General features: G+C 38.7%; 1 protein-coding gene and 1 pseudogene across 4 annotated transcripts; one reads left to right on the plus strand and one right to left on the minus strand.

The window, feature by feature from the left end:
• Window positions 1–7,108: 7,108 nt before the first annotated feature.
• Window positions 7,109–218,871, plus strand: Mpp7 (MAGUK p55 scaffold protein 7). Of its 4 annotated transcripts, none has more exons than XM_063253710.1 (17): window positions 7,109–7,293; window positions 68,139–68,297; window positions 97,861–97,979; window positions 137,987–138,064; window positions 140,633–140,713; window positions 150,564–150,695; window positions 160,253–160,334; window positions 160,838–160,923; window positions 162,876–162,950; window positions 163,125–163,321; window positions 163,777–163,841; window positions 185,555–185,725; window positions 201,207–201,287; window positions 207,417–207,510; window positions 208,636–208,744; window positions 209,972–210,115; window positions 214,042–218,871. In XM_063253710.1, the coding sequence occupies exons 2-17, from the start codon at window positions 68,261–68,263 to the stop codon at window positions 214,219–214,221; spliced, it is 1,731 nt and encodes a 576-aa protein (XP_063109780.1). In that variant the 5' UTR covers window positions 7,109–7,293; window positions 68,139–68,260; the 3' UTR covers window positions 214,222–218,871. The 4 variants fall into 4 exon arrangements, with proteins under 4 accessions (XP_063109780.1, XP_013006720.2, XP_063109781.1 ...); XM_013151266.3 differs by lacking the exon at window positions 7,109–7,293 and adding an exon at window positions 14,181–14,365; XM_063253711.1 differs by lacking the exon at window positions 7,109–7,293 and adding an exon at window positions 14,181–14,365 and having other exon boundaries at window positions 97,861–97,973.
• Window positions 8,578–14,200, minus strand: LOC100723087 (elongation factor 1-alpha 1-like; annotated as a pseudogene).
• Window positions 218,872–268,969: the final 50,098 nt, after the last annotated feature.

A 268,969-nucleotide genomic window follows, 5' to 3' on the forward strand; every position in this document is an offset into this window, starting at 1 on the left:
GTGCCTGAGGTAAGCCAGGCGAACCAGCCCTGAGAACGCAGGGCATGAGAGGTGAGCTAGTTGTTAGGCAAAGGGATTTCACCTGACATCACCCTGAGACAGGAAGAGAGCTCCACCTGACCTCAGCTTTCTGCAATGTCAGATGATATGTCAACACGAATAAATCCAATTTCAGCAGCACTTTTGCCAGTTATTTGATATAAATAAAATTGTATTAATGTGTGAGTGTTTGGAGTTTTTCTCCTTTCCCATTCACTGAGGGGAATTTTGTCTTTCTCGGTTTAGTTTTTCTTTTTCTTCTTCTTCTTTTTTTTTTTTTTTTAATGGGGCAAGATTTGGGTTCGGGGAGAATGGAGAACAGATAGAATGGGAAAATGCACCAGAAGGAAGTAAATTTTAGCAATGAAAGCAACAAACAGCAGAAACTGAAGAAAAGATGAAGTGAGCGGAAAGACAGGAGCCTCAAGGGCTGCCTGTGCTGACAGCTGAAAGTGAAAGTGTGGCGTTGGGGTAGGAGAGAGATCTGGGGACTGGTCAGCCAGGGTTGTGAGCATTTAGTTTGCTTAGAGAGACAAGAAAAAGTTTGATAACCTGCCGGGCATTGCACAGGTGTTTATTTTAGTGTCACATTCAAGATAGGGAGCTCAAGACAACCTCACTTTTCCGTGGGTAGTAATAGTCCATAGGCCTGGGATAACAGAATCTCCTCCTCTACTTTCTCTCCTCCTCCTCCCTGCGAGTATCAGCTGACTGCCAGCTCCTCCCTAGGCCTGGAGTCTAGGACTCCTGACGGAAGATGGAAGGCTGGTTCTCTTCCAGGCACTGTGATTCATTAGTCACAGGACCCTGAGGTGGCACAAAATGCAACTTGCATCTCTCTAAGTTTCTCAGAAAGCAAGTTTGTGTCTTTCATATTGTCATAATTAAACACATGTCTAAAAAGACTCACAATGGCTTATAGTCACAGTTCAACCTAAAGAAATCTTTAAAAAATGTTTCTGCAAGAAAACTCTTATTTGAAAATTGAGAATGACAAAGATTTTCATTTGGACATGAGGCAGACGTGTTTGGACCCAAAGCCAATGGCTAATCATCCAGACTTGGGCATCTAATCAAGCTGACCTCAGTTTTCCCATTTGCAAAATCTAGATAATGACGTATTTCCCCTGGTGTTTTTTTTGTAAACGCTCCATGAAATAATCTAAACAAGGTACTCATGGGTGTTTCCTTATTTTGTGTTTCATATTTATAATTAATCTTTTTTTCTGCTTTTCAGAACAATCTGCCCCAAAGTTAACTCCTACTCTCCAGTTTTTGCAGGATAGAAATCTATTGACATATTTGAAATGACATTTTTTCTTCCTGGCTTCCACCAGTACCATGAAGTGTTCAAATCTTCCACATCCCCCCCCCCCCCCCAAAAAAAAGACATTACTTACCAAGGTAAATATGTTCACCTGGCAGGTAAATGTTTCAAGATACAGACAGAAAAAAAAATACACATTTTTTTCACAGTAAAAATATTGAGTAATAAAAACAAGGAAAAAAATCTTCTACATCCAAGTGTCGGATGGGGCTAGTGGCTGCCTGGTCCCTGGTGGTCAGGCAGCTTCTCCTGGTATAATCTGTCAGGATGGGTGTTGAACCTGAGGTTTTCCTCCACCGGGTTTGGCAGCAGGGAACTGCTCCTGAAATTGCATTTGATTGTGAGGAAGAGGAGGAGCTCTATCAGGGTTCACTGCAGAAGCCTTCTTTATTACAAACCCTGCAAAAACCCCTCCAGATATTAAAATTTGGTTTAAAGTAGAAACTGAATAATTATTCTGGATTAGTGGAAACATACAACTCAACATTACCTATTGCAAAACAGATTTGGGACCCACCCTGAGTGGTTAAAAGTATGGAAAGCAAAGAGGAGATGATAGTATGTGCAGTGATTTCAACATGATCCCTCCTATCCTTGGTAAATAATTGGTAATGTCAGTGGTTATTTACTGCTTTTTTTTTTTTTTTGTCTTTTTTGTTTTTATTGGTACCGGGGGTCAAACTCACGACTGTCTGCTTGCAAGGCAGGCGCTTATGCTGCTGAGCTAAATCCCCAGCCCCCTACTGCTTTTCTTAAGCAAGCTTGACATGGGAATCTTCTTTCTCTCATTTTCATTGTAAAACATAAACATAATATCAATGATTTTACTTTGAAATAGTTTCTATAGCCCTGTTAGATTAATTTTCCTAAAATAAAAATGTTCTCCAAAGCCAAAAATTCTTCAGCAGTTTCTATTAGGACCTGGTCCAAATTTCCTAGCCTGGAATCTGGATCATCGCATGGGTGTCTGTCCTGTCCCTACAGAAATCTTGTGTTCCAGCTGGTAGCCTTGTATTTCTCCAAACACATGCAGTTAGTTGCAGGCTCAAAGTGTTCACTTGTGATGAACCCCAGGAGCAACACCTTCCTCCAGGACACCTCTTCACCCTACGTGATGTCTCTCCAACTCGTTTCTTTTCCATCAATGCATGCTGATCTCTAGCGTTTCTCCTCCAATGTCACGGACTCCTTTACAAAGAGTCTTCTCTGTGACTGGCAGACTGAGAGACGTTAAAGGGCCTCCTAGGGAACCTGAATCAGAGCACTTTCCCTAGAAGAATACTTTGGAAGATTAAAATGTGTATTTTTATAGAGTTTTCAATTTTTAGTACTTACATATGCTCTCTGAATTTATATCCTGAATTTATTTCACCACAGCCCGTGTAGCCCATGATACAGTTGACTTTAAGTCTAGGTAGATAATGCAAGCAAAGGCTTTTCAAAGTAAAAAAACAGTCTTTGACATAGATGTGTAAAGCTCCATCATATTCCCTTTAAAAACTGGTTGTAATAAATAAGTCATAAAGTGCATCTTGCCAAATAAATTCTGAAGAGAAAGCACATGCTCCAGAGAGCACATGTTTGGATTTGGCTTCCCTTAGGCAAGGCAAGTTTTCCAACCTCTTGCACACAGACAAGCCAGGTTGTGTGTACCTGAGAGTTCTTTCACTGGGATAATCTTCTGGCCTTTCAGTGGAGCATCCTGACTTCCTCTGATGAGTCACGCTGTGTTGATGCAGGGAAGGAAAAGAGAGAAAGACACTGTGGAGACCTTTTATCTGCTAGGCCCTGCACTCCATGCTTTGATGTGTTTAACGACTGCACCACTCCCGTGCGATGGGTGCCAGCATCCTCTTTGCTATGGAGGAGGAAATTGCAATGACAGGATCAGTCCAAGAGCTGGGTTCTTTATTTCAATCCAAGGTAAACAAAGTAATAATTACCCATGATTGCAGGTATGCCCATTCTGTTGGGAAATTAGATATAGCAAGACAGGAAAGCACGCTCAGGGATGCCAGGACTCTGAATAGATGACCCATGCTCACAGCAGATGACGGCATCTGGAGTGGCAGCGTAAGGCTGTGGGGCTTGCCAATCCCACAGGGTACTATCGTCATGCCGTTTTGTATCTTTATTAGGACAATTGCTGAGCAGAGGTCAGGGAACACTCTCATTCCAATCAAAACAGGGCATGTGACCAATTTTCCAACAAACACAAGTCAAGGAAGCTGAGGAAGGATACTTTGTCTTAGTGATGTCCAGGACACCAGCTTCGTAGGGTAGGAGAGGTCAGGATGATGGTGTCCTTAATTCACTGACTGCCTAGGCCTCTCCTGGGTGGTCTGACTCTGCTCTTTGCCTGGATCAGTGTGGCAAAACTTCCATGGTTTCTACAAAGTGAACCCAATTTGGAGGAGAATTAGTGAGGTACTTTGTAGAAGATTTCCCTATTGGGATTTATCTGTTGTTTTCCCCATTATTATTATTGGTAGTAGAGATTACCCAGGGCCTTCAAACTGAATTACATCCCCAGGCATTTTTTATTTTCTGTTTTGAGACAAAGTCTTGTTAATCTGCTAACTTGCCCAGGTTGGGCTCAAACCTGTGATTCTCTCACCTCTGCCTTCAGTTTAATATGGCTTTTAAGAAATTAAAGGCAGGCCAGAGATATAGCTCAGTAGCACTGTGCCTGCCTGGCAGGTGTGAGGTCCTGAGTTCAATCCTTAGTAAAAAAAAAAAAAAGAAAGAAAGAAATAAAGAAAAAAGTGTCAGCATACGTAGGAACTAAGCCAGAAAATAAATTTTAAATGTTTATTTCATAAATTTCTGTAACATTTTTCAATTAGCACAGAAGTTTTTCTTAGTACAGAAAAATAGCAAATGCAAATGACAAGGATGGTCTTTTGTTTTGGCATATCTAGCCGTAATTTTTAGGAGATTGAAATTACCAGTTAAACTTCTTTTTCACATTATCTTCCCAGCATTTCAGAGCTGAAAGTGGGCATTTCAATTCTCAGCTCTTCCTGCTTTTATGAAAATGGCCACCCCAACCCAGGTCTGGGTGAAGGTCCCATGACTGCATCACAGACCCCTGGGCATTAGTAATAGATGGAGGCTCTACTCCCAGCACGTGGCTTTTCTCTTGGAGGAATTTGAAATGCAGAAGCGGAGGACACTGGGGCTCTGGGATGTGGGGGAGTTGAGAGTAGAGGCCAAGTGCATTTGTGGACCTGCTTTGATGGACTTCAGCCTGATGGTCCAAACCTTCCACCAGTTCCACTGAGATAGTGTCCTCTCATATATGCACTAATTCTTTTAAAAATCAATTCTATTTTTAACAACAGTTTTAGATTTACAGAAAAATTGACAAGCTAGCATCAAATCTTTTTGTTTCCCTGCCTACCTACCTTCCCTTGTAAACATCAGGGCAGTACATTTGTTATAAATAATGGATCAGTAGACTCATATTTACCTGCTAGATTCTGCTAGATTCCACAAGGTGCCGGGTCATTAAAGTCCACACCTTATCCAGATTTCCTCAGGCTTTACTTCACGTCTTCTTCTGTTGCAGGATCCCATCATAACATATTTACTTGTTATTTCTTCTTAGATCTCTCTCTGCTGTTGGAGAATTAGACTTTCCCTTTTTCTGAGGAGCTTGGCAGTTTGGAGGAGAATTAGTTGAGGGTTCTGCAGAATATTTTCTCCCTGGTGAGACTGAGGGAGCGGGTTCTGAGGAGGAAGCCCATACTTAGTGGTAACGCACTGAATCTTCACTGTTGATGTTGGCCCTGCACGCAAGGCTGAGGAGTATTAGGTTTCTCTCCTTTGAATTTACCCTTTTCTCCTCTTTCCATATTAAGCTCCTGGAAAGAGGCTCACACTGAAGGGATTTCTTACTTTGAGGGTATTTACATGGATAACTGTGGACTTCTTTTGGGTGGGAGACTTGCTTATTTTACCGGCAATCATTTATACATTAAGTACAGATTCTTAAAACCTGATCCAGTTTAGGAGATGTCATCTCAGATACCTACAGTGTCTGAGCAGGCAGGAAGTGGGATGAGAGGGCAGCTGGTGGGCATGTGCATGGAAGACTGTAAAGCACACCAGCTCAGAAGGGCACCCTGTCTGCCCTGGCAACTGTTGCCAGAAGGGAATGCACAATGGGGCCATAGCTTCCTTCTTCTAAATGTAGAAACCAGTCAGCTAGACTTGTATGTGCAACCTGCTGACTTTGAAATGCTGGCAATGGACTCGAATTGCTATAAGCTTTATGCTAGAAACTGCAGCTGAGATCCATGGTCTGTGATTCACTCCTTGCCTATCTTTTTAATAAGACTGTACAAGTTATCCCAGGACCCACTGCTAGCTGTGGCTTCTATACTGGCATTGTCATTCAGGGCTCACTGGACAAATTTCTCCTTTGGCAATTCTTCAGCAGTTTTTAATTTTCTCAGAATCGTTTAGATTTTGTCCGAGATTGGCTGCCTTTTAACAGGCACATGTAGAGGCTAGAAATTCTGCAATACCTCCTCTTTCATGATGTGGGTGGTGCCTTAATTTGATTCATGAACCACTACTCATTTTTCCTTGTTTCCTTCTACAATCTCCAGCCCACTTGCTTGTATAACCCTGATATTACACTGCAGATGAATGAGTTGGGGAAACACCCGTATTTGCATTGATTGCAAATGCACAACTCAGAATTCTGTGATCGCCTAGAGCAGGGTGGAAAAACTAAAGTATGTGTGTCACAACCTGCTGCTTGGCATCACTGAAGCTCTAAAAGGTTTGCTGTCACTCTTCAGCAGGCTCTGAATTTAGCCTGAAACATTCTACTTTTCCCTTAATCCAGTATCCACCAAAGTCACTGGCACCTAGTAGGCACAGGAAGTATTTCTTGAGTGAATGACAGTACTAATGACGTTAGTAAGATGAAATATCAACACATAATAATATGGGTGAAATCCAGGAGAAATCCAATACTGCGGTAATTGAATTATTTGGTATTAGAAAAAGCACAGATGTGCTTAGTTTAGAAAGTTATTATTTGATTATTACAAAGAATAATGGGAACTGTAAATTATGAACAGTGTAAATTATTTTCCTCTGAGGAAACATTAACCCCAGAGTCAATTCTTTAGCTGTGTCATATATCTTGGAGCCTTAAATTTGTCTTTATTTAATGTCTCTATGCATCTTTTTGGTTACGTAGCTTTTAAAAAAAATCTTAATTGAAGTCATGTGTCAGAGACTGACCTAATAAATTCCTTTGTTTTCCGCTTATCTACCAGAGACATGGATTTTTGTTTGTTTGTTTGTTTGGTGATACTGGGGATGGAACACAAGGCCTTGCACATGGTAGACAAACGCTATCACTGAACTACCTTCCCCAGCCCAGCGTTCCCCACTGTTTTTAACTTTTATTTGGGGACAGGGTGTTGTGAAGTTGGTCAAATTGGGCTTGAGCTTGCACTCTCCTGCCTCAGCTTCCTGAGTGGCTGGGGATTTATAGATGTGTCCCACCACATTTGGTTTGGGAGAGAGAAATTTTTGATGAAGGTGAGAGTGAGGAGGAAGCTGCTGATTAGTTTAAAAATAGAAGCAACCTGGCAAGAGCCCCACCTTTTAAAATAGCATCTTTGCTGGAAGCGCAGCCCACGTCCAGAAATCTCCCTGTGGGCACATCCTCATTCCTCTCACTGGCTGGGTAGCCTTCCTTTCCGGTTGTTTTCTAGGTCTCCCTCTGACTCGGTTCCTAACTCGATGTGGAGCAAGGAGTCGGTTCTCAGGTGTGAGATGAGGAGGTTTCTACTTTCCAGGTCGGCACAGATTAATTAAAGATGCACTGCAGAGTCATCTCCGAGGCCACGTGAGTAGCGCAGGAGCGGCTGCTTGTGCTGTGCCCTGGGGAGTGGGATGCGGTAAGTATACAAAGATGACTGAGCTTAATTAAATGCAAATTCCCAGGGACTCACCTGGCGCTCTGCCTATATTTTATTCAGCTTTTCTATCAATGCCCTTCTTTCTGGATGGGAAATGCTTCTTGTACCATGTGTGTTACAAGGTGGAGGTTCTTTGCTTTTAGAAGTATAGCTAACAAGTGACAAGACTGACTTTCTTAGTACTGTGTATGAGTGCTCTCAATTTATAATCATGCCAGAGTTTTAAAATTTTGTTCAAGTCAATGCATTTTAAGGAGTTATTTTCTAATCTCAATTTCCAGCATTATAGATATGAATGGTATTTTAAGATTGTAACAATGTTTTTCAGATTTATAGCTTTCCAGGCATTGGCAAAAGGAAGGATGAAGTTTGATAACTGGTTGAGTATAGAAATCGAAGTATTTTATTTATTTATTCAAGACAGGATTTCGTATAGTTCAGGCTGCCCTTATTCTCTATGCGTATGTGTGTGTGTTTTATATATTATATATTTTATTTGGGTGTGCATACTTATATTTATATGAACATGTAAATATAAATAATATTTAAAGGTACATATGCATGTTAAATATTTACATAAAACATGCATGTATTTATATACACAGTGTATATTTGTATGAATACTTACACGTATTTGTATACACGTATACATGTATACACATGCATATGTGCATTTTAACTAGATCTTATCTTAGTTCATTCTGTGTTGCAGTAACAGAATACCTGAGACCAGAAACTTAAAACGGTTTATTTAAGGAGGCTGGGAGGTTCAATATCAAGATGCTGGCTTCTGCTGATTGTGCTGTGTTTTAACACAGTGGAGAGCACTGTCTGGGGAGAGAGTACAAGAGAGCAAGAGTTCAGGCACAAGAGAAAGCCAAGGAGACTGGCCTTGGTTTTATGACCAGTCTATTCCTGCAGTGTCAGCCTGATTCGTCCATGAGGGTGGTGACCTTGTGACCTGCCCACCTCTGAAAGGGTTACCTGCCAATACCGTCCCAATGATGAGTGAGTTATACATGACTTTGGAAGGGCATTTCAACCCTTAGCAGGTGGAAATATTTATTAGAGGATACATCTTGTTGGAACAGCCAAAGAATATAACTCACAAGTTGAACAATGTTCCTCAGGTTAGCACTGCAGCATTTAAGGAATTAGTATCTTTCATGTGTTTAATCCTGTGGGAAGTCCTGGCTATTCTACTAGATATGTGGTGAGTTATAAGGCCGCCTTAGTCACTTTCACATTGCTGGAAACATTACCCAATGCCCACAATTTATTTATATTTATTTATTTCTAATGGATTTCAAAATACTGTGGCAGATTTTTGGTCAAGTTGTTTGCATTAAAAAGTATTGATTTTTAAAACTAATAACTTAAAAACTGCTACATACACACACACACACACACACACACACACACACACAAATAAATAGTCCACAAAACATTTTCTCCTTCCAAAGGTTTGCATTGTGAGCATTATCCAGTCTTTCACAATTAAACTTAAACAGTCAGTTGAGAGAAACAGCTCTGAGATTGGTCTTCCACCACTGATTAAGCCTGGAGTGGCGGTGTTAGGATTAATATTCTTGTAGCCTTCTGAGCTTTCTGGGCAGACTTAGTGACCTTGCCAGCTTCAGCAGAACTTCTTGTCTGCTGCTTTGATGACACCCACAGCACCTGTCTGTCTCATATCATGGAAGCAAAATGACCAGAGGTGGTTACAGAAGCTCTCCACACGTGGGCCTGCCTGGAACTATGTCAGCGATGGCAGCATCACCAGATTTCAAAAGTTTGGGCCCAGCTTCCAGCTTCTTACCAGACCGATGATCAGGCTTTTCTTTCAGAGCAGCAAACTTGCAAGCAATATGATCTGTGTGACAGTTCAGTACAGGGGACCTGGCCGGGATGGTTCAAGATAACCACCAGAGCTGTGACACCAGCTGCTTCCTTTGGTGGGTCATTTTTGCTGTCTCCAGCAACATTGCCACGATGAACATCTTTGACAAAAACATTCTTGACACTGAAGCCCACTGAAGCTGTCCCCAGGAAGAGCTTCACTCAAAAGCTTCATGGTGCATTTCAACAGGCTTCAGTTTTTACACTGATTGGAGTGAAGGTGACCACCATGCCAGATTTGAGAACACCAGTCTCCACTCAGCCCATAGGAACAGTACCAATACCACCAATCCTGTAGATATCCTGGAGGGGCAGCTGCAGAGGCTGTCAGTTGGCGAGTGAGTGGAAGGATACAATACAAAGCGACAAGCAGTGTGGTTCCACTGGCACTGCCATCTTTATGACTCCAGCCCTGGAACCAAGGTACATAAGCACTCAGCTCCAGCATGTTGTCAGCATTCCAACCAGAAATCGACATAAAAGGAACCACGTCAGGGTTGTAGCCAATTATCTTAATGTAGGTGCTGACTTCCTTAACAATTTCCTCCTATTTCCTCTGGTTATAGGGTGGCTCAGTGGGATCCATTTTGTTGACACTGACAATTAGTTGTTTCATACCCAGCGTGTAAGCCACAAGAGCATGCTCATGGGTCTGTCCAGTCTTGGTGATACCAGCTTCAAATTCACCAACACCAGCAGCAAATAGGACAGCACAATCCTATTTGTGCCTGTAATCATGTGTTTTGTTGTTGTTGTTTTTTGTACTGGGAATCAAACTCTTGACCTTGCGTTTGCCAAGCAGGTGCCAGTGCCACTGAGCTAAACCCCCAGTCCCTCTGTAATCATGTTTTTGATAAAGTCTGTGTCTAGGGGCATCAATGATAGTCACATAATACTTGCTGGTCTAGGGGGCTGGGGATTTAGCTCAGCGGCATAAGCACCTGCCTTGCAAGCAGGCAGTCGTGAGTTCGATCCCTGGTACCAATAAAAAAGAAAAAAAAGACAAAAAAAAATACTTGCTGGTCTCAGATTTTCACAGGGAGATGTCAATGACGATACCACAGTCCTGCTCAGCTTTCAGTTGGATTATCCAAGACCCACATATATTGAAGGACCCCATTCCCATTCCAGGAGCCTCCTTCTCAAATTTTTCAAAGGTTCTTTTGTGCATGCCACCACATTTGTAGATCAGATGGTTGGTAGTGGTGGACTTGACAGAATCCATGTGTCCAGTGATGATGATATTAATGTGACTCTTTTCCATTCCCATGTTGCCTTTGATTTAGTGGTGGTTTTCACTATACCTGTGCTCTCGTGGCAAACCCGTTGTGAAAAAGGACACAATTTAAAGCAGGAGAGGTTTACTTTGGTTCAGTTTCAGTGGATTTAACCCACTGGCTCCAAGACAGAAAGATTGTAGAGGAGCATGGCAGAGGAAAAGGTGGCTGTCCCGAGGCAGTCAGGAAGGTCACACCTCCAGTGACAATTGTTTGATAAACTCAAAGTTTAACAAGGCTTAACAGTGATTTTTTATTAACATGAAGTTCAATCCAAAAGATAAATTCAGAATCCTGTTTCTTTTGGGAACTCTAAAGTTAAGATAAACATGATGCAGTGAAAACCCTTGAACTGGGCTGGCAATCAAGGCTGGTTTCCTGTGTATAGCGCCCCTGGACAAGGCAGTGTTCCATTCCTATTCATACTCCAACAGCAAAGTTTCTAACAGTATGCTTGTAGAGAACACGTTTTCTCTGCCATGTGTGCTTGGTGTTCACTAATGAGAGCCGTTCTACAGATTTGTGTAAGTACGGCAAGATGGAGGTAACTTTTTGATGGAGGCAGCAAGAGATGATAGATGTGAAATTCTGAAGGAAGCATTAAAGCAAGAAGCAAATTTACAAAGGAAATTTAGCTATTTAAAAATCTTGTACTCAAAATAGGATCACCAAAAGCAGGGGAAGAAAGAGTTTAGGAAAGAATCTATGAAGCAGTTTTCTTTGAAGAAAGTAATACTTGAGTCTAGGAACCAGCTTTGAAGATCTTGTCCATCATCTTCCTGCAGGGAGCCTTAAGTAGGACCACAAAGGCCAAGTGCGTCACGTACTCTGCTACAAATATTTGAAATGTTTGACATTGGCCTGACCCGTCTCAACTCTGAAGGGAAAAGTAAGAGGGAAGAGAATGCTGAATACCAGTTTATACTCTGCATATTTTCCCTTCTGAGTTTGGCAGTAAAGTATGTATGTTTCTTGAGGATCTGATGAGAGCCATTTTCCAGAGAGATCTGGGCTGGAGATGTTTAAATGCTGCCCCAGAGGAAACCCTGGAGAGGTGAAGGAACCTTCTCCTTTTCCCCCTGCATGAGAATCTATACAAAGTGGCCCGCAGGAAGCCAGAAACTAAGGGGGAAGTAGCATCTAGGGAAAACTGCGGGGCTACATCCAGGTTCCAAGGAGAAGATCTCTAAGAACGTTCAAAAGCAGGCAAGAGAGGAAGTGCAAGCTGCAGTCACTGGCCAGTCTCAGACTCAGTCATCTGCCAGAGCATCTGAAAAAGGAAAAGAGAGCCATGCCAAGGAGCAGAAGGAAAAGCTGGAATGCTTAGAACAGATTGCTTCTCCAAGGGCTTCTGCTGTGCCCTAATGCAGTCAAATAAGATGTCAACCATGGGTCCTATTCATTGTTATATATCTAGACCTAATTTTTTTCCTGGCGAGTAATAACCACTTCATAAATCTATGCCTAGATTAATGAACGAATGCTGATTTCTCTGGTTATTCTAAAAAACAACAACAAAAAACAAAGGCCAATAATGATTGTACTCCAACATTAGCAACTTAATGTTATTTCTTTCAGAAACTTTTGTACTAGAAGACAAATTCTCTAGTGTGGTCTCTAAGCTCCATGTCTGCCCTGTTGGTTCCACTGCCTGTGCGGGCCAGTCTACCCCACTCTGGCCTTGCTTCTCTGTCTGTGCCGCCTTCCCCATCTCTTTCCTTTTTACTTCAGGGCCACTGCCTTCATTTCCTCTGCCTTGGAGTGTTTCCTCAGTCAGGCGGTAATTCAAACCTCGTGGCATTTTTCCTCAAAGCATTTCTCTCTCCCTTCCCCAAATACAGGGTCTCCTGCATTCCCTTGCTCACATTTTCTTTTCTCTTATCTCAGTTCTCAGAGTTGCTTCCTGCTTCATTATCTATAGCCTCTTCTGATAAGAATAGCTTCAACTGTATCCTGTTAGAGGATATACTCTGAGTGCTTAGTATTAGATGGTTACTATTATGTTTGATGAGTAAGTGAATAAAAGAATCATCATAAATTATTTAATTAAGTTATTTAAACCAAAGAAGGCAGGCATGTTGGGCATTATTGTAGAAGAAATTGGGCTGTGTTTTATTTATTCATATTAGACAATGCTAAATTCCTTTTTATTTCTTACATAATTTAAAAATAATTAACTCTCAATATTTAACAGGACTTACTCCAGGATATTTATTTTTTTCAGATTATTGTTTATGATTCTATTTCCTTACAGAGGCTCTGTAAAACTCTTTTCCTGTTAGATCATGCAGTTGCTCTGCCCTTCAAGCTCTACTTTTTTCTTAGGAAATAGAGAAAAAAAGGAAATTTCCTACCCTATGAATTTTTGTTTCTTGCCTTTGCCTTTTTAAAAATTCCTCCCCCCAGCTTGATTTCTGTCAATCTTCATTTTTTCACTGTTATGTACCTCATGAATTTGGAGGAAGTGCTTCATTTCACATAGCCTGTTTTAGATACAGGAATTGCAAGACCAGCTACAGCGACAGAAAAGAGCTGGAGTAGCTGGGGCAATCCCTGCAGTGGTCCCAGGATGACACCAGGCCTGGATGAAGTGGTTTGAGAGCTCAGGTTACTTGAACCATGGGTCACTGGTCCCCGTTTCAACTTCCTCCTCTTCCCTCAGCCTTTATTGATAATATCTGGATCACATCATGAAGTACTGTTATATTTTTTTATAATGAGTCCCTCTGTAGGCTGAACTTTTCAATTTACAGCACCTGAAAACCTCTCTGTCTGTCTGTCTCTGCTAAGCTCCACTGTGTTCCTTGGATGTTAAGTTCTTCCTCAGGGATTTTTCCTGTAGGGATCCGTTCACAGTGTTCGCGAGTTGCTCTGTGAGCCACATGACGGGTCGCATAAGCAGCAGTTGCTCAGGAAAGACACGTGGGCGCCAAAACCACATCTCCACATTTGTGAGGTTCTTTGAGTTGCAGCAGGTCGGTGCCGAGGCTGTTTGTTGATGGCCCACAGATGTTGAATATATTTACTGTATTGCCTTCTGTGGTGGAAGAGTCCGTTCCCGGCATATCCTTAAGCTGTCTTTACCTCTCTCTGCACCTAACTCATTTTTTCTGCCTTTTTAAACGTCTTTTTTCTAATTATGAAAGCAATACCTACTCAACACGAAGCACCGTGGGGAAGAGCCACCTACGCCCTTGCCAAGGTTTCGTGTCTTTTCTCCGCGTGGGACGATGCTTCCTGAATCTCACGTAGCATGTTCATGCCCACTAGACCTTTCTAACTTAACCTGATGTTAAAAAGCAGGTCTTTGCACCAGGTTGACGTGAAAACCAAAGGACTGCGAGGAGACAAGAAAGCGCATCCACAGAGGAACCTGCTTTCGCGCTGTCTCCAGTCCGGACTCCCGAAGCGAAGCTACCTGAGACTGCGGAGCCCAGGACCCTTGAGCTGGGGGCTAGGGGAGGAATTTGAGATGATTGCAGGGTAGTACGAGGAGCTACAACAGGGTGTGACCAATCCGAACTCTGCTTTGTTTTCCTTTCGCGGCCAATGAAAAGGCTGCATTGAAGAGGTAGCCTTCAAATTTGGCACGCCCTCTCTTTTCTCAGCCAATCAACAAGCGTCTCTCATAAGGCGGTGGGGGGAGCAGGCCCCGCCCACATCTGTCCCCGCCCCCAGGGGCGGGGCCGAGTCCCTCCTCCGGGCGCTGGAGTGGGGGCCGGGCTCCCTAGGTTTGTGCGTCGTGTGCCCGCCGCTGCGGAGCCGGATCCGCCGGCTCTTGATTGTCCTTGGCGGCGTCGCGGTCGCTGCCACCTGCCTGCGCGCCCGCGGCTGCAGGGCTGGAGCCGGCTCACCTTCCGCAGCACCCGGAGCAGGTAATGGGGCGCGGGGTGCAGGGCCGGGCTGTGGTCACCGGAGGCTCCCGCGGCCTCGAGGCGCCTCGGCCCGGACCCCGCGGGGCCCCTCGCGCTGGGGAGCAGGGGTGGGGTGCGGGCCCCGCGGGGTCCGGGCCGAGGCGACTTAGGGAAGCAGACGCTGCCGATCCGGGCGGGGAAAGGGGGAGCCCCAGCCCAGCCAGAAGGCGACTCCAGGTCTTGTCCAGAGCCTGGCGCCCGGCTGGGCGGTGCGCGCGGTCACGCTCGTCCCCTTCGAGGTATTGTTCCAGCGCGAGAGGAGCTGGCCTTTCACGCGAACGTGTTTCTGAAGTGACAAGCAGACCCAGCAGGGTGACTCACCTTGGTCTGGGTGCGGTGCGGGGGTGGCGTGTTCCAGGATCGAAGGTCTGCGCGGGTCTGGCAGCTGCGGGGGTGGCACCTGGGTGCTGTCACTCTGCTGTGGGTGGGAGTCAATGTGATTCTTTGCTGCTTTTTCCTGCTTTTTAACCACAGGATTCGAATTTAAAAAAAAAAAAAAGACGACGCAAACCCCTCTTTAAAGCAGTCTCTGGACTTGAGGCTTCAGCGGTGCACCTGCCACTTCGTGCAGGAATACTGTACTTTCCAGACAGGTCCTAGGCGACTCGGTACAGGACTGGAGGTGCTTACTTAAAAAGCACCCGCAGTTGCTGTTACCTGTGCTGTGACCTGCTTGTGTACCATTTGTGTGCTAGCGAAATGGTGAAGGTCACAGAGACTTAGCTGGAACGGCACAGCGGTAGCTTTTGAAAAGCATTCTCCCTGTCCGGGGACACTCCGGTTCTACAAAAACAGTATTTCCATTTAGGAATGGAATTAGGGTTTCCACTCATTAACTGCTCAGACCACTCTGTCAAGTTTATAATGCTGCCCCCTCTCCTGAGGTAGGTTGTGCATAACATGCCCCTTTCGGGGATATATAAACCGAAAGCTCTAGAGATGAGAGGAATTCTACCACAGTAGATTTAAATCTGAGATCAGGGGAAGCTTCCTACCATCAAGCAAGCTTGTACATATTGATTGGATCACATGTATTAGGACTAAGAGATAGAGCTGTTTATTTTTAAATAAAGAAATACTATTTATTAGTTTTCTTTTTCTTTGTCTTTCTGAGTTGCTAAGATAGTTTCCTTTTCACTAGAAAATTAATTTTCCACACAGGCAAAACAAAAACAATAACAAAAATTTGGTAGTGGTATGTGAGAATCTCTATTTTACGTGTGTGTGTGGGGTGTCTTTCCATACTAAAGAAACTTACTAAGATTTGAATCTCTAGCTTAGTGACCTCAGCCCTGTATCATTTTGTGAACTGAAATGAAATAATGTGCATAAGGTAAATGGGAAACAGTGCGTTACTTTTTGATGGTGGCTTATGACTTTAGAATAATCTTTACTGTCAATTGATAGAAAGGTTGAAAATATAACAGTAATTTGTTAATTGGAGTAACTGAAAGGAGAAAGCTTAGGGATACCGGAGTAACCTAGAATGATGTCAAAGCTTAGAGAACTGTAGAGGATTGTTAGGTTTTTAAAAAATGTATTTTGGGGTAACATGGGAGTGTCTTCTGAATTACTGAATTATTCTTGACATGTAGTATGTAGCTCTTTGTTTTGTGGATGAGACAGGTGTAGCATGTTGTAGGGCTGTATAACATACAAGGCAGCCCTCACAGTAGGCCTGCCACATTGGCGCTGAATTTATTTGTACTTAGCGCCTTACTTTGACTTACGCTCCAGTCAGTTTCAGTCTTCTGCCACTCAAGCAAAAATTTCCATAATAAAATGCTTATCATCTGTTAATTTGTAAGGAAAATGAGCCCTTCCTTCTGATGAGCCCAGCCCTGCCCTGTGAGGAATTGGAAAGCGTTGGGCTCTTTGTATTTGCCTGTGTTTCTGCGTGAGCCACCTTTCCAACCATTCCTGGTTTCCTGAATTTTTTTTTTTTTAATTAATTAATTACGATGTTTCATGACTTCCACTAGATGGTGCTTTGGGTGCTGTTAGTGGAGATTTCAAATAAATTTTTTAAATTGACATGATAAACATTTAACTGGCTCAGACACAGCCGTATTGCAGCTGTTTCTGTCTTAGCAATGAGTGATTTCAGGAAATTGTATTAAGTGAGGTTATTTGGAAGGATAGGGTGACTTAAGGTGAAGACAACTGCTAGTAACTTCGTAAATAATCTCTACTATAAAGCTTTTTGCTTCTCCTTGTGGCTCTGGAATCCAGACCAGAATGTAGATTTATTGGTTATTTTTAATGTTATATTTGTTTTGTTTTCAGTTGGCTTGTGTTTTGTTTAAATCTTACATGATCTTGAACTGAGCTATCTGAGCCTAGCCTTGTGCTTTGCTTCTTAGATTACTGATTCTTTAAGAGAAGTGATAAACTGGTTGTGTAGCAAGATTATTTGATGCCAAATATGAATAGATGCTTAAGTAAAATAATTCCCCCACTCACGTGTTTTTCTTGAATACTCATTTAATACATCTGTCTATATTTTTAGAAGAATATTATTATCAGCTTGCCTTGCTTAAGAAAGAGAGTGGGGTATTCCTTGGTTGTCCTTGTTATCAATGGATTGCGTCTACTGATGGTTCAGAGGGAGAGGAAAAAACAGCTGTTGGTTTTGGTTAAAAAAATTACCTTACAGAAATGGTGGTGTTGGTAGAGAATCTATGATGATTACGTTTTGTAAGATATTTTGAAGAAAATGCTGGATTTTAAAGATGTAAGATAGGAATTTAGATGAAAAGGTCTTTTTAGATAGGTGGTATGTAGGATTATTTCAGTTGTCCTGAACTCTGATGGGAAAGGATCAGTGATCATTTTGTTTCTTGGAAGCCTGTCTGGTTCTCAGGGAACTGAGTGGTGATTTGGCAGGAGGGAGATAAACTGGGTCTGTTCTTTCCAGTAAGCTGGTTCTTGGGAGGTCTGCCAGCCCTCGAGTGTTTGTGGGCATCAGAAGATGCTGGCTTAAGTGGCCAGGCAGATGAAAAGATGCCCTCACCTGACCTTGGAATGCCCTTCAAGCGTATAGACTCTTGTGGTCAGATGCAGGCTGAGTACATTAGGCTTATGGTAGGTGCTTGAATATACTTTTTTTTTTTTTTTAAATAAAAGGCCTAATTGGTAATAAGCAAACTTGAGTACACATATACATGTACTGCTTACCTTGAAGATGAGTTGAGGACACAGTTTTCACGGACATGCCACAGCTTTGTAGAGAGAAAGATCAGGTAGTTGTAAAGTGCAGGGGTGAGGGCAGGGGTCATATTACTATCTTTGCTAGTCTGTGTGCTATAATAGTCTCTGACGTATAATTAGGTGTTGAGTAGCTTTCCTTGGGACTAATAATGCTCTCTATATGTGCACTTACAGCAATTTGATCCTAAGACTCCAGTATTTCTGGAGGTTGTAACTTCTATTTTTGGCAACTGCAAGTTTGTTGAAATGGTGTAAAAATTTGGAGTGGTGCCTGGGATAAAAAGGATTGTGGAGTTATGGCCCAAGATTTATCAAGCTCCTACTGCCCTTATTCAGAATACCTATTCCCCCTTCCAAATATGGCTTCTCATTTAACTTCTGAATAGTCCTGTAGACCTCTGTGCCTTGTATGTATTTTGAATTCAGCTCAATTCCTAATGAGGCCCATCAATCATCTGAGGGCTTTTGTTTCAGGACCCTTCATGGATCCCAAAACCCAAGGTTGGATGTTCACATTCCGTACATAAAATGCTGTAGTTTTACATATTGGTGTAGTCTTATGCACATGCTTAAATCCTTAAGTCACTTAATGCAAAAGAAAGGCTATGTGCATAGGTGTTTAGGAAATAAAGACAAGATCAAGTCTATACGTGTCCAGTAGAGAGATAATTTTCATTTCCCAAATATTTTCAGCCCACAGTTTGTTGAATCCCTGGATGTGGAACTCATGCCTAGGGAGGGTCAACTGTGTTATTTTTCCACAGGATGATCAGGGCACATTTTAAACATTTTGTCGGGCTTGGGAGGAAAGTTGCTATGCTTTGGGCCAGTGAGGAAATAAATTAGCATGTCTTTGATTTATTTATGGTCATTAAAATATTATAAGCACTCTACATGTTGGACTTTTCAAAGTGGTGATCATTTAAAATTGAATAGTAAGCTTAGCGTGAAAACCATAGGCTGGTGAGTCTCCACATCCCCTGGAGGGTTTGCAGAGAGCTAAGTGGCTGCCCACAGCTGGAGCGAGCCATTTGGTAGGTCTGGGTCCTGGCATTTCTCCTAAGCTCCAAAGCAGTGGTGCTTCTGTGGCCCGGGGATCACACTTTGAAAAGCATTGTGTGGATTCTGGGAACATATAGGTGTACTCATTCACACAGGCTTAATTTCTGCCCTGCTATTTTGGACTTCAGGTATTTCTTACCTTCTGTGTTTCATCTCTGAAGTGGTAATAGTATCTTGTTATGATCTTGTTAGTGTTAAGTGAACTTACGTTTGTAAAAGCTCATAATAAATGCTCCTGTTAGGGCCGACGCCGCAGGGAAAGAGACCCCAAGGACTCAACTCTTGGTGAGGGAAAAAAGTTTATTTCCATGCGCATGGGGTCCCTCAGGCAAACGTGTGCGGAGGGGCCCCGAGGGGAATCTGTGCAGGGTTTTTAAAGGTATAAGCAGGAGGCAAGCAAGTTTACAGAAGCAAATCGCATTGGTTAATTTTGAACGGCGCAGGACTTGGCTAACGCTGATTTGAGGGTCTGGGGCTGAGTAACCATGGAGACCGAGGGTCTTGGGTTGACCTTAGAGTGCCAGGTGCCCCCTGGTCCTGTTTATGCAGTACATTCTTTTGCTTATCTCTATCTTTACAGAGAACAGAACATCTAGTGGTTAATGACTAGCAGAGACATTCCTTTCTGCCCTGCTCTGATTATCTCCTGGGAAAGGTTTAGGGAGTGAAACATTCCTTATAGCTCTGTTCTATAGCTCGGGGGGGGGGTTACATTACAAACGGGGAGTCGATTCTCTCATTCCCCCCTTTTTCTTGTGGATGACTTTTAATCTTAAAGGTCCTGTATGGGTAAGGGATTATATTGTTGACGTAGCACCATAACTTTTACTTGAGAAATCTGGGCCCTCACAAACCGGGTTACTCGGTTAATGAGGCAAGGGGCTATAGCCATGACTATAATGAATCCGGCCAGGGGTCCCAATAAAGGGAGGATATAGGGCAGAATTGATTCCCGGAAAGAGAACATTTTGGTTTTACTTGAAGGGAGCTCTTATACAAAGATCTTTAACAATAGGTTTTTTTTTGTTTACAGGGGGACCAAAGCCGCCGTGTAAGGTCGGCATCAATGTTATCAAAACAAGCAAGCTAAAACAGTTTATAACCAGCATAATCTATGTTTTAGTCAATTTTTAACTTTAAGGGTTACCAGTCTGTTGTGTAGTCCACTGAGTATGTCCCTCGTTGTTTGCTGTTTCCAGTGGCTTTACATGAGTGTAGTGAATCCGCGCAGTTTTTTTTGCTACCTTGATGGCAGTGAGGGTACTGAGCACCACGGTGAAAGGTCCTTCTCAGCGGGGTTTAAGGGAGTCACGGTGGTGACATTGAACCAAGACTGGAGTCCCTGGGGCCTTGAGAGGCGTCTCTGAAGGCAGGTCCAGGTGTTTTTGTCTAAACAGCTGGTGGATCCAGGCCAACACAGGTTGGGGTGTTTGTAGGGACTTAAGATCTCGATTAGTAATTTTAGTTAATTTGTCTTCTGACAATCTTGGAACCAATGGCGGGGGCCTTCCAAACATGGCTTTAAAGGGGGAAATTTTGGAAACATATGGGGTATATCTAGCTCTTAACAGTGCAAAGGGAAGAAGGCTCATCCAATTATCGCCAGTTTTTGAAAACAGCTTAGCTAAAATGTCCTTGAGACTTTGGTTTATATGTTCTACTTGCCTTGAGCTTTGTGGCTGATAGGCACAGTGGAGTTTTAATTAATCTTTAATGCCTGGGCTAACTTTTGGGTGACTCGGGCTATGAAAGCCAGGCCATTATCGGACCCCATTGATAGTGGGAGGCCAAATTAAGGTATGATCTCATGCGATAGCCTTTTAATTACCACTAAGGCTGACTCAGACTTAGTAGGGAAAGCCTCTACCCAGCCAGTAAAAATGTTTATTAATACCAAGAGATAGCAGTGTCCCTGTAAATTAAGTTTTACCATGTCCATGAAGTCTATTTCCCAATGTTCTCCTGGAACAATTTTTTGATGTTGGGTGGTCTCCAACGCAGAGCTCTCGGCTGAGTTGACTAACAAGTACTGTGGGCATCTGGAGCTCGAAGAGGTGGTCAGTTTGTAGAGTTTTGGAATAAAATATTGAGTTTTGAACAATTCTGCAAGGTGAAACAGCTCCCGCCCTAGTGTCTTTAGTAACAGTACTTGTTTATCAGGTAACTGGTATCAGCTCCTTGGGGTGGGAGACTTTATTTCAAGTTGAGATGCCAACTGTAGGTCTTTTTTTGTGCAGACTGGTTCTGACAAGGTCAGAGGACTAGTATTAGAGCAGTTACTTTTTTGGTTGACCCCTCTGATGTGGTTGCTACTTTTTATCTCTGGTTGGGTGAGCCTTGTAAGGAATAGCAATCCATTGAGGCAGCCAGACAGCTGCCAGCAAATCTAGAATCTGTGGAGCATTTTTAGATGGCTTCCACGTATATGTACAGTAGCAAAGGGATATCTTCAGTAAAAAATGTTTACCCTCTTTTCCGTGGCTAGTTTTAGCCTCTCAGTCAAAGCAACAAGCTACGCCTTTTGGGCAGAAGTGCCAGGCTCTACCCGCTTAACCCAGAGTACCTCCTTTTCGGTGGTCACTGCTGCCTCGGCCATTTGTTTGCCGTTTTGGATGAAGCTGCTTTCATCGAACAGTTGTCGGCATTTCCCAAAAGCTGGTCAGTAAGATCAGCCTGTAGGTTCTGCTGTAGTTCGAGGATGTCAGCGCACTCATGGAGAGAGGTGTCCTTTGTTTCTCCGGATCATCATCAGGCATAAGGGTGGCTGGGTTTAAAGCTGAAGAAGTCTTGAATATCATTAACTCTGGGTCTAGAAGCAGGGCTTGACAGTAGAATTCTGGCATTTGAGAGCCTTTTTTAGGAGGGGTTTTGATAAGAGTCTCTAAACTGTGAGAGGTTACCACAGAAATCACTTGCCCAAAGCATGTTTCTTCGCTTCCTTAAGTAACATTGTCACAGTAGCTAGTATTTTAAGGCAGGGAGGCCATACTCCTGTTACTGAATCAAGTCTTTTGGAGAGGTAGGCTATAGGCCTCTTTTAAGGGCCAATGTCCTGAGTTAGGACTCCTTTGGCAATGTCTCTGAGTTTATCTATGAACAAGGTGAAAGGCTTGGTAACGTCAGGGAGTCTCAGGGCTGTGGCCTCTGTCAAGGCCCGCTTGAGCTGCTGGAAGGCCTGTTTACATTTATCAGTCCAGTTCAGCGAATTTTGAGTTTCTCCCTTATGGGAGTCATATAGAGGCAAGCTTTTCAGTAAAATTTAGCCTACAGTATCCAACTGTCTCCAGAAAGTCTTGTCTGTTTTTTAAAAGTCTTCTCTCGTAGAGCAATTTTAACATCTTGGCTATCTTTTTGTAAATTTTTTAGTTCTCAAAGACCTTTTTGTGCTATCTCTATTAACTGGCTGAGGGGCATTTTCTTAAACCTCTTAAACCTTTGCAATTTTTGTCTAACATGTGGGGCCCACTGAGTTACAAAGAGAACAACTGGCAATATTGGGAAACCTTCTTACCTCTGGATGTCCAGTCAGGGTGGCACAAAAGGAGAACATGGTTTTGGCATTCCGGATCAGAGAGCCGGCTTCATCTGGATGGCACACTGCTTCTTGTCCAAGGGTGTCACGTGACAGGCCATCATTTTACTAAAATTATATTCTTAACAAAAAGGGCTTTTTTACAGGTAACAAAATTGTGTTGCATAATCTCCCAGATGTTCACAGCACATGTAAGAACTTGTATCTTATTTTTAGTATCACCTATAATCTCATTTTAATGAAAACATTTTGCAGCAAAGTACAATCTTATGTATACTTTTACCAAAACTGATCTAATACTGTCAAATTCTGAACACATTTACTTCTTGTCAAACCTGTTATTTGTAGTACTATAAACCAAGACAAATAAAATTTACATCCTCTTGAGCCTTCTACAACTTACAATAATACCTCTCAAACTAAGCTTTAATCTTTTTCCACATTCTGGCATAGCCAGACACCTTTACTTGAAGACCACTCTCTTTGTCCCTCTTTTTACTATTACCAGTCAATTACCTTTTCTCTCACTTTTCAGACAACATCAAAACTCTCAACAAAACCCTTGAAGTCACCTTTTAGTAGTCCAAAACATACTTATTTACCACATAAAAATGTTGTATTTTAAAAACAAAACTGTAACCTTTTAACTGGCTCAAATATAGTACCGCCTGGTTTTTACTTGGCAAAGTTGACATGACTCTTAACAACCATAGATATACATATATATGTGCACATGTTTACATTTTCACCAGAGAGAAAAAAATACTCCTTTTAAAAGGCATGCTGAGGTTGCAAGCAATCAATTGAAGTCTTACATATTAAACAAGGTGCCACAACATTAAAGACACAAACAAAGGGAGCTTCTTGCACAGTTTGGTGAGCTAAAGGAAGTAATTGAATCTAATAAGCCATATGGATCCTGCAACAGAAATGGGCAACAAGCCCCTAAGTTAGTAACAAGTTTAAACAGGCAACCAAGGAAGGCCGAGGAAGGAAGGGTTTTACCCACGGTGGGGGCTCCTCCCTGATGTCCTGCCATACCAAGATGTAGGCGACCTGGTTGAGATGGCCCTCTCGTCCGGGGCAGAAGATGATGTTCTTAACTGCTAAGATGAGGGGAAGGTGGAAAGTCCCCTCCGGTGGCCAACCCATGGAGAATGTGGGCCACTCAGACGAGCAGAAAGTCTGCCATTTACTTTTTTAACCTGTAAGGAGAGATTGTGAGCCCTCTTTCGAACCTCCAACCAATGGTCGAGGGTGAGGGACAATGGGGACGATGTCATTTGTCCCATGGTGTTCTGAAGACAAAGAGTGGTTAGCATACGCGCGACACAACAAATAACCGTTCACAACAGTCACAACACACAGGACAAACAGGCCGGCCACCTCACTCTCACGCATTAGTTTCACACCAAACGAGTCACCTTAGGGGGTGCCTCCAGATTGGCCCGGACGGACCACAGATTGGGAATGAAATTCCCCAGATTGGCCCAGACGGACCACAGATTGGGAATGAAATTCCCCAGATTGGCCCAGACGGACCACAGATTGGGAATGAAATTCCCCGAACGAGTCACCTCAGAGGGTGTCTCCGAATTGGCTCTGACGGACCACAGATTGGGCCCCAAACCGATAGGAAAATCCTATCGCAGACGGTGAGCCACGGAAAACCGTGTGGGGCGTCCCCCGGTCACCAGAGAACAGAGAACAGATAACAAAAACAGGTAACAAAAATTGCCCCTAGACCGGAGCCGTTTGGCTCGGGGCGTAAAATACCGGTAGATTGATCCTCAGAGTAAAAATAAGAAGTGACCGGTTGTACTCACCCACCGCAGAGCCGTTGAGGTCACCTTTCGTGAGACGTGCTATCTCGCTGGGGCCTCCAAAATGTTAGACCGGTGTCGCGAGGAAGTCTCTTCTCAGTTTGATCTCGCTGGGGCCTCCAAGATGTTAGGGCCGACGCCGCAGGGAAAGAGACCCCAAGGACTCAACTCTTGGTGAGGGAAAAAAGTTTATTTCCATGCGCATGGGGTCCCTCAGGCAAACGTGTGCGGAGGGGCCCCGAGGGGAATCTGTGCAGGGTTTTTAAAGGTATAAGCAGGAGGCAAGCAAGTTTACAGAAGCAAATCGCATTGGTTAATTTTGAACGGCGCAGGACTTGGCTAACGCTGATTTGAGGGTCTGGGGCTGAGTAACCATGGAGACCGAGGGTCTTGGGTTGACCTTAGAGTGCCAGGTGCCCCCTGGTCCTGTTTATGCAGTACATTCTTTTGCTTATCTCTATCTTTACAGAGAACAGAACATCTAGTGGTTAATGACTAGCAGAGACATTCCTTTCTGCCCTGCTCTGATTATCTCCTGGGAAAGGTTTAGGGAGTGAAACATTCCTTATAGCTCTGTTCTATAGCTCAGGGGGGGGTTACATTACAAACGGGGAGTCGATTCTCTCACTCCTAATCGTAAAAATCACTGTATGAAATAAGTAGGATTCTGAATCTTATAAAATTGAAAGATGATCCTTAAGAAGAAAACATTTTATGTTTATCCTCCTTTATCTAGTACTGTACTGGGAAAACAATATGTCAGATATTCAACTTTTTTACTACTGAAGGAAAGTTTGTGGCTTCTAGTAATTTTTCATAAAGAGTTCTAGAGACATTGAATACTTATATTGGTGGTTACTCTGTGACTCCTTGGTTGAATTCTTCAGTTAAAAGTATATTGGACTCTGCTGGATCTGGTGGCTCACGTGGGTAATCTCAGCATTTTGGGAGGCTGAGGCAGGAGGTTTCCAAATTCTGCCCTAGCCTGCCAATTTAGTAATATAGCAAGATGAAAAGGGCTGGGGATGTAGCATAGTGCTAAGGCCCTGAGTTCAAATTGTAGTACCGTTAAAAAGAAAAAAAATTCCTTGTTGATCGCACTTTTTTTTTCTTTGTTTTTTTGAGACAGGTTCTCATTGAAGGTCAGGCTGGCCTTGAACTCACTTTGTAGCTCAGGCTAGTCTCACTTGCAGTGATCCTCCTGCCTCAGCCTCCTGAGTGCTGGGATTACAGGCATGTACTACCATGCCTGGTTTGTTTTTGGTTTTTTGGACCTGGTTCACTATGTAGTCCAAACTGGCCTTGAATTGATGATCCTCCTGCCTCAGCCTCCTGAGTGCTGGGATTACAGGCATGCACCACTATGCTAGGCTAGATCACATGTTATATAACAGGGTTCTTAAGGCTGCAGTTGAGAGTTAGTGACAGGAAGTACCTGGCAGACTTGGGAACAGTCTCACCTACAGGGCTGTGGCAGCTTTATATTGCATGACCTCTGATGCATTTCTTGGAGATCTTTCTCCCCAGCCAGCTTTACTTTTTCATGGTTTCCTTCACCACAATGCAAACTGCACAATGGCCAAGACTTGTTCATTGTTCTAAAACTGCAAATGGGCATCTCCTGTGTGGAACCTGAGACCTACTAGAACCGACTACAAGAAAACCAGGCCTTCTTTCCTCCTTCTCTGAGACCAAAGGCCATTCAGACTTGAGTTCAGGATTCATGCAGGGCACTTTGTCATTCTTGGTCCAAGCAATCTCTCATGGTATGACCCATGTCCCCATGCCTGCCGCTGTGTCTCTGTGAGACCCTCTTCTGGGCATGGGCAGCGTGAAACCACTCCCCTGTGTGGTTTCATGCTGCGTTATTGTGCAGTGGCAGTATTGGTTCACTCTCCTGCCAGCTGTTGTTTCCCACATTCTTGTTGGCACTTAATGTTTTCTGACTTTATAATTTTTTCCCATGTGACATAGCAGGTGGGGCAATCCGGCACAAAGTGATTTGTTATTGTTCTTATTTGCAGATGTCTGGTAACCAACATAGCTGAGTCTCCTGTCATATGCTTATTAGTTGTATGAATTTCCTCTCTTGTGATTTGGGCATTTCTATCTCTTGTTCTTTTTTTCTAGGGTTTCTTGTCTTTCTCTTGCTTTTTGGCTCTAAAGAGGGTTTTTAATTTTTTTTGTATATTCTGGATATTAATCTCTGGTTTTTTTGTTTGTTTGATTTTTGGTTTTTGTATTGAACTCAGGGATCTCTGAACTACGTTGCCAGCTCTTTTTATTTTATTTTGAGACAGAATCTTGGTAAATTGCCTAGACTGACCTCCAACTTGAGATCCTCCTGCCTCAGCCTCCTAAATAGCTGCAGTTAAAGGCGTGTGAATCCACGCCTGGCTCTTGATGGATTTTAAATTTGCAAATACTCTGCATCTTTTCTGGGTCATTGTGTGAAATTGGTCTGTTCACTGTGAATTCTTAGGCGGTTGGTGTCACTTCCTTGGTTCATGCTGAGGTACCAGCAGTTTCACACATCCTTGCTTTTATCATCATTTGAGAGACCATCAGTGTAGGAAATCACCATAATCTTGTGGTCTTAGCATATCTTTTTTCTCTTTTGGTGGAGCTAAGGACTGGATGTAGCACCCGTGCACACTAATTGTGTGCTCTACCACTGACTTCACACTCTACTGTTATAAGAGTTTGCAACAGATGCCTCCTGGAAGGCTCTGGAGCACCTGCAGGACCAGCTGGAGAAGAGCATCTTTTGTGAATACAGTTGCCATCTGACTCTTCCTGTGGATCTGTTTCCTCTATGGTTGCTGAACAGAATCCATTTCTCCACTGGCTCCTCAAGTTGTCTTACGACAGACAGGGACCTGTTACTCTTTGGCTCTGTTGTGTTGAATTTTCCCAAGTGAAAGGAAGTTTTTTATTACAGTGTCACTAGAAAAGAAAATGTTTCTGAGCCCAGCAGTTCCTGCCCTGTGTGAAACTGTTCATTTTGCTCTTACCACTGCAAACACATCCTTACATGTGCTAATGCTTGATCAACTTTCCTTTTCTTTTAAGATGAAAATAATCACAAAGAGAGTTAGTAGGAATGTTCTAGCTACTCTTCAAGAAGTATTTGTTTTATCACATCGTCATTAACTAAAAAGCATGACAGCAGGTTACCACCTGTATTTAGTGATGGCTTTCATCTGTTCTTCTGTTTCCTGTAAGTAGTCATGAGGTCTTGATTTGATTCCATTTCTGTTTTTTTCAAACTTCTCTGGAGGCAGAATATGCTTGGAGCTGGAGCAGGATGATGTTGGTTGTCTTTTTTTCTGTGATGTTCGTGAACACTGATCGTCACTGTCCACAGTTATTATATTCTCAGGAGTTTGCATAATGGGTGATATTTTAATGGTATCTCTATTTTTTTAATTACGATATTTTTGTAAGGAGAAACATTCTCCCATTAATCTAGAGGTACACTTAGTGTAGAATAGGCAGATTAAAATTTTCTTTTTAAAAGAATCAGGTCTCAACATTATGAATTAGTCCATTAAATTGTAGAACAAATCTTTTCAGAATGAGCAAATTAGTTTTGTGTCTACATCATTTTTGCTTGAGCCTCAAGTTAATGTAAATTAACTTAGATGTAAATCTCAAGGAAACATTATAGAGGTCGAGGGAATGCTTCCTTCCCTGCCCTGTGTTAAGTTTATGGAAGCGAACTGTCCGTAGACAGAGTAACAGGAGGGAAGATGGGGGGTATACATTTATTAGGTGCATCAAGGAGCTATGAAGACGTGAAACTTGAAGGCCAGTTAGTGGAGCTCCCACACCCTGTTCATAGTGAAGGAGGAAGCGGGACGGAGTGTGCATGGATAATTTTGATTGCATAGTAATCAAGGTCTTCAGAGATGGGCCCAAAGAGACAAATACTTCATACACAATTCTGGAAGTGGAAGAGGCCTGGAGGTTGTGGCAGAGGTGTTTCGGTGGTTTGACAGTCTTTATTCTTCTATGACAAGTTCAGTTTTCCCTTGTCAGTAAGCTTTGAGTTTCAAGACAGTGGCATTGCCAAACTTCCTTGGGTCAGACAGGGAACCGCACAGGAGCCCTGCACTTGGACAAGAAGCAAGAGAATACCAGGGACACCTGTATTCAGAGGCAGTTTGTCTGGCTTTCCAGTTTAATTTGTAATACTACATATGCATTACCACTGGGGCTGTTGTTTTCTAAGCCTGACACTTTATAGTAAGATCCTTTGGTTATATTTTGAATATAACAAGATAACTTAATTATTTCAGAATAAAAAAGTAATGGTGGGCACATCTTGGAGTTGGTAAGAGAATTAGAATTTAAAAAAAAATTCAGGATTTTTCTTGTCATTAGACTAATGTATTTTGCATGTAATTACTCCTTTATGAGTATCTGGCATTGTATTCTCAGACTTGAAAATATATGCGGCAAGACGGGCGTGGTGGCTCACGCCTGTAATCCCAGCACTCGGGAGGCTGAGGTAGGAGGATTGTTGCGAGTTTGAGACCAGCCTGGGCTACAAAGTGAGCTCAAGGCCAGCCTGAACTACATAGTGAGACCCTGTCTCAAAAAGACAACAAAACAAAACCCAAAAAAACAAAAAGGAAAATATATGAGGCATCCTTTCCTTCAAGGTGCTTATGGTGTAATAAAGTAGGTGTAATGTTGACCTTTATTACTACTATTATTATTTAAATTTGTTCCTGTTCCATGAGTAGAATGAAATGATAAATAAGCAGAATTTGTACTTATTACAGTGTTTCCCTGTGGTATAGCTTATCACGTTGAGAAGTGGATGCTAGGCTGTAACCCTAAGTTTTCTCTGGTAAGAGGGGATGCGGTAGCTGAAGCTGATTATCTGGAGGAACAAGACAGGTGGATTGAAGCTTCTGTTAGACTTGGGGTGAGAGAAAAGGGGAGGGGAGGCGACTCCTTTCAATTCTGGGCCCTGCAGGTCCTGCAGTTGCAGGTCAGACCTGTTGCAGCTGCTCCTCCCTCCCCGAGTTCCTTCTCCTAAGTGAGTGATTGCAGAGTACACAGTTATTAGGGCCTAGACGAGGAAAGGTTCCCTGTGGGCTCCGAACACTGTGAGCCCCTCCTGGGAGCCTGTTGGCTTCTGTCCCCGGTCGGCAGCAGAAGTCACGGTGACCTTGACTTTCTTGTACTTTTCTTCCGTGTATTTTAGAATGGTTGCCTCAGAAAAGCACTTTCTTCAGGCTTTGGTGTACGTTTGGTCTGTTAAACTTGCCACCAGGATCTGTTAAACTGTGTTCAGTTCAGTGTCTTGTGCTTTGCCAGTGTAAACTACAGTGATTTTTAAGGTGACTTCTATTGCTCTGGATTGAAACTCGAAGAAATGAAATAATTTGCCCTTGAGTTGTATAACTGGGTTTTGCTATAGCCAGGATTCTAACCCACATTACCATTTCTCCAGTGCATGAGGGACCAGTGTGGGAACTGCATGATTTCAATTGCTTTTGGAATTTTCCTCTCTTTATGTCTTTAACCTTTCTTTAGTTGGCTTCATATCTCCACCTGCGCAAGCATGCGTTTCACCTGCTTTGGCTCGTCCTCTAAAAGTTTTCCACCAGAATGCACAACTTAATGACAGGAGTTGGCTCGGGAAAAGGCTGAGGGCGCTTTGGAATGCAGCTCACAGCAAGCGTGGATTGCTCTGAAATTTTATGTTTGATGTAATAGATTAAAAATTACTCTCCACTGTGTGGCAAGATGTGCTTTTTCTTAATGGCTGTCCTGGAATCACACCGTATTCAGGAGTTTTTGACACAAGACCACAGGGCTTTGCCCAGTGTGGAGCATAGCAAGTTTGCTCTCTGCTGTCCTGGCTCAGATCCGAAGAAGGTGACACACAGGTAAAGGCTGCACTGAGGAGGAAGGAGCCATGAGCTGGGATGGTGTAATAGAGATTTGGGTGGCTTCATGGAAGAGAGTCAGTGACTGGATATTGGGGACTTAGTTCTCGGTCTGTTCTTGTTTCCTGCCACTGGCTTTTCTTTATGTTCCTACCCTTTCCTTGTGGTATCGTCCTCCATTCCTGACCCACTTATTCATCCCTCCTCCAGATTATACCTTTACCCAGTGTCTTGGTTTCATTTTCATTTCCTAATGAGTGACTTCTAAACTGCGTGAGGTTTTAGTGAGTGCCAGGCCAGCCAGTCCCCTGAGCCCTGAGCTACTGTCACAGATTTGCAGTTGATTGCTCAGTGGATGTTCTAGGAGGTTGCAGTGTCTCAGTGTGTTTGATCAAAACTCTTCTGGCAGTAACCAGTGGTAGCATTTTTAGGAGGGATAGAAACAGGCAAGAAAAGCCATCTGCTGTAGATGAGACTCTCCCCGTGGAACCCTGGGGTACAGAAACACTTTGAGGGCGGGTGCACACACAGTGGCCTGCCTTTCTCCGAGTGTCGATTTCTCCGAGCAAGGACAGGGATGACAGGTGTCACAGTTCCACTCGAACTCACAGGCGCGATCTGTGCACTTCCTGTTGTTCAGCAACAGAAAGTTCGCACGGGTTTTGGCTGAAATTTATCGTCCGTCAGCCAGAAGCCTCACTGTGAGAAGTGTCAGTGTTAACAGTGCCTCTGCCTGTGGTTCCGTGGTGTCCCAGAAGGTCTCTGCCCACACCTCTCTCCCTTGTTTAATTAGTGTCTGCTGCCCGGCTCACCTCTCTGAAAACCTTAAAGCCTGTGATCTTAATGGCAGAGGGTGTGGACGGTAAAACTCACTTAGGGCCTCTGATTCTGCTCTGCTGGTTGCTGGTCTTAGAGATTTAGGTTAATGTGTTAGTCAGCTTACTGTAATGACTCTCTGAGATGGAAGAGAGGTTTATTGTGACTCACTGGTGTGTCCTGCTGCTTGTCTGCCTGTGGGAGGAATCACATGGTTGGGGGTGGGGAGCCTGTGACGTGGCTGGAAAGGAGGAAGCGTGTGGTCCCTGATCATCTCCTCTAGGTGCACCTCTTCCTTTTTCTTTCTTTTGGGGCACATAGTGCAGGCCATTCTTAAACTCAGCGTGTAGACCTGGAGGGACTCAAATTTGCAGTCCTCGTGCGTGAGCCTCCCACAGTGCTGGAGTTTCAGGTGCACACCACTACAATCGGCTGGTGTGTTTTACAGAACTTCCACTAGACAGACATGGGAACGTGTTCAAGACAAGCATTTTCTTTCCCTTGCCTAATCTGGCGCCTGGATTGCCTCATAGGGTAGGTGCTGTCTAGCTCCCTGGGGGCCCTGAGGCCTGGTCTGTGCTCTCCCAGTGGGGAGGCGACAAGGGCCCTGGGTGATCACACCCTGCTCCTGGCTGGCCCAGGCCTGCCCATAGGCATCCAGAGCCTGAGAAATTTCATTACTTTGTTGCTATTATTAATCCAGAGTAAAGAGCATGGAAATCAGACCGGCATCTTATGCCCTAGCTCTGTTGAAAGGAACTGTGTTCCTTCAAATTCAAACCACAGCATGATTGTGTTACTGCTTTGTTTCTTACTGCTCCTAAAACAAAGGTGAACAGTGATGCTTCCTTTGTACTTACTTATGTCCCCTTAGGTATCAGGGTAGTGGCAGGTGCTGAACCGAGTCTCTGACTGGTAAGAAGTGGAAAGCAGGGGCGTGAGCATGGGTCTCCTCTCTTTAACCATTGTTGTCCCAGGGTTGCTGCCCAGTGGTTTCCCTGTCACGGCTTGGGCACATTAGAGAGACACAGACCAGCTAAACTGACGTCCTGCAGCTTCTTCTAACTGTGGCCCCTGACAGAGGTGGGAATCCCTAGGGCTCCCTTAGCCACAGTTCGGACATGAATTTCCTTAGATCTGTTGATGAGCCTGTCTTAAAGCTAAGAACTGGAAGAAGTAAAAATTCTTAGAGGTGTTTTTGAGCATCAGGATTTCCCCCTTTTTTCTTATAATATTGTGATATAAATGATTATTGAGCTGGGTATGATGGCGCGTTCCTATAATCTCAGCATTTGAAAGGCTGAGCCAGCCTGAACTGCATAATGAGACCCTGTCTCACAAAGATAAGATTAAAAAAAAGAAAGATTATTGAGTGACTGCTTGAATTTCTTTTTTCCTCTTTTTGGTTGACAGGGAGTTAAGACAGGGTCTCACTATGTAGGCCAGTGTGCCTAAAACTCAGGGTCTTCCTGCCTCACTCCTGCCGAGTGCTGGGATTATGGCAGGTACCAGTTACCACAGCTGGCACTGCACGACTGCATAAATCCTTCTTCCTTCCTTCTTTCCCTCTCTCCTTCCCTCTCTTCCTCTCTCCATTCTGTCCTTCTCCTTTTCTTTTTTCCTTTCTCTCTGCCTCTCCTTCTTCCCTTTTTTTCTTCCTTGCTTTCTTTCTTTGCCTGGAGAGTAAATCCAGGGCCTTCACACCAATCTATGCCCAGTGAATCTTTTCCCATACCCATACCCATATCCATACCCATTCCCATTCCCATTCCCATTCTTTGTCTCTGTCTGTCTGTCTGTCACGCCAAAGTGCTAAGTTGCCCAAGCTGAGCTCCTCATTGTAATCCTCATGACTCAGCCCCCCAGAGTGCTGGGATTACAGACTCATGCCAACATTTCTGGTGGCACCTCATGGATTTCTTCATGTGCTGTGTATTTCTGCAGGGAGCAAGCTGTTAATCAAAAAGGACAATTCAGCGGTTTATTCTTAAAAGCAAAAGGACTTGCTGTATTGCAGGGATCCCTACAAGAGTTGACTCACATATGCACAAGTGCTGTTGCCAGGGTAACTTTGGGAACTTGGTATTTTTCAAGAGTGAGTGTCATGTTATTAAAAGTTTTTGTTTTTTCTTTTTTGGTAGCAGTTGATAATTTTCTATACTAAAACAGTGTCCTCTTTGGCTTATGAAATGCACATCCATTTAAACAGGGTCTCTGTGGTGCTGGACTAGTCCCTTACTGGCAGCCAAGCTATGCTGCCTGTTGCACAGTCACGTGGACATCTTATTACCTTGTCCAAAAGATCCAAGATGAAAATCACGTTCACTTTCCGGTGGGCCAGTCCCATGTGTTTTTCATGGCTAAGGTTAGGACCTGTGACTTATCTTTGAATCCCAACAACTCTTTAATTTTTCGCAATCAGATCTGCTCCCCGCCCGCCCCTTCCCTCAGCATTCTGTCTTGCACTGTTCTCTTTGAATGCCATCACCTCCACCTGGCCTAATTGTGCTTGCCTCTGACCTCTCTGACCACCGCTGCTGCTTTGCCGATTGTGTGGCCTCTGTTTCCCTGGTCTCTGGAGGGTTTAGAGCATGACCACTATCACGTGATGGTTATGGGAACCTTCCTCTGCTTGGATGTGTAAGCCATCCATTTACTGGGTTGAGACTCCACAGCTACAGTTTACCAGCTCAATTTGAAATTGCAGATGCTTCTGAAGATTCGTGTTCTGCCTATGTAGACTGAGGTGGTATAATAGTATTTAGGCTACAGCACTGTAGAAGGCTTTAAAGCAGAATGTACTTGAAATACTGTTGCTGGCCCAGTAGAGTTAGGGTGCTATTCCTAGTTATATCAAGTCTTTAGCCCTTTACCCAGATTTTGTTGTTTTTCATCCTGAGTTGCCTTTGAAGTATTCAGCCTTAACCTTTTAAAAGTAAACCTGTTGTGTAATCAGCTCGTCTCTTTGACCTGTTTTTCCCTCCATTTATATCACACCTGTTCACGAGTGGTTTGTGTGCCTGTAGATACGCACACTCACATGAGAGATATTCTGTCTGTATTGAACCCAGAGCCTTGCATATGTGCTGTGTACCTTCTGTATCCCTGAGCTACACTCCTAGCCTTCTTTAGGATCTTTATTTTTGTATATTTTCATCCTCTTATAGTACAACTCAAATATCATCTTTGTGGGTTGTTTTTTGCAACACTAATTTACATGACACACTTTTGTTTGTATTTGTATGGTACCATTGTTTTAGTTTATTACTTTACTACAGTTATTGGTATTTCAATTACTGGTCCCAACCACGCTGGCCTCTTATTTTGGCTTACTTTTGCTGCTAAGTGTTTATATTTTTCATTTATTTATTTATTTTTGTCTTTTTGAGACAAGGTTTCGCTATGCAGTTCAGGCTGGCCTTGAGCTCACTTTGTGGTCCAGGCTGGTCTTGAACTTGCAATGATTCCCTTGCCTCAGCCTCCCAAGTGCTGGAATTACAGGTGTGTGCCACCACGCCCAGCTGCTAAATGTTTATTGATACCTCAGTAAAGCTTTGCACTTGGTGATATTCATGTTTAGGGTAAAAAGTGTGCTGCAGTCTTTTGGTCAGGGATCCTTACCAAATGACTGAGCATTTATATTTATTGTGGACCTTCTATGTGCTAAGTACTCCAGGAATCTGGTGATACTCAGCATCTTGCAGAAGCCTCCACCTATAAGTTTCTGCACATGGTAGATAAGATAGAGAAGGTTTCTGCACACAATATATCACGCACATCCACACAATTTATACTTTAGACATTGCTCTGTAACCAGGGGATGGATGGAAGGCAGATAATAGTAGATCTGGGGCGAGATTGGTTGTGAAGTGTCTTAGTCTGTTTCTTGTCTCTGGAACACAGTACCCAACATCCACAGGCTTAAAGGAGGAAAGATTAATTTTCGTTCATGGTTCAGTCCATGAGCAGCTGACTCTAAAGAAGAAGCGGCCTGGCCAAGGAAAAGCTGCTCACATGGTGGCAGGCAGGAGGCAGAGAGAAAGAAGGGAGGGACTGGAGAGGAGAGCAGACCCTTCCAGATGATGCCACCAGAAACCCCCTCTTCTGGCCAGGCTCCTCCTCCTCACAGCAGACAGCTTTGCACCCCTGATTCAACACCTTCCAAAAGCCACACCTGTAAGTTCATGCAGCTTTGGGGATATAAACCATGACAGGAAGCTGTTAAGAGGATCGCAGGGGCTTAATCTCACATGGTCATGGCAGTGCAGGTGTAGAAAGAGGATCTGTTCAAGAGATGTGCAGGAGGGCGACAGGGCCAGGGGAGTGACTTACAAGTAAAGGCAGAGCTAGAACTCAGCAGCATGTCTGTGAGATCCCTGACTTGGGTGCCTGTGTCCATGGCTGTGCCTCTTACTGAGAGGGTGGCTGGAGCTGGAAGGGCAGATCTGGGCAGACAGCAGAGAGATGGCTTCACTTTTTTTCAAGTGCGTTGAGTCTGAGGTGCCGCATTCAGAGTGAAGATGACTCGGCTCTCTGGTAGGTATTGGGTAGGGACAGAAAATGGGAGGTTTTAGCTTAGGGTGGTAACTGCAGCCAAGCTTGTTATTAGTGGCGACATTTTCAGGTTCAGCAGTGCCGCTAGATGGTGGACTGAACCTTTTGACTGATACCATGATTTATTGAATTTCCTATCTTATTATTGACCCTTCCCATGGTACCAGTTATTGGAGGACCCCCCGCCCCCTCCCCCCGTGGGTCCCAGTTTCCTGCCTGGGTTATGGTGCATAGTAGGAAAGGAAAGGGAGTGAGAGAGAAAGTAGAGGGGTGCATAGGAGGGATCTGGGACAACCAGTTGCTCTCTAGGAGTGGAAGGCTGCAAGACAATCAGAACCTCAGTATTTATTGTTTGAGGGAGGGGATTATTGCATGACTCAGAAGGAGATGGTGGTTTTATCAGCGGAAAGATCTTGCCTTGGAGGCCTTTAGTTTTAGTACTCTTAGTCTTAGTGGTTTTAGTCTCAGTTTTAGTAGTTGGGAGAGGATGGTCCAGCCCTGATGAGATAATGGGAGATCTCAAAAGAGTGAGACCAGCAATCCCAAGCCTCCTTCATCCATCCTTCAGGGAAGTATGTAAAACTAGCCATTGTGAATTTGTGGTCGTCACCTATTATTCCAAAGGCTCCCAGTTAGATTCTGTGCAGATACAAAGATGAATATTTTCTAGTGTCTTGCTTGGAACCAGAGTCTGTCAGGATAAACTGTATAGAAATTGAACTACAGTAGAATGTGATATGATTAGAAAGCCGAAGGATGAGGATTGCTTAGAGTTGCTCTTTCAGATGTTGAATTTGTTGCAGAACTGGGAATGGTGGTAAAGGGAGCTTCTGTTCATAGGCATCTTTCCTCCCTTTCTTTCTTTCTTTCTTTCTTTCTTTCTTTCTTTCTTTCTTTCTTTCTTTCTTTTTCTCTTTCTTTTTTCTCTTTCTTTTTCTTTCTTTCTCTCTCTTTCTTCTCTCTCTTCCTTTTTCTCTTTCTTTTCTTTCTTTCTTTCTTTCTTTCTTTCTTTCTTTCTTTCTTTCTTTCTTTCTGCTTCTTGGTACAAGGAAGTGGGGAAGAGATGATCCAGGGCAGCATCTTATGTCATGGATGATCTGAGCCATGTTATTCTTTAGTCTGTGTGGTATAGACACCATGCATGTATTGGGTGATGAACAGAGTTGTCCTATAAATCTATCTTATTGGTTTTGTTGGTTCTGGGAGTCAAAGAATCTTCTGATTTTTTAGACACCCATTAGAAAATTGGTAAACTTTATGAAACCATATTATCTTCTTTATTTTGTTCCCATAGTATTAATGTTGCATGAAATGCTTTTGATTGTCAAAGAGTATGGGGCCTTGGTAACTTTAAACAAATTATTCTCTAATGAATATACTGAGATATGTGCAACTTTGATTATTTCTTTTCAGGGCTAACAGTAAAAATCCTTGAGGTCTAGCAAAGGCAGACGTTTACTTGTTAATCAGAGAATAACTGTGTTCTGCTAAGAAGGGTAACTTATTTCATTTAGCCTATTTTTTTTTCTTCTTTCCAGCATTGGGGGTTGAACCGAGTCTCCTGGCTAAGCACATTCGCTACCACTGAGTTGTCCCTTTGCCCTGTGTTTGCATTTTGTGACAGGCCCCTGGCTGTTGTTTATTGTAAAGCACATAGAGCACTTTTAAATGCTTTGCTTTTGTATGTACCCTGTGAGGGCTTATCTCCCCAGGGTCAGAGGTGTGGCTAAGTGTGCTGGAATGTGGGGTAGGCTGGAGTTTCTTAGCTTTTCCAGGTTGTGCTCTTCACCTGGGAGGCTAGGCTGAGGAACTGCTTGCTTAGGTAAGCCACCGATAAGGGGGTCACCTGTGAAATTCTGACAAAACACATTGGTCTGAGTGCTTTCAATGTTTCTTAGTCTATGGACTTTGTCCACACAGAACTTTTTGCAATTGCTTTTATTTTTGCTGAAAGGAGCTCACACCTGCTTGGCAAGCACCTACCACTCATAACCCCCTCGCTCCAGTGTTGTTTTTCTTTCTTTCTTCCTTTATTTTTGTTTCAGGGGCTTGAACTCATCACCTAATGCATGCCAGGCAGGCCTTTGGGCTGCTGAGCTATATCCTGAGCCCCACAGTATTCTGCTATAATCAAAGATACAGAGAAGACTTCCTGGTTAATGCAGGCCACATTGACTTACACTCTTTTAAAAACCACTCCAGGTTTCTTCTGTACTTTTAATAGCAGTGAGTTTGGTTTCGAGTATAAAATAACATTTTGGGTTGCTCCATGTGATTTATAATGAAATTCATTTTTTTTTTAAACAGGGAGTAGAAACAGATGAGTAAGATTTAGTGTATAGTACTGACTTTAAAAAAATGAAAGTATTTCAACATCTCCTAGCATGTAGCCTTTCCCCCTCTCATTCTTTCTTTTTTGTTTTTCTTTGAATTATTTATAGATACTGTTTGGCTGCTGGAGATTGAAGCTAGGACACGCTGGGTGTCCCCGGTACACCCCTGACCCGTTAGTGATTTACCTGCCCCTTCCCTGCCTGCTCTCTTTCCTTCTCTTTGCATATTTTTAAAAATCAGAAGATAATACGAAATTAAAATCTAAGCAAATCTTTTGTAAAAATTCAGTGAAAAGATGACATCTTTTTTGAGAGTGTCATTTAGCTATTTAGAGTGTTGAGGTGGTATTTAGCTATCCTAATGCTTACTCATCAGCAATTGCTCTTGGGACTAAATTACTTTCTAGAAAATAGATCTGGCCTTTCAATGGCTGTAGGTAACAATTCCATAAGTATATCACTTCTGTGACTTCTTGGTCAGCCTTTAATCTGCTTGATGTTTAAAGGAGAATCTTGTCCAAGTCTCTTTGAGCTTCTCTGGGGCTGGAGCAAGCTCCCCTTTTATTCCAGTCTTTGTGCATCCTCGGAAGATTCTAAAGGCAGATTCTTAGGCTTTCCGGTAAGGCAGATGGATCTAGCAACTTCATGTAAGTGTTCTCCCTCTCTGTAGTGTTTACCGAAGTCTTGTTTAAAAGGAGCAGTCTTTAGAGACAGATGTGTAAAGCTTGTGTAGCTTACACATTATACTAGACACATCTTAATACATACTCCCAGATCGAACCAGAGAAACAAGAGAACTGTCTTTTTATCACCTTTTATTGGCCTCCCAGCAGACGACTTCTGACTGACTAGTTGGTGTAATATTGGTGAGTGTTGTCTTGGCCAGCTCTTTGGAAAACCCCGGAGGGTGTATGGATTCTCCAGAGTAAAGGAGACATGTTCAGAGCCTGTGATTTTTGTCAGTTTTAAGTGAATATTCCTCAGATTTCTCTGTCCCTTTGTATATTTGCAAAGAGGGAAAGACACATTACAAATCTAGCCTAAACCCGTTTTGTTTAGAAACCACATTTGTATTTCTTTTAAAATTGCGCAGTAAACTATTTTAATTAATATAGTTTAAAAGAAAACTTAAAATACATCATTGCAGGTCATAACAAGGGAAAATAATTTTGTCTTTAATTGTGGTGAGTGTACACTTGATACGTGTCACACTACAAAGCCCAAGAGAACATGACTGGGGAAGTCCCAGAGAGACAGCCTGATGTCATTTAATGGCAACATGTGTGACCGTGGTCTTCAAAACAGCTCTCAGGTTTCATCCGTCCCTGTCCATGCCAGGAATCCTAGCTGTGCAGCTGGTGGATCTGAGGAGCTCCCATTCAGCAAGCTGTCCAAAGACATTTTCAACTGTGGCCATTTGGGTATTTTTATACAACTTTTACAATAAATATTTGACTCTCACTTCCTACTAAACATTGAAGCAAAACAGGATGGAGGATGTTCACACTGAGCGGACCCTATAGATAGCACTAGGTGGATGCACGCACCCCCCCTGCACCCCACACCACGCGGAAGTCCTCCTTACCGTCCAGAGTGTTTTCTTCTTTTGTGTCCCTTTATTTTTAAAACTTAAGGATATTTTTAGACCTCTGAAAGTCTCAGAGCTGCTGCATCCTTACGTGTTGTGACTGTAACCACATAGATGTATTTGGCTGTGGAAGAGAACTACTGTGACGTGGTGTAAGGGGTGGTCAGTGGTCCTTTTGGCTGAGGTTATTTTTTGTACTGGGGATTGAACTCATGACCTTGTGCTTGCCAGGTAGACGCTTATGTCACTGAGAATCCCCGACCCCAGCTGAGGTTTTCTTTAACCACCACCTTCTGTATGTTGAGGTCCTCATGTAGCTCAAAGACCTCTTCTTCCTGGAACTGGGTACCCTTTCACCTGCACCATGGCTGTGGTGGCATCTCCAGTGTCATTGAACAGGGAAGTTGTGGAGGATTGTGGGAGTCATCTGTTAAACTTTGCAGAGTGGAAGAGAGGCTGGGAAAGGTTTGGGGCTGCCTAGGGCCTGTCAGCATTACTGAGAGAATCAACGAAATCAGGATAATCTATGTTTCCAGACTTGTGTACCTGTCTCTTTTCTTCCCGGTAGTCTGTGCTTTGACAGTACCCCAATTGTGAGCAGTTACATTAATCAAAGTTTAAAGTAAAATTGTCAGTTTTATGTGACTTGAAGTGCTACTTGTCAGGGCTTTTGTTTTGTTTTGTTTTTGACACAGGATCTTACCAGGCTGGCCTAGAACTTGTGGCAATGATCCTTCTGCTTCAGCCTTTTGAGTGCTGGGGATAAAGGTTTGTGCTACCATGCTTAGTACTTACTACTTTAGAATTTAAAAGACTTACACTGCTACCAGGTTCTAAGGATGCTGGTGTCAAGTTTTGGAGGTGATTTCTAGGTTCTTTCTGTCCCGAAGAATTGAATAAACAGTGGCAAAGTCCCACATTTATTAAAGGAAGGAAAAGAAATAGAAGGATAGGGAAAAAATAGGCTCTGCAGTGTGATCTTGGGCCAAAGTGTGGTAAAAAATAAAAATATTTTGGGCTGCCGTGAAGAGACAGGAAAGGGAGCACTTCTGAGAAATCCACATGTGGGGTTCTGCAGATTGTTCTGTGCACGTGCCCTGACATCTCGTCATGCCTAGGTCCGAGGTAGTTTTAGCAACATCCTATTTTCCTGTCTCAAAATGCTGCAGGTTAGTTTCTCTGGATAACTGATAATTTCAAGTTGGTAGTGATTTAGACGAGCAGTGGTGGATTAACCTTTTCAGCCTTTTTATCTGACGATGATGGGGTGAGACGCCTACTCATGTTGGGCTCATATGTTTGACCTAGACTCTAAGGAAATTTGGTTAAAGTCTACTGCAGTTTCTTGAGGTTGCTGTTAGCCAGTGTTCTGGGTGTTGAGGATGTGGCCTGGAACCAGCACCGTGTATACCTGCTGCCACGAGGGCTTACTTGGTAAAGGAAACCAGCTCATAATTTGATTGCCTTTCTGTTGATACTGCTCCAGGAGTGGGGTTAGAATACGGGGGAATGTTGTCTATCTGTCTTGATCGAAGGCCTAAGAGATACAAGGTTTTATACAAATGAAGTATTGTATAAGCAAGGATTTCAGGCATGCAGCTATAGGAAGGGAACTGTCTTGAGCCAAAGACGCTGTGTGGAGTACTGAGAACAGAATCTTAGATGAAAATGTTTGGGCTTTTAGATCCCATTTCCCTTCTGTTTTTTTTTGAGAAAGGGTCTCATTATGTAGTCCAGGCTGGCTTTGAACTTGCTGTTTCCAACTTGTGCTTCTCTTGCTTAACCTCCCATCTCTTTATTTCCTCGGAAACAAGTGCTTAGGCTGGCATTCGAGATTGTTCTTGCCTCTTGCTTCATTCTCCTTCCAGCGTTTACCTTGTGTTTTATCACAGCTGTCATCAACAGTTTCCTTAACATGTTCTGTGCTTCCCACTTCCATATGTTTGCCCAAGCTGTTGGGAATCTGTGTGGATTAGTGTGTGGTTCTTTCAGGCAGACTCTGTGCTTCTCTTTGATAGCTTGAAATTGTATTTGATTTCAAAAGTCTCCCTGGTCCCGGGGCTGGTGTGTGTTTTATATCCACTCTAATGTCCTGATTGATCCCGGAAGACACCAAGAGGGCTGAATTAAAAGCCTAAACATGGGAGTTTGTTACCCATTATCATGCAACTGTACAATTAGGTAGATTCAAGGCTGGGCACCAGGTTTCTTCTGTGTGCGTGGCTTCTGCATCCATGGATTCAACCAGTCATGGATCAGAAATAATTACACGTGTATGTGAGGATTTTGATCTCCTCAAGGATCCTGGAGCAAATCCTCAGTGGTTCTCTCTGTCCTGCTGCTGCTCTTTGTCTCAATCCTTAGTTAAAATGGGGCTTCTTTTTGGGATCCTACAAGCCTGTCTATCTCATGTCGCCTTGTCTGGGGACACCAGAGCCGAGTCCAGAGGTCTAGTCAGCACCTGTCCATCGGATTCCCAAGCACCACAGCTTCTTCCTTGCTCTCTCTTGGGGATCTTGCCTGTGTTCCCGCCTTTGTTTGGGACCCTGGCTGCTCCTTGTACTATGGCACACTTCTTGCTGCTGGGCTGAGGCCTCTCATTTCCGTCCTCCCCTCCCATGCTTTCCTAGCTGCAGATAGGGGACCAGCCCTTAGGTCCCTCCCCTTCCTTCTGGCCACTTAGTTGCTGCTTCACAGCCAACTTCTGAGAAGTGGAAACACTTCAGTGGAAATTTGATACAGAGTCTTCTGTATGTGGCTCCTGTGCCAGTTTAATTTTTCATCTCAGTTAACATTGATGAAAAAAATGTAGCTCTGAAAAACACTTGGGGGCTTTATCTTTCATTACCCCGCTTGCTTCTAGGATATGAACAGATGTTATTTTTTGAGTATTTATTTGGGAACTATGCATGCAGGCGCCTGAAGACCCCTTGTTTCATCAGCTCATGATCCTAATTTCTCAGAATGAAAACCTGCTGCAGCCAACTAGCAGATATCCGCCCAGTGTGTGCAGATGCAAAGCGGTTTGAATATACTACTACAGAGAGTCCTGCATGTTCCTTTCCTTTCTTTCCTTTGTTCCTGTCTTTCTCCACACCCTCTTTTTCTTCTTTTTTTTCAGCAGTATTGGGAATTGAACCCAAGACCTTCTCACTGAGGTATATCACCAGCCCTTTAACTAATTTATTTATTTTTAGTTTGTATTGGGTCTTGTGAAAGTGCCAAGTTGACTAGGCTGGGCGCAGACTTGCAATTTTCCTGCCTCAGCTGCTCGGAGTACTGGGATTGTAGCTTTATGCTAGTATGCCTGGCAAGATTTTCTTTAAAATAAGTCTCACGGTTGCACCTGATGTACATGTGCTCAGAGACTATGTCAGCCTGTAGGAGCAGACTCATTGTGCTTCTCCACAAGGGAGGTTCAGCCTTGATTTGCCTGCTCATTGCAGCAAGTGTTCTTGAGTGAGGTATACGAACAGGCCTCATGGTCTTTTGTGCTCGTGATCTAAGGAGGCTAGGTGTAGCTTTTTGGATAATAACAAATGTGTGGAGACAGAGAGGGTCCATAGTCTCCATCAGATGGAAGCACGTGTGACTCCCAAGGCTTAGAGGCAGTTGGCTCTATATGTTGAGTAACTCATGTCCAAAATGCTTGGAATCAGAAATCTTTTGATCTTCAGTTTTTGAAATATTTGTATATGCAGAAGTTGCTCTCACGTAAGGACCTCAAAGTCTACTCATGAAATTTATTTCCTGGAAATCATTTCATACAGTGTTTTTAATAACTTTGGTATAGAAATTTCTTCTTCTTTTTTTTTTTAATCTTTTTCCTTTTTATCGGTACTGGGAATAGAACTCACGACTGCCTGCTTGCAAGGCAGGCACTTATGCCGCTGAGCTAAATCCCCAGCCCCTTAGAAATTTCTTCTTATAGTGTTATGCTGATGTTCAAAATGTTTCAGATTTTGGAGCACTGCTGATTTTAGATTTTTGTATTAGGGATGCTCAACCTGTTTTATTTGTGAGGTAGCTTTTTAGATGTGCCTAATTTAGGATCTGGGAAAAGGGTACCTAGATTAATGCATATATTATGCTTAGTTTTGAGCTAAAGTGCTAGTTTCATCACCAGGATTTGTTAGTTCAGTCAAAAATTTTACAAAGATTTAGAGAAAGTAAGACAAACCAGTCTCACCTTCACCCAGAGCAGGATCCCCTGTGCAAGAGTACCTGTGGGAACCTGGGGATGCAGAGTCATGGTGATGGTGGTGGCTGGCGAGCCTGGACACCCCTACAAAGACAGGCAGTGGTGGAAGGGAGTGGCAGGTGATGGATGCAGAGGACTGCACTGGCTGGTGGTGGGTTCAGAGGGCTCAGTCCTCCCGCAGGAGAGAGCCATTGGCCAGGAGCGATTTTGGAATGGGGCAGGATAAGCCCAGAACCAGCACGGTGGCTGGCTCCCTCCAGCAGCTCCTAGCCTGGAGCAGTGGGGTGGAAATTGCTTAGACTGAGCCCTGCCTCTGTGTGCATTCCAACAGCCTTCACCTAGGTTCCCTCCCTGTAACCAGCTTAGCCTCAAGGGGCAGTCAGCACAGTCTGGTGTATAACTCTTAACAGCCATGGTGACAGTTCCCTGCTGGTGACCAGCCAAGAGACAGCAACCAGCCCCACCCCTGCATGCACTCCACCAGCCACGGGGGGCCAAGGAGGCTGGGCAAAGCAGCAGACAGCCCTGTATCAGCACATCCAGTGGTCACTATCATATACCCATAGCCAGCACTGCTTAGAAGAAACAGTCTCGCTTTAGAGAAATTGTAACCAATGCGGAAGTGCCTGGGACCCCACTACCCACTTATCCAGAAGAACCCGGGAATATGTCAAGATAAAGAAGCAAAAGGCAGTCTGTGGTTTCCAACCCAAGCAGAGCTGGTCCAGGAAATGTAAACACTTGGAAGAGGTGGGGGGGGGTCACACATCTGGAATTTCTGAAGTGATGGCAACTGAATGAAGTAAAGGAACAACTTCATGAGGCTATAAAAGAAATACTTCATCAAGAAAAAGAAATGAAAAACAAAAGAACTGCTAAGTACCTCTAAAGAAGACATAGACGGAAGGATAGAGGAGCATAAGAAAATGAGGGAAACCTTGAATGAACAATATAAAAAAAGACTTAGAATACATGAAAGAGATATCCAGGAAAGTAAAAACTTCATTGAAAGCTGGCAAAACTGCTTGAAAGAAATTAAGGATAGACTTTCAAACCTTGAAGACAGGGTTTGCAAAAGGAAAGATATCTTAAAAATAACAAGGAACCAGGAAGTAAAATTCAATGGTTGCAAGACAACCAAAAGAATTAAAACTTAAGAATAATAAACGTGAGTGAAAAAGTAGGAGTCAACACAAATGATACTAAAAGTCTATTTATGGAAATAATTTCAGAAAACTTCCCAAGCATGAGAAAAGGAAATGACATTCAGATAAGCAAGGCGTACAAAACTCCAACTAGTCATAACCAAAACAAATCTACACCCAGACATACAATAATCAAGACGCTAGAAATTCAACACAGGAACAGAATATTAAAAGCTGTTAGAAAAAAGAAATAGATCACCTATAAAGGGAAACCCATCAGAATCACGACAGACTTCTCAACATAAATCATTAAATCAAGAGGAGCTTGGAGTGAAGTATTTCAAGTCCTGAAAGAAAAAAACTTTCAACCCACATTAATGTATCCTGAAAAACTATCTTTCAAAATTAATGGAGAAACAAGATACTACCATGACAAAGAATAACTGAAGGAATTCATGACCACCAAACCAACCCTACAAAAAATACTAAAGGACATTCTACAGAGAGATAAAAAAGACCACCGTTCCAGGAACAGCGGCAGAGGGGGCTCACTGAGCAGGGCAGACAGTGGGATGGAGGGGAAAAGTAGACAGCCAATGGCAGGAAAATAGCACGGCAGAGATAAGCAGAGTGTATTGGACATAATCACTAATACAGATGGCCTCAATTCACCAATAAAAAGAAACATAGGTAGGTGGATCCGGAGGCAGGGTCCATTAATATGCTTTATACAAGAAACACATTTAGTATGAAAGGGGTTCATAGACAAAGTCAGAGGAGAGAGAACAATGCTATATGTGACAGGGAACCACTGAAAGTGGGGTGGCTCACCCATCAGCTGCAGACTGGTTAAGAAAGTCATGGCACTTTTATACAATGGGAAGCTACTCAGCTATAAAGAAATACAACCTTGCGGCTCTTGTAGGTAAATGGGTACAACTTGAGATCATGCTCATGGGTGAAATGCTTCAGAGTCACATGGGTGAACATCATGTTATCTCCCTAGTATAAAAACTAAAGGAGTTAGTGGGATCCAAAATGCACAACACATCCTATGCAAATGAAAGGGGAGGAATTGTCTAAAAAGGGAAGGCAGTGGCCATTGTTAATCTATTATCATGATTTGAAATCCATGTTATTTTCATTATTCTGTTTAGTTTGGTTTTACTCTGTTTCTGTTGGTCTAATTTTATTTGATGGCATGGACAGCTATTTCAAAGACAACAAAGTATGGTAGCCATTTTTGATTTTCTATTAGCTTGTTTTGAAGCCCTATGTTGCTTCCATTGTTTTGTTTTGACTAGTTTTATTCTATTTTGCTTTGTTTGATTGTATCATGTCTGACGGTGTAGGCAACTACTGTGAAGATAACAAGATGCATTATGGTATCCACTCCGGCCTCCTGAGTGCTGGATTACAGGTGTGTATCACCATGCGTGGCCAATGGATAAATAGTTGAATCTGAAACTCATCTGGATGATTTTCTGGATTGACTTAAGAGAACTAATTTGCTTTGGCAAGGAACTGGGATAATTAAGAAATAACTTTTAGTGTAATTTTGTAAGGACCTCTACTTGAAAAAACCATTTGAGTTCTGTGACAAGAATTGGGCCTAAAATCTCTGAGTTGAAGTGTATGATATAGATAAATTTCATTTGCATGTATAAATTGCATCAGAGAAAAGATTCTATTTGGTTACAACATAGGCAACTATGGTATCTGGTCTTTTTAATATATTTTGAATTTTTGTACTTTAAGGGATTGAAAGAAGGAACTACCTATATATTCGAAGGTGTGAGAAAAGTTCATATAATGCTTTATATCACTATTAACTAATACAGATAATATGCTCATTTATGGAAAGCCAGGGGTATTAGAGTGAATTAATGAATGGAAATGAGTGGGTGATTTTTAGTAATGAAATATACCTTCTCAAGTAGAAAAGAGGATCAACAGGAATGTATTCATAATCATAATGCCATATGCATTTTCTGTACTTGTAAGTGCAGAATTTACAAACAATTGCTATTTTTTTGTTTTGTTTCTTAATGTCAGAGTTTCTTAAGTATGGACATGCAGGTTTATTTTGGAAGCGTTTTGATGAAATTTCTTTCTTTGTCTTTTTAAGTGACGGTCTCACTCTGTCGTTCAGTTTGACCTTGAGCTCCCTTTGCAGCCCAGGCTGGTCTTGAACTTGCACCAGTCTTCCTGCCTTAGCCTCCTGAGTACTGGGATTACAGGCACAAGCCATCGTGCTCATCTTGAAATTTTTGTTTTAATTACAATGCTTTCATTTTTATGTACATTAGAAAACATAAGATTTCCCTGTGTTTATTTTAAGGGTCCTAAAAACAGTAAGGTTAAAAAGATTGTCTTATGTAAAACTTGAGGGAATGGAATGTGAATAACTGAAAATTAGGGAACATCTGATTCAGGTGATGGGTGCCTAACTATCTGTTTAGCTTTGTAGAACTCAGCTGGTATATCTCAGAAATACACAGCCTGGGGTGAGGGAGCTGTGGGTGGGGTGTTTCCAGCCCAGAGCCTGTGAGTGCAAGACTAAGCCTTCATCCTTCTTGCTCTGAGTAGTTCTGTGATTTTGGTGCCCTGAGTCCCTTTCTGATTTCCCGTCATTTGCTGTTTAGTGCAGCAGTTAACTTCAGATTTCTGTTTACTCCATCTCTCCCTTCTCGGTTTTCTGTCTAGATGCCAGCCCACTGCCTTGTGGTTGCTCAATAGATGTCCTTGGATACCTGCAGCTACTGTAAAATAAAGCTCATATGAATAAAGCCGTCTATTTAATCAGTCCTCAGTGTAATAGAAGGTTTACTACATAGTGGTATGCATAGGCAAGCTGCAGAATTTTGTACTAATAGCTGAAAAAGAAAAAGAAATTCCTTTTCTTTTTGTGCTGGGAATTGAACTCAAGACCCCGTACTTGCTAAGCAGGCACTGTGCCTCTGAGCTAAATCTCTGGCCCTAGACTTTTTTTTGTCTTCTTGTTGGTATCACGTTGGCTGTCTCGGGAGGGCAGCATGAGTGTGATGTCGTGGGAAGGATGGTGGGATCCAGACGTGGGCTTGTCCCTTTCTCCTCACTTGAATCAGTGACAGGAAGGGCACAGAAGAGGCACAGCTACCTGAGAGTGCTTTTGAGTTAGTACTCAAATGAAACAATGACTGCATACTTGCCAGTGTAGTCAGATTCTATGAAAATGCATGCTTTTTGTTATTTACGTCTGATGGGTGTCAGCCCACGACACACTTGAAAACTTATGTATTCTCCACCTCCCAATAATTGGCTTGCTTTGTTTTCAATAACAAACACAAAGCAGCTCCCATCAACACACAGAAGCCCAGCTTTCTTGTCTATATATACCTGGCTCAGTTCTTTCTGGGGAGGATTCAGGATGTAAATGATTTTTGCTGTTTGTAAAATACCTTTCTTGAAGGACTTTGGTTGTTCCAGAATATATTATTGGTGATTAAGAACATAGCAAAAGAAAAACAGAAATGCCCTTTTCCTAATAGGCATTGATATCATTGTGTGAATCTGTTATACTGAAAGAAAAAAATGCAAGGGAATTCACTTGCTCCTGGGATGGGATAATTCTGATGTACGTTTATGGACCATTACGCTTCACTTTATGTTTATTGGTTCTTACTGTCTGCCAGTGTGTTTGTCAGCTTTCCAGCACGGTGACGAGTACCTGAGAGAAACAACTTCACGGGAGGAAAGATGTATTTTGGCTCATGGTTTCAGAGGGTTTAGTTCATGGTCCACTCACTTCATTGCTTTTAGGCTGAAGCAGACTCCATGGCAGGAAGGTTGGTGGAGCCAAGCTGCTCACCTCCCAGCAGCCAGGGAACAAAAGAGAGAAGACCCTGAATTCCCAGTTACCCCTTGGGAGGCACATGCCACCTGTTATTCATCATTTCTTAAAGGTTCTACCACCTTCTGCTTGTGCCATCAGCTTGGAACCAATCCTTCAACACAGGGGTCTTTGGAGGATACTTAGGACCTGAGCTGTAATGTCTGGATACTGTGGAAGGCATCAAGTTAGCAAAATAACACTATGAGGAAGACATTATGCTGTCTGTTGCTGTGAAGGAAAAAGTGTGGATCTAGGTGCGACTGGCTTCCAATTCTGGTTGTCAATCTTGGCTACTCATTACAGCAACGGTGTAAGGTCTGGTGAATTCTCACATATGTTTTAAAAGAATTTTGTTCATTATAAAGTAACATGATTAATGATGCTTATACCTAGTATCTAGCCAAACATGGTGGCACATGCATATAAATCTAGGTACTTAGAGACTGAAGCGGTAGGATACAGCAAGTTAGAGGCCTGCCTGGACTACTTAGCAATTCCCTGTCTCAAAATAGGAAGGGCCAGCAGTATCCTAAAGAGAGCACTTGCTTAGTGTATGTGAGGCCCTCTGCTCAGTCCCCCAAATGGTCAGTATCTGATGATTGCAATAGCTGGATAATTTGTGGATTTCTTTCTGTTGTCTTTTTCGTATTGGTTTTTTCTTTTGATATGGCAAGTAATTTTTGATTGGATGTTAGGCATTATATGCAGAAAATTTTAATTATATAGTATCTTCCTTCATAAGATCATCCTTGGCTTTGGAAAAGCAGTTAGAATATGAATAACCACCTAAATGCCATAAGGATTGAGTTGATTTAGACTATTTTTCTGACTTTGTAAGACCTGGTGTATTTTAACTTCTCCTCTTCTGGGGAAATTCCTTAGGGGTCTCAACTGGGGTATTCCTTTAAGGGTCCTGCCATAAATCTGGTGGGTTTACCAACTTACTAGTCCCTTTTCCTTTTTGGTCTTCCAGATTTTGTCTCCCTGACCTGATGAAATAGACCATATCTCTGGCCAGTTTTTCAGCCCATTGGCAGCACTTTGGTTGATTACTCTGCCCTTTGTTGGCTGGTTTATTTATGAATCCATGAAAGCCTCGACAGGGAAAGGGGCTCTGATGACCGATGACTGGTCTCCTCACTTTGTAACTGCGTGTGTGCATGCGGTCTTTTTTTTCTGGGATCTGAGCTGCTCAGTCCTAGTTTCTTTGCCAGCCCTAAATGCTAGTTTTTTCCTCATCCTGTTAAATGGACACACAGAAGTTCTGCTCATCTCTTCTGCCTCCTGTGAATATGTTCTGCCCACTGTGCTGGAGGTTTAATCCAGGACCTGGCTTTACCTTTGAGTTACCCTTGCAGTCCTCCCCTGTCTTCTAACCTTGTCTTTTCTCTACCTTATAACTTCTCCATCTCTACCACTCCTGAACTGGGGAAGGTGGTGGGGGAAGGCAGTGTAAAATGTTGAGTACGTCTCAAAGGGCTTTTGTTTGATTCCAGATCATGAGCACTGAAGTCCTGCTCTGGAAGCCTTTAAACAGAATTTTAAAGAAAATTTATTGAGATTTTCTGGTTTTTCTTATTATTGTTATTGTAGTCATCATCATCTTTGGTATTATGTGTTAAGTAGAGCATAATTTAATCTTGTTAATTTTCTTAATTGTTATATTTATATGTGTTTGGCTTTTGAAGTTAACAATTAGCTAAAGTCTGCTTTTGGTGCAGTTTTATTCTTTTTAAGAAAGTCAAAAATGTTATTTCTCACTGAGATTTTATCTCACTCCAGAAAGAATGACTATCATCGGAAAATTAAATAATAACAAGTGCTGAAAAGAATGTGTGGGAAAAAGAACCCTTCTATGATTTTGATAGGAATGGAAACTGGTACAACCACTATGGAAATGATTTTGGAGGCACTTCAAAAATCTAAAAATAAAAATTCGATTTGACCCAATATTCTACTTTATGTATTTTCCTAGAAGAGTTAAAGACATAATATTACAGTGATGCTTGCTTACAGCAGCACAATGTATAATAGATAAATCTTGGCTGCAGCCTACATGTCTATCAACAGATGAACGAAAAAGAAAATGTGGTATTTGCGTACAGTGAAGAACTCCTCTGCCATAAAGAAAGATGAAATTGAATCACTTGTAGGCAAATAGATGCCCCTGGAGTTTCTTTTATTTATTTATTTAGTTTTTGGTACCGGGAATCAAACTGAGGACCTCATGCTTGCCAGGCAGGTGCTGTGCAGCTAAGCTGTATCCCTGGGCCACATCTTGAGATATAATGTTAAATGAAGTAAATTAGTCACACAAGCCTAGATATCATGATTTCTATGAGAAACCCAGCATATACATAGAATGCAAAGTAAAAGACAAATAACAGGAAAGAGAGAAACGTTATTGTAACCTAGTTTGGCCAGTGTACCTAAAAGTGTACTTCAATTTTATATAATTGTTTTACATGTTCCTTTTGCCTGTTAGGCCGTTATTCTGTGTTGGTGATAATTAACTTGATAAAGACATAAATATACAGTGTAAATAAATGTAGTGCTGGCAAAAACAGCAAAACAAAACACAATACAAGCCCACGGGGGTGGAGGGGAAGGCGAAGAACTGAGATGTGTTTGTCTGTCTGCTGGGTCCCCACAGTGAGGATAATCATGTACTGCAAATGAGTACTAATAAGATTTTTTAAAATGTTATTTTAAAAAACAAATAATTGATCTTAATTAAAAGAACTATTAACTTTGAAGCTTTAGAAATTTCCCCACTCTTGATTCCGTATGAATGGAGTTGTATAATTTACTACTTTTTCAAGAATTTTATTTTATTTTATTTTTTGACTTTTTGAGACAGGGTCTCACTGTGCAGTTCAGGCTGGCCTGGAGCTCACTTTGTAGCCCAAGCTGGTCTCGAACTCGCAATGATCCTCCTGCCTCAGCCTCCTGAGTGCTAGGATTACAGGTGTGAGCCACCACGCCTGGCAGGGTTTTATTTTATTAAATTATATGAAAATGGACATTTTGCTTACTGATTAACCTGTTTTTCATGAAATTATTATTTCTGTACTATTATTAGCATTTTTCAGTCTTGGGGATTGAATTCAGGGCCTCACACGTGCTTTGCAGTGCCTCATCACTGAGTTAGAGCCCTCAAATGTTTTAAAAAATTTATTTTCTTGGGACAATTTATGCTGGCTTCGAAGTAGAAATTCTCCTGCCTCAGCTTCCCAAGTAGTTGAGATCGATGGTGTTATCCTGGAAGTATTTAAAGCATTTTAAGAATGAAGGCAAACTAAAAGTATTTTGAAAATTTTTATTCCAAATCTGTAAATTCTCTATTCATTTAGGTATTTCATCTATTAATGATTTAAATGGAAGATTATTTTCATGTTATGAAGACAAGTTTTGGAATTCAGACTTCAAAGTATTAGATTAACAAGATACACCCAGAAGCCTAAAATTAAGTTTGTCATTAATTAATATAATAAACTTGTGTCTCTTGGTAACTTTTCTCTTTCTCAATCTAAATGCCTTAATTTGCAAGAAATACTATTACAGGAAGTCAGGCACCAAACTGACTACCCCAGCAGGTCAAGACACGATGTCTGTCTGGTGCTGCAGAAGATTTTCTATGTTTTAAATTTCTCAAGGGCAAAACAAGTAGTAAAATTCTTTCGTGACTTCCATTATTACTGAGTTGTGAAACTCTTGTTGCCACAATTAGTTACTGTAGTCCAAATACACAGTGGGATTTGCATTGATGCTATTTGTAAAAGATATTTATGCTATTTGTGAAAAATATTACCTGCTGATGATTAGATAATAGAGGTGACTCTTGTCTAGTAGATTATTAAGTTTCAAGTTTGAGTTCTGATAAATGAAAAGCAGTTAGCAGCTAAGATCCACAGATAGTGTTCTCCAGAATGTCTGACGACATGGACTTGGAAGAACATTTATTTGTTCTGCCCACAATGATACCACTCTGCTGAGTTTTGAAATATTCATAGTGGTAAATGATTACCTTCAAGCAAATAAAATGCCCGTACAGTTCGTTTATTGATAGCATAGTTGCACTATTGAAAAACACAAAGCTTGTTTTGAATTTTAAAAGAAGTAGATTTGAGTCTTTATTGATTTCTTCTCAAAGAAGCTTTTATGAAAAGCTGTGCTAGTGATCTGATTTCTTAAAAGCAGCAAATCTAGCAATATCCTGGCCCTTAAAGTTTCTTCCTGACCCTCACCCTTTGTTTCATTTTTGGATCTTACACAAAGCAATGGATCAGGGCACCAATCTGCTGCTTTAGTGTGAGCCACAAATTGCAGAACAAGAATTTGTGTTTTTGTGGATGATTGTCACTTTCTAGATTAGTGGAAGGATCCTTGTTTTTTTAAGTTGAAAGCTATTTTCCTTAGATAAAATGAATGATTGAACATTTAAGGAACATAATAGAAAATTACTAAAACTGTATAGGTATATACTGCTTTTTATTGGCAATTTATTCAGAGTACAAATCCAATTTAAAAATGCGATTTAAGATGGTGCTTCATAGATGTTGAATATAAAAGGAAAGCATATGTTTGTTTGAAGGGATGCATTGAGAAATTTGAATTGGGTGTAAAGTACAAGACACATTTAGTAACATGTCCCTGCTGTCCTGGACCACTGGCAGTACTTGCATGGACTGTCCCGTCCGGTGGCTTATACCACCAGAAGGGACTGCCCATGCTGCTCAAAGGGTTGGTCAAACAGGTACCACCTGTGGTTCAGAGCTACCCAGCAGTGAGACACGAGAACTGTAGCCCTGTTGTGAATGTAATGGAAAAATAGGAAATGCGAAATCCTACTCATGTGCAGAGCCTCACAGACACGTGACAAGGTCAGCTATCTTGATTGGTAATTGCACGTAGCTGTTACAGGTACACAGCCTATCGTTAATAGGTTCATTCATGGAAATAAGTTTTTATCCTATGAGTATGTCTGTTTATGCTTACATGGAAAAATCACAGTAAATCCCATTAATTTGTATAATTAATGTGTAAATAATGATAGCATAACAAGAAAATTAGCTCAAATTTTCTTCAGGATTTTTATAAAAATTCACATTAAATGTTTTTCCTATAAGCTTGTCTAATTGCAGGAGACAAGGAAAATGTAACTGATAGGTTTTACAGTGCTTAGACTTCCCTTCCAGATAGGAGATAAATGATATTACTTACACTTCGTGCCATGATGGGAATCACTGAGGATGCTTGTTTCTTTTCAATACTGGAGATTCTACTGCTGTCAGTTAGGTTTTCTGTTGTTTTGTTTTGTTTGGTGTTGAGGTTGGTGCTGGGGATCAAGCTCAGGGCCTGCGTGAGTGCTGAGCACACTCTACCATTGAGACATCCTCTGCTCAACTTTTGTCACTTGGCTTTTAATCTGTGGGTGATGCTGTGAGGGGTAAGTTTAATCTAGGAAATCTAGAACCTAATAAGGGTTCGGGAAACTTTTGAAATCTGTATGGTTTCTGGGAGCCATCTTTGTCCCTTTGTGGGGCCGGCTGACTTTGTTCAGAGGATCCTGACCGGGGATCCTGTGGGAGACTGTGCTTACTTGGGTAGCCGCAGCTCAAGTGTGCATTGTTTGTTCTTACTCATTCAGCAACGTACATCTCTGTCCTGGGCATGGTGGAAGATAATTTTTATTTATCTTTGTTATGAAGGAATTTATAGTCTGATGGAGGAGGTGCACAGATGCTTATATAAACGCATTAAACATATACAGTAATAAGTTAGAAAGGCCTTGAGGCCTACTATGGCATTATGAATCATAGCTGTCCTTTGATTTTTTTTTTTCCCTAGTAGTAGACATTGGGCCTCCTCCATACTGGGCAAGCTCTCCACCAGAGTTACATCCCCAGCCCTTTTTATTTTGCTTTGAGACAAGATCTTCCTAAGTTGCCTAGTTTAACTGTGACCCTTCTGTCACAGCTTACTGAGTATCTAGGATTACAGGTGTGTGCCACCATGCCGCACTGCTGTTTAATTTTTATTTTTATTTTTTTTTTTGTCTTTTTTCGTTTTTATCGGTACCAGGGATCGAACTCATGACTGCCTGCTTGCAAGGCAGGTGCTTATGCCGCTGAGCTAAATCCCCAGGCCCTGCTGTTTAATTTTTAAAGGATCTTCATAGTATGTGTGATTTTTCAGTGTTTTTAATTATGACATGAATACTCATTATGAAATAAAAAATGTATGAAGAATAGAGTCTAGAAATGTAGTATCATTTGATATCCCAATTTCCAGTTTTCATTCATTTATTCACTTTTTAAAACACTATTCCCTGATTTTCTTTTCCTTTTCTTTTTTCTTATAAACAAGGTCTTGGTATGTAGTTCAGGATGGCCTTGAACTCACTATGTAGATCAGACTAGCCTGGAACTCACAGCGATCCTCCTGCCTCAGCCTCCTGAGAGATGGGATTAGAGCTGTGCACCACCATGCTCAGCCTCCTTGATTGATGGATCTTATACGTTTTTCCTTTTGTTTATTTTTCTTCTGTCATTAATGGTACTCGTTCTTTCTTTTCTTTTCGTGGTACTGAGAATTGAACCCAAGGCCTTCACATTAAGCTACATCAGCAACCCTTTCTTAAGTTTTATTTAGAGACTGAGTCTTTCTAACTCTCTAAACTGCCTGTGCTGGACTTGAACTTACGATCCTCCTGCCTCAGCAGTTAGACTGCTGTAGTTATAGGCATGGGCCACAATACCTGGCTTGGTAAATTTTCTTGTGTTGTGAAGATTCCTCTGAAGTAGATTCCTGATAAAAAGTATTTTTGGGAAATATATTTGTTTCTTATTGAAATCTGTAGGTTTAATAGGCTTTGCTTTGGAAGCTAACTAAACCCATGGGAAACTTGGGGTGTTCCCGTGTAGCAGTACCCTGGAGGACTGCGTGTCGGTTTCGCTGCAGCACCTGGAGAGCTCGGGTTTAAGGAGAAGATGTCAGGCAGCTGCCTCTGACCTGCTTTCCTCTCCAGTCGGCTGCCTCGGGGTTCACCCCTTCTCCCTGCCCTCTACACCACCTCTGCCCCATGTCAGATTTTGGCTCTCTCCAGACAGCTTCCCCAGAGTGCTCTGTATTCCAAAGCGGCTGCACAGTGTCCTACCAATCTCAGTTAGGCACAGTTTGAGTTTCAGAGGAAAAAAATGGGCCATGCGATTCTGCAGAGTAGCATTTTCAGGGTCTATCATGAACTCCAATTTATTGAGCGTGAAAGTTTACTTGTCCCCCCAAAACCCCAAAGGCTTGTATTTGGATACCATATTTTTATCTCTTCCTCTCCTCTCCTCCTCTCTGTGCTTCTCTACAAACATTTTAGAATACTGCTGATGAGCACTAGAAATATTTATAGTTGTTCTATTCACAGCTGTGGGTGAGAGCACTTCTACATCTGGGTGCGTGTTGAGAGCTGCAGTGGGAATTTTGTTAGTTTTGTCAAATCGACTGGGATAAATTCAGTAATAACTGTGGAGATGAATTGCTACCCTTTTTAAATACATTTTTTCAAAATACCTTTGCACTATTCTGCATTGAACACAAAATTTAGAGAACAAAAGTGGTAAAATGTAAAGGCTTGATATTTCTGTTTTCCATTTTGTAACAAATGCAAAGCTAACTAGAAAAGCTGGATACATTTATGTTTATTGTTTGATTCCAGCTTCCTGCTAGAATTTTCTTCCCTACTGTTACACAATAATTTTCACAGGCACAGTATATGACAATGACATTGAGCCTTCAGTGGCTTTTCCCTTAATTTTGTGCAGGTTTCTGTGTTGTGTACAGTCAGCTGCTCTCCCTGAGGTCGTTGTTAAGTTGTTTGTGTCTGGGCGGACCAGTTTGGTTTCCAGCCAGATGAATAATATGGCAAGTTTCACCTTGTTTTTCCTCTCAGCCGTTCTTGTCCTGGTGATCGTGAGATCTATCTAGAGTGTAGACAGCATAATTCCTCAGTTAAATGTCATCTGCCCACATTTTTACTTTGAAGTGCATCTGTTTTGCAGTTATTGGTAGGGTGCATTTTATTTGCATTTGGAATAATTCTTGTGGGTAAGTTTTCAACAATTACATGTAGTCTCTTTATATACCAGTTAAGGTCTAGTAAATCTTGAAATCCTTGATACTAAAAAAGACAAGATCAAATTGCCGACTCAGAATGATTCAGAGTTGTTACATTAGTTGGATTTGCCTTACCCTTGCGATTAGTACTTCAGGGCTCAGTGGTTTTCGGTATGTGCCCTTGCTTTCCAAAAGGTGCCCTGGGATTTCACTGGATCCTTTTCCTTCCTCTTTCTTTTCCATAGCTCCTCATTCCAGGGATTAGGGCAAAGAAGCAAAACCCTTGATCTACAAGGTACTTAAATTTAGCAAGGTTTTCAGAATTTAAGCAGCCATGATTTTTGTGTTAGTAATTTTGGCTTATGTGTGAAGTTAAGGGTTTTAGAAATATTCTCAAGTGGTATAAGGGAGGTAAAAAGAATTCTTTTGAGATATTGTCATGTTTTGTTACACTAAGAGGTTTCCAGTATAATTGGAAGATAATTTCCATAGGCTTCGGTAGAGCAAAATGTCTCTTTTTTTTAATAATTGGAAAATGTCACCCAGTGTAATCAAGTAGACAGTTACTTGACGCATTTTGTGTAATGTGTAAAAATGAAGGAAGATAATTTTTTTGTTGTAAATGTTAACATAGACATATCAAGTACATAATAAAGGCAAATATATATTACTAGAGGTCGTTTCTTCAGTGTGGTATTTGTAGGTCTCTTGGTGTTTAAGTAGTAGTAGCACAGATTTGTTAGTTTTCATCTTTCTGTTTAACCCAACCCTTGAGTCTGGTCCTGTCTCTTACGGTGCAGGGAACTCAGAGTCCTTAGCTTTTACAGTTTTTTGGTTTTCTTTTCTGTTTTGTCATTTAGTGGGATTCACCTTTAAAACTGTCTAATGGTACTCTGAAACACTCTAGTCCATTTTTGGCTGGGAATGCTTCTTGGCTTATCAGTATCCCCATCCCTAGCTTATGTTTTACCCCAAATTAATACAGTTCTGATCCTCAAAGAAATACAGGTGAAAGAGACCCCCCCCCCGCCTTTTTTTGAGATAGGGTCTCTCTAGGCAGTTTATGGCCTTGAGCTCATTTTGTAGCCCAGGCTGGTCTCGAACTAGAAACGATCCTCCTGCCTCAGCCTCCTGAGTGCTGGGATTACAGGCGTGAGCCACCATGCCCAGCTAAAAGAGATTCTTTTTAAGAAGCCCAGAAAAAACTCCTAGCCATCACTTGAGTCAGGCTTTCTTCCAGCATGTATGTCAGAAATGGAGGCTTTTGTTTTCAGAAGATTATTCGCTGTTTAATGTCATGTATTTTAGGTTCAGGCCTAACAATCTGTTGCTTCCACTAGCAGAAAGTGATTTTTGCCAAGTTTTGGGAAAACTATATCTAGCTATCTGTGAATGCCTTTGTTTGATACTATGTATAGATATGGGTATGGATATAGATACAGATGTAATTTCTTGGGTGGAGCTGTCAAACAAAAGTGACTGCTTGTAAGTTGTCAGATGCAGGAGACCTTTGATAGGCAGTCTCTGCGTGGTGAGAGCTGATGCCACTTCTCATCTTACAACTCAGCTAGAGTGACAGCTAATTGTCAGATCAGAGTAAAGACCTTGGTACCCTGGAGCTTCCATTGTCAATTCCATGTGTCCTTTCTTTCAGATAAGGAAGAATTCTAGCCACAGTTGTAGTTTGTAGGAGGGAGACCTTGCTTGTGCATACAGTGTGGCATGTCCCAGGTTACTCAGTCCCTAAAGTCGACCAGAATAACTGCACAGTCACAGGTTTTGGAATTGATTTAAAAAAATGATTTTAAAGAGAATAAAACCAAGCAAAAATAAACCAGAATAAAGCCAATCAAAACAAAACAGTGTGACAAGGATTTCAAAGCAAGATAATAGGAAATCAGCTATGACTACCGTAATGCCTCTTGTCTTCAAAATAGCTGTCCATACCATCAGACATACGAAAATAAAACAAAACAGAACAGAATAGAACAGTAAAAACAGAACAATGAATGCAATACAGGACTTTAGAACAAGACAAGAGTAAATCCAAGGTGGCTACCATAGTACATCTTGTTGTCTTTGAAATAGCTGCCTTTGCTATCAGATATAATAAAATCAAACAGGACAAAACTGAATAAAAGCGAAGCAAACCAAACCAAACAGTGAAAACAATACAGGACTTTAAAACAAGACAAAAAGTGATCCTCCCTAGATGCTATATTTGCATATTGTTGTCCTCTAATTAGGTGATTAGACTACCAGCTTTCAACCTGCAAAGAAGTAGAATTGATTTTAAGATAATGACACTTATTTATTGTATGTTTATAGTCTGATGTTCCTTATTATATTCCTGGCCTACCATTTTGCAAATTCATAGATGTTTGATTATGATTTTTAAGTATAAATGGTACATAATTCATAAATGAAATGATTAATGTTCAAAGTATGAGTACCTTGGAGGTCTGTGGTCCCATCTAAAATATGACCGCCGTGAAACTGAAAAACCCAAGCTCACAGCAGCCTGGGAACTACCTTAGGAATGTAAGGGAGGCCAGAAGAAAAGCAGCTCGCACTTTGGAGAAAGAGGTGATGGGGAACGGGAGGTGAGGGACGGCGTCAGGTGTTTGCAGGTGCGTTGAAGTCTGAGTACCTGGGGCACCGGTCAGTTCCTTGTCCATGTTGTGAGTGCAGTGGTGACTCTGCAACCCAGGTGCTGCTCAGAAACTGGAGCGTTCTTCTCATGTTTTAGTGTAAATCGATTGATTCATTGGTCGCTACTTACTTGATCATTTCTTGGGTAAATTCCTTACAGATTAAATTGTCGTAGGGCATAACCATATTTAGAATTCTGATACATTATCAAATGATTTTTAAAAAAGATTTTGTTAAGTGAAGGCCATATTGATTATTTTAAGATTCCTGTTTTAGAGTTTTTAACACTTCATTTGAAGCCTGTGAAAGTTGCTTTGAAGTGACCTTCATTTTCCTTTTATAAATAAAATTATAGCGCCCCCTGCTGATATGGGGAGGAACTGCCAAATAGTAATATTCAAGCAGGAAAGAGAGCACATAAATTTACCTTTTTTGCTCAGACTGCTTACTGTGAGGCAGTGTGATGCCTCATCTTCAGTTAAACTCATTTTAAAACAGGCAGACACTCTGGAGTTGAGCCAGTACTTCAAGAGATGAAATAATGTAGTGTGTTCAGGGATGTGGTTTTATGGAGCATTTGAGGGAGGGTGGCAATGTGGTTTTCTCAAAGAAAGAAACTGGAAAGTTTGGAGGCAAGCATCATTTTAAGGAAGTTAAACTTGATCAAGAAAGCATCAGAGAATCATCAGCCACTTTTCCTTGATCATGGGACGTCACAGACAGGTGGTGCCCCCACTTGTGGGCGCTATTCCTGCAGTTGCTAAGTTGGCTAATTTTTTTGTCTGAGACTGAATTTCACTGTGCAATTCAGGCTGGCTTTGAACTTAGTTTGTACCCTGGGCTGTCCTCAAACTTGTGGTGATTCTCCTGCCTCAGCCTCCCGTGCTGGGGTTACAGGCACGTACTCCCATGCTGCTCCACACGTGGCTAATTAAGGTTTCTGGTTGGGAGACACACAGCTCTGAGGTCTGAGAAACTGGGAGTTATTTTCTTTTCAAAAAAGCTTCATAAAGATGTGAAGACCAATACAGAAAGAACAGCACAACAGATACCCTCAGGCCTACTTTAGATCCTCTGGTTTGTCTCTCTCTTTCTCTGCGGAAGTGTTTTTGAGTACATTTCAGATACGTTTATGTCTTGAAAGCTTCGTTAAGCATCTCTACAGTGAGTTCATCAGGGAAGAGATGTTTAAGGATATGGAATCAGGAAAGTTAGTAAGAGATATAGATACTAGGTTCTGTTATATCCAGTGGGAGACTTTTGGTTTTACTATTTTTAATTGGTGCTTATTTAATACTTTCTTAACTCTTTAAAGACTTAGGAAATGGATATATATAGTAAATGATATTAAATTAAAAAAACCTTAGGAAACTATTTTGATTAGAGAAATTTCCAGTCCAAAAACTGAAGAAGACGTTGTTCTTGGCAAGGGCCGTGACTTATGCAGGCGTGTCTGAGGGAGGAGAGGGGACTGCAGATGGGCCAGCCTCTATCCCGCTGTGTAGGTGGATGCCTGTTGAGAAGCTGGGTGCACCGTGCATGGTGCACTACAGCCAGGTGTGACGGCATGTATGCATGTGCAGCAGACTGGGGCCAGACCCACCCAGGCCCTTCCTGAGGAGGAGGAAGCAGCAAGCACCAAGGCACAGGGGCTCCGGTGAATGGGGAATTTGCTGTGTCCCTTGTAGGGATGACAAATGTGATAGGCAGCTGTAGGGAGAACTAGGAAGGGCTGGGCGGGGATGTAAGATGAATAATATCAGAGCTAAGACAAGCAGGGGTTTCACTGTGCATGCATTTGTTTTTCATGCATACTAAAAATGAGCTGTGGAACACTTATTATTATTATCAGACTAGGAAATTAGGGGTAAACAATGCAGACAAAATTTCAAGACAGCCAATGGACGAGAGGACTGAAATGAACACAGCATATTCTGTGGCGGCCAGCACAAGGAAGAAATGGTGGGAATGGGTGAGGTGGGGTTTTAGGTGGGCAGGCCGAGGAGCTGCCCCTCAGAAGATGCTTTGCCCTTCTGGGGTGGCCAGGTCTCCTCTCAAGAGTGCACATGTAGGGAGGGAGTGATTTACAGCTTTAGGGAGTGTAGAGAGTGATTTACAGTTTTAATTTTTTCTTGTCCCAGTGTCTGTCCTGTGCTATTTAGTTAAGCTTTGATGCAGAGTTCTTGACATCAAATTCATGATAAGGTGAGTTTCCTTAGCAGACAGCAGAGAGTATGTCTGCTACCCTTAAGGCTTTGCATGGCTCTGCGAAGTATTCTTCTGTGTAAATATTTCTCAAGGTTTTTGAACAATGTTGTTTCCCACAGTAACTGAAGTTCCGTTCCATATTCATGTGAGACTTCAGTAATAGTACCTTTTCCCTTTTATCCCTCATGTCTCACCCTGGAAATGCTAAGATACCCTTGTGCAGACTTATGACACACAAATAAAAATAGATTAGACCGTAGTGTCAGTAGATTCTAGCAGTTAACATGAATGAGGTTTAAATATTGAGGTTTTGCTTGGGTTTTGCTTCAGATATGAAATTCTCACTATGTAATACATCAAGGATCAATATTATATAGAAGAGCCTTTCTTAGTTTAGCATTTACTCCATCATATGATGTCGAAGTTTTGCACTGTTGTGTGAAGGGCTTATTCCAATATGTTTTGAGCTTTGGAAATCATTACAGCAGATGAATATGTTGGAAGGTAGGGAATATGGACATGAGCTCATGTAAGGATTTCATCTAAAAGTGTGAAGATAGACCACATGGAAGAGGTCCAAGAAAAGAAAGCAACCAGAATTTGCCCAGTGAAATAACTGTCAAAAGCCCCAAATTTGAGGGAAGAAATGGACATTCAAAAAGCTGCCTAGATTCCATCTAGAATATATCCAAAGAGACCCGCATTAAGATACAGTGTAATTAAACTGTCAAAAGCAATAGAAGTTTGTGCACCCCAATCTCCTGCAGCATTCTTCACAGTAGCTAAGGAGGAAAAACAAACCAAATGCCCAGGGTAGACAAACGGTTGGAAAGATTATAGTGTGCACATAGAAGGGAACACTGTTCACCTTTTAAAAAGAACTAAACTGGTCACCTGAGACAAATCCTGTGTGGTTCCACTCATTTACGGCATCCAATGTACTCAAAATCGTAAAAGTTCAGAGTAGCCTAGGGGAGCTGAGCTGCTTGGAGGAGGAGGCCCCTTAGCTTCTCCACTTTTCTTTCTCTTTCTTCTCCTCTTTTTCCTTTTCATCATCATCTTCATCTTCATCATCATCATCATCCATCTCCTCCCTCTCCTTTTTTTCCTCCTCCTCTTCACTTTTGCTCTTCTAACTTAATAATGCCATGTAATCATTTTTATTTATTAATTTGGTCTTCTGCCTGATCAAGTCTCTTGTTAAAATCAGTGATTGTATTTATAAGCTCTAATATGTGTTCACGTATCACTTTCTTTGTTCATATTTGTGTGCTATTTTAGCTCTTGGAGCATCTTTTTTTTTTTGTCTTTTTCCTTTTTATCGGTACCGGGGATCGAACTCACGACTGTCTGCTTACAAGGCAGGCGCTTATGCCGCTGAACTAAATCCCCAGCCCCCGGTTTATTCCATTTTTATGCATTTTAACTTTGAATAGAAAGTGATAGATAATTTTAATAAAAACTCACTTAATTGGGTAATTATTTTTAGACTGCAAATATACTTTGGAAATTATTAATTATAATTAATAATTATTATTTGTAAATTATAATGCTGTGGTGACTTTTTGTTCATAAAAAAAGATCAGTGGATTCTGGATTTTGTTCTTGAGCTTTTGTTATGTACTACAGCTACAATGTAAGCTACTTTGTTATATACTGCAACTTAGCTGAACATAGTAACCATGAAAGATGTCACTATAGATTTTAGAAATAGTGTGGCTTTTTAGGTGGGTTCTAGACTTGTATGTTAGTGACCAAAAGATCGAAAACTATGAATACGTTTTCTGGAGCTACTTGATGTCTTGGAAAAAACGTGATATGAAGGTGCCTTAGGGACAAACCAGATTCTAGATGGACATGAAATGCACAGTTTTCTAATTTGCAAATAAATGAGATAAACTAAAACAAAGTTATTAAGGGAAAGGCAGAGGAACAGGAAGAGCTGAAGTACGGACATCTTGTATAATTTGTTGTTTTGTTTAGCATCAGAAGAATTCAGGAGGCGTGGATGCTGTCTGCATTTGAGCTGAGGAAGTTACACAGACTAGTAAGGGCAGCATCGTGTGGTGTGATTAGCAGAGTGAGCCCTGAGTTCACGCTGCTCACAGCAGACTCCCTTCAGTCTCCAGGCATGGGCCAAGCTGCCTACCTGTTTCTGACTCCTACCGGAGCTGTCCCGGTTTCCTCATCTGTAGGGCCTGACAAAATGGAATTATTATGATATGAACTAATTCCCATTGTGTTTTTAACCTGATGTCTGAGAAATTGTCCTTAATTAATGATAGTTGTCTCTGAATTACTCATATGTATATATTATATGTAATACACATAGAATGTAAATGGCTATGTTTAAAATTATTTTATGTGGCTTCCCAAGGTCTCTTTCTTGTAAGTGGTACATGTGGTAAGAGCTGGGGCCAAATTCTAAACTGGGGTCTGTTTCCTGGCCAGAGTGCACATTCTTTTTGTCATAGGACCTCTGAAAGTTTGCTGGATTAGAGGAAGTGAGACGAAAGTGGAACTGAATTGTTAACAAGAGCTGTCACCTGTTGGCCAATCGCTATGTAAGTTAGATATTCTCTTACTTAATCTCATTTCATTAAGTAGCTTGGGAGAGACTGTGGAGTTGGTAAGGCAGAGCTGGGGCGTGTGCCTTACAAAGGCCTCCCTGAAAATCTGTGCCCTCATTTTCAGCTATTCTGTTTCCCGTAAGCAAAATAATGAGGTAGCCCATTCCTAGAAGGGAACCAGAGCTTTGAGAAGCTTGGAGTCGGCCACATACCGGAACATTTTTAAATACCACAGTCCTACTCTGTTCTTTGTACACTCATGTTTACTGTTAGCAACACATAGTGTTGGTAGTTGCTCTTAAAGTCACAGACTCACTTCATTCATTTTCAAGAAAATGTTTGCCAAATTCCCAGGCCTGAAAATTATCTTTCATCTGTTCTTTTAAGTGATAGTGGTGATCCCCAAACTGCCATCTGATGCATTCACAACGCAGATTATTGCACAACTGTGTGTTTTTTAGCTGGCCTTTACTTTATTCCCGGCAGCAACACCGTATCTGTACTTTGCGTTTTAACATGGAGATCATTGATAAGATGGGCAGTCAGGAGTCTATTAGCTATTAGGTTTTACTAATCGCTATTAAGCTGTTGGCAATGACAAATACATTGAGACCTCCAAATTGGTACCGTTCTCTTGATTCACACTAAGGTGCCCAAGGTCTGACCCACCATTGCTTCTCACTGTTGGTGCCAAATACAAATAACACCTCAGTATGTTCTGAAAATAACCTTATGAATCCCTCTGAAAGGTGTTGGAGGCCACTAGGAATCTACAGACCACACATTTTGAGAACTGCAAGTGGAAAAGATATAAACACCGTTTTATGTGAGTAGCTTTATGCCACGTAGGTCGATGGTGGCTCTGTTACGTTCTTACACATAAGATTTATGAAGATTCAAATAGTGTTAACAGATATCAGGTGCTGCTTGCATTGGCTAATGTACTAATGAGTCTTTCAAATGGAGCTTTTAAAAATTATATTAGATTTATATTGAAAAATTTGCTCTTGTATCTGGGAAATGATCTTCAGTTGGTATACTAAACATAGCACAAGTTGTTAATATAATTGTTTCTTTATGATGACAGTTAATTAAAAGTTTTCATATTCTTGAACACCACCCCAAATGGAAAGGAAGAGTGGTTTTAAATTACTCGACTTCTTGTTCATTTGCGTTAACTGAGTTTATCTGCACAGTAATAAAAAATTTTGCGGGTGACTCCATCACTTGCTGGAATGCAGTGAGTGTTTGCTTTCCTGAAAATTTCAAAAGGCTTCTTGTTCCATATACTTACATTTCTGCTATTGACCACTAGATGTCAGGAGAGCCTCAGAAGCACCAGGTCAGGGCTGGTAGAAATTGCACGTTGTAAGCTCGTAGACTTTTGCATATTTCACTGTTTCCACGTGATCGATGCCAGAAGAACATGATACAGTGTGATATTATAGAAGCACGGTACAACTGGAATAATGAAATTCCAAAAATAAGCTTTTTGAAAGGAGGCTGTAATAGTTCTATTGGGTATTGTAAATGCTTCAGGTGCACTTGGTACTGCTGTTACGTTCTTGGCGTTTGGGTCTTTCTCTTTTTTTATGGAAAGATGGATTGAACTTCAATTTAAGAATATTCAGTAATCCCTCTCAGGACATACTGTAACAGCTGGTATTTTTGTGTTGTAGTAAATCGATTCCATACAACAGTCAGTAATAATTATGGCTGGGTTCTGAAAAATTCCAAAGCATTTTCAATAAATTTAGCCAAAGAAAATAACACTATTACACAAAAATTTAACTTGGAAAGTTAAACCCAGCAGTGCTACTTTGTTCCATAAAATCTTAAGTATTTTACTGGTTGGCATTCTATTAAACCATTAAAAATTCATATACACACACAGTACATGTCTGTGTTCTCAGTAGGTAATTTGGAGTATACAAGAAAGATAATTGCATTGTAGTAAGTATACAGCTTTGGAAAAATTTTAATTTTGAATGTTTATTATGAAATAAAAATTGAGAAATCTGAGTCCTTTTATGTGGCAGTATCAGCTCAAAAGTATGTTTTGATGTGGAATGTAAAAGTTTTGTTACTATTCATAGAATGAAAATGTACCAGATTGCATCAGATTGTAATTTTGTTCTGTAAGCATAAGATGACATATATGATGTATGTGATTTATTAAAGAAGAAATATTATAAATTTTTTAAGCCATTAAGGAAGTAGTAGATTGCATATCACGTATGTGTGTATATTTCTCGAACTATATGGGTAATTGGTACCATATAAATTACGACTTTTCTCATGACATAAAAACCTTAAATTGCATATATACATGTAAATAGCTGCCCATATATGTATATATATATTGCCCTAATGGTCGAGATGTATATGCATATTTTTTACAACTTTTAACTTTTTTCAATATCAGAAAAATAAATCTGTTAATTTAACTATTTAAATTACATGTGTTTTTTTTGGAGGCTTTATTGGTGTTTGAACATTTCTACCCTTGCTTTTATAAGGAATTTGCAAAGTGAAAGCTAGGTTGCTTTTTTAAACTAAGGAAAACAGCTTCTGAACTAGACATCAATAAAACCTTGCTTTGTCCTTTTTCTCTCGTTTTTAATTTTTAGCTTGTTTATATTTTCATTTGATATTTAAAATAACTGCCCTCATAGTTTTATTTCGCGTTCTTCTTTGTATGGGTTTGTGTGCGTGCCTTTATTCTATCAGCCTTTGTGATAACGTAAAGCAGATTTCAAGACATCGCAAGCAGATAGCCAGTCCAAGAAAGTGTATCGGATGGTAAATTTTTCCTATCAACTTTACTCTGACAATTAGAAAGCTACTTTAGAAGGCTTTAATGAAATTTTAGAGCTGGATTTTTTTTCAAGTAAAATTTGGCAAACTCAGTTTTCTTTATCCTGTGATATGAATCAGCAGTTTAAATGCATTAAGAATTGAAGCGAGCCTGTTTTTCCAGTGTTTATAGCATCTGTTTTCTTGCCATCCTTGATATGTCAAGTTATAATTTTAAATGAATGAATTTGCTGTTTAGTGAATTAGAGAACTTCATTGAAAAATATATTTAAATGCATCGTGTAGTTCTGATTTCTACAAAAATCTAGATGGGTTGTATTTACCATCATTAGATATTGGTGTCTTAAATTTAAACCAGATGGTCTCCTTCTAGGTGTTAGACCAATGTAAATTTTAATCTTGCTTTAATCTTTCTTTTACGTTTTAATTTTATACTGTATCACCTGAATTTAAAAAAACCTGCCATTTAGCCAGCTTCTATTGTTTGCTTATATTATGCAAGGGGCGTTAATATATTTAATTGTCAAATTTCTAAATTATCATCGCCATTTGCATGTATGGCAATTAATACTTAAGAAGATTAAATAACTTGACCTTGATCACAGATTGAGCAAGATTAGACATTAAGCCAAACTCTCGAACCCTTGTGCTTCAGCTGTCTTCTGTACTGCTTATTTTGGGATAAACTTAGGGTTGTTATGGGAAAAAAAGGCAGTATTTTTCAACATCCATCAGAGCTTGATTTTTGCTAAAATAATTTACTTATTAGCTTGAATCCTCAGGCTTAGTTTAGATTATAGTTTCTCTAAGCCTATAATAATAGCTTGCTTTAATGTTGGTGAAAACTCTTTCAAGATTATTTGCAGTTTTCAGTTAGAGAACTTTGCAGTCGTCGAATTACAATGAACTCTTTAAAAAGCACAATTAGTTCTAGGTCACTGACGATGCATATGGTCTCGGTTACACATTTGGAAACACAGCTAGAATTATGATAACAGAGGGAAGGAATTTCAGAATAGCTTTGACTTACAGAAGCTTCTTAAAGTTCTCCATATGTCTCATCAGTGGCCCCCAAACCAAATGTAAAAATCTTCAGGAAAGCTTTGACACGTGCATGAAGAGCAGTCATGTTTTCAATTAGAAATCACACATCCACATCAGAAACTCTTCTGCGGAGCATCTGCATGTTGTCTGTGGAAGGAATTCTGGAGAATTGTAATCTGTCCACGAGTATATTGGAGTAAAAAGTTTGAATTAGTTACAGACCGTTGCAATTTAATGATCCTCTTTTTATATAGATGTATGTACATGAGTGTTTCTTTTTTTTTTCCTAGAATCAGCTCATGCAACATATAAATCTCTGTTGACACGGTGGCTGCACGCTGCTGAGCTGGGGCTGCCTGTGATTTCTGCGGCGGGAGTGTGTGGAGGGCGCCCGTCCCCCTCAGCCTCCATCATGCCAGCTTTGTCCACTGGCTCTGCTAGTGACACAGGTATGTGAGCCCTGGGGACATGTCCTTCCACCTCTGCCTAAACCTTCTGGTTCTCAGGGAGGTCAGCATGGCTATTCTGTGTTCAGACAGGTCCTGTCTGTCTTATGGCCAGTGTGAAGGCCATCGGGTCACTCAGATGTATCCTTAGTCGCTGACCGTCACTGGACGGTGTCTACCAGCTGCTGCTCTCTTCACATGGGAGCCACGCATGCCAGCAATCTTGCCTTGGCTTCCTTTTGGAGTAATACCAGTATTTAATTTTTTAAAAAATTAGATATTTGAAACACACAGAAAATTCTGACAAATACCATCAGACCTGCACATACTACCCTTCACTGAAATGTAATAACAGGCATGAACTTTTGGCTTCATTTGCATTGGACGTTTTGTTTGTTTTCTTTGAGGAAGAAAACCGCCCCCCCCATCCCACCATCCCATCCGTCTGTTTTGTTTTTGTCTGGTAGCAGAGGTGAAACTGATGTGTGTATCCTGTAACTGACATACGACAGTAAGAGTTTAATTAAAACTAGAAAGCATCTTCTATTTTATAATTGGTAATTAAAACTAGTAAGCATCTTCTATTTTATAATTGGTTGTGAGATTTAGAGATATACAATATAAACATTTCCAAGAAAGCAAAAAGATCACGCACATATATATGTAAAATCTCCCTTTCTGATCAGATGGTGGTGTGTGCCCCTGTGAGGTTTTTCTGAACTCCTCAGAAGCAGCACTTTTCCGAGGTGTAGATTCCTGGATGCCTCTGACAACTTTAGGAATCAGGAGGAGCTGAGATGTAGTTTAGTGGTAGAGAATGTGCTTGGCATGTAAGCTGCTGGGTTTAATCCCTAGCACAAAGAAGGAAGAAAAGGAAGGAAGGAAGGAAGGATGGAAAGAAGAAAAGAAAGAAAGAAAACTAAAGTGTGTGTGGGTTTGGGGTTGTGCAGTGCTTTTTTGTGATCTCTCAAAAGAAGCAATGACATATGACGACTAAAACAAGAATGCTCCATGCTGGGCTGCCCCACAGGGTTCTACTGTCCCAGACTTTCACCAGCCGAGGTAGCGGTCTCACTGGTACCATATTTTCAGAAAGAGCTGAAGGACTAGTTTTATGTTGTGTTACGTTACATTGATATTTTCTTTTGCAGCATTTGCAAATACCATTTTTTTGTTATTTTCAGTCATATCCACACTTAAGTTTTGGTAAGTTTTATCTCATCTTCATCCATGAAAAATGATTTTTTTCCAATGAGATTCATACTGACGGTTAGCTTTGGTTAGGAAGAAATTCTGATTGTCAAATTATATAAAATGTTTTCTTTCCCCAGATATTAACTTAGCAACCATTAATGTGTGAATTTTTCTTTTTAGTTTTATGTAGTCCCATACTGTGTTTTATTACATAAAATTGAGTAATTTAACTTTCCATAGTGGTTTGGGAAATTATAGATAAAATTTATTTGAACCATAAATTTACTGCAGCTAGTCACAAAAAATGTGTTAGTTTAATTGAAAGCAAAATATTATTGTTTACATATAACTCAAAGGATGATAAAATGGAGTATTTGTGAGTTATGGGTCAGTTTAGGTGTCAGTTTTGAAAAACAGCATATAAGCTATTTGGAATTTGCAGAGGACTTTTCCACGCATAACCGTCTAGTGTAGTGCTAATCTGAAGTGCCAACCTGATTAACACTTAGTTTGTGCAGTTTTTGACTTTGTGTCCCAGCAAAGTTTGAGTCAGGCACCAAAGTGTGGTCTTTACATCTGATGTCTGTAGTCGCCTTCTGAGTCCTCCTTGTCAGAGATGGTTGAGCAGTCTGAAAGTCATTTTTTTTTATCATAAGCATAGCTTAGCAGCATTGTTGTTGTTGACCTATCATCAGGTCTGCAGCAGAATAAAATTTAGAGTGTAAGTGACAGAGGCCCATGATATGGGGAAAACTGTGATTAAACAAGTGCAGCATGAAAACATGAACTTTTTTTTGCAATAAACACTTGTATAGTCTGGAGTGTAGCTCAGTGAAATAGCACATGCTTAGCACATGTGAAGCCCTGGCTTTGATCCCCAGTGGGGGTGAGTGGGAGAGAGAGAGAGAGAGAGAGAGAGAGAGAGAGAGAGAGAGAGAGAGAGAGAAAGGGACACTGTTTTCATTTAATGACCGTTCATTCCTCTGTGATTATCTATTTATATGCCTTCCCCATCTTTGTTTGTATATATGTATGATTCTATGTATTTATTTATAGTTTATAATTTATTTCTGGGATTTCTTAATTTGTTCCTTTGTGTATTAATCCTTTGAGCCTTGTAGGTTGAACACTGTTTTCTTTGATCAGCCGTCTATCTGCCCCTCTTTGAATAATACTTTTTATTTTATAGAGCTGAAAACTTATGCAGTCAAATCACTCTTTGGTTATTACAGTTTTTCTTCTGCTTAAGCAGACTTTTCTTATCTCAAGATGATGGAGACAGTCTCTGAAGATTTTTTTCTAATGGTTTGGAAGCTATGTTTTTACACATTTGGAATTTTAACCTAACTGCAATTTGTATGTGGAGGAAGTGATCAAATGTAATCTTACTTAATTTTGTTTTCCTGCGTGGCTTATAAGTTCCCCAGAACCACTTACTCAGCATTCCATTCTTTCACATAAATCTGTGGTTCCTCTTCAGTCATGTATCAGCATATGTTCTGGTTGTAACGATCTGTTGATTTTGTCTTAAAAACTGTTTAGTTCATGAATTTTTATCACAATTTTAGAATTACAGAAAAATTACAGAAATAGTACAGGGAGTCCCACAGACCTCACTCTTAGTTTCCTTTATTGACGTCTTGTTTAGTATTTAAATTAAATTGCTGAAAGAATATTCATACATTGATAGTAACAGAAATCTGTATTTGATTCAGACTTTCTTAGTTTTTCTCTAACGTCCTGGTTTTTGTTCTGAGATTTCATTTGGAATACGATATTGTGTCAGTTGTCAGGTGCTGTGAAGCTCCTTTTGGATTGGATGGGTTCTCCCTTCCCTTGAATTTGATGACCTTGACAGTGTTGAGGAGGACTCCCCGGATACATTGTAGGGTTCTCCTCTATTTGAATTTGTCTGATTTTTTTTTTTATTCACAAAGAGGCTGGGGTTGGGTGTTTTGGGGAGTAAAATCAAAGAGATAAAGTATGATTGTCATCAGATCAGATTAAAGATACCTACTGTCAACCTGATTTGTGACCCTTAGCTGTTAACGCTGATCAGCTGGCTAAAGTCCTGTTGAGTTTTTTCCTTTGTAATTTTTTTTTTTACCTTTTTTCTTTGTATTTTTTTATTTAATTATTTATTTATTTGTCTTTTTCGTTTTTATCGGTACCAGGAATCGAACTCACGACTGCCTGCTTGTAAGGCAGGCGCTTATGCCACTGAGCTAAATCCCCAGCCCTTTTTTTTTTTTTTTTAAATTTTTATTTTGCAAGTATGCAACAGAATAAGTCAGAATAAAGCCAACTAAGATCGTACAGTGAAATTGGTACAGAACTTCACAACAGGTTACTGGGATAACAGTAATAGGTATCACATTATATTTTGTTATCTTTATAATAGTTGTTCTTTCAATCCTGTATATCAAAATGAGATGAAATATAGAACACTATAGAACTTATCAAAACAGAATATTGAATAGAGCAGTACCATTAATCAGAAAAGAGCAAAATAGTAATAAAAATATTTGCCTTCAAAGAAATGGTAGAAGGGAGGAAGGAAGACCCCCTTATTTGCTATGGTCAATCTCCTAGGAGATGCTCAGATTTCTGGTTCCCACTTGCTAATGGGCGAATCCCTAGCCCTTTTTTTTTTTTTTAAATTTTAAAGAGAAAACAAATCCCCAATATAACAGAGTTTCAAAACAGGCTAGTAGGAGAGTTTCCAGAATTAATACATTGTGTATTGTTGTCTTTGTAGTAGTTATTCAGAGTTCCAGATATAGACATGATACCTTATTCAAACGATACTAGCACAAACCTTTCTTTTCAGTGAATTAAGAGAAACTGGCTGTAAGGTTATCTTAATTGTCTTGTGTAGAAATACATCTTTTTCTTTTACCTTCCCTTCTTTTCCCCTTTCCCCTATCATGGTTTGTCTTTTGTTTTTAACAGTTTCTTCCCAATTCATCATATGTATTGTACATTTTGGGTCTTATTTACTTGTTCAGTTTCTCACACTAGTGAGACAATAAGTTCCCCAGAACCACTTACTCAGCATTCCATTCTTTTACATATTTTTACGTTTATACATGAGTCTGATTTATTTCATTTATTTATTTATATGGTTTCCAGTTGCTTCTATTTTCCTATGAAAGTCTCCAGTTCATCCTTCTTTGTGACTGGGTAGTACTCCATTATATAAAAAACACATCTTTTTAATCTGTTCCTCGGTTGGTGTTTGTGTTTTTTCTTTCCTCTTTTTTGATGAGATTGGCTAATGGTTTACAATTTTATTTATTTTTTCAAAGCACCTTTTTGATTCATTGATTCTGTGTATTGTTTTCTTAGTCTCTATTGCATTAATTTTTGTTCTTACAATTTTCTCCTTCCCATGAGTTTGGCTTTGATTTGTTCTTTTTCTAGAAGTTTGAGGTTCAACACTAGGTGGTTTATTTGAGTTCATTTAGTTTTCCTGATGTGTAAGTTCATCGCTACAAATTTCCCTTGCAGGACTGTTCTATTTGCATCCCATAAGCTTCAGTATATTATATTGGTGCTTTTGTTTAATTGTGTATGCTGTTTAATTTCATCTTTAAAATCCTCTATGACTCATGGTTTGTTCAGAAGAGTGTTGTTTAATTTCCACATTTTTTGATGTAGTTTTTGTGTTTTCTTTATTGTTGATTTCCAGTTTCATTGAGCTTTGGTTAGATTGAAAGCATGGAATGATTTCAGTTTCTTGACATTTACTTACACATGTTTTGTCAGCTAATATGCAGTCTGTTTTGGAGAGTGTCCCATGTGCAACTGAGAAGAACCTGTATTCTGATGTTTTGGGGTGGGACATTCTGTAAATATCTACCAAGTCCATTTGTTCACAGGTTTGGTTTAATTCTAATATTTCTTTGTTGATTTCTTGTCTAGTTGACCTATTTGTGAGAGTGAATATTAAAGTACCCTCTACAATTGTATTAGTGCTTATTTGGATTTTCATGTTTATTCATATTGGTTTTATATACTTTGGTCCATAAATCTTTATGATTGTTATCTCTTCTTAGAGTTTCCATTAACAAGATTGAAGTAACTTTCTTTGTTTCTTTTGATTAGTTTTGGTGTAAAGTTTGCATTGTCTGTAAATAGAATAGTTACCCCAGCTTTTTCTGGGTTCCTGTGGCATGGAGAATTGTTTTCCATCCTTTGATTTTTAATCTGTGAATTTCTTTTTGGGTTATATGTGTTTCTTGAATGCCCCATATGGTTGGATATTGCTTTTTGATCCATTCTGCCAGTCTATTTCTTTTGACTGGTGAGTTGAGACTACTTATATTGGTGGTTATAAGTGATACGTATTGACTTTTCTTTTTCATGCTGTTTTCTTGTCTTTTTTTTTTTTTGGTTTGTTTGTCTTACCTGAGGCTTCTTTCTATTGTGTTCATGTGTTTGTGGTCTTTCTTAACTCTTTCTAATATGTCCTTCACCTTACTCTGTAAAGATGGTTTGGTGGTCATAAATTTCTTCAGTCATTGTCATGGAAATATCTTATTTCTCCATCAATGTTGACAGATACATCATAAATTTCTTCAGTCATTGTCATGGAAATATCTTATTTCTCCATCAATGTTGACAGGTACATCAGTCTGGGTTGAAGATTGTTTTCCTTTAGGACTTGAAATATCCCACTCTGTGGGGGCTGGGGATTTAGCTCTGCGGCATAAGTGCCTGCCTTGCAAGCAGGCAGTCGTGAGTTCGATCCCCAGTACCGATAAAAAGGAAAAAGACAAAAAAAAAAAAAAAAAAAAAAAAAAAGTCCCACTCTGTGCTCTTCTTGATTTGAGAGTTTGTGTTGAGAAATCTGCTGTGATCCTGATGGACTTTCCTTTATAGGTGATAAGTTTCTTTTTTTCTAGCTGCTTTTAATAGTTTGTTCTTGTAATGCTTTTCTGGAATCTTGATTATTATATGCCTTCGTATAGATTTATTTTGGTTTTGGCTATTTGAAATTGTATATGCTGTATTTATTTTATGTCAGATTCTTTATTCACGTTAGGGAAGTTTTCTGTCATTTTTGTGAAGAGGTTTTTAATGGCTTTGCACTGCCTTCAGATTTCCCACTGATTCCAATCAGTCTTTTGCTTTTCTTTGTTTCATCTTGTAGTGATTGGATTGATTTTTTTGTGGTCTGTTATATATAAGATATTTTTCTTTTCCTGGTTGCTAGTTGAGTTCTTGTCTTCTAGATCTGATATTTTATCCTTGCCTTTATTCAGTCTGCTGTGTACCCTTCCAGTGGTGTTTGTAATCTCCTGTATTTCTGTTTGGATCCATTTCATCGATTCTGTTTCTATGTTTGGCATTCATGGTTTCCATCCTTTTCCCGAGCTCTCTATTTGTTTATCTGTGTCTGCTTTAATAGCGTCTTTCATTTTGATAGTCATTTCTTTTTGCACCTTAGAGATTATTTTTTGTATGGCCTCTTCCATTTGTTTTTTCAGTTCGGCTGTCATTTTAAAGAGTTTGCTATTTCCTCTTATTTCTTTGTGCTCTGGACTTACCCTGGGTGAGCTGGGTGTTTTACTTTTTCATCTTGTCATTTTCTATTTATTTTCTATTTTACTTTGTTTTCTGTGTTGATGTTTGTAGATTTCTCATGTTATATAGCCTTATCAGTGGTGTCAAGGCTTTCCTAGGAGGTAATGTCTGTCTTTATGTCTGTCCCAAGAACCTACCTTCTCAATGTATTACAACAGAGGAATTGCTATCCATTTGACTTAGGGTCCATTCCTTTAGTACTGGACTATGTTGATGGTTATGAGCCTTTACAATCAGAGTTGTCACACAGGGAAAACCTGGTTATAGCATGTATGACATACTGGTTATACCTGCTATAGTATATAGTATAGTGGTTCAGATGGCCATAACAATAGACTCAGCTGTAGTCTGGGTATTGACAAACTGTGGTAAATATTAGCCTGATCCTGATATTTACAACTGGAAGATAAAGATTTACAGAAATACAATATAATTCAACTTACACCAGGACAACTATAGAATAAAAGTTTATAGAAATATAATCCACTTTTATATAATAAAAGTTTATAGAAATATAATCCAGCTTACCCCAGGAACTTGGATGAAGTGATTTTCCACTTAGTAGAGTAATGTTCCCCTTTGTGTATGTGAGGGGGTGTTTCAAGAGGATGGGAGTACGATGGAGAGATGAGTGAGGTTAAATATAGTAGGACCAAGGCTGGCGCACACGGGATGGATCATCCAGGGTTTGAGTAATTGTAGGGCACAGGAGAGAAGGATTAGAGGAGAAGGCCCAGGTGTTTTGAAATGAACAAGAAAGAGAAGAGACAAAGTATCATAAAGTCAATGAGGTGGTTTTTAAGAAAGGAAGAGGATGGGTAGAATAAAACAAAAAGAAAAGTTAGATATCTAAATCATGAATGAGAAAGAAAAGAAGGAAGAAATAAAAAGGAAAAGAAAGAAAAGAAGAAAGATAAATGAAAGTAGTGAAATTCCTCTAGGGTCTACAGTTCTGTGGTGTGGCCTAAGCCAGATCCCAGAAATTTGTTCTCTGGCCAGGATTACAAATGGAGTTTTGTGGGGTTTGGGTCTGATCTTCATCACTAGATTTGGGGGATGGGATTAGTTTTCTGTGGCTGGAGTTCTCTCTAGACATTTAGAAAAGAAAAAGAAAAAAAAAAGCGAAGGAGGGAGACAGACAGACAGACAGACAGAGAATACAAGAAAAGAGAAGGAGATGATTGTAACCCGCCAGCTTCTATTCTTTGTGTCATTGTCCCCAAGCACACACTGGTTCTCCTAACCTACCACCTGTTGGCTGGTTTTATTACTGTTGCTTGAGACATTTCCGCACCTCAAGTTTCATCCGTCCTTTGCCAGGGCCCTACTGCGTGGCTGGCGTTCCCGCGGGTCGCTGGGCCCTGAGTCCTGCCAGTGGAAAGGGTGGGGTGGAGGATGGATCTCAGACTCCTCTTCATGGCCTGCACCATCCAGTGACAATTGAGTTTTTTCATTGAAAAGTACTCTTTTTCTACCCTTTCTGTATGTAACTTTGGAGGGAAGTCCTGTGTGCAGCTCACACATTTGAAAAAGTGGTGTGTTCTGTTTTCTTTCCTTTAAGGTGAAGTATCTACATAAATTACTTTGAGACTTGTTGTCTTTTCTTCCCCATTGTTTTATTCCTTCATTTATTCACACCGGTGTTACCTCATGAATATTTATTTTATACACTGAATTATAGTCCAACACTAGTTTCTTTCTTTTCTTTTCTTTTTTTTTTTTTGTCTTTTTTGTTTTTACTGGTACCGGGGATTGAACTCACGACTGCCTGCTTGCAAGGCAGGCGCTTATGCCGCTGAGCTAAATCCCCAGCCCCAACACTAGTTTATTTTGTTGCTCACATTTTTCACAGCTTTGGCCACTGGGGTTCTTTCCCTTGGCACCTTGATTAAGCCTGTAATCAATGTGTGCGCTTCCCTGTTTTTTTCCTAGCACTTCCTTACTTGTGCATCAAAGATGCTCCCAGCTCATCTTACACATTTCCTACCTTCGTTCTAGAATTAGTTATTTATCTAATGAGCTGTAGTTCCTTCTGTGGAAAGTGGGATTAGAAATTTGAATCTGAGTAATAGATTTGCTCATTGCTTTCTGAAGTGTTATTTTAGGCTTTCTCAGCTGACAAAGCAAAGAAATTATGCGTGCATCCTGACCCAGGCATAAACAGTTGTGTGCATATGTGAACATTTCTATGTGCAATCAACTGTAGCTATTGGTAGTTGCTTCCACAACAGTGAAAATTCCTACATCCACCATCCATATCTATCATCCATTTACTTTTTTGTTGGTACCGAAATTGAACTCATGATCTTGCACTTGCCAGGTAAGTGCTGTGCCGCTGAGCTAAAGCCGAGGCCCCACGATCTACTTAATGGTTCAAGTCTGATAGTAGTATCAGAGTTGCTGACTTGTGGGAAACAACTTTCATCAACTAGAGTTGATTTAAATTACTTTTATTTCTCTAATAGTGCCATACTTTTTGTAATCTCATGGAGTAATTCTTTTTCTGTATAATACCTGTGTTAGTTTTAGTTTTATAATTTTATTAGATATGATTTATACAATCAAATATGATATATATGTATATATATGTATACAGAATGTAAAATTATATATATGTATATATATGTATACAGAATGTAAAATTTTTACAAGTTCAGTTTGAAAAGTGCTTATGATGTCAATATTCTCGAGACTCCACTGAGGTTAGGAATTTGAGCACCCTGTGATAATACGGAGGCTGACCATATGCTGAGGTACAGTGGTTGTCTCAGGGAAAGTTCTTTCAAAAGTGTTCAAAATGATGTTAGCATTTTTGCAAGGCAAGAAATGTGTTTGGTCTCAGCTTTTTAAAGATGTAAACTGAATATCCAGACTTGCTTATTTATCTGATATCTTTAGTATTTTTAATGACCTTAAGGCTTCTGTGCAATGAAAAAATGCAATGTGTTTTTCAATGGCAGACAAGATAAAGGACAAAAAGAAAAGCCAGAGAGTGGGAAAAGCAGTTTCTGAAGATTGTTATGACATGTTCCACAGTTTAACAACAATCACTGGTGAAGCCGATAATCTCAATAGCGCACATCTGCAGAAAGTTGTCAGTGAACATCTTACACATTTGATAGAGTATCTTGATTTTTATTTTCCATCAAAAGAGGATCCACATAGAGGAAATTCATGGATCCAAAGCCCATTTCTCTCATTAAAAGATAATTTGAATTTAACTGCAGCCCTCCAGTTAAGTTATTGGAGCTAGCTTCTGGAAAAAAGTGGAAAATAAAATTTGAAAATACAGAAAAAAAAAAAAAGAAATCAAACACCTTGAAAGCATCTGTTTATCAGTCACAGTGGCCTCAGAGGTGAACAGGGAAAAGAAAAGATTCTTACTTCATGCTATACATAGTGTACAGTTTACAATTAGACTAAGCCAATGTGGTTTAAGTTTACTTATTGAACTTTATAAAGTGATTAGACTGAAGGTGAATAGTATTTATTTAGAATGAGAAATAATTATACCAAATTACAGATATTAACAAATGGATACATATAACAAGTATTTTGAGTTCTAGGGAAAAAGCATAATCTTGCATACATTTACTGCCTGACACACTCTCTTTAATAGTTTCCTTCTGTATTATTTGGTTCTCTACCCTCTGGTTACTTTTTATATATAATATGGTCTTTAAAAGATGAGAATAGCTATCCAATCCTTTCTACATTATTCATGAAGTTATTTTTCTTGATAATTTGGATGCCAATAGCATTCAACTTCACAGGAAAATCCTGAGAAACTCTACTTTGCATGATACTCAGTAAAAGAGAAAAAGGATCAGTGGTACATTTTTGAATGTATTCCAGACAGAAGAAGAAAATTTTCCATTTTTACCAGAGCTATGAGAATGGCTTCGGCAGCACACCTTTTTGTGACTGATAATTGGTAGAAGATTTGCAAACTGGTTCCTGGCTTGTTACACTGCATGGCAGCCTTCTACTTTCTGTGCTGGGGCTGTGGACATGTTCATATCATGGTACATACTTGGAACCTGCATCTTCTGTTTAAACCAACTTGGTCACCACATTGGGTTGCTGGAGCAACCTTCAAATCTTTTTCCAGTGATGGCTAACAATGTTACACATATACAGCACTAAGAAACTAAGCCCACTACATAATTACATTCCCACTAAACGCAAATTAAATTTATCTTCAGTGGCAAATCATCCTTAATTAGATTTTCCCAAACCCACCAGCCTTGATGCATTCTTTGGTGACATGTTTTCTCACTCCCTGTGCTCTTCTCTTCCCAGAAGTTGTTAATTTGTATGTATGTAGTTGAGTACCATTTTCCTTTAGGATGAGCAGTTTTTGTATTTTATTCATGAAATGTTTTCTTAGCTTGTGATCATGAAGTTAGTCCTTTTTCCTTCTATATATGTGTTTTTAATACTTTAAAATCAGTTTTTGTGTAAGGTGTGAGGTAGGGCTCCAAATTAATTTTTCCCATACAGTTATCCAGCTGTGGATTACCATGACTTATTCTAAAGACTGGCTTTTCCTTTTGCTGGAATCAGCATCTGAGACCTTCATTACATATGGAATATCAGTTGTGAAAATGTGCATCTTTGTTTTTAGTTCCAGAATTATTTCACCATTTGTTCTCTGTCATATTTGCTGTTTTCCTGTATACTCTGCCCCCACCCCCCATTGTTAGATAACCCTTTGTTGAAGTTTTTTCCTTTATACTTTATAACTAGCTTAGCATTTCCTGTACCACTGTTGATGGCATCTGTGTCTGGAGGGTGGTGGTCATCAACATGGCAGCCCTCAGACTGCCAGTTCCTCCTCTCTTTAGTGGTTCCACGAGTTTTCTGGTTGAGGATGCTGTTATTTTGGCAATGTTGGCAATTTCCAAAGGGATATTTTCACTGTGTTTTAATATTTTTCTGTTTCTTTCTGTCTCTTGGTGGCTCTGGGAGGATTTTGATGATCAGGACCCTTCCAGTTTACCCCTTGCCTTGGCAGTGGCACTCACTATTTTTGAACACAGGCACAGTGGGCTGATCAAGCAAGGTCCAGGGCAGATGTAGTCCAACTTAGCCCCCAGGGCACCTCAGCTGTGCAGATTTAACCTTGCCAGGGTGGAGGTGACTGATGTAGGAGGAGCCCGTTTGGGATGATGGAGCACCTTGCCCTCTGAAAGGAAAGTGGAAAGCCTGTGTATCCTTTAGTACAGTAAAGAAGTTTCCTTATTCCTAGTTTGAAAAAGTTCTTAAAGATGACTCACCTTTGAATTTTCTTTTGATTCTGCAGATCAAACTCACAACCTTGTGCTTGGTAAGTGAGCACTTGTCTCGCTGATCTAAACCACTGTCTAGCCTTTACATACTGAGAGGTGCCTTTTGTTCATTCATCTTAATGTTTCTGTAATTGGTTGCCTGTTATTCTCTTAATATGGAAAATCACATTGACGTTTGAATGTTAAACCAATTTGCTTTTTAGGAATAAACAATTTGGTCATAACTTACTTTTTTATGCTGTTGGATTGGATTTGCTTATTTTGAATGTGTTCATTAGTGAGTTTAGCTAGTAATTTCCCTTTTTCATTGCTTGTCATATTTTCATGAACTCAGGCTAGCTTTGTGAGGAATATTTACTTTTCTTTTGTGGTAAAGATTGTGAAAGACTGAAATTAATTTTTACTTGAGTGAAACCTGTTAAGCTGCTTGAGTCTGAAAAGTTTCTTTTTGACAAGATATTCTGGAAATTTATTTACTATGGAAGTTTTGAGACCATTTCAGTTGTCTGTTTCTTCATGGGTCACTTTTGGTGATACACATTTTTCTAAGAGTCATCCATTTCATTAAAATTTTAAACTTGTCATGAAATAAAATTTCTTATAACAGTGTTACTTGTTTGTAGTTTCCTGTATTGACTTGTTTTAATCTGATACTGATATTTTTTATTTCTTTTTCTCTCTGTCAGGGTTTTGTCAATTCTGTTCTTTTTTGGTATACAAATTTGACTTTATTTTTCTATTGTACATTTATTTTTATTTCATTAATTTTTAGTATTTTAAAAATTATTTGAAATACTTTGTGCATAAATGTTTAGTCTTTTTCCCTAATACTCACATTTAAGAATATTCTTTTATTTCATGTCATAATTTAAAAATGTTTCTAATTTCATTAAATTTTTGGTTTCCTTTATAGTTACTTTATATTTGGTTATTTATACTTTGTAAAAGTATCCAAAATAAGGACATTTTTCAGTTTTCTTTTTGTTGATTTCTACCTTACTTGCATTATAATCAGAAAGTTGGATTCGCATTAATTTACTCCTTCAAAGTTTTAGACTTATTTTATAGCTTTCTATATAGTTAGTTGCTATAAATATTCTGTATATACCTAATGATAGGTATATTTCTGTATGTGTCTATTAACAGGTTTGTAGATTGAGTCATTCAAATATTCTGTACATACAAAGCATGGAGAATTGTGGGTTTGGTTTCAGACCACCAAATTAAAACAGATATCATAATAAAGTGAGTTGTAAGAATGTTTTGGTTTTTTAGTGCATGTGAAAGTAATGTTTATAATACACTGTAGTCTAGTAAGTGTGAAGTACCGTAATATATTAAACGAGGTACATAGGTTCATTTAAGAAGTACTTCTTTGCTAAAAAACGCTAATACTTAACCTGAGTTGTCAATAAGTCATAATCTTTTTTGGTGAAGGGTCTTACCCTTGCAGCTGGCACCTGTTGATCAGAATTGTAGTGGCAAAATTTGGGGTTCCAATGGCAGTTTCTTAAAGTAAGTCAGCCTTGAGGTTTTCTGCCCAGATTGACTGATTCTTAAATGCGAGATTTTTCTGTAGCATGTGACGCTGGTTGAGGGCATTTTATTTCACTAAAACGTAACTTGGTTCTTTCAAACCATGCTTCTGCTTCATCAAGTAAACTTGGGTACTGGTCTAAGTCCTTTATTGTCATTTCAGCAAACGGTCACGGCATGTTCACTTGTCTTCCGTTTCACTTATTCTCTTTGGATTATATCTCATCACTTTTATAGATTGATACAGTTTTGACTTTGATATATATTTGTTTTTAAATAAAAGTTGTGTTTTGGTCTTTTGATCAGTCTGGTTAGGAAATCTTGTTAATCTTATTTGTGATATCAAAATCATGATACTTTTATCCTTAAAGTGATAGATCGTTATTAAAGATACCAGATATGTCACTGATATTTGCCACTAAAAGAAACCATTTGAAATAGGAAAAGTGGACTTTATTTGTACTGTGTAGCAGGCAAATATTGTGTTCATGTTACATACTTTAAAAAAAAAAACTCATGAGAAGCAAACTCATGTGATCAGTTTTTCCTCTTGATAATTTGTTTATTTCATTGTGGAAAAGCAAGTCTGAACTTGGCGCTCTTTTCTTCCAGTAATTCCCAGAAAAAAGTATACTCTGCTAATTTGACACAACCGTATTTACAATCTTCAGTTTCCTTCCACAGGAAGACAAGGTGGCCTTGCAGGTGCTTGCTAGCTCTTCTCTGGGAGAGGCAAGAGTGTGTGAATTGGCATTTGGGAAACTATTCGTGTTACTATTTTTAATCATCATTTTGATGCTTTCCTGAACTAATTCTAAGTCTTTGGTGTAATTTATCAGTGAAATACTTGCCTTCACATAATTGTGTAAAGTGCTCATTTTCCAGTGGATGTTGATGAGAAGAGCTCAGACGAGCCCGACCGCCTCAGCACTGAGGGACCTTGACGGTTACTTTGGAGCTTCTAGGGCCAGTGCAACCTCACCTGCACCCTGGGCTCCAATGCACAGTCTGGGAGGATCGTCCTCTGAGCACGCAGCTTCGGTTAGCAACTTGCACAGAGATAGAGCCACAAGGGAGGAAGGGGCACCCACTTGGCCAGCCCTGAGCAGGAGTGGGTGACAGATGTGGAGCCAGAACACCATCTTATACTTGTCCAGCCTTGCGTAACAGTGATAGGACCAGGTTTCTGTGAAAGCCCTACTCTTGCTATTGTAGGACAACTGAAAATCTTAATAAAAATGTAAAAATAGGAGGTGTAGTAGCTCTGTGGTGTAGCATGTGTTTAGCAGGAGCCCAGGGTTTAATCCTCAGTAGCCATCCCCTGCCAAGATCACAATTTTTAAAGTATTTCATTTGTGAACTCTCAAATAATAGACTTCCTTTTCTGACACTGAATTTGAAAACTTGAAGCTACTCTTTTTTCTCTCTCTAGCACTGGGCAGTGAAGCCAGGTCCTGCATGCAGGCAACACTTTATCACTATTTCCTCAAATCTGTAAGTTTTTTGATTTTTGAGACGAGGTCTTGCTGTGCTGCCCAGGCTGGCCTGGAATTGGTGATCCTTCTGGGTAGCTGAGATGTGTGTGCACCACCATGCCTAGCTAGACTCTCTTTCAAAGACTGTCAAAGAAGCTCAGAGGACCTTGTTTTAAGGTAAAGGACAGGATTTGTCAAGTTTGTATATTTTGCTTTGTTTCTTCTTGATAGGTTAGGGATTGTGGAAAAACACCCTTGTGAAGACTGGAGAGGATTTTTATTCTAGCAGGTGTGTTTTAGGTTGAATTTTCATAACATGATTTGGATGTAATAAGGTTATTAGGGATTGGCTTCATTGCCATCTAGTTTATTAGGTTTCTCTTTTACTGAAATGCTAAACCTGCAGTTTAATAATAATTGAATTGAATAATTCTTTGCTTACTTCATTTGCAAAGCCGCTCCTTTGTTTTTCTTTTTTCCCCTTGAGTTCTTTATCCTCAGTCTATTTTTGCATCTGTTATTTTGTTTCTCAGATTTTCTCAGCCGTTATTTTGGGTGAGCAGAATTTACCACCAAGGATTATGAATTCCATTGCAAGCAAGTTGTATTGTTGTCTCTTTAGATAGGACTTAGAAAGTTGGAAACTTTTATATAGGGGAAAGAAACTCCTAACCTACTAGATGCTGGTATGATTTTGTGTTTTCTACAATCAAAGAACGAATTTTAGGAACAGCAGAAGTTAAGAGCAGAATATATTTATTGAGGGAAAGAAAACTTCTGTATGTGAGAAAGAGACAGAAGGGGTCCCAAGTAGATTACCAGACTGTCTTTTCTAGGGACTTTAATAGAGCAAAATCACAAAACGAGGCAGGTCCAAGGTGGAAAAAAATGGGAACTCACAGGTGGACATGAAGTTGGACAGAACTGTGGTCAACAATAAGATTACGAGTGTAATTGCTCAGGTAAAATTGATTAAATAGAAATCAAATGGGGAAGCGAGTCATATAGCAAGCACACTGAGTATAGAACAGGACAGTGTAGGGGGTTGGGTTAGTTCTTTTGTTGAGACAGAGTCTGCATCCTCTACCCTTTCTCTTTTGTGACATGTCTTGCTTAGTTGCCCAAGTGGTTCTCGAACTTGGCCACTACACACTCTGAGTGGTTGGGATTACAGGCGTGCACCCTCATAGCAAGTTCATCTCTTGCACCATGTAAGAAGTGGTTCTTAGGTGTATCATGGGTAGTTTGAGAGAGTACTTGGGAAAAAGCCATTTAAGATACTTACTCTCTTGAGCTCTGCCAGGAGGTTTTCTTTCGCTTCCATGCTTGTTAACAAGCATGAGAGGATGTGACAAAGATGGTGATGACAGTAGCTTCTTTTTGTGAAGGCTCAGTCATGTGCACTGGAGAATTTTAATCTTCCATCCCATTGCAGAATGGGGGCATACATTATAATCTACAAACTTTACCCATCTTTACCTTTGTTGGTTATTGTAGCAGTCTTGGGATGAAAGTTTGCCTCTCTATACAATTGCAACAGCACGCTAGAGAAAGTTACCCATGGGAGACCGAGAGTTGAGAAACAAGTAAGATTTATTTAATTATTTGGAGCTGTAGCAGTCAGTGCGAGCTAATTTAGGCCGTTGAAACTGCTGACTTTGATCCTTTGTTTTTCTGTCTTCTTATATCTATGTGTGGGTTTACAAGGTCAGAGCGTTGCCATGGATACCATTTCTTACAACACCATCATTATTTTGGAATGCTGTGAGACCTGCATAGGAGGTGGACGTCAGACAGTTTGTCTACCTTGAGGATAAAACCATTTGTTCCTCTTTCCATAGTTTTATGGCCAATTAGGGGAGAGGAGGAGGCCTTTGGGGGATCTGACCAAAGTTTTCTTGCTGTTTAAAAGCGTAACTGCTAGCGAAGCATCTAAGCTATAATCTACAGGCCATAAAATCAGTGAAGTTTTTAAGGCTAGGGTGGGAGTTTCAAAGAGAAGAGGGCAAGGAAGAAAAGCAAGTAGTGGGAGTTATGAATGCCCTCAATGTCCTCACACTGTTAGTGGGCCATTTCTGCCTTTTCTGCTTTTTATGACTGTTGTTTACCTTCCTGATTAAGGTACTTGTTAATCTATTTATTACTGTACACTGAATGCACTAAATGGTAGCTATGAGAGGTAGGTGTTAGATTGCTATCCTGAAGTACGAAATATAACTCAGATTAACTATTCAATTTGATCTAGCTACATGTGATACTGTTCTAAATACACAATAAATATAAAAATAAATTTAATGAAGTATAACTCAAATTAACTATTCAGTGTGATCTAGCTACATGTTATACTGTTCTAAATATACAATAAATATAAAAATAAATTTAAATACGCTCTAGCCTGCTATTCACTACCATAAAGCAAATACAGTGTTTTGGCTACTACGGTGGCATTACAACTGGTTTAATATCATGTAAATTCAGCCAGTTTTATAAAGGACAGCTATGGGTCATATCCTGTAAGTTTTATAACTTTCATTTGACTATGGTTTTATCTTTTGGGTCAGTACTGCTAAAAGTCAAAGTACTGTCCCATTTTCTTTGGTAGTAAAGCTATACACTACTGATGCAAATTAAAACAAATTGAATTAATGCTTAGAAGTAGCTTTTCAAAATGGAAGTTTTGTACCAGGGTATGTATTTGCTCTCAACAAACCCTCATTTTATAGACTTTAAGAAATTATTTGAATTGTTATTAAACTGCACTATTTCATTTGTTTAAATTGTTTTGTATGTTTAAAAGCCCAACTTGGCAATTTGCAGTCGAGGGATGCTTCTATCAGTGTCGAATTAAAGTATTTCAGCTGTCTAAGTACTCTTGAAAATAAAACCTACTTTAAATGAGAAAAATTGAGACCTGTTATAAATGGAACTAAATAGTGCTGATTATTTTACCTTTGACAAAGTGGAAAATTTAAAACGGTGTATCTCACTTTATTAATATCATAAAATTTAATAGTGTTGTTCTGGGCATTAATATATGTTCTTTAGCATTTATTAGCCCTAGGTTATAGTAAAACAGTTTGGTACATTGCCTGTCTATACTGTTCATAATGCAGATATCAACGTTAAGAAGAAACAAGCACGTTTGTTTCTGTTTTAAGCCTTTTCCTATATGATTTCTGAGTGCTGGGATTGTTATGCTCTCCAGGATGACTGAACGCAAGGCCATCTTTTTTTATCATTTAACGTGGGTTTATAGCTTCCCCAGACCTGTGCTAATAATGAAGCTATGAGGGAAATGACAAGAATGGTGATATTAAGTTTCTCTAGACTACCAGTAAATTTTTCCATCCTGATGTCAGGAATGCTGAGCATCTGGAATCTGTAAGAAGAGTGAACTGTTCACTGCAGGAACATTTTCATCAAACTCGGAGCCGTTTATTCTGTTCTCTTAGGGACTACTACTGTCTTGTACACAGCACTGTAGTTTTACAGAAGCAGTTTTCGGGTACTGGAAAAATTTCTTCACCTATGCTTCTGTATTTTTTTAATGCTTTAGTGTTCAATATATGTTATTATTTAAACAATCCAACATTTGAACACTAAATTAATACCTTTAATTTTAATAATATTTGATCAAATACTGTAAGCATGCAATATAAGATACATTGTTCTAAACATTTCTTTATATAGTTCTAAAAAAATGAATCTTTGCTGTATACTTTATCTTTTCTCTTGAATTTTCAGAATATCTACAGTATGTATCTTGATACTTTATATCTTGATTATAACATGTATTTATCTCTTTAAAATGTGCTATGGATGAGGAGGAGGTAATGTGTGACATTCTGTATGCATTTAAAAAACATTTTTGAAATCAGAAGTTGAGTTAAAATGAGTATAAATTTGTGAAGCCTCTATTGAGTGAAGCTTTACTCTCAATTAGGCCTTCTGTGGTCTGGATCTGAGTCTGGTTCTGCTGTTTTGTTGCTTGTGCTGGTGACATTGGCTTCTGTCACCTAACATAGGAGCTGCTGTGTCCAATTAGGAAGCCTGGCAATAGGTTTTGCTGGTGTCTTTCTATTCCATGAATACTTAATAGATGTTTAAAATTTAATTATTTACCTAACCGCAAGATACTCTTCTTCCTTTCTATTTTGTGTCATGTAGTTAGTCTTCCATGTACCGGTCCGTCATCAGTTTAAACCCAGAATCCATAAAGATATATCTCTTCCTTCTACACACAGTTATGCGTTTATCCAGGAACACAGTTTATCAGATGTCTGAACAGTCTTAGTGGCATATTAATCCATTTACCTGCCCTACCCCACCCCAGCATCCCTGTGCCCTGTGTTTTTACCATACTATCTCAGGTGAAGGTGAACCATAGCTCCTTCTGCAGTGGCCTGTTGTGCCCTTCCACACAGATTTGAAGTTCATAGCATCACTGTTATTTCCAGTTCATAACATCCACTGTTATTTTACTCAACATTTTGATCAGGCGCTCTGGTAAATTTAAATTGCGTTACATGGCATTTTCATTTAGTCTTCAAGGCTTCATATGCAGCTATAGTCATCTTCAACCCTGTACGAGTTAGTAAAATCATAGCTCACACACTTGCTGCCTGATTTGCTGTAGGCTTTCAGAACCCCTAATACTTTGGTTAGTGAGAAGCTTTTATTTTTTGCTCTGCCTTTGGGTTCCTTTTTATGTAGTGTGAATGGTTTGCCTTTACTTTATAGTGATCTTGATGAAAAGACGCTGTCTGTCTGACATACACGATAACTTTGGTCATTTCCTCCTTTATAATGCTGCTACAACTGCTGTTCTTGTCTGGGTAGGAAGTCAGTGTCGTATGTCTTTTGACTTTTTTTTCTTCCATTTCTTTCCTTGCCCCATTTAACGGGCCAGGATATAATTTTTTACCATAGAGATGAATTTGTGAAGTGTTTCTTACCAAATGACTTGTGACTTTTGGTATGAGTTTCTGAGGGATGCAGTTTTTGGACTTTTGTGTGAAGGATAGCCTTCTTACCTTTCTGATCCTGGGATCTTTTCCTATATAGTTAAAGGCTTTGAAATGAAAGATCAAAGTTAAAAGTTTTAAGCAACTAGGTACCTGTTTTAAGTAATGAGAAACCTGTAAGAGGGAAAACTCTACAATTTTGTTATGAATATAATAATTATGTCAAGAACTCTTGGAAAAATTAATCCTAAAGCAAGATCTATTAAAAGAATTCTGCTTCTTGAGATGAATTACATTGCTGTTTATGTTACCATCTCTGGAGGTAGCAAGGAATTTCCAAATGTATTCACTTGACCCAAACAGTGGTACTAATAACTCTGAATTTACAAAAGGTTTATCTCTTATGCGATGAACTGTTTTCTCCCGTTACTACAACAGTCAGGAGCACGGGGGCCCAGAAGAAGTGAATCGCTTGAATGAACATTTGTTGCCAGATCCGTTCGGAGTAATTGTTTCAGTGAGAAGAGAGTGGAATGCTGTACCTGGTCATTGCCTATGTGTTTGTTATGTTCAGCACTGGTGGGAAGCAAAAGTTATTTATAATGGTCTCTAACAAGATTAATGCTGTTTTCTGTCTCATTTGAAGAATTTTATAAAATGAGCCCATAATTATTTTAATATACATAGTGTTAAAAGAAAACAGTTGGTTTCCTGAAGTTTCAACTTGGGTTGGTTTCATTTTAAAAAATTAATTAACTACTTAAGTAATTAACATTTATTTTTTAAATGAAAAATTTTGTTTTTTTCAACTCCAAGATTTCAATCCAGGACCTTGCACCTGCTAAGCAAGTATTTTTACCATCGAGCAACACCCTCCCATCTTAATTTTGAGACAGGATCATGCCAAGTTGCCCAGGCTAGATTTGAATGTGTGATCCTTCTGTCTCAGCCTTCCAAAGTTTTGGGATTACAGACATGCACCACCATACCTGGCTTTCTCCTCCATTCTTTGTCCAGTATCTGAGCTCCATCATTGTCTGTCTTTATTGTCTGTTATGAAAGCCTTTTCCCCTCTTAGTGTATTGTAGCAGAATACATGTAATTTTGTAATATGTATTCTTGAGGCTTGGACATACATGTTTAGCATTTAATTTAGTATTTATTTTTATTTTTATTTAAAAGATTTTGATGGAGATTGTTCAGCAAAATGAGATATAATACTAAATTTTGTAAATAATTCACTTAATCCTCATAACAATACTATTAGGACTTATTACTTGTATTAGTCCATTTTCTTTTGCTATAAAAAATTACTTAAAGCTGGGTACATTATTAAAAAAAGAGATTTATTTAACTCACAGTTCTGGGGGTCTGAGAGCATAATGCCAACATGTGTTCATCTCTTTTGGCTACATGGCATATGGCACCCGGAGTGCATACAGAAGGGAGAGATACTGTGCGATCGGAAGCAAGAGAAATTCAGTGGCCAGGTTTCTTATTTTCACCTCCCCACCACCACTCACTTTCACTTGGCTTCTACACCAAGCCATGTCCTGAGCCTGTTTTATTTTGAGACAGTGCCTCACTAAATCTGTATATTGCCCAGGCTGGACTCGAACTTGGAATCTTCCTGCTGTAGTTTCTAGAGCTTGCTGGGATTACAGGTACATCACCTTACCTGGCCCAAAACAACCTATTCTAAGGAGAACTCATTAATTAGGAACTGTATTAATCCTTTTTGTTATGCTTCAGATCTTGAATGCCCCTGACCTAAAGGCTCTTGTATTCCAAAGTGGGGAGGTGATGGAATCATGGATCATGGAGGTACCACGCTCATCAGCAGATTCGTTTGCTCAGTTCAGTAGCTGGATGTGCTGCTAGGAGGTGGGACATGCATAGAAGTATGGAGCTCCCTCTTCCTCACCTCCTCCCTTCTCTTTCTGCTTCCTGGCCACCATGCCATGAGCAGCTCGAGAGACTTCTGCCATACCTGCCTTACTGGGGACTGGGGACTGAATCTTTTAAAAACTGTAAGCTAAAATAAACCTCTAAGTTGTGCAAAGGTATTTTGTCCAGCTGTATAAAAGTGCCTGAGTTACCATCCAAGGGTGCACTTCCATGACTTAATTACCCTGCATTTGGCTCCACTTGTCAGCTAACACTGCTACATCTGAGACCCAGCTTTCTGCATGGGAACCTTTGGTGGGCACGGGCAAACCATGTCCAGACCATCACACAACCCTATACCTCTTTCAGAGTGTCCAGTTTCTCTTCCCAGGTTAAATGCAGGCAGCAGGTATTGACCCTGCCCCCTAAAGCTGTCATGAACGAGTGAATAAAAGTGAACATTGGAATTCTAGAGAATTCAAACTTTAAATGATCATACTGCTAAGAATGTACACCAATTTATAACTTCCTTGGTGCTTTCACTTCTGTCTTCTCCTAAAGGACTCTGTCCTACTGTATTTGCCCTCTCCAGCATGTCTCTTTCTGATTTGGACATTCTTTATTCAGTCTTCTGAACCCCTTACATTGTCTAAAGCTAAATGTGGTGGTCGAAAGTTCTCAGACCCCATGATCCTTGTCTTATCAGTGGCATGTATGCTGTGGATCAGTCATTCCTCCTGGACACTTTGGTTCCTGAGATGTTATGCTCTGGGTTCTCCTCTGAGTGGCCATTGAGCCCTTTTTGCTTCTGCATCTTTTAACTTTGGAGACTTCAGGCTTTAGGGCTGGGCTCCTCTTTTCTTCTGTTGAAAAGTTCCTTGAAACTCTTGTCCAGGCTCGTGGGTTTGAATATAATTTAATTTGTCTACTGTGGGTCTCTATTGTGTTTTCTGCTGTGACATGGAGCTAATAATTGCACTACATGAGATAATTCATGAAGTGCTAACTTGTAGAGCGTAGGTCTGTAAGTAATAGGTGTGTTAGAAATAAGGGAATTGCTACTGATGGTAATTTTTACTCAGATTATTTTAGGACACTTTATCAATTAGTGGTAAAAAGGATAGGTTAATAGATTAATAGATTAATGTTCTATTAATAGATTAATATTCTATTAATAGATTAATAGAAAAGATTGAAATAGCCTTTTTTAGTAACTGATTTTATAAGGTAAGAGTTGATGGGGATCTACCAATGATAAAGAAACTTTTATTCACAGTTAAAAGTACTATGATATAATCCAGTAGTTGAGTAATCTCAAAAGGTAATGAAATCATATTAATGCAAGACTGTGACGCTTAGTGATTATTTTTTGGTAAATGGGTTAATGGGTGAGTTGTTTACCCAACATGATTACATTTTCTTAAGGCTTAGGTTGCTGTTGTCTGCCTTCCACAATTTTTGTTCAAATCACCTGTAAATATTATTTAAAGATAGGAAGATCATCAAAGACAATGACTTTAGTGCTGCTGCATTACTTTTACCTAAATATGGCAAACAAAAATTGAAAGACACTTCCTTGAGCATGCTAAAATATTAAAATATGTAAAACTCTGTGCTAATTGTGCTGCTCTGTTGTATTGTCCAGGGCTTATATACAAATTCTTGGGGGAGGGGTTTTAGTCTTTTATCTGTAAGAATCATGAGAGATAACATTTCTCCTTTCGTGTAGCCTGGCTCCAGGGAAGACACCCACAGCATACCTAAGTCCAACCATGGAATTCAGTGACCTCAGAGCATCTGGCTTTTATCTTTTAAGGAAAAGTGACAGATACATTTAAATCATGACTGTAGGGATGCTAACGACAGTACAATTAAATCCAACCAAGTGAGTAAACCAGGGAAGGCAAACTAAGATCATGGTCTATGCAGGTGATGATTTAGTGAACTGGCTCAGAGTGGGAGCTACTTCATACTGCACTGAAAGCATCCTCATTGATAAACTACTCTGCAGGACTTCATACAGTCAGAATTCACCATAGCAAATACCTCTGGCAAATGAATGATCACAAGAATGTTCATTTACCATTTTTGAACTTAGAACATTAGCTTAATGAATAGCCTCCAACTGAGCTACTGGATACAGGCTTAGTATACTATTAAAATGGGCAGATGTAGTAAATAGTACAAACCTTTGATTTAATAATGTATCCCTTTCAAATTCATGTTAGTAAAACCTCTGACTTCACTAGTCACTGGTTAAGTTATTTTTCCTTACATCTCCGCTGTCAAACAACAGAAAGTCACACCAGAGGAAAACACATACACTTACATCAGTATGTAGAAGTTTGAGCTAAGCACCAACCAGTTAATGGTCTCTTAGCTCCATTTCTGAAACTAGGGCTAGGCTCTCCTGTGTTGGGAACATCAGTTTGTCAGTTGAGGGTGCTGGAAGGACATCATGGTGGAAGGAAGCGATGGCTTGAGTGGTTTTTCCTTTGCTGCTGCTTGCTTGTGTCGTGAGTTTGCTATCAGCACGCGTGGACAGCATTCTGTGGCATGTACTTCTTTGAGTGCTAGCCACATGCATAGAAAGGTGCGACTTATCTCTCGGACTTACTGGGTTCCACGAACCATCCATGGGGAGGGGTGTCTGCTCATCATCAGACCTTGATAACTGTTTTATGGACCTCCAGAATATTTCTGACTTTCTAATCCTCGGCAAGGGTTATGACTTCACACTTGCAAATGTTAAAGATACTTTAAAAGTAGCTAAGTTGTTCCATTGTAGAAATTTTTAAAAATCTAGCTACTGAACCATTGAAAAATCAATCAGCTTTATACAGATTCCCAACGACAGTGTCTCACACATAATTTAAAAGGTTCTGTATCTCAAACAACTTATCTAGGGCTGGACACAATATAATTAACTCCAAAAATGGCACTAATATTAGGGAACTTATTGTGAAGATTTTAGCTAAAATGGTTGCACGAAATGTAGAAATGAGGTGAAAACTGAATACTGTACTATCCTAAAATATGTGTCTTATCTCACAGGGTATTTAAAGTCTGTGTTTCTAATTGAGTTATAATTTAAATATTGTAATCAGGCATGCACATCTCACCATTGTTAAACAAATGAATTACATGTTCAGATTATAATTAGAATTAAAAGTTAGATACATTTAATTGGCAGCCTGATTACATAATTTACTTAGAAAAAGTATGTTGTAGCTCTTGGGCAAATAAATCGTCATGTGAAGGATTGTTTTATGTATGGGCTTGTCCATCTGTCTGTCTGTCTAAACTATCGTCTTCCGTGTCATCAAAAGATTATAAGAACTCTGGGGCAAAGATAGCAGTGTTTTTCATTCTTTTTTGTCTCTCCAGTGATGAACTACATAGTGCTCTGGGTATAAGAACTCAGAAAATGTTGATTTTTCTGAATGCAGCTTGTAAAGAGACTATTAGTTGATTTTGTGCTGCTATAAAAGAATACAGTAGTTCTCCATGATTTTGCGTTCTGTGATTTCCATTATCCGCAGTCATTTGTGGGCTGAAAATATTAAATGGAAGATTCCAGAAATAAACAACTCATAAGTTTAATGTTGTGCACTTTCCTGAGTAGTGTGAGGTACTCTTGCACAAGTCACCTGGGGTGTAAGCCATGCCTTGGTGTAGTGTGTCCATCCATACCGTTCACCTGCCTGTGAATCCCTTATTAGGCCCCACTTATCAGATCCTGTTGTGGAACTGCAGTGCTTGTGAACAGTAAACTAAGTTAACACAGTGATGGTCCAAAAGCACAAGAGTATGTATGGAAAAGAGCATGGTATACATACGGATTGAGAATGTTTGTGATTTCCAGGGTCCATTGAGGATCTTGGAGTGCATTCCTCTTGTTTGAGATCTTCAGAGCATTGAATGGTGTTTGGTTAGCAACTACCAACCAGTGTTTACTGGAGTGAAGTCTTCATGAGCTTGAGAGATTGCAGAGCATAGGTTAACTTTCATTATCCTAGTTTTTATTCAGACCAAGACAGTTTGGGTAAAAGTTTTGAGATCTCTCATGCTATCCCAACTCTCACTTTTTCTCCTGTGCATCTCCAGGACCTTTGGGTATCATAGTGTTCCTCACTCCTGGAACTCTAGGAACCAAGTGTAGGAGTGTTTACACCGTGCCTGAACACAGACCCAAGATGATGCATGGACGATGGTGTCTCTGTACTTCTTGAAGTGGAAGTGATTGGTTTCCTGCCCTCAGACTGCCCTCGCACACCTCTAGCCTGTTGGCGGTTTTACTCTGTCTTTGATTTTGGGTTGGCACTGCCCTGTCTCTTCTGGCTTTGATTATGGTTACTGGATGTGGCAGCTGAAGAGAAAAGGCTGCTATTGTCAGTAGAAAGAGAAATTGTGGCTATGAATTAGGACTGCATAGAGGCCGCATAAAATAGTAGAGACCAGAACACTCAGGCTTTATGTGCTTCTACCAACAGAAAAGTTATTTTTTAAGAATTTAAGCATAATATGGCTTATTCTACAAAATCTAAGCTATAGTTGGGTACTGAGTTAACACTTTCCATGTGTAAAAGATGAGGGAGATTTTATTTCCAAATGCGGTATTATAATCTAGTCAGATTGTATGGTTAAGATGTTTTGACTTTGAACCATTGAACTGAAGTGACATTTTCATTCTGGAGGAAGATATGTGAAGGAAAAGAAAATATTGCTTTTTATCAAGTGCTTGGTCTGTGCCAGCCGTAGAATAAATGCCCCATTGTTCCCCTGAATTCTTATGACAGCCATGTTCCCAGTTTTTTTTTTATGTTAACATTTTGTTCTCAGATGATAGTAAATTCACAGGTTATTAAGAAATGATATGGAGAGAGCTCTCAGACCCCACCATAATAACTTTCCTTTGGTAATTACATGGTGTAGAGCTGCCTCCGAGACACAGACTGGGGAACTGTCGTTGACGCAGGCTGCCATGCTGTGTGCCTTCCTCTAGAGTTCATTGCCGGAAGCTTAATCCCCACAATAGCAACATCAGGTTGGGCCTGGGTCACAAGGAAGCAGAGACAGGGCAGTGCCAACCCAAAACTGAGGACAGGGTAAGAGTCAAAGCCTAGAGGTGATTGCACGATGGCTTCCACTTTTGGAAGTACAGGGGCTTAGACACCACCTTTGTCTGTGCGTCACTTGGGTCTTGTTCAGACATGTTTTAAACACTCCCACACTTAGATAGAAGCCTGGCTCACAAGGCCTCTTCCTCAGGAGTGGGGCAGTAGGTTTGTTCTAGGAGTGAGTTCTTGCTCTCTGTCTTCCACCATCGGGTGACATAGCCAAAAGCTCTCATCCCTGGTCAGCACAGGCACCGTGCCTTTCTCCAGAGATGTGAGCCAAGTAACCTGTCATTTATCAGTTATCCAGTCTGGAGCGGGGTATGCTGGCACACATCTGTACTCCCAGCACTTAGGAGGCTGAGTCAGAAGGATCGTTGAGAGTTTGAGACCAGCCTGGGCTACATAGTGAGTTCAAGGCCAGTCTTAACCTACAAAGTGAGACCCTGTCTCAGAAAACCAAAAAACAAACAAGTTGTGTTATATGCCAGTGCCTAGTCTGCAAGATGAATGTAAATTTCATGTACTATAAACATGTACTAATAAAATTAAAACAAAAAAATACCCAGTCTGTGGCATTCTGTTACAGTAAAACAAAATATAATAAGATACACCATTGACCTTATCCAGATTTCACTGGTTTTCTGTGTGCTCATTAATGTATGTTTGTTTAATTAGCTCTCTACAATTTTACCACATATGTAGGCTGTCTTTTCTTTTTAAACATGACAGAGAGAAGACTCAGATAAATTACATGAACTGCTACAAGTGTAGACCTGATAGGTGTGTGACTCTAGATCTGTTTTGTTTTTTTCAGTGATCACAACAACAGTGGCCGAATCCAAGTGAATCACATGTGGAGCATAGGACTTACTGTATGACAGGACTTGTTTAATGTATTAACCATTTAATTCTCTTAGCAGTTAGACCATGTAAGTTATATCACCATGGAGCTCGTGTCTTTCTTTAAACTCTTAAGTTATACTACAAGGCATAGGTAATTATGTTTGCAGCCCCTAAAATCAGTAGTAGAATAATGTAATCCCACCTTTGTTTTTATATAATGTCACATTTTGAGCTTCTGATTTTAATCAGTGATCTCAGCAGTTGTTGAGCACTATGTGTGTGTGTATGCATATCTCTCTCTATATATTTAGAGAGATATATAGATAAATAGAGAAAATAGGTTGATTTAGGACATTAAAATTAAATGATAACTGTAAGCTCATTTAGTCAGAATGCCAGGTTTTTAAAGAGCAGAAAATGAAGCACCAAGACTCTTAAGAATGTAATTGTGAGTGTGCATGTGTATGTGTGTTTAATAGAATATTTTAGGTGTTTCTTTCTTTTTTTTTTTTGGCTAAATGTAGTCCTGGGAATGTTTAAATTCAGTCATATCTCACAGGTTCTACACCTAACTCTTAGGCTGAGAATGATCACTGATAAGCAGTCTGGTCATGCTCTAGGAAGATAATAAACTAATCAGTGATCAGCAGATCACTTACTCACTAGGTAAGGATCTTATAAAGCTGCCTCTCTGATGAACAGCAATGCTTATTCAGAGCAGAAATAACAACAGTCCCTCTCAGGAGGTCTCTGTGTTTTTGTAGACAGCAGACAGAAATAAAAGGAATGTTGTCCTTTTTACCTCATGTAATCCCACTGGACAGTGAAACATGTGCTATGAGTTGATACTGCCTTCTGCCAGGTCACCTCCCCAAAGGGTCCTGGGCAAGCAGTGTTGCAGCATGTCTTGGACAGCAGTGTGATGGGCTTGATGGAGATGGATGGGCGTGAGCGGTGCGCTACTGTGGAACACTGTGCTACTGTCTGCATAGGAGGCTCTAGCTAGCAAGGAGCTGCCCGGGAGCTGCATCTGCTGCCTTAACTTTCACAGGGAAATCAGATAAATGCCATGCGCCCCACCTCTAACCTCAGTTCCACATAGGTTTTTTTTTTTTTAATGGTTGATTATAATAATGTAGATCATGTATGGTTTATTTTGTCTTCTTTGGCAGAACTTCATGTTGGATACCAATTGCAAATAGTTTTGAAGCTATGTGTTAGTAGAGATTCTTTGGAAACTAGAAAACCTTTTTAATGGACCACTTTATCAACTTTCTGTTCTTCTAAGGAAGTTTTTCCTATTCATGACTCATTTCACTCTTTGGCTAACACTGAAGGAAATGTAATAACAATTAAGGAAAGGAATGCATGCGTTTTCTTCTTTCTTTGAAAACCTGTACACATTTTTGGTCTTGGGTTATGTAAACTTGGATGACTAGAATGCTGACAGCCCTGAAAGGTAGAAACTCATCTGTGAGTACATACTTCTTTGGGATTTGAAAATCAGAAAGCTTCCTTTGCTTCTTTGGAGAAGTGTTTTCACTTGATGGCCAGGAACACAAATCCGCTAAAAACGACATGTTCCAGCCGTCATTTACACACACCTTCAGTGAAATTAATGAGCTCACTCTTAAGATTACGCTGTGTGTTTTATTTTCATTTTATAGGTCTGTATGAGCTGCTGGCCGCTCTGCCAGCCCAGCTGCAGCCACATGTGGATAGCCAGGAAGACCTGACCTTCCTGTGGGATATGTTTGGTGAAAAAAGCCTGCATTCACTGGTAAAGGTAAACCAATGCTGATGTCAGATTCTCTTTGCAAAAAAACATATGGAAAAATGTTTTGAGCGACATGTAGTAAACCAGAGATCAAATTGTTGCTTTCTGAAAACAAAACCGCCTTGTTCCATTTCACTGATGGGCGTGGAAGTTGTTAAAGATTCTACCAAAAATACATCGATGATTTCACTTAATGGTGATCATCTGGCTGTGCGTGGTAATGTAGCAAACATGTGGTTGGCCTTGTTTAGAAAAAGAATATGAAATGGTGGCAGGGAGGGTTTAGACTCCTTTCAGGCAACATTCATGAGCTGGAATTTAACTTAAATAAATAAATGTTCACAGCAAAAATTAGAAGGAATAATTTTCTGAGGTCAAGAATGGCAGCAGTTCAGTAGCCACATTAATTTAAAATAATTTCCTTTAACAAAGTCAACTGAAATTCTAGTAAGCTTTTCCTTGTATTGGCCCAACTCCATCCAAGTGGTATTTCGTAGATAAATACAGTGCACTGAAGCTAAACATGAATAAAAACCAGTTTTTGGAGACTGTTTTAGTAAAGCATCATGCCATAAAAATGATCAGCCACCAGGAACCAGATCTTGTCTTATAGAAGCACTGGGAGTGATCAGAACTCTTAAAATAGGAACATGAGAACAAGAAACTTACTGGAAAATATGCCTCTTTTGCTTCTGGAAATATGAATTGGATTTTCTCTCATTTAACTCAAGCTGAAAGAAATTTAGTCTTCCCTGAGTCTGTAGGAGGTAGAAACCTATGCCCCCATGAAATCTGGATCTCTCCTGGTCCAGCTAAATTCATTATGGTTGTCTGTCATGATGGGAGACTTTTAATTGATTTATAGAATTTGTAAATAAGCCACTGCTTAGATGCATTGCTTTATAGAACAGGAGAATTATTATATTTTTTTCTCATTTTCCAATTTACTGAAATTTGTATGCTTTGAGTAGTAACCATTCTCAGGAAGTGAAAGTTGATATGTGGGATTTCCCTGGCAGTATGTTTTAAGACTAGAATGTTTTATTTGTTCTTTCATGATAATGTAATTGCCAAGGTATCACTTTGCTCTAAATAGTTTAGGCAGTTTAGTTATTTTGGGGGTTTAGAAGTGGTATTTGGATTACAGTTGATGAAGTTTGGCTTGGTGAGGTAGTCGTAAAAATATTTTTGTGTAGAATGTATGGACGTTGGATAGCTAAGATTTAACCTAACATATTGATTCTTTGATGGAATGAAATGTACTATTTGAATTTATATTATCATCCCACAAACATTAAATAGACGTGCACCAAAATAATGGGTGCATGTTTATTTGATTCATTTCATGGTTTCTATTGCATTTTTTTAAAATCCTAGAGTGGAAGCCAGCATGTCTGTTGGCAAAGTCCTAAGTTTCAGGTAAAACAGTAAAGACTGAAAAATTTTGATAGCTGTATAGATTAGGCAAACTTCAATAAGCGTTACTAAGTATCAAGAGAAAAGTTAATTATCATAACATGTGAAGAGCCAAAAAGAACAGGAATGGTTCGTTCTCTTAAAAGACCAGAACTAATGTGTAAAACAAACTCTTAAGTTACCTTGGCTGTTGAATGTTAGGCATATATGCCCTCCAAAGCGTATGTCAGAAACAAGTAGTTGGAAGCATTCTGCAGGGTACTGGTATCTGGTTTCTTAAAAACAGTGAAGCAGATAAATGGCCGTTACTGGTATTTAGATAGCTAGCGCAGTTAATGCATGTACTGTTCCAATTTTGGGATGTGTGTGTGCTTTTTTAGAGACAGGGTCTCATCACGTAGCATAGGCTGGCTTCAACTCGTTTATACAGCCCAGGCTACCCTTGGATTTGCCGCGATCCTCTGCATCAGCCTCCTGAGTGCTGGGATTACAGGCATGCATTATCATTCTCAGCTCCAAATGTCTTCTGGTTTTTTTTTGAAATTACTATTTAAATGTATTTTAAGAAGTAATTTTATATCATATGTTTAGTATATTTTCAGTGTCTGTAGAGTTTTCCCTGCCCTTAGCTTTGATCAAATGCAGACTTCAAGAATGTCCTTCAACTGACCTATTCTGTTAGTTTCAAATAGTAACTTCTAACATGCCTCCAGGAGGCAGGCTTATGGGATTGTAGCCTTGAACAGCTGGAACAAACCACTTCACTGTACTCCAAGTGCCTGTCTTTAAGGTTGAAGATAGATACTTTCAACTTTTGTACATAAATCTTGGTAAAGCAAAAGGGATTTGTCTGAAAGATTTGTTTCAGGGTGAATCAAAATGTGCTTTGGTTTTGTGCTCTTCTGCCTGAACTTAAAGTTGTTCGTCCGTGATTTAGAGCTGGATGAACGCAAAATGTGACTTTATCATAACACAAAATTTTCATAGCTACGTTACCGTCTATAAATTTTTAAAAGGCAGTTGTAAATCATATGGTTTTAACTACTATGACTTTTAGATCTAATGTAAAATATAGTTAAGAAGAGGCAGTTGTGGCCTCACACTCCCTGTGACAGGCACAGCAGGCCCCTGGGGCATTGAGCTTGATCCTGAAGAGAAGCAGGATGATCTGCAGGGTGCAAGCTGAAAACACAGTATTTATAAAAGGACAAGTTTTGGGTAAAAAAGTTGAATAACAACAACCGTGAGCATAAGGTTTTGTTAACTATCAGAGGAAGATGGTACTGAGAGAGAATCCAAGAAACAGCATGTTTCAAGAATGGTAGTGTGTGTAGGGTGGCAGGACTAGGTGCCATGGTTTGCACCATTGATCCAGGGATGTCCTAGAAGACCACTGAGTGTAGGGCCATATTTTTGACCACTTTTGCAAATATACAGGAATCATGAAGCATGCATTTTACGTCCTAACATTTCTGATTTACCTTTTACTCTTATGCATTTGCCAATTGAGATCTCTTTAACTTTAAATTTTATTCAGTTGTGCTCTGTATGTTTTTGTAACCTGATTACAGTTCATTTAGAACAAGGTGTCGCCTAAAGACTTGCTTAAACATAGTCTTTCTTTTAAATTAATGTGTAGTGTTTCTTCAAGAAATTTTCATTCCTAACTCACAATTAGGTTGCATTTCTAGGCCGAGAATATCTATTGTGATTATCTTTTAAATAGTTACATATGTTTTTCTCTTCCCTTTTAAGTGGCTGTGTATGTATGTATATATTGTGTATATATATATTGTGTGTATATATGTGTATGTATACATTATAACATTGAGTTTCATGGTTTTAAGTTTTGATTATTGATTTTTGTGTGTGTGTGTGTGTGTGTGTGTGTGTGTGTGTGTGTCATTGAGTAGTTACTATATAGCAATCACTGAATGGACCATCAGGGCCAAAATATCCAGCCTGGCAGGTATAGTCCCCTTCCTGTGGGGTCTCTAGTATCCCAGATGGGCACTTACAACACTGCACAACAGATGATATTCAGAGCCTCTTGCAAGAGGCACAAAGTGCGTAACCCAATCCTGGCCTCAGATATGGGCTTTGGAAGAGCAGATGCCTCTCGCTAGACATTGCTTGTTGAGTGGGAGTTGCTCAGGTAAGGATTTAAGGGGATAGTGGGAGGTTGTGGAGGAGGAATAACATGTAGACATTTGAAAGGCAGAGTGGGTACTGGCTGTGACTAATGACCTTTGTGAGTGCTCTCTTTTAGCTGATGTGTCAATTAAGGAAGGGTGTGGCCAGAAAAGTGTGACAAGAAAGACAAGGTTCTTTTTTTCTTTTCTGGGTACTAAAAACTGAACCCAGGATCTTTGAACTGAGCTACATCCCCAGCCCATTAAAAAAAGAATTTTTTTAGTTTAAATTTTGAGAAAGTCTTGCTCAGTTGCCCAGAAGGCTTGGACTTGTGATATTTATACCTCAGCCTCCCAAAATGCTGGGATTCAGGTGTGCACCAGCATGCCAGGCTCAGAGACCTATTTTTGAATGGCTTCAAAAATCACATAAGGTGTACAAAACAAGCCAGTTGGAGTTATTCATTGGAAGGTTTCAAGCAGGAGAGTGGAGATAGCAGATTTTTTTAAGAAGCAAATTGATACACTCTGGAGACTGGATAAGGCATGAGATTTCCAGGGCAAAGATCATGGTGGCAAAGTGTTGGGAAAGGGGAGCTCAGTTTTAATCTGAGAGAAAGGCTGATACTAGCATGTGTGAGGTGGCTTTAACATCCCAAAAATCCTCTTGCCCGTGATCCAACTAGTGGTGGTTATGTCGGACCAGTGGAAATTGGGAGAAGGCTCTGCACATTATCTCCAGGAAATCTCTGTGAGCCTTAAGGTATCAGTTCTTACATACTTTGACTACCTTTCCAGAGGAAATGAGAGGAATTTTAGTGTTGTTAATATTTGATATTTAGGGCATAATCAAATAGGATTGCCAGTGACATACTTGAGTATATGCATCTAGAACTGAGGGTAATTGTGTTCTTGGTTAGAGATAAGAGATTTGAGAGTAGGGCTGCCAGATAAAATACAGAATGTCCAGTTAAATTTAAATTTAAGACATGTAACAAGTGAGTTTTTAGTTTAAGTTTGAGCCATACAATATTGTTAGTTTTATTTATGAAAACTGGTAACCCATTTGGGAATCATTCAGCATTTAGTTAAATAACATTTATCTAGTAACATTTATTGCTCACATACTATACAATTCATTTGTTTAAAATACCCAATTCAGTGGTTTTAGTATTCTCACAAGGTTGTGCACAACCATCACTACAGTCACCTTATAGCATTATTTGTCACCTTAAAAAGAAACCGTGTGCCCCAGCTGTGTCTCCCTGTCCCACGTTCCATATCCGATTCCAGCCTGAAGTAGCCACCATTCCTCTGCCTCTGAATTTGTCCATTCTAGACTTTGCATATCAATGGAATCATGTGATCTGTGGTTTTTCTGGTGGCTGAATTCTGTCACTTACTTTAGTTCTTTCAGGATTCACCTGGTATAATGTCCATCTGTACTTCATTCCTTTATATAACTGAATATTGCATGGATATGCCATATTTGTTTATCCTTTCATCCATTGGTGGTCAGTTGAGTTATTTGCATCTATTGGCTGTTGCACACAATGTTTGGACATTTGTGTGTGACTTTTAGTGCAGGCATAATTTTTCAGTTCTCGGGGATTTATATCTAAGAGTGGAACTCCCTGGTCCAGTGGCAGTTCTGTTTGGTGTTTTGAAGAACAACCATGCTGTTTTCCAAGTGGCTGCACCATTTTATCTTCCTGCCAGCAACTTTTGCATCCTTCCCAACACTTGCTTTTATCTGATTTGGTTCTAGCCACCCTAGTGGATGCGAAGTAATACCTCATCGTGGTTTTGACTTTTGCTTTCCAGTTGACTAAATGGTGTCATCATCTTTCCATAAGCTGAATAACTATTTGTGTATATTGTTCAGAAAAAATGTCTATTTGGAATCTTTTCCCATTTTCTCCTATTGGATTCCTTTTTATTGACTTTTTATTATAGTTTTAGATTTCTAGAAAAATCAAGCAGATGGTATAGATCTCTAGCTTTCGGAATACCTTTTACCACCTTCTCTCGTACTTAACTTCCTCTGTTACTGTGGTCCATTTATCAGTTAATAAACCAATATTGATATATTATTAAAAATAATAATGAAATCTATAGTTTGCATTGGGGCTCATTCTGTTGTACATTTTTGTGAGTTTGACAAATGCAGAATGTTGTATATTCACCAAAAATGAACAAGAGTTCCTGTTGCTTTGTGTCCTCATCAGCTTTGTATGGTTAGTGTTTTTGGATTTCTGTTGACTAATAGGTGCATAATGATATTTTATTATTGTGTAAAGATACAATTCCCTTAAAAGAGACATAAGTATATTTCATCTGTTGGTTATCTTTGAACTTTGTTTATGTATTTCTTCAAATCTTTTGCCTGTTTTGAGTTACTTTTCCCCATAACTTAGTGATAATTTGAATAATTCTTTGTAATTTTTAATATATCTTTTATCAGATATGTGTTTGCAATATTTTCTCTTGGGTGGTGATTTGTCTTTTCATTCTCTTTTTTTTCTTTTTTGTCTTTTTCCTTTTTATCGGTACCGGGGATCGAATTCACGACTGCCTGCTTGCAAGGCAGGCGCTTATGCTGCTGAGCTAAATCCCCAGCCCTCTGTCTTTTCATTCTCCTGGGAGCATCTTTTGTAGAACAAAAGTTTATAAACTTTTTGCCTTGCTATTAATCTCACGGGGAAGACTAAGTTTCTCAACCATTAATAGCTGTAGTTACTTTATACGTATTTATACACATACATATCTAATAGCTGTAGTTACTTTATACATATTGTTTATCAAGTTGAGGATATTTTTTCTGTTCTCAGTAGGCTGAGAGATTTTTAAAAAAAATCATGAATAGGTGTTGGATTTTAAGAATTTTCATAGCATCTATTGATATTATATGGCTTTTATTCTCTAGTTTATTGATATGTAGTGGGTTATAGAAATTTAATCCTGATTGTTAGACTAGCTTTTTTTTTTGGTCTTTTTGAGACAGGGTCTCTCTATGCAATTCAGGCTGGCCTTGAGCTCACTTTGTAGCCTAGGCTGGTCTTAAACTTGCAACGATCCTCCTGCCTCAGCCTCCTGAGTGCTGGGATTACAGGCGTGAGCCACCATGCCCGGCTGTTGGACTAGCTTTTACATACCTACATTTCATTTGCTTGCAGGATACTATTGATTTTATACATTTTAAGTTCAGTTTACTACTTTTTTTGAGGATTTTTGTGTTTTTCATAAAAAGACACTTCAATATCCACAAATATTGATGTTTCTTTTTCATTTATTTCAAAATAATCTACAGAATTCTTCTTTGACTCATATGTTATTTAGAATTATTTAATCTCCAAATATTTAGAGATTTTCTTAATGTCTATTATCAATTTTTAGTTTTACTCTATGTAATCTGAGAATCTACAGTATGTGATTTTCATTATTTTAGATTGAAGTTGTGTTTTATAACCCAAGATGTGGTCTACCTTGATGATAGTTCTATATAAGCTTGAAAAGAATTCATATGCTGCTATTACTGGGCAAAGTATATCCAAAATATCATTTAATTTAGATCTAGTTGATTGATGATTATGCTGCTTATTGAAGATATACCCTTATTGACTTTTCTGCCTGTTGAATGTCAGTCAGTTCCAATAGAGAGATGTTGAAGTTTACAAGTGTAATACTGGATTCACCCATTTCTCCTTGCTGTTTGATTAGTTTTGCTTCATGAATTTTTACTGTCTTGTTAAGTCTGTGTAAGAACTGTTGGTTCTTGTTGGAGAATTGTTCCTTTTTTACTATATAACACCTACTTTATTTCATATATTTTTTCTTATTTTGCCATCTTGCTTTGTTGGAAATATGTTAATTTTTTTCACAGCACTGAGAATTGGACTGAGGATTGCTCTATCACTGAGCTGCATACATTCCTGGTTCTTAGTTTTTAAGAGTTGGTCTTGCTAAGTTGCAAAGTTGCCCAAGTGAGCCTTGAACTTGCTCTCCACCTGCCTCAGCCTCTCCAGTAGCTGGGATTTTCACTGTAACTTTCTTTGGGTATTAGTGTTGGTTATCATTTTCTAGCCTTTTTATTTTGATCTGTGTCTTTATATTTAAAAATGTGAGTTCTGAGTAGACACTGTATAGTTAAGTATTCCTTTTTACCTACTGTGGTAGTCTCTGTGCTGTAATTGGTATAGTCTCCAGACTACACCAATAGAATGTAGTTTATACACCAACAGAATATAGAATATAGTTTACCTACTGTGGTAGTTTCTGTGCTGTAGTTGGTGTAGTCTACAGACTACACCAATAGAATATAGTTTGACTATGTTCCTGGAAAGTTTGTGTGTTCAGAGCTTGCCCCCTATTGTAATGATGTTCTAAGGTGAAGGGACCTTAAAGTAATGAAGTATAGGAGTTTGATTAGGTAAGTGAGGGTGCTGTGCTCAGAGTGAGGTCATTTGTCTCGTCAGAATGAGATGTGTAGGAACAAGCCTGACACCTGAATTCCTCTCTGGTTTCCTGTCTTGCCACACGGTCTCTCTCTTTGTGCTGCCGCCATGATACCATCCACTATGTCCCCATCGCCTAGCTGATGCTAGTGCCATACCTCTAAACCTACACAGTATGAGCTAAATAAACCTCTTTTCTCTATAAGGCCTCCAGCCCCAGGTAACTGATTACATTAAAATAAAATAGACAAATACACTATATTTAAAACATTCACACTTAAAGTGATAATTGATATATCTGGTTAATACTTATATTACCAGCTGTTATTAACTTATTGCGTTTGTTATGGTTAAATTTTTCTTGATCACTTCCTTTTTCTTTCTTTGCTTTTAATTGGGAATTTTATACGATTATATTTACTTAGCTGTCCTCAGTATTTCAGTTACACTTGGAATTTTTCTCTGCCTTACAGTTAGTAATATAGCTTTGCACTCAATGTAGGTACACTTTCAAATAACTTTCAATCCAGTACATTTTAGTATTATTTATTTGAACGGTTATATATTAGATATTTTAAGAATAAGAAAAAAACCCAAAGATTTTGTTTTAACTTCACTAATTGCTTTTCCATCATTCTTCCATTTTTATATAGATCTGAGTTCTGGGTTGTTGATTTATTGACTTACTGATTTTTTGGTACCTGGAACTGAACTTACCGCCTTGTGCTTTCCAGGCAGGTGCTATGCTGCTGACCTGTATTCCCAGTCCTGTGAGTTCTGATTTATATAATTAAAAAAAACTTTTTTTCTCTTTGAATAACTTTGAACACTTCTTGCAAGGTCTACTAGTAGGCAGCAAAGTCTTTGAGTTTTGCTTGTCTGAAGAATGTATTTCCTCTTCACTTTTGAAGTCTTAATTCCATGGATAACAGAAACTCCAGAGTAGCTGATTTTTTCCCCAATGCTTAAAAATACTTCCCTGTATTTTCTTCTTGCTTGCATGGTTTTTAATGAAAACTCTGATGTTCTTGTCCACTAGAGATAAGATCTTTTTCTTCCCTTCAGGCTTTTTTCAAGATTTTCTCTTTGCTTTTGTTTTTGTGCAGTTTTAATATGATATGTCAAGGTATGAATTTTGCGCCTCCTAAGCCTGTAATTTGTTTTTTGTCCTCAATTGTGGATTATTATCAGCCATTCTTCCTGCATATATTTCTGCTACATATTTCTTCATCTTTTCCCCTTCTGATGTCCCCACTAAGTGTACGCGTTACACCTTTTCTGATTGTCCCACTGTCTGACCTTACCTGTCATGTGCTTTTTGCATTAGGGGATTTAGCATATTAATCACACTTAACTTTATATTCCCTTTCTTGCAGCTGGGGCACTTGCCTGACATGTGCAAAGCCCTGGGTTCTATCCTTAGCACTACTGAAAAACTTACAGTTAAGTTTCAGAATCTGTCATATCTGACTTTGCTTCTGAAACTTACTTCCTCTCTTCAGACTGTTTTTCTTGCCATTATCATGCCTTGTAATTTTTTTGTTGAAAACTAGACATGATGTATTGGGTAATAGGAACTGAGGTAATTAGGCTTTCAGTGTGAGTTTTTATGTTAATGCAGCGTGGAGCTGGGCTACATTTAAGGTTTGCGGTAGGTAGCTGTTGTCAGAGATTTGAGTTTCCGTAATGCCCCAACCAGCCCACTCAACCTGTGTCCTTGGATTTCCTTAAGAACTATTGTTTTAGAGTCTGTATCTTCTTGTAGCTCTCTCAGTTACAATCCAGTGTTATTTTTAATTAATGACTTCTTGATTGTGGAAATTTGTTAGAGAAAGAGTTCTTGTACTTAAATATGTTTTTAGTGACCTGAATCCCTGGACTGAGACCAGCACAGCTCTTCCTCTACCCCCTGTTTTTTTTTTTTTTTCCTCTCTCATTAGGTGCTTGAGTTTTACTTGAGAGTTTTCTCTCTCATTAGGGGATCAGAGTTATTGCATTAACCTTTCCTGATTTTGAATAGTGTTCCAGTAAAGTATTTTTTCTTGTTACAGAGAAGGCTCTAGTCAGAAATTGCTCTTTGCTCCACTCTTTAACTTAACTATTTTTCGTTTATTATTTTCAATGCATTCAATACAACCTCTTTATTAGATGGGATTTGCAAGTATGTTCACTCCCATTATTTGTTCACTTTCTGGTAGCTACGTTCAACAGCGTTACTTTTGAGCTTGAAAACGTTGCACATTATCTAACATGAGCTGTATTTGCATAATGTTTTGATACACCTCAGAAAAATGTAAAGGAGGCTCCATATAAAATTTTATGGTCATTTTATGCTTAATCTTCTTTCTTTCTCTCTACAAACAGGTTCTTTTTTTTCCTTATCAGTTTGCTTTTAAGCACAGTAGGTCACAAAACCGACCTCAAGTGGCACTCAAAGTGCCGTGACAATTTCTCAGTTCTCTTTTCTTAACCTTCATAAAAATGAACATTTTGAGGTACCACACATTTCTAGTTTTATTTATCCATAACTTCAAAGAAATACTTCTTAGTGTCAATAATTATGCTTGGAATTCAACTTATACTGTTTCTCTTTCTAAACATTTTCCAAAATTTTGTTTTTAATGAAATGTGAAGCCATGGGAATATTAGTTATATTAAAAAGAAGGCACAAGGGATAAGTTGGTAGGAGTTTGTTTTGATTCTCCATATTAATATGAATGTGTAAAGTTTTTAGCATTCTAGAGTTTATATTAATTTTAAAAGCAAATAGACTTAGACTTAAATCTAAATAAACCCAGAGCAGATGCATATAATGAAGCTTGTGACTTTGAATATACCTCTAATATTTTATATCTCCAACTGGATATTTCAGAAGATGAAAAAGCAATCAGAAGGTAATTCTTCATCTTACTCTTTTAACAGTTTGAATTTTCTTTAAAATAGTACCATGAAATTTCTTGGGAAGTAATTATTTTCAGTATCAGTATGATTGATTTGTCAAAGTATTAAAAAAGAGAGTTTTATTGAGCAGTGGCTTTATAAACTCCAGTCACTTAAGGTCCTCTCTTTTAATCTACAAGCAGTGGAGAGCATCACACTGGGGGGAAAGGTGATTATTTAGATAGTTGTGAATTGGGCTCAAGAATATTTTGTAATCTGTTCGCCAGTCTAGGGCTCTTTGGAAACAGATTGTGGAAGGGAGAGGTGGTTTTATGTTTGGAGAGTAAACCCCTCGGGGAGGCTCTGTTACTTGCCTCTGAAAGATCATTTGCCTTGGGTAGGAGGAAAAAGAAAGAGACAGCCAGACTTGTGGATGATCCATGGCCACCTGGTCTGACAGTGTGGCCATTTGGGTATCTACAGCTGCTGGTGCTCCTTGGCTAATCAAAGGTAATTGTCCAGCCAGCTCTGGTAGAGAAGCCAGATGGAGTTATTTCTTACGTTATAGCTTACATTTTTGCAGGCACAGAAACATGTACAGTCTACCGAAAATATGCATTCCTAAGGTCCTAAGTAAATTGTTGCCTTTGTCATTCATCCTTTGAAAACAGTGGCAATATTTAGCCCTGGTTAGAGATCTGCTGGGGAACGGGATGAGAGAGAGAGGAGCCAGGGATGTATGTACTGGAGCACGGGGCCGTGTCTTCCTGCCTGGCCTGTGATAAATAGAACAGAATGGTGCCTTTTGGAAGTGGTTGTATATTTAGAGGACTCAAAGACGCTCAACCTCGGGATAAGCATTTACATTTGTATTTAGGCATAATCTAATAATAGGGAATCTGTGTGCTCTGTGAACACAAGTTTCTTCCCTAGAATAGAGCTGCCTGAAGAACAGCTTGTTCCTTAGAGCGTGCAGCATCAGGAAGCCTGTAGCCCTTGTTTCCCTAGCACGGGCATCCCTGGCCTCAGATTAAGAGTTCCAGTTGGGAAGCATCCGGCTTCTGCAGACCTCATCCCAGCAGTGGACTTGTCCTCTCCTGCCTTTCAGGAGCTGGCAGGTTGCTCCACAGAGTGACTGCCTGAAGGACATGTACATTTGCATTTCTAGTTCTCTGGATCAAATTAGAAATATAAGTAAACTTGCTGTGTCGATTCTGTGTGATCTGGGCAGAAGGACCAGATCGGATTTCCAGAAGTTGAGTTAGTCCTGTAGACCTGTGGACCTGTGGTTAATAACCATGAAATGAATGAAAGGGAGTCCCTTGTGTGGCTGGCGGAGATATGGTCATTTCCAGAGAGAATTCTCATGTACCACATCTCACGAATGCGTGATTCAGTCACCCAGTTTGGTAGCTGTGGCTGTCTCCATTCTTTTTCTCTTCGTCTCGTGGCCATTTCCTTCTGATCTTCTGATCGCCTTGGTTATGGACAGTTGGGGACACTGAGGGTTCCTTTCTGGGTCCAGGAACCCAAGTTCCTTGCTCTGCCAGAGGTCTCTCTAACCGTAACCCAAACGGTGGAGGCACATGGCATGGGCTCCGATTCAGGATGTGCCAACAATAAGACAATAATCACGTGGTCTCACTATTAACTATTTCACTTTGCAGAGCCTCTCTTGCAATATGTATAAAATAAGGATATGGGTAGATTCCTCCCTATGTCCCGTCATGATGGTTGAATTAATGTCTGAAGTGTATTTAAATAGTGTCTAACATATGGCAATTATTATGATGAGGATGATTCTTATTATCCTCATGCTCTTCAGTTTGTTTTCTTTTTGTTCGTGATGTTCAAGGCTATGTTCCAGCATTTGTACCATTCTTTTCAATATCCCTTTGGCTGCATTGCTGTTTTTCAGACCAGTATTTTCCTGCTTTATTAAACTTGTTCTTGCTTTTTAATTTTTATTCTATTTAAAAGTGCAGCACAGTAAGTAAAGCCTATAATCCGAAGTTTTTGAAGAAATTCTTGAGTTGGCTAAATATGTTTTCTGATTTTTTCCTTTACTTAAAAATGTTGTATTTTGGGCGCATTAAAAATGAGAAAAACATTGAATTCAGGCTCCAGTTTAAGGATAAAATATCGCGACTCGAAGTCTAAACATTCACTCTTGTTCTCTCTCCCTTCTTTCAAATGCTAGAAATACCTTTCAGTTTGAGTTTATATTCATGAACAGTATGTGTTGTTTTGTATGTTTTATAACCTTTTGAAGTAGAACCGTGTTTAACACGTTCTTTTTTTTCTGTAGCCTGTTTGCAAAATACTTGTTTAGATTTATTTCTGGTGATAGAAAGGGCTTCAATTCATCCCTCAGCATTGCTGTCTGTGGCATCATGGGACTGGATTACCAGTGATTTGTTGTTGTTGTTAGTGGATATTTACAGTGAGAACTGTCTTACAGGCACAGGAGTCTGTGTCTGGAAACCGCCTTTATTTCCAGATCACTTTTAGAGCAAGGCAGTCAGTAACCTCTGTGTGTGTAGATGCCCCTGTGTACGTACAGGGCCACTTTTCTGAGAACCACACCCCAGAACGGTGTTGCCAGGCCACAGATTGCACAGTCACACTTACTAGTTGTCGCTGTATTGCTCTTTTTGGTGTACTGTGGCACCCTTTAAGAGTCCCAGGGACCTCATATCCACATCAGCACTTGGAACTGTTAGTCTTTGATTTTTGCCAACAGGATTGCTTTGAAATATTATCTCTTAGCTTTCAGGTTACCTGAGTATTAGAAGTTAAACATGTATTTCTGGACCATTTGGTTTCTGTTTTCTGTCTTTTGCCTACCCTGTCCCCCCAATTTGATTATTTGTCTTTTTTTTATTGATTCATAGGAATCACTCTACATATTCTGATACTGGATCTTTGTTTATAGTGCTGACTGCTCTTTCTATTAATTTATCCTGAGCTTTAAAACGTGCGTTCACGTGAAAAGTCCCTCTTTGTAGACAGAGAAGCAAAAGTGTCTTTATAGACACAAAACCCTCAGCTTAGTGTATGTGTTGGAGGGCGTGGATCAGAGGCTGAGCTGTCTGTCACCCTGGGCCGAGACTGAGTTCTGATTATTTTCACTTACTTCCTGGAGAGGGGCCCTCTGGCACCATCTGCACCGACTCCATAGTCCTGTTCGGGTGCATGCATAAATATAGTGTGTTTTTAGCACCTACGTAATGATGGATATAGCTGTTCATTAAGCAGTGTTCTCTGGGGCAGAATCTATGTATAATTTAACCTCTGTGTAACCATATTGCAAGGATTGTAGTAGGTGTTCAAGAGTGATTGCTTGAGAGGGAGACAGGAAAAACCTCCTGTTCTAGTCTCTATGTTGCACAGTTGGTTTTTTATTAATTTCACAAAATATTTCTACTTTTGCAAATTTTTAAAAGATCTTTAATATTTTCCAATTTTTTAAAATTCCAAAACATTTGAAATACTTTAATACTTTACATGCTTTATTGTAATTATATAAATAAGGCATTAACTTAATAATTTCTTATTAAGAAACCTAAAAATGAGCTAGATGCAGTGCGTGCTGGTAATCTCAGCATTCCAGTAGGCTGATGCAGAAGGATCACAAGTTTGAACCCAACTTGGGTAAATTAGCAACTGAGAGCTCCTGTCTCAAAATAAAATTAAATATCAAGCTGGGGAAGTAGCTTAGGGGAAAGGCCTTGGGTATAGCATACCCCCCCAAAACCCCTAAAAGTAAAGTTTTGTATATCTAAAGTAAACATTAAATTCAAGTGACCTACTCTGAATGAAAATATTTTATGTGTGCACTCACCCACCCGCCCACCCATGTATCCAGTAGTAGTCCATGTAGAACTGGGTGTTCCTGGCCCTTGGTGTTAGTATGGCCACATGATCTGTATAGCGACTAAAGTCTGAGTGAAAGTGAGCGTACCACTGCCGGGCAGAGCCCTCAGGGCCAGTGGGCTCTTTCCCCACCCTCCAGTGGTGGCTGGCAGTGTCGGACAGTGGGAGCTGTCTCCACCTGGGCCTGAGCAGCGTTCCTCGAGAACAGCCTGTGGACAGGGCAGCCGTGAGAATGGGAGGCTCGTTATGAGCCACTGTGAGGAGCTGTTTGTCACCACAGTTTAATGGACCTAATTCTAACATGCCTCTTTATGGTGCTCTTCAAGTTTAGCTGAGCGGTGCAAAAGTTAAAATAAATGCAACCCTTAGCATTCCACAAGGCTGGTCACTTTTAAGTGGTGGCAATCAATCTAACATTTGTCAAAGTTAGTGATTCATTTTCTGGTCATAACTGTATAACCACCACTTTCTTCCTTGAGAGACATGTGTCTGCCTAGGTGCTGGGCCCAGCTGGAGGGAGGGCAGTGTGATTGTCAGGTGTCACATCCGACTTACAGTTGCAGTGTGTGTGCAGGAGTGTGCCGTCCTAGGTCATGCCTTTGAGGTTGGTTTGCTTTCTCATCACTTGTCAAAATGTTCTTATATTCCAGTGTTTTGTTACTAGATTTTCCATGGTAACTTTTGCATATCAAGCTAAATCCACAAGGATCAAACTAACACATACACATGCCCATCTAATAAAGTGCTTTGATAATTAGAAGAGTGGCCTTTTCTGTCAAAATCTATTTTTTCATATGCAATCAGTGTTTTAATTGTAACTTCATTTCCTTTTGCATTTTGGAAGCATAAGATCTCTAACTGCTTTTTTCTCTTATTTTCATTTCTGTATTTCGTTCAGTTAAAAGCTACATTAAATGGGACCAATTGACAACTTTAAAAATAAATTTTATTTATTTTTGATATTTATTGATAAATTGATTTTTATTTATTTTTGACATTGTATAAATTATATAAATGATGAAAATTTGATTTTCGTCACTCCACAAAGTTGATGTGTAACTTTTGTCATTCCATTTCAATCTGGCTGGCTGGTCCCCTTTGAGCTTTTTAATCTTATACACTCCCACTAGATGGCGCTCATGCCTTTAGGAAGTCTGAGTCCTCCTCTGGGAACTTGGTAATTTTGTCACTGATGGGTTAAAAATAAAAGAAGCCAATTCAAACCAAAATGGTATAAAAACTTGTAAAGTTTTACTATGTCATGTAAAGAGCTGTGGAACTTTGTGGTGGAGGTATTTATGATTAATAATGTATTATATTTCCAAAGAAATGGTGATTTTTATATATGTCTCACATAAAATGTATTTAAATGCTTATCATATATTGTGTTAGGTGACGGAGAGACAATAGTAAGAAACAGACGTGATAGTCATTAGCCAGGTTCCTAGAATCAAGACTTAGTCCCTTGAATATGTATAAATTTATGTATGAAATGTGGACAGGTTTTTGGTGCTTGAAGTTTATAATGGGCAGAGAAGGGGGTATTTGCTGAGATTCTGCAAAGTTTTGTTGAAGAAGCGGCCACCAAGTTAGTTGAGTGAGATCTAAAGGTTGCCAAAGATCTCCTTAGGTAGAGTGAGCTGCAGTGGCAGGGTGAGTGTGGGCGTGAGGGTCCCTTGTCTGTGCCCAGGCATGGTAAGGCTTGTTGGGGTCAGTGGACCTTTGGGTCCTGGATACTTGTGTTCTTCATCTCTTCCTTCTTCCCTCTGATTTCCTTCCCTCAGCTTTCATTTCAGGCTTTCCAGAAGTTTTCCTAGGTGGATATCAGTCTCTGCATTACTAGGAAATACTTACAAATCTTCACCTCCATTGGTAAAATACAACAAGGTTTTACTACAGAACCAGGGAGGTGATGGAGTGGACCTTGAGCCCAACTGGTCAGACTCAAGTTCTCATGCCATTCTCTCTGCTGACGGATGCTTAGGAGAATGGTTTGGGCTGAATTTTAATTCTCTTCATGTTGTTCTCATTACACTGAGACTTGTCTGATTGCTGTTTCTCTTATTAGAGCTTTTTGTCAAATGTCTGCTAATTTTTGGTCCTCTGCCTATATTTTATGCTGAGTATTTAAAAGCTGATTGGACGCCTTGTGTGCCTAGGCCCACCACTTTAGAGTGTGGTTTTCAAGTGGAAAACATTTTTGTGCTCCCCACCCTCACCCCTCATCATTTGGCAACATCTAGAGGCATTTTTGATTGTCATAACTTGAAGAGGGCATACTTGTGACGTTTGATGGGCAGAAGCCCCGGGGATGCTGCTAAACCTCCTACAATATCCTACAGTATCCAGGACCACCTTGTACAAGGGTCCCGCTGAATTGTGAGTGGTGCCAGGGCTGAGAAGCCCAGTTCCTGCTAGGCAGGGGCTGAGCTACCAAGATGCCCCCTAAACCCCTCTGTAGCTTTTTTTTTTTAACTGAAATTTTGATGAATTTTGGATCTGAATTATAACATAGAATCGTTAGTTAACCATTTCCTTTATGATGTGTATTTGCCGGTCATGAACATATATGTTCCTGTTTTGAATTCTAGAAGTTTTTCTTTTTACCTTTCATATGTAGATCTGTAGTCTGCACTGAGTTTATTTTTGTTTATGGTGTGAGGTAGGGATCAGCTTCTACCTGGACACTCAGTTGCATTACCATGAAGGCAAGTTCTTCTCTTCCCAGCTCTGTAGAATCAGCTTCCTCACTAGACCATTGTCCACAGACACTCAGGTCCATTGCTTCTGCGCGTCTGTCTTCTGTCAGTGCCATAGTGCATCACCTACAGAAAAACCTGTTTGTGTGAAGCTGCACTGGAGCCATAGTTTGATTTGGGTAGAATAGATATCTTTACTTTCTTGAATCTTATATAACTCACCAGCATAGTACATTTTCCTATTTACATTTCTAATTTTTCTCGGGAATACTTTAGAATCTTCTTTTTTTAGAACTTGCAATTCTTTTATGAAGTTTTTTCTGGGTAGTGTTTTATAATTGTTTGCTCCTGGTACGTGAAAAGAAACACATTGTTACAGTATCTACAGTGTCATCAGAATTTTTATGACTATCTTTAAAATGTCTTTAACATCAACAATGACATTTTAATTTTTTTTATTACACCTGTTTATCTATTTTTGCTTTGTGGCTTCTAGTGCAGAGTACTAGACGTCTGGTACATTGTTGAATGGATATTATTATACTAATGGATCTCCTTATTTCTTTCCCTGTGGATTCTTTTTTTTTTTTTTTATTAGCGCTCACCCATTGAAGCATTGTTCTGTATCTCTAGTGTTCCTGCTTTATTTAACTTTGGTTTTACTTTCAGCCGGGCCCCCATCTGGTGACCTTCTTTCGCTGCTATCTTCCCCTCTTTTAACTTGTATTTTATTACCAAAGAGGAAGAAAAAAAGCCTACTCAAAAATATAATTTCACGTCAACCATGCCCATGACAGATAGGCAAATCACAGTAGTCATGGGGTTGTTGAAAAGATTTAAAAAGGCCAATCCATAATACTTAGAATGCAGTCTGTCTATAGCAGACCATGTTTGTTAGTGTAATAATTAGTAATTAGAAAGTGCCACATCCATTTATTTAACAAAAGAAATAACTTTGAATAAAGTACTGGTTAGCAGGGAGTAGAAGAAATTGAAAATATTGCTAGTATGACTTATTTTTTTGGCAAATGTGTTATTAGATAATGGAGAACAATCAGTAATATAAGTGGCACAATTTTTTTTGTAGTGAACAAAATGTTTTTTTTTTAACTTGTCACATAGCTGCAATAACAAAATGGTTTTTGAATATCAAGTTCATTTGTTTTATTAGATTGATATTTCTTCTTTGGAACTTGATGAAAGATCTTCATTCTAGCTAGGAAATAGTTTTCTGCTGCTATTTATTGGTGGTTATGTGTTACAAACATATAATTTGAGTTAGTATAGGTCTTGATATCTCGACAGTAGCTGTTTTAGACGTAGAAATACCTGCATGTCTAGGGTGAGAGTGTCTAGAATGAAATAAGACTTCATGTGCTGCATGAGCTGTTTAACCTTCCTATATAAATCAGCAGCGAGAGCAGATTGAATAGAGTTGAATCATGTCTCACTTTCTGAAGATTTTGGATACAGTTCCAATAATACGTATTTCTAAATCATAGATTTTACCTAGTGATTTATTTATCATCACCAGATTTTAAAGATCCAAGGAATATAGAGGTCCTCAATTACATTTTGGCAAAATATACTCTTAAAATTCATAGGACAATTTGATTTGGTTTCTTGCAACTTTAGAAAACGTGTTGCCAAAGTCTGTGACATCATCTCTCTGTAGGCCAATAAAGCGTGTTACATTGTCTGACAGCTGGCGGTTGTGAGGCCTTATTAGCACACACTCTGTTCTGCTGGGATGTTGAGGGCTGCTGCTTTGGCAAAATTACTGAGTGCATCCTGGGAGCAACTCCTGATGTAGGATGAAGCTGAATCACCTAGATGGAAAGATGCTTGGACCATCCCTCAAGTAACAAGTAAGACAAACCAGAGAGGAAAGATAGAACCCAACTGTGGAAAGTCTGTTGCGTGGAGAGAAATGACACAAGGAATGAAGAAAAGCATAGAAGTACAGTGCATGCACTTGGTGTCAAAATTCACATTTGCACGGAAGATGTGGCTGGGTTACAAATGATTTGTTTATCTCATGATTCCACAAAATACTTCACTTGCCTGCCAAGTTCAAATGTAGTGTGTTTAAAAAGTCTGGCCTCAGGCAAAAAATTAACAGTATGCTTGTCACATAGAAATGATTAATGCTTGGGGAGATGACATACTTATTACTCTGATTGCTGTAATACACACTGTATGGTATCAGATTATGCTGTACTCTATTAATAGGTACAAATATTATGTCTCAAAAATTATGTCAGAGAAAAAGATACTCAGCCTTATGCATACAGAAGATCCAGCTAAACTGTAGTTCTTCTTTCCAATGAGATAACATATTTTTACTGCTTAAAATCTCTGAGCTTACTTGAAGTGACACCGATTCTGCAGTTTAACCTCCTTTCCAGTTGTCTTCAAGATTAATGAGTAATTTCACTTCTCGCTATTAAAATATACTTTCCCCACAGTGCTGAATTCTGAGACTAAAAATAGAACAAGAAAGTAGAGGTGACACATGCAGAATTGTCTTTCCTTCCTCTAGTTTGCATTTTCTTTTCCTCACAGATGTTTTATTTTCCTTCTAAGATAATCAAAAAGCACCAGTTGTAATTAGTCAGTTCCTCACTGAGTGTGTTAGAGACTTCAAGGAAACAGCGGCTGAGTGTGTCTTAGATCCCTTGTGTCCTTGATGCTGTGTAATTTGTGGTTTTGAACATATGTGCTATTTTCTAAATTTTTGTAACTTAAATGTACCTTCAGGGACTTTGTGAAATCCTGTGTAAATCAAATGTCTCCTAATTCAGAAGGTTTGGTTATTGGTATGTGACAGTTGTATTTTGGCACAGTCAGCTATCAAAGCCCGATACCTGGGCCCAACACTGAAAGGGAGGGTCTGAATAAAGAGGTAAGAGATTGTCACAGAGAGGAGCTTCGGTGAGACCGGTACAGTTAACACAAATATAGCGGCAAGTGTGTGTGTGGGTCACATAAATTTTAAAAAATAAACTTTTGAGTTACAAAAACCACAAATTGTTTAAAAAAATGAAAAGTAAATTTAGTTATATAGAAGAAACAATGTAAAGGATGGGGCGGGCATTAAGCTTAAGATATTTTAAAGGTAGAGCAGACTCACATCCCTAAAGCAGAAGTAAAGAAATAGGATTGATCGGTGGGAGCAGGCATTGGTGAAATAGCAAACAAAAGGCCCGTTGAGGCCAAAAGTTGGTTCATTAGAGGAAGAATGAAATGGAGAATCTTCTGGCTAGATCGAGGGAAGGAAAAAAGGTGTGAAAACACAGTATTAAGAAAAGAAACAAAGATGTAACCCCAGAGCCAGGAGAGACTAAAACATTGCTGGAGAATACAATGAAAAAACTTCACTGTGGCCAATTGAAAAACATAGGTAAGTGTGTGAGAATTTCTAGGAAAATATAACTTAAAGAATTGCCAGGAAAAATCAGAAGTCAAAAGGAGACGACGAGGAAAACACCTGTCTCAGATGGGGTTCACTGTCCAGTTCCACCCAGCTTTCAAGGTGCAGGGCTTTCCAGTCGTCTGCAGATGGTTCTAGAGAACAGTAAGGAAGCTGTGCATTGCTCATTCCGTGGGACTTGGCATGACTTCGACAACAGAATCGGACAAAATCAGTAACAAAAATTACAGGCCAATCTGAACTCATGAAAACAGAAATGAACGTGTTAGGAAACAGAAACAGCAGTAAAGCTACAAATAATCGATGAACGTGTTAGGAAACAGAAACAGCAGTAAAGCTACAAATAATCGATCGCTGTGGTTTGGAAATGGTGTCCCTGAAGGCCTGGGTGTTAAAGACCTAACCCCCAGTGAGCCTTTGCACTATGTTTTGGGGGCCAAATAGGGGGTCTTAGGTCACCTTCATGCACCTTTAAAAGGTGGGGCCAAATGGAAGTCCTAGGTCTTTGCGTGAATAAAGTGGGCTGGAACCCTCATTTGTGTGCTTGCTCATTCCTTACCTCCTTGCCTCCGTGAGGTGAGCAGTTTTCTCTGCCACGTGTACCTGCAGTGTGTGCTTCCTTGCACAAGCCCAGAGCAACAAGATCAATTGATGATGGAGCTGAACATCCTTTTCTCTTTATAAAGTGATTATCTCAGGTATTGTGTTACAGTAATAGGCCACTGAGTAAGACATACAGCTGAGTTGGCGGCGATCCTGTGAAAATCTACAGTTATCACTTTTTTTTGGTATCGGGAATCAAACTCACAGCCTTGTGCTTGCCAGCAGGCACTGTACTGCTGAGCCATATCCCTGGCTATTTTGATAGATATAGGGAGTATAAAGTTGATAAAGCCTTTTAAATTAAAAAAACAAAAAATACTCTTAGGAAACAGACAACTTCTTTAGAGATATTTACCCAAATCTATACTAATTATTATTTATTATTAATTAAAAGCATTTCCTTAAAAATCAGAAGTCAGAAATACTTCTGCCACTACCTTTTTAAAATCTCGCAGTGGACATGCGGGTCAGCATTGTAAGACAAGAAGAAAGAAGGTAAGGATTGAAAAAAAGAAATATTTGTCATCATTCACATACCATGTGATTGTCTGTGTATGGAGTCCCAGAAAGAACTGACAGAAGAGTTAGTGGAAATCTCAGCACTGCGTAGCTGGCCACAAGATCTGTGTATGAAAATCAGCTATGTTCTAGAGATCAGCAAGCAACAGAAATTCTGACTTAGAGCAAGCTTTTAAAACCCAATTTATAATAGCAACAGAGACCATCCTAGATAGAAATGTAATAAAATGTTCAAAACTTATGCACAGGAGAGTCTGAGCCTTGAGGGCACAGTGAAGTGCATAGGGATGCCCTGATTGTGCATGGGACACCTCAGTGTTAGAGAGATGCCTTAGTTTATAAACACCAATAAGAGAGCCACCAGGCATCTGGTGGTATGGGGATGCTGTTCCTACCACTCACCGAGATGTACTGTAAAGTCTAAGCTTGAAGGCGGCATGGTATTCACACAGGAGTGCAGAAGGGGGGACTCAGTAATGGAAGACTTCCTGCAGGAGTATGGAACTGGGATGGGTTCCATAAGTTAAAAAAAGGCTTATTAATGATATAATATATCCATATAAACAAGAATGAATTTTGATTCCTTACCTCACATCATAAAATCATTTTTCGGTGAGTTATAAATGACAAAAGTAAAACTTAAAATCTCTTAGGTGAGATGAAAGACTGTCTTTCTAAATGACCCAACAAATAGTGTAAATTTTATTGTTAAAAATAAGAACTTACCTCAAAATATCCCATAAAATAATGGAGGAGGTTCATATATGAGCCAGTTGACCAAGTAAAAAAAATTGTATCTGTTACCTTTCCACTGCTGGGACAAAATCCCTCCCATACGCCTCTCAAAACAAGAATGATCTATTTTGGGTGGGGATTTCAGTTTGATTTCAGAGGCACAGGATTTGATAGATTCAACCATAAGGGTTAAATTCAGTTGCTTTGTGAATCGTGATTTACATTCTAAATCCCTAAACTACATCGATAGTGTACCACAGTTGTCTGCCCTTTGAAAATACCCACATTTTATGACCTTTTGGTATAAGGAACATAATAGCAATTTTAGAATTTCATTTCAGTAAGTGAATTTTAACATACACAATTCTAAGGATTTAATAGAGTGCCAAGTTGAGAAAATAATTTTCATAGAAAATTGAGGTATTATTATTTCTATTAGAAATAATTTACACATATTTTTAACTTATACTTTAGAAATCTAGGATATATCACTTTCCAGGTAGTAGGAAAATTTGTTTTGGTACAAGACTAAAATGATGAGTTGTATTTCAAATTTCTCCTATCTGCTTAGGGACCACCTTTCTGTACACAAAGCTATTATGGGGTTTTGTTTCTTTCTGACCAGGAGGCTTAGTGGATTATTTATGTCTGTAAGACTTCACATATAATAGCAGCTTTGATTTTTCTATGAAAAAATGAATTCATAGAGAAAAATGTTTTTCATAGGAAGAGAAACATTTTAGGTAACTCTGCCAGGAACAGGAGAGAAGTGGTAGCTGTGTTTTACATAAACCTAAGCAGGGGAGGGGTGACGCTGTTCTGTTAGATATGCTGCAGTGTGTACTTGAGTGAAAGAGAATATCCCCGCTCTGATGGGAGCAGAGACAGTAAGACACAGTTGATGTTATTATACAGAGTAGAAAAATAGAATAGCATCTTAGAACATAAAATATATGTAAAAGTTATAACACACAGTTGAAAAACCTAGGTTAATGTGTGAAAGAGAGGAGAATTTTGAGAAGGCGCAGTAAATAAGAGATGGTAATAGCCATCCTGAGCTGATGCCACAGACACTCGCGTCTGCGACACTGTGATAAATTCCCTGATTTAAGTGCCCTCCAGCTTCAGCAGACTGAAAAGACAGACTGAGAGACATTGAAGGCAGAACTTTGAAAACAAATGTGAATAATACAACACTAAGATGTTGAGCTAATTTACATTTCATGAAATGCTGAAACCTGTCTGTGTCTGGGTATAAGTGAACTCTTTAAAAGTGTGCTAGTCTTTTCCTTAAAGCTTCTTGTCACCACTCCTCAGACCCCAGAGTAGGGCACATCACAAGTCCAGACCTGTGGTTTCAGGTAAAATGCCAACTTCTACAGAAAGTGGGTCAGCTAAAAGTGTTAATATATTCCTGTATCAGTCTCATGTCAATTGCTGTGAGTTTGTAGCCACAAAGAAATGTTTGATTTCCTTTTATTTGTGACCTACATGTTTTTAGAGTTGGTGTGGAGTAGTGGGTTTCAAAATTTGGTTTGTGAGCTACTGAGGATCCAATTCTATTGCCAGACATGTACAAAATTATTTTTCACTATAACGTCTGATGCTATTTACTTTTTTTTTTTGCTGGGTTGACATTCACATTGGTGGTAGAAGCACTGCGGGGCCACCCTGCCGGTGCTGGCCTGGAAATCAAGGCTTGGACTCCACACGGTGTTAGATCATTGTGTTCCCTACTGCTGTGTGCTCATGGTGAGAAACTTAACACCATTCTAGAATTAAGAATGTATTGATGAAGCACTGAAAGTATTAGTTACGTTTACTCTTTTAACTGTTGGGCGTGTGACTTTTTAAAATGGAAATTATGGTGTCTATTTGGAGAGCACCGCATCACAAGCCAACCTCTGGTTGTCCCAAGGAACCGTGATTGTGAGATTGTGGGAATTGTGAACTACACTGCTTGCTTTTTTTCCCACAGGACACCTTTAGAAAATCACAGGTTTCACATCTGTAGTGTATTCAGATCCAGTGGTGTCTGGAAGGCATTTTTCCTCCAAAAGTTGGAAGTGAGTATCATTTTCAAAAAACAACCAACCATCTTGTGTTTGGGTGATAAGATCTGAGCTTTCAAACACACAACACACTTTTGAAAACCTTATCTCTGCCCCTGCCTGAGGTTTTCAGCAGTACTTACTGGCTTTTTCAGTGAGATTGGGGCCGTATTGATGAGTGTGACTTTGTTGTTGTTGCTGGACTGTGACACAGGCAAGCATTTGGAAAGTGTTCATGACTCAGGGAAGCAGTATTTTCCAGATGACTGATGTGTAGGGCTGCAGAGTCAGGCATGGGCAGAACCATGTGGGACACAGAGACCAGGGCCTGTGCCGTGATGGGATGTGGAAGGCTTGTATACAGCTACAGAGCCCACATTACCTCTCACCTCGGAGGATTTGCCTTTTGCACTGTTTTGGAGCACTATCAGCAAATATCTCCAACACACTTAGAATACTACCAAATATTTCTCCTCCTTCCAGCTACAAGTGTGTGAGAGGCCTCATTTTCTCCATAGATTTATTTGATTTTTTTTTTTTTTTTTGCGGTACCAGGGATTGAACTCATGACCTCGCACTTGCCAGGCAGGGTGCTTATGCCGCTGAGCTAAATCCCTGGCCCTGCTAAATCCCCAGCCCTTTCTCCATGGATTTAGATAAAAGCAACACAGGGTAACAAACTGAAGGCGGAAAGATACAGGACAATCCCAGTTGATTCCTTTTCAGCTGGCAATTAAAACTATTTGCAAGTTAGTGAAAAAAAAGGGCTGCTCTTCAGCAATTTTTTTTTGGAGAAAATATTTATTTTTCAGGAACATACATCTAATTTTTTTTAGTTTTAATTTTAATACTACAATGGATAGAAACGACATACAGACCCTGGGTTTTCAGTGAACTTTCAGAGGCTAAAGAGTTTATGAGACCAAGAATATTTGAGAAGTCTTAGTCCTGCCAAAAAAGTCAAGCAGCTCAACCCAATTGAAAGGTGACTTTAATTTTCTCCAATCACTTCACCAACTGACTTTTCCCTGTTAACAGAATTTTTGGCCAAAGCTATGGCATCTGAGATGTTTTCATGTGCTACAGAGCTGACCTCCGGTTCCTTGGTTTTCATGTCTGACTTCAGTCTCACCTTTTTCCTTCCCTCCTGCCGGACAGGGCGAGGGGAGTCCACATGGAGATGGAATTAGAGTATGTTCTTCTATCCCACGTTGCTCACCACCTCTTGGGGTGGGCCAGTCAGTTCTGAAAGGAGAGCTACTCTTCTAGTAGGTTGCCTGGGGATGTCCCTCAAAGGATGGTATTTCATAATTAGTCCCATCATTGCATCTTCTTTGGCCCGACGCTGGCAGGCATCTTCCCTCTTGTGTAAGTGCCTAGTGCTGTGTCTATCCTGGTTACATAGTTGGTGCCACCTGAGCCTTTTGCAGTGCTCTGTCTGCATTATCAGCACAGGGCCATCACTTCAACTCTAGAAAGGTGTATTTTTTCCTTAAAATATGGTGCTCCACTTTGGGTGCCAGTTGTTGATTTGGGGGCAAGAAGAATAATTTTGCACTTAGCATCCTCTAAGGGACAGTTACTGAGGAGTTAGCAGTTTCCAACACTGCAAGATTCTCATATTCATTCATCACTAAGTGATAACTTTGAGTTTTGAGCATCTGTTTTATGTGAGGTAGATGTGGGGGCAGAGAAGAGGACTCTAGGAACACTGTTCATAATTTATGACACAGGTGCAAGTAGATATAATAAAAACATAAGTCCTAAATCTGATAAAAAAAGAGAAGGGAGATCTCAGAACTGATAATCAGAGAAAACTAATTTTGATTGGCTAGGGATGCTGGGGAAATCATCTTTGTTTAAGGAACACAGTGGAACTGAGACCTGGAAGTGACTGAGGACCTGGTATTGGGTCCATACTTGGGTGGACTGCCTTGAGGTGGAGTCCGAAAGGAGCTAGAGGTCACAGGCCCCAGGGCTGGCTTGACCTTCTAAGTTCATGGGCACCCACATACTTCATTTCAGTGCGATGGTCAGCTGTTGAAAGGCATAAACAAAGAAGTGACAACCAATTTCTGGCTGCGGGTTATTTCCATTGTGAATGAAGTCTGGTTCCTGTCTAGTACACATTTTCCATACAGTCACGATGGAATGCACTCCACAGTCTCTAACCAGATATTAGTTCATCTCAAAATTATGTGTTTCCTCGTCAGTTTCAACAGAATTTGGGATTGTGGGCAAAGGGGGTTTCAGTGTCCATCGGGAAATGATGGTGACCAATGAGACAACAGTAGCCACCTTTCCGTGGTCTGTGAGGAAATTCGTCTATTGGTTACTTTTTTATTTTCCTGAGTGTCTTTCCATCCTGCTGGGATACTTTTTCCTGTGTGAAGATTTCATTCTTCTCACCAAAGATAGAGCTTTCTTCTTGGCGAACAGAATGACAAGAACAATGATCACTAGGACAGTTCCTGTTTCCCTGTGTTAATAAATACCTAGGTTTAGATTTTTCACTATGGACTGCATTCACCCTGCAGATCTCACTGTGATTTTCTCAACTTGATCTTATGCTCTGTCATTTGCCCCTAGCTGTGGCCACAATTAATTTTTGTCTTTTCTATGTTCACCCAGATAATCTTCCTTTAACTCTGCCACCACTGCCCTTGTTCTAGGCCTCTGCTGCTTTTGATTCTTTTTGAGACAAGGTCTCACTGTGTAATTCAGGCTGGCCTCGAGCTTACAGTGTAACCGAGGCTGGCCCCAAACTCACAGTAATCCTCTTGCCTCAGCCTTCCAAGAGCTGGGATTACAGATGTGCACCACTGACTGTGCCTGACTGTGCTTCGATTTTTATCTTTAGATCTTGCTTGTGTCTTGCATACATGAAGAACCAGTGGAGGGCTGTAGAGTAATCACTACTACAGTAAATTAGCATTATTGTGTGTTTTCTGTTTTCCAGGGGTATCATGAAGCTCTCTAATGGTTACTTTATTTAATTTTCATAATAATCCTCATTTATTAGTAGGTAGTATTGTCATCCTGTTCTACATACAAGGAAACTAAGGTTTAACAAAGTTAAGGAAGTTGCCTAATGCAGGGAAGAGGCAAAATTGGGACTTAAACTGTGGTACAAATGAATTCCAGGCTCCTAGTAAGTTATATTGATGCTCTCTTAAAACTGAAAAAGTTTTGAATTCTTCCTCTTACATTCTCCTTATCCTTTCCCCCATGTGGATAGAAGAGAAATCCCGAAAACAGAATGGGCCTCTCTGCTTGTTTTGGGGACAGTGAGGAGAGAGGCATTTGGGACAAGGTTATTTCACAGCAGATGCTGTAGGTAGCACCAAGGACCTGGAACCTAAGGACACTGAAGCTGCCTGAGTCCATCTGACCTTTGAGAAACAGAAAGGATCAGTGTGGTGGCCAGGTCTGCATTCCCGGAACTGTAGGAAGCTGAGGCAGGAGGATTGCAAGCTTAAGTCCAATCTGGGCAGTCAGAACATTTGGTGAGATTCTGTCTCAAATTAAAAATAAGAAATGGCTGAGGATCTAACTTAGTGCAAAGACCTTAGGTTCAAAATTTCCTTTGGTGAATGAAGAAAAGAAAGAGAAGGAAAGGGGAGAAAAGAAAGAGAAGGAAAGAGAAGAAAAATAAGGACTAGAAAGCCAGAGGAATCCTCAGAAGGAACCAACATGGCGCTGTCTCCCTGAATTTCTGTTTCCAATCTTTCCCCAACTGGCACCACCCCAGTCTGCATAAGGAAAAGGGAATGAGGCACAAATCAAGTTTTGTGTCTCCTCTTCACCAGTTGTTTATTGTATTTTCTGCTGGATGAGGTCCAGGCCTTTTAACATGGATCTTCTATCAGCATTTTGGCTTATTTTCTTAAAAATACATGTAAACAGCTTGCGTAGAGTTTCTGAGAGATCCTGAAACAGCTGAGAGCCCCCCGTCCACACACTCTCCCCACCCACAGGCCCTAGATACATGCCTTGCCACTGGTTAAAACAGTTCATTTCCATTGTTTATTGCATATGTATTATATATTTATAGTATATATATATATATATTTACAGCTCTAATTAGGGTATATGTTTGTTGAAATGTAAAGAGCAAATAGTACACCGTTAATTGATCATTGCTTATGGTGTGTTGAAATCTTTCCAGGTTCCAGGTTCCATGGCATCATTTGCAATATAATCTACTGCCACCCTGATCCAAAATGTAACAGTTTCCAGTTCTTCTGTGAAAATCAAAATACAGGTTTTTAAAATTTGGCAAGTGTGATCACTGCAATGTGAATGAAATAAAAGATGTATGTACAGACAGTGGGTTGTTTCAAAATGAAACAGGCTGTATACTTCTAGATGAATTCTTTAATTTCAGGGATTTTCTTTTTTTTTTTTTTGGTTGTTGAAATGCTAAAAACATTCCAAAACAGGTCATGGCTACTTTCTTTATCTTTAGAAAATGTTCTCAGGAGTGATTTCAAATACAAATACCACATTTTTAACCAACATGAGAAAATTGGCAACTTACTGCTTTTTAATAATTTAGCTTCAGGGCTGGGGATTTAGCTCAGCGGCATAAGTGCCTGCCTTGCAAGCAGGCGGTCCTGAGTTCGATCCCTGGTACCGATAAAAATGAAAAAGACCAAAAAAAAAAAAAAAAATTTAGCTTCAACTGTTTTTTGGTGTTTATATATTGCAAGGCTTTACAAGCCTGTCACTGGTAAGAATTATTCATCTGCCTGAGTAACAGAGATGTTGCCAATAACCTGGCTTGAACCAAAGGCACAGTGACGGTTGCTCCTCATGGTTTCTATAGGAAGGCTTTACTGCCACTGTTATTATCTGTCTCTGGCTGTGGGATGGAGAAGCTACAGCCTCGCAGATTTGCTTTTAACTGTGCTTATGAACACAAGCATAGTCACACACTCTGTGTAATGCAGAAGGCCAAAGGACAAAAGCATGGTAAGTATCTCTGGTGTAGCAACAAAGAGTAATTTCAAATTAAATGAACTATTGTTTTCAGCTTAAAAAAATGCATTGAGCTGGTGGAGACGTGGCACAGTCACGTCACAGTGCTGCCTAGCAAGCACAAGGCCCTGGGTTTTCTCCCCAGCATATGCACGCACACACGGACACACACCATGCACACATGTGCACACAAAACATTAAGACCAGGCAGAAATGTCTGCCTGAATCTCACAAGCCAAATGAACATAAATTGAAAGTTCAAAAATAAATTTACCTGAATTCTTCTCCTGAGAATAAGTGATCCTACTCCTTTTCACAGTAATGCTGCATAAATGAACTGACCTCTGCCTTGTTAAAAAGCAAGAGGTAATTTACATTAAATACTTAACCTGGCCTTTCCCCACTACATGAATGTAGAAATTCTGAGTAATTGCATACATTCTTTTATTTTTTAGTTTATTACTATTTTCTTTTTTTTTATTTAAAGAGAGAAAAAAAAGCAGTAAAAGGGTACAAGTAATACAGAATTTCAAGAAAAAAAAATATACAGTAAGAAATCACTAGTTAATAGATTACATATTGTCATCTTAAAAACAGTTGTCCAAATTACAAAATTAAAGCATACAAAGTGGACATTCATACAGTGAGATTGCAGACAGTTCTGTCCAGTAATCCAACAAAAACTCAGTAACATGGTTTTCTATCCTACACACTTAGTAAAATCAGTCAGAACAAGATGGGAAGGACAATAGAGGGGTTCAAATCAGGTTGGAAAATAAAAAAGTTACTATATCCTGCTATTTTTAAATTTAGTTTTCCCTTAATTAAAAAAATAAGAAAAAATAAATTAATTTTTTTAAAAAAAAGGACAAAAAAGCGGGGAGATTGAGATAAAAGAGGGCATAGTAACAGAACAACACAGGTCAGAACTGAACAATTTAAGCATCATTGTGTTTCACCACCGGATAACCTGACATAATAATAGTCACCATAGTGTTTCTTTCCTTGAATTATTTGAATATAACTTCGTATACTATAGCATCAAAGATAACAAGACAATGTGAAGCCATTCAAGAGAATGAAAGAATTACAGAGTATTTAGAACCAGCTAACAGAAAACGAGCTATGGTTTCTATATTATCTCTTTGCCTATAAAAAATTTTGTTTATAGTATCGCATATAGTAAAATATAATAAGATACAACATGTTAAAACCAATGGAAACAGATGAACAACAGCTTGATGGGACTTCAAAACAAGATGATACTAAATCAGCACTAGTTATTATGATGTCTTGTTTTCTTCAAAATAGCTATTTGTACTATCACAGACAATAAAATCGAACAACCCAGATTAAAACCATTCTAATTAATGAGTGAAAACATTATATGGCTTCAAACCAATATGATTGGGAATCATGATTACAACATACTTTTATGTATTCTTATCATTTCTTACACTAGGGAAACTATTTGGTATTACTATTTTCTATTCATTAGTAAGTCTTAGACTTTCCTTGTTATGAATATTAGAGAAAGCACAGGTTTTCAGCAGTATCTAAATTGATTAAAGCCACATAAAGTGATACATTTCTGTAGCCTCAGCTTACTCAGGAAGCTGACACAGACAGGGAATTGCAAGTTTGAGATCAGCCTGGGCAACTTATTGAGGTGCTGTCCCCAAAACAACAATTTTTTTAAAAGCTCTGGGCTGTAGATTAGTGATAGAACACCCCCTGGTTCAACACCCAGTACTATTAGCATGTTTTGGAAGAAAATAGATTCATTACTCTACAGTGACTTTCTTTCTTAGCTATTAGCAAAGCCGATGCTCATATATGCAAGTTCTTAGTACTGGCAAAGCTTCTTGTGAGTGCATTGACAAGCATGAAGGAAAGTGGGGGAAACCGCCTTGTGTCAGAAATGAAAGGTAAACTGTGTTCTGTTCTGGTAACGGCCGAAGCTCAGCGGGAAGTGGGCTGGGCTGGGCTCCTAAAATGTGAGCGAAGCAAATGTGGGAAATTGGTACCGGGACACACACACAGACCAGTGACTTTTTTAAGGCTACTTTCTTAGGGAAATGAGAAAGCAGCTGTCTCTTCCTGGGACTAGGTAGGAACCACAGTAACAGCATCAACAAAAATGTCTACTCTAAGAGTCTGTGACCGCAGACTGGTGGGTCATGGTCTGAGACTTGAAGCTCTATCTGCCAAGTGTAGGAGTTCTGCACCATGAAGTTTTTAGTGAAGTGCCTCGGGACATTTTGCAAGTCCACTCATTAGACACAAAAAATATTCTTGAAAAGACACACCACCAACCCAGAACTCCTTTTTAGAAAGCTATATGGAGATGTACTGACACAAAACATTTGAGAAAGTAGTTTTACCGTGAGCTACAACCAACAGACAGGCGTAGCAAGTAGCAAGGTAAAACCTAAGCCTTACAATACAGTGTTGTAGCCTTTGGGAAGTATATTTAAAGTGATATGAGAGAAAAAGAAGGTCTTGATCATTAGAAGAAAGAGAGGACAAATATATTTGAAAATAGGCACACAGGAATAAGAAGTTTTTTTTTCCCTGTCTTTTTGAGACAGAGTTTCTCTATGGAGAACTTACTTTCTAGCCCCAGCTGGCCTCCAACTCAGAGCAGTCCTCCTGCCTCAGCCTCTCCAGTGCTGGGATTATAGATGTGTGCCACTCTACTGGCTAAAAAGTGTATCCATTTAAAAAAATAATGATAGTTGGCTGAAAGAGGCACACATCAATGAACAGAACAAAAAGTCCAGGTATAAACACTTGTGTGTGAGAGTTTTATATACTTTTGTTTTTTAAAAATTTATTAATAATTACATTTATTTTAGTTTTTGAGGCAAGTTTGTGCTGTATTGCCCAGACTAGCCTTAAACTCCTAGATGTAATTGATTCTCAGCCTTCCCTGTAAGCAGGGCCTACAGATGCTCACCACTGCATCCAGCTGTGTGGGAATTTTAAATAGTGTTAAAGTCAGTGAGTTCCTACCTGGTGTGTATAAGGCTCCAGGTTCAATCCCCAGTATAAATATCCACCCTCCCCTGGCCAAGGAAAAGAGAGAAAAAGACTAGGTGGTGCTGTCCTTTTGGGAAAGATAAAGTTAGAACCTCTTGGCGAGGTAAAACTAGTGTACACAATGAATCTGGAATACTTTAAAGAAGTTATAACAGCACTGCTGACATTAGCATAAGGACTGTTTTCTTAAGGAGCAAAATGTACAGCCATAAAGAAAAGCAAGATATGTTTGGCTGCATTGCGGTAGCAGCCTCTGTTTCCAGAGCCACAGAATTATTTAATATAGAATAAACAGTTGACAAATACTCCAAAAAACATAGTGGCTTAGATATAACAAAAGTAACAGGAGCATTTAAAAATTTCTAATTTTCCAAATGTATGAGTTATAGTATCATAGTTATTCATACACCTGTATATGTATATTCGAATCAGTGTAGTTAGTATTTCCCTCTCTGTAAACATGTTTTATTGATGTGTAATAATATGTATTTATGAAGTATGATGCGGTATTTCAGTACACCTATACAATATGTACCCACTCAGTAATGTGCCAGATGGCTGTGTCCCCTTCCTCCAGAAGGTTTTTTGGAGGCGCAGTTCTTTCTGGTGGTGGTTTTGTGGTCACCGTGGGTCCAGTGATGATCTGCCTCAGAGTGGCGGGAAGGAAGAGCTCGGAGGAAATGCGCCCTGTTTTGGAGGCTTCAGCTCCAGGCGGTGTGGGAACGCACACCCCTTCTCACGTGCTAGAGGACTCTGTCGGTGACCAACACAGCCCCAGCAAGTGGAGAGGTGGAGCTGGTGACCGGGAGTGCCTGCCTCTGCTGAGGTTCAGGGACTGTGGAAGCAGAGGATTCATGCTGGAAAGAGCTGCCTGCCTCTGCCTTGCAGACTGTTAGGTGACCACAAGGCCTAGGCTTGAGAAGATGTAAATTAAAACCATTTTGTGGATGCTTGCTTTGGTGGCACCTATACTAAAGCCATTATATGTTTCCATTGTCGTAGCCATTGGATGGGTGGAAAGTCTGATCACACTGGGTTATCAGAAATGAGGAGAGAAAAAAGCATTCCGCTCTCCTGTGGGCGTCTGCCCCAAGGCAGGAACACTCTTGTGCTGTGCGACAGTGAGACAGTAGAAACAACTGCAGTGCCCTTTGCCACAGAGTGGATCTATTATCACTATTAATTAATAGAATGTTTTTCAGCTTAAAATGAACCAACTAGATTATACCCACCTAGTTATAGTCAGTATAAAACTGAGTGGAAAATATGGTTGCCAAGGAAACAAATATTGATATAATCAAAGAAACAAGAGCCACGTATTGTGTGTGTGTGTGTGTGTGTGTGTGTGTATAGATATATATTTATAGGATATATATGTGTGTGTGTGTATATATATATATATATATATATATATATATATATAAAACCTAAAATATCAAAATGTGCATGGGAATATATTCAGCAACTTCAGCCTAAGTTTTGATTTGTTGGAAGAGAGAGAAAGGCAAAGGATGGAAGGGCGGGTCTTTGGCTGTATCTTTTATGATTTATTTTATAAATCATCCACAATATCAGGTTAATTTCTGTTGGCTTTTGATGCTGGTTGTATAGGTATTTATCACATATTGTTTTGTTTTTAAAAACTGTTTAAAGTTTCAAAAATGGGACATCAATAGACTATTTTAAGAATGCTTAAAGGTTAAAAATCATGCACTGTATACTGTGACTAAAATAGAAAAAAAAGAAATTTAGAAACACTGCCTGATTGAGAAGTATGCTATTTCATTGTGGTTTTATTTTCCTTTGTCACCTTATCATTATTAGTAGCAAAATCTGGATGTTTGTCCCTTATGCTGATTATTTTTACATGGTACTAATGTATGAGCACAAATTAAATTGATAAAAGCTTAGGTTGAACAATATTATCTAAAACTTATATTTGTAAAAATGCAATTTTCTCTGAAGTACAATAAAACAGTGCCCAGTAATAGATTTATTTGCACATGTGTATTCTTATCTCTTCCCTAGCTTACTTTTCTAAGTAGAAAGGTTACAGTCACATGCTTGTCATGTTTTGTTTTTAAATTGAAACTGGAAATCTTTTCCCTAGAATGGGAAATGTTTCAGTCAGTATTTTATAAATGAGCAAGACTCAGAATGATGGGCCCTACCTATCTTGCTTCCTCATAATTTGTATATCATTATTTAAGTTTTAAATAATGTTGAGCTGCATGAAGAAAGAAGGGGTGTATTAAGATAAAAATAGAAAAATAGAAAACAAAAGTAATAAAATAATCTAGAAAATGAGTCTTTTAAGAGAATAGTAAATAATACCAGTCTAATGAAGGGACAAAGTGAGAAATAGAAAAAGAACAGATATAGTAGAGAAGAAATAGGGCCAGGGATTTAGCTCAGTGGCATAAGTGCCTGGCTGGCAAGTGCAAAGCTGTGAGTTCAATCCCCAGGATGGAAAAAAAAGAGGTAGAAATAGTAATGGAGGAAAAAATAAATAACAGGAAAATGAATGATTTTAAGAGAGTCTTTTGCTTAAGAAGATGCAGATAAATATTTCTTTCTTTCTTTTTTTTTTTTTTTTGTCTTTTTCCTTTTTATCGGTACTGGCTTTCGAACTCACGATCGCCTATTTGCATGGCAGGCACTTATGCCACTGAGCTAAATCCCCAGCCCCCCAGATAAATATTTTAAAAGCCAGATTAAATGATTAAATGGTTTTCTAGGAAATACTATTTTCTGCAATACATAGAGGAGACAGAAACATCTAAATGGAGAAATGACTATTAGTAAGTCAGAAGAAATAAAACTGGGTGATAAAGGACCTCTTAAAAATGTGTCAGAGTGTTATTTCTGCAGGGAAATGCAGTATTTCGGGGAAGAGAATATTCTAGTGCTGAGGGGATGTTTTCAGAGCACATTAAAAGACAGAAAGCGTTCATGGTTTTAAACAGTGAAAAGACTGTAACATTGGTGCTTAAATCTGGGGAAGGCAGAACTCAAAAGTAAATGTCAGTTTCAGCTGTGAAAATTGGTGTATAAGTTCCAAATAGACTGTAAGCCAGTGAATTCCACAGTGGATTACAGGACCGCCACAACAGTGCATGCTGACAGGACGCTGAAACGGAATATTCATTCTTTAAAAATTCTGGGTAATTCAGACTGCGTCTTACAGCCACGTGAGATCACAGTTCATTACATAAGGAGGAGCACAAAAGGGTGGGGTTCATGCATTTCATTACTTTTCTTTCCCCTTGTGGTGTTGATCAAGGGAATTAGCTGTAAAGAGAGAGATCAGTGACATCAAATTGGAGAGGGAGTTACTGTTGCCTCTGCCCTGTTGGTTGCTTTGGGACCCTCGTGCTGGTAGGGTTGTTTCTCTTGACAGCCAGTTTTCTCTTTGGAGAAAGATCAAATCATTATTTTTGAATAAGAGGGTCTTTTGCTGTTTTTTACAGCATACTTAGACATTTCCAGCTCTTCTAGGTTGTCACTGTCTCTTACTGATTTTCTTTGTTAGTCAGCAGAATTCCCTCGCCTCTACTTTCATGTTTCAAATAAAAAAATAGATGGAGGCTGCATGCAGATGCTAATTCCAGAACACGTGCCGTTCAACTCCTGAGGAATTATGTTCAGGGTCTGTTTCATACCTGCAAACCAGCAGAAGGATTACAGCGTCGGGTTATTTGATAACAGTTCAATAGACCATGGCAGTTTTCTAATGTAGCATCTCTGTACATCATTTAGAGGTTTAATACAGATGATCACCCTGGACTAGCTACTAAACTATTTTCATACCTTGATTATTGAAGCTGCATTTAAAAAAACCTCTAATATGTTAGTAAAATTATTGACATCAGATTCCCTTGCTAAATTTATAAATGCAAATAATTTTAAGAACTCATGCATGCAGAAGTTATCTTTAATAACTGACCTTTTTTGATTACAGTGTTAAAATATAAAACAAGCATTTATGAATCAATCAGTTTGCACTGTTTAAGAGAACCTAACATAAATATTTTGAAATGTTCTTTCTTCTAAATAGTGTATTTTAAATTCTCCTGCATGTCATTTTATGATTTTTGCTTTTGAATGTTTTTCTATTATATGAAATTGATTTAACCACAGGATCTTTACCTTGCCAGACATCTTTAACTCCTTTTTCCCTTTGCCTCTTCTCTTCCTGTTGCTCAGAGGAGGAGAAGGAACTACACTATTAAGGCTGCAGCAGAAATTAGTTAAAATAAATGAGATTTTGCAAGTTTGGCTGTATCTTATATTTTATGATGGGTGCTAGTTTGCTTATTGATGGTTAAGCCACTTCTTTGATTGTCTATCTGTCCACTGGATTCTAAAATGTTGCCATGCAGGAAAAGTTGCTAAACTATATCAGAGTGAATTTTTCTAGGATATAACAATAAATTATAGAGTGTAACATGAAACCGTCACGTGCCAAATAGGAAAGCTAATAGCCATATGTGAATGTTTCACTTTAAGTTAATTAAAATTACATGAAATTAACAAGTCAGTTCCCCAAGTACACTAACCATAGTGCAAGTGCCCTGGAGCTACATGAGCCCAGTGGCTGCCCACCTTGACATCTAGCTGTAGAATATTTCAGAAAGTTTCACTGTGAAGCCTTTGGTGATGTCTACAAGTATCACCTGTTTGTTTTAAAATCATTTTCTTCTTTTGATATTATAAATACTAATAAAAACTAGAATTTCTGTCAGTATTTTATTTATCTAATTTTTATTCTTTTGGTATTAGAATTCAGATTCACAACCTTGCACTTGCCAGGCACTTACACCACTAAGCGAAATCCCTGGCTCCTCTGTCAGTATTTTTAGAAACAGTGAATAACTCAAAATTATTTAGAAGAATTTGTTATACTTTTATACTAATTTAATTTTTAAGATTATTTAATAAAGTAGCACATGTATCAACATGAGGTTGATTTGAAATTCTAGGAAAACGTGTAGAAAATCTTGAGATGGTACAAAATACAGGGGTGGGTAAGGTGAAGGTAGGCTGTTCTCTCACTTGGTCCTGACCTAAACACAGTGATGAAGGTGAAACTGTTTTCAAAAGACACTCAGCCACCTAAGTAATCCCAGCACTCAGGTGGCTGAGGCAGGAGGATTGCTGTGAGTTCAAAACCAGCCTGGGCTACATAGTGAGTTCAAGGCCAGCCTGAACTACATAGCGAGATCTGTTTTCAAAACAAAACAAAACAAAACTCCTGATTTTAAAAAGTCATTCAGGAGATGTGAAGTCAGTGGAGAAAGCATGTGTGTTTGAGGCATATCACTTCAGGATATAATTATAGTATTAATACAAGTTAATCCAGGAAAAGTCAAAACCATCAGAAAGCAAAGAGGAGGAGTAGTAACCAAAAGGAACTGCCAGTACTCCTAGCTGTTGTGAATGATCATTACTCAGAATGTTTCTCTCTGCATACTGTGTGGTTCCCTGTGTACATGGCACATTCGTTCAGCAGCGAGAGCCTTTTGGGAGGACCTCAGGAAGGCTGATCCTCGGAGAGGCAGGAGGGCTGATTACGGCTGTGACGCTGACCTCCAGTGGGCAAGCTTGAACAACCAGCCCTGATTCTTGTTACCTGTGGGAGTGTGGCAACTTATTTTATATCTGTGCCTGCTTATTTGCAAAATAGGCTAAGGAGTGAACCTATTAAAATACATTAAAGATTGTAGTGCTAGAATTGCTAACAAATGCTATCTAGGTATCCCAGTGCCAAACAAATTCGCCTCTGTGTTATAGCAAGGAAGCATACATTTAACCAAGTAATTGCAGTAAGATTGGGTGAGCTTTCTTACAGGATAAGTCAGTGTTCTATGCACTTATGTGTTGAAGTGACCTAATTTTTGTTAATCATTTTAACAAAATTTAGCTTTTTGTATGCCTTGGGTTTTATTTCAAAGCATTCTGAGATCAAATCTTACTATTTTTTAGTTTGTATTCCTTAAATTTTATTACCCTGATATGGTAAATGTTTAAAGATTCCAAAATAGTAAGTAAAAATGTTGCCTTGATTATCCTGGTAATATCATAACTGTCAAAATTCTTTCCCTGCTGCTTTACATTTCATACCAAGTTGCCAAAAAGGTAATAGAATCCTCTGTTAGCCATAGCATCTGGCTAATCAAAATAAAATCTATCTTCCAGACTTTTACAGGAAAGTCTGGTTAGCCTTGAGTATAATTAAGGAATCTATTATGGATACCTATTAAAAACAGGAAATTGTGAGGCGCGGCTGTTTTTCCATACATAGTGGAGGACAGTTTTCCTCAGTTCTGTGTGAGAAGAGGCGAAAGAGAGTTTTGAAGTCTGAGATACTAGGACAGCTACGTGAGAGTGAAATGAGCAAAGTACTAAAGTTACTTCAGGTTTCTCAAGGTGTCTCTCACTTCTTAACGTGCACTGTGAGATTAGTTTGAAGGTATTCAGTTTGCCTTGTGCTGCATTCTGTTAGATTCTCCCCTTTGTGTTTCTTGATTCATAATGGAAAATGAAACATCAAATTATTATTTATATATTAATATATTTTATTTTATAATATGAAAACTGATCTTATTTAAGCACAAATCCTGAGAAGTGTTCATAGTTGTCAGAAGCATAAGAAGCGCCTCTGTTTGCTTGCAGTTTAACTGTGGGGGAGGTTAGTAACTGGAACACAGTGAGTCTGAGCACGAGGCTCCTGGAAGGTCTGTCTGGACCTGACACCAGGCAGGCGTCCTTCCTCGTGGTGGCTGTCGCCCACCAACCTGTCAGAGAGGGCTTTCAGCTTAGTGCTTCCCCTTATTTGTAGTTTATGTTTTAGCAAGAATAGAGTACAGCTGACCCTGATGTATGGAAGTGATGTATCTGAGAAATTACATATTTCAGAGACCTTGCATGGTTATTCAGGAGGAAAAGCAAAGATTTATTTTTTCTGTGGTTTCTGTTCAATGAATATATTTTTTTCCCTTTGCCTCCACATCGTAAACACTGGCCATAACAATAGATGAATTATGCATGTACGCGGACTCTAGGTTTATTTAAAACACATGACTTCAGGTAAATGCAAGGGCTCTCAATTCTGTTTACTGTTATAAAAATCCGTGTTTAACTTTATGCAATTGTTTGCTCACAGGTGAGCTCACATTCCTTTGGTTTTCTCCCAGATTCATGAAAAACTCCACTACTATGAGAAGCAGAGTCCAGTGCCCATTCTTCATGGCGCGGCCGCCTTGGCAGATGACGTAAGTGTGCCTTTCTGCGCCCGAGGGATGTGTCTGCTGCACACCCGGCTGGGGCCCAAGCCATCCCGGTGCAGACAGATGTGTGTGATCCTCGGAGTGAAAACCAGGAGAAGTCACAGATGTTTCCAAAAGTCCTGTCATCACCGAGCTTATGCCGCTATTATGTTGAATTTCATTCACTTTCCTGTTCTGAAAATTGTGCATGTAACGCCGCTCGTGTTCTGCCTTGGTAACTACGTAATAGAAATTTTAGGTTTCAGACTGTGTGGAGAGGGATAAGGTGTCGGGCATTTATTTTCTGAGAAAGTCATGGACAAGGGGAGTGCTTTAGAGAAATAAAGACAAATGAGATAGGTTATATCGCCGACAGTGCTAAAAAATGACAGGTACTGGGAAAGGAATGAAGCATATGATATGCATAAAAAGACAGGTTTGTTTTTAAAATGGATTATAGATCATCGTCATGATTTATGGATATTAGACCTTTCCAAATTACCTTCATAACCAAAAAATAAATTTTAGAAGCAGTTGGCATTGATGGAGTAGTTAATTTCCTGTAGCTGTAATTTTATTTTCTACTGGGGGGAGGGGAACCGGCTTGCCGATGCCCACTGTTAGCTTCCAGCCCCGGGTGAATTGAGCGCACACCTGGATAAACTGTGCAGGACACTCAGCTGGGCAAGACGGGCACTTGCTTGCTTAGTGTGTGGCGGTGGTACCCTGTAGCTGACTCCTGGTCTTAAAATTGTTTGCTTTATTATCATAAGGCAAACTGTAATTCTGTTTAGTAAGATGTGAGGGTTGTAGTATACCAAGAAAAAGATGGGCTATCTTCAAGAGTTGGTGTTCTTTGGTATATTTTTATATTCTAATTTAGAAAATAAAGCTTATGTAATAAATATCTAAGCTGTGTGCTGTTTGCTTAGTCCTCAAGCATTTTTTCCCTTTTACATTTATCTACAGACATTCTGTTCAGTAGATATGTTTAATTTGGAAGTTTACTTTTGTATTATAGAACCAAAACTTTTGAGAAGAGGGAGGTATAGTTATCTTAGTAAACAGTAGTTAAAACTTAAAAAATCCTTAAAAAGTAGTTTTAAAACACTGTTGTGCATTTTGGGATGCACTTAGTAGAAAACAGTATAATGGAACTGTAAACCTAATAGAAAATTGCTCTTTTTAAAGATCAGTATCTGAGGCTGGGGTATGGCTCTGTGATACAACACTTGTCTAGCAAGTAGAAGGCTCTGAGTTTAATCCTCAGCACTGAAAAAGTGACAAATTGATAAACTAAATGAAAAATTGGAATCTACTCCGTAAACAGGGTAAGGCTGTTTTCTAACTCATCAGAGCAACATATATATATTTAAATGTTAAAATATATTGTACATTAGATAACTTACAATACAAGGAGCCTTTTATGCCATTTTTGTAATTTAAAAATTCTATAAAAAGAAAGATTGCATTGAGAAAGGAAAAGTGGTTTTTGTAGTGTAATTAATGAATCAGTTTTGTCTGATTCTACTTCCTATTAATGATTTTCTCATAGAGAAAAGTACTTTTCCAAAGCCATGAATCAATGTTTTCAGCATGGCAGAAACAAAAGGGGAAAATGGAAATTTTAACGACATTTTAGGAAGGGTTTTAAAATTTAAAAATATAAGATATTTTGAATCTTTCATAATGTTAGTATTTTTTACTATTTGAGTCTTTTTTTTTCCTTAAAAATTTGTGGCTTTTTCTGTAGCCTAAAATTGATGGAAAATTTCACAGGAAGATCTTTTGAAATTTCATTTTATTTTTAATTGGCAAATGATAAATGTACTTATTTATGAGATGCAATGTGATATGCTCGATTACCATCTAAAACATACATCATTTCTTTGTGATGAGAACATTCAGAATCTTTTGCTGGAGGACATGAGGCTTTAAAGTTCCAATCCTTTCTTTAGATAGACAGAAACAACCACTGGGAATTTTCAATGATAATAATGGAGTACAGAGAAGCAGATTTAGTTATCAGACTATTACAGGTTTATGATTCACTTGGTTTATATTTAACAGACTTCTTAGTCTGTATAGGTAAACATAATAAAAGTTTCAGGTCATTTACTCTATTAGGACCATTCAGGTTCTTTTTACCTCATCCCTAAGCAGCCCAGCTACTGTGGCCTTTTGGAAACCCCATGGATTTCACCACCTCATTCAGGACACCCCCCACCCCCTGCCATGTTAGAGCTCAACCCAGATCCTTTTACAAATGGTCCTTTGTCTGCATAGGAAGACCATCGCGCAGATAAAGTGCTTGGACTTGCCCTTACTGCAATAAATCAGAAAGTGATCTGGCCAGTATGATTACTCAGGTTGTATTCAGCCGGGAGCCAGGGCTGGAATCTAGTCTACTAAGGCCTGGAAGGAAGAGCACTGACTGATGGCCTGCTTTCTTTCACACTAACTTCTTAAAACATGGAAAGGGATAGCCTTGCGCAGAATGTTCTCAGCTATGACACACTGCAACCCCACAGTGCTCCCCTAAACTTACGTATGTCAATGTAATCTCCCTTGCAGCTGGCCGAAGAGCTTCAGAACAAGCCGTTAAGCAGCGAGATCAGAGAGCTGTTGAAACTACTGTCAAAACCCAACGTGAAGGTGAGGACATGTTACCCTGCAATAAATGCCTTCTGAAAGAAACGCTTTCTGAGCCCTCAGATGGATTGTCTCAGACATCAATTTTCAAGTAAATATGTTTTCAAAGAGTGAACAGTATTTTAATAATCTAAATCCTATTAAAAAAATTGAACTTTTAAAAATTTATACATTGTAACAAACTACACAGTACTTTGAGAAGCTCAGAATTTAATTGGCAAATATAATGTAGCGTCATTTTTCTTTTTGATGAAGTTAAGAGTCCCAAATAGAGAACCAACTAGTGATTTTGTTTAGATTTCTTTTATGTGGCTAATAAATGATATTTCGATATATTTGACACATGTATCTGTTTCTCTATAGGATTATTTCAGCATTTCTTTTCCTTCTCTGCCATCTCTCCATTTTCTGTCTTTCTACAAGTCATGTTTCAAAATACTGTACCTTTTCCTGGAACAGAGCAGTTTTCCAGCGTAAAATACCTGTGAAATATTGATAGAAGGACTTCAGTTCTCTGCCAGCTGTTTCCTTCTAAGTTTGTCACTTATTTTTCTCTAAATGTGATTTATGTAAAGAAGACACTTTACAGTGTTCCTGCTCTTCCTCTGAGATCATTAATGCATAAAATCTCACCATGTTTATACATCATGTATATACATTTTGAACTTGATATTATAGCAGTTGTGTATTAAACAATGTCCCATGATGCAAAACTACATACAATTCCGTAATGAAAATGGTTAGCTGTCTTATAATGCTTATAGGTAAACATATAGAGCGTTGATTGAAAATTTTTGCCTAGGTACAAAGACTGGCTTCTACATTCTTGGCAAAATATCCTTTGAAACCATACTATATGGGTTCTAAATTTATAGTCAACGAAAGAATGTCTGTTAAATGAAAGTTAAAGTAAAAACATGCATGGACTATAATGTTTAACCTAAATAAATCTAAGTATACAAATACATTGATTTAGAGAGTAAATGGACTATAAATAATAGTTCAAGAGTATTGATTTGATATAGTTTAGGAGGTTTCTTAATCTTTTTCTCAGAACAACAGAAACGTTTCTTGACATTAAAGACTAAGTGTGCCCAAAGGTTAGGAGCTCTAAAAAGGAGATCCATAATTTAAGAGCTGTCTTAGTTGCTTTTTTCTTGTTGAGACAAAATACCTGACACTCAAAAATTAGGGAAGTGAAGGTTTATTTCTTACAATTTTGGAGGTTTCAGTCCATACTCAGCTGGCTCCAAGGCAGGGTGGCCTGGTGGAGCCGCTGTTCATGGCCACTGCAAACAACAAGAGCAAACAGACTCAAAGAGAGGAAAGACACTCATTCTTCCCCACCCCTACACTGTATGCCCGCTCCACCCCTGGCGGGAGGAACACCCACATTACCAATCCTAGCACCAGACAATGAACCAATCACATATGCTAGATTCAGCCATGTCCGTGATTGCATGAGGCTTGGGAGGGCCATCCAAACACAAACCATAGCAAGAGCAACCACAGGATTTCATTTGGTCTTAGACTCCATGTAAGAAATTAATATCAATTAGAGTAGGACAAGCTACGCTATGAGAAGTTTGTTAAACTCTTTTGATATTGGAAATCAGAAAGGAATGTTTCAGATAAAAAATTTTTTGGTATTTTGCTCAGCTGTATTTAAAAAGGAATAGTTAATAAAAGAGATTAATACTGGACAGAAATTGGTGTTTGGTTCCAGAGGAAGCAATGAGTTAGATAGTATCATGAAGATGTCTTTGATAGAATTTTATAGTAATCGCTTAAATTTTGTGGAAAATATTTTATATGAATTATTTTCATATTTATATAGCAGTGTGATTAAAAAATGGTTGAGAAGTCACCATGAAAAATATATATTTGAGAGGTTTATTTTGAAAGTGGGTAAGAATCCAGACATGTGGTGTTCCAGTTGGCTATGCCAATCTATGGTGAGGCAGTCTTGAGGAGAAAGTATCTTTCTTTCATTTTTGATTCCAGATTTAACATCGCATTCCCTGAAGTCATTTGTATTATTAACTGCCAACATATGGAATGTCACTTCTATAGTCAATTACAGATCTTCCAACACTTTTAAAAAAACTTTTGTAACTTTCCTCTGGTAATGTGTAAATGTAAATGGAGACAGATCATTCGTGATGCTTACTGGGTGGCAGGCCCTTTGGATTCAACTTGTAGAAGATAGATTAATGAAAATGGGAGAGGAAATATTAAGTAAGAAAAGGTTACATGTGGAAATGATACATAATGTACAGGAATCATCATACATCCAAACTTGGGCCAGGGCAGAGGTGTTGTTGAAGAAAACTGTACTGTGAACTTGAAGGCTGAGTCTGAGGTACCAGGAGAGGGTAGTGGAATTGGGGGTGAGATGAGAAAAACAAGTATTTTAGGTAAAGTGAAAACCTGTAAAGCTTGAGGATGAAAGTAAATGTTGCTCAACTGGACATGACCTTGTTAAAGAGGAGAGGATAGGTTAGAGCTACGTGGTTGAGCCTTTTGCAGAGGGGTTGGCCAGCACAGTCTGGTCTGTGCCTATGGTCCCAGCCTTATTCTTAAGAGCTTTTCTTTTATGGCTGCTTCCCTGTTTCAGTGATGAAGGCTGAGACCACCCTAATTGTGAGCATATTAAAAAGTTTGGATTTTATCCTAAGTGCAGTGGAAAACTATGGAAAGGTTTTAAGTAAGGAAGTGACACAATCACTCCACGTGTAGAGTGTAGAGGCAGGTGGTGCTGGAGGGCCGTGGGGATGGACAGCTATGTGGAGGATGCCAGTGAGGAGCTGGAAAGAGTTCGGATGGTCACCATCGCAGTCCTGGTGAAGGCGGCCACGTGAGTTGTTTGAAGAGGTAACTTCACCACTCAGAGTTGGGATAACTGGTTAGTTATTTGGCAGAAAAAAATGAGAAAAGTATCCTTTCTAGGATGAATTCCAAATAGATTAAAGGGTTACGTGTACAAAATTGACCAGTAAAAATATTAGTGGGCTCAGCAGTGAAGCATTTGCCTAATATAAGAGGCCCTAGATTTGGTCATCAGCACTACAAGAAGAAAAAATGTACATTAGCAAAATCTTGACGATTATTTGACTGTGAGATAGACAAATCACAAGCACAGGGACAGACACAAACAGAAATGCGGCAGTTCATGAGTGTGGGGACACATGCACACATGGAAGAAAAGTTTTTAAAAAAAGATTCATGAATTAAGTTGGAAGGAAACCAATAAAAATGATTTATGCTATTTATCTTTAATAAGAAAGAAAGTTTATTACTTTCCATTAATTTTTCCTTCTACAAACTGAATTGATGGAGACAAAAAAAACCCAGAAATATTCTTTCTTAATAGTGCATAGTTGTGTTTTTAATTCAAACTATAGAGAAAGTAGAAGACTGTTTTCACTGTGTTTTAGTGAGGATGAGTATCTTTTGATATCTTAATGCCTTTATCTCTGTGAATTGTGTGTTCATAACCAAGGGGAGATCAGCAGGAGTGATAAACAGTGAATGTTTATATTTAAACAGTTATAACAATAAAAGACAGGTTGCCATTAATTCTCCTCAAAATACTCCCTACCACTTCAGTCACACTTACTGCATTGTTCCTGTGACTTTGTGAAAGGGTCTGGAGCCAGGTGTGGTGGCACACTGCTGTAATCCCTACTTTTGGGGCTGAAGCAGGGTTGCTGCAAGTTCCGGGGCAGCCTGGGCTCTGTAATGAGTTCAAGACCAGCCTGAACTGCACAGTGAGACCCCATCAAAAACAAACAAGCCAACATTGTTCTGGAAATCCTCTTTCAGGAATGTCTTCCTAAGGTGTGATCAAAAAATAAACTGAACGCTGGCACCAACTGGTGTCCAATGGAAAGGCAAGTGTGTAAAAACAGAGTCCTGTGTCCTAATCCACCTTATTCAATGAATCTGGCGCCCGCCCTGCAACTTCCGGCTCTTCCCCAAAGTCAAAATAACCATGAAAGACAAATGTGTTAAAATGATTTGGACATGGAGACAACCATGAGAACACAATTGAAGATACTCACAAAAGGGGGCTTCCAGAACTGCTTCAGAAAGTGGCACAAGTCGTGGGATAAGTGTGGGGCACCAGGAGGAGTATTAGGAGGGGGATTAATGGCCGTGTGTCTTGTACAGTAATTTTTCTTAAAGTAAGTGTTCATTGTATTTGTTGATCGTACCACCATTTCCTCTGCATGTCATTATTAAATGCACACTTTCCCTCTTTAAGAATAGAATTCACATCTTACGGTTGGATTCTTGTTTTTTAACATTTTAAAAATGTGGGGGATGGGGGATTAGCTCAGTGGTGTAAGCACCTGCTTGACAAGTGCAAGGTTGTGAGTTTGATCCCCAGTACCAAAAGAAAAGAAAAGAAATTGTGGGGACTTTTCTGTGGATCAGCATAATTACTTAATTTATCCTTTAGAAATAGAGCTCTCTGTTATTTAAAAAAAACTATTACGTACATTTTGTATATTGCAGAATTTTGTCTTATGTTGGATTTGGTGTATTTCTATTAGGTTAATGAATTGTTGGCTGTTAACATATCAACATTTTACATTTTTGATAGCTATTACTAGCTTGTACCTAAGACAGGTTCTTTCCATGTACAATAATGCGTGAGGTCACTTTCTCTATGTAGTTGTGATTACTATGAAGTTAATTATATAAACTTTGTTTAGTGTTCTTTTTTAGCATCAGTAGTTGCCCACCTCCAGAGCTATTTGTTTTTTTGTTTTTAAATGGATGAAAGTTTCTTGTTTGATTTATACTGGTTGTAGGATATAGCATATTTACTTTATGTAAAATTTGTTAGATATTTTTGTCTGCTAATTTGATCAGTTTTCATAAATGTACTATAGCAATATGATAACAGTATTTTCTTATTTAAGTGTGGCCTTGCACAAGTTTATATACAGTTAAGTATGCAAAATGATTCTTAAACTAATAATTGTAATTAGCATTGTTTGAGAACAGGCTTTTGCCAAGCACCTTCATGCATTATCTCTAATTATTATGAAACTATGTTGAATAAGTTTTAACAGTAATTCCCTTTTAAATATTAAAGAAAACCAAGTTCAAAAGCATCCAATCCAGAAACTAAGCTAGCATATAAGAAGTCTGTCTGCATGTGTGTGTTCCATGGAGTTGCTGTTACGTGTTCAAATGTGTCTTACTGATGTCCAAGGTGGTCCTGTTTATGTCTCTTGCACACAGCTCTGTGCTTGCAGCATGGGGGGGCTCCCAGGAAATTAAAGCCAACATAAACTATTAAGTATTTGGAATTTTCATTTCATTATAGCCTTTCATATCTTTTCATGTGATTCAGTATATATTCATATGGCTTTTAAACTTTTTTTCGTGTTTTTTACTTATAGTAGCATAAAATTGTGATACTGTTCATTTCACTCCTAAGCAATCATGAATTTCTGAAGAACGCCTGGGCTTTTCTCAAGTATTGAGTGCCTTCATGTCTATAATGGTTAGGAAATAATTTGTTATTCTTTAGCAATAATCTCAATTGAGAAGTGTCAAAAATTTTGAAGATTACTTACAGTACAAAAACTTAGTTAATAAAATATCTACAGACTGTGATTGCACTGTTCAGATCTTAAAGTCCAGGAAAAACAAAATAAAAAAAATGAACAAGTGATAAGAAAGGATAGGCAGGGATTCGCTGCATGCTTGTGGAGGCGTGCAATGCAGTGAGCGTGGTGGTGTGCCCGGGCTGTTGACAGAGGGATCCTGGTCTGCACAGAGGCTCTGTCTCTAAGGCCAGTAAAGACAGTGCTAATAAATATGAATCAGTCCCGGACATCGCGACGCTACAGTAAAGGCAGAAGAACTTGTGTGAGTCATCACACTGGGCTCATTTTGATAAAACAGCAAAGTGACACTCTTGAACGTGGTAGTGTAATTTAGGAAATCAGGGAAGATTTGGTGGACTATTTTTAAAGGCAAGAAGACAAAGATTTTTTGTAATTTTTCAGCTTTCCAAAGTACTCACTTACGAGAAATTACTCATTGCGTGAGCATGCAGAATGGATGAGGGTTCATTAAAGCATGCTGAAGGGAAAAGTTAAGCTTCCTTCTGGAGGAATAAATCAGTTTTACTCATCCTTATGAGCTGGACACTTAATTCAGTGGACCTGACAGATACTTAGAATTTAGAGTTCACTCCAGGGGGTCTAAGGCAGTGAGAATTTGTGAGCCTGATGAGTTACAAAGCCTAGCATTCAATTTCCTGCAGTTTCTTCTGGGCAACAGGTAAACCCATCAGTTGTGATTGGTGGTTATGGCATATGGAAACACAGTTTCCATTTAAGTTTGCCTTTTGAGAGGAAAATCTGTATATTAAAAAAATAAAATCACCATGGTTAAAACAGGAAAATGGAACACAGAGTAACTTTTAGTTATCCAAATAATAATAATGTTGCTAACCAATGATGTTTATAAAGCAAAGCTGTTAAAAAAGATGAACTTGAAATTTGTAAGATTATTTTGGAATTCAGAAATGGAAATGCATCATTTATTGCTGCAACTGTTCCAATAGTTTTGTTTTTTAAATTTATACTGGCTATTCTTATAATGTTTGAATATATCATTCAATGTACAATATATAATTCTTACTATGTCTTAAGACAGTTATATAACTTTCAAGATAGTATATATTTTCAGTGTTCTTTAACCTCATTATAAACCCCATGTGTCATTTTTCTCCAATCTAAAAGACTTTTTATAACATTTGTTACAAGGCAGGTCTAGTGCTGATGAGTTTTTAACTTTTGTATGTCTTTACAACATCTTTATTTCACTGAAGAATCTACATTACTAAAAGACATTTTTGCTGGGTATAGAACTGTAGGTCAACATAATATTCACAATATTCTGTTTATAATATTTCAGTATATTTTCCCTTCATCTTTCATTTTGAGTGAAACCAAACTTTCATTTAGGTTGCTTTGCCTATAGACTTGCTTTTTATTCAGTGTTTAATCTTTGTTAACAACATTTTATTTGATTTGTTTCATATTTCATAGTGTACAGTTTTAATCTCTATAAGCTTGATTTGATTTTTTAATATATTTCATAGCTCATGTTCAGCCTTTCTAGCTTTTTTGAACATTTAGAATATATATATAACTTAACTTCCTTGTCTATTATCTGTGTAATTGCAGTGTTTGTTCCTATAGCTTTGTCATTTTTATTCTTCATTATGAGCAGTATTTTGTGCTTTCTTTGTATGTGTAGTAAGTTTTGGTAGACTACCAGTCATTTTAAATTTGCTCTGGTTTGATGATGGGTATTTTTGTATAGATAATGTACTTGAACATTTTTCTGTTACACAGTTATTTGAAAACCGCCTGACCCTTTTACAGGCTTGCATGTAAGCTTTTTTAGGTGACACAATCACAGCATTTAGTCTTGGGCTTATTTTTTCACATTGAAGTAGTACCTATTTAGTAAGTCTTTTCAATGTTTTGACAGTGATAAATTTTCTCGGCTTCATGATAAGAAGAGAAACTATTACTATTCCCTGTACTGGAGAATGTGTTAATATGCTTTCTGTTGCTATAGCAAAATACTTTAAGTTTGGTACCCTAGAAAAGGGTCTATTTAGCTCACAGTTTTGGAAGCTGGAAATCCAAGACTGGTTGAGCATCATCTTTTTGGCCTATGTGGAGGCAGGCCTTCCACTCAAGAGTCTGGAGGTGCCAAACCACAGCATGAGTTTCTCAGATTTGAAGCTTTTGACTTTTTTTTAAAAAATTGGTACCAGGGATCGAACTCATGACTGCCTGCTTGCAAGGCAGGCGCTTATGCCACTGAGCTAAATCCCCAGCCCCCAGCTTTTGATGTTTTGGGGCTGGGAAATGATGTTTTGTTCTGTATGCTATCATATCTAGGGGCATCTCCAGCCTCTGATCACTAAGTCGAGTAGAATCTCCACTACTGGGGAAATAAAAAATGTCTCCATACATTGCCAAATGGCTCCTGGGGAGTTAAGAGTCACTTCTCTAATTCCTTTTGGCAATAGGGCTTATTCACTGACACATAATTGTACATAGTCATAGGTACAGTACATGTATGTAGTATATATATGTAGTGTATAGTGATTAAATGCAGTGTATGGTGTATATATGCAGTGTGTATATGCAGTGTGTAGTCATTAAATCTGGGTGAATAGCATATCTACTACTCAAATATTTACCATATTTTTCACCACTATTCAAAATCCTGTCTTATAATACATAATTTTGAAATACATGAAATTATGAATTTCAGTCACTGTAAATGACTAAAAATAATCTTCTAACTTCTATATTTTTGTGCCGTGAACTCACTCTTCCCTGCTGTCCTTTCCTTTTGCCCTCCTCCCTAGTAGTAACCACTGTTCTACTCTCTACTTCTATGTGTTCAACTCTACATCTTCTGTGAGTCATTAAAAAGGTTTGATTAGAAAATAGAAGCCAGTTTTCTTCTGTATCAGTAGATAGTATTAGAACAGATCAGCCTAAAAATCCACATATAAGTACAAGTTGCAAGCATTTATCTCAACAGAAGACGTGATGTTAAGATCAAGAAACAAAGGGACCCACTTTCATACTGGCTATTCTGACCAGCTCAGTGAGAAATAATTATTTAAATCAAGTGAAGAAAACAGTGGTGTAAGGTTGGGAGGGTGTGCAGGACTCATCAGAGGATGTTAGAGTCTGATGTCCTCCCCAGTTCTTGGGGCACCTTTATGAGAGCCTGAATCTTAGGGTAATCACCTTTACTGTGATGTGAATCATGGGTTTGAGAATGGGCCAAAGTGAATGCAGCCAGACCAGTTAGAGGTCATTTGTGATGTTCCAGGTAGAAATGATGGCGTCAGTGATGTAGTCCTAGAAACAACCAGATTTTTAGGTGAAAGGTGACCAGTTCCACCTACTCAGCTCTGCTATTATAGCATGAAAGCAACCACAGACAATATGTAAATAAATATCACTATGTTTCAGTAAAAATCATTAACAAAATAAGTAGCACAGTGTGTTGTGTAGACTAGAGAGAAGCAAACAAATTTCAGTATATTTTGGGGGTAGATTTAATGGTCCATGATGGGATATTAGGGATGTACATGGGACAAGAAGTTTCATGATGATTTCTATGTTTCTGACACGAATGATTTGTGAATAGTGGTGCTCTGGTCAGGAAACAGAAGTAGTGGAAAGCCTAAAACTCACTTAAGATATTAGTGATGTACAAGGTTCCAGTGTTGTTCCCATCTTTTATTTATGAGATGTCTGTGTTTTGAAGGGTTTTACCTCTCTACCTTACCAGTAATGATGAGAAATACTTTCATTCTTCTATACATATCTATTTCACAAAAGATTTGAAAGTGAGAAGACGGAAGAATTGCATTGATAGCATGTTTTCGGCTGGTAGTAAGAAATGAGAGTGAGAAAGAGAAATGTATAGAATCCTCAGACTTCTCTGGGCTCGCTGACAGTGTCTCTGTAGCCTCATTTTCTCCCTCTCTGAAAGGTAACTTCCCCCTCCATCGTGTTCCCAGCTGCCATATTCCTCAGGTTAAGAGCAGAGCTCTTGGATTCTGGTTAGGTACCAGTGGCTTTGGAGATAGAGGTGATGCCCTCTAGAGCCACCTTCTGACACTCTGCACATTCTGTTTCCAGCTTCTTGCAAGAGACGTCTTTGCAAGTTGCTTTATTCATCGTACTTACAAAATTGTAACTCAGTTTTGATTTGCTTTATAGTCTTAGGTGTTGGGGATTTCAGTTTTGCTTTTTGCCTAAATCTTTGCGTTTTATAGGCTCTGCTCTCGGTGCATGACACTGTGGCTCAAAAGAATTACGATCCTGTGTTGCCTGCTATGCCGGATGATATTGATGACGAGGAAGACTCCGTAAAGATAATCCGCCTGGTCAAGAATAGAGAACCACTGGTAAGGCTGGTCCACGTTTCGTGTTAAGGTATCAGTGACTGTCATGATAGTGGCAAATTAGAGGGGCACATCCCAATTATTTCTGCTTTTAAAATATGCTTCCTCTGTGTTCTCCTCAACCTTTAAAGTAAATAAAAAAACATTGTGTCTAAAAAACATGATTTAGAAAAATTAGAATGCAGCAAAATAAAATAGCAATCATTCTGTTAATTACTAATAGCAATAATTTTGAAAACAGTGAACTATTGGCATTTATTAAAAAATTTAACATGCACCAGTATGGGTAACTTGAGATTAAAAGGCATAACTAAAAGAAATTGTTGATTAATTTTAAAAGTAAAAATGGTTATTTAATCAAGTGTCTGATATTTGAAAATGTAACTATAATCAGCATGTGATTGTTTGTTTTGGTACCAGAACTGATAGTGTTGACCTATGTGAAGATGTGTGGGAGGTAAAACAGTGACCTCTGCTACAAAACACGTCATGTCCCCTTGTCCTGATCCTGAGAACATGTCACCTTACACAGCAAAATGGACTTTCCATGGCTGAGGTCTTGCAATGGGAAGATTATCCTGTTTGGATAATGGACCCAGTGTAACCACAAAGCTCCTAGAAAAGTGAACGAGGAAGTCAGTAGGACCAGAGGGAGAGAAGGCTGTGTAACGAGGTCAGGGGGGCAGATGAGGTGAAGACACATGGAATCAGGCAGAGTGAGGACTGGTGGTCTCCTGGAGCCTGCAGAAGGGGCACAGCAAGGTGGTCTTCCCTGAGTTTAGCTCTATGAGACCTCTTTGACTTTCTGACCCTCAGAACTATAAAATAGTAAACTCTTATTTAGCCACCCACTTGTGCTCATTAAACAGGGCCAGCCCGTATTTTATGAAACTGTGCTCAAAAGAAAATTAAATCATGTAATCTAGTAGTTAATTTAAAATGTGTCATGTCCACTTTATTGTAATGAATGCATTTTTGTGTTCTTGAAGCCTGTAGCTTTTGATAATACAACAGTTGCCAGCACTATGTCAAGAACTTTACATACAGTTAGGCTTCGTATAATATATGGTATAATTTCCTGATTTTACAATCTAGAAAACTTTTATTCAAAGAAAGTAAATTGGCTTAGTAAACTAAGAGGTAAACTTAACTCCTTACCTTTAAATACTAGGTTTTTCTTTGTATCATACTGTGTCTTTTGTGCTCCATCCCTTTGGTAGTTTTTTTTTTTTTTTTTTTTTTTTTTTTGTCTTTTTTGAGATGGGGTCTCGCTATGCAGTTCAGGCTGGCCTTGAGCTCACTTTGTAGCACAGGCTGGTCTCAAATTCATAAGGATCCTCCCACCTCGGCCTCCCAAGTGCTGGAATTACAGGTGTGAGCCACCACGCCTGGCTTCTTTGATAGTTTTTTATCTTCTTGTCTTATGGCCTCTGTAGATGTGCTGATAAATAAATTGAATTTTCATACCCATAAAAATACAGATAGTTTGTATATTGTTTAAGGAGGTTTATTGAGTCTCAGATGCTCATTCATGGACATTGTAGGGCTCCTCATATTCTTCGTTCATATTGTTTACTTTCATGTTATGAAATACATGCCTTTAGTCCAAGGGTAGAGCTTCTCATCCATCGATGTTTAGGTAGTGGTATCCTAAATATCTTTTGACCTCTATCATGGTCATATGTTTAGTAATTGGATGTACAGATGTAGAGAAAACTGACTTCAGAACCCATCATGATAGAGTGTCCCATTCTTTGTAGATTCTGTGCATATATCAGTAAGCGGTCTTTTGTTGTTTTGACAAACTCATTTTTCATGGAGATGATTGACAGACTGACTCAGTTGATGAGTTCAGTAATTCATTGGTAATAATTGCATTGATCAGTCTTTCTTTTCCTAGTGTTTGGGGTGTTGGTTTGGTGAGTTGACATTTAGACAGCTGTCAGCAATATTTGTGTATGATCCTTCAAATTTGTCTCTCAAAAGCTTTTAGTTGGGTCTGCTATTTCTTCTCTTATGTATGAAAATAAATCCAGTGAACAGTATAAAATAATATGTTGTAGTTTCTTTCTTTTTTTGGTCTTTTTGAGACAGGGTCTCGCTATGCAGTTCAGGCTGGCCATGCTTTCACTTTGTAGCCCAGGCTGGTCTGGAACTTGCAAGGATCCTCCAGCCTCAGCCTCTTGCGTGCTGGGATTACAGGTGTGTAGCACCATGCCTGGCTTAAAATAGCATGATGTAGTTTCTTACTAAATATATTACACTCTTTTGCTAAAAAGCATGTAACAATAGAAACAAACGTTAAGGAGAGCTGGTAATTCTTCATCTGTTGTCCTCCTTTTCTTATTGTTTGTGTATTACAGTATTTAGGATGTGAACCAGCATAGTGGTGAGAGTTACTTGTAAAATGGATTTGCAGAGACCAGGTAACTCTTGAATGAAAAGACCAAGCAGAAGGAGCTCACAAAATAGCACAGCAGGTTTTTATTTGGGAGATTGGTAGTATTGGCTTTCAGTTAGGGGAAAATTCAGGGGATAAAAACGAAGAATTTCCTTAAAAGATCACTTCCAGTGATAAATCGTTTAAAAAATGAACATTTCTCTTAAGTATGAAAGTGTTTTCCAGATCTGTAATATTTATATGTTCAGGAGATAGTTTAAGCATTTCTCAGATTTTTCAGTTTGTTGTAGTGCAGTAACTTCACAACTTTTTAAAATTTTAAACAGAATAAAACCAAGCAAAACAAAACAGAACAAAGCCAATCAAAATAAACCAGTGTAAGTGACGTAAGGCTTCAAAACAATAGGAAATCAACAGTGGTTACTACAATGCCTCCTGCTGCCTTCAAAGTAGCTGTAGAAACCTTTAGACATAATAAAAATCGAGCAAAACAGAACAAAATAGAACCAATAAAAACAAAACAATGAATGCAAAAAAAACCTTCAAAACAAGATAATCGTACATCAAAATGGCTACTGTAGTATATCTTGTTATCTTTCAAATAGCTGCCCATGCCATCAGTTATAATAGAATCAAAACAAAACAGAATAAAACCAAACGAAACCAAACAATGAAAATGATACAGGACTGTAAAGCAAGATAGTAGGGAGTTAACAATGGCCACCACCTTCAGAAGGAGATCCCCATAGATGCCACACTGCATACTGTTATCCTCCAAATGGATGCTCAGACTACCAGCAAAGTCAGTTAGACACTAAACACTACAAGCATTAGTTTTTTGTTTTCCTCAGTAGCTATCATCTCAGCTATCATCAGCCAGTTGCCCAAGGGCATGGGGTGGGGACACCACTATTCTTGTCTGCCAGCCTGCATGCCAGCCGGCTCACAGGAAGGGGCTGGCTTCTTGTTTCTCTTCCTGGTGACCCCAGTGGCTGCCTCTGGTTCATAGGAAGGGGCTGGCTGCTAGTTTTTCTTCCCAACAACCTGCCAAATTTCACAACTTTGAACTCTCCTTAATTGGTAACATTTTCCTTCCTGTTTATTCCCAAATGTAGAAGAACCGAAATGTTAGGCCTTCGTGTTTGTTTCTTTATTTTTTAAGACAGGATCTCACTATACAGTACAGGTTGACCTTGAACTCACTTGGTAGCTCAGGCTGGCCTTTAAGTTATGGTGGTGCTCTTGCCTCAGCCTCCTGAGTTGGGATTACAGGTGTACCCCACCATGCCTGGTTTAGTTCTGTGTGTTTCATCTGTAATTGCCATTCTGCTCACTTATCTTTATATTAATTTAAGTTTTTTCTCTGATTTTTGAGTATATTATTTAAAACTAAATTGGTAACATTTTTCCCCACCAAACATATGCAGATAGCTTTTTTTTACCTCTAGCTTTAGTTTTCTATATTTAATGCCATTTAAAGTCATGAGAATTTTTAAATTTCTATATTTAAAAGATTTAGTGGTTCTTTATCTTCCTAGCCAAACACAGTGTGATTTCATATTTTATGTTTAAGAGACTACATTTTAAAACAGATAAGCAAACAAAAGCAACTTCTTATGGATAAAGAGAGCTTTTAACTGGGTTGAAGAAGTTTTCAAGGGTATTCATTAGGTAATCTTTTAAAAAAAGTATTAATGTTTGAAACATTATTTTTAATGAACTCCAATAAGGAAGATTACTTGTCTTGATCTTTTTGTTCATTTGAATGTATAATTAGCATATCATTTCTAATTTGACAGTTTTGTAAAAGTAAGGTAAGGTTATTGGGCAAGTTAATTCAAAGTTTAAAACATGTATTACCCAGAAAAGTAGAAGTGATTTATACTCAGTAGTATTTGTCAAGTGATAATGGTCAGATTGGAGAAGTTGTTGGAGGAGCTACCAGACAGCAAAGCAAAAGGGCAGATTAAAAAGTCAGAGGCACACAGGAAAAGAATTTCAAGTAGTAAAAAACAGAAAAAGGCAAAGTGAGGGAAGCCAGGCTAGTCGGAAAACTGCTGGCAAACGATTCACGAGAAAGGACGTAAACACTGCAACCAGTGTTTATCACTGAGCATGTTTGTCTGTTAGACCCAGGTACAGTGCGGTGACATGAATCATGGGTGGAAAGCTTGCATTGGGTGACCTGTGTGGAGACAGGATGTATTTGCTTTCCATCTGATCACAGTTGGTAACTTGGCTAAGTATCCTTATGAGATTCTCAGGAAATGTCCTTTCCAAGGGTGCTTTGACTGTCAACTGAGATAGGATGTATCTGAGGTGCTTTGTACGCTGTGAGGTATTATGTTTATGTTGCACAGAATGATAAAGCTAGAATCTAGAGTGCAGCTGTGCAGAGAATGATTACCTAGGAGGACAGGCAGGAGCACCAATCATGCAGGTATTTGGTAATGCAGAAGAAATTAAAAGGATAAAGGAACAAAGAGAAGACAGGGAAAAATATCAGTCAATATGTGAAGAACAGAGGTATCCCACCTCCTGTGTGACTCTGAGCAATTTGTATTTGTTTTGTTCAGAAAATTAAGATTGAAGCAAGCACAAGAAAATGAGATTCTGTTGGTTGGTGAGTGGATTTCAGTACTATTTTTATGGTTTCCTGTGAAATTTGTTCTGTTTTTTTGAGAACAGTAGTTTTCAAATTTTTGTAAGAATGACCTGAGGTACTTACTTAAAATACAAATTTATGAGCTCTATTCTGAAAGACTCATTATACCAGGAGGTTTTATCTGAGATGTTCTTATTGTACACTTGAACAATACTTATTTCAAAGCCTTAGCCTGGAATTGCTGTGCTCCTGCTTAAAAAGACGTTGGTGGTTTATAGAAGATTAAATTTTGATTTAGGAAAATTGTGCTAATCCAATACTAGCATTCCTCCTTTATAAGCCACTTTACAAAGTTAACAGTGAACAAGAATCTAACCAGAATTTTAACCTCTCAATCTAACTTAAGTGCTGTTTTTTATTTTCATCAAAATTCAAATAAATTCAAAAGAATTATGCAAAGGAGTATAGTTTTTCAGGATATTACATACTGCTTTAATGCATTTGCATTTGCAGACGATAGCATAGAGCTTTCAATTTCTATACAGTATCATGTATTATGCTATATACCATTGAGTTTTGATCTTTCAGATATATTGTGCTGGGAATACATGTAATAATAGGGATTTGGAAAGCAGTTTAGATATAGAAGTGAAGAGGAAAATAGAGAGTTAAATTTTTACTTCTGGGGTCTTATGCCAACCTGCACCTAACTGCTCCCCTGAGCAGATTGGTCTTCCTGTCTTCCATCAATGCTAAGCACATATTTCCCCTAGCTAACTGGCCTTATCCTGAATTCACACGTTAAGCACTTGTTTCCCATGACTTCAAACTTGCCCCCACCTTGAACCTGTGTGCTTCCCATAAACTGAGTTTGCTTGGAGTTTGAACTTGCATACTTGCAAATAGATGATGCAGTTTTCTCTTAGGCTAGTCAGTAATAATGAAATAAGATGTAACCAATCAGTAACCATCAAATACTCTTGCTTCTGTACTTCCCACTTGCAAACCCCAAATAAGCCCTAGACTACCAGAGATTGAGGCCTGATAGTTTGGGAATGAATCTCAGTTCGCATTAAATAAATCAGTCCCCAAATCTTGGCGATGTTTTGGTGTTTTCATTTGCTGCTGCACAAGAAGGAAGGGTTCAAAATGCAGATTGACTCTAGTAGCAGTATCATATAAAAAGTAAAGTTGTTTCTTGGGTCCATAGTGTACCTTCCAACAAAAGTGGAATCAGTAGGTGGTAAGCATTTTCTATCAGCGTCCATATCTGTAGCAAAATGACTCTTAAGTGTTGGAGGGTTCTTCTTTACACTTTACAGAAATGATTTCATTCTGCCCATGTGGTATTAGAAAACGTTTATGTACTTGACTCCCCAAGGCTTATTTCTTTACCAGAGCTTTCTCTTGACCTTTAAATTTGTACATCCATCTAACTACTCAACATCTACATTTGGGTGTCTAATGGGAATCTAAGTGTTCAAATGTCCAAAAATATAATCCTAGTCTTTGTCCTCAAACCCGTTTCACCTGTATATACACTCTTTCTCCTCCAATTGTGCAGTCCCAAAGAGTAATTGTTGGTCCTTCTCTGTCACATCCCATAGCCAATTCACCGGGAAATCCTTTTAGCTTTACTAAAAATGTATCCACAATGCTTTTTATTACCTCTATTCCTGCCACTCAGATTTAAACTGCCATCATTGGTCCCTAGGATAATTTTAATAACTCCATGTTTCTTTCATTACTAATTTTTTATTAGCTTACCTTTGCCATACGTACTGGTTACATTCATTTTGGAGGATTAGTACGCGTACATGGCATTTCTTGATCCTGCTGCTCACAGCTCTGCAGTTCTGTCTTTTGCATCCCTAGTCTAGCTCTGTGTCCTTCCTCACATGGTCAGGATGCTGCATAATGCAGCTCCCTGGCCCCGCCTGGCCTCCTCTCCTGCTCTTGTCCTCTTACCCTACTGCAGCTGCATTCTTTACTCTTCCTTGAACTTTCTTCCCCTTGGCACTTGCTATTTCTTCTTTTTTTCCCTTTGGCTAATTGTCACTGTCACTTCTTTCTAGACTTTCTCTACTCAGATGTCATCATCTCAGCGAGACCCATGTCTTCCCACTGTCTCCCTTCCACTTGTGGATCCTGACCTTCCTTACTGACTTCTTCCCCCCTCCTACCTTCAGAGTGCTTACTGTATTCTAATGTAGAAGATAACACACATATTGATTTCATCTCTTATTTATTATTTCTTTTTCTTGTTAGATTATAAGTTCCATGAAGAGGTAGAAGAAGTTTTGTTTACCAGTGCATTGCAAGTCTTTAGAATTCTGTCTGGCTCATAATACTGTCTCTGTAAACATTTATCAATTTTGTTGAATCATAGAAGAAATCAATGGGAAAACACTAAGCACAAGAAGCTGGGTGGTTCTGTACTGAAAACCAGTTTAGTACTATTGCATAGTGGAAAGAGAGAGATTTGTTCCTATTATGTAGTCCTCTGTTTTGAACATGCTGTGTCTATAGTCCAAATATTGGGACTAAAACAATACACAGTTATGTTTCACAGGTCTGCAGGGCGGTGGGCTCGGCTGGGAGGTTACCACTTGCGATGCTTGTATACGCACTCAGATGATGGTAGCTGAGGGTGGGGTTGTCTGAGGGCTACTGTGTTCAAACAGCTGATGTCTGGACTGGAACATATGAAGTTAGGACCTGGTCAGGTGTGATGATCTCCAAATGGCATCTCTGCTTGACTAGCTTGGGCTCCCCCACAGCATGGCTGTGGTTAGTATTTGCATGTGGCAGCTGGATTTATAGAGAGCCAGTGTTTTATGAGGTTCAGGTGGCAACCAACTGCCTTCTCATAGCCTTAGAAGCCATAAATGATTTTCATCACTTGATGGGGGACCGTGATCTACACATGCAACAAGGGAGGACAAATCACAGTCAATTTACAGGTTTGCAGGTGAAATAAATGTATAAACAGACCTTTATTAAAATATATAGGGTGAGCAATATTGAATGCAAATTAAGATTACCTGGTCAGACTTTCTCAGACAAGTTCCAATTTTTCAATATATTAATTGTCCAATCTAAGGCAAATTATTGTCATTTGGGATTCAACTTCCCATAGGTAAAATGGATAAGTCAATTTAGATTATTAAGCTTTTCTGCCTTTGGCATATTTTGGTGGGATAGTTTGAGTTGTATTCTGAAAGAATAAAAGTTGGTCTGATTAAGCTAATAGTTATATCAACAATATTGTCTCTCCAGTATGACAATGTCTTCTTAAATAAAGAAAATACCAGTAATTGCTGAACTCTGGTTCATGGCTCTGGAGAGATGCTCATTTAAACATACATGGATGAGGAAAAATGCCACAAAAACATTCCATCGTTTTTTCAATTTTTAGTATTATTATTAGACATATCATAGTTGTCAGATACAAAGTATGCTTACTACAATCTGATTTATACAGTTTATGTACTTGTTCTTATTGACAAACTTAAGAAAATTTCTACTTCTTCAGAGCGACTTCTGCCACGATTTAAAGCATATCGTTTTTAAGGACTGCAGACGTGTGGCTCAGTGGTAGAGCAACTCCATAGCACATGCAAGGACCTGAGATCTGTCCTCTGCACTAATAAAGTATAGACTTCTCAGCCAGCTGAAGCAATGTGGGATGGCTTTTCTAACTCATACCTGTTTCTTGGGCAGAAAGTCATGCAGAGGCTAGCTGTTTGTGCCTGTTCTTATAAAGCACCATTCAGTTAATTAGCCTGTGAGTATCTTTAAGTGAAGAATTTTGGATTCTTTTTGAGATTGTGCCTGAATCTTATGTCATAAGATTAGCTGTGTTTGTGCTAGGTACATTTCTGAGTTCATTAAAAACATGGGGTGATAGATCTTTTTCTGTTTAACTGAGCAGTGTATAAAACTAATTTCTAGGTTTTCATAGTTTTCCTCTTTCTTTGTTGTTATTGTCAAATTCCTTTACTGTAACAACTTACTGTAAGAGAAGAATCATTGAATTAAAAGTGCTGGGGAATGGAACCCAGGGCCTCAAGTGTGCTAGGCCCGCGCTCTGCCACTGAGTGACTTCAGCCTTAGCTCTGATTTATATAACCTTTTGTCTACTCACATAACCATAACTAGTCCATCTTTTTCATGAGGTATTATGAGGGCAAAGTAATATAAGAAAGTGCTCTAACAGGGTAAAAACAAACACCATTTTAACAGAATTAATGCAAGATAGTCTTATAATTGAAAGAATGTATTTTTATTTCCCACAATTTTGAAAAGACTAATAGTTTTAAATGTCTTTGTGTTATACTAAAATCCTTAGATGCTGTGTTAGAATGTTCTGCACCTAGAAAGACATATTTGTAAGACAGACAACATGAGACCTGGCCTTCCTGCCTTATTCCTCTAATTATTTTGTCATTGTTTGTACTTTTTCCAGCTGAATGTCCTTATTTCCCCCTCACCTTTCTACTGCACAGTGCAGATATTTACTCACAGCTCTTTTCTCTATTTTTTCCTTCCAAGGGAGCCACCATTAAGAAGGATGAGCAGACTGGGGCGATCGTTGTAGCTAGAGTCATGAGAGGAGGAGCCGCGCATAGAAGTGGTGAGCTTTAATGTTCATTAAGTTGACTCAAGTTGTGACTCTTCCAATATAAGTTTTAAAATATCTCTGGATATAATACAGTAAAACAAGTTATAAGATGTTTTTCTCTACTGACATTTGGGAACCTACATAAATCCATAAAAAAGACTGACTGGTCTTAATGTATACAGGCTTGCAAAGTTATGTTAAGACCTATTTCAGTGTTCCTGATTTGAACACTACTGCTAAGAGCATGAAACTTTAAAAGAAATTATTTCATGCGATATTACTAATGTACATTTCTAGACAAAGACTGACATAATGTTACAATTTTTTGCAAGCATTCTTGTACTGCTTTAGTTTGTTGTGATGGAGACATGGAACCTGCAGGCCGACAAGTGTGAAGTTTTTTCCAATCCTTCAATCTACCAAGGAAATTAATGATGCTTTAATTGGCAGAGACATTTGCAAATTTCAGTTTGTTTTGTGTAACAGCGCTGTTTAGCAAATTTTCTACTTCACAGGTCTTATTCATGTTGGTGATGAACTTAGAGAAGTGAATGGAATACCAGTTGAAGATAAAAGACCTGAGGAAATAATACAGATTTTGGTAAGCTGTAAATTTATTTTAAAGTCACAATGAAAATAAAACTGTAGGTTTTTCTGACTTGGTTTGAAATGTATGGGTTTTCAGGGCAGGATTCAGATCCCAGCGATTATCACTTCATTGCTGTGTCTTTGGGAAACACCTTGATTTGCTTGTACCTTAGTGTTTTCATTTATAAAATAAGAATGAGAGAGGTAAATCTTGTACTGACATGTTTAAGTATTAATGAGGTCATATATGGAAAGAACTGGGACAGGACACAACCTGATCAAAGCAGGTATTAATGGGTAGCCTCTGCATGGCTCCTGGTGACCCATTTGTGTGTTTGTCCCCTCTAATTGACATAGCCATACTGCAGGCTGTAACTTGTAGGTGTGCAAATAACAAAACCAAGTTAGATGTCTTATGAAACTGAAACTTGAATGGAATTGTTTTAGATCTGAACAATGGTAATTTTTAAGTTCATTTGCACAGATAAAATAGAAACGTTCTCTTTAATGCCCCAAAACGTAGGCATACTGCAACAAAAGGAGCAGAGTATGGCAAAACAGATCTCTTTATGAAAATTAGGGTATGATCGAGATGGCACTGTAGAGGGGAATGAGGGCCCCGGAAAGGTTGGTCCGTGGGAACTACGGTACAGTGAGATAGAAATAGGAGATGTTCGTGTGTCACTGCACAGTCGGTAAGGTGGATAATGATAATGTACTGTTTACTTAAAATATCTAAAAGAAAGGATGTGAAGGACCACTATAAAGAAGGGATAAGTGTTTGAGGGGAGAGATCTGCGTAACCTTCTTTGAGTATTAACACAATGTATAAATGTTGTGAAATATCACATGTATCTCATAAATATGTACAGTTGCCTATATCTTTTTATGTCAGTTAATCAAGTAAATTTAAATTTTAAGAAAAGGAGAAAGAGATGTATAGAAGTACATAGAAATAATGGTAGAACGCGTGACAAGACCTCCATGGAAATTACTGTTTCAAGGAGAAACATTCTAGGGACAGGAGCCTTATCAGCATTTCTCCAGGGGCCACTGGCTTTTGCATTGAGCTCTGCTCAGGAGCTCACCCAGGAGCTGTAATTAAGCCACTGCTTCCTCTTCCTCCATGCAGAAAGCAAACAGCACCTTCCCTTGTCCTCTACCCCTGCCATCATCCATCCTTCTGCATTTTAAGTTAGTGGAAAGACCACAGAACCATTTCATAAATGGTATTGCATTTATTTGATTCAGTGAGAAAAAAGATAGTCTCAATTGTATGCCACACACAAAAATAAGTTTCCAGTGAACTCAAAAGTGACAAGATCTCAAAATTTGAATATACATACAATTTTTATAGTTGTAAGGTATAGTCAGAATTTTAAAAATTGTAATTAATTTAGGCTAGATACCTGTTCATTAAAAGATGAGAAGACTATTATAGTTGATATCTTACTCACTAACCAGAATACATCAGATGTGAGGTGTCTCATTTTTTTTTCTGATGGGTGTTATGCTAAATGAATAGTGTATTTATAACCATAGCACTGGCAGTATGGATAGATATTTTATCTCAAAAAGCAAGGATGCTGGCATTTAAATATTACAGTATTGCAAATGTTACAGAGCCTGAACTTTTTAGATTATTTATTCAGTAATTTAATGTTTAATGTATTTAAGGCACTGTTCATAGTTTGTGTTTCTGTTTTAAGTTGACATGGATGACTATATTCTTCGACATATTAAAAGTGCATAAAGGGAAAGAGTAACAGTGGATTTAATGTTTTTTAACTTACTTGACAAACTTGTAAATCTTTCTCATATTACCAGAATTTCTACAAAAATAGTTTCCTTAGTTTAGTCAAAGAGATGTAATCCCTCGCTTGTAAATTTTTAGCTTCCTAACTATTTTATCTTATTTTCCTTGGCTCCAGATTCCTGATGTCTTTTTCTTTCATCCACTATCAGGCGCAGTCTCAGGGAGCAATTACGTTTAAGATTATCCCCAGCATCAAGGAGGAGACTCCATCCAAAGAAGGCAAGGTAATCATTTCTTAAAAATATCCTTGTGTGTGCAGTCCTACTGTTTTTTTTTTTAAACCTAATACATAGGCACACGTTTTAATTTTTAAAACAATTCTTCAATCTAAGTCTCAAGAATGTAGGCCATTTCACATTTATTTTTTACATTCATTCCTCAATGAACCTTTCTTCCAGATGTTTCTCAGGGCCCTTTTTGACTACGATCCTAACGAGGACAAGGCGATTCCATGTAAGGAAGCTGGGCTTTCTTTCAAAAGGGGAGATATTCTCCAGATCATGAGCCAGGATGATGCAACCTGGTGGCAGGCAAAGCACGAAGGCGCCGCCAACCCCAGAGCAGGCCTGATTCCCTCAAAGCACTTCCAGGAAAGGTGAGCGGTTGGCACCGAGCGCTGGCCGGTCTGCAGCTGACCTTTTGTTCTTTGCAAAATACCATTCTGGTGTGGTTGTGATAAAATAAGTCCTAAAAGCCTGCCTTAGAATTTATTATCCCGTGGGCTTGGGTTTCTGTTTTGTCTAACTAGGTATGAATAATGACCAAAAATAATATGACAGTACCAGGTCATCTTGGGTTTTTGTAAGGAAGCAAATGGAAAACAGCACATTAATATTAGACTGCATTGGGGTGAAAGGAAGAAAAAGAGCAGTCATATAGTTTACAAAAACTGAAAAGAAAATTTATCTCTTAATTTGAATGGATTATATTGTGTTCAGTCTCTACCCTCAGCTTTCAAGTTTTTTCTTAAGATTTTTAATGTTTTACTACTGCATTAACCTTAAACCAGTGCTGAAAATTGAGAGGCTTATTGACCTTTTATTCCCCCAGGAGATTGGCCCTGAGAAGACCAGAAATACTGGTTCAGCCCCTGAAAGTTTCCAACAGGAAATCATGTAAGTTTGTTAATAAGAATGCAGAGTAACCAAATCCTGCTGTTTATTTTTGACTAGTAAAGCAGGTGCTTGTGGAAGAAGAAGGGATCATATTATCTTGCTCCTGGGTCCTCATTTCTCAGGAATGAAACTCGTAAGAAATCTGCAGTGGGAATATTAATGTGTCTCTTTTGAAGAAAAGGATGATTGGGGAGATGTTTGTAATAAACCCATGACTCATTCTTTAAGAAAGTAACAAAAGACTATTGCTCTCTTTGATTTCTAAGTTTAGGCATTTTTATAAATGTAAATAAAAAATCATTCTTTTCTTTTTCCAAAGCCAGGAGCTTTTGTTTGGGTAAGATATTTCTTGGTAAAGATTAGGGGGACAAAATCCACCACTTTCTTAGACACAAAAGCATTTGTACCTAAGAACAATTATGCCTCTTAACTCGCTTCTTTTCCACAAATCATAGTAACTCTGGCTTTTATTCCATCTGTTTGGAGTTATCACCAGATTAAATTGAAAGAAAATCAGACTAAGAAAAAGGAAATACTGAAAAATAGTGTGGGTTTAGGTGCACTTTCCCCCCCCCCCCTTTTTCTTCTTTCTATCTCTCCCCTTCTCCAGTCTCCATCTCATCAATTTCTGCTTCAGCTCCCCAAATGTTTCATGGTCCTAGGTATTTTAAGAAGTTTTTAAAAGCCCCTTCTTTGTTTTAAGCAGACATCTTGTACATTAAAAAACAAATGAACAAATAAATGGCCCTGGAATTTTACACCAGCATCTGTTTTTAGTATTGTTGCATTTTTCACATCTCCTATTATTTCTGTCAGTTGGTAGAAGCTTATAGCCCAGGAATCACATAGTTACGGGAGCCAAACTGCAGCTGAGTATAAATCTCTCAGCAAGCCAGTATTTAATGTGGAGCACTGATTCAAAAACCTACTTGTTCTTGCTTCATTAGGTCTCGACGCAGGGAAAAACACTTGTCATAATGCATGTGGCGTTTTAAGGCATCAGAAAGCTTAGGATTTAGTGATGCCTTGTTGCTAACAGTAGCGACTTTTCACTGGCAGCTTGTTTAGCTGAAAGGCACCTGGAGACATCTGTCCACCTGTCTTGTCTCAGGGAGGGAGACTCAGGCTGGGCTTCTGCCCTTCTAACACTGAAGGTGCTGCATGTGCCATAAACCATGTCTCTGGAAAATGGAGTAAATGTGGCTGTCCTCAAATCAGAATCTGTACGCAGATTTTCTGAAACTAGACAATTTAGGAATTGACAATTTGATGTAAGCATGAATTTTTATTTAACATTTTTAATAAATGCATATGTTTCTTGAAGCAGCTATGTAAAAGTGATAGCTTCTCTTTTAATAGCTTTCCCATCTGTATTTGGTATCAATATTTGTGAACTTGGATGTGTGTGTGTATTAATTGCAGTAAAGCTGTTTTGTCTATTAATTTGTGTAATTTCCTTTTTCTGTTATTACTTCAATATTTGGAGCTGAGAAATATTTATTTCAAGATTTGTCTACTGAAATGTCTTCATTTTAAATATTTTTTCTTCTTGAACACCATTCAGAAATGTTTACTGATATTCTTTCTTTTCTTCTTGCTCTTTTTTTAAAACTAGATTGCAATTTACTGAAAGGTGTATCAACTAGTCTACTATATATTTTCAATGAAGCCTGGCCAACATTATCCAAATAAATCTTCAGTACATAGAAACTGTGTTCAAGTACAGAGAGACAGTATTTCTATGAAAGTTATAGAAAGCTAATGTCTTTACTCTCAAAGAATTGAAATGTCTTTGAATATTGTTACAGAAACTTATAAGCTGTTCAGAAATCATTGTATTAGTTCTGAACATTTTTAGTGGCACTTAAAAACACTTTAACCTATGCATTTGATAGTGATTCTTTATAAGTAGTTATACCTTATAAAGGCTATCTTATTCAACTACTTCTTGAATTTCAACATTGATACTTAGATTTTTGAAATAGAAAACTCATGTTACATGATACTGATTATTTCCTAAGATTGGTTGTAAAAAAAATTCTTGACTCAATGTTAAATATCAGAAAGAATAATCTTTTCATCTTGGAGTTTATAATTTTATGAAGAAATGGGAGTGATGAAAAATTTCTTCACTAAATTCTACAAGATTTCTTAAAATCCCAGGAGGATATTGTGAGCAATGGATTATGTAGAACAATGAGCTAGGCTGTTAAATTTTGCCACTATATGCTTGCTTATATTACTATGATTTTACTCTGTAAACATCATCGTAACTGATGTTTTCAAAGAAAAAAATGTTCATGGAAGATGATTCTGGAACTGTAGAAGTTTAGTTAATATCAGTATGAAAGGCAAAAAAAAATTTCAGTTCTGTCATCTTTGCATTTATATTTGTTTTGGAACTTTGATTCCTGGCTCCCAAGTAAATAAAATCAGGAGGCATCATAATAAAGACCTCTTCAGGTTTTGAAAAACTTACAGAAAACTCTTAAGTGTAAATTTGGTATCATCTTTGATAGTTGATTGTTTTTGCCTCTGAAGAATCATGGTATATGTAATTAAACAGCCAGAAAACAGGCTGCTCAGAGAAAAATCATTTGTTTCTGAAAAGCAAACCTTCCTAAAAATTAAAACATGAACTCTTAAAATGCAAATATTCTTGAATCTTGAAAGCTTGATATGAGGAGTTATCTCTTCTTGTTCTTCCTTTTATTATTTCTTTTTGAAAAATTACTTATGCAACAAAAAATTTAATAAAAATACAGAAATATATCATCTTTTCCTCCATAATCTAATTGTGGGCTCCACATATGGATGTGTGTCGGTGACACAGAAGAACAGAACCTGCAGCAAATCTTGTGCTGTGCTCGGGTAGCACGTGAGAGTAGTTTTTCACGATGGAAACCTGGCAACTTGCATTTCTTGTGTAGACAGATTTTAAAGTACTGTAATTTACTTTTATACCTTGAATGTATAAAGCATATGATAGCACCTAACTTTTAAGAAAGAAATATGAATTTATTTGAAATAGTTTATTCCTTTTCTATTGAAACCTATATATATATGAGTAAGAGTTGTCTTCCTAATTGCATAGACATTAATTTAACTTCAGTAGGATATAATTTACATTTGAATCCACTATCTATGGCCTTCCTAAAGACTGTAGAAAAAGCTTCTGTTCATATATTATATTTTGCTACAGAATATTCCAGTATGATTTTTATGTTCCATGGTTCATTTCCTTATTTGTTAAATACCTGAACATTTTATTATAGCAGATTGAATAATCTTTATTTGAAAATTTTCTTTTCCAAAATGGCTCTTGTGAAATTCTTGTCAGAAAAGAAAAAAGAATTCACAACTTTTGGTATTTTCAAACTTAAAACATAAAAACCCTAAGTATTTTGTTTAAAATTTGTTTTAACCAAGTGTGATTGCTGTCGTTCAGATAAGATGCAGAAAGGGTATTCCTTCAAGCAGGGTGTAACCTGGCTCATTAAAGGCAGCACTGTGGATTGAAGATCACAATCTTCAACAAAGAAACACCCAGAAAAGTACGAATTCACTGTACACGGCACCTGTATTTTTGAAGACTGCACATTTAAAAATAATACATGACAAGACTCTATAGGTTGTTCTAATAAGGCTTTTCAAACTGAATACTCTCCTCCTCCTGGCATCTTCAGTAATGTTTATGTAGTGTGTTCATACATAAACTTAATTTAAAAACAAACAGATCAGTTTATGTTGTTAAAATCAGTTATATAGAAAATTGATCAAACATTTTCTTAATGTTGGTGGGGCTTCTGTGCAAACAGACATAAGGCTTGGACTCCTTGTGTGAAGTTGGCGCACATAGATAACCCTTCTGCATCTCTTTTCTGTCCTCTGACCTTCCTCTCCCTCTCCACTACCCCATCTATTGATCTGCTTTCCATTTGAGAAAGACCTGTCTTTCTACATCCTATTGTCTCTCTTTTATTTGGCTCTGTGTATCTTCGATTTATCATGGAAGAGAAGCCAGGTGATATTTAATCTTGCGTGTCTAATTTATTTCACTTAGCATTACGGTCTCGAGGTGCAGCCACCTTGCCGCAGGTGTCTCAGGTTTATCCTGAGCCTAGCAGATGGCACTGCATTACATGTGATACCACATTTCTTTATGCATTCATCGGATGATGGACATACATGCTGCCTAAACATGGGAATTGTGCTGCTGTAATAGGGGTATGCATGTATCACTGTAATAAGATGACTTTAACTCTTGTGGGAAGATACCCCAAAATATTAAAAAATACCTAAAGGTATTTTTCCCTGTAAGTTATTTTTCCTTTACTTTAACAAATACCTGAGATAATCAAAATACCAAATTATCAAATGACAAGGCGTATTTTGGATCACAATTTTGGAGGCTCCAACTCACGATCAGTTGGCCTCATTGCTTTATTTGGCTAGTGACAAGGCTGCATGTCACGACTGGGGACATACAGAGAAGCAAAACCCTCATCTCATTGCTGGGACACATAAGAGAGAAAGAGCAAGGTGTCAGGTCCTGCCATGTCCTTCTGGTCCCCAGTGACTAGAGGAGCTCCCGCCATGTCCTTCTGGTCCCGAGACTGGAGGAGCTCCTGCCAGCCCCGCGTCTTAACCCAGCACTACGCTGGAGACCAAGCTTGTGTTGTGGGCTTTGGGGTCTTGACTATAGCACACTGGTACCCACTATGGAAGACTCAAAGGCTCAAGGTTTGCATGGAAAGATTAAATTTGCATTTCATTGCCACATGATTAGAAGGTTGAGACTTTTAGTCTCAGTAATTATTTTCTCTTTGCGCAGCTGATGGTGTTGGTTCTGAAGCAGTCTCAGAGTAGGTTCTTGTAATTTAAAGGTTGCCAAGCCGTATCATCTCTTGGATTTTGTTTGGGGTCCCAGTGCCAGGCAGTAAGAGTTGGTTAATAGTTGTACATGGATTATTGCAGAGTTTAGGGAACACTGCAGTAGGACAGTGAGGGGAGGTACAGAAAAATAGTTCCATCTTGCCTATGTGAGCAGTGCCTCTCCTGTCTCGTGGAAGGCAGGCCACTCAGAGTCATATGCAGATGACGACCTGACCCATGCTCCCCGTGGGTGCTGTCCTGCCCTGCTCTGAGAGCACATTTAACTCTTTGGCCCCTTGTGGCCTCCCCTCTGTGGATTTATGACTTTTCTTCCCTTGCTTTTCAGTCCTGAAGCTCATAGATGCTGGACCCTGATAAAGTCAGGGCAGGGGTGGACCCTCTGCAAGGACCTCTGTCAAGACAAACGCACTGGGATGTTGACCCTGCAAAGAAAGGACAGGGGAAAAAGTATTGGGAGGTGGCAGCAGGAGAGGGGAGGGTCAGAAGAAACCTGATGGATGTGACTTGTCCCCTGTTGTATAGTGTAGCCCAAGTCTTGACAATTCACAGAATTATTTTGGTATGGTAATACAGCATTGTAGTTAAACACTTGGAGTCCGGAGCCTCTCAACAAATGCTTTCCTGTCTGTAAAGTAGGGATAGTAGGACTAGTCACATAGAGCTGGTGAATTACTGTAAATGCCTTGATGCAGTTCATGTGCATAGCACAGTGCCGTATACATAGGAGAAATCTTGCAGGTAACATCCTGGTTCTCTTCTGAGATCAATTGTGTATGTTTTTCCACTTTTCTCAAACTCGATAATTCCAAAGAATCTGCTCCTGTGCTGTGCCACCTGAATGTCCATTAATGAACTTGCTCTTGGATGTATGTGTGTGGTTTTATCATGCTGGAAAATATTATTTCTTCTTTCTTTAAAAATTGTATGAAAAAATATCCTTTTGTGAATTTTTGCAGCCGTTTCATATCCTTTAATTGGCATAGCAAATATGTATAGCTATATAGTAAAAATTAGAATGTTTTATTGTGGGCTAGCATTGGTATTTTAATTTTGTTTGTTTCTGTGATATGGCTTTCATCATCTGATTACCATGACACTGAGCCTTTAATCAAAGGCACAATATTTAATTCATTCTATGTATGTTTTTATTACTATAAAACATATACATAATATGTTTCATAATCCACTTCATAGCCAAGTATGTGACATTCATAGTGATCAGTTATTTCCATCATGCCTAGATGCCTGGCTGGGCTAACCTGTAATACATAGTTCACTTTTTGTCGTCTGATCATTTGTGTTTGATGCCCATGGCATGCAGATACTAACAGGCTTAAATAAAATCTTGGCAAACTTGTACAAGAGCCTGAACAGTGATTTACTTTCCATATTTGCTAGTCCTGTTAAAGTAGAACCAATGGTTTGGAGACCCATAAGTATCTAAAAAATGAAAACACAATAGCACTCACTTTTCCTGAGTCATTTTCTTTGGGTGCTATTCTATAGCATGGGATGATAAGTGAGTGGAGTTCTAATTAGTTCTCTTTGCTCTATAGGATCATGTTACAAAAATACATTCTTCCTTGACTTGTGGTTAGACTTCACTTCTGATATGTTGCTAGTACTTTTTTTTTTACCCTTTACTAAACGTGGATCTCCTATTCAAATTCAACTTTTAAATTGCTGTTCTATTAGCAATTAAAGAGCTGTTAAGAATTCCTTTTTAAAAAATCTTTCATCAAATAATATAGTAAAAATAAAACTCTCTGGCTGGCTCATTTGATACATTGTTGGGATATTGTTAAATTTACGTACTTTGACATTTTAAAATAAATGCAAAATTTGTTTCTAAAATTTTTTTATGTGATTGTTATCATGAAATTTCTTTAGCACTGTGACTTATAAACAAAACCAATCTAAGAAAAAAATAAAATTCCTTTATTCCAGATATTATTTCAAAAAGTTGCTGAGAATTTTTTCTGATTTGGTTGTTTAATAAACTATATGATGACCTTTTGTTTTTATAAAATTTATACATTCTTTTTATATTAAGACTGCAATGCAGTCTGAAATTCTACTGCTTGTTTACCAAATAATTTTGATACATTTAAAATACATTTCTGTTTTCCCCCCTTGGCTTTTCTAAGATGAGGAAACAGTTGAGTGGGGTAGGTGGATTTTTTTTTCCTTGTATGAAATATCTTCTTACTTTAATTGTACTTTTTGTCTATTTAACCATTTCTCTTCTCATTTTCTTTGTGCTTCGCAGAGGAAATTAAAGGTATATGTATAAAAGTTTCCCTGCACAGTCTAGTAATTACGTTCAGTGCACTTAAGTGTAGTATTATATCAAACACATCAAACAGTTTATGAAAGAGAATCCTGTTGTGCATCTAAGCTATTATCCTGAGATTTCAATACCAAAAAAAAAAATCAGGCTGTTGAACTTTGGACTTTGTTATATATATACATATATATGTGTGTGTGTGTGTGTGTGTGTATACATATATATGGGCTTTATATAGAAGAAATATAGAATATCATCTCAGTAGTCTCAAATATAAGTTAATGAAGAAAGTCATGTTATTCAAATATATTCACAGGTTTATTCTGAATAAAGATGTGAGAAACATCTGTGCTCTTTTTTTCTTTTTTTTAATTTGAGGAGCTGGGATGGTACCCAGCTCCTGGCCTGTGCTAGTCAAGTGCTTGCCCACTGAGCTGCTGTACCTGTGGCCTCTGTGAATTATTTGATTTCTATAGAGTTTGTCATTCTAGACCTGTGTTTATTTTTATTTGTATTTTTTTTGAAACAAGGTCTCGCTATGTAGTTCAGGCTGGCCTTGAACTCACTTTGTAGCTCAGACTGGCCTCAAACTAATGATGATCCTCTTGCTTCAGCCTCCTGAGTGCTGGGTTATATGAACTTTAAAGATCAAAAATAAAAAGAATTCCATTGCTCACCTTAAGTTTTTAATGCATAGCCCAATATGCATTGAATTACCCCAAATAATAATGCCTCATTTACTTTTAAATGTTTTATTTTAAAAATAAAAATAGAAATATCTCTTTATTCTTTCCCTATGTGAAACTACTATTTATAGAAAGGAAACATTTTAATCTAAACTGTTTTTGTCTAATCCAGTGAGCCAAACTAAGTGCTATATTTTACATATTGTCAAAGGATCTGATTTACAAATGTAAATTTACTTTGAGCATCCAAGTATTATGATTTTCTTAGCTGTGAAAGCATAAGCATTTCAGACAAATGTTGTATCATTTTCTCAGAACTGCATCAAGGAACCTCTGAAAGAGGTTGAAAATAATCCTGCATGATGTTTTAAATTACTAAAACTTAAATATAAAACATACTGTTTTATGTTTAAGGGTGCACTGTGAGGGCTGCTCTATGCTGTGCTTTACATGATTGTTCTAGGTGATTTATTTTTTGCATCTCTGGCTGGGCTTCTAACTGTTCTGCTTTATTTTCTGGCTTCTGTTCTGTATGCTTTTACACTCCATCCAGAGGATGCTGCATATGCTGGTAACAACAGTGGAACCTATATAGGTGAGCACTTGGTCATGGAAGAGGATTTCTTTCTTTTGGTTGCTGTGTTCAAGATCATTTTATTCTTTTATATTAAATGAGCATATTTGCATTAGCATGCTGTGGTCAGGGGTGGTCACATGAACCTTTGTATTATGCCGGCTCAGTAGGCTGGACACAAAGGGTTCGAGGTGCTTTGGCTATTATTCAAGAAGCTCTCCGTATGCTAGAGCTTTGAAAACCATTCTACATGTTTTGGTAGGATGCAGAGGTATCCCACTGGTGCCAAATATTTCTATCCAATTGGACAACTGCAACTTGTCCAAAGCTTCTCAATAAATGTTCAGTTATATTTTCTTATGATTTATTGTTCTCGTAACCCCCACAAATAAATATTAACTGAATGGCCCCAAGTATAATTATCCCTAATGCTTAAATTTCTAGCCTGTGTTGGAGAGAAAAATTTCAAGTTTAGAGATGCTTAGGGCATCTAGAAATCATTCAAGGCACAGAATTACCTGTGTTTCATTTCCAGCCTTTGCCTGCTTTGCCCTGTTGAGACACAGTGACAAGTTCTGTCCTTCTAGTAGTGAGAGATAGTAGCATAGAAACATAGCTTCAGAGACTTCTTCTGCCTCTTCCTTTTAAGATTGACATTTATATGCATGATGATAATATGTCCTGATTATTGTAGAAATGTGGCAGATACTGTATTTGGTGTTTGATATACATTGTGTCCAATACTGTGAACTTGGTGATATTCTATCAGTTTTATGAAAGTAAAATTAAGGCCCAGGAAATGTAGAGAATTTGGCTAAGAACCAAGAGGAATAAATGGTACATCCTAGATTCAAATCCATATGAATTTTCCGTGTAGAATTTTCACTGTATAAAACCGTGTAGAATTTTCACTGTATAAAACAAACTAGAAACCCTGGAAACATAGAGTATTTGTATTTCTAGGGTAGAGAGAATCTGAGAGAAGTGTATGATCAAAAGAGATTAAATTTCTAATTTTTCATGTCAGACTAAGTATATGGGCTCACACTTATTCTTAAAAATCCCAAATCATTAATGGCTGAAAAAGCAAGCATTCCTTCTTGTGATTCTGTAGTCACAAGAATGGTGGGCCAGCATGGTAGAACCTTAGCAGTCTGGCGGCTCAGCTGGGATGTGGTTGTTTTGGGGAGCTCAGCGGGAAGAACTTGTTTTTGATGTGATATTTCATTCTTTAGTAAACTGCCCATACAGGGAACAGTCTCAAGGTTCTGGAAAACGAGAACACGGTATCCAGTCTGTGAGCGCTTTTGAGGCTGCTGCTTGCATCCAATCTGCTAAGGTCCCATTGGCCAAAATCAGTGCATCAGTGCAGACTGCCTGAGAGTGTAGATACAGGGAGATGTGAGATAAACCGTCATTACCACATGCTTCTGCTTACTCCCAAGACAGACAATACAACCTCCTTCCTCTGCTTTGAGGCTTGCACTCTGTAAATTAGATGGTGAGGATGTGTAAGAACTGTGATTTTTAAAAAAATGCAATGAATGTTTAAATTTTTTTTTAAAAAATTGTTACAGTAAGAGACACATTGTTAAATACTTCCCCTCACTTTGAATACATCCCATTATTCTTAGCAATGTGTCTTTTACTGTAATGTTTTTAAACTTAAATATTCAGTGTCTTTCTGATCACTCCTTGTCTATCCAGTGGATACTGTGACATAACAGTTATCTGATGAGCAGCACTGAATATGGTAAGGCAGAGATGGAGATGACTCTGTCATCCTGAGGCGCTCAGAGACTCATCCTCAAGAAAAAACGTTAGAGTTGGTGCCAAGGTTCAGGTAGAATTCTAGGTGATGACTGCGGAATCAGACAAGTGCAACCGCACAGGGAGAGGTGGGTCTTTCAGAGCACAGGGCATCTTTCAGTTTGGGCAATCCTCAGATGATGGGGCTAGAAATTTAGTTTGGATACTTGATAATGTGAGAGCTGAAATGTCACATTTATATGTTTATTAAAGTTGTGCCTGAGTTTTCCCCTCAGCACCATTTTGTGTCAGAGATGTCTTCACATTTACCTTTGTCATTTGCTCATCATCAAGACAAAATACCTGACAGCCACAATTTCAAGGAAGAAAGGGTTTTTTTGGCTCAAGGTTTTCAGAAGATTCAGTCTCCAGTCAGCTGGCTCCAAGGCAGGAAGAGCTGTTGGGAGAAAGCACAGCTGCTGGTCCTGGGAGCCAGCAAGCGAAGAGCAGAAAGAGGAGCTGGGAGGGAGATAAACCCTTCAGCTCACGTGGCCAGCACCCTGCCTCCAGCCAGGCCCACAGCACACTCAGTTGCTGGACTTCTTAGTGGGTGAAGCTACGGAGGAGCACAGCACCCGCAATGACCCTATCACTTTCCATAAGACCAACCTCTGAACATATGAGGCTCGGAGTGGGGGGCACTCCAGATCTAACCCATAAGAGCATCCAAAAAACAAGTGTGACTTTCCAATCTTTATCTCTCATTTAGATTTTAGGAGTTTTGTAAAATTAATATTTACTCTGAAAGATGAGGTGAAGTCCAAAAGCAAGGTGGTGATCAGCAAGGTAGATTTCTTTAGAGCATATGGACAATAAGAAAATGCCCTAATCTGGCAACTTGGGGTTATGATAACAACTGGGAAACAAATGGACCTCATACTGCAGGGTATGGAGGAGTAACGGTTGGCACCGGATGGTGCCATTGAGTCTAAGGCAGTTTTTATAGTTGAGCATAGGAAACATTTAATGAGGAAAGAGCGTGGCATTTTTGTAGGCACAGATAATAGAGCCCTTACAGGAGGCTGAATATCTGAGATAGGAAACACTTGGTAGAACAAAAATCTAGCTTGGATGTAATTAAGACCTAAAGGTAATTTAGACAAAAGAATTTGGCTTTAGTTGGTGAGTTAATCATGTATTATCCTCTGTAGAAATTTCTAGTTCTTTTTGCCAAATAAGATTTGTAACCAGCTAAGGCTTCATGTCCCAACATTAATAAGTAGCTGGAACTAAGTTGCAGCTTACAACATAAATGAAGCACAAGCTCCAGGTCAATACAGTTCCCACAACTCCCGTTTACCTTGCAGGTTTTGAGGCAAGATGCCAGTTAGTATCCTCCTGATCACTGTGCAGGTCCTCATACCCATAGTTTTAGCCATAGGAAAGTAAAAGTAACCCAAGAGGATTTCAAAGAATTGAGACAACATATTTCTTCAAGAATTGAGAACTATACAAATACAGTGCTATGGACAGAATGTTAAGATTTCTGAGATTTTTCTGCCTTTCTGGCTTAACTCTGATGATAGGGCTCAGCCATTCATTTCATTCAACTCCTGGTTTATAAAGCAGTAGTTTTCTTTCTAGACTTTACTGCAGCAGAGGGAAAGACGTGGCCAGGGTAGCTACATTTATGAGCATTGTGTTTGTTAACTTTGCATTGCTGTAACAATACCAAGGTAATCAATTTAAGAGATCGGGTTTATTGGCTCTCAGTGTTGGAGGTTTCAGTCCATGGTCATATGGCCCTATTGGTTTTGGACCAGTGGTGAATAATCATGGCATCACTGCATGGGAAAATCATTTAGCTCATAGCCGAGAATAGAGGGGAATAGATCAGGGTCCCACAATCCCTTTCTAGGACACACCCCAGACGGCCAGAGTTTCTCCCACAAAGACCCTCCTCTTATGTTTCAATCTCCTCAGTAGATAGGACTGCAGGCATGGACCATCACTCCTGACTTACGTAGTTTATTTCTTAGAAACCAGCAAATTTATTAATAAGGAAAGATTTGTTTTATTGGAAGGAAGAAAAAGTCTCAATGATGGGGCAATAGAAATTGTGTGTAGATTGAATAAAATTGTCTAATAACATTAGGTAAATAATATACTGTAAATGTGAATTGTGGGAAATTACATTTTTTAAGTTGAATTCGTATGTATTAGCAACTATACAGATTGTCATTCAAAAATAGTTTATATATTGTAATATACATCTGTATTATTAGGATTAATTCGTGTCTTTTATTAACTTTTGAAGTTTTTATTCAGCTTTGGTGAATTTGGCGTAGACTTCAGTGTATTTTTTGTCTTCATGTGTGCTTAGCTTCCAAAGTATGATTGCCTCTCAATAGTGGAATTGTAAGCTTTAAATATTTTCTTCCTTTTTCTTACTGCTGCACAAAATATTCCATACAAAGAGTTATTTTTTAAGTCATTGATAAAGATTACCAATGGTTTTTATTATTCATTCATTATAGAAAAATTGCTTAACTTAAAAGGCCTGCTCATCCAGCATTTTTTCTAGCACACAGTGCCTTGAAGATGGATTCCTTAAAATTTTTTTTTCTCCATTTATATCCTTGATGGAGTATTTCATGCAATGTTTTAAAATGAAATTATAGGGGATTATAGATGCTGAGACATTTCTTTATATTTAGTGTTTAGCATGAAGTTAAAAAAAAACCTGCCTCTTTGCTGTTATTTTAAATAATATTATTTATACACGTCTGCTTCTCTGCATTTTATCTTATTCTTATTTCTGCCTACTTTCTTATTTTGAAGTACCCTTGATCCTCAACAAGTTACACTGTTGATCATATAAATCTAGTAAATTTTCTCATTTGCCCCAGTATTTATTTTATTAAAGAAAATAGGTAAATAATGCAATCTAACTATGCTACCTTAATGTTACTCAATAGAGAAAATTTTTATGTATGATTAGAACATTTAGAAGCGTTCTTTCAGAAATGGTACATATCTTTCTTGAACAGAAAGAACTCTGCATATTCTCAACATGTCTGCAATACTACTTGGAAATTTTATTTTATTTTTTTCTGAAAAACTGTTCCTGCTTGGAGGTTGCATGGTTCAAAAAATATTAAAACTTTAAGTACAGTTTTCTGTCGAGAACTGTATTTTTATATACAATTTTATGTGGTGAATCATATTTTCTCGTAATTTTGAAAGTGTAAGAACTCATTTCTTTCTTAACTGCTGTTCTTTAAAAATCAGTTGTAAAAACAATAAAACATCATTGGTATCAAGGAAACTTTTTGAGATATGAGTAATTTTTCCCTTGGAAATTACAGATTGATATGTTAGCTTTCATGTTTTCATTATGGAAAGTTTGAGTTTCTATTTGTGTTTTTCGCATGAGATGAACTGAAAGATTCAAGCATATTTATGGCATTTGAACATTTTTTACGTGTTACTGAGAACAGCTTTGGACCTATAATGTTCCAGAGATGAAATTTCTATTGATTTGTTTAAAAGCTTTTTCCTGTTTTCTGTACAAATTAGCATGTGTAGGGCTTTTTAGTATAATCATGATAATGTTCATTTTTAGTGATTTTTTTTCTAACATTTTGTAAGGTGAATATAGAAGCTGATCAATCTAGGCATTTCAGATAGTATTTATTTGTGTAGTTTCCTATTCTCAGTTTAAAACTACTTCCAGAATTTTTTATTTGTCACTTAAGGGTGTTCTTAATTATCTTTCCTTATTTGGGGGACACTTTTATGACTGGGAACCAGCGGGGCACCATTTCAATAATAATTTTATATTATCACTACATAATTTTTATATGTCTTTGATGATTTGCACTGTTACAAAGCATTATCATTGTATTAAAAATTTATATTAATGGAAATGTTCATGGTTTTGTTTTTTCAGAATCTGACATTATATAATAATTTCCATGCTTAGTTTTTATTAATGTCTGTATAGGTTTTATTTTCTGTGGTTTCCAAAGAAGTCCCGTTACAGTAAAACTTTCTATTTCTTGTAATTAAATTACTACTTGAACCAGTTAACTATTTCCTTGGTCAGATTGTTCTGATATTAATTGATACAAAAAATAATTTTCATGCATTTTCTTTGGTGGTTCTCCCAATTTAAAAGACAAAAATTACATTCACATTTTAGTGTATTTAAGATAAGAAAAATCAGTTTACATGTTTGTTTTTTATCTTCCTTTAAAAAAGTAAGCAGTATTTTTTCTCGAGTGTGTTTGAGTCAAAAACATTTCTTTCAAAATACAAAATTTAGCATAAGTCTTTCAATTAATCTTGAGTTTTGAAGGGCTGATAACCTGTATTTGTCTTTTATGATTCAAAAAAAATGTACTAAGACTTCTTATACTATAAATGTCTATAAACTTAAACATATTAAAAACTTATGTAAACATTATAAATACATAATCTGTGATGATGTTAGACCACATTGGTAGGTAAAACAAGTGTAATCAAAGATTGAAGCTGTCCCATTTGAAAAATTGCCAGTGTTAACATAATCTTTCAGTATTTGTTTTCTTTGAGTTAGTAAAAAGCTAAAGCGTTCTCTGCACTGTTCACATGTGTGATTTCCGACAGTGTGGATTGTAAGTTACATTGGCTCTGTTTGAGAGCTTTTGATCTAATGGACATATTTATTCATACAATGATTATATCTTTTTAATGAAATGCCATTGTAAAGGGCATAATTCTGTGCAAAGTAGAATCACTAAAATTGTATATATTTATCTAATAATTTTACATTGAAGTTACTTATTCAGGGAATTATAGTTTATGATTTTTAAAAGAGATTTCCCAGCAGTTATATGCATTTGGTTTTGCTTTCAAAACTAAGTATTATTTGTGAGTGTGTTCTGCCTTCCTAGATCATTAGTTCTTTTACTACATTTTCGTTTTGTTACAGTTTTTCATTATTTCAGCTTTTATTTCTTTTTTAACATTTGTGTTTATTGGTTATTCCAAACTATTATGAACATCAACTTTTGGTCTATTACTGTTTTTGCTTCAAAACACAGAAGACTGGGACCTACCTTCGAGATATGATCAGCTGTATTTTGTGGTATATTTTGACACAACTATGCAAATACATCTAGCAATTTTGTATTTCATTTGTTTAGTTTTTCATACATTACGAACTCTTTGCCTTTTATTTTTCAAATTTATAAAATTACATAATGTCATAGGAATTTTGAAAAGAATTAGAATAACTTTCCAAAGCCTTCTTTATGTAAAACAATCATTGTTTTTAAAATGTATTTTCTTCTGTATTTCTGTATCATACCAGTTTTTATATAGTAACAAAGTAGAGATTGCAGTGTATGATTATTGTACCCTACACAGTTTTTACTATTTTTGTTATATCAAGTGCATTTCTGTGGTGCTGTATAGTTTATCATTTTAAGTTTGATGGTTTTAAGCCCCTTCCTTTGGAGATGTTTCATTATTTCATTAAGTATTTCCATACTTATTCATATTTTGGTTTCTTCTAAGGTTTCACTTTTTGCTGTTGAAATATTGTTCCATTTGAAACAATAGGGTAAGAATTTCTGTACAACATCAAAGCTTACTTTAGTAACAGATGAGTCTTACTTTGCATATAAAAGCATTAAAATAATTCTTTCTTTACGAATGTATTATATAAATGCAGTGCCATGGGTTAATTTTGCAAAGAACCAAATTATAAATGCTTGATCAATATTTCATTTGAGAAAAATGTCATAGTAAGTCAAATATGATGTTTGTAAAAACCCTGACCACCACAGTGCTAAGGGGGACGTTGTGGCAAATACTTTAAACTGCAGGTATTGGTGACGGATTTTTGTTACATTGTGGACTGGGAGTTTCTTGAGCTAGTGGTACCATCTTGTATGTTTTTGTATTTTACTTACCATCTGAGTATACAGGGATATGAACCTATGTTTAATTAAAGTGAAAATTTATTTTCTACCAGAAGAACAGCTCATGTTTTTTAATCCCTAAAATAAGAAATTCTCCCCCTGTTTATTAATTTTTCCCAGTAAATTATAAAAAGAGGGCTCATCATTTTTTGTATTCCTCATTTTGTAATGCTACACGGTAGCATTTCAGACTTTGTTCTTGACTTTGCTGCATCATTTGACACCTAAACCAAATCCATTACTTTAATTGTACCAAACAGTTCACTGACACACATGGGTGTGTTTACCTACCTCATAGGGTTGCTGTGAGAACTGGGTAAATTAACCCAGATAAAGCGCTTTGAGAAGTGCCTGGCATATGGTAAATTCTCCATAATACCAACTACTGCCACCACTTATAATATTGTTTGGTGCTGATATTATTAGTAAGAGAATAAGTGACATAAACTCAGGCCAAAGTCACCTTTTCCTTCATGAATTACAATCTGATATTGCAATACAATGTAAGTGTCAACATAACGTGGTAAAAGGATTATGTAGCGTTTTGGAGATCCTTGGTTAATTATTTAGAGAAACAAAGTTTCAGCCATACTTCACAGGCTTGATCTCCTAATTATATTTGAGTAATACCAGATGGGATAAAAAATTTAAGTGTAAAGCCTTGCAACCCATTTCTTAAAGCTTAAGAAAATATAGCTGAATATTTATCGGACCTAAGAATAGGAATGTCATTAAAACAGTGGAAACAATCAAAAGGTAAGAAAGGTACAGATTCAAGCCCACAACCATTTTACATTTCTTTATGATTAATTAAAAAGAATATTGAAAATCTTAGATGAAAGAACTTACAAACTCATTTAAAATATGTGTGTGTTATTTATAAAGGCCCTAATGAATACACGAGCAAATATAATATCCACTGGTTTATAGAAGAAATACAAGGAATAAACTCAAAAATGTTCAGTTTACTTCCAGTTAAAATAACTCTGGTGTACATTATTTTACTTGTCAAGTCAATAAAGACTTTAAAAGGAGTGATTAGCACTTCTTTTGCAGAATAATGGGGAGTTGGGAATATTGCTGGGAGAAATGGACACTGTTAGCCAGTGTGAGGAACATTTAGACAACATCCGGCTAATTCCAGCAATTCACCGTTATGAAATCACAGTGACATATGCAGCTACGTACAGGGAGAGCTGTTGGAGTGTTTCAACTAATAAGCCGTTTTAAATGTTCGTATTTTCACTTTATGCAAATCTTAAATTGTTAAGTCATAAGTTACGTCTGCTGGAAAACATGACACACAATGTCTCCATGTGATCGGGGTCTGACCCGCAGCAGCAGTCTCGTTCCGAAGTCACTTTCCTAGTGCAATAAGGTAAACATGCTGTCCCTTTGAAAAGCACAAATCTGTCCCCGCTGCGGGTGAGCTCCAGGTTGGGGTGGGTGACTCTGTCCATAGAAATGTTGAGCCCGTTACAAATTGTAGAAATATGAAATATTAGGGAAAATACATTTTGTCTAAAACTGTTCCCTTGCTGTAATTCTTGGTAAGTTTTCTTTTCCCTTTTTTTAATGCCAGTTCTTGCTAAGACTGTTGTACAGAAAATGATCTGAAATTAACTAGACAAGCATGTTTATCCACATTTACCTGAAAGGGCTCCCTGTTTACTTTCGATGGAGGGTTCCCTTCTAGTAAGAGGACCAAGAACGCAAGGCAAGAACTGTTTAACCTCATTTCCTGACACAAAACTATGTCTCCCTTACGTGTAGACCTAGCTGGTGGGTACCAACACATCATTCAATGTTGTACTGAAGTTTGAACATTACAGGCGCTGAACTGCTAAGAGGGCCGTGTCAAGGGACCCCTCTCCTTTGACTACTTAGGCGGACAGATTCTAGCAAAAGAGCCTTTTATTTTTTGTCTGAAAAATAATCGCGTAACAGAGTGGATTTTGTATCTTTTGTTATTTTGCTCTGGCCACGTTTCTGGATGTTCTGGGCTGGAGCCTTTTCCTTCTTGTTTTCTTACTCTGTGTGTGTATGTATGAGTGTGTACATGCAGAGGCTGCATGGCTGTCTGTATAAGACACAGGTGTGTAAAAATGCAACTTCTGTGTGTATATAGAAGTAAGTAAAAATCAAAATAAGGAAGATGAGAGGGAATGAAGCTATTTAAACTGAAATATGGTAGCAAAAGTGACGTGTTTTCCTGAAAAGAGAATCTAAAAGAGAAGAATGATTAGTACCTACTGAACTCTTCTGTTGTATTTCTCTAAAATGCCTTTCTAAAGAGCATAGTGTAGGTAGCTTAAATGATTTATCAATTGATTAATTGATCGTGAGGCTCGGGACTGAACCCACGGCCTTATGCATGCTAACCAGGGCTTATAACCCCAACTCCAGCCAACAGATTTAAACCTTGCTGAAATAATGCTTTACCTCTTATGATAGTATTCAATTTAAAACTCATTGATGAGACTTTGCGTGTAGCTTTCCCTTTGCTGCTGGCCTCTATGTTACAGGAATACCAGGAAGGCCTTAAAGTTCTTTCAAGTAGCTAGAGACATAATGGAGATGCTTGCATGAATGACTTCATCCTTAACTACCTGGTAGGCAGATGCTGTGATCCGCTTTTTAGAGAAGATGAGGCTTAGAGGAAACCCCTAGGATGTGCAGCTGGTTTAGCACACTGCTGACCCGCTCCTGCCTTCCTGCCCTTTGCTCCCTGGCCCAGGGTTCTTCCGCTTCTCAATTTTGTATAGTGAGAATGTTGGTCCAGGCTTTGTCACCTGTGTATCTTCCCATGATTGATGTCACTGCCAAAAACCTGAGTGTGAGAGTGACGGTGACCAGCGACCTGTGCCTGGCAGGAGCAGGCCTAGTGATGCTAGAGTCCTGGCTCCTAGGGTCATGAATGGCCGTTTTTCCTTTCCTCTGCTCCTTTGAAAATAAGCTCCACTGAAAATGTGAAGTGAATCCTGCAGCTTTGTTGTCAGTTGCATAAAAAAAGTGGAACAGAAATGATAGTGGTTGTTACTGTCCTTTTTAATGATTTCAATTCAGTAAACTTTCATCAAGCACGGATTCCCTTTCTTTCCCACCTCCCCTCCTTCTTCCTCTCTTTCTGTTGGGGAGACAGAGTCTCTGAGTTTCCTAGACTGATCTGCAACTTGGAATCCTATTGCTTCAGCCTCCTGAGGAGCTGGGATTACACATATGAGCTGCTGCCCCACGCTGGCCCCCATTGTTTGACATTCCTACAACCTCACTTTAAAAATCTGACTACCTTCCCCGTTTTCTCCACATTCCTGCTTATGATGAAAGTAAAACCTTCAGCAAATCATAAAAACTCAATTAAGTAAGTCCTCTCAAATTCAAGTTCCAGCTGTAATTAGCTGATTAGAAAGTTTTCCACCATATTTGCTTTGGATGAGGCATTTATATTCTAGTTATATCCATTTCTAGTGCCAATACTTTGTAGTGACTAAAGGAAAATCCTAGTAATTGTGAAGGCATTTATTGTTCTACCTGCTTATCCTGTAATTGCCTCCCAGGAGATGCGAGCCGTGGGAACCCCAGATCAGAGCACGGTGAAACGCTGGCATTCAAGCTTTCTGGTTGAAATAGCTACTGTGTAGTTTTTGTGCCAAGGCACAAGTGCTGTTATTCCAGATCTCAGTCTGGGTGACAGAGTCAAGGATGGAGGAGGGGGTGGACAGGGTCATGGGGTTCTGCTCACCGGAAGACACCCTTGTTTGGGAAGTGCTGTGCTAATGCATGCAGGGGGCGAGTGAGTTGTAAGCATGGGGGCCCTTTCCTGTGTACTGTGCCATGTACACAGCAATGGCAAGGAAACTTTTTCTGGATTCTCACAAATCTTTCCCAAAGTTCCAGGAGGAACAGAGTAACGGGCAGCTCTTCCCCTGGCCCTTACACCGCAGGCTGCATTCTCTCTGCGGTGGGAGTTCAGACTTCGCCTGTCCTGGTCCTTGTCATCTCCAGTGAACATCTCACCCTTTGCTTCCCTCAAATCCCATCTCTTGGGAGGCGCTCCTGGGCTTCCTGACTGATTGTGTTTTCCTCTCTTTCCCTCTTCAACCAAGCTTCCTCCTCTCAAACCCTTCAAGTAATCAATGACCTCCTGCAATTAAACTGGCTTTTGGGGGGTCACAAAAATACCCAGTAAGGTGAACTTTTCACTCCCTTCTTCATAGCTTAACTGATTCTTATTAAACTCTGAATCCATCGGGTGAATCAAAAGCCCATGTGTACTAATTATTTTTAACCTTTTAGTTTCTCAAACAGTATGCTAATTATTATTCGCTTCTTTTTCCTATAATTCAACAGACCAGTTATTTTAAATTTGCATTTTGTTAAAAATCTCTATATTTAGAGAAATTTTTATCAATTCAGTTTGATCAATATTCATTACAAAGAGAATATATTTGTATACATTTAAAAGTATTCTTCTGTTTTTTTTTGTACTGTATTCCTGATATAAAAGACAGGCTACATTTTAATCAACCTATAGTTTCCTCTTCTCTGAGTCTGGATTTGGGGGAGTCAGGGCTGGTTAGAACCCGGAAGGCACACCTTACTGAAATGCTGAACTGTAGTGGGGAAAATCACCACCTATTTAGAAAGGAAATAAACCAGAACAGTTGGGCAGCGTGAGGAACAGTTTGACGAACAAAAGGAACCTCAGCCTGAACTTTTAAGCCCACATGTGAAATGGTAGCTGTCAGCTGATGTAGGTGTGTTACGTAGCAGTGGAGTTTATTTAGTTAGAAAATATTGTAGTAAAACATCATAGGACCCATTGGTAAAGGTACAGAGTTAAGCCCATGCCTGAAGCTCATTTTTGAAGTCATGAAAGTATAGTTTCCTCGGAGGGGCTGTCATTTCCTTCACCCAGGAGTCTGGGACAGTTGGGTGACCATACTAGACCCCGCCCAGGCACCTTCAAATCCTAACTTGGTTTTCTTTTTTACTTAACAGTAGATGCTGTCTGTGCTACAGGTATGTGGTTAGGTTATGCTTAAAATATAAATTTTTTTGTGATTTAGAATGGGAAATTTTGTCATTTATATTTTAAATGTTTTTTATGGTATTTTAAACTTTTTTTTTAACCAAATGTGTTCACTAGTCATTCTGAGAAAAATTATTTTTCTGACTTCTTGCTTATTTGGCTTTGTCTTACAGTTATTCTACTCAGTGATTTCTGAAAAGAGCTCTTTATGATTTATAACCAAATAAAATTAATATTATAATTGGATAAAAGTTGGATAATTATCTAAATTATTCTTTTTTGCAATTGCATAGTATGTTTTCTGTTATTAAATGTACTTGTGACAGTACTACAGTGGATAAAAACTAACCCAACTTTGAGGTTTTTTTTTCCTGGTTTTCATGGCCCTGAGGAATTGAACCAGAACATTGCTATTGCTAAGCACTATGCTAAATCTCCTGCACCACACCGAGAGACTTTTGTTTTTGTGGAGTTTTCTATTTTAGTCATTACTGAACGTATGTATATTTTTTATTTGCAGCTGGTTTTAGAAGAAGTTTCCGTCTTAGCAGAAAAGATAAAAAAACAAATAAATCTATGTATGAATGCAAGAAGAGTGATCAATATGATACAGCGGACGTTCCCACTTACGAAGAGGTGACACCGTATCGGCGACAAATGAATGAGAAATACAGGCTGGTGGTCTTGGTTGGTAAGTGTGCTTTTGTATAGCATTCTGAGGAAATACGTGAGATAGGAAGACTTTAACTCTGACGTGCATAATAATCGAAACCGCAAATCCTCTCACCTCCGACACTGTCTGCATAGTGTCTAAACTGAAATCTTTAGTAAATGTCTGTGAAAATGGTCTTGGTACCTCGGGGGGCCCTCAGTTGGAGAGGGTTGGCAAACATCACTGCCATTCATGAACCCTAGCAGGGCAACTAAGGCATGTGAGTTTTTTTTTTTTTTTTTAATACAATGCAAGTTTTTTCAGTTCATTTTGAGGCAGTTGTATAGTATAAGGTTCCAATGCATTTGGACTTTTGGCAAAATAGTTACTGTAGACTTCAAGGATATTTACTTCAAACTGTAGAGTCAGTTAACAAAAATTGCTTTAAAGTAGTTAATAAATGCATGTGGATATTTCCCCAAACACTGGTTTCTCCTGCAGTAACATTCTAGCACTTGCTTGTCCTGCCTTTGTAGATGTGGGAGGACACAACCTCATGGTACTCTGCCTCACCCTCACTGTGGTCCCCTAGACATGTGCTGAGAGGTTTGTCAGCTCCCAGGATCCCGGCCAGTGATTTTGGAAAAGCTTTGGAAGGGAAGGAGCACAGTGTCTCTTGTTAATTGTGCCTTTGAGAACTCAAGATGACAGTTATGGGGATGAAAATAAATGGAAAAAACTAAGGATTTACCCCAACTTAGTGAGGAGAAACCCTTTGGAACTCTGTGAGTTCAAACAGTGGTGAGTGGCTGGGGGGAGGCAATGTGTTTTTCACATCTCATGCCACTGGAAGTGATTATGAGCCTCATCAGAACCAAAATTGTTTGCATAATTTAGAAATAACCTATTTGTACACTTCAGAGGAAAATCGAAGACTCCCTTTCAGCTGTGTTCATATCTCATCCATGTGTACTGAACCTCTCCACATCATACCTAGAAGAATATTTCTCTAGATTTGTTTAATTGTCTGGTTTGATTTTTTGAGATGGGGTATTGTTATGTAATTCAGGGTGGCCTCAACCCTTGGCAATCCTCCTGCCTCGGCCTCCTGAGTGCTGTGATTACAGGCATTCACTACCACTCCCGATGATGCTCATGTTCATGAAGGGCTCACAGTGCTTTCAGTTCTAGTTTCTAGGTCCAGAGGAGCCCTACTAATTGACAATATGAGCATTTCACAGTTCACATAGAGCCCAGGGTTGTGTATAACTCCTGTACTCCCTCATGGGGCGACGGGAGATCTCCCAGCTATCTCCCAGCCTGGTGTCCCTACTGTGACTTCCCCCTCATAGTGCTGAATCCACAATGTCTCTTCCTTCTCATTGCCTCTTCTCCAAGGCATGTCCCCGGGACCTATCCCTCTGACCAACCCACCTCTTAATAGCACATTCAGCTCTGCACTCACCACAGAATTCATCCACTGATGCGATTGGTACCCCTGTGATCAAACTACCTTCCAAAAGCCCCACCTTTGAACTCATGAGCCTCTTAGCAGAAAAGATGAATTTTATGTATAAACCCTTCCACTCTGCTTCCAAAAGGCTCTTGTCCATTTCATTATGAAAAATGCATTCCATCCAAGTTGCTAAAACATCAGCAATTCCAGGATTTCTCAAAAGTCCAAGATCAAAGTCTTTTCAGACTCAAGGAAAACTCTCAACCCTTAAACCTCTATAAAACTCAAATAGCAAGCTACCTACTCACAAGATATAAGGGCACAAAGTAAGTCTTTCTATTCTCAAAGGGAATAATAGGAAAGGAAAGCCATAGGACCAGAATAAGGCTGAAAGCCAGAGGGCAAATATTAAATCCTGTAGCTCCATGTCTGGCTTCTGGGGTACATGCTCCAAAGACCTTGGGCAGCTCTGCCTGTATTATTTTGACATTTGCACTTCACGTGGTCTCTCTCTTGGGCCAGCTCTATTCACGATCTGCAGCTTTCTTTGGTGGGAAAGGTTCCATGTTTCATGTTTCTGGCATATTTAGCTTCCTGAAGTTTTCGTTGCAGCTTTGACTTCACTCCCATAGCTTCACACATTGCTCTTTTAGGGACTTCTGCCAGGGACTGTGAACCTGGCACATCCTGCTTACCCTCACAGACCTTGCTTTGAAGTCTGGGTAGAAACCTTTATGACCCTACAGCTCTTTCATCTCATATGCCTTCAGAATCAGCATCACATGAATGATGCCAAGGTCTACCTCCAGTTCTAGAAGTAGCTGGCTCCCTTGGACCATCGTAGCAGTAACCTCTGAATGCTTAGATGGCTGGGTATTGTGTAACAAATCCCACAAAACCAATTCCCCAGGTGGCCCTTCTCGAGCACGAATTGTAGGGATTTTCTTCTCCAGTGAAGAACCCTTTCATCTAAACTATCTCAGACCTTACTGATTTCTGAGATGCTTTCAAAGTTTCTTCTTGTCCTAATGCAAAGTACTTGGCTACTTTGTAATAGTAATAATCACTTCAACATACACTTTCTTTGGCCCTGACTTTACATGTGCTGCATTTCTGGCCAAACTAAGTTTTTCAAATAGTTACCTACTTGTTATTGCGAATTCTCACTGTAAATCTCAATAAAAGCAGCTAGCAATACTCATGCCACAGCCTGAATATTGAATACCTTGAAATTTCCTCTGCCATATCAGTTAGTTCCTCATCTTTAAGCTCATCTTCCTCAGCCTCAGGACATGGACAAAAAATGGATAAGTTGTTTGCCAGAATGTGATCCAAAAGGCCTCTAGTCCAATTTTAGTAGAGTCCCTGTTGCCATCTGAAACCTCCTAAGTGTAGTCTTTATGGTCGCCACTCCCACCAGTATTCTGATCGTTTGAGCTTATTGAAGAATTGCTTTTCTTGCTGTTTGTAACCTTGTAAGGCTTCTGCAACCCTGTGCTGAAAACTTCCAAACTCTTGCCACAGAACAGTTTCAAAGAATTCTGAATCACATGTGCAGGTATAGTCACACCAGTGATTCTATTTCTTTGCTCTCAATTTTCTGTTTTAATCCCCTTCCCATTGCTGTGACTAAAATACCTTGATGCGCACAACTTAAAGGAGAAGAGCTTTATTTTGGCTCATGATTTCAGCAGTTCAGTCCATGGTTAACTGGCTCCAAGGTAGAAACATCAGAAGGTTGTGGGGGAGGAAGGCTGCCCACCTCATGGAAGCTGGGAAGCAGAGGGAGCAGGGAAGAGCCAAACAGAAAGGATGTCTCCTCCAAGGAGTGTCCCTAGTGACCTACTTCATCTACGTAGGCCCCACTTCCTGATAGCACATTTAGCTATTACTCATCACTGGGTTACTCTTGGATGAGGCTAGCACCCATTTATCTAAGCACCTGCTAAAAGCCCCACCTCTGAACATGTGTGTTTTACGGGAGCATTTTTTATTACAAACCATGACAATCTGAGAATTCCTGAAGTATTGTAGGCTGGCTTTCCTCATCTGGGATCATTCCCTTACTAGGAAAGTTGAGGCCAGTCTGCTTTTACAAGGTCACTCTTCAGTGTCTGCCAGGCCACTTGGGTCTGTCAGATAAGTTGGGCTCACAGAGACATGAGGTAGATTGCATCTTAGTTCACTTCTCAGTCCTTTCTGGTGGTACTGTGGGTTCATTACACTTGTGCGTGGCTTGTGGAGACTGAGTTCTATCAAGTAGCCATACCCTGGGCTACTGCTCCACTGTACAACTTAGACATGGGGCCTTTTCAAACTCTGGATGAAACTCAGGATGAGAGAGGAAAATACAGTGGAAAAGTTCATCCCATTGGAAGTCACTTGTCACATTTGAATCTGTTCTACACTCTGGCTGTTGATGTTTGCTTTGCAGAAACCACAGGTTGTTGCTTTTTGTATGCTGCCCAGAGTTTGTCTGTATAAGTGGGAGTGTGGGGTCTGGTGAATGCTCCCCACTAAAAGGCTGCTCAGATCCCCAAAGCAGTAATGTCCTCTGCACACACAGCTTGGGTTGGCATCATGTCTGCATATTAGTCAGCCTCCTCAGAATCTGGGTAGTAAAATCCCAGCTTCCAAATCTCCCAGTGAGAGTTTCAAAGGATCACTGGGACAGGAGACTGAAGGAATCATCCCAGCTGCATTTTGAGTAAAATAATAAACATTCCATTGTCAGCCAGATAGCACAGAATGACCTGAAGAATTTGGGGTTTTTGCTGTGCATAAATGCTAGCAGTCTGGTTCCACTATCAGTAAGCAGAAGCTCATTGGTCAAACCTTGAGCAAATAGATTAACTTAGGACCTGTGTCATCAACCCTATTTCAGTGACTGCTCCTTCTGTCTCTGCCTGCAGTTCCCAGTTTTCTGAGCCCTGATTCTCAGAGGAGATTCCTCCTGTACTCTTTAACAGGAGCACTATCCTCGGAGTGCTCTAAGAGAAGCAAGAGCACAGGCAGTACTGGGAGTGGAGACCATATCCTCTTTCCCACTTGTGTTTCTTCATTCTTTGGTGTTTCTGGGCCTTGTAGTTAATTGAATTGCTTCAGCAGCAATCAAAATCGCCTTTGTGCTGCTTCTTCTTATTCAGCAGATTTCTCCACTGCTATCATCCAGTCAGAATGCTTCACAGCCCTGCATCCTTGCTTTCCAACAGCCCCACCAGAATTTCCGAGTTCTAGTTTGTTTCCCAAGAAGGCCCTTCCTGCTCTGTGACATGTTCTAACAGTAGCTAAAGCTATGCATACAATAGTGCCTGCACTCCCCACCATGACTACAGTAAATACTTTTCACAATCATTTCACAGATGGAAAAAGCGAAAGCACAGGAAGAAGTGAATTGTCTGAGATGTCACAGCTGCTGTGCAGTGGAGCTGATTCAGATGCATGTAGTAGGAGACCAGAACCCTCTTTCCTTCCTCACTGTAGAGCACACTTTCAATCTGTGATAATCAAGGCTGTGCAAGCTAGATTAAATATCGTGCGTTTCCTTTTCCTCTTTGATTTAGGACCTAATGAATGCTTCATTTTGTGGAAGTTTAGGTCTGAGCCCAGCAAAGCACCGCTGCCCACCTCCTCAGTGCTGCACGGTCCGGGGTCATTGTCCCTCTCATTCCCCCACAGGCTTTCTGTTCCCTCCTACACATTCACTCCGCACACTCTCCGTGCTTCACTCCTTGTTCTGCACATCACTGCTGTTTCACCATCCCTCCCTTCAAAACTCACCAACAACTCCTGGACTGTTCTAGGCTTGTTTTCCTGCTCTTTCCCTCAGATCTACTCCCATTTTCCACATCCCACCTGGGCTGCTTCTCCCAGACAGCGAAGGAAAAGCTTCTGTGCTTGATCTCAGTCATCAGAGTGGAAGAACCAGGCTTTTGGTAGCCGTAGGCAGAGGCGGCCTTAGAAAATGTACAGGAAGAGGAACCTCTGCCCTACTGTCTGATCCCCAGCCCCTCCTCCAGGGCTTCTCAGATGTCACGTGTGCCCTAGTCACCTGGACCTTGGTTCATGTGCACCAGCTGAGCCAAGGGCCTGACAGGGCTGGAGGCTGTGTTCTGCTCAGCTCTGGAGATTTCGGTGCTGCTGATTCCTATCCTGAGGGCAGTCACAGCCAACCTTCTAGAGCTTTCAGTGATAACAAATAGCCTGCTGAGGCACACATGCCTTGGGTCCTCCACCTCTACTCCAGGGGAGTGCATCCTGCTTTCCCTAATGCTGCCAGACAGGAGCTGCAGGATGCTGGTGCGGGGCTCCCAGGGCCAAGCCCTGCTGCCCTCTGAATGGGCTCAGCTGCCTGGATTGGAGACTGAACTGACTGCAGGTTATTTGGGCTTTCTCCTTTCCTTGGTACCAAACTCTGTGTTTTAATGATGGTTAAACTCTGTGGGTTTTATTCTAATCTGCTGTCCAGGATTTGTTCAGTGACAGTTCAGGTTTGCTTTGTCTGTACTGATCAATGGACATGTTGCTATTTTTTAGCTTTATTCTGAAAATCTTATAGGAAAAGTAACCAACTGAAATTCTTTAGACCCTATCCTTCTGTTTCCTCATTTTGGAACAGTTGCTGATACAATGCAGTATTTTAAAGCTGATTACAATTGCATTATAACAGAACAGACAGTGGAGAATATTAGTCTTATTCTTGTCTGTCAGGTTGTCTGTTATGCCTAGGGAATGGTGTATCTTGTGTCTCCCTAGAAAGGGTAGAGAAAGGAGATGATGTAAACATGTTAGGTCAGTACAGACTCATTAGCAATGTGTCTATTTAAGGAAGGATTCATGAACCTGTCAGAAATCAAAGACACCTAGCCAAGTAGGCTTCCAAACCTCAGTGCCTGGTGCCACTGACTGAACATGAGAGTGTGTCCTTCCGCCCCTATCTGCCCAGGGACCTTCGTAGGAAATGACATACCAGGGTGACAGCTCAGGACAGCCCAGAGTGGTTTATATATCTGTTCTCCCAAGTATTTCCTATGATTCTCTTCCTTCAGTGTAGCCACTGCTCAGTAAACCTTTCTGACATAGGATAAATCAGTTTAGAGTTTTATTGTTTGGGAAAATCCCTGTCTCTGTGTACCATGAGGCAGGGTCCTGTTGAAGGTGAGAAACAAGACTCTGGGTTAGGAGGCAGTACCCCAATTCTGCGTACCCCTCAGTGGTCCTATGACAGCTGCACCACTTGCATTCACCCTGGGCCTCAGTTTCCCCATCTGAAAGGTAGAGATAGTAGAGTGTCCCTTTCTAGGTTTGTTTTTGGGTTAAACAGAATAATCCTTGTGAAGCCTGAAGCCAATTTCTAGCAACTAAAAAGGTTTTAGGAAAAAGTCATTCTCATATATTATCTTAAAATACCAGTGAGATAAAAATGGCATGTTCAGTATGAGAAGGTTCTTGCTGACTTTGAACTTCAGTGTTCAAAACACTCATGAATTACATAATTTAGCGATTTATCATCTGGTAGAGGTAATCAAGCATGGGACACATATTTGGAACATTCTACATTGCTCCTGAATTAACTGTTTACTTTTCATGCTTGTGTAAAAAAGTTTATTTGAGATATATTCCCTTGCCTCCACCAGCACATAAAGGAAGACAGAAACACTGTAAATAGTGTAGTCTTCCCCCAGTCTAATTGTTTCTACCTGGTGTTTACAAAAGCAATGGAGAAATATTTCCTTTCAAATTGTTACATGAATGTTTGTACTTAGGGAGGTAATGAGTATTATTTTCTTTGTGTTATTACTATAACATTACATAATTTTTATTCCTGAATCTAATGTTCAAGAAATAAAAGCCAAGTTGTTACCATATATGGCAATAGAAGACTTGGAATATTAGTCAGGGGTACTTAATTTTCCCTTAATTTGTAAATATGTTAAACATGAGCCCTATTTTAGCCAATGAAAGAGACCGGTGGTATTTTGTCTTAGAGTCCCTCCTTTATTTAAAATAGTTTCTAAACAATGTGTTAAAACTAAACATCAGGCATGAAGTATATATTCCTACATAACAGGTTTTGTTTTCAAACTAAAGTAATGAAGTCAGATAATGAGGGTGGGGCAGAGGGCAGGAACAAAAAGAGTGCTTTGATGTTAAAACACTACTAAAACACTTTTCATGGCTTAAGCCAAAACGAGAGTAAAAATTCATCTTGTGGATATTCAGACAATTTGTGACTTGTTCTGTCTGGTTATGAGGCAGAAGAGGAAACTGACAATAAATCTTTGTGTATTTTGCAGTTCTAACTTAAGCATTAAGTTCTTTGCTGCCCCCCTTTGTGCTGAGTGTTATATGCTGCCTGAAAAGATAATTTGAATAAATAGACATTTATAAGACTGTCATCATTTTTCCAAAAAAAAATTAGGGTGTAGCACAAAGTTTCCCACATAAAGCAGAGAACAAAGTACTCAAAACTAGATATGAATGTTAACTTGTCTCTTAAAATTTCCATTGCTTTTGTTGAACTTTGATTGAAGGGTTATAGGAATTAATCTGCTCTGCAGGATTTTATATAGATAACTATAAAACCAAAAGTCATAATCAAATTTATGAGTGTGAGATAGATTTAAAATTATAATCCTTGTACAGAAGAGGAAAATACTATCTTTATAAGACACACAGTTGGCTTTTTATGCCTTTGGTCTCTTATTTATATGCAGAATTAATTTTTGGGCATAAATCACAATTCTGTTCACTCTCTGATTTTTTTTTTTTAATATCTGCCTCCAGGTATTTTGCAATGCCTGCTGTGTTCTGAATAGAGGAGTTCATTAGTGAACAACACTAATACTTTTGCCCATAAGCTGTTTTCATGCTGTTGGAGAAGGTGTATCAAAAACATTCCTAATAAATGAAAGATAAGGGTTCTTGTTGGTAAAGGTGCTGAGTGCTTGGGGAAGAAAATGGGCAAAGGTTAAGGGGAATAGAGAGTTTGAACCAGGAGAAGATGGTGTTGAATCCAGGGATAATGGTGGTCACGCTGAGTAGATTCCGACAGAAGTTACCTGTCCCCTTACGCTTTACCAAGGAGGAGTGGCCCATGGTGTCCTGACAGTGTAATTTTACTTCACTCTTGTCATAGCTCAGCATAAAAGAGACGAGTACTTAAGTCTGACGTATGGGGCCATAGTGGCTTTGGAAAAAAGGATGCTCCTTCAACCAGCTTTCCAGCTGCTTTGTTTCCCTTTCCTTTTCCATTCTCCTGTTCCTTCTCCTTCCTCTTCATGCCTTCGCATTGCAAATAGATCCTCCATTCATAACCTTTTTCTTCCACTGTGAAAGCCATACAGGGAAGAAAATCTGAACCCTGTCAGGGCCTGTTATGAACTGCTAAATAGCTGTACTTTTTATATAATTTGATTCCAAGGAAATTTTAAATTTAGTTTTATAAACAGATCTGTCACCCTGCAACACAAAAATCTAACCACCACTAATGTGCTTTTCTATGATTGTGGGTCAAATATAATAGCCAGGCTGTTGCTATTTTATGCCTAGAGCAGCAAACTAGTACTGCTACAGTATGATAAGTAGACTTTTTATGACATGTGTCTGATCCAGGGATACCTAGAGATTTCATTTGACTTACCTTGCAATAAATCACAAGGATAAGTATTTTTTTCAGGTTACAAAAAGGTTTGAATATTTATTCCAGATTCTAGTAGTTCTGATATTTTTCTCTGGACAGTAAAAGGAATATCATCTCTGGCCAATATCATAAAAATGTCTGTAGGGAGTGAGGAAGAATTTTTGTGTTAAGCAGAATAGGTACACTCAAGGTGGACATACAATAAACGCTATATCCCTGGCAATAGCTTTCTGGGTAAAATGGCATACACTTTTATGTTTGTACCAAAATCTACAAAAATCAGTAGAAAACATGAGTAGTGCTAGGTCATGATTACCTTTTCATGTGCAAAATGCCACCACCCATATTGAAATTGTTAAATTCATTTTGATGCTCATCAGCCTTAAGAAAAACCATACCTAACTTCTTTTAGACACTTATAAGTAAAAATTACTGTATGCCCATCCTTTAGACTATGTATCTTTTTAAAAGTATATGCCACATTTCACTGACTTCAGTAAAATTATTTTCACAATAGTTTTGTTATAGTAAATATTTACTCAGTATCTATTCTAATAAATAAGCAAGCACCAAAGTACAGTGCTCCAGCATGCCCCTAAGCTATTCTTTTTAGTACAAGAACACCATACTGATATTTTACAGCATTCTTTCGATGCACTTACAATGATTGAAAACTTTTCCCTGGGCATAGGTTTATTGCCTCTGTGCTTTTTACGGATTTTTTGTTTTTCGGTTGTAAATGTTTCAGGTTAAAAAAAAATAGGTATTTTTTCAGACGATATTTATAAATTGAAAAACTGTAGCAACTATGAAATTAATTCTGAAGGTATAGTACTTGAATACACATGTCCATACAAAAGGGTTCTTTATAGATAATAAACACTTAAACATTTTATGGGATAAGTAGATTAAAATCAAATTGAATAGTGAGCTAATTGGAAACATTCATCTCAGTTTCTTGGACCAACAGGTAATAATGTTGTTAGACTTAGGAGTCAATTGGAAAGGTGGCATCTATGTCTAAATTTTTCTGTATAAATGAAATCTGAGAAAGTATGTGTATTTTTTTTCTTTCTTGGTAAGATAAAGTTCGGTCTTAGTATTTGACAATTATCTTAAATGTAAAGTTTTTTTGTTTTGTTTTGTTAAGAGTAGGAAGAATTTATTGAGAGAAAGCTTCATCTAAGAGAGACACAAGATATCCTGTTGATACATGTTTTCCCAGGAACTTCTAATAGGGACTGATGTACATGGCCTTATTTTTTCTTTGCAATGTGATATTGTAAATTCTTAGGTAGGTTTTTTAGAATGCAGCAGGTATTTACATTTCTGGCTTGACCATGAGCATTCTTTTCTTCTCTTTTCAAACCTGGTAAGCACATCAATATTAGTTTGCTGCCCATATTCCAAATTAATAAACTCTCAAACAATTTTTAAGTGTGCTTTTCTTTTTGTTTGTTTGGCTTTTATTGACCTATCATTGTTTTTGATTTTTCTTAGTCCTGAATGAACAATCTTACCAGACAGGCTCCAGTGTATACTGCCCAGGCTTGATAGATGTGTATCATCTAAATTAAATTTATTTTAGCATTGTCAGAGATTCTGCACTGAATGAGTTTTGAGCTCAACAGATTTGACTTCTCTCTTTTTCCATAGCCACAGTCTCTGCCAATTGCATAAGCACAGGTAGTTGCAGTTATTTGAAGTGTGGGCAACTTGGAAAGGCACAAAAGTGTCTGCAGAGTTACAGGCCATGCCATAAATAGTGCAGCACCTGGTACCTGAGACCACGGTTTTATTGACATTCTTCTGAAAAATCATATGCTGAGTGGAAAAAATGCAGACATTTTGAGTCAGACAGACGGAATTTTGGATGCCAGCTAAGCCACATTCCAGATGTGTGACCTTCAGAAAATTACCTGACCTTTCATTGTCTCAGTGTTCTCATCTGTGAAATGAAGGTAATGATACTTTTATTTTAGGGGTGTTTTGAGAGTTAGTAAGGATGTATGTAAACCTTGTAGCAGTGCCTGCTGCATGAAGAGACCTCACCTGTTTGTTATTCCAAAGCTCTTGTCTGCACCCTAACCATGTGCTATGTGGATTCTGTCCTCTGCTTCTGCTTATCATTTGCAAGCACCCTGAAAAATGTACCTTAAAGTATTTACTTCTCTGAGTACATACAAATGTATTTCACCTGTTGGGGTAAAAATGTATTGAAGGATGAAATGAATCCACCCTGTTGTGTCAACATAAGATTGAACCTCAGTTGACATCCCTAAATCACCTGTAGTATAAATAGATTTTGGATTCTAAATACCAACTAAAAATATTGAGAATGTATGCCTGACCATAGGAGGAGGATACAGGAGAGAGATGTGACCTAAGTTGTATTCTTTTAAAGTCAAGAAGAACTGTCAAATTTCTGTAGTGTGAATGGCAGATCTTATCCCACCCCAGGGAAAAGTTTATAGATAGCCGGGCAGTGTTATAGCAGGAAGGATTGAACTTATGTCTGTACTTCAAATCTTTTTATAAGAACCCTTCTATCTTTGAAGGTAATGATTTAGAATTACCAAATCTGGGGAAAAGTTTCCAAACAAGATTATTTCCACTGAGCTTGTTGGCACATGAACACATGATCCCATGAATGTGTTTTCATGTGAGCTCTTTCTTTGGAATGTAAGAGATATGACACAAGGTCCAAACTGCATGTGGTCAGAATTGAAGAATATCACAGTAGAGATGGTGAGCTTTTTCTTATTAAATGAATGCACTTGGTTTCTTCCCCAGAGTTAAAATAAATTACTGGAGTTTTTTTGACTTGGGTAATAGATGAAATAAGAAAATGCTAGGTACTCAGCAAAGTGCCTTCCAGAGCTGAGATCTACTAAAGAAATGTTTAATTTATGTACTTCCTTGAGTCCTGTGTCTCCTGGGCAGATGGGAGGTGACAGGGCAGGAGCCTCTATTTATGTTTAAGTATTTTATTTACTTGTTTTGAGCATATATAGCTGGATCTGCTGCATCAGTACATAGAGGCTAATTCAATTGTAGTGTCATTTATATTTCTCGTTTATTTCTTATTTATTTTAGCAATTATGTTTTAGAACCCACCAGACCATTTATATCTTTAAACTAGATAAAATACATAAGCCTTGATGAGGTGCCTAGCGTATTGTTGGCACTCAGTGCTTGTCTTTTTTCTCTTCTGCTTGGGGGATCTCATCTGATCCTACTATCTTGGGTTTTCCCTTGATGAGAGTACATTCACAAGGAAGCCTTACAATCCTTGTCTGAGTGTGGGGAGCGGCTTTCCTTTTCTTAAATGCATGCTATCTAGAGGAAATTCATCATCATGCCCCCTGCTTTTCCCTACCTTAAGACAGAGCCAAACTCAAGTGTGAGCTCCACCAGCTTCTCTCTTTCCCTTGATAAACACAGTACCTAACTGTCCCCTAAAGGTGTTTATGTACAGATGTTTTTATCTCCCATTCCTATGTTTTATTCAACAAAGAGCTTTACTTCCATGATGACATAATTATCATGTAATTTAGATAAGCTATCTGCCAGTATGTAGCCCTCTGGTAGGGTGCCTGGCTACTACTATGTGACACACCTTGGATTTTATCCCAGGGCGGGAAAAAAAAATGACCAAATCAGTTACCTAATGAAGATGTATAATTTACCAGCCGTGAAATAGGTGATAAATAAGATCAGACTTGATAACAGGGAAAATTCCATTAAGGTGGCTCTAAACTGAATCCTAAACAAGTGAGAAATACTTAAGATTTGAAGTACAGACATAAGTTCAATCCTTCCTGCTATAACACTGCCCAGCTATCTATAAACTTTTCCCTGGGGTGGGATAAGATCTGCCATTCACACTACAGAAATTTGACAGTTCTTCTTGACTTTAATACTGAAGAGAAGGCAGGAGGGTTTTTGGAAATGCAAGCCTTGTACAGTGAGGGTATGACCCGAAGGAGAGCCTGTCGCATTGCAGGGAGTGGAAGACTCTTAAACAGCACCAAGTGAGGAGGTGAGAGCTCCCCCAAGTGTGGGTCATAAAATGCAGCCCATATGACCCTGTCACAGAACGAGTATTTGATTTTGTACACGGTACAGAAAGGCTGAGATGTCCTGGTGGGAGGAGGCTAGTGTTTTGAAGGGAGCCCCTCATGGGCTCCCCACGGTAATGGCAGCAATTGAGGTGAGGGAAAGACAGGAACAGGTGCTAATCTTTGAGCCCTGTTTTTCACCAGGGTGGCACTGCCCACAGGGGAGCATTTGAACTATTCACGAGGATTCTTCCTCCCTCCCAACCCCTTCTACTCTCTCCCCCACCCCAAATGTTGGGCTAGACCTTCAGGAACTGAAAAGCCAACGTCACATGCGATGGGGCTTCAAGATGGGAAAGCTTTCTGCAACGCTGAAGCACTGTCCCGTGTCACGGGTTTTATTTTTATATGGTTTTTCCTTGTAATCATTAATATATTAATTGCACAGGTTAGTGCTTTCCCTGTGATATTTCTGTACATGCATTTGCTGTGCATTGATCATGTCTGCATTTCCTGCTCTTTCCTCCCTTCCCTGGTCCCCTTCCTAATCCTTCTGGTCACTCCTCTACTTCCCAGTTATCTGTGCTTCCACATACCAGATGAAGTTCTATAATTACCTGTTCCTCTGTTCTTTCATTTTCCCATACTTTCTTGCACAGAATGGCTTATGATCTTTTAAATTCATACTTATTTGTTAAAACATCTGCCTTTGCGATATTTTTCTGCTCTAATAATGCTGTACATTTCCATGTTGAAATACAGATTGTTTCATTCCAAACTATGTTCTGCCTTTCATATATTATTGTTAAGGGAATACATTACTTTGAAGAGGGCAACAGTATGTGTCAGTAAGTTTTATGGGCTGTGAGTTCCACTTCAAGATATTATCAAGTATGTATTATAAAGAAACGTTGAGAGCCATTATCTTCGAGAACAAGGGCAAGTTGCTGGAGAATTGGAATCTAACAGTAGTGAAAGAACACAGGGTAACAGGTGTTTGTATACAGAGGCAGGAAACATAGAAGTGGCAGTAACGGAGAAAATCACAGTCCCAAATGTCTGCCTCTTCGTCTTTGTTCAGATCTCCTTCCACCCAGAATGCCTGCCCTGCTCTCCACCCACCTTGATCATGCCTGACATTAAACCTTATTCTTTTTAAAGATTGCTCTGACCCCCCGGGCAGTAAGAAGAGACCATAAGCAAGGGAATGCACAGTCCAGTACCTGAGCTCTGTGCTAGGCTTGGTGCCTATCTTGTTCCTTCCAACCAAGAGAGAGCATTGCCACAGTTAGAATGAGAGTGGCATCGGATCGGGCTCTGGGACTTCCCCCTGACCAGTGTCCCCGGGGCAGGAGCAGCACAGGGAAGCTCAGGACAGCGGGGCCTGTAGCCTGCGTTCCACTCATTGCACCATCCTGTCCTTACACAGACCCTGATGGCAGAGTTGAGAGATGCTTTAAGATGGAAAAGGGATGAGGACTATTTGGGACTTGAGCCCTTCTAACTTCTGGCTTCAGCCTTGGGTTTGAAACCATTCCTTGTCCGTTTGGGCCCAGTATCTTAATCAACCAGTTACTTTCTTTGAAAACAGATTTCATTTGTCATCTTTTATTACCATAACATTTACCATATGCCTTGCTCATTTAGGTGATCAGTATTTATGCAGTGATCGATTTAAATGTTTAAGGTCTGTGCATGTTTTCAAATGCTTAAGGAGCACCTGAAAATAAAGTGCAGTAACACAGTGTGGAAAATGCAGGGTAGTAGTATAGTGTAGAAGGTCTCAACAAAGGTAAATGTGGTTTTGCAAATTAAATATGCATAATTTGAATTTGCATCAAAAATAGTCAAAGACTTTCTTTCACTAAGATGTAAAACTTTAAAATTGAAATTATTTTCTAGGCTATAATTCTTTGCACATGATTTTTAGACTCATTACTTGTTAATATATCCAGATATGATTATGTTTAAAACATTTCTAAGATTGTCAAGGGATTTAAATTTTAAAAGTTAAAAAGCAACAAAAGAAGCCAAGCGTGGTGGCGCATGCCTGTAATCCCAGCATTTGAGCGGCTGAGGCAGGAGGATTGCTGTGAGTTTGAGGCCAGCCGGGGCTACATAGTGAGTTCAAGGTCATCCTGAACTACACAGTTAACACCTTGTCTCAAAAAGTAAGCAGCAAAAGAAATTCCAGCTGTTGCTATTGTTGTTTTTATCTACAAATTGAGTAGGTATCACCTCTTTGGCGTGGCATGTGAGATCGGATCCCTGTCCTCAGTCTGTTTTTAGGGATTCATGTCATTTGCAGCAGTGTGGAATATGTTTTGTTTGGTAAGGAACTTATGCTCTCCCATTTTCCAGGTCCTGTTGGAGTTGGGCTGAATGAACTGAAGCGGAAGCTGCTGATCAGTGACACACAGCATTACGGTGTGACAGTGCCCCGTGAGTTTTAACCCATTCAGTACTGCTCTGATTCCTCCACTCGGTTCCTACTGAGCCCATTCAGTGCCAGACAGTGCCTTAAGCACTCTCCTTCCAGGTTACCCCATGAAGTGCCTGCTGTGGTACTCTAGTTTAAGGGATTTGCCCTTAGGGATCTCTGTTAACTGCAGAGGTTAGGTTTTTAAGATGGGTTTTGATACATGGATGACATCAACTCACCATTTACAAATTTCCTTAGGAGTGAAAGTCTCACTATGCTATTTTGTAAAATACATGCTAATGTTTTCCAGTTTTTCATCAGTTTTACAAGTAGAAGGATCAAACCACAGACAGTTTAAAGAAGGCTTGGAATAACAGGAACCTTTCTTAACTACCTTTTGCATGTAATAATTGACAGGTTATGTTAAATGGCTTTTCACGGCCATGTAGCCCAAACACGTGGACTTCTTTTCAGTTCACAGAATTAGATCTATTTTTATGTAAGCGGTTTTCATAGGCGTTTTTACAAATGAAATACGATGCTGGAAACATTGTGATCTCCAGAATAAATGCCATTTGACTGCTTAATATGTTGATGTTAGAAAGCTGTCTCAAACGCTAAATTGAAATGTTGGCATTTTCAAGTGGTTTTAGTATTGTTTTTTTAAAAAATCATTTGTATATTGCCGTTAGCAATGTTCTTCAGTTTTGGAAGAGATCAACTTCATTTTAAAATTACGGTTTTCTATTACCTCAAATTCCTTCTTGTTACTACATTTTCCCAAATTATTTTTTATAATCATTTTCGGCCATAAGTTACAGAACTACTGGTTCTGGAAAACGTGGAATTACAGTTTCTTTCTTTTTTTTTCTTTAATTTAGTTTTTTTTTCAAACAAAAGTTGAATTTCTATATACAGGTAATCAGTACAAATTAAAGTTACTCTTAACTGGTTAGTGGTTACCTAGAAACCTGGAAATTTCTGCAAAGGAAGATTACAAAAGGAAAGATAATTTGTTAATTTCCTATTACATATTGATTTCCTTTGTTCATCTTAATTTATGTGGCATGGTCAACAGTGTAAAGATAGGTGATACTTTCTCTATTTTGTAGAGAAGGAAACAGGTAAAAAGGGTATTATGCTTTTCACAGGGTTCCAGAGATGGTAGTTGCACTTGAATTTGAAATCAAGTTTTGTGACTCCACTTTTTGGATGCTTTCTTTTGTGTGACACTAGGAATCTTTTCAATTACAGATTCTTTATAGAATCTAGTGAACAGTAAAACTGACCTTTGAAGATGATGAATATTAGTAAGATTATCTATCAAATGTAGCCTTACCTCCTATGATGGTTTTGGTATTAATGAGGGTCCTAGAACAAAATGTTTTGATCTCAGCTTACCAACCAGTCTGGTAATACCTCCAAAATTACTAGAAAAGTTGACAATATCTGGAAAGGCTTGAACTCTGTGAACAAATCCTGAGAATAGTTACTTATATACATTAACAATTCTGATACAGCAGTATTTCCTAGGCTTGCCTGATAATAAGAACTCCCTTGGGTTTTTAGGAAAGATTCCCCAGACTCTGTATCTATAGCAAGTATCTAAGAGAATTCACAGTATTTGGCACATTTAGAAAACATAGCCATAGCATCAACTAAGGATAATTTGATTAATTCAAGAAGAATACATCTTAAGAGCAATTCTGGAATTTCCAGGTTTTTTTTCTTTGTAAAATACCTTGGACATACTCTGAAATTGTGGATAAAAATGTCTACTTGGATTATGCTGCTATTCTGTTTTATACTTTAGTCTATAATTCTCTCTTCTAAAACATAAAATATCCACTGTGGTAGGTAGAATGAAACAGATGTGGACCCATGGAACTCTTGTACATTACTAATGAGAGTATAAATAAACAGTTTGGAAAACTCAGTAAGTATATCTACTAAAGCTGCATAAATACACACTCTATGACCCAGCAATTTCATTCCCAGTTATAAACCCAACACAAATGCGTGTTTACATTCACCAAAAGCCATGTATTTGGGTATTCTTTAAAGCATTATGCCCAGGAGCTCAAAATTATAAATACTCTAGTGCTGTCAGCAGAAGAATGGATGAGCAAATTATGATGTATTGTGCTATATTCGCACAGTCAAGTATTATAAATGTGTATTATGAGTATTTTTAAATTACAGAACATCAACAGTACTATGTACTGTGAGAAATTTGGAGGAGGTGGTCTGGAAAGGGAACCCAAGCCATGATCCAAAGGTTGGCAGAAAACTTCTTGCTAAGAGTGTTGGCTTCCCGGGCGGGTTTGATTTGCAAAAATTTGTCAAGCTACACCTAAATGTGTTCACGTGACTTGCGTGTGAATTTTTCTGTTTATCTTACTCAGGTTTTTGAATGTTCAAGTAAAATACTTAACAGTTTAGTTAACTATAATTTGCTGATGTTGATTTCCTGATTTCAGTAACACTGATAGCTAAATAAATCTTAACAGGAAGCTGAGCTGTGATGCACAGAGGCCCTCTGTGCTCTCTTGTAACTATTTTTGAATCTATAATTATTTCACTTGAATTTTTTTTAAAGAAAAGCTCAAACATCATTAAACAACAGGCTACATCCTGCAAAATATGTTTTTAGGCGGTGTCATCATTTGAGCCTACAGAAGCTAAATTGGCTCCAACATCACTAGACAACATGCTCTTACGAAATCGCTGTCGTGTACACAGTCCCTATTGCAAAGAGTCATCATGTAGACATCACAGTATTTAAAGGGCTGCTAATCCTTGGACATAAGTGGTTGCAAAGTAGTTAACGAAAAGTATTATAGTTGATATCAAATGAATTCCAAAATCTGTGTAGTCTGAACTTTGGGAGCCCTTGGTCAACCGTAGCTATTAATTATTTTCTGTGGTTTCTCATGAAGGTAATTTTGGTTGCTACAAATAAACAGACTATGGTGTAGTTTGAGTACAAAACTTTTGATGGACATTTTTTTCTTGTTTTCTTTGGCAAATACATAGGAGAACAGTCAAGATTATAGATTTAAGATTTTAAAGAAACTACCAGACTGTTTTCAAAGGGAGCTTACCATTACGCAGTCTTCTTAGGGTTGCTGTTTATATGGTATATTCTCTATGTATTTACTGAATTATAAACTATATTATAGACTCTCAGGCAGACATGTACCAGGTAAGGTCTTGCTCTTTTACTCATTCTGTAAATCTCTGCCTTTTAATTGGGACTACATAGGCTGTATAAGCGTACATTGAATTATGAAAATTAATTTAAACATTTTTTATCTTCTGTTTGTCCTTTCTGTATTTCCTTTTTCTTTTTTTCTGCCTATATTGGATTTTCTGAACTTTTTTTAGTATTTCAGTTCAATCTACTTCTCAACTCTGGTTTACATTAATTTTGTAGTGGTTATATTATGGATTAAAGTTGCATATCTAACCTTTTATAGTCTTTTTGGAGTTTCCTTTGTGTTGTGTCACGTAAAATACAGAAATATTGCAAACAAGATTATTATCTCTGCCTCAATATTTTTTTGCAGTTATTGAATATATTTTCATTTACTGGCAATTATATCCAGTATTACCAGACAGTGTAACATTTACTTTAAACATAATTATTTTGATGAATTTAAGTGGAAAAAAGCATAATTTACTCAACTACTTATTCTTTCATTTCTGAAGATACAAGTTTTTAACATCATTTCTCTTCATCCTAAAATACTCCCTTGAATATTCCTTTTTAAACAGTATTTTGTATTTTTATATTACTGTTCATTAGTGTAGTTTAGTTATACAAAATGGGTTTTGTTTTGGTATGTGTCCTCAAATATTTCTTTTAGAACAATCTACTGAAGATTCTATTAGTTTTTCCTCATCTGTTTTTATTAGTTTTATCTTGTCTCTCTTCCTGGTAGATATTTTGGTTAATAGATCTCTTCCTTCCGTACGTTCAGTATATTAATGTCTTGTTTTTATGATCTATGATAAGAAATCTGTGGTCATGTGAAACATCCCCTTAAATGTACTGTGTTTCTTATATGTTGCTAAAATTTTTATGCATCTTTGGCTTTTATTATTTCACTAGAATCATGTTTTTAATGAAGTTAACTTGTTGAGATTTTCTGTGCTTTTAAAAATCTGAAGCTTTACTTCTTTCACCAAATTTAGCAGTATGAAGATTATTATTTCTTTAAATATATAATTTTTAACCAATTCCTTTTTTCCCTTCCATGTCACATGTCTCCCAGTTACACATACGGTGGATATTTCTGTATTTGCACCCAGATCTCTGGAGTTTTATTGTTATTTTCAATCTTTCTCCTCTTTGTTTTCCAGATCATGTAATTTTTTTTATTGATCTGTCTTCAAGTTCACTGATTCTTTTCTTTCATCTGCATTTGGCTACTAACCCCGTGTAGTGATTTATTTCTGTGAGATACTGTTTTATTCAGTTCTAAATTTTCCACTTTGTTTTTTATAGTGTCTGTTTTTCTGTTAAAAACTCATGTTTCCATTCAGTTCAAGCATCTTTTTTGTTTTTTAATTTGGATGTGTGTTCTCCCTAAACTGCTCAGGCTGGCCTGGAACTTGCAGTCTCCTGCCTCAGTGTTCTGGGTCACTGGGATTTCAGGTGTGCACACTGTGCCCAGCTAATACTTGTGTATTCTAATCTCAGTTCTCTTCCAAGTCTAGAACTTAAAATCTTTGCTATGCAAGTTTGAATCTGAACTATTAATATAAGGGCAGGTGTTATTGTTCTTAGACTAATGTTGGTTTGTGCACAGAATTTAAGCGTTTCTCTTTCCTAGATCCACCACACACTTCAACACACAGGAGCTTTTTTCATTCCTGATTTTCTTCACCAAAAAGTCTGGGCTTCTGTTGGAGGGTGGCAGTGTGTTCCATCATGCATGGTGCCTGTGATGGTCCCTGCCCTAGCAGCGGAGCTAACAGGAAGATGAAGTTAAATCCTTTCCCTATCTGACTCTCCTTTCACAATCTGCCTGTTTGACTTATTTCAGAGTGCTTAGATGGGTGATTTGGATTCCACTAGTCACTAGACCAGTGGGCCGAGGTGTGTTTCCCACTGGACAGACTCAGTACTGAAACTTCTTGGGTGATGTCATACCCTCCCCCTCCTCGCTGCTACCCACGAACATGGGTGACAGTCCTTGGTGGGGAAACAGTTTATTCAAAGCTAGCTCCAAAGGAGACAAAGAGGCCTTTGTCTCTAATCCAGTGCCCTCTATTTAGGTTTGCAAGTTTTTATTGCAAGCAAGAGGACAGGAATACAGGAAGGCAGTGGACAAGGGAAATTTCCACCCACGTTCTCTGCTCCTTCCCCACTGGGCACACCTGAAGAGGATCTGATGTCCAGGAGCCCTGCACAGCCTTTCAGTCAGAGAGCTAGTTTGTTCTCTTCTGTCCATTCACTGGGCTGACAGATGAGGACTAGAGCATTAGAAGTTTGGAGAAGTGGCTTATCCCTAGAATAAAAAAAATCTAATTTTAAAGATCCATTTTACTCTTTCAGTTACATTGTTACTGTTATTTTTATTGTCAAATAACCCTGTATTCACAGCCCTCTTCACTAATTAATGAGGTAAAACTCCTGAAAGTATGGAAATTAAATTATGTTCTAATTAGATGCTGTTTATAACTTCATAAAGTTAAAATGCATTTAATAACTGCATTTTGGAGCACCAAACATAGACTACCATGTATCATACAAGGAAGACAGCAAAATAATTTCAGCTAACTTTGCAACCTAGTGGTCAAAAGATTGCTTGAAAGAATAAAGATCAGTAAGTAAGATAATAAGCATAACTGCAAAAGAAGCAGTTCTTCCTGAAGGATTTACAATGCCACTTGTATTTAATTATAATAAAGAGGCTTCAGACAATACAATTGAATTTAAATCTGCCTTCCAATTTTAATAACAGTGGAAAATCTGTGCTCATAACAGTTTAACATATTTTATTAGCTAATTTACCTATTCTCAAGGTTTTAAATCCATTAAAAGAAAACCGATTCAGATATACTTGATGAGTTCTTTTTATAATATTTTCTTTCAGGGGGCTAATGTGGGTTTCTCTGAATTCTTTTTTATTAAATCACAGATACCACGAGAGCAAGAAGAAGCCAGGAGAGTGATGGTGTTGAGTATATTTTCATTTCCAAGCACTTGTTTGAGACAGATGTGCAAAATAACAAGTACGTGGTGGAAATGTTGTAGATGTTTCACGTGACTGTTGGTTTCTAAGCATGTGTTTGTACATTCGGTTTTAGACAACGCAGGGTTCTTCTCCCTTTAAAAAGTGTTTTGTCATATTTGAAATGTATAAAAGTGATAAACGCAGTAATTGTTACCAGTCTTTACCTTGATTTGTAAATAAGCCACAGATTACTGCATTTCTGTTACATGAGGTGTTCACAGTAGTGGTGGCACTTAGGGCCCGGAAAGGTCTAACAAAGTTTGCCATTGCTGGTTTAGCAAATCTTTTGCAACCTGTGCTGGCTATCGCTTTGCCATGACTTCTGTCCTTCCCACTAACTTAATCTTAACATTTAGGTTGGCTAGAATTTTATTTTAAAAGGTAGGGGGCAGTATAATATATTGCTGGATCTCTCTCTCTCTCTCTCTCTCTCTCTCTCTCTCTCTCTCTCTCTCACACACACACACACACACACACACACACACACACCCTCATTCTCACATGGCTGCTTCAACCCTGGATGAAGTTCTTATCCTGTGCACATCCCCTTCCCTAGCTAGCTCTACATTTTTCCCTCCAGTTTGCCATGTGCTTAAGCATGGCTATTTTAGGGTATCAGAAGCAATGCGTGTTTTAATGCAGGATTGTGGGATTTTATTGAAACATCGAAATGCTTTCATTATGTTTGGTGCAGTGATGGTGTTTTTATAGCACATAATCAGCTGTGCTGGTTCCATCAGCCACCACCCAGCTCCTGGCATTCTGAAGCCGAGTGTGGTTACTCTGTAGTGTGTCGTGAAATTTCAGTAGTTTCTATTGTTTGCCTTATTCACTGTTTTATTGCATTGCACTACTTCTGAGAAAGCGGGTGATGGAAACCATTACAGTTCCACTGGGCTACTTTTTTCCTTCTTCTTAAGTGTAATACAAGCAGGTGTTACTGATTTGAACATGGAAGATAGAAGAATTTTTAAAACGATGTGCTGAAGTGCTTGTCCTATTTATTAAACACAGCTATAAAAGTCACATGCTCAGCACAAGTATCTTTTACCTATGAATTATTTCCTGCCACCTATGTTTTTTAATTCTCAGATGATTCTGATGCTTCTCTAATTCACTACAGGTTCATCGAATATGGTGAATATAAAAACAACTACTATGGCACGAGTATAGATTCAGTTCGATCTGTCCTGGCTAAAAACAAAGTTTGCTTGTTAGATGTTCAGCCTCATGTAAGTAAACGGCCTACTGTGCAGTAACCTTGTGACCTGTGTAATCTACTGCACTCCCGTTGAGCATTTTGGCTTGAGATAGAGAATTTAAAGTTTGTTCATGTCAGTGTAATTTGAGACATCTTTGGTGGAAAAAAAGAAACCCTATATTATTAGAAAAGCAGAGTGGAAAAAGCCCCAAGATTTATGTAACTCCTCAGTTAAGTACAGTGACCCCTAGGTGTTTCTACATATTCCATAATTTTAAAAACTATCTTCTTGTATACAAAGTCTACATTTATACGTGTGTTATTGTGTATGTAATATATTTTACATGTTATGTATTAAGTGATTATCATTTTTACCAGAGGACATTTTGATTGTCAGTCGTCTTTGACTGACAACATATCCTAATATCCAAATGTATCCTAGAAGTAAAAAGCCCTATAGGGATGTGGGGCACAGGCCAGGACTTGAGCCAAATGAGAGCCCAGTGACAGCTGCCATGTGGATTTGCCATTGCCCTGGGAACTCCTGTGAGCATCCTGGCTTGAGGGTTCCTTGTCATACCGCTGACTGTCTAGATAGTGTCCAGCACACAGCATCATCTTGGCCCTCCATGGCCACAGAGTCTCCCTCCACTGGTAGTGGAAGCTCAGATGGCACAAACTCCAGGAACCACAAAGATCTGTGGGAGCCCGTGCCCCTCTTCAGGAGGGCGACTCTGGAGCCAGCCTTGAATGGGGTGGCCCTGCTCAGGTCCTGGGCTGAGTTCCCACCTCCCTCGCTCTCAGCTCTCATCCTTTGTGGTCACCTTGACCAGGAATGAGTCCCCAGAGGCAGAATTGAATCTGCCTCTACCTCCAGAACACAGGACATAACTGTGGGGCTGAGAACAGGGCATCCCATTAGGGCTGCGGAGGGGCAGGCGGAAGGGAAAGGACCCCTGTGGAATGAGGAGATTGTTTACTTCATCACGTTCTTTAGGTATTTGATCTAAAGTCAGTTCCATGGTATTTGTATCCATGTGCATTCAGTATTAATGATGGTGTTTTCAAATCATTTTAAAATGCCAGATGCAGTCTCCAGCTTCTTTTTAAGGATATTTGTTGCCTTTACTTGTCAAACACTGATTGAACAGTAATATATCAAATGACCTGCTGACCTTAGTGAATTTTCTCCTCAGAAAGAAAATTTAATAATTCACCAGGTTTTAAAAAGTAAGGAAATTTCTTTTCTTCCTTACAGACTGTGAAGCATTTAAGGACACTCGAATTTAAGCCCTATGTGATATTTATAAAGCCTCCATCTATAGAGCGTTTGAGAGAGACAAGAAAAAATGCAAAGATTATTTCAAGCAGAGATGACCAGGGTGCTGCAAAGCCCTTTACAGTGAGTACAGTGACCTTAGTAATAACACACCAAGCATCGTGTCAAGGTGTGTTTGCAAACTGCAACCACTTGAGTACACTATTAAAAGTGACATTGTGGTCCAAAAACCTGAACAAGCACAGTTGCATTTAAGGACATATATTTTCATTTGGAAATTAAATAAAACTTGAATGAAGCTAAAGAATCTGCAGTAATTTACATCTTGAGTTTATATAATCCTTACATAATGCAAACTGTCTGGTACACTGGTGCCTGTTGATGGGTACCAACTCTTTCCCCATGGTGGGTACCCCTATTTTGAACAACTGCATTGCAGTTCCTGTTTGTGCTTCTGAAAGGATCTTCTGCAGAGTAAGTTGACTCAATACTAATTTTCATATTAATATATATGTACACACACACACACATACATATACACTAGATTTCTCTAAGCCAAACATTTATATAAATTAGGCTAAATTGATGCTTATTTTTAAGGATAAAAATGTCTGAATCAATTACTGTTAATGTTAATAATCTAAATAAAAACTGTAAGAATGTGCTTTATCTCCTGGAATCAGCAATCATATTTAACACAGTAAAAAGAAAAGGTACTATTTTGGGCAAAGGCTTAGTTCAGCGGTGTTTGTATTTCTGATCAGTGTTAATTGGAACTGGTGACAGTGTGTTAATACCCATGGCTTCAAACAAGACCTTTCATTTTTTTGTTTGTCTGTTTTCAGTCGTCTCAAGGTAATGTATTCTACCTCTGGATCAAAAATAAGAGCTTTTTTTCCCTCTTCTTAATTAGCTTATGTTTATCCTCAGTCAGTATGAATCTATGAACTTAATTATGGTTACAAAGCAGTAGAGATCATGTTTTTGATTCTCACTATTTGATCTTTTTCTAAAATGCTGACAATATATATTTGTGTGGAGTAGACACTGTCATGTGATATTAGTGACTGAAAGCTCTTGACACAAAAAATTTTTTTGTTATGAAATCATGTAACACTAAAATATGAACTTAGATCATCTCTTATAATGTGAAGAGCTATCATATTATTTATAGTTTTAAAGGCTTATCCACGAAGATAATAAATGATACTGTATCTTAGCATTTGACTCATTCTCACTTACATATATACTTACAAAATCTTGAGTTTTGTAGTCAGCTCAAATACCTCCTGGTGTCTAAATGTAGCCTGCAATGGCTCCTAAAATCCCTGTAGTGACCAGTGGAGGAGGAGCGTGTATCCATCCCTGCCAGACTGTATCCAGGTCTGAAAACATAGTTTGTGTGATAAATGCTTTCCTGTGAATAAGCACAAACAGTCAGACCACCAAAGTAAACCATTCTTTCTCTCTGATAGCTATTTTAATAAAAACATGTTCATGTAATAAGTTAGTGGCTAGCAGTCCTGTTTGTTTTATTTTGTTCCTTTTCCTTGTCTCTTTTTTTAAAGTTATCATTAAGTTTATTGGTACCATTTAGATGTACAGAATGATTACACTCACCATAGGGAATGTGTATCTGTACATGATATATCCTGATTCATCTTTTTTCCCATTCCCCTCTGCTCTTCAACCTCTTCCCCCTACTTATTTACAAAGCTTTGTTTCCATTTTATCCTCTTTTTCTCATTTTTTCTTTTCACTTTCTTCTTCCCTCTCCCCTCTTCCTAGTTTCCCTTTTCTTTAGAAGAATTTCTTCCTATTTAACAATCTCTGTCATATACTTTGGTTCTTATTTAGGCTTTTAGTTTCTCACATCAGAGAGACAATGTGATATTTAAACATTTGTCCAATTTGTTTCATTTAAGAGTATGGTCTCAAGGTGCATCCATATAGCTAGCAATGTCATATTTTCTTCATCTTTATGGCTGAGTAGTACTGCATTGTATAAAGAAACCACATCTGTTTTACTCATTCATCAGGTGATGGGCATTTGGGGTATTTCCAAGATCTAGCTATTTCAAACTGTGCTCCTGTAAACGTGGGTGTTGATGCACTTAATTCTTTCAGGAAGATACCAAGAAGGGCAATAGATGAGTCAAATGGGACCTCTAGTTCTAGTTTTTTTGAGGAATCCCCACACTGATTTTCTACAGTGGTTGTACCAGTTTACATTCCTACCAGCAGTGAGAGCCCTACAACTTTTGTTACTGGCTGATTTCTTGATAACAGCATTCTTTCTGGACTGAGATGCAATCTCAGTGACTAGGGATGTTGAACATTTTTTCCCATATAGTTGTTTGCTATTCATATGTCTTCATTTGAGAAGTATATATTCATCTCAGATGCCCATATTTGGACTGGGTGTTTAAATTTGGGAGCTCTGATTTTTTTGAGTTCTTTATATGTTCTGAATAGTAGTCATTTGTCTGCAGAACAGCTGGCAAACATTTTTTCCCTCTCTGTGGTTTGTATTTTTACTCTGTTGGTGGTTTCTTTGCTGTGCAAAAGCTTTTTTAATAAGATGAGATCCCAGTTGCTGATTTTTTGTAGTTTTTCCCATGCAGTCAGGAATTTGTTCATGAAGTCTGTGCCTATACCTGTGTCTTCAAGTGTTCTACCTATTTTCTCTTCCAGCAGATTGTTTCTGTTTTAATAGTTAGATCTTTGATCTATTTTGATTTTAGTTTAGTTCATAGAGATACAGGTCTGGTTTTAGTCTTTGGCATGTGGACAGCTATTTTTTCCAATGCCATTTATTAAAGAAGCTTTCTTTCAATTAATGTGTTTGGTGCCTTTGTCAAAGATAAAGTAGCTGAGTGTGTTTGGATTTGTTTCTGCATCTTCTAATGTTTCATTATCCTCAGGTTTTATTTTCAATCACAGTACTTCTGTAGTATAATTTCAAGTCAGAGATTTTGATGCCCCCTGCCTTGCCTCTGTTGCCTGGAATTGTTTTTGCTATTCTAGGTCTGTTCTGCTTCCAAATGAATTTTAGGATGGTTTACTGTAGTTCTGAGAGGCATGCTAATGGTATTTTGATCGGGATTGCATTAAATTTGTATAACAATTTTGGAAATATGACATACTCACTGCATTGGTTCTTCCTATGCAAATCAATACATGTAATACACTGTATCAACAGAGCCAAAGATAAAAAAAATCACATGATAACAGAAAAAGCATTTGACAAAGTTGAACACCAATCTGATAAAATCCCTACAGAAAATTGGAAGAGTCTTTTTCTCAATCTGATAAAAGCCATCAATGACAAACTAACAGCCAACGTCACACTAAATGTCCAAAAACTAAAGCCTTTCACTCTAAAATCAGGAACAAATCAAGGATGTCAGCTATCCCACTCCTGTTCAGTATAGGTCTGGAAACACTATCCAGAGCAATTAGACAAGAGAGAGAAATAAAAGGAGTAAAGATAGCAAAGAAAGAAGTTAAATTATCATTATTTGCAGATGACATGATACTGTATATAGAAAATCTCAAAAACTGCACCACAAGACATTTAGATTTAATAACCAAATTCAGTAACATACCTGGATACAAAGTCATCACTCAAAAACCAAAGTATTCCTTTCCACAAAAAACAAACTCACTGAGAGAGAAGTCAGGCAAGCATCACCTTTCACGGTGGCATTAGAAAAATGAAATACCTAGGTATCTATCTAACAAAGGAAGGAAAAGATCTCTATGCCGAAAACTGCAGCTCTGGCACAGGTGATCAAAGAGGATCCAGGTCTGTCCAGGTCAGGCAGCAGCTTTGACTCTTCTCAGTGTTTAGTTACAAGCAAATAGAAATAGATCTAGAAGTTAGGGCTCCTGAAGGACTAGTGGCTCAAAAAGGTAACTTATTTCTGGCTGAGATTCAAGGCTGAACTCAAGAACAGCAGGAGGTGAACCTGCTGGATGCTTACACTGATGTGAACAGATATAATTGCCTGGTTAACCAATTTTTAAATACTATTTTCTTTTTGTAGGAAGAAGATTTTCAAGAAATGATTAAATCTGCACAGATAATGGAGGGTCAATATGGCCATCTTTTTGACAAAATTATAATAAATGATGACCTCACTGTGGCATTTAATGAGTTAAAAACAACTTTTGACAAATTAGAGACTGAAACTCATTGGATACCAGTGAGCTGGTTACACTCCTAACTAAGAAGATTTTCCATAGAAGCCTGTTCTATAGAGTGCAGGATTAAACCGGTTACTGTTTCGGTGGTAGGGTTTTTTGGTTTGTTTTTCATCTATATCACTGTTGTGGATGTATATCCTTGGTTAGAATTGGATGTCAGTTCTGTTTGCATCTTTTTTTACAGCTTTATTTGAAACACTGAGTAACTATAAGTTCTAAAGATCAAAATTTGCATATACTGTATTCTAAACAGAGTTCCCTGGTTGTGTTTAGCATATTTCTGTGTTGTGAGGTTGAATGTTTAAGATGTAGCTGCAGATGTCAGAGATCTGCACTTCTGACCTCAGCAGTTCTGCACCCACCCAGCTTGCATGGTCTCAGCTGAAGCTCTGAACTCAGCACCTTGGGCAGCTCCAGACAGATGTTTCCAGATAGGTCATCCCAGCTCTCACTTGCCTGGCTTTAAGGTGGAGTCCTTCTCCTATTCAAAAAGTGCAAATGTTTTCTTATCTCTACAAGTGTTCACAGTGTGTGCATTTAAAATTTTTAAAATGAGTAGCTTCGTGAGTGAATAGCCTTCATATTATAATATTTATAGCTTGAGAAGTCCTGATGAGCGCACCTTCATGACTGAACACATATTTAATAAGGGAAAACAGACCCTTATTTTTTTTTCTGATGAAGGTTTCACTGTGTTACCCAAGCTGGCCTCAAACTGAGATCCTCCTGTGTCAGCCTCCCAAGTAGCTGAGATGATAGGTTTGTAGCATCTTAGAAAACAGACTTTCAAAAGTTGTCATGAATGTAACTACCTTTTCCTTGTGATGTAAGAATTGTGGTATCTTAGGACAGCAAATGTTTACAAGGGACATTTTTATACGTAAGTCCTCAGAAGACACGTCTGTATTCACTAAAGGCATTTTGTTTGTAAGCTAGTTTTAGCTTGTCCCAATAATTATAACAATGCAACTCTTATGATAAAATATGATAAAACATTTCATGTGGTATTAGTGATGCACTTAAAGAAAACATGATCTTTTTTTAAATCAGTGCAGTTGTTCACTATACATTTAAATTGTGCTGAGACGTGTTTTAGAAAGCTTTTTATGTAGCATAAACATCTCTGTCAACAGAGTCACTCTTAACACTGGTCAGACACATCCCAACCTTGCCATTATAAAGAAGTTCCAGGAGGACACTTACATTGTAAATATTTAGGTAGTATTACTCCTTTTTTCTTGATACTGCTGGTCTTGAGCAAAGTGAACTATGCAGCTCAGAATACTCCAGATGTTTGCAGTTCCTGTAAGGGAACATGCCCTGCCATTCTTGCATGCAGTTAGGTCCTGCTGGTCACAAATCATTGCATGAGTGACTTTCACAGAAAAATTTATTTTTGTTGCATTGTAAAGAGTTTAGATGTCATGTTTAAAGAGCATAGAATGTAGTGAAATTTTATATATTTATGAAATATTTGAAAAGCATATTTTTTTAATTATTAAATGGGGCTATTCATAAAAGAAACTGAGTATATATAAAGATAGCCTTATTTAAAGTAGTAGTTTTATAAATTAAGGTCCACATTCCATGTAAATATTTGACCTTCACATGGACAGACAGATCCCCATATGTTGTATGTGTGCTACATATTTGGTAGTGTTCTCTAGTAGATTCCTTCAGTTGTGTCTTGATTACATATAGGAAAAGAAACAAAAACTATGCCACTGGCCCTGATATACAGCAAAATAGATAGTTAATCAGACTAAATATTACCTAACAGTGTAATTCAAGCGAGTCCTAAGTTTCTTAACTAAACAGCAAGCCACTCAGTTTGGAAACAAAAGAGTGAGGAGGGGGTTACCAGCTCTCACACTGAAGCTAGACTTTGAAGCTATGTGGCTGGCATAAGAGAATCACAAGTCGTAAGTTTGGGTTTGGGTAGAATATCTCATGCTTTGACATTGGCTGGAATTCCGAGTTAAGTAAGAGTCCCTTGTACAAAGAATGATGGGAAATGTACAACTGTCTAGGCAATCCTCTGGATAATTTGGCCAACTCACATTCGTTACTATCAAATATTTACACTGATCTCTTTTTTGTTCTTTATTTGCAGATAACTGCCTCACTTGCAGGTAGGGATAGTGTAGAGCGGAAGAAACCAGGTCTTGTTAGCTGGTGGTGGTGATGGATGGGTATGTTATAAAAATGCAGTTGTTCAGATTTCTTTCTCTTTTTAAAATCAGAACTGAATAATATTTTTAAAATAATGAAAGGAAAGGAATTTTGAGAAATTGAGTGGTAACATAGCGTCACATGTGTATTTTTCTTGACACTTAGAAAGAGATTGCATTAAAATTTAGTAAGACAGGGCCAACTCCCAGGGCTTGTCGCGGACTATAGCAAAAAGCCCCTAATCCTGTCTGCTTTCTGCATCTACAATTCCCTCTTACCCAGGAGAAAAACTCTGTGTGCCTCACTTAGCAGCTCCCGGAGTGTCAGCCACTATTTGAGAGAAGAGGGATGCTTGAGTTTTCAAGTATATACATACATCCAAATATATACACACGGACTTGAATACTTATTTGAATATATGTATATATTTGGGAAAAATATATATACATTCATTCCAAGACCAAGAAGGAAATTCTGTGCTCCCACAATTGACAAATTAGAGTTGGCTAAAAATAAAAAGGTAAAACTAAAATATAACTTTTACTATATTTTTAACTGACCAATATTTCTACCTTGATATCTTGAAGGCTGACATTCCTGGCATTGTGTAATGACTGAATGTATCTAAATTGTAATCATTTAAAATCAACGAACATGTTAACTGCTGAGATTTATAAAACTGTGTTGTGAAAATCTCCCCAAACAGATAGATTTTTATTATTTATTTTCTTTTGGACTAGAAAGAATTTATAAGTAAATGTCAGGGGAAAATCTTTGAGCTTAATAAAATATCTTCAAACAATGTGTGTACTTGAAAGTTGTTTTTATATTTTAATATTCCAATATGTTAATGTTCTGTTCTGTTCCACTGTTTCCCATGTAAGACAAGGTCTTTTTTTTACTTCAGTGTTAAATGATGTATTTGAACTTTCCATATCTAAAATTAAATTTTACATATGTTTTTTGAACAATGTTTTCATGAAGATTGTTGGCAAGATACAATGCAGTCATCTTGTTCCTAGCAATGAGCAGCATAAGTTAGAGGATACACAGGGGGACACGTGATCTGGAACCTTTCATGATGGGCGCCTCCTCTGCCCACTTCGGTGCCCCTCCCTGCCATTCTCTTCCTGATCTAGTTATGCAAAACTTAATTTGTTCAGCGATGCCCGTGAACATGAACTGTCTTTTGCTCATGTAGACAAACTCGTTTCTACTGGCCTTGCTCCAGTAGCTAAGCCAGTTAGCTTACACAGAAAACTCATACAGTGTACCATGTGAGCTTCTGTCTGACATCAGCTTTGCAAAGCAGTGGGGAAAATACAGCGAATGTCTCCAGTCTTCATTTTCTCACCAGGAAAATATGGATAAGAATAGTGATTACCTCATAGGACTGTTTTGGGCCTAAACTGAAGGAATCCATGTAGGGTTCCCTTAAATTGGGATAGAAGCATCCAGTCATTGTGAGGTCTTGTTTTATAATGACCATTGTATATCACACAGTTTAAAAATCAGTGTGTAAGTTTAATCATTCCTCACAAACAGTTCCCCTCTTAGTAAACTCAGAAGATTTTAATAAATAATTCCTGTTTTAAGCTTTGTTATCTTTAAAAAAGTCTATTGCTCACAACCAAACTATACATTAGGAACTCATTAGATAATCCACAGTATGAAAGCAAAGAAAATTTTACTTTTAACTTGAGTGTGATGCTGTGTACTTGATAACAGTTTGAAAGAAATGACCCTTAATTGTTCAGTGCCCTTTCTGCTACCATTATCTTCCTTGTCCTTCCTTTTATAAGGAAGAAAATATGTTACTGTTATATCAGCAATCTTATAACAGACACCAACATAGTCAGTGCCTGGCTGGATTGTGCTTATTGGTTGTGGGAGGCCCGTATGATTTCCACACACTGTCTCATTTAGTCTTCATAACTGTGATATGGAGGATTCAGTTTTCATATGTTTCAGTTCAGAGAACCGAGAAACAGGGCTCCAGTGCCTTGCCCGACCTGTCACATACCCAGGTAACATGCAGTGGAACCAGGTTTGAATTGTCATGTGAACTGAATTTATCTAGCTCCATTAGTGCAATTGTGTGTTTAGTCTGCTTGCATCCCCTCCTTGGTGACGAGCCAGGATTTCTCTGTTAGTCACGACCATCACCTGCATGGTTCATTTGGGCTGGTTATGCTGCTTGCTTCAAGTAATGCCTTGATTGTTAGAGGAGCCATGAGAATGACACATGTCCCCGATTTAAACAAACAATGTGTGATGTGAAAATTCTTCATGCCCCATCCCCACCCTTCCTGTTTGTGTTGCTTGTTTGTAGGGCAACCATAATTCTAATCCTCAACTAGAGCATGATAAAGGCCAGTCTTCTAGGATGATTAAGTAGAAAGAGATAAAGATCCTAAGTCTGTTGTCCTTTCAAGTAGCTGGACCATTCTGAGACTTCTTATTTCTTATTGTCAAATAAAAAATAAATGTTACGATGATTTAAGTCTCTGTTGTGTTACTGTTTATCTGTTGCTGAAAGCACTTCTCTTAAAAAGGAATTTCCACAAGCAGCACAGTTCCTTCCTAATGTCTGCCTTCTTTTGCCAAGGCTATTGTCTTTTTGCTTAGCTGTCATGCATCCTACCTTGACACGATTTTTGAGATTTAAAATACCCAGGAACCTGTAGGGCAGGCCAGAAAAGTAAAACATTTAAATTTTATTTTCTTTACATTCCACTTCTTTTCCTCCACTATATAAGAAATTAACCTTAAAACTCAAGTTTGGAAAAAGTTTCTCTTAAGTTTTTGAACTTGTAATTTTGTCATGATTTTGTTCTAATTTATCAGTTACTCAGAATAGAAATTGAAAGGCTGAGCCTGCTGTTGGAACCAATAGTACTTATTTAAATATTTAATCTGATTTGGGTGCCAAAATTGCATTTATTGTGCCCTTTCTTTGAACCAGAATCCTTACTAATTAGCAGTACATAAACTGTTTATGATAATCCACTTAAACAAAAAAAAAAGGTCTAAGTACAAATATATTTAAATAACTCAGGAAACTTTGATTAAAAATAATTACTGTAGTTGTTAAAGAAAAGCTTATTAAAAAAGCTCTATATAGCTATAAAGAAAAGCAATATAATGCCTTATAAAATATATTGCTATCAGAAATATAAAAGATAACTGAGGACAGAAGGTGGAAACAATACACATGTACTTATATATAGTTAAATAATTGTTTCTTAGAAATGTGAAGACAATCATCTGTGGAACTAAAAATAAATACAAAGAAGAACCAAAAACAGAACTCATGAAGTGAGATCATTAAAAACAAAACCACATGTATCTCTAAATTTAAATGATATAAATGCTGGTCTTATGAGGCAACTTTTAGATACATCAAAAATGAAACCAGCCATTATGTTTTGAGAAAAAGATTCAATTATGAAGATTGACAACAATATGAAACAAGCACAAAGCATAATACTAAAGTTGAATTTAATGTTCATTAATAGGATCAAAAAGTCATTGTTTAGTAATCACTGACATAAACCACAACAGGAAGATTATTAAGACATAAAGAAAAAACGAGAAACAACTGGTAAAGCCAAATTATTTGGTAATCTATAAACACTTTCATAAACTTTACAGAAAAATAATGACGGAGGAGTTTGAATGCTGTAATTCCTCAGACTGATGCCATTCATAACTATGGAAAGAATGGCTTAAAAAACCCTGAGATTATAATTTCTGGAATCAAATGAGAATGCCAGGTCACCGTAACCTATAGGACAAAATCAAAGCAGGCCTGAGAAAAAAGTTTTTGCAATCAATGCTCACATTAGGAAAACAAATTGAGCTCAAATAACCAAATGATGTCAAGATAAACCAGTAATAATCAAAAGACAATAATAATTCAAACTTAAACCCAATTTAAAGAGGGAAGTAAAAAATCAAAGCACAATTTACTGAAATGGAGAAAAAAAAATCCATGAATCACAGAGCTGGTTCTTGAAAAAAATGAACATAATAGTTAAACACTTATCCAAACTTCCAAAAGAGAGAAAAGACATCAATACAATTAGAAGTGAAAAAGTTGAAATCAGAAGGCACACCATCAAAATTCAGAAGAGTACTATAAAAACTGCTCCAATATTTAAAACTCTTCAGTGACATTGAAGGGAAAATGGTGTTTCCAAACTCATTACTTGAATCCAGCATCATTTTGATCTCGACAGAGGTGTAACTGAAAAAACTATAGGCCTGCATGTTTAATGAACATAGGTACAGAAATCCTCAGTAAGCTAGACAAATAGAATTCAGCATATCATCAAAAGGATCATGCATCATGACCAAACATTTTATTTCAGATTTGCAAGGATGGTTCAACATATGCAAGTCAACAAATGTAATACATAAACAGAAGCAAGGGCATAACCGTACGATCCTATCAATAGATGTAGGAAACTTCTTAATAAAATCCACCCATCTATGATTAAAAAAAATCCTGAATCAGCATGGAAGGACCTTACCTGAATCTGATAAAAGCTATTGGTGACAAACCAACTGCCTGCATCATATTAAATGGGGAAAAGCTGAAAGTTTTTCCTCTAAAATCCAGAACACGACAGTCACCACTGTTCAAAATGGGGCTCAAAAATTCGAGAAATCAGGAAAGAAAAACGACAAAAAGAATACATACAGGAAAGGAAGAAGTCAAATTATTATTCACAGATAACATTATCTTCTACATAGAAGACCCAAAGAATTCCACTGAAAGACTTAAAGCTGGGCCAGGTATATAGCTCAGAGGCACAGGTGCCTGCCTGGCAAGTGACCCTGCATTCAATGCCCAGTACCATAAAAAAGGCTTTTTAAAACATTAATAATCAAATTCAATTGCATAGCAGGGTATAAAATCACACAGATCAGTGTGATCTGTTTTTGTATGCCAATAATGAATTCAATGAGGAGGAAATTATGAAAACAATACCATGTACAGTAGCTTGAAGAAAAATGAAATACCTAAGAGTTAACCTAAGAAAGTGAAAAACCCTGTACAAAAATTTTAAAAAGTACAGTACTTTGAAAAAGGAGAATGAAGAGGATGTCAGAAAATAGATACCTCCTGTTCCTAGATAGACAGAAGCAATTTTGTCAAAATGGCCATACTTCCAAAACTGACACATAGATTTAACTCAGTCACAGTGAAAGTACCTAGAGCGTTCCTCATAGAAGTATAGAAAACAATACTAAAGTTCATAAGGAATTAGAGAACAGCAAAAGCTATCCTGGACAGCTGGAACAAAGCAAGTAGCATCACAGACCCTGACTTCAAGTTACATTACAAAGCTACAGTGATAACAACAGCTTGGTTTTGGCCCAGAAATCGTTACGTGGGTCAGTGGCACAGAACAGAGGATGCAGCAACAGCCCATGACACACTCAGCTATCTCTGTTCTTAACAAAGGTGCCCAAAACAAGTGCTGGTAGAAAAATAACATTGGCAAACAGTGCTGGGGAAACTGAGTATCCAAATGCAGCACATTGAAACTGGACCAGTAGCTCTCACCTTTTACTGCTATAAAATAAAAATAGATCAGAGATCTAAACATTTTTAAAGTTAAGTTGCTATAAGATACAATAGGTAAAACTGTTGAACTCACAGTCGTAGGCTAGAACTCCAGTGGTACAACAATAGCAAGGATCAACAAATGGAATTACATCAAAGATTTAAAAGAAAGGTTTATGTTGGCTCACACTTTTGGAGAAATGTATTCAGATCAGACCAGTCAAAAGGCAGTAAGACACTAGAGTGTCCCACAGTTCTCAAAATCTCTCTGACCTTTTAAAAGTTCCTTCCACTCTTAGTGGGAGGAACCTTTGGCATAAATTGAAACCATAGCGCAGCTTCACTGGCTTCCTAATTCTATTGCTGTATTTTGTGTCATTAATACTCATATAAAGTATGTTAGTGCTCTCAGAGAGAGCACTGCTGTGAACCGACATGAAGTAGAAAATACTTTTAAAGAGAAAATATTTTGAAATGTACCTAAAAGAACTAAGATAATGGGTATTCAAATATTAAGTTAAATAACCAAGCTGATAGAACCTCCCAGAACATAATTTTAAAAGGATAAGGGATGTGAACCAAGAAAATATTGAGGCATGGATAGGAAACCCAAGGAAACTGATATCTACTTAATAGAATTTCCTACAAGAAGGAAAACTAGACTAAAGATACGAAATAAACAATAGAATACTGCCTGGCAAGCATGAGGTCCCAAGTTCAATTCCCAGTCAGTATCAAAAAAGCAAAAAAGCCAAAATACAAATCAATCAATAAATGTCATAAATCAATAAATGTCCCTCAGCTGAAGGTGTATCTTCAGCTTTAAAGAAAGTCTCCACTTAGTACCCAACTATAGTGTTGCAAGAAAAGGTCCAGATATTTATTCCTGAACTTTGTGAGCCTTGGTAACAACGAATCCTATACTGAGACAGGTGGGGGCGGGTGAGCAGGAGGGGGGGGGGGGACAGAGATGTCCCTAGATAACGGCATTAATGTATCCATAAGAACTCTATCCTAAATTGTTATTACAGATGCAGCCCTTGCCCTGATATCATAACAGTGGCAATTATAGTTCAACATGTGTTTTGGAAGGGACAAGCATTAATAACAGGTATATAGGCATATGGTATTATTATTCTTATTATTAATGTTATTTGTCTTTTTGAAGCAGGGTTTCATTAGGTAGTTCAGGCTGGGCTTGTTGCATAGTGTGGCCTCAGTAATCCTCCTGCCTCAGCCTCCCGATGTTGGGAGTTATTTTTATTTTCTTAAACTCTAGATCTTTATTTCCAATGGAATAAAATTTCCTTCTTGATTAATGGACATTCTTAGATGGTCACCAGCCCTATAGGTTCTATCTCAGAGATGTCTCTTGACCCACTCATGACTTCTATCTTATCTCTTGAAGGATTCTAGTATCCCCCATCTGGTCGCCTTCTGCAGTTTCACTCTGGTGTGATATATTCAGTATTTCCTACAAATGTGATTTCTGAAATACAGGTTTTCTTATGACATTTGTGTCTTAAATAATGATAAAAATAAACAGAAATAAAATGAGTAAGTTTTAAAGAGACATTCACAAAAGAAAATATAAAATGTCTCGTAAGCATGTAAAAATATACTCAACCTCATTAGTCAACAGGGAAATGCGAATGTCTCACCCACAGTGAAACACCACTATGTACCAATTAGACTGACAACAATTAAAAAGACCAACCACACCAAGTTTTGGTGAAGACACGAAGCAGCTGAAGTCTTGTACATTGCCAGAGGGAAGGAAAACAGTGCTGCCATGTTGGAAAACAATTTTGAGGTTTCATAAACATCCCTCTACTACATAACATAGCCATTCCATTCCTGATGTCTACCAAAAGGTCGTGGAAGCATATGACCACATAAGGATTTATACACAAACATCCATAATTACTATTATTTGTGATACTGCCAAACTGGAAACAATCTAAAAGTCTATCAAGAGGTGACAAGATAAACAAATTGTGGTATATCCATAGAGTGGACTCTCATGTCACACTAAAATAGAATAAACTAATGAAACATGGCTGGTGAATCTCAGAATCCTTATGCTGCATGAAAAGCCAAGAAAAGAGAATACATACACTCTGTTGATTCCTATTTTAGAAAATTCAGAGTAATCTGCAGTGACAGAAACCAGATCAATGATTGCCAGGCTATGTGAAAGGAGACGGGAGGAAAGGACCACAAAGAAACTTTCAGGGGATAGATGTTTGTATTACAATTATGGTAATGACTTCTAAGATATACACATACCTGTGGAAACTAATCAAATTATACTTTACTGTGCAGTTTCTTGTACTTACAGTTTACCTCAGTAACTTTTTAAAATTAGATACAAATTTTGAAAAAAATATGTTGAGACCTGATTGTGGAATCAAATGAAACAAGACCACCCAATCCTGCATTAAAATGTCTTTTATGGTACATTCCCAGGATGGATTTGAACCGCATCTCCATTCTTGGAGCCCCCTGTACCTTATTCTGCACTCGTTAGCGCTAGGCAAATCGCATCCTAGTCATTGGTCCTTACATTTATCTGCGCCTGCCTCTCCATCTCTGTAAGATGCATGCAGAAAATGCTTAATTCTACTGGTTTACTCTCTCTTGCTTTCAATGTCTAATATCTGAATAATTCATGGAAAGGTGGGAGGAATCATAAAAGTGTATTTTCTGGAAAAAGAGCCCTTGGTAATCTGGGGGAGTGCTGGCCGAGCAGTGGACTTCTGGGTAGTTTAGGGGAAGAATGCACCTTACCTAGTACCATGGTGCAGGGCCATCACCACTACACTGCCGTTTCCAGTACGAGGTAGAAGTGCCACCACAGGAGGACGTGGGCCAGGTGCTTGTGCTAATATGAGAATAAAAACCTGTTTCTGATTTTGTGGCACTTTTTATGATCGATTATGAATTAGAGTATTCTTTGGAACTTTCAGATAACCGAGGAAAATATTTTTATAAAGTAGAATTCATCTTATCCTATGCTCCTTGAATATCTGTTCCTTTTAGAAACTAATTGTTTCCACCAGTAATTTCATATTCCTGGAAAATTCTACTCTGGCTCTAACCTTCTAAAATAGGCTAGCAGGAGACATTTTTATATCAAAAAGTTGCATGCGGAGACTTTTTTCCCTTCAGCTCTTTACTTTGTGTATCTAAATGGTTATTTTAAAGAGAAAAGATTCAAAACAATAGGAGAGTAACAATGATTAACACTTAGTATATTGTACACAGAGTACAAGATATATGCAATTAATTGTCCAAACAATATTAACAAAAACCTTTCTTTTCAATGAGCTAAGAGAAATTAGTAATGCAATTATCTTAACACACACATTTGCACACACACACAAACACACACACACACCCAGCTTTTCCCTTCCTTCTTGTCACCTTGCCATGACACCATGCCACCTGCCATGTCTTCTCCCATGCCAGTTTCTCTTTTCTTTTGAACAATTTGTAACATCTGTTGTACATTTTAGATCTTATTTAGTCTTTCAGCTTCTCGCACTAGGGAGACAAAATCATGTTTGTATATGTGCATCTGGTTTATTACACTAATGAATATGGTCTCGATTTGCATTCATTCTCCTATAAAACTCTCTAATTTATTCTTCTTTATGGCTGAGTAGTACTCCATTGTAAAAAGACACATATTTTTATCCATTCCTCAGTTGATGGGCATTTGAATTGTCTTCAAGATTGAAGCTATTGTAAATTGTGCTAATGTAAACACGAGTGTACCTATTTCTCTGTGATATGATGTTTTTAATTCTTCTGAGAAGATAACCAGAACAAGAATAGCTAGGTCAAATGGGACCTCCAATCCTAGTTTTTTGAGGAATCTCCACACTGATTTCCACAGTGGTTGCACCAATCTACACTTACCAACAATGGAGAAGGGTTCTCAGATGCCAGTTTTTGGATTGAGTCTTTGAATTTTGGGGGCCTGATTTTTTAAAATTCTTAAAATAATTATTTTAATTATTAATAATTAAAATAATAATTTTAATAGAAGTCCTTTGTCTGAAGGACAGTTCACTAAGATTTTTTCTCAATTTGTGGGTTTTCTTTTAACTCTGTGGCAGATTTCTTTTGACATGCAAAACCTTTTTAATAAGATGAGATCCCAGATGTTGATTCTGGACAGTATTTCCCATGCAGTTATCTTTGTTCATGAATTCTCTTCTGATCCCTATGTCTTCAAGATTTCTACCTGCTTTGTCTTCCAGCAGATTTGGGGTTTCTGTTTTAATATTTAGATCTTTGATCCATTTTGGCTTTAGTTTAATGCATGGTGATAGGCATGGGTCTAGTTATAGTTTTCAGCATATGGAGAGCCAGTTTTTCCAGTACCACTTATTAAAGAGTCTATCCTTCCAGTAAACATGTCTGGCTTCTTTGTTAAAGATAATGTGGCTGAGTGTGTTTGTAGTTGTATCTTCTAATCTATTACATTGATCTTCAGGTCTGTTTTTATTCCAGTACCATGCTGATTTTATTATAGTAGCTTTGTAGTATAACTTCAAGTCAGGGATTGTGATGCCTCCTGCCTTGAGTTTGTTGCATAGAATTGCCTTTGCTATTCTAGATCTTTTCTGGTTCCAGATGAATTTTAGGAATGATTTCTGTAGATCTGTGAGGTATATTAGTGATATTTTAATTGGAATTGCATTAAATCTGTATAACAATTTTGGGAGAATGGCCATTTTCACAATGTTTGTTTTTCCTATCCATGAACAAGGAATGGCTTTCCATTTTCTGAGATCCTCTTTGATAATTTTTTTCAGAGTACTGTAATTTTCACTGAATAGATTTTTACTTCCTTTGCTAGATTGATTCCTAAGTATTTTGGTTTTTTGGATGCTATTGTGAAGGATGTAGTTTCTCTTATTTCCCTCTCAGAGTTTGTTATTTATGTACAGGAATGCTATAGATTTTTGAGTGCTGATTTTGTATCCAGCTACATTACTGAATTTGGTTATTACATCTAGAAGTCTTTCAATGGAGTTTTGGGGGTCTTCTATATAGAGTATCATGTCATCTGCACATAATGATAATTTTACTTCTTCCTTTCCTACCCTCATTCCTTTTATTTCTCTTGTCTAATTGCTCTGGCTAGTATTTCCAGCACTGTATTGAATAGGAGTGGTGATATTGGGCAGCTTTATCTTGTTCCTGATTTTATAGTGAAGGCTTTCAGTTTTTGACCATTTAATATTATGCTGGCTCTTGGTTTGTCATAGATGGCCTTTATCATACTGAGGTAAAGACCATCTATTCCAATTTTCATAGGCTTCTTATCATGAATGAATGTTGGACCTTAATCAAAAGCTTTTACTGTAGCTATAGAAATGATCATGTGATTCTTACTTTTGGCTCCATTGATATGGTAGATTACATTTATTGATTTGTGTATGTTGAACCATCCCTGCATTTCTGGGATGAATCTCACTTGGTCATGATGTATAATCTTCTTGATGATTGCTGCATTCTGTTTGCTAGTATTTTATTGAGGGTTTTTGCATCTGTGTTCATTAGGGAGAATGGCCTATAGTACTCTCTTCTGGTTGGGACTTTCTCTGGTTTTGGTATTAGGGTAATACTTGCTTCTAGGAATGAGTTAGAGAGAACTGCTTCCCTTTCAATTTCATGGGAGAGTTTGAAGAGTGTTTGCACTAAGTCTTCCTTGAATTTCTTGTTGAATTCAGCAGTGAATCCATCAGGACCTGGGCTTTTCTTTGTTGGTAAGGTTCTAATTACCTTTTCAATTTCATTAAATGATATTGGGTTATTCAACAGTTTTACATCTTCTTGATTCAGCTTTGGTAACTCATATGTTTCTAGGGATCTGTCCATTTCTTCTGTTTTATCAAACCTATGAGAGTAAGGTCTTCGAAGTAGGTATTGATGATCTTCTGTATTTCCACAGAGTCTGCAGTTATTTTACCCTTTCATTCGTTATTGCCTGAATTTGAGTTTGTTCTTTCCTTTTTTAAATAAGGTTGGCTAGGGGCTTACCAATTTTATTTATTCTTTCAAAGAATGAACTCTTGTTTCGTTAATTCTTTGTGCTGTTTTCTTTCTCTCTATTGCATTGATTTCCACCCTGATCTTTATAATTTCTTCCCTTTGTTTGGCTTTGGGTTTGACTTGCTCTTCTTTTTCTAGATGTTTGAGGTGTAGCATGAGGTTGTTTATTTGTGTTTATTCTGTTTTCCTGATGTGGGTGTTCACTGCAATAAATTTCCCACTGATGACTGCTTTCATTGCATCCCACAGATTCTGGTAAAATGTATTTGTATTTTCAATTACTTTTGTTTAATTTCTTATTTAATTTATTTTATGACCCACTGATTGTTCAAGAGTATTTAATTTCCATGTGTCTATGGGGTTTTTGCAGTTTCTTTTGTCATTAATTTCTAGTTTTGTAGCAGTATGATCAGATAATATGTATGGGATAATTTCATTTCTTTTGCACTTACTTAAGCTTGTTCTGTGGGCTAGTATGGTCTATTTTAGAGAATGTCCCATGTGTGGCTGAGAAGAATGTATATTCTGATGTTTGGTGAAACACTGTACATGTCTAGGTCCATTTGTTCACATGTTTGATTTAATTCTGTTACTTCCTTGTTGATTTTCTGTCTAGTTGATCTGTCTCTTTGTGTCAAAGGGGTGTTAAAGTCTCCCATTGTAATTGTGTTATTGCTTATTTGATTTTTCATTTCTATTAATATTTGTTTTATATAGCTGGGTGCTCCCATATTTGGTGCATATATGTTTAATATTGTTATCTTTTCCTCTTGAAGTTTTCCCCTATAGTATGTAGTGACCTTCTTTATCACTTTTGATTATTCTTGGTTTGATGTTCACATTGTCTGCAAACAGAATAGCTACCCCTGCTTTTTTGGGTGGGTGGGGGTGTTCCTGTTGCATGAAGTATTGTTTTCCATCCTTTGAATTTCAGTGTATGAGTTTCCTTTTGGGTTAGATGGGTTTCTTGTGTGCAACATATGGTTGGATGTTGTTTCTTGATCCATTCTGCCAGTCTGTTTAATTGGTGAATTGAGGCCATTTACATTAATGGTTATAACTGATATATATTGCTTTATTTTTGACATGCTATCTTTCTGCTGCTGCATCTTTACGTTTCTACTCTGTTTAATTGTCTGCCTTGCTTGGTGGTTTTTTTTCCCTATGTCTATCTAGAATGTCTTTCAGTATTCTTTACAGGATTAGTTTGGTGGTCATGAAGTTCTTCAGCTTTTCTTTGTCATGGCATTATCTTATTACTCCATCCATTTTGAAGGACAGTTTTTCAGGGTACATCAGTCTTGGTTGGAAGTTGTTTTCCTTTAGGATCTGAAGTACTTCACTCCATGCTGTTCTTGACTTCATTGTTTTTGTTGAGAAGTCCACTGTGATTCTGATAGGCCTTCCTTCATAGGTGATCTGTATGTTCTAACAGCTTTCAATATTCTGTTCTTATGTTGAATATCTGGGATGCTGATTATTTTATGTCTGTGTGTATTTTTATTTTGATTATGGCTATTTCGAATTCTATATGCATCACTTATCTCTATATCACTTTCCCATGTTTAGGAAATTTTCTACTATTATTTCTGTAAATAGTCTTTTGGTATCATTTGTGTTGTCACCTTCTTTTTCATTTATGCTATCAATCTTATATTATTTTTCTTTGCATTAACTTGCAACTGTTGACTTGTTATTTCCTGGTTGCTTGTTATTTTTAACAGATCTTTACTTTCTTGTTCACTAGCTGCAGTCTTATCTTCTAGTCCTGAAAGTCTGTCTTCAGATTCATTCATGTGGTTTTGCCAGCTTTCAATGGTATTCTTGATTTCCTGGATGTCTTGTTGAATCTGTTTCATGTATTCTATTGTTTTCTTTTGTTGTTCATGAAGGCTTCCATCTTTTTGCAGTGCTCTTTAATTTTTTTTAACTAGGTCTTCAGATGTGTTCATCATTTCTTTTATTATGTTTATCAGTTCTTCTTTTACCTGGGAGATTATTTCTGATCTGTGTTCCTTTATAGCTTCATTGAGTTGCTTCTTTACTTTGGTTGATATCATTTCAGAAGTTTCAGGTGTATGGCTCACATTTTCTTCTTTGTCCATGTCTCCTAAGCTTGTTTGGGATGGGCTGGAGGTTTGAGGTTGCATATTGCTCTTTCATTTTGTCATTTTCCTGTTCCCTAGTGGCACTTAGAGACTCCCCATATGGGAGATGTGCACTGGGTGGACCTTCAGCACACCTCATGTGGCTCACCAAAGTACCCCAGCTGCTTGAGGTCACTGGGCAGGGTCCTACAAGGTACTGAGTGGTGTCGTAAGGCTGAATGGTTTGTCGAGTATACTGGGCAGGGTTTCAGCTCATGCCACTTGGCACACCAAAGCTCCCTGGTTTCTTGGGGTCTCTGGGTGTGGCTCCCCCAGGTTCTAAGCAAAGACCCACTGCTGCACAACTGCACAACTAGGTCGCTGTGGTAGGCTTCAGCTTATAGGTGGTAGTTCCCAGATACCTGGAGGACACTTGGTGGGGCCCAACCAGGACCCAAGTGATGACCTAAAGGTCTCTCTGTGCTCAGGGATGCTGGACTGGGCAGGGACCTAACAGGTTCTGAGCAGAGTCCCACAGCTGCATGGTTAGGTAGGGATTGCTGTGGCAGGTTTCAGCTCACATGTGGCAGCTCCCTGCTACTTGGAATTCACTGGGCAGGGACCAACAAGGACTGGAGTGACAACCCAGAGGTCCCACAGTGTTTGGGGATGCTGGACAGGGGCCCTACCAGGTTCCACAGCCACACAACTAAGGTAGAGATCTCTCGAGTCTGTGGCTTTTAAAAAACAATTACCTCTTTGCTGACTTCCATGGAATAGCATTTGGATATGGTATCTGTTAGAACTCTTGTAGTCCTCAGTGTTGAGATGAACTGGCACAGGTGGCACAGGTCATCCATTTTTATATCTGGATGGATCTGACAGGGTTGGAGTGAATGGTGTTTGATGTCAGGATCCAGTGACACTAGCCGACCTTGTTCTCTGCCTGGATGTACAAGGGTGGCCTGCTGGCTGAGCTTTCTTCTCCATGCTGGCTTTGTTCATAGGTATGTTCTTTATCAGGAGGTATAAACCAGCTGTATGAGAAAGTGACTCCAACAGCTAGAAGAACAGGAGACTCCTGGAAACTTCTGAGCCAGTCCGGACATTTTTTTTTTTTTTACTTTATTTGTTAATATTAAGAAGAAAAGGTAAAACAAATTTTCACAACAAAATAATAAAAAAGTAACAATTGTTGATAAATTACACATCATTATCTTTAGTGATTCAAGTACAAAATATGGGCATAAAAATTTCTTCAATCAATATTAGCATGACCTTTCCTATTCAGTGAACTAAGTGACACTAATGGTATAACTAACTTGCATTTTTTTCTTTTCCCTTCTGTCCTTTCTCTTTTCCCCTATCTTAGTTTCTTCTTTTTATTGAACAGTTTCCTCCCATTTCACAGTGACTATTGTATATTTTGAATCTTATGGTTGCACATATGTCACTGTGGTGTGATGTTTTTCAATCCTTCTGGGAAGATACACAGAAGGGGAATACCTGGGTTGAATGGGACCTCTAATCCTAATTTTTTGAGGAATCTCCACAATGATTTCCACAGTGTTTGTACTAGTCTACTCTCTAACCAACAGTTGTAAAGGGTTTCTTTTTCCCTACAAACCCAGCAGCATTTTTTATTGGTTGATATTTTTTAAATTAAATAATTTTTTAATGAAAAAGGGAGAGGATGAGGTAAAAGAGGGCATAACAACATAACAATACAGGTTAAAGCATGGCACTTTCAGCAACCTAGTGCTTCACCACCAAATAACCTGACTTAATAGTAGTTACCATAGTGTCTCTTTCTTTGAAATATTTGAATATAAATTCATATGCTATAGCATCAAACATATCAAGACTGTGTAACACCATTCAAGTGGATGAAAGCATTGTAGAGTATTTAGAACCAGCTAACAGAAAAAATGACCAATAGTTTCTATATTATCTCTTTGCCTATAACAATTTTTGTTTATATTACTACATACGATAAAATCCAGCAAGTTACAACATGATAAAATCAATGGAAACAGAAGAGCCATAGTTTGGTGTGGCTTTAAGACAAGATGGTATTAAATTGGCACTAGCTATTATTATTATGTCTTATTTTCTTCAAAGTAGCTGTTCATTGCATCACCGGCCATAATATCAAACAGCCCAGAATACAGCCATTCCAATTAATGAGTGAAAATTTTATAAGGCTTCAAGGCCATATAATGGGGAATCATGGTTATCATGTACTTTTATATATTTGATTCATTTCCTACACTAGGGAAACTATTCAGAGTTCACAGATGCGAGTTTGATTTAGTTCACTTATGAGTATGGTTTCAAGCTGTGCCCATTTATTGATAAATACCTCAATGTGATCCTTATTTATAGCTGAGTAGTATAGAAGTACCACAGCTTTTTTATCTATTCCTCAGTTGATGGACATTTGTGTTGTTTCCAAGATCTGGAAATTACAAATTGTGCTGCTATAAACATAGGTGTGCATATATCACTTTGGTATGATGCTTTCAGTTCTTCTGGGAAGATGCCTAGAAGTGGAACAGCTGGAACAAATGGGACTTCCAATCCCAGCTTTTTGAGAAATCTCCAGACTGACCTCCACAAAGGTTGTACCAGTCTACACTCCCACCAACAGTGTAGGAGAGTTCCTTTTTCCCCACAGCCTCTCCAGCACTTGTTGTTGTTGGTTTTCTTGATCCTGGCCATCCTTTCAGGAGTGAGATGGAATCTCAGTGTGGTTTTAATTTGCATTTCTCTAATAACCAATGATGATGAACATTTTTTCATGTATTTATTTGCCATTTGTATTTCTTCCTCTGAGAAGTGTGTATTCATCTCAGATGCCCATTTTTGGATTGGGTCTTTGAATTTTGGGGGTCTGATTTTCTTTTAATTCTTTATATATTTTAGACAAAAGTCCTTTGTCTGAGGGGGAGTTCACTAAGATCTTTTCCCAATTTGTGGGTTTTCTTTTCACTATGCTGGAGATTTTTTTTGACTTACAGAAACTTTTGAATAAGAGGTGGTCCCAGTTATTGATTCTGGGAAGTATTTCCCGTGCAGTTTGAGTCCTGTTCATGAATTCTCTACCTACCCCTATGTCTTCAAGGTTCCTACCTAATTTGTCTTCCAATAGATTTAGTGTTTCTGTTTTAATATTCAGATCTTTAATCCATTTAGATTTTAATTTAGTACATGGTGATAGGCTTGAGTCGAGTTTTAGTTTTCAGCAAATGTAGAGCCAGTTTTTCCAACACCATTTATTAAAAAGACTGTCATTTTTCCAGTGAACCTGCTTGGCTCCTTTATTGAAGATAAGGTGGTCGAGTGTGTTTGTAGTTGTGGTTGTATCTTCTAATCTATTCCATTGATCCTCTGCTCTGTTTTGATTCCAGTACCATGTTGATTTTACTACTGTTGCTTTGTAGTATAATTTCAAGTCAGGGATTGTGGTGCCTCCTGCCTTGCCTTTGTTGCTTAGAATTGCCTTTGATATTCTAGGTCTCTTCTGGTTCCAGATGAACCTTAGGAGTGATTTCTCTAGATCTATAAGGTATGTTGATGGTATTTTTATTGGGATTGCATTGAATCTGTATAACAGTTTTGGGAGAATGGCCATTTTCACAATGTTTATTCTTCCTATCCATGAACATGGGATGTCTTTACATTTTCTGAGATCATCTTGAATTTCTTCCTTCAGTGTATTATAATTTTCCCTGTATAGGTCTTTCAGTTCTTTTGTAATAGTAATTCCTAAATATTTCATTTTTTTGCTTGCTAGTGTGAAGAGTGTGGCTTCTCTTATTTCTCTCTCTGTGGTTTTGTTGTTAGTGTATAAGAACGCTATTGATTTCTGAGTATTGATTTTGTATCCAGCTACATTACTGAATTTATTTATTATATCTAAGGGTCTTTCAATGGAGTTTAGGGGGTCTTCTATGTAGAGTATCATGTCATCTGCAAATAATGACAATTTAACTTCTTCTTTTCCTATCTTTACCCCTTTTATTTTTCTCTCTTGTCTAATTGCTCTGGCTAGTATTTCCAGCACTGTATTGAATAGGAGTGGTGATATTGGGCAGCCTTGTCTTGTGCCTGATTTTTAAAGTAAAGGCTTTCAATTTTTGGCCATTTAGTATGATACTGGCTGTTGGTTTGTCATAGACAGCCTTTATTATATTGAGGTAAAGACCATCTATTCCAATTTTCTGTAAAGTTCTTATCATGAATGAATGTTGGACCTTATCGAAGGCTTTTTCTAGATCTATGTAAATGATCATGTGATTCTTACTTTTGGCTTTATTGATATGGTGGATTACATTTATTGATTTACATATGTTGAACCATCCCTGCATACCTGGGATGAATCCCACTTGGTCGTGGTGTATAATCTTCTTGATGATTTGCTGCATCCTATTTGCCAATATTTTATTGAGGATTTTTGCGTCTGTGTTCATTAGGGAGATTGGTCTGTAGTTCTCTTTTTCGGTTGGGTCTTTTCCAGGTTTTGATACTACAGTAATATTTGCTTCCAGGAATGACTTGGGAAGGATTGCTTCTTTTTCAATTTCATTGAGGAGTGTCGGTATTAGGTCTTGTTTGTATTTCTTGTAGAATTCTGCAGTGAATCCGTCTGGGCCTGGGCTCTTCTTTGTAGGTAAGGAATTAATTACATGTTCAATTTCATTGATAGAGATTGGGTTATTCAGCAGTTTTACATCCTCTTGATCTAGCTTTGGTACTTCATATGTTTCTAAGAATCTGTCTATTTCTTCTGTGTTATCAAACCTTTGAGAGTAGAGGTTTTCGAAATAGTTGTTGATGATCTTCTGTATTTCTATTGAGTCTGTAGTGACTTCACCTTTTTCATTTCTTATTGCATGGATTTGAGCTCTTTCTTCCCTTTTTAAAATAAGGTTGGCTAGGGGCTTATAGATTTTATTTATTCTTTCAAAGAACCAACTTTTTGATTTGTTGATTCTTTGGATTGTTTTCTTAGTCTCTATTGCGTTGATTTCTGCTCTGATTTTATAATTTCCTCTCTTCTTTTGGCTTTGGGCTTGACTTGATCTTTTTTCTAGCTCTTTGATGTGTAGCATCATGTTGTTTATTTGTATTTGTTCTGTTTTCCTGATGTGGGAGCTCAGTGCACTAAATTTTCCTCTGAGGATGGCTTCCATTGTATCCCATAGATTCCGGTAAGTTGTATCTGTATTTTCATTTGTTTGTAGGTATTGCTTAATTTCTTTTTTAATTTCCTCTGTGACCCACTGATTACTCAGGAGGGTGTTATTCAGTTTCCATGTGTTTGTGGGATTTTTGCAGTATCTTTTATCGTTAATTACTAATTTCATGGCGCTATGGTCCAACAACATGCAAGGGATAATTTCAACCCTTTTGCATTTATTTAAATATATTCTGTGAATTAATTTATGGTCTATTTTAGAGAATGATCCATGTACAGCAAAGAAGAATGTGTATTCTGTTGTTGTTGGGTGGAATACTCTGTATATATCTATTAAGTCCATTTGTTCACAGGTGCAATTCAGTTCTTTTATTTCTTTGTTGATTTTCTGTTTGGTTGATCTGTCCATTGGTGTCAATGGTGTGTTAAGATCTCCTGTCAGAATTGTGTTACTGCTGATTTGGTTTTTCATTTCTGTTAGTACTTGTTTTAGATAACTGGGTGCTCTGGAGTTTGGTGCATATATATTTAAGATAGTTATATCTTCCTCTTGGAGTTTTCCCCTAACCAGTATGTAGTGACCTTCTTTGTCCTTTCTAATCATTATTGGCTTGAAGTTGACTTTGTCTGCAAACAATAGCTATCCCCGCTTTTTTGGGGGGGTTCCTGTTGCATGGAATGTTGTTTTCCATCCCTTGACTTTGAGTCCGTGAGTATCCTTTTGAGTTAGGTGGGTTTCTTGTAAACAGCATATGGTTGGATTTTGTTTCTTGATCCATTCTGCCAGTCTGTTTCTTTTAATTGGTGTATTTAGACCATTTACATTAATAGTAAGAACTGTTGTAAATTGGTTTATTGTTGACATATTATCTTTCTGGTGTTGCATGTTTATCTTTCTGCTCTGTTCAACTATCTGCTTTGTTTAGTGGTTTTTTCCTAAATGTATCTAGGCTGTCTTTCAGTATTCTTTGCAGGGTTGGCTTGGTGATCATGAAGTTTTTCAGCTGATCTTTGTCATGGAAGTATCGTATTTCTCCATCAAATTTGAAGGACAGTTTTGCAGGGTACATCAGCCTAGGTTGAAAATCATTTTCCTTTAGGATCTGAAATATGTCACTCTATGTTCTTCTTGACTTTATTGTTTGTGCTGAGAAGTCTGCTGTAATTCTGATTGGTTTTCCTTTATAGGTGATCTGTCTTTTCTCTCTGACAGCCTTTAATATTCTATTCTTTTGTTCAGTTTCTGAGATGGTCATTATTATATGTCTGGGTGTAGATTTATTTTGGTTGTGACTATTTGGAGATCTATATGCTTCACTGATCTTGATATCAGTTTCCAATCTCATGTTTGGGAAATTTCCAGCTATTACTTCTCTAAATATCCTCTTGACATCCTTTATGTTGTCCCCTTCTTTTTCATTTATTCCTATCAATCTTATGTTGTTTCTCTTTGCGTCATCCTGTAGGTGTTGAATTGTGTTATTTCCTGATTTCTTGTTATTTTTAAAAGATCTTTTCTTTCCTGTTCACTTGTTGCAATCTTGCCTTCGAGGTCTGAGATTCTACCTTCACATTCATTGAGGTGGTTTTTACAACTTTCAATGGAGTTTTTGATTTCCTGTATATCTCTTTGCATCTGTTTTATGTATTCTGTTTGCCTCCTATACTGTTCATCCAGGGATTCTATCCTTCCGTTTAGTTCCTCTAATTTTTTAACTGCCCCTTCTTTAGCTATGTTTAGCATCTGCTTCATTTCTTTTATCAATTCTTCTTTCATCTGAGAGAATATTTCTAGTTTGAATTCCGTTAAGGCTTCCCATACTTGCTTCTTTATTTCAGTTACCATTATTTCAGGTATTTCAGTCATGTGGCATGTGTTTCCTTCTATGCACATGGCTCCTGGACTTTCTTGGGATGGGCTGGATGTTTGAGATTGCATTTTGGACTTCCGTTTTGTCATTTTCCTGTATTTGGGAGCTTCAAGTGTTGTTCCAGGTGTGAGAGAGAGATCCACCAGCCAGGGATGGGGTACCCTGTGATGGCCCCACTCCCTGTACCCAGCAGGGAACTATGGCCTGCTCCTCAGGCCTGGAAGAGTGTCTCCTCAAGCTGGGCGGAGCTCCCAGTCGCCGCTGCCACAGTCTCTGATCTGGCCTGGTCCCCGAGTCTGGTGGGGAACCTGCCTGGGTCCCCAGGTCAGGGCAAAAATTCCCGCAGGCTGGGTAGAGCTCCCAGCCGCTGCTGTTACTCTTACCCTTCCGGCCTGGTCTCTGGTCCGGTGGGGAGCTGGTCTGGTCCCCCAAGTCAGGGAGAAAGTTCCTGTAGGCTGGGTGGAGCTCCCAGCCGCAGCTGCTACAGTCTCTGAACTGGCCTGGTCCCCGGGTCTGGTGGCAAACTGGCCTGGGTCCCCAGGTCAGGGCAAAAGTTCCTGCAGGCTGGGTGGAGCTCCCAGCCACAGCTGTTACTCTCACCCTTCCGGCCTGGTCTCTGGTCCGGACATTTGTTTTAATAATCAAGTCTAGGTCCTTTATGTGTCCTTTAGCTGGGGCACCTGAGATTAGGGAAGACAGTGTCTCCCCATGGTAGTAGTATCAGAATTTCCTGGAAAGCCTGTTAAAACACAGATTATAGGCCCCATTCCAGGTTCTTGATTCAGTGAGACCTGAAAATTTGCATTTCTGACAAGTTTCCAGGACAGATCAAAGCTGCCAGTATGGGGACAATTTGAGAAACATGTTCTGAAGGCAGTCATGATACAGCCCCCTAAGAAGGGGAGATGCCTGCTGCACCCAGCATCTGTTCTCCAGAGTCAGCCTGAGTGTGTACCTGGCTGGTCTTGAGAACTGTGCCCTCCTGAAGTCAGATGTTGATGCTCTTACCTCTGATGTGATTGTCAGCCTACCAGCCAGAAATCGCCCTCACTAGGAATTTATTATGTTTATGCTGGCACTTTGGTCTTGAACTTTGCTCCTCCTAGAATGATAAGAAAGAAGTATCTGTTGTTTTCGCTTCCCAGTGCTTAGTTATTTCAGTATAGCAGTCCAAGAAAACTACTACAAATATCAAACACTAGTGAGAAAGCAGAGAAGATAGATGACCCTCACTGTGGATGGGAATGTCAAATGTACCGCTGCTTTGGAAAATGGTTTGACCATTTTCAAAGAAAGCATCAAGTAGAGAATTACTGAGAAACTGCATTCCTGGCCATTTGTCTTGGAAAAACAAACTCTTGTGGTCACACAGAAATCTGTATGCTGTATATTGTATACTGTATTTATAGATTTTTTTTATTTATAATAGCCCCAAACTAGAAGCAATCCAGATGCCCTTACATGAGTGGATGGTGCTTAAATAACCCGAGGTTCATCTGTACCACAGAATGCCACTCAGCAAAAACTAACAATCTGTCAATATATGTAACTAACTGGATGAATCTCCAGAGAATTCCTTTAAATGAAACATGCTAATCCAAAATGGCTACATGAGACACAATTTCATTCTATAAAGTTATTTAAATGATAAAATTATGCAGGTAGAGAACAATCTAATGGTTGCCAGAGGTTAAGGAGAAGGGATAAAGGCTGGGATGCCATGGCTGTGGCCACAAAAGGACAACAGGAAAGCTCCTTGGGTACTGGTGTCCAGACTGCATTGATGTCCACATCCTGCTGTCATGTCCTACCACAGTGTCACAGGTATTATCCCTGGGAAAAAGTTGGGTAAGTAGTTCATGGAATCTCTCTGTACTATTTCTTAGATGTTCATGTTAACCTATGAGCTCATGCTACCATCAAACTTTAAAACATCAGCACAATGCCATAATAAACTAAGTCAATGGGTTTATAACATGTAAAATATAATTTGTATGACAATGATGACAGAGAGTGAAAGAAATAAACTCTTAAAGTATCAAGCACATTACATTGGTATTTATTTGAGCTAGGTTATTTTAAATTGAGTATTTATGGTAATCTCCAGGACACCCAAGTAGAAATTACATGGGAAAAATGTACCAACAGAAGTGGGAAAAAAGGAAATAAAAAGACTGGAAACATTTATTTAACACACAAAAAGAGCAGTGCTAGAGAAACAGCCAAACAAATAAGACCTAAAATACACGAAAGAATCCAAGCAGCATGGCAGTAGCTGCAGATCCTATTCTGGAAAAGCATCGTGTTTCAGTCCCTCGTCATCATGATCTGTTATGATGGAGATGAAGTCCAGGCTGATCTGATGTGAGGGGAGACTCACTGTCCCGCTGCCCAAGAAACAGGAAGACTTGGCTGCTGCTGACCTTCATCTGGTGATAAACCAGGGGCTGGCACTGCTCGGCTCAGAGTTCCTGCTGCTAACACACAAGGCACTTTCCAGACAGACTATCTAGTCTGTCTACTAGACTGGATAGCCATGGCATGCAAGGTGTGTAGGCAGAGCCCCTGTGACTACATGGACACCTGTCCTCCAGTTAGATCTGTGCTCATGCCTGGACACACGGATGGGTGTGTGAGCTGCATTCCATCCCTCTTCCTCCCTCCCCAGGCACCTGGTACAGCAGGTAGTCTGTGCAAGACAGCTCCTCTGAGCTTCGCCTAAAACATCGCTTCCTTTGCAATATTTACATGGACCAGTGCATTTTACTATTAAGCCAATCTGAGCAATCTCTTCTATTTCATGTAACCAGAAATGCATAGCATACATGATTTCAAAGGAATATTCTCTCACATGCTTGTCAGGATTCCTTGAGTACCTATTCTATACTAGAATGAGGGCCAGGAATGTGGCTTGGGGGGCAGCACTGGCCCACCATGCACAAGGCTCTCGGCTCCACCTTCAGGACTGCAAAAAATACAACATGAAACAAATAAGGAAGCAACCAAGGAAAGAAGGAAGCGAGGAAAAGAGGAAGGAAAGAAAGAGGGAGGAGGAAACCTCAGACACTTTGATGTATTGCAGCTAAAGGTTTATGCGAAAAAGACCCATACTTGAAAAGGCCTTGGGCTCAGGCCAAGTATTATTGAACAGAAGGTGAGTTGGAAGAAAATGCTTTTAACGTTTACAGTATTTATGCATCCCTATTATAGCTCCTTTCAAATGTAGATTGACCAACTGGCAGTCTTGCCATTTTGAATAAGAAGTTTCTCATTGTGGCTTTGCTAAGGGATAACTTTTATTGGACTGTCCATCCACAGCATCTAGGAATCCAATAATCCGAAGGCTCAAACTTTAAAATGCTTAATTTTCCTTCACAAACTAAACTTGGAGCCACAGAAAGCAGGAATTACCTGTAATTCCCACCACCTGCATCTATTTTAAACAGTTAGGTCAGACATTAGCTTCCAGATGAATGGGGGGATGGTCGTATGATCAATTTATAAGGAAACAGTTTTTGCAAAGCAGTCACAAGCTTGGCCAGCAAACGCTGGCAAGCCTCAAAGTCTAGGCTGAAAATAAGGGTGTTCTCTGGCTCCTGGCGGGGGTGGGGGGGGTGGGGGGGTGGGGGGTGGGCGTGCTCCCAGCAGGCATCCTGCAATATAAGGATGACCATAAAGGGGACCTTGGTAACTTACCTTGGTTGTGGACAAAGGCTGGAATGAAGTTTATCCCAAACCTTGTTCTTTAATTATATGATTATTTAAATGATTAATTAAATAATTTAATTAATCAATTAAATTAATTATTTCTCTTCCTGTCTGGATTGTGTTTTCTGTTTGTTTCCCAGCAGATACAAAGAGTAGCCTTTTGTATTCAGGCAATGGGGAGACAGTGTCAAACGTGGATTAAAATGTGCAGTCAGTGTGTATCTCCCTTAGAGGAGTTTTGAGCGATACAAATTGTTGCTGTCATTGTTTTCTCTCAGCCAGTGACAAAGGGGGCAACCTTTTAATTCCCTCAACGATCTCTTCCTGCCCCATACAGATTGGTGCTATGGTCAGCTGCCCAGCTGGACTTCCACTTAACTTGCCTCTGGTTGTACTAAAGTTTGCTCTCCCCAAAGTCCAGTGAATGAATTATAGCAGGACACCCAGACTATGAGTCAATCGGGCCCTTTAAAAATGTGTGTGGATGAAATGAAATATTACTGTAAGTGCTGCAGCAGAAGATGTTAGGGTGGCAGGGAGCAAAGAGGGTGAATCTACTTTCTTTGAGCAAAGGTGTTCAACACGGTGAGTCCCTGAGTCCTCTCAGCACGTTGGTCCCTCTCTGTGGGACATTCACTGTGGAACATAGAATGCAGAAGCAGTTGGACTGGTCCGATCTTGTTTGTCCATGGATCGAGGACTCATCCTTCCCTTGCTCTGCTCTGTCTTACACAAAGAACGACCACTGCTGAATATTTCCCGAGCTGAGAATAGCCTGGACAGAGGGGCAGAAAGACAGGAGAAGCCAGGATATTTCTCCCACTCCCTTCTTTGTCTAGGTGACATCTGAGGTGACATCATACAAATGCCTCTCTGATGACCTTGGCATCGTCCTCTGACCCAGAGGAAGCCATGGATTCCAGGAACTGCTAATCTCTGAGTTGTTTCTGGGTTTGCCATTGAGTGTTCCAATTCTTCCTTCCTCTAGGGAGCCAGTTTCCTGCACGAGCTCCCTTTGTGTTAAATACTCAAACAGTTTTTCCGAAAGGATCCTGACAGATGAAAGCTTCAGGAGCCTGGGTCCAAAACATAGACCCTTCTGGCTATTCTGTAGCTGAAGTTGGGTTTTTTCTTGTCTATTTGTCTCGCATTTAATAAGCACTCATGTTATTATTTTCCCCCTTGCAATCTCAATATTTCTTCTATTTATGACTTGAAGTTACACTTCATCTTATAAATGGACTTTCTTGTTTTCTAGTTATTACATCTTGGCATAATACTTTCCAAACACCATTTTACGATGTTCCACCCTTAAAAAGCCACCTGGATGTTCTCCCTTTCTAGTCTTTTTGTTAAACTATCTTTAAGCCCCCTTGCATGTTTTTGTAATGTGTAACACAGACCCTGTTACGACAGAAAAGTTTCAAAACACTTGTGCAGCTGGGAACTTTTTGATGATTTCATTTTGTAAGTCCTTTGGAATGAACGTAGGCATTAAGAGGCACAGTGACTACAATATCAGTTTAACAAGATTTGAGTGGCCTTATTTTTACAGAGAAGTTAACATTTCTAGACATTCTGTGATGCCGCTAGTGGCTTTCTCTATAATGCTTAAAAAATGGAAGTTAGCAGACATATAAAATGTAAAGAGTAGAAAAGTTGTCATAAATCTCTTATACTAAAGTGTTTTTCGATTGCTTCAGAAAGAAACAAGATGAGAAAGTCCAGGTGCTATTTGTTAACGTCCTAGGTTGATGTTTCAGCATCTCAAAGGGATATAATGAAAGAAACCAAAGAACACAGGTCACATGTTGGACGGGAACTCACCAGAGCCTGATATCAGGCCCATCTGGCTCTCTGCGTGAAACAGGAATGTGTAAGCTTGCCAGTGCGCGGAGAGGCACACAGCGTGGCGGAATTCCTCAGACCCCTGTCTGCGGTGGGCCCCAAGTCTGCCCTCGTCCCTGCCATGATGCATTCCAGTGTCACAGCAGAGTGACCCAAGGCCAGGGCACAGGGGCAGGGTCTCTATGCCTTTGTGACCCACTTGCTGTGGCAATCACACTGACCCCTTGGGCCGCCAGCACAGTTGTGCACACAGAGCAGCCTGCATGGAGGCATCACTTGGGTAGGTTAGAAGACCCGTCAGGGAGCACAGGTTCTCTCTCCAATCTGCACTGGTGAACACCAGCAGACTTTAAGAGTTGTGTGTCTGGGCCTGCACAGATTCTTCAGATCATTTGCTCTTTAGGGTCTTTTTTTTTTTTTTAATTTTATTTAAGAGGAAAAAGAGAAAAACACAAAACAAAACAAAGCGGTATAAGGGTACACGTAATACAGAACTACAAAAAAAAAAAAAGAAACAAACAGTAAGAAATCACCTGTTAATAGATTACATATTATCATCTTTGGCTTAGCAGGTGAATTTGCACATCACACTCTGAAAATATACAAAAGTTGTTCAATGTCTTGACATATATGTATTTGTATACACACATCATAGTGTGTATGTGTGGGTGTACAAGAGTGTTCAATATTAATGTGCTCTTCAAATACCTGTGTATTATTCCTTCACATGGATGTCTAAGCCAGCAGCATGTTTGTGACCAGTTTGAATATTTCCAGTTTTTTGCTATTACAGATATTGTTGCAATAAACATCCATTCCTTCAGTGAACTTTCTTGGCTATTTCTATAGGATGATTTCGGGGTCAAAAGGTATGTACATTTTATATTTTAGTAGAATCACTTCTACTAATCACTTCTGTCTTCTTGGAATATTATGGCAGTGTATACTTACACAAACATCAGAGAGTTGAATACAAATTATTATGACTCCTTTCTAGTTTTTAGAAGTGTGTGGCTTAGTTATTTGGCATCCATATTAAAAGAGTGTGGTTCTTGGCAATTGACTGCAGAATCTTTTTGTTTTCCTAGTGCCTTCGTGGTGGGCTTGGTACGCAAGATTAGGCACAGAGGCTGACACACAGATAAATATTCCTGAATAATCTCAAGAAAGGGAAACCTGGGAGGAGAGGGGTAGAATTCAGGAGGCCAAAACCTGGAGCAGTGAGGCGAGGACCCATGGTGATGCGGGGTGGGGGGGGGGGGAGGAAGCAGATTCTCTCACTCTACAGCGCAGAAGGAAATCAGAGGAGAGAGGGCAGGTTCTCAGTGTGGGGACAGTGGTGCACATCTACCCACCACCAAGTTGCCAGTAAACTGAACACATCAGTATTTCAGTAAAGTTTTTGGAGGTGCTCATCAAGGAAGAGGAGAGCAGCAGGAATTGGGGTGCGTGTATGTTAGGGATATGATTATAGCATATAGTAACTGTAATATAAGCATCTTGTATCTCATTTGGGGATTGGAGACAAAAGCAAATAGAACACTACGGCTCTACCCACACAGTGTTATAATAGCCACTATTGTAGTGTTAGTCCTGTTTGACCATCCCTCTTTCAGGTGTGTTTTTATGTGACAGTTTCTAGACAGTTCCACATCTTGCTTTGTAAATTAGATATTAATGTGTCTGTGTGGAGCTATAAGTAAAACCACAAGCTTTTTATATTCAAATTTTCAAGTTTTGTTGTGCCCAGAAGTAATCAGAGACATATGAAGGTGGTGCATGTTTGGGATTCTGTCCTCAGGGCTGAAAGTTCAGTGAACATGTTCAGAGATGTGTTTGGAGAACAAATATGCAACTGTAAGTGATTTTAGGGGATGTTGATGCCACTTTCAGTTCTACATATGGAAAATGATACTGATTGAAATATCCACTCCTTCAACTTTAGCAGATTTCAGCATTTTGTATTTTGGTTCTTGATTATGTTGAGTTAATTTTTAATAAACAATTGAAAGATTAAAAACCCAATCTGATTATACGTGTCAGCATGGATAAGAAGGACTATACATTCTCCCTAAAACGATGTTTTCTCAAAATATAACTTTACTCTTAGGAGTTTCATGATGTACTGGACTTTGTGTATACTGATTTAAGTACACAGTTAAGTATTTAAGTATGGTTAATGAAATATTTTAGTGAAGGGAGTTTACAGCTTTAACTAGACACTTTGCTTATATTTTGCCAAGTAATACACAGATCATCTGCAGCATGTGGATTGTAAATATTCATGGAAGTGATGGTTAAGGGATTTTTAGAAAGACAACCATATTATTATCTTTATTATATATAAAAATAAATAGTCCTGTAACCCACACACAATACTTAATACAACTTACACATTTCTTGTGATAAGATTTAGAATCAACTACAGAGCTTAAATTTCCAATTTTCTGAAGACTAGGACAGATTTTTAGCCAAAGGGCCCACCAGGGGGAGATTTCCAGGTCTTCTTTCTGTGGTAATGTCACTTTGGCGTTTCAGGGTCTTGAGGCAAAAGTGAAATCCTGACCAGTCTGTACCCACTTGTCTCTCTTCCTAGTGTTCTGTTGGAACTCTAGGGTCCCAACTTCCTTCTTTTGGTTTGATTTTGTTTCTATACTTGTATTCCTAAAATCTTCTACTGCTTCCTGTGTTCCTTTCTGATTCCCTCTGGCTGATACCATGATCCCAAATTTAGAGAGGTTTTTTTTTTTTTTTTTTTTTTTTTTTTTTTGTATCACGGATCAAACTCACAATCTCACACTCTCCGAGCAAGTGCTCATAGCGCTAAGCTAAATCCCCAGCCTGAGTTTCAGAGGTTTCTGAATCATTTAGTTAGGTAATTTTGACTCTGCTGTATCAGATTTCAAATTAGCTGATGACAGAAATTTAATAGGAAGAATTAATTTCCTCAAAATACACAAACTAAACTTGGCTTTACTGAAAATGCTCAAAGTTTATAGTGTGTACCAGTCAGTGGGTTATCTTGAGGAAGTCAATTATGTTTTGAGTTATCTGTTCTTTTAGACCGTTTCTGTATTGATTAGTGAACTATAATTCCACAGATCATTTTTTTCCTCCTTGCCTCATCTTCCCCACATCCTCTCTCCTCCTCTTCCCCTTTTCTCTCCCCTCTTTCCCTGTTTTTTAATTTTGTTTTGTTTTTTGACATAAATCTCACTAAGTCTCTGAGTCTTTCAGGCAGGGCTTGAATTTGTAATCTTTGTGACTCAGCCTTCCACAGTGATGGACTTATAGGTGTGTGCCGTCTCATTCATTTGGAATGATGAAGTAAATATTACTTTAAAAATATAATTTTAAACTTCTGTAATTTTAAATTATATACTCTTGAAATAATAAATGAGAAAGAACATTTGGTATACATGCAAAATACTTACATGTACGTTCAAAAGAGTTCAATAGGTTTTTAGCAAAATACAAAATTTGTAGAGACCTTGTCATTTTCTTAACTTTTAGATCAATTTTAAATCAGATGATTTTATTTGCTTATTAGTAGGTTGCTTTGGAAATTTCTGAGAAAGACAGTTTCTAAATTCTGCTTAACTCTTTGATGATTAACCAATTTTACTCCTTAACATGTAGATTTGATTTTTAAACAAAGTCATTTTCTTCTTCTAAGTGGTTATCTGTCTTGATGGTGTGTAGTTGTATGTATTCCTAGGTAAAAGGCAATGCATATATAAATGCTGTGAAATCAAAGCAGATAGAAACCCTCAATTTATATCATTTTATGTAACATCTATTCTACCACTGAGGAAAACCTAGAGCAGGATAAAACTATTTTTCTTATTTTTTAGTTTATTTCGATATGTAAAGTCAACCAATTCTTCCCACATTATAAAGAACTGTTAAAAAGGATAAAAAATGATAGCTGCTGTTTTCTGATGGTCACAAGTCTTGCTCAACAATTTTACAGAAGCTCATAGTTCAAAAGAATTGACTGAGGAAGGCAAGTACAATTTTTATCAGAAGCAGAAATTTTGAATAGCATGTTTGAAATAATAACTGTGTTCCAAATACTAAAATATTAATTTATAAAACTTGAAATTCCAACAATGTTGAAATCTTCTACAAAAATAGTGTTTAAATATAACTGCTCTGGATAAATGGGAATGATGAAAGCACATGGTATAAACTGGTTACAGATTAAGCCCTTGACTTTTTAAAAATAAAAAGTTTCTTTGAAAATAAATATGGCTCTAATAAAACATTAAAAATCTGACTAAAATTATTTAAACTGTTGGTACATGACTCTCAAACACTTGCTTTTAAAAGGCTGATGAAGCAGTTGGATTTTCACAATAAAATATATAATTACTATGAACTATTAGACTTTTCTACTTCAGTCCATTTTTATAGTTCAAGCATACATTTTATTAGGAAAAAATTAATACTAACTATACTAGTGCATATGTTTATTTTAAAAGTTGTGTTTGTAATACTAAAAAAATTAAAATTCTTAAATTCAAAGTTTACTTGAAAATTCATAAGAAAATAATCTGGGAAAAATTGCAAAAATGGGCAAAGTAAGTGAGTAGTAATCTCACAGAATTTGAAAGTAAATGGTTAACAGATACAAGCAACGTGTGTCAGATCCACTAGTAACGAGATGTTAACTGGTAAAACTAATAGCAGCCTCATCAGAGCAGCAAAATGTAAAGACTGATAATGTCCAGTGCTTTCAAGGCCATAGTTATACACTGGTGCTTATAAATGGGTAACACCTGTTACAGTTTAGATCCAGAATCCCCCAAGCGTCTCATGTGTTCGGAGGTGGAGATTTTGGAAGCTTATTGGATTTTAGAGATCCTAAACTCATCAGTGGATTGATCCATTCATGAGTGTGTATGTAAATATGCTGTGAGAAGGGGAGACCTGGTTCTAAGGGGCACAACACTAGGGGCATACATGTGAGGGTAAATCTCCTCCTCAACTTCTGCCTTCTCTCCGCGCCTCCAGATGCCATGAGGTGAGCCTTCCTCCATCATACTATTTCGCCATGATGTTTCTGCCTTGGGGCCACTCCACCATGGACTGAATCCCCAAAATCATGAGCCAAATTAAACCTCTCCTTCTTTAAGGTGGGAGTGTCTGCTATTGGGAAATGGAAATGCTGACTAATATAGCATCCTTTGAAAAGTCTTATGGAGTATGTATTAAAATTTTTTTAAATGGGCATTCTTTCTGACATAGCAGTCGCACATTTAGAAATATTTCCATGGTCATCTATATATGTGTGTATGTGTTATTTACCAGGGTAATTGTGCCCTCTTAATTATAATTGGAATTATATGTAAGGCTATGTATATAAACATGCACATTTGTAACAATATCTGTTTCTAATAGCAAACATCTAGAAACAAGTCTGTGAATACCTGATTAGATCATGTATAGTGTATCTATACTATAGAATTCTATGCAGTCATTAAGAATGAATGACTTAGGGGCTGGGGTTTTAGCTCAGTGGCATAAGTGCCTGCCTTGCAAACAGGCAGTCGTGAGTTTGATCCCCGGTACCGATAAAAAGGAAAAAGACAAAAAAAAAAAAAAAAAAAAGAATGAATGAGTTACTTGTAATGACAAATATTTCACAGCGCATTGTTAAATTAAAAAGTTGAGGCCAAATATTTAAAATAATACCAACAGTCTAATGTAACAGTCCAGGATATATTGTGTTCTGAGGTGTCTGGTGGAAGAAAATGCCAATCTTCTCTGAAAGAAGCTCATGTTTTTCTATTTTGCAAATAATTTTCTTGAAATATAAATTCTCAACAGAAACGAGCAGCTTGCAACCAAAACATTATGCAAAAATCTGGGAAATTAAGTCGCACAAGTAAGAAAAGTTGGGATAGAGATAACAGGGAAAAACTCAAATACTTTAGATACTTGTTTGAGACATAGATTATAAAATAATTAGATTAGCATGTTTAAGTAAATGAAAGAAAAGTTGAAATTTTGCGTAAAGGTTAAATATGCTCTATCAAACTTGAACAAAAATCAAATAGTACACTTAGAAATGAAAAAATATAGTAACTGAGAAGAGCAAACAAGTCTATGAATGGGCTTAGTGGTGGATTAGATGTAGTTGGAGAGAAAATTGGTGATATTAAAGACAAACATGAATTATATTAAATGCTGCACGTAAATGAGGTGTAAAAGCAGGAATAGGTGGCTGAGTAAAATGCTGGATAGAGTGGAAATGTGTTTGACTGAAGTTCTGGAAGGAAAGTGAGCTGAAAGAGGAGCAGAGATAATATTTGAGCATAAGATAGTTAATATTATAAAAGAACTGATGAAAAGTATCTTCTTCCACGCTGAATGTGAAGCATACTGAAATCAAAAGGGTCAGTATTAAAGAAAACCCACATGAGATAAATCGCTGTGCAACCAGACATAAAATTCTGTAAGGAGATAAATTACCATGAAAGGTGACAGACTGACAATGCGGGTCTTGACAGCAACAAGGGAAGCCAAGAGTCTGTGGAGTGATGTATTCAACGTGCAAAAGGAAAAGTAGTTTCATTCTCAAGCTCCAGGCTTAGGAAAAAAGTCTTTTCTGTGTGGAGCCAGAATGATAATATTTTTGGGCCATCAAAAACAGAAAGGAGTTTGCTGTGTGCAGAATCTTGCCAAAGGAAAACCTGAGAGTGTGGTGGAGATGGAAAGAAAGGAGTGTCATAGTAAAAACCTGAGATAAAAGGAGAGACAGAGACAGAGAGAGACAAAGACAGAGACATAGACAGAGACAGAGAGAGACAGAGACAGAGACAGAGAGACGGAACTCAGTACTTCACACTTGCCAGGAAGGAGCTGTGCCCCTGGGCAACAATTCTATTTTTAAAATATATGGAGAGCAGAGAAATTGGTAAATATAAATAATATAATTACTATAATATAGCAATATTAATATTTTAGAAGTTATTAAAATGAAGAAATTAAATACATGACCATGATATCATATTCTAGAAAAGAATACAGTTATGGGTGCAGTTTGTTTTGTTTTGTCTTTTTTGAGACAAGGTTTCACTATGCAGTTCAGGCTGGCCTTGAACTCCTAGCAGTCCTCCTGCCTCAGCCTCCCAAGTGCTGTGTGTGCACCACACACTCAGCAGAGTAAAGGCATTGTGACTAACTTGGGACTTTGGTAAATTAACGATACCTCTGTTTTTTGGTGAACACTAAAAGAACAGTATCAGGATGTGAAACTTCCAAATAGTAATGGCCAAAGTTGAATTAATAGAAAATAATAATTTTAAATAGAAGGAAAAGAGAAGAGGAAAGGAATCACAGAAAAGACAGGGCAAATGACACATGTTAAACATATTAGATGTTTTCATAAACAAAATTATCAGACTAGGTTTTTAAAAAGTCAGTTATAGGGGGCTGGGGATTTAGCTCAGCGGCATAAGCACCTGCCTTGCAAGCAGGTGGTCGTGAGTTCGATCCCTGGTACCGATAAAAATGAAAAAGACAAAAAAAAAGTCAGTTATAGTATGTTATAACAAAAATACCTATAAATTTTTAAGCAATAAGTCAAAGATGTAAAATGTATAAGAGGAAAAGCCCTCCCGCCCAATAGCTGGCACACATCTATTAAACCCAGATAAAATATGCTTTCAAATAAAAATCATTACTAGGGAAAAAAGTTCACTGTATATGGTGAGAGGCTCGAATGCCCAGAAAATATAAGTGATTTATGTTTCTATATAGCTACAAGATAGCTTCAAATTAGACAATGCAGAAGAATCCTGTCTGATTAACTCTGGCCAAGGAGACATAAATAGAACTGTAGTATGTCAATTTTCCTTAAAACAAACAAACAAACTGGAGATTGTGCTTTGCCTCTTCTGCTGGAGAATCCCTCCCTCCTGCTGGCTGCAGGGTGGTGCTGATGGTGGAACCCGTCTTGTGCGGGGCCAGGGTCCTACATCTGTGTTTTCACACCAGCGCTTTATCTTATCTAATACAGAATGAGTTTCCGAAGCCAAGAAAGGAAACAGTTTTGCAAAAGAGGAGGAAAAACCATTGCCTTCCTAATCCAAAGTGCTCCTGAGAATTTACTATGACACTTAGGTAATCAACATGACAGAAGAGAAAGTAGTTCCCTCAACTTTATGCTATATTGCATATGTTTTATTAATCTGTGCTTCTTACTTCCAGCTATTAGGCTGTTCAGGAAGGAAGCAGAATGTTGGTTCAGTTCATTTAGGCTTCCTGTTTTTTTCCCATTTACTTCAAGCACTTAATATACACAGAACTGCCAAATGGTCCATTTGTGCTTAACATCCTCCATAAGAAATTTAATTGATTAAAAGGAATACCCCTCAGAGGAGGGACTCATTTTACTTTTTTTCCATAATATCCGATTACAATCTGCCTGTGTGCCTTAGAAACTAGTTTTGCTTTTGCTGCTCTTTCTGTTGTCTTACAACCCAGCGATGAGACCCAGACACAAATTGTTCAAGCGCAAACTCTTCCCAAGTAACATGGGGATAAGGAAGTTAATCAAGGAGAGATTCAGAGGTAAAGTTCAATCCGGAAAACTGGGAGCCGGTAACCTCGCTAAATGATGTTCAGGACACCAACTCTGAAATCTAGTATGTCCTGGCACATTTTGATTGGTGAAAATTCATAATGGAGCACGTTAGAGGAAATGCCTGAAGACCTTAAAGGTCATAGGAATATGAAAACTCTCTCAGTGAACTAAATCTGTGGTTTCCAATTTGCAGGACACATGAACTCTTTCCAAAGATCATGTGGGTGTAAACTGCTTATAGGAAGTCAAATTTGAGGCTCCAGATTTTAAAGAAAAATTTATGTATCTAATACTGTTCCTCTGTGAAAAATAACATCCTGACTTCATCTTTTCCGTTTTTAAAATCATGTCTCTTACTTCTTAAGATTTTAAGATATTAACAAATACTTTCACCATAAACTGTAGTTTACTTTCTAACGAATCATATTAAGCAGTAAAACAAATTTTCACTGCAAATAGTTTATCACTTTATTATTTGAAGAGGCTATTGCTCTTGGCTTTTATTTCTTTATAATATTACAAAGTTGAAGTGAAAAAATACTACTAATCACCCAAAGACTGTTTCTCTTCTCCAAACAAGAAATATCCTCCCTTAGACAGGTTCTTATTTGGTGTGGACACATGATTTACTAAGCATCTGGAAACCATTCTTTTACGACGTCTTCCATGTTTCCTTTGGTGTTATTGGGAGACATCACCCGGATATTATTAATCCTCAGTTTGTTTTTCCAAAATATCAAGTCTCACATTAAATCCTTTATTCTCCATGAGGATTTCTGGAGTAATCACTTCTTGGCTAGACAACATATTTTCTATATCAAATAACTTTTCCTACATTCCAGCATATTTTGCTCAGAGTTTGTACTTTTTAAAAAAAAATCCAGAGCAAGTGCATCTTGACACAAAAACAATTCAAAAGTGTTTACTATATTCTGTGCTTTTATTTAGATGAATGAGATGCTTTAGAACAAAATATATTTTGACTACAATACTTTATAAAAAGATATTTAAAAGATTTAAAATAACTATAAAAGAGAAATTTGGACATATAACCCTTTTAATTCTGCTCTGCACCCTATATTTTCTCGCAAGAGGGTGGAGTATAGTAATGAAAAGGCACTAATGATGAAGCCAAGAAGGCATTTGATGCACGGTGAGTGGATAATTAAGATTGCTTTGCCAGTGGAATGAGTAGTTTCAGTCATTTTTTCATGTCTTGCAGTGATGTTATGTATCTACATCTGAACCATAGCTTCATGGTAGGCAAACACTAGTTCCCCGCAGTAGTCTTTTGTTAATGTAATGTAATGTAATGTAATGTAATGTAATGTAATGTAATGTAATGTAATGTAATGTAATAACACCTAAGATAACCAAACTAAAAAGAGGGCAAGTTTATTTGGCCTTACGGTTTTGGAAGTGTCAGTCCATGGTGGCTGGTTCTGATGCTTGGGCCTGTGGTGAGAGAGCACATCATGGTGTGAGTATGTGGTAGAGGAAGCCCATTCACTTCAGGGCTGAAAGGGAAAGGGAAAAACGAAGAGGAAGAGACCAGAGTTTCACAATCCCCCTCATGGATTTGTTCCCATTGACTTATCACCTCCTGCTTGGCCACATATTTTAAGGGTTCTAATTCGTCCCAGTAGTGCCAAGCTTGGAACCAGTCTTTGAATACATGAGCCTTTAGGTGACACTTTAGGGCCCAAACTATAACACCTGCCTTTGACTTTGGGCTCTGCCATGTGAACTTGTACTGGTCAATGGAATGTTAGTGAATGTGATGCTATCGGAGACTTGGAATATCTGTGGAAGCGCTCTACATGACATGAACATGCTGTAGATATCCATTACCACACAGCCTGTGGTCCAGAATGCAACACATTGGAACAGATCATGGCCTAAAGCAAAGCCCAGAGGACACATGGCCTGAAGTAGAGGTCTAGCACAGACCAACTGAACTGCGATTGAAACTATGAGTGACCTACAGATTCTCAAGTGTGATTATACTTGTGTATAATACATAATACATTGTGTTGGTTAGGGTTAGACAAAATACCCAACACCTTAGGTTAAAGGAGCAAAGGTCTATGTAGCTCATAGTTTTTAGAGGTTTAGTCCATAATCATTTGGCTCCAAGGCTGGGTTTTGGGGTAGAGGGGCAACAGTTTATGGCAGCAGAAGACAGAAAAGCAGCAAGAGCAAAGGGAGAAGCAAACCTTTTTTCCTCCCTTGTATTGTATGCAAGCTAAATGCCCTAGGATAGGTATAGCACTCACATCCCCAATTCCAGCACTAGCCAATTAACGAATCACAAACTATAGATTCAGCCACCTCTGAAAAGCCTGCTGCTATGACCACATGAGACTTTGGGGGACATCTAGACACAAACCACAGCATACATGTATACTACCATGTTTGGAGTTGGTTTGATATCTAGTATTATATCAGCACTAGCTGACAGTCAGAGGAACTGTATCTCCTCTGTTGGTCTGTGTTCATCAGGACTGGACTTATTTAACCTTTTGTGATGATTGGATAATAGAGGGGGAATACTCCTAAAAGTGTCTGGTCCTGATTAGTCTTTTTTTTTTATTTAAAGAAAAGGAAACAAAAGAATACATGGAGATAAAAAAAAGGGTAGAAATAATACAAACTTACAGAAAAACAAACGGTAAGAAATTGCTGGTTGATAAGTTACACATTGTCATCTTAGAAATAGCTGTTCATGTTATAGAATTAAAGTATTTAGAATGACATTCATAAAGTGACACTACAAACCGTTCTGCTCTATGATCGAACGAAAGCTCAGTAATATGGTTATCAGTCCTACACATTTGTTTTACATCTCAAAGAGGGTAAGATTAAACATACCAAAACAGAACAAAGCAGTTAAAAAAACAATTTAAAGAAATACAGATTTCACAGTGAGCCCACTGGAGATCTACATTGTTTATCTAACTGTCTCTAGTTTCTTACAAATAGTTGTCCCCATCTTCACCCACTTTATATACTTATTGCATATTATAAAACTAATCAAATCATTGGAGGCTTTTTAGGTCCTCAAGTTCCAAATTAGGGAAGACAATAGTAACTACCACCACATCTCTCATTCTCTTTGTGATAGCTGTCCCCATCTCTACATATGCTGAAATTGAACTCAAGAAACCAGTCCAATGTCATTCTAATCAGCGAACAATAGTATTGCTAGAATTTCTATCATAATGCTACAAAATTAGCCTCGGGTTTCCTAGTGTCTCTTTCTCAGAGTATCTGTTCATTACATCTTGCAATATATAATCTGTTCCCATAAATAATTAAAAAGAAAAAAAACCCATGTGTGAATTTCTACATATATATCTATCCTCTGTGTATTATAGGGAATACCAAGTCATAGCAAGACGCAAAACAATTTCCTAGAAAAAACATGCAATGGATAAGACATATAAGACCACAATATAGATGATCTTCCGTAGTTACTATGTTTTCTCTTGTTATTTTCAATAGATTTGACCACAACACTGGCTTATTATAGTTAAATATAGTATCACCTATTTTTATAAAAACTTAACTTTGACAGCATTCTAGGATTTGAGAGCTGTCACTAATTAATACCAGTATGGATATCCTTTATATCTTGTCATCCTGAGAGTGGTTGCCTCTACTTTTAGGGTTGATACTAACCAGCATACCAATTTCAAATAAAATCAGCCAAGGCCAACCTATGGTCTTATGATTCAGATTCAATTAAGATCAGTCATAGTAAGACAATGTAAGTAATACAGGATTTCAGTTTAAGTTAATAGGGAAGTAAGGATAGTTACCATGGTATAACCTGCTATTTTTGGGTCAAGATGTCTATGCCCTCAAATCTGACATAAGTGGACAGACCAGTATAAATTAAATTCAAACTAAATATGTCAATAAGACTATTATGTCTTTTAAATCCGTATACACCATTAACAATGACCTCTGCCTTTTTTTAATAGACTTTCAGCGCTGTCTATACTAAAGACTATAGCTTACCATCTCTGCCTCATGTCTGCTACTCTACTTTTCTGCTATAATTTGTCCACCTTATTCCCTCATTCCACTGTCTGCCCCGTTCACTGAGGTCTCTCTACCACTGTTGCTGGAATCCTGGTATCTCTTCCTCTCTTTCTCTGTAATGTCCTTTAGCACCCTCTGTAGGGTTGGATTGGTGGCCATGAACTCCCACAGTTCCTCCTTGTCTTGAAAGTATCTTATTTCTCCATTAATTTTGAGAGAGAGTTTTGACGGGTATATGAGCTTCGGTTGCATATTATTTTCTTTCAGGACTTGGAATATTTCTCCCTACTCCCTTCTTGACTTAAGAGTTTGTGTTGATAAGTCTGCTGTTATTTTTATAGTTTTCCCATTGTAGGTAATCTGCATCTTTTCTCTGGCTGCTTTTAATATTCTGTTCTTTTGGTGGATTTCTGGAATCTTGATTATTATATGTCTAGGCGTAGATCTGTTTTGGTTGTAGGTAGCTGGTGTTCTGTATGCCTCTTTTATCTTGATATCATTTCTTTTTGCTATATATGAGAAATTTTGCTTTAATATATCTGTGAATATTCTTTGTATTTCATTTTTGGTTGCTCCTGCTTCCTCACTCACATTCTTTATTCTTAAGTTATGTATCTTTTTGTCATCTTCTAGTTTTTGAATTGCTTCATTCTGGTTCCTTGGTATTTTTAAGAGGCTTTTTCTTTCACGATCATATGCCATAAATCTCTCTTCAAGTTTCAGAAAGCTGTCTTTAGTTTCTGTCAAGGCATTTTGCCAGTGTTCAATGGAGTTTTTAGTTTCCTGGTATTCTCTTTGGATCTGTTTCATGCATTCTAAGTTATGTTTAAATTCTTCTTCAGAAGTTTCTCTTTCTTTTCTGATTTCCTCAGTTCTTCCATCTGTGTTCTCTTGGGCGGGGCTTGTCATTTCTTTAATTAATCTCTTTATATCTTGCCTCACTTTACTCAGGAGTACAGCTTTAAATTCTTCTATGAGATCATGAAGATCACTTTTTAATTTTGGCTGATGCTGTGTCGAGCAATGGATGGTTACTGTGCTTGTTCTCTTCGGTGTTTACTTCTCCTGGACTTATTTTCTCATGTTGGGCAGCTGGAGATTTTTTAAAATTTTTATCTCTTGTCATGTTTCTGGTTTCTTTCAGACTGTCCTGGGGTTCTCTGGCCCTCTCCGAATTGCTTAGGGCCTTTCAGAAGCGTGCTGACTTGAGTTTTTGCTGTCCTCCCCAATTTGCTGTTATCTGGGGTAGGCTGGGATGCAGGGGCGGTACCGGCTAGTCTCCAGCCTCTTCACCAGTCAATCCATAAATTAGGCTATACTTTCTGGATGTCACTGAGTTGTGACTATTTTGTATCTGCTTATTGGGCCCCAAGCAGAGGCTTGGTTTAGTCCCAGTAGCTCCTGCCAGTTCTCTTTGTACCAGAAGCAGCTGACTAATGTCACTATGGCACAGGGTCCTGCCCATATCCCAGCTGTTCTCTTCCAGACCTCTCTGTGACAGGAGCACCAGAACAGCAGATCTGCCCAAATCCAAGATGTCTCCCACTAGTTCTCTGTATGACACTGAAGCCAACACGTACTCAGGCTCTGCCCAATTTCAAGATGCCTTCCACCAGCTCTCCCTACAGGGGGACTCAGTGATGCCACCGAGCTGTAGGTTCTGCCCAACTGTAAGATGGCTGCCACCAGACTTTGTGTTATTGATGTCCCCGTGGTGGTGGGCACTGCCCAGTTCCAAGATGTTCTCTGGCCAACCCCAGCAGCCACAGGGTCCCCAGTACTCACCAGGGTCCACGCCGCCCACCTTTCCCGTGCTCCCGGCACAGCATGGAATGGTCAGAAATCCGTGCAGCGTGCACTCCCGGTACAGCGCTAGACGGTCAAAAATCTGTGCAGCGTGCCCTGATTAGTCTTGAGAAGTTGATTTGTTCCAAGTTGCTCCTTTCTTAAAAGTCACAGTGATGAGCAACAACTCTTAGCACTGTCTTTAGATTTATTCAAACATTTCCATAATTCTAAACAACATACTTAAATGTTTATTGCTTCATTTTTCTTTCTTAGAGATTATAATTGACACTTGACTGTGAAGGAAGAGGGTATAATTCAGTCACCATGGCTCCTTCCCCTCTCTACCCACATACTTTCCCTACTCTAGGACCTGTATAATATTGTCCTTTATTATGGTATCCATAGGATATTGGTTCCAGGACTCTATCAATAACAAAATCTGAGGATGCTCAATCCCCTTTGGCATAGACTTTTGCATATAGCTATGTATATCATCCCATGTACTTTAAAAATCATTTCTAGATTACTTACACTACCTAATAAATATGCATTCTATATGAAGACTATGTAATCATTTCTTATAATGTACTGCTTAAGAGACAATGACAGGAAGAAAAGCCTGTATATGTTCAGCAAAGAAATAACTTTTTTCAAATACTTTTGACTCACGGTCATAGCCATGGGTGTGGAACGCACAGACACAGATCAATGACTTCATTTGACTGGAAGGATTCTTAAATTTGAGCACCAGTATATCTTTGATTTCAGGCCGTGGTCTCAGGCCCTCTTCCTGAAGATATAAGCTCATTTTCAAGAAGGTGTACAAAAGGGGCTGAGGGAATGCATAGCATTCTCCATGTCCATTGGTTCAGTATTCTTGGTTGCACCTAGTGTCCAGTTAGAAACCTTTCTGTTGAGGAAGAGTTAGGGGCCCAGATACCCTGAAACAAGCCGTCTTCCTGTTTTCAGTCTACTTGTTCTCTGGCCTTTAGCGATTCCTCCGAGTTCTGAGTCTTTCCAGGGTTTGTGACTTATGAATGTTTTATTTTTGTTGGCTTTGACTCCCTTAAACTATTTGGTTTCAGCTTTCATCCTTTCTGCTATGTTGCTTTAACTCTTTTGCTTTCTATTAGTCACAATTTACTGACATATTTTGCCTATTTCAGATTCCTCCCCCTTTTCTTGCTCCATTACTATTTTAATAAATTTTGAGGATGTGTGCAAAGCCCATATTTTATGGAAGTTTAGTAATGTAGCATGCATGTCTAAAACACCACTGATCCATTGACCACTTTTTCAGTTCTAAAGGCTTGCCTGAGAAAGTGGAGAGAATCATGACCGACTTACTCTGTCCCCCCAAACTTCCGTTCCCAAAATGACATTCTATTCATTTTGATTATTTTCTTGCTCAAGTTTCTCAGTCAAAAGTATAACTAACTACAGTGCACATGAGCACTAGAAAAAAATCAGAGAAAACACCTATGCTCCGTGAAGTTGCTTCAAGCTGAACTGTTTGAGGCAACCCATAGTTTTATCTTAGAATTAAAGTCATGTTTATTAATTTGAAATAGCCTATCATACTTTGATATTTGATATATCATCTAATTTAAATTTTCATATGTAAATGTAAATATATTCATGTTCTATGCATTTTTTAAATAAAATCCTGCTTTTTAAATTGTAGAAACAAAGATTTATTGTAACATGTTACCTACATGCACAGCTTACAGGAAGAGAGCTTTATTTTGGATCATGGTTTCAGAGACTTCACTCCATGGTCAGCAGGTTCCAAAGCAGAAGCTTCATGAAAGAAGGGGAAGGTGGAGTAAAGCTCTACTCTGTGGTGATCAGGGAGTAGAGTGAGCTGGACAGAGCACCAATGAGAGAGATGCACCCTTCAAGGCCCACCCCCACTAATGAATCTTCAGCCAATCCCCACCTTCTAATACCACATTTGACTATAAACATGAATGGAATAGGGCACTGATGAAGTTAGTCCCTGCATGATCTAATCATATCTCCAGTAGTATCTTAATCCCATCAGGTTGACAATTAAGTTTCATCAAAAGATGAAATGTATAAACAAAAATGTAATCATCCTCCCTCCGAAATTCACTTTCTAAGTCAGTGCTTATTATTAATTTTCTGTGTTATTATCCATAAGTTAAACACATACCTAGGAGATAAGACTTTAGAATTTTATTTCTATCGTAACTCAAGAATTTTATTTCTATTGTAACTCAAGAATATTTTTTCTATTGTAACTCAAGAACAGGTGGTTCACTCTGGAGTGAGATACAAGATAGAGATTAAAAATAGACTATAAAAGCTCTGATGGGACAGTCAGTTCCTCACTGACTCACAATGAAGCTAGGGAAGCAGCTTCCTGGAATAGGTTTCCAGGGAGGCGAACTTTGGAGAAATCCATGCTAATCATCTTTCCTCCTCTTGCTGTGCTCCTGCCCCCACCCTCAATATGGAGTGAGGGTGAGAAGAGAAACTTTAGGATGATCACTCAGCAGTGAGTATGTGTCTTCTGCTGTATGCATCTGTGGGTAGGAAGGCCACAAACACTGGGGGAGAACTGGGGTGACACAGGCTGAGCATAGTGACTTTGGGAGCAAAGCAGAGGGCAGTGCAGTACACCCCAAGAAGTCGCAGCTCAGAATTTGCAGTAGTCATTGGTGGATTTTTCCTTAGAACATAAGCAGTAATTGTTCACGGAAACCCCCAATTTATTTTTTTTCTTTTCTTTTAAAGATAGTAAAATACAACAGAACAAGGCACAACAAAGCCAGTCAAGACAATGCAGTGGAATTGGTACAGAACTTCAGAGCAGGTTACCGGGAAAACAATAATAGGTGCCATGATATATCTTGTTATCTCTTGTTATCTTCACAATAGTTGTCCATTCAATCAGATATAGCAAAATCAAACCAAAAACAGAACACTAGAAAACCAGTCAAAACAGAATATTGAATAGAGCAAAACAATCACAACAAAGCCAAACAGTGAAGACAATTTTGGCCTTCAACAACAAGATAGAAGGAAATCCTCCCTATTTGCTATATTACATACTGTCATCCTCCCAAGAGATGCTCAGACCTCTGTCCCAGGTCAGCATAATCATCCTAACAATATAAGCATTTAGTTGCTTTATGCACCTTAATTGCTATCAACCCTGGCTGACCTAGAACCATCCAGTTGCTAAGGAGGGTGGACCAACACGGGAGGTTTGATTCTCAGTCCGTGTGCTGGTAGCTCACAGGAGACACTGACTTATTTTCTCCCTGGTGTGTGCAAGGCTCAGGCTGCTTATCAGGAAGGCTGGCTCATTGCTTTCTTGGTTGGTCCCACAAGTTCCAGTATGGCTGATTCTTGGAAACCTCCAATTTCATGGAAACTGGAAATATATTGTGATAGAACTGTGGGGGAGCTGCGGCAGCTGAAAAGATAAGAAGTATGAAATATAAATGACCTTTATTTTGAGAATGCGGGGAGAGACACCCCAGATCCGCTGGGGCGTGGCATCCCCATTCCCCTGGCGATCTCTCCGTGGAACACGTGGAGTGGGGGCTTATATGTAGCTTAGGTTAGGGGTGGTGCCTGTGGGGACATTAGGGATTAGGTTAGGGGTGGTGCCTGAGGGGACATTAGGGATGCACGGGTAGCCCATTGGCACTAGTTTGGTGCCATAGGTAAATTCCTAGGGGGTGGGGGAGATAGAGCTCCTTGGCTTGGCTGAGGCTTTTCCAGCTACAGTGTCCGGCCTGGGACAAAACTCTTTCATATTGTACAACTGTTTTTTTGGTGGGAGGTTTCCAAGTAATCAATCTGAGGGTGTTACTCAGTTCTCTTTGTTGCTAATTGGCTGAGGTCCTGTAACCTATCTGGGGCAGATGTACCAGCATTCCCGCATTATAGCAGGTTGCTCTATACCATGTAGTTATCTGAAGTGTTCTCTGTTTTGTTCTTCTTAAAACCCTCAGATCCCTAAGACAGCACTAAACGCCCTGCATCTTCTAAGGTAGTAATTTATTAAACATTATTATAACTATTTTATTAAATTCAGTTACTCAACTAAGGGAGATACATCATATTTAGGGGCTAAACTATAAAAATAGGCATTTATAAGTATTTTTCTGACTATATGTGAAATTTGTGATTTTTCACAATTTGTGAATGCTCTAGGAATGTAACCCCCACAAAATCTGGGGATCTACTGTATCTGTAGTACTGGGATTCACTTGGATTTCTAGAGTTCGCTGAGTAAGAATGTAGGAGTGCCCCCCACCCACCACATTTGGGCTGTGGGGGACATACACTGCTTAGGGAGCTCAGATGTGTAATGGTTGGTGTGGGACCTCAGCGGATAGCAAATGTAATGAACTGCCAGATCTCGAAAAGGGCAGAGCTTGTTTGGGAATGGATAGAAAAACACACAGGAAAAGGCATAGATGAGGCAAGATTTCTGAGGAGCCAAGAAAAATACCCAAAGAGAAACTGCTAGCACAGACTCCGCACAAAGAATGCAAAGCCGGCTTCTGAGATCGCTGGATGGTAAGGAATTTCCTGGCCCTTTCCAGTCCTCTTGCTTTCCTGTCCTTTTCACCTGAAAGATTGGAAATAATGAAAAGTCGGAAGGACACAGCCGAAACATATTCTCAATGCTCCTAGCCCTTGGCTGGCATTTTGGCTGGTCTGGGACGTTTGCAAGTGAGATAAATCCCAACCACTGTTTCTGAGGGTCTGAGCCTTTAATTATCATCTCTGGTCAGACTGATGTTGCTGCGATTTCTAATTCATAATTATAGCAAATCAGCAAAGATGGGACCAAAGAAATTTCTGGGCTCTGTTTACTAAACATCTTCCTTCCTGGTGACAGCAGCCTGGCTCTCATACAATCATGGTCAATCAGTGACATCACTAGCATAATGTCCCCCTCCTCTGTCCTCCACCACTGGTTTATTGGCAGAAGGAGTTCTGAACAGCAAGATGATAGTCACAGCTTCGAGTTCAACAGAACGCTTCATCTGTTCCCCAGAGGAAGTAGTCTGCCCATGGTAAGTGAGACTTCTAATCTGTTAGAAACTAAGATTATAGGAATGAGAAGCCCAAATTCCTTAAGTACGGTAAGAAGGTTTGCTCCTTGTTCTACATACTCATGAACTCTAAGAGTTAAGGAAAATGGTATATGGATAGCACACATCAACTATTATCTTTCACACATGTACCATGGCTTGGAGGGTGGAAATCCAACCCTGAAAAGTGCTTGACCACATTGGCACTTTATCTGAGCCTCCAACAGGTCATTGTATTATGCTATCAAGATGGCTGCCTTGGGCAATCTGGTTCATGGCAAGATTGGTGGCTGCCATAGTCTTGAGCCTATGGCTGCGTCATTGTCGCTTAGACTGAATTCTTGCCTTGAGATAATCATTGTGTGTGGGATGGCATGTTGATGTTGGCGGAGGGACTGTGAGCAGGGAAACAAATGCATATAAGTCAGTACCAGTAAGGTCTGGCTTGATCACCTCCAAAATGGAAGGGAGCTACCACAATAACCTTTTTCACTTCCCCGGGAACAGGGATTCCATGCTGGTGGCAGATCGGACACTTAGCAATTGCATTAGGTAGATCACAGTCTGCATGTTGTTGGCCCATACATAATCTCCCTTCCTGCTATCTTGGACATCTTTTCTTATAGATGGTCATCCAGCTTCAACACTTTCAGTGAAGAGGCATTTATAGTCTCTGAAGTTGCTAGTTTCTACTGATAATTTCTGTCCTAAAAGAGCAATGGAGCCATCTGCAGGTGCTATTGCAGTGGCAGTTTGGAGATGACACCCTGTCAATGCAGGGAGCCTGCCTCCAGGCTATAGTATATATCCCAAAATGAGAACTTTATATGAGAACATGGCTTCTGAAGGTAAATTACACGAGTCCTGGAGCCAAGAGATAAAGATAGAGGTGACCACACTTCATATATTAGTCAGCTCTCCTTTATTGTAACAAAATACCTGTATGATTTTTTTTAGAATGGCTTATTTTGGCTCACAGCGGTGGAGATTTTAGACCATGGCTGATTGGTCCCATTGCTTTTAGGATGTGGTCAGGCAGCACACCTTGGCAAGGAGTGTGTGGTGGGACCAAGCTGCTCACCTCATGATCATGATGCAAAAGAGAGGAAGAGAAAGGGCTGAGTCCCATGTTCCCTTGAAGGGCACATCCCTAGTCACCTAAAACTTTCCACTAGGCCTCACCTTTTAAAAGTTTTACCACTTTCCAGTAGTACCATCCTGGAAACTGAGTCTTTAAGACATCAATTTTTGGGGGACATGCCAAATACAAACTATAAATTCACCTATAATGGGGGAATTCATATTCTATGTCTTGACAGACCTGGACTCTGCACATTTTGAAATTATTGGCTCTGAAAGGAGGGATGTACCACCAAGTTATGGTTCTTATTTGGTGACATTGAACTCTCGATTATAGCAGACTATCAAGCAAGAAAAGATATCAAGATTCTTCCAGTAAAATTGGGTTTGATTATGAGGAGAGATTACACAATGAGGTAAGGAAAGAAAGTGTTTAGAATCTAGAATTCTGTGAATTGATTAATTGTCTCCTTTCCTGGTTTGGTAAAGGTACAAATACAGTAGAGGAAAGCACGATTCCAGGGCTTAGACCCCACAGCAGGAACAGCAAGCATCCTACCTAGTGAAAGGGGAGGGGAATCTGTTAGGAACAGAAGAGGAGAGATCTGATGAGCATCAGTCGGGACCATTACCAGGTGCGCAGCCAAGAGCTGCGAACCCTTATCTTGTGAATTTCCCCAGGAAGAGCATTTACAAGAATCTCAGAAAAGCTGCTCCCAGATGCCGGAGGATTTCAGCTATGGAAGGGCTGTACTGTAGCAGAGGCCTCGACTGCCCAGACGCTTGCCTCATCCCACTTCTCCCAGAGGATGCAAACACCTCTGCCCTCAGCTATGGAGAGTGTAAGCAGCTAACAGACTCTGATAAGGGTCTGATGAGCTGCTGTCATCCTAGAGGCAGCCTCCATCTATGCCTGGTTGGTACTGAGCAACTGGCTTTTTGCCTCTATATGGGAAATTCTGTAGAGCCATCCAGCCCCATAACTCTCATGGGCATTTGTGACGGTTCTGCAATTTGGCTTCTAACTCTGATCTTGTTGTCTTTACTCTCTTCATATCCTTTAATACATTTTCCACTTGTTTTTCCCCAGCTTGGAGTCTGTGTGCTGGGGACTCTGAGACAAGGTGTCTTAATAATACACTCTTGGTTTCATTTTCAACACAGGAACTTCCACCATATGACCAGGATGGCATCTTAACAACACAGGTCAGATCATATCACTGCTGCTTTTATTTGTTCTTAGAATAAAATTTTAACCTTTATCAGTGTTTAAAGCATGGGTCTGCAATGCCCAGGCCATGAATCGGTCTATGGACTGTTGGGAACTAGACCACACAGCAGGAGATAAGTGGCTTGCATTTTCCTCTCAGTTCCACCTCCTGTTAGAACAGCAGTGGGATTGGTTCTCATAAGAGCACGAACCCTAAGTGTGAACTTTACATGCTAGTGATCTAGGTCATGGGCTCCTTACAAGAATCCAATGCTTGATTATCTGGTGTGGAGCTGAGGTAGTGATGCTAGTCCTGAGGACTGGCTACAAATAAAGGTTTACATTCTCAGAGAAGTTTGATTGCAGAGACCATAATTGCTTGCAGACTCATATCAAAGCTCTATCAGTGAATGGTAAGTAATGGTGGCAGGTATTATGGTGGCAAGTGAGTTGATGTTCTTCAATTGTACAGTTGCATCTTGTGGCAGACTACCTTTTTGGTACTGGGGATTGACCTTGCACTTGCCAATCAGGCACTTATGCCACTGAGCTCAATCCCTGGCCCCTTTGCGGCAGACTTTAAGTCAGAATTCAACACTTATTTTAGTCCATGTGCAGCTTGTCTGTTATTTTATTTACCACTTCTTTCCTACCTCTTTCCAACATGGTACATGTCTCAGTCACGGTTTTGTTAAGCCCACAAGCTAACCTGAACCAGAATTAGTAAAAAAACAAACATCACTGGAAAGCTTCTTTGGAAACAGACAAAGACCCAATGATAAGACTATAGAAGGCTATGGCCACTAGCTAAAGAGAAAGCTGCATTGATAAGGGAATACTAAGAATTCTACTTAAAATTATGGGTTCTTTGCAGCAAGTGATTTGCATTCTCACAGCTTACTTTGCATACCACACAGCAATGGCTATTCAGTGAAGGCAAGAAACCTTCCAAATTGATTTTCCACATGGAAACCAAGAACACTGCATTAAAAGACAAGCCTTTGGCTTTTTTTTCTTTGTCTTTTTTGAGGCAGGATTTCATTATATGGTTTAGGCTGGCCTTGAACACACATTGTAACTCAAGCTGACCTCAAGCCTCTTAAGTGCTGGAATTACAGGTATGTGCTACTGTGTCCATATTGGGCTTTTAAAAAATAAATAAAAAATGACTATGAAGAACAGAAGTAATTGTGGAAGACCATTACTTCATCAAATGCATCTGCACAGAGAGCATCATTCCTACTGGTTAACTACATTGCTAAAGCTGAGAAGTGCTTTACTCTTAGGGAAGATTTGATCCTGCCTGCTGCTAAGGAGATTTGTCATGAACTTTAGGACAGACTGCCGATCAGAAGATATTGCAATAAGTCAGCTAGCAATGACTAGGTGAATTGAAGAAATAGCCAAGCACATCCAGATACAATTGTTAAGGATGAATGATTCACCATAGTATACAGTCCAAGGTGATAAGTGTACCACATCGATAACAAAGCAACCATGCTTTTTTTTTGTCGATCAACACCACAGATAGATATAGAACTATTCAAATCTTTAAATATCAGGATAACTGAACTGGTCCTTTGTGTCACTATGTGCACAGACAGAGCAGTTGCCAGGACTGGTTGGCTTTCTGGTTTCATGACTTGGGTCAGAGAAGTTACAAGTGAAACATGTATTAAGTCCTTCAGAGAATGTGGGTCAATGTGTCATCTGTAGAGGGATAACAGCTATCCTTAATATGTCATCTGAGCTTAACAGCATTTTCAGGATGTGATTAAAATTATTAACCACCTTAGAGTACATGCCCTTAACTCATGTCTTTTTGTGCTGTTCTGTGAGCAATGGGCACAGAGCACACATATCTTCTCTTATACACAGAACTGAGATAACTTTCCAAAGGTAGATCACCAGCCAGAGTCTTTGAGTTATAAGAAAATAGAGATTTGCCTTAGAAACACTGGCAGCACATTTCAGTGATATATGAAGGGTCACAAAACTTAAGTGATATATCCAATGTGCTCAACAAACTCAATCTGTCATTCAGGGCAGAATGACAGTTGTGTTCAGGTCCACAGATAAAGCGGCTGCAAAACTCGGGGATCATACTGATTCTGCATTATGATGATTTGTATAATTATTTAATTTTATATTATATAATAATAGAAACAGCGTTTACAATAGATGGAGTACTCTTGTGATATCCCCAAACAACCTTCACCACATCCGTAGAAAAAATGTCTTCCACAAAACTAGTTCCTGGTGTCAGAAAGGTTAAGGATGGCTGACTTAAAGGTCTTACTTGATGTAATTCAGCCAAATTGTTCATTGTTTTCTTATTCTCCTTTGCTACTGTGTTCCGTACCACTGGTCTTCTTTCTATTCTGTGGCTCTTGAATAGAAAGGAGAAGTTTGGGGGGTGGCAGACCTCAGCTGGATAACTCCACTCCATAAAGAGAATGTCTGACACAAGTTGGTATCCAAAACCTTTTATCAGATACATTAGCAACTAGGACATTTGAACCTAAGGAGAAGGAGCGATTCATTTTCAGACTGCAGAACTTGATCTGCAGCGTACCACTGAGTGATGACTTAGGAGCTGGGAAGGCATTTATGCTTGGATTCCTTGACTCTTAGTTTTATATCTCAGGGAAAGCAGAACCTGGTATGAAATCTTTAGGATTTCATAAGATTTTACTCATCAGAATTTTTCTCATCAGAATTCCTACTGATATTCCCTGAAAAATTTCACTGAAAGAGACGCTGGTCTATATGTAAGCGACGGCTACTTCCTTACAGCCTCCTGAGGTATCACATGTCTGTCCTTTTCTGATTAAGTTACTGGACACTCAGACCAGCCCTGCCTGTCCCTTTCTCCCAGGTGTAGTCTGTAAGACTCTCGGCTGGCTCCCTCACTAGCTGCCCCAACTCCCACATCCATAAATTGGGCCCTTGACACCTGCTGAAACCTGTGTGTTAGGTGCTGCTATTGAGTTACAACCCTGTCCAAACTCTTATGTTAAGGTCCTAACCCTCAGGACCTAACCCAGAGGACAATCCTATTTGAGGCAGCTCTTTACGAAAGTATGGTCATGTTGAAACGAGGTCACAGAGTCACATTCTGATCAATGTCCTTATTAAAGGGGAAATTTCCATCATGGGCAGGCACACAGGGAAAATGTCAAGTGAACATGAAGACAACCATTTCTAAGGGGCCTCCGAAAAAGCCTGGCATGGGAAAAAGCCTGGCGTGGGACCCTCTTTCATGGCTTTCAGAAGGGATCCCACCAACATCTTAATTTTATACTTTCGGGCCCAAAACTGAGAAGAAATCAACTTCTGGTGCTTAAGCAACCCAGGTGTGGTACCTGAAAGGATTTTGCCCTAAATGGGACACTGCAGTGGTGGGAGGCTGGGTAGAACCAAGGGACTCTATCTTAAGGTCACCTTCCCCACCCCTAGGCAATTTACCACTCCAAACCTAAGCTATATGTACACCCCCACACCACGTGTCCCGCAGAGAGAAAAGCCTGACTTCAGTGTTTGGGGGTTTTTTCTCCGAGTTTTTGGAATAAAAGCCACTTTTATCTCATATTTCTATCTTTTTAGCCATGCTGAAAATTCTATCAATACCTGAGCATCCTAACAGTCCTACAAGGTACAACACAAAGTGTGTACCTGATCTCTCCTGCACCTAAGGTTGTGACTTACCCAACCAGAATGGATAGCTTTTCAGGAACCATTTTAGCTGATATAAATTCACAAAGGAGAAATAAAAACCTCCAAGTTCTTCCTAGGGGCCACTAGCAGGCTTTTTTTTGAAGTTCCACCTGACAGACTCAGTCCTGCACCCATGCCCTAGCCACAGGCAGTGTTGGGAAAGGCCTCAGCCACAGCAAATTCCTGGCTCTAGCAACTATATCCAAGAAAACACAGGCCTCACCTCCTCAGTGCCTGGCTCACCAGGTGTCAGAAGGAGCTAGGGTTCAGGAGGTGATGTGTCAATTTTGCTCCCTTCGTGTGTCAGTCACCCTTCTACATCCTAAGGCTACAGATTTCCAGGAGTCTGAGAATTTTCTGGAGCTTACTTTAGTGGCTGGAGACAGGTGTTAGTGTTAAGACAGAGAAGTCACACGGAAGTCCTCTGGGAGGTGCTGCTGGGAGAGAAGTCTAGACTTCTCTGCAGGTGGAGGTTTCTTTAGGTAAAATTATTCCATTCCTTATAACTTTTATAGTTTCAAAAAGAGAAGAAAAGAACCCAAATAAAATCAGACAAAGCCCAAATGTCTTTCTGTCCTATCTCTAGGGTCTACAGAGAGGCTGCCTGGAGCAGGGTAGTATAACATCCTGACATGCAAAACCCTAGCACCATTCCGCATAGGGAAAGAATTTTTAGCTCCATTTTTCCACCTTAAATTATCCAGCACTGGATCCCCCGCAAC

The sequence above is a fragment of the Cavia porcellus genome, unplaced genomic scaffold (assembly GCF_034190915.1).
Source record: "Cavia porcellus strain 051 isolate PalLab524CR breed Dunkin Hartley unplaced genomic scaffold, mCavPor4.1 scaffold_7, whole genome shotgun sequence".
NCBI lineage: Eukaryota > Metazoa > Chordata > Mammalia > Rodentia > Caviidae > Cavia > Cavia porcellus.

What these genes read in the sequence shown, in the direction of transcription:
- Mpp7 (XM_063253710.1), top strand. Translation starts at nt 68,261, where the DNA reads ATGCCAGCTTTGTCCACTGGCTCTGCTAGTGACACAG. An exon ending in CAGGCTGGTGGTCTTGGTTG is followed by an intron (nt 185,726 to 201,206) that starts GTAAGTGTGCTT and finishes CCCATTTTCCAG; the next exon opens with GTCCTGTTGGAGTTGGGCTG. An exon ending in TTACGGTGTGACAGTGCCCC is followed by an intron (nt 201,288 to 207,416) that starts GTGAGTTTTAAC and finishes ATTAAATCACAG; the next exon opens with ATACCACGAGAGCAAGAAGA.